This window comes from Ursus americanus, chromosome 11, assembly GCF_024610735.1.
Source record: "Ursus americanus isolate L20-20 chromosome 11, mUrsAme1.1.p, whole genome shotgun sequence".
NCBI lineage: Eukaryota > Metazoa > Chordata > Mammalia > Carnivora > Ursidae > Ursus > Ursus americanus.
Genome location: NC_142137.1, coordinates 36642022 through 36930379, shown reverse-complemented (window position 1 = coordinate 36930379; position 288358 = coordinate 36642022). Strand labels below are relative to the sequence as shown.

The window sequence follows — 288358 nt, the reverse complement described above, 5'->3', positions numbered from 1 at the left end:
AACCCTGAGATCACGATCTGAGCCGAAATCAAAAATCAAAAGTCAGACACTTAACCGACTGAGCCGCCCAGGTGCCAATGGTTTTGGAAGTCATTGCCCCACAATAACAATGTACCAAATATTTAGGCCAGACCACAAAATCTGATCTAAGGATGTCAGTCTCAGCTGAAATAAACCACATGAAAGAGATGCCAGATTTCAAGGACAACGACAGCCCAAGGAAGTATACTTCCCCACAAAGTTAGTTGCATAGAATGCATACTGTCAGTTCAGTGGTCCCAGCAGCTAGTGTAGATAGAGAATCCATAACCATGGGTGATTCCTGTCTTTTATTACTTTTTATCTTTGGGGTTGTCTGAAAGGCTACTATTTCAGTTCACTGCATGTCATCTGGTCCTAATGTCTACATCTGGTTTATCTTACTTGCTTCAATACAGTACATATCTTAATTTATTCTGTGGTTGACTTTTTGCTGCACTACTGAGCCTACCATTCAAGTTCTAGCTATGATTTACCATAATAAGCTGATACTCAGTATGTGCAGAGAAACTCTGGTAATCATGCAAAGTTAAATAACATATCAGAAACATACATTTTCTTGAGGGATGAAAGAAGTACATAAGTAATCACAAAAAATGTTACATGCAATGAAAATGATAAAAGTGAAAGGAGAAATTTTGGAAAAACTGGGTCATTTTTTTCTAATGATTGTTTTTAAATATTGGGAGGATTGCTGCATAGGATAAAGAATACATTAATTTTGTTATATTCAAATGGCAAAACTAAGACTAATGGGCAGAAATATTAAGAAAGGAAGATTTAAAAAGCCAGTGTAAGGAAGAACTTTAGAACAATTAAAGCTGTTCAAAAATAGAATAACCCACTTTTTTTAGATAATGAACATCCTCTTATTGATGGTGTCAGACAGAGGTAGTAGGAACGTATATCAGGGATACTTTCAGAAAAATTTCTGAACTGGTAGGGATTTGTGAAAAAGTGATTTCTAAGGTTTGTTTTTTTTTTCCCCCAAAAAGCCGTATTGAAGTAGGTCACCAAAAATATTTTTAGAAGGGAGAAAACACTACCTTGGAGACAGAAAACTTTAAATCTCTGTCAGACTAAGGAGGCACAAGGACTTTGTATCCAAACAAGCATTTTGAGAAATCTCAGCTTGTCAATGAAGTAAAATTTCCGTAGAACTCCATTTAATTAGAATATTAGGATCAGGCTATTTTGTTTCTCTGAGAATAATGGAGATGTACTCCCTCTTCTTGTCCTTTCGTAGTATTCGAGAATGTTTGTCCAAAGAATAGCTGTTTACAAAAATTAGCATATTGCTTTTTTGTCCCTTGTAAATTAGCATCCCTAAGTGGCTAAAAGATTTTTCCAGGCTTCCAGGGGCCTCTGTAGCATTCATCAGAGTAACTCAAGCTGAATACATTTTTTTTTGCTTACACAAATTTGTTGCTAAGCAGAAAATTTGGTACATCTAATTATGTAATGCCACTTATCCTTCTCCCTAGGAAACGCCCCAATTTTCACTACATTAGAGAGCCCCAAACTCAGCCAAAGCATGCTTTGTGCTTCTTCCTGGATACTGGGCAACAGGGTTGTCTATGGGATGGGAAAAAAAAAAAAAGGATTAATTACCTCTGTCATAAGAACACTGAACTTAAATAAAAGTCCTCTAAAAATAAGCAGTTTCTATCATGAAGTATTTAACGGTGCCAGTTTTAAATGTCTGTATTTTAAAGAACATGTAGTATATTTTCTGCTAATTTTAGGGTGCTGATAAAACTTACATTCAAAACTTCAGAATACTTAGAAATGGATCTCAAACAATATTCTTAAACTGCCACTATACCAACTTTGTTACAAATGTAGGTCCTTCATGTTCTGTGACAAGCTTAATAGAATATGTATTTATGATCTGCTTAGCCACCCTATTTGATCTTTGATCTAGAAGAGACAGCTCCAGGTGGAGGTACTTCACCCATGAGAAGCTACAGGTCATTACTTAGCTCACCCCTGCCTTCTTACAGCATAATAATGATAGCATTACATACATCCTTCATCTCTTTCTGTTGGTGCTCTCATCTTCTTACTCAGCAATCTGATTCTTAACCAGCCAATTGGATTAGAATGATCTTTTTGTCTTTGTTATTGATCATAAAAGCAGTTTCTCATTTCTAACATGATCTTATTGTAGAAGGATCTATGTAAGTTTCTTGAAGACACCTTGAACTCCCTGCTTTGTATTTCTTGAACCATGTGTTTAATATCTTCTTTTGTTAAAGATTATTTTAATATTGTCATTTTTTCTGTACTTTTCACAGCAGTACATGTGAAATGTACTTTTCACATTTTAAGAATGCTATTGAGATTAATATCAAATTAATTTGTATGTCCATGAACTCAAGTTTGTCAACAAGTTCTTATCTGTGGTTATTGCCTTCGTACATTCATAAATTTGAACAAAAACATTAAGCTGGTTAACTTAGTAAGTAATATGTATTTGTGTGTATTGGGGGTAGTAGGGGATTGGTATTTTATGCCTAATCATAGCAGTTATTACTTTGCCATCAACTCCAGTATCAGAGAACATTAAGTAAGTGTGACATCCAAGAGGAGCAAATCCTGGATATTTTCCGATTTGTAGTATACAAACCAGACAGGAATCTGTATGCTATAATAAAGAGACTGAAAGGAATCTATGACTAGTTTTATTTATTGCCATTAAGAAAAATCCTGTAGGTATTTCTGAATTCAGAGGATAAAGTTAGTACCACCAAAAAGTTGATGTCAGAGCTGTTTCTCCTCTCATTTGGCATGTCCAAAGACCTTTTCCATTGGTTCCAGGATGGATGGAGGTATACAAGACAATCCCTTCATGAAACCATTCAATTTATACTGGAATGAATGTTGGAAAAGACTAATTTGCATGCAAAATGTATAAGCTTTGTGGAGGTAAAGTTACTCTTCTTGTTGTTCCTGATGTCCTTTGGGTGCTGAACTTGAAACCTGACTGAGCTTGAACTTGGCAATCAAATGGTTGAACTTTGATTTGTCAAATTCTTCTCCACCAAAGTAGGTCTCTTCAGGTTTAGACTTCACTTTGAAGATTCCATCTGATATCACCTGGTGATATCAATAAAGTGTCTTTCAATGATGACATTATTATTTGATTCTTTACAGCAATATACTTGTCCAAGTAATAAGAAATGGCAGGAAGAATTGGCTCTTTCCTGATTCAAGGTCTTACTGAATGAAGGACACTTTCTTTTCTCTATAGAGAAAAAAGAACAATTATGGTATAAATCATAAATAACAAGAAGACATGATTCAATATTTAAAATAGAAGGAATGATATAAAATTTTAAATTGTGAAGAATCGGTTTATTCTTTTTTATGGTCTATTTTTAAGCCTCCCAGTGTTTAATTTCATACAGTTAGATAGTTTTTCAGGCTTTCTCTTCCTTATCCACATTTGGATTAACGAGGATAATCCAAATCAGTATTTACATTTGTATATTGATCTAGTTCTTTGTTTTTTAGTTCTGAATTTTCCTATATACAGATCCAATGTCTTAGTAATAAGAAATAAAATGTTTAGTGGAAACTCAATTGAAGGTCATTTTGTCTTGTTCCATTATAACAGAACCACAAAATAGCACACTTGGTGAGATTTGACTTTCCATATAATTTTCTACCCAATGATATAATTTCTTTATAATTTCCTTCTTTTCTGAGCCAGTTTCCTTATTAGCAAAATGTCTATTTGGCAGTAATATATTTGTCCTTTTAAAAATGTGGGGAAGAAACTCTACCTACATTTTAATTATCAGCAGATTTAGTACATAATGTATGGCAAATGGCTGATGAGTTTGCAGTTTTGGTTTTGTTTTATTCACCTACTATTTGTCCAACTAAGAGACCTTAGCAGGTGTGGGGAAATGTAGTAGGTGTTGAAGGACATGCAGATAGAGAAAGGAAAAAATATCAAAAGCAAGGACAATAGGTGATAATCACTTAAATTCTTCGTGGTGGTGATTTACCACATCCTGAAAGCTGGGCTCTTCAATTTTGTCCCTTTCTTTGTGGAAATTATGAGGAGAGAAATAATATAATATGCCAAAAATATGTCAAAAAATGAGATGAAAACAGAAAGTAATGAAACAAATTCATTTCATTTTCTATATGAAACGACAAAGGAAGAGGAGTCTTCCCATTTTGTCCAAATGTCATCTTCTGTTATTTCCTTTTAGGTGTTTTTTTCAAGGAAATCTAGATTTTTTTTGCTCTGGATTTCATTGTAGTTATGAGTATTACAGTTAAAATTTTTGTTACTTACCAGGAATTATCAATGGCAACAAGATTTGATATACCAGAAATTATAGGCAGTAAACAATGAACTGGTATGAGAAAATTATGAAAAATATATTTCACACAAATGTAAATTATTGCGTCTTCATCTATTATTAATAATAATGTTAAATACATTTTGTCATTTACTTGAATGGTATGCTTTTTTTTCATGTTAAAGCTTTTTAATTAAAGGAATTTCTAAGGTTCAGCTTTTCTTGCATTTTACTAAATATTAAAATTACACTTTTTTAGATGCAACTTTTTTTACTCCTTAGCTGATGCAATGCTTAAACCTGAGTTTTATTCACCAAGGCACAAGTGAGGAGAAAAGAATTTTTCCTCATGTTTAACTGGTTTTTGTACTGTCTTGAAATATGCAGGCTACATTTCTGGCATTTAGTAGCTTGATAACTACTTTTTTACAGAAATCTGACTTATTTCTTCTCAAGGAAGATTGTATTTTTTAAATATTATGAACATTTGAAACCTTGAGAAAAGATTACATGTGAATAGAAATAATAGTAAAATACAGAGAAACATGACACAGTAAAATAGAAAAAATTACATTAAAAAAAGAAAAAAGTTACATTTAGTTTTGGATTATGTTCTGTGCTGAGAGTTGAACAACATCATAATTGATATTCTATGAACTAAAGTAATCCAACAAAATAATGGGTGAGACAGAGAAGGTTTGTCTCAAGATGTATTAGAAAGCAGCTTAATTTTCAATTCAATATCTTATTATCTATAATTTTATGGAGAATGCTCAAATTGGTTGCCTTTGTCACCTTATTTAATATAAAACATTGGCTATTTGCTTTCTCATCTCATCTCATATCGTATTATGTTTCTCTGGGACTGGAAAAATAAATGAGTAAGTGAGACATTATAATTTTTAAAACATGTAGTTTAGCAACTGAACAGCTGGCTAAATGTAGACAAGTAAATACAGTTGAGGATAATGGTTCAGTGAGAACCATTACAAAGAAAAGAGGTGATCACCTAGCAGGAAAAACTTAGAATATATAGTGAAGAGACCTGGATTTACCCATAGATTTGCAACTAATATCTTTTTTCAATTAGCCTCTCTGAGTCTTAGTTTTCCTATCTACAAAATGTGGCTTAGAATTTCTATTACTTCAAGTGTTTTTAAAAAGAGGTGGTACATAAGCTACAGTGCAACAGCCATAATAACAAGATAACCTTTTCCATAGATGGCTTACTGGATTGTTGAATGAACACTAAACAAATACTATTTTTAACAACAAAAAAAGGTAACTGGGGAATGCTGAGAGAGCACACAGACTATAGGTTTGGATTGTAACCTCTGGTAAAGAGAATTCATGACTCTAAAGCTTGTTGAAGTACTATGAGGAGGGTATGGTGAGAGAATGAGGGACCTGTTCAAATAAGACAGGGTTGAGTATTATGCGATACCATTTTGTAGGGTTAGTCCTTGATATATACCAGCATAATAATATACCTTAAATACTGCAGATTGCTTGCATGAACATGATTTAATTTAATTTGCTCAGTTTTTGCAAGGTGGTTATGTTATAACCCAAATGACGGGTGAAGAAACTGAGAGACCCGGTGATTAAATGCCTTAGCCAAGGCTACAAAGCTAAGAAATGTCAGGGCTAGCATCAGATCCTTAGATTTTATCTTCTAAGGTAGTGTGGTTTTGCCACATTGTCAGTAATGGTTTGGATATTGGATGATAAAGTAATGAATATGGAAAAAACTTTAAAATGTCTGGACCAAATATCTCTTTTTTGAATATATCATTTTCTGCCAAGAGAGCACTGAAGCCAGGAAACTCCTCCCACAGTGGCAATTAGAGGAAGAAACCACTTGAATCACATCTCAAACATTCACCCCAATGAAAGCAACCTTCAAGAGCTGACAAGTAACCACAGTTTTGAGAATCCATGCAAGTAAGCCCATATTTTATGGTATTTATTAAATGTCCCATTAAAACGACATTGAGGTCTAGCCCTTTGCCTAAATGACTCCAAAGTTGCCAAATTTAAAGATGATAAAGAGGATAAATAGCAAAATACCCAGAACATCTAGGAAGAACAGGAAAAGGGGTGGACCATTCTTTCCATGAAAAAACTGTGCTGTATTTACATTGCTAAGTCCTATTAGGGAACTATTATGAAGAAAATCTTTAGATAATGACAGATTTCAAGTTTTCTATTTTAGGAAATATTTAATGCCATAGAATCATGGTTTAACAGAATAATTTGGATACCTTTGGAGAGTGTTGTATGTGCTTTGAACTGCATATTAAAATACTTGTATTCGAGGGGCACCTGAGTGGCTCAGTCAGTTAAGTGTCTGACTCTTGGTTTCGGCTCAGGTCATGATCTCAGGGTCATGAGATCGAGCCCTGAATCGGGCTTTGCACTGAATATGGAGTCTTCTTAAGATTCTCTCTCTCCCTTTCCCTCTGCCCCTTCCCTCTGCTCAAGCTCTCACTCTCTCAAAAATAAATAAAATAAAATAAAATAAAATAAAATAAAATAAAATAAAACACTTGTATTTGAAAGGTGTAGATTTATTTTATACTTTTTATCTTTTCCCTTTTCCATGTTTTTTTATCTGTAGATGTTCTTTGAATATTGATTTGCCATGTTTTAGTAACTATTAAGTACAATCAATTTGTCACATTGAAAATTTATATCTGATGTTTATATAAAATAATAAATCACTTATCTAGTGTAGAAGATAACTAATTTCAGTTAAATAAGTTTGTGAAATAAATGGTGGTGGCTAAAAGATGATCCATGTCTGTAAGCTCTGCTTCTTATGCTAGCTTTTGGCAGGCAGTATAATCTGAATAAATATTATTTGAATGATTAAAAAAATAGATGGGGATTATCTCTGAATCATAGCTTTCTCTTGTATAGAAGGAAGGTAAAAATACCTATGATAGTGTTTTTAATGAGAAAATTTATACATAATTCTTATAGTAGTGCCTGGAATACAACAGCTGCTTAAAAATGGTAGGGGTTATATGAGCATCAATTTCTTCTCACTCTTCCTGTTTTTTTTTTTTTCTTTTTGATTCATTTTAGATGGAAATCTTTCTAGAGTGCTATTCACACTTTTCTTAGATTGAAAGTATCCAAATAATTTTGATGTAGAAGACAAAAGCATATGGTAATAACATTTACTGAGTTTTACCATGTTATAAGACTCATAGTCATTATTATTCTATCCTTAAATGTGGGAAAACAAAAGCTCAAATAGGAAAAACAGCATCTGCAAAGCCATGTGGTCACTAAATGGAGGAGCTGGGGTTTGAACCTAAGCATTTGGACCCCCTAATTCCCATACTTAGTCCTAATGCCATAATGCCATAGTTATGTATTTCAAGTCTCATATTGCTTGCTTGTCCTACACTGAATATTCTAAATAGATGCATACTATTGTGCATTTACAAGTTCAGGCTATTGTTCTTGATAATTTTTTGGTCTTATGATTTTATTGATTGGCTCCTTAAGTCATTTTTCCCTTCATAGTCCAAGAGAGTGTTTTCATTTCACTGCACTTATATTCTGTAGGTTGAGAGATCATATAACCACATTTTTAATAATTTTGGTGAAACAAACATAAATATGCCTGAGGAATTCTTCTCTCACTAAAAGGTATAATATTTAGGTCCTGAGCTTCTGAGACAAACTTGTTAATCTAATAAATACTTACTAAGTGTTGGGCTTTTAAGTGGCATATAAAAATGGGAGACCTTACTTCATAGACCTTAAAATCAAGTCCTACAACATACAATATTATAAGCAGATAAAAAGCTACAAAATGGGTTGTGTGTTTAAATCAGGGAATACTCATTTTTCAGCGGAAGAGGAGATAATATAAAACTTATGAGCACATTTGGAACAGAGTCAATATCAGTAAATATTCTTTAAGTTGAATTGAATAGAGGAGCTAGCATTTTTTCCCAAGATCTTAAATGTCTTAATGAATATAAAGAGCAGATAATAAAGGGTAGTAAATGCATGTACAAAAATTAAACATTAGGAAAGCTAATGTTCTGAATAAGTCTTCTGAATAAATTTGTTTTAACTCGATTCTTGAGTTGGGAATATGGAGGTAAAATGAGTTGTTTCTGTCCATACCCCCCACTTTACCTGATACCTGCCTCATTTCATGCTTTGCTGAAATTGACTAGTAGCTATTTCTCTAGTATTTATTAATGTGGCAGATAGTATTTTCCAAAGATGGATGCAATAGTACTTCCCATCACATATGCTCTTTAGCAAAGCAAAAATGGAACATATTTCTGGGCAGCAGAAGGCAGATGGATGTGAAGGGATGACTAAACAGAACAAAAGAAGCTATGGACCAGAGCACTACATGTCAGGGCTGCAAGGCAGGAAGAAGCTAATCTTCTAGTGAAAAACTTGGGGGTGAGGAGTGGAGTTGAAATCAGAGCCATTGAGGGTATTTTCCTGGAACTGTTCTGGTTCTGCCCCTTCTACCTGCCATGCCTTTGTGCTAATGACAGTAAGCTGGGATTTATCCACATGCAAAAAATAACAGCAAGGGCTTTTTCTAGAGCAACTGAACAAATTTTCTGAGGAACCACTGAGGTTGCCTAAGGTAGATTTTGGTGTCTAGATTAAAACCCTGTTTATGTTGATATCTGGGGACCCAAACCTCCAGGCAGACGTCTCATCTGTATTATCCAATTTGAAATGTGCCCTTTGCAGGCTCTGTCTAGTGACTGAGAGCTCTTTCTTCCTTCCCTTTCAAAAATAGATGTATAAATTCAGCAGCAGAGGAAGCCATCCAGCTACTTTGAATCATCAGCCTATTCACTCATTATTAAAAATAAAGAGACATGTAGAGATCATTAGGAATGTGAGTAAAACTGGCAACATGTAAGAGAAAGATCATGATTAACAAAACAAGACCCAGAGCAAACAGAGATAATTTGGGGAACAGAAGAGAATATTAAAATTTGTAATTTTTACTTTTAGAGAAATTAAAAAGTTATATTTATATAACCAGGAGAAAAATTATAGAAAGAATGATTAGAGAAAACAGAGGGAGCTTGTGGAAATTTAAAAAACATAAAGATTGCCAAAATATGGTTTAATGAAGAGCTAGAAGACAAAATTGGTGAAGTCTTCCAATATATACATCGAAAACAAAGAGGAAATATGAAAAAAAAAAAAAAAGAGAAATAGAGGATTACTCCAAAAGGTGCAGTGTCTGAACATCTCACTAGATAGGAGTCCCAGAAGAGAACAAAAAATGTGAAAGGGAGCAAATGATCCAAAAATAATATAATGAAATTTCCCAGAGCCGAAGAAACAAAATGTCTTCTGACTGGAAATGCTAACCTAGCCTGACCAGGATACATGAAAACTACATCATCGTGAACTTTCCACACAAAAAGAATAAATACAAGATTCTGAAATTTACCAGATAGATGATGAGGAGAAAGAATAGAAGGAGAAAATAGAGGCCAAAAAAAGGAGAACGAGGAACTCTGCTTTGAGTCAGTGGGGGTGGTGGAGGGATGCTTCTGAAGTTCTGAGGGGAAAAGATTTTGAGTTTTTGATTCTATACTCAGCCAAAATTGTCAACTCAGTGTGAAAGCTAAATAGAAATGTTTTCAGATATATAAAGATTAAGAAGGCTTATTGTCTATGCACTTCCTCTTGAGAAATTGTTTAAGATGTTATTCTAGTAAGTTGTGGGAGAAAACTATGAGAGTGGAAAAAAACAAAAAACAAAAACCATGAAAGTGGAAGATCTAAGATCCAAGAGAATCGAACTCAGGAACCAGGGAAGGGGAAGTGTTTTCATGTAAGCTGGACAGCCAATCTAGAACATAACTAGTTCAGGTTGAAGAAGCAGACAGGGGGGCTTAGGGATGGTCTGTCTCCAGGAAAAAATAAAATAAAAAGGGTTTCCATGCAGTGTATTGCCAGAGTAAAATACTGGAAAATTCCAGAATATTGTGAAGACAGATTATTCTTTCACCAAGAGGGAAAAGAGCTGAAACTCTGGGAGAAAAAAAAAATATATATGCGTCTGTCATGGTTAAAATGCAAAGTAAACTAGACTGTGACAGAATATTAGAAAAGAAAGTACACTTGATTTTGATGCTAGCAGCATTCCTCTTTGAATGGCACAGGGGTTAGGGTACTGGACCTGTGAAGAAGTAGTTTAATTCTAGTATGCTATTTGGTTTTGAAATTTAAATGACTTTATAGACATAGCAAAAAAGCAACACATATAGTTGTTCAACAATTAGAACAAGCTAATAGACAAACATATGGACCATTTTTCACTCATCTTTATACCATCATGTATAAATGACACATGACATGTTACATGACAGAAGTCTGATATATATTTATCAAACTGACTCTGAGCAATGTCATTATTTCTAAAATACAAAAAAAACCCCAAATTTATAAAAAATTTTGTTTAAACAAGTTTTCATTCAGAGAAAATCTTAAAGTGATCTTAAAATGTAAATAAGGTAAAACCACTCCAAATATAAAACATTTCAATGATTTCTGGTTACACTTAGAATTAGTTCTAAAACTCTTACACAAGACTCTGTATGACTGACCTTTTTTTCAACTCTTAAGTATAGCGGTTCACACCCCATTCTCAGCATTTCTCCTACCTGAAGGAGATTCCTTACCATTATCATTCATCCCCACCACCCTTCAACACTATTCTCTATTTCAGCTCAATGTTTGTTAGGTCATTCATTCTACTCATTGCAGGTGCCACAATTTTGCCTTTTTAAGCTGGTGTTTGGTTTTCAATTACTGCTAGAATATAAGTTCAAGAGGCAAGAATGATCTCTGTCTTGTTCATTGCTGTGTTCTTGCTCTTTGTTTATTCTGGCTCTCGCATACTTGTTGATTCACTGAATAAATGAATCCCAGGTCCCTTGTGACTTGGGAAGTTAGGATGACATATTTGAATGAAAGAACTGAATGGAATTCTCTCAGTTATTGATCATTTAGTCTTTCTAGCAGGTTAGGAACCCAAGACAGATGATCACATTTGAGGCTGAAGGCTAAACATAGTACAAGTTTCAGTATATATGGAACTACATTCTCAGGGACATCTTGATGAATATTTTAACCATGTCTAAAATAACAACTTTGCTAAAGATCATAGAATTTGAAGGGATCTTGCTGTCTTTTGAAAAATTTTCCAAATTTGGGCTGTCTTGTATGCATAGGTGTAATACTTCAGCTCAGACAATCTTGGGCCCATGAAGAAGTGTCTTGGTTATGACAGAGCATTGAATAAGCGAAGTTTCTCATACTTAAAAAGCCAAAACAGTTTATTAAGAATGATTTATAAAATTATTAAGGAAAGGTGTGTGGGGTTCTTATAGTTGAATTATAGCTGGATTCATTTTAATGAATATGAAAATCATCATGATGCTACTCTGACAGTATATTTCTCCTTTTATTATACCCAAAATTACTGAGAAAAAGAGTTTTAAAGAGGATAACAACAATGATCTCATCAAGTATGATACCAAAATGAATAATAAAACAATAAAAACTGTCATTGTGTATGTAAGAGATGCCAGGAACTGTGCTGAGCCATCAACATACATGACTTCATTTAATTTTTCTAAAGAACCTTTGATCTCATCCCCATTGTATACATGATATCCACATTCAGGTACATTAAATAACTGAACCAAAGTTACCAATTTAGTAAGTGACAGAGCCAGGCTTCAAGATTGTGGTGTTATAAAGGTCAAAATCACAAGACACCGGAAAATCAAGGCAATTCAAATGAGGAAAGAGGTAATCTTTCCTAAAATATTTATTCTGTCTAGTCAAAATAATCTGAATTCACAAAGATTACAGTGTTTTTCATGGTTCCAAGAGTAAAATTGTATGCTAAAGGCATTAAAAAACGAAGTGACATGGAATTCAACAGATTTGATAATGAATTTTATGATGAGAAGATCTAAGAGTTTTAATAAATCCTTTTCCCTAATAGAACAAAGATTTTTAAAAATCAAACATGTAAAAAATGTCTTTGCTGAACAAGAGCGTGGTTATTAGACTAGGACTTCATGACATTAAATGCCTTGGTAAAACCTATAAAGAGGTAAAAAACAAACAAACATACCTATAAAGAGGTAACATTTGTATATGATGTACTGAAATTCAAAGACTAATTAAAGCAACCAAATTTTTAGTAATCAAATACTACTTTTAATGTTTACCTCATAGTAAAAGCAAAAGAGTGTTCTAAGTATCATTGTTATTTTTACAGTTCAGTATAGTTTGGATCATTCCGCAGTGAGTAAAGTCAGCTTCCCAAGACTCCAGTTATTTCTGGCTGTGTAGTATATACATGGAAATAACCTAAAATTTTTAACTGCCTTGTACCACGTTCCCCAATGATGCTTCTAGGTGTCTAAAGTGACGGTTTAGTATAAGGGATCTCTTAACAACTAGCTATTTCAATTTTTCAATAAATAAAACACTAACAAGTCTTTGGTGTTACAAAATCTAGCTTCATGATAATATGCTGCATATAAGAAAGATTTGAGGGGCACATAAGCATATTTTTACCAAAAATTTCCTATAAAAGATACACTTCCAGCCCACAAACACCCCTGTCTCAACCATCAATCACACAACCTGGAAATCAGACATTATGCTTCTTTACCACTCTCAAAGTCAAAACTTTCTCACGTAATATCAACTATGATTTGAAATAATGTCAGCCATGCCTGCATAGGGTTTTCCGAAATAAAATTATATTTCTTAAAAATATTTGGAGTGAAAAATGTAATGAATTATTACTCTTTACATTTCTGCAGTGAAATTAGTTTAGCAAATAACTTTCCTCTATGACTGCTAAGAGCTCAGCATTGATGGGGCCAACTTTTCCTTTCGTATTTAGTTAAGTGTCATATTCGAGATGGGAACTGGGTGGTTTTAGATGCATTGGGATGCTTAGTATATAGAGGCAAAGACTAAGAGGAGAAATGATAGTTAATTTCAAATAATATAAGTCTGAAGGAGGAAGAGCTGATTTGCTATATGCTGCTCAAGGCTACAGAATTAGTGCTATCAGGTTAATGTTAAAGAGAAAAGAAGGTTTGGGCTCAATATAAGAAGTGTGTTCTATTAATCAGAGTTGAACAGCAGTGGATTGTAATTCATTGACAGAATTTAAGTTTTATCATATGTGTTCAAGAAGAGGCTAGTTGGTGTGCCTGGGTGGCACAGTTGTTAAGCGTCTGCCTTTGGCTCAGGGCGTGATCCCTGTGTTCTGGGATTGAGCCCCGCATCAGGCTCCTCTGCTGGGAGCCTGCTTCTTCCTCTCCCACTCCCCCTGCTTGTGTTCCCTCTCTCACTGCTGGTCTCTCTCTCTGTCAAATAAATAAATAAAATCTTAAAAAAAAAAAGAGAGAGAAGAGGCTAGTTGGTAATTTCTCAAAAGTGTTCTGGGAGGAATTTCTTAACTGCAGAGATTTAGTTGGATCAAATGACTGTTAGTAATCCTACTGTTGTCCCAGAAAGGACCAGAACATGGTGCAAGGAAGATTTAAACAATTGTGGGCACACAATTGTCTCCCAGCCAAGGGGAGAGACCTCACTTATTTTCCAGGGGAATTGTTCCTGATGGAGAGCAATTTGATGATCAGATTTATATAGTTAGCAAGAAAAGTTAAAACCTCACTTTCAATGCATTCCATTTATTTATTCACTCATCCAACACTTCATCAGTATAGCAGTATTTTTGGAGTGCCCATTTTGTGAAAACACTGTGATGACAGCAAGCTTGGAAGGAGTCCAGATGTAGCTTGTGTACTCATACTATCTAGAAGGAGGCCACAGTGATAAGTCAATAGAAAGGAGAACAATAATGTGTTGGAAGTAGGTGGATGAGAAGTGTGGGTGATTTGGGAGGGATTTGATAAGAAAGAAATGTCACAGAAACATTAGCCAGTTTATTCTTTCCTCTCTCCTTTTCTCCCTATCTTTCTTTCTCTTTTTTTCCTTTTTCCTCTCCCCTCCTCTATTCTGACCTATGTTCATTTGGGACAATAGTACTTTTCATTATTCTTTTCTTATAAACCAGCTGTCATGAACTACCTATTTTCCATAAACCCCAACTGTGGGTAGCTTGGTTGTTCATTTATAATAGCACCTCTTTTTCATCTTATTAAAGACATTTATAGTAATATACCCTCAAGATAGGATTTGAGTAAAGTTCTTTGCTCTATTACTCAACAAACCCACCATACTAGTGCTTTACATAGAATAAATACTCAATATTTATTGAATATATTAATTAATGAATAAAAGATACCAGATATTTAGCATATTTGTTACTTAATATTTTGTGCTTTAATGTGTAGTGTCTCATCTAATGTCCTGAATAACCCTGTGAATTATTATTCTTTTTTTTTTTAAGATTTTATTTATTTAACAGAGAGAGATAGCCAGCCAGAGAGGGAACACAAGCAGGGGGAGTGGGAGAGGAAGAAGCAGGCTCCCAGTGGAAGAGCCTGATGTGGGGCTCGATCCCAGAACGCTAGGATCATGCCCTGAGCCAAAGGCAGACGCTTAATGACTGCGCCACCCAGGCACCCCCATGAATTATTATTCTTTATAGTTAAACTTCATATAATTTAATTTTACTATTTAAAATAGAATTTTGGGGGAGCTGGGTGGCTCAGTGGATTAAGTATCTGCCTTTGGCTCAGGTCATGATACTGAGAGTCCTGGGATCAAGCCCCATGTCAGGCTCCCTGCTCTGTGGGAAGTCTGCGTCTCTCTCTGCCCCTCACTCCACTCGAGCTCTCTCTCTCTTTGCTCTCTCTCTCTCAAATAAATAAATAACTAAATAAAATCTTAAAAAAAAAAAAAAAAGAAATGCAGAATCCGGGGCTCAGCCCAGACCCACCGAGTCAGAATCTTCATTAAAAAATAAAATAAAATAAAACAGAATTTGACCAAAATAAAGTAAATGTGTGCAGTCATAAATTGGGAATAATGCGATTTGAGGCTTAAACTGGTCTCAAAGGACTTTATAGCAGGTCAGGAAGTATTAAATATATTTTTTAATGTAGCAAAGTGGGGCTTAGGCAGAATTGTACCCCATAACAAACAGCCTTAACTGTTTGGAATCTAATTCTCTTAACCTAAAAATCACTTATTTTTCCATAATAAACTTTTTTTTTTAAGATTTTATATATCTATTTGTCAGAGAGAGAGGGAGCCAGCACAAGCAGAGGGAGTGGCAGGCAGAGGGAGAAGCAGACTCTCCGATAAGCAAGGAATCAGATGCAGGAGTTGATCCCAGGAACCGGGATCATGACCTGAGCTGAAGGCGGACACTTAAATGACTGAGCCACCCAGGCGTCCCCATAATAAACTGTCTTAATGCCTATCTTTTTGTTGAGAGCTTTGCTAACTGGGATATGTGAAAGACATAAAGGATAAGCATCTTCTCTCTTTTCCGAGGAATCACACAGAGATACCTCACTGGTTTCCAAGTATGAAAATTTTAGGCTGTCTTCAATTTTCAGTCAATCTTTGGCAGCTTAGACATTCTGTAATCTTGACAGAAACAAAATTTTAAAAAATTCTTAAAAGAAAATTGAAGGTTGTACTGAGTTTTAATAAAATGCTTTTTAAAAATACATATTGCTTAGTTTTTCTGGGCTTAGTTTCCTTACTTGTAAAGAGAAGACAATTGGATTATATGGTATCTAAGTTCCTGCCAAGAGCAAGATTATTTAACTATTATGAAGAAAGTTCTTATATTTTTCTCCCAGCTATTAGTAGCTTCTTTTCTTCTTTCTTTTCATCACTCTAATTGTAGACAATTTTCCAGCATGATACATTAATATGTGATGGCTGATAGAGATGGCTTCCAAAATACTTATAAGATTATACATCTTCCTATCTAATGACACTCATTTTGTTAACTGTTGTTAGAAATTTGGGGGGAGGGGTTTTTAAAACCAAGTGTCATTAGTTATTCTACAGTCCGCTTCATATTGATGTGTCATTTTTAGGTGTTTATACTTATCTCTTTCTGAAGTGGACAGAAATTATATTCTCTTATTTGTATCTCTGAAACATATCACCTCATGGTGAAAGACATGTTAGTGATATCTTGCTGACAAGAAGAACGGTCTGTGTCAGCAATAACAATCATGTTCCTCTTCCCTGACCCTACCATTTATCTTCTGGATGCCACCTCTCATACCCTCTTACCTTCTGTAGGCTCGCTGGGGAAATTTTAAAATGACCATTGTGTCAATTTTCTCATGTGGTGAGGCTATCCAGACTGCTACACTTGTCAAGTACAGAAAATGGCACTTGCAATAGCCCAGAAGTCACCTCTGTTCTGACTCAGTGGTGGCCAATGACACAGACTAAGACACGTGAGAACTGTTGCTTGTCCTGGGAAGATACACATTTTCTAAAGAAAGAAAACTATTTTGGAACTTCTGGATATGACAACCTTTCTTGTTCACACTCAGTAAACACATTAGCTGGATTCATCTGATTGTCAATTAGCAGTGCCTCTGCCAGGAATACTGGCATCAATGCTGTTTTTAGCGTTGGAAAATCCTGTGGGAGAAATGAGGAATTTAGCACGTTGTAGGTATTATGATTCCTGAGTGTCTGACAGTATTCTCAGAACCATTATAATTAACTTTTCAATCAGAAAAACTGACTTTTGATGTTGGATTTCAAGAGGAGGTTCTTTGAAAAAAAAAAACAGTCCAATAATAAAAGCTTGGATTGAATCTACTTTCTGAGGCAAATCACATCTCACATTACTGGGCACTTGGACTGAGGAGCTCATAGGGCAAATGAGGCCAAGGTCAGGAGGCTTCAGACATCATGGGCCAAGTGCCATCTTGTAAGAATTTATTCTCTCCCTCAGTTACAGTCCATGCCTCTGGCCCTGACTTGCTCTCTCACCAAGAAATAGTGTTTGTTCCCGACAGAAGGGAGGCCATAAAAGAGATTATGAATGACAGTGAAAATCATCATAATACTGAAATAAAATAGAGAGCTGGACTAAGTATAGACTTATAGCTTCCCCATTATATTACGTTGAGCCATACAACATTGCCATTTTGTTAGTCAAAAAGGTAAAATGACAGCTATTTCATATGGATTAAAATTACATTTTTTTTCTGACTATAATACAGGAAGGAGGATTTAGAGAATCCATTACTCAGCCAGTCGAATTATTTTTCATGCAAACATAACTTCCTCAAGCTAAATGATCAGACCTATAATATTGTAAATATAGGATAATCTAAAATAAAATTTTAGGACAAACAGGATGAAAAACCTATTAAAAAATCATCTCTCTTATTTAAACCGAGTTAATTATTGGGGCAATATCATGTGGTTATAACTAACATTTAGAGCCAGGATGGAAGGGTTCAAATTGCAGCTCTGATACACATTACCTTCACCTTGAACAGGTTACTTACTCCATCTGTGACTCAGTTGCCTTACCTTTAAAATGGGAATGATGATAGTACCCATCTCATAAAAATGCTGGGAGGATTAAATGAGTTAATCCACATAATGCATTTTGGATTAAACTCAACCAATGTTAGCTATTATAAATATAGTTACTTATAATTACCAATTCCAAATGACACTATGAAAGAAATGAGTTAAATATGCAGATCTGTATTTTTTTGAGGTAGATTTTCCATCTAGAGCAACAGAGCCTGGTACCATATTTTAGTACAGACCAGTAATGTTGAGTAAGCTCATGTGCTTGTTGGATGATAACATTGTCAAAGATACTGAAACATTTCACATGATGAACTTTAGAAGAGCCAAGAACTCCAGCGAGCTCTAAAGATAGGTCATCAGCCTGCACAGAATTGATCTCTTGCTGGCTTACAGATCAAAAGTGTAATGACCCTACAGTGAGCCTTTTAGAAGATAAGTAAGATTGCATGAGGACAATGTTATTGACTTTGTTGGTCATGATGTTCTAACTTCTATCAAATCTTTGGTGTCTGAAATTTTGTCACACTGATTCCTGTCACCAGAAAAAAGGGGCCTACCCTTTTATATAAGAACTGTGTGAGGCTCAAGAAATACATAACAACCAAGTTTTCATTTGGACAGGGTGAGAGAGAAGTTCTCAATATCCCACTAGGGGGGTGAGATGCCTGAATTAGCAGTATTCATGGTTGAATGACTGCTGAAAATACAGGGAGGCAGAAACCAAAAGCCAGGCAGTTGTAAAATGATATCTCATTGTGGCTTTAAATTGCATTTCCCTGATGATTATTGATGTTGAGCATGTTTTCATGTGTCTGTTTTTCATCTGTATGTTTACTTTGAAAAACGGCTATTCAGGCCCTCTGCTCATTTTTGAATGGATTATTTGTTTTACTGGTATTGAGTTGTATAAGTTCTTTATATATTTTGGATATTAACTCCTTATCAGATATATCACTTGCAAGTATCTTCTTTATTCAGTAGCATTTTGTTTTGTTGATGATTTCCTTCATTGTGCAAAAGCTTTTTATTTCGGTGTAGTCCCAGTAGTTTAATTTTGTTTAAATACAGAGAATGAACTGGTGGTTACCAAAGCAGAGGTAGGTAGGTGAATGGGTGAAATAGGTGAAGGGGATTAAGAGTATAGTTATCTTGATGACCACTGAGAAATGTATGGAATTGTTGAATATTGTATACCTGAAGCTAATATAAGACTGTTAATTATACTTGAATAAAAAAATAAATTAAAAAAACCCTGCCAGGTAGAATTATCAGGGCAGTGGGCCTCTACCATTTCCTTATTCCACTGAAAACCATGCAGGTTGTGGACAAATGGCCAGGACTGCTAGAAAAATGAGTCCCTTTTATACCATATTTAGCAGTAGATTTGAAGTGAAAAGTCCCTGGTAATTGTTTTTCTCTGATGTTAGGGAGAGAAGATGGCTGTACAAACGCTCATAACTTCCTTGCTCTCTCTCACTTTCTCAAATTTGTTTGTTCTGACACTTCCACAACCCTGATTAACTATCCAATTACTCCTAGGTATATCAAAGTAATTGAACATTACTGTTAAAGAAATACACAACTTAGGTAACTGGTTTCACTTTAAATTCACAATATCTTTCAAATGGGCCCTCAATACTGCCTTACAGTTCTATGAAATTTCCCTTTCTTTTAGGGTTTGTAGAATCTGTTGCAATGAATTCCTTTTATCCTTGATTTTGGTAATTTATGTTCTTTGCCTTTTTTGTTAATCAGTTGAGCTAGGGGCTTGTCAATTTTGTTGATGTTTACAAGGAACTATCTTTTGGCCTTATTAAATTTGCCTACTGTTTGTTTTTATTATCTATATTATCGCCTTATGTCAACCTCTTTGGGGTTTACCTTGTTCTTTTTTTTTTTTTCCTGACTTCTTAAGGAATCTCAGATAATTGATTTTTATAGGTTCTCAAACCTTTTGGTCTCAAGACTAATTTGCATTTTTTAAAAACTGTGGAAAACCCCAAAGAGCTTTCGTGAATTATATCTACAACTATTAATATTGTATATTACATAAAAATTAAAACAAATGTTATATGTTAAAATGGTAATAATAAACCTGTTACATGTTAACAAAGTAACATATATGAAAAATAACTATTTTCAGATCAAAATTATGCAGAAGTGGCATTGCTTTAAATTTCTTCAAAACTCATATATATTGTTTAGCTGGATTCTCATTCCTGTTTTTGTATTCAGACTATTAAAATATACTGTTTTGGTTGTAATTTATGAAGAAAATTCAGCCTCATACAAATATATAGTTGGAAAAGGGAGGATTTATTTTAAAGGCTTCTTCAGATAAATGTGGATATTCTCCTTTAATACTACCCCAAAACTCAACAAGTGGTAGTTTTTCAAAAGTTAGTTGTAGTATAGAATCCAAAACCATGTCTATGAACTTTTCATATTCTCTCATATTAAAATCTACTGACCTACCTTGAATTTGAATGGATCTTTAGATCTTTTATGTGTGTGTGTGTATATGTGTGTGTGTGTGTGTGTGTGTATACATATATGATATATATATATGTATATAGTAATAACATCATGCATTGGTAATCAGAAGACTCAATTCATGGAGTTATACAAATCTTCCAAAGATGAATGCATTTCATTATATAATGTAAAAAAACCATTTGTTAATATCACCACTGATTTCAGATAAGTCTTTCAACATCAGCTATTTGGAATTCATGAAATTCCCTGTGGCACATAACTGGTTTCCCAACATTCTAAATTTTGTATGAAAGCTCAAATTCTTACTGGTAACACGTCGTTTCACTTGTTTTCCTTAAAATGACAAGCTCACTTCATTTGTATTTGACAACATGCCTTCCAAACACCCAAGTCTGATTAACCATTCCTTGTCTATCAGTCATTATTTCAAATATGAACAATGCCATGAAAAATGTGGCTAGGTCATCTTACAACTCAAAGAAATGCACAGGTGCTGTTCCTCTAAGCTATCATTATACTTTGGTATGTAGCTGAACTGCCTTATCTGTCACACAGAACAGTGAAAAGCTGTGTATAGGGTTTAGATTTAATAAAATTAACATTTCTACTGCTCTATTAATGATATTCTTAAATGAAACTGGCATTTTTTCCCCTTACTGCTAGTGATGGTGCAGAATATAATGACCACTACTAGAGTTTGGTGCCATCGCCTTGATTTATGCTAAGACACCAGCAATTTTACCCACTATTGCTTTTGCACCATCGGTGCAAATGTCAACAAATTGAAAAAAGACAATAGCATAGCAGTATTATGAAAGTAGTTTTTTTAAAGTGTCTTGGATGATCCCAGGTTTCTATGGACCATACTTTGACAATCTCTGGCCTATAGCTATAAGAATAGGTACATATATACACATTCAATAATGCTTTTTCTACTAAAAATTTATTCTTTAATAAATAGCATATTTTATTTGTTGGTTATTTATTTGGGAGATATAATATGAGCAAACAACAAACATCTAGAGAGAATTTAAGAACCTTTTCTTATAAGCTAATGGCTTATAAGAAAATGGCTAATCTCTGTGTAAACTAACTTTTTGTCTATTGTTTACATATGTGCTTTTGGACAATAGATCCCCAAAGGTAAGCTTTTTATTAGCTATTTGCACTTATTATAATGACAGTCACTGCCCTACATTAAGCTGTTAATGTATGCCTGGCACTCTGCTAAGTACTTTGTATTCACTAATTCATTTGACCCTCACAATGTTGTGATGTGGGAATTATCTCTCTCAGATAGATGAATGCATGATAACTTCTCAGTGAAAATGTGCTTAGATGACGAGTTTATACTTGTCTAAGATTCCTCACCTCCCCTACCACTACTCAATAAATAGAACAAAGACTCAAACCTGGTTCTCTATGAAGCCTACTCTTGCTACTTATGGAATTCTCTTAGGAATCCTGATAAAACAAATATTCTATATTTATATCCTTAGCTAATTAGTTCTGGAATTTAATATTGTTTGTTTTTGTTGTTGTTTTTGTTTGTTTTTTTTGAGGTAGAGAAAGCTATCTGAGTAGTTGTCATCTGAAAAATATATTCCTCTGTAAGGGTCCCAAACCAGTGTAGGCCAACACAGTATCCATGACGTCATAACTCCAGATAGAAAGAAACTTCCTTTAGTAACTATATCAACTCACCTTCCAGCTTACTTCTCTAATCATTCCAACTGATTATGTGGCTTAGTAAATACATTTAATAAAAACGATTAAGGATTTTTAAAGTTGTGTTTTTGTAGCTAGACGTTCATTTCAATATTTTTTATTAATCTTTCCCTTCTTCTTCTTTTTTTCCCCCTTCTATTAGTTTATCCATACTTTGCAGTGGTTATTTTGAAATTTTCCCGGATTTGTGAACACGCCTGAAAAACATTTAGAATAGATTTAAAAAATGTTTTTGTCAGAGGCCTAAACATACTGACCAGTGTTGGGGGGAAATGCCATTAAAATTGTTTTGACTTTTGAAGTACTTAAGGGTTCATAGGGAGAATTACTTAAAACATGCAAATAAAAATAAGGTTTTATTCTAAAATACCTGAAAACCCTGTAGTAATATGTTTTTTTCTCTTCTCCTTTTCCATATGGGGGAAGAAAACCCACACACTGTAATAAATACTTTATCTTTTCTTCTTCTTTCTTCTGATCAAAGTCCAAGACTGTTACAAAGAAATAACCTTCCCCAAATAAAAGAACACAATTCTCAAGAAAGAGAACATAAAGCTTGAGATCCTTATATCTCTCAGTAGACTGAAATTTATTTGAAACATAATATGATAATGTGACTGAAAATTCAACCTACTAAGACTGGTATACTCCAACATTCTTGAATACCTAACTGGCATTTTGCTGGTGCCTAATTTCAATAAAAGAAAGAAAATACTCGTTCAATTTCCTTGATCGAGGTTTCACAAAGACTTAAGGTTTAAGTGTATTTCCTGCACATTTTTACTATGATATTTAACAAGCTAAAAATATAGTTCATTGTTGGGAAATAAACTAGGAAGAAGTCACATAAAAGTTGTTTGAAGTCTGAAAAATGTGGTACTTTTGAGCCCATCAGAGAAAAAGTGACATTTTTTACTGCCCCATGAAAACTTCTGGTAGCTTAAGTCTGTTTCTTGTATTTTGACCCCATTATTTTTTAAGGCATTTTCCTTTACTCTTCTTTCCCCTTCTGAAACAGATTACTACAGACATTACCTGTCTTTAAACAGTTTTGCAATTCTCATGCCATGGCAGTATTAAGGGCTGACAAGATTCTGGTTTATGGCATAGCTTATTCCAAATATTCTTCACCAAGAAGGCATTAAAATCATTAGCACTTTGAATATAAAGAATTGTGTTTCCTTCCTTGTGATTGATCACATTCCTATTTGCCATTGAAAAGGTATATTGTTTTCACTTGTCAGCCAAAAAAAAAATCCCTGATGTGTATGAGATTTATCTTACAGTTGTCATCCTGTTGGAAAATTTAAAGCCTATAAGTAAAATCAATGTGAACATAAATCAAACCCAAACATTTTAAACAGGTTTTCTTTTTCAGGAGTATTAGTTTTTTAAAGGACATTGGTTTAATGATGAATTAAAACAACTCTAATTTACAGATTTTCAATCTGTTTGTCAAAATCGCTCAGGCTGATCCTGTACTCCCTGCTGGTCACTATTTAATTTCTTCTAAGGTCATCAGTCGGCCTTTGTGGGAGAGGCTTTATTTTTATATTTTATATATTTATATTTTCTACACGGCCTGTTTTCTCAAAAGATTTGCATGTTTGACATATATACTTCCTTGAATTTGATAACTGTGTTGAGATTATTTTCCCCTGTATATTTCAATATATAACCTTCTATTAATTAGAAGGTTAAAATACCTGGCCAGAATTTAAAAGTTTATAACCATTTAACTGACCCTACCCTAGTCAACTTTTCTCTACTGTGTAAATAAAGTAAATACCTTTATTCTGCATTTCACTTTGATAATTAGGCATAAGGAGTCAATGATGGTTGGTGTAGTGTGAAAGCAAGTATGTTTAAAATAAATGAAAAAAAATGCTTAGTTAGCCTGGAGAATATTTGTTTATCAACATTCACCAAGACATGTGATACAACTAAACTTAAAATATAACCAAAGTTATTTTAGTAGCATCTTTTTGTCTGAAGTTAAACAACCATCGGGACCCATGTAGTCCTCTGATCTCTAGCTAGTGAATCAAAATCATTAAGATACAGAGCTTTCACTTGCCTCAGAAAATGCCTCAAAGATTTGTTTCATTGAACAGGAAGAACTCTGGGTTTTTACCAAAAATATAATATGTATTGCTATTCCAAACAAATTAAATTAATCCAAAATGGAAGAAACATTTTGATTTTATGTTTTGAAGTTACATGAGGAGTAAGGAAATAAATGAGAAAAGACAAAAGAGTTATTAGTTTATTCTTACTTCTGCACTTAACTTGCTATTGCCAGTAAAACTACTCAAAAAACAGGCTTAATGGGAATCTGGGATTATATAAATGAAATTCGTTTGTATTAGTTAGAGATCAGACTAATCTGATATAACAAATATGCCAATAATATAGTGGCTCAGACATAAGGGGACTTTATTTCATCCTCACATAACAGTTCAAAGGTAAATAGAAGAATCACAGTAGGTAGGTGGCTCTGCCCCAATGGATCATCCAGGCACCCAGGTTTCTTTTGTCTTGCTCTATCACTTTCTAAGATGTTGACCTTATCCATATGGTAGAAGCTAGCTCATGGCTAAGTACGTTCTATACAGAGTGTGTTGTCTAAGAGAACAGACACTTGAAGGTGAGAATGGCAATAAAGACTGGGCCAATATGATATAGGGGTATATGGATATAAAGGGATGTATGAATAGAAAGAGAAAGGGAAGTGAGAGATTATGAACCATTTTAGGAAAAAGTTTTAGAGCGGAACTCTAAAAATAGGGTGATCTCATTAAATAATGGGCAAAGAAGACACTTTGGCACTTATCTTGAAGATTGACTCAGGCTGTAATAGTGTGGAAGATGAGAGGTCTAGAGAGGAAGACAGTGACATTTTATGGTAGTTTTGTGCATCATAAATCAGTAATTCAATATTAATGATGTCCAGTGGCATAAGGATGAATAGCCACTTTCTGATTACCAGGGTGCCATGTAGAATCCCACTGAGAAGGGAAGAGCAGTGTGGACATGGATATACTTACATTTCTTATTGTTGAATTTCTGAGGGGTATGTTATTTTCCAGGTATCTAGAAGAAGAAAGAGCTGGGAAAGGAAGTACTCAGGCCCCCACAATTAATAAGACTTAGTGGATAATGATCCTATAAAGCAGATATTACCAAACTTTTTTCTGTGAAGGGCCAGATAGTGAATGTTTTAGGATTTGTGTGCCACACAGTTTCTGTCACAACCACTTGGTTCTGTCCGTGCAGAGCAAAAGTAGCCATAGGCAAAATAGAAAGAAATGAGCATAATTGTGTTCCAATAAAACTTTATTTACAAATAAAAAGTGGAGGGCTAGATTAGACCCCCAGGCAATACTTTCTTGGCCTCTGTTCTAAAGCAATAAAATGGGAGTAATTAAGTAAATTAGGCAATGTTCTTTTGAATTGTAAATTTGTAAAAGCTTATAAATAAGTTGTACTCTACTAGATATAAACTATTTTAGAGAGATGGAAAATAACATAGGAATGGAATAAACAGTAATATTTACTAAGCAATGAAGAAGATATTGATGCCCTTAGAAGGTGCAGATACTTTGGAAGAAAAGATAATAAATGTTATTTTCATTATATATAAATATTATTTCCTCTCTAAATATTTTGATTCTAAAACAGTACTGATAAGCCAGTGTAAGTTGTATGCAAAAAACTACAAAACATTAAAAGTATATTTAAAATAGTTTAAAAAATCATGAACAAATGAACAGTTATTGAATACTGTATTCGAAGAGTATTTCTTTCTTTCTTCTTCCTTCCTCCCTCCCTCTTCCTTCCTCCCTCCCTCTTCCTTCCTTCCTTCCTTCCTTCCTTCCTTCCTTCCTTCCTTCCTTCCTTCCTTCCTTCCTTCCCTCCTCTCCTCCCTCCCTCCCTCCCTCCTCCCTCCCTCCTTCCTTCCTCTTCTCTCCCTCACTCTCTTTTTCTTTCTTTCTTTCTTTCTTTCTTTCTTTCTTTCTTTCTTTCTTTCTTTCTTTCTCTCTCTTTCTTCTCTCTTCCTTCCTTCCTTCCTTCCTTCCTTCCTTCCTTCCTTCCTTCCCTTCCTTCTTTCTTTCTTTCTTTCTTTCTTTCTTTCTTTCTTTCTTTCTTTCTTTCTTTCTTTCTTTCTTTCTTTCTTTCTTTCTTTCTTTCTTCTTATAATTTAATCTGTCACTCCAAAAAAGAACTCATCTGTCATAGATAAACTGAATCTAAGTCTCATACCAGACTTTCAAAATACCTTCATAATATAAAAAGTTATATCAGGAAAAGGTATAGAATTTGAAATAGAGTAACAGCTGAAAATTATTCCCTTCAAAGGATTTTAAGCACTAAATATTTTCATTGTTTATACAACACTATAGAGCTTGTAAAGAGTATAAAATAAATGCTATTTTAAAATATTACATTAGAAAAATGTTTCTTATGTAACAATGCTTGAGGCCCAAACAATATTTTTTGTATAAGATGTAGCACCACCTCTTTTTCTCTCAGGTATTAAGGTCACCAGAAATAATGGCTTCACTACTTTGGAAATTGATGGTCAAGTTATCTCAATCAACACTTCACTCTAGGCTGAAAAGGGTAAAAAGTTCTCCATTTGTGAAAGAATATGATTGCTTGAAGGTCCTGCCTGGGTGTGTTAACCATTTGGATTCTTGAACCTCCTGGGCAGTAGAGCACTTGGGTCAAATTTGCTTCTTCTAACCAATGGCTTCATGGTAAGCCTCTCTGTGTGCTAGTGTTATTATTTCTTATCAGTTAAGAACCAGTTTGGAAATACTCAAATAGGTGAATGGTATTCTGTGATGATGCCCTACACTCGAGTCACCTTACTATTTATAAAATGTTTTAATTGAAATGATTGCTTTTCAGATTTCTGGCCACCCATTAAGGTAGACAAGGCAAAGATTATGGTTCTTACTTTTCTTTTCTTTTTTCTTTTCTTTTCTTTTCTTTTCTTTTCTTTTCTTTTCTTTTCTTTTCTTTTCTTTTTAAGATTTTATTTATTTATTTGACAGAGAGAGACAGTGGGAGAGGGAACATAAGCAAGGGGAGTGTGAAAGGGAGAAGCAGGCTTTGTGCCGAGCAGGGAGCCCAATGCAGGCTCGATCCCAGGACCCTGGAATCATGACCTGAACTAAAGGCAGATGCTTAACGGCTGAGCCACCCAGGAGCCCCTGGTTCTTACTTTCTAAAGGAGTAAATAAACTCTAAGAGGTGAAGCAAACTGCGGTCTACAACTATTAAGAAAGAGCTGAAGCAAAGACAAAATCTCAAGTTTTTTGAGACTGCCTATTTAGTTCACTTCTCTGTTTTAAGGCTGTCAACATTTGCACTCTAATATTTCCAAAGTCCATGCCCTCTTTTTACTTCCCACTGCGAACTTTGAGATGAACTTAATGTAGTTAGTGGGGAAAGACTATCACAACTCAACACATCAAAAAGCAAAACAGCAACTATACAAAGGCTACCATTACAAACACCTATTAGCTAAAACACTAGAGTTCTTGGCCCTCTAACTCTGCATATTAACTGTGTGTCCTTGGACAAATCAGACAATTTGCTCTCAGCTGCCTTATCAGGTGAAATTATTGTATAAGATCCCTCCTACAGATACAACTCTGAAATATTAGTAAAGGAATCCACATTCTTAAGAAAATCTTGTTATGCTGCTCTCTCTTAAAATTGCTGGAGTGAACTTCAGACTGCAATATTACAGCTGCCAATTTTTTTTTAGTTTGGACTGTGTAACACTAACTTAAATCCACCTGTGGGAATAGAGTTGGAGGCAATACACCATCTCAACTTGCTCTGTTTGCGTTTTCAAAACCACTAAGGGAAGTCAGGCTGAAACTGGTTTTGGAAAAATATAGAAACTCTATATCAAACTTGACAAGAAAGATAACTCTATGCCATATTAATGACTTTTGATCATATTAGTAATTTCCTATTGCATTGTTTTGGGATTAAGTTATGTTGGCACAAAATAAAAAACAATATGGTTACAATTTAATCTATTAAGAATCTCCAACATGGGACACAGGTGCATGCTATTTGAATGTATTTAACTAGTACATTTTAAAATTTACATAATTGACAAATTACAGGCTTGATTAGACTGACATCAATAGGAGTGTCTGGCTAATCTGCATTTTCTGAAGCTCTCCTGGGAACCATCTTGCCTCTCTTATCTTCGTTCATTACCAGGCCCTGATTTTAACTTGATGAATTTCCAAAGATAAAATGGTCATTCTCACAATCAGCAACATCAACTCCATGCCTCTTATTTCTCCTCTCCTCTTCTCCTATTTTCTAAACTTTAAAAAGATGATTATAAAGGACACATATTTCTCAAGAGTTCCAGCACTGCTGCCCACAAACATATCTTTGGATCCAGCAGACAGGCTTGTGGTCAGTCCCTTTTTTGCCTTCCCTTTATAAGGTAAGGTCATCCAGTTCAATTCAGAGGCTACATGCTGAACTGCTATTTCTCTAATTCCAGAAAGTAGCTTGCCATCCAAACACATAATTAAAGAGGGCAAAAGCATGTGTTCCAGAATGGTGATGCAATATTTTGGGGAAGAGTCTGTTGGTAAAATCAGTAGCACACCCACCTATCCACTACCATATTTGTCTAACAGAGGCTATTTTTCTTACTTTGTGAACATTTAAGGTCAAGTCTATTAATTGTTTCTATAAATATAGTTTGAGTCCAAGGTTTGTCCATATCAGAATTAATCATACATACTCTAATGAATACAAAACTGTGTAGAATGCCAGAAAACTCATGTGTCTGTTTCAATGGTGTAAAGAACTTGCCAACGACCTTTATAAAGTTATTAAATCTCTCTATGCTTTAGAATTCTGGACTGTAATCTGTAAAATAGAATGCATAACTCCTACTTTCTTTACAGGGAATCATAATTAAAATTTTTTAAATGAATCTTCAGCCCATCAGGAAAAAATTCTCTGTAAATGCATGGTATCTTCCCACTAATTCACCTATAACTTGTCAATTCTAGCAGTTAACTTTTTTCCTATGTTTAAAATAGATCTTTAGAAATGTAAGTTTCTAAAGTGCTTCATTTAAAAAAATGTCTTGACAATTTCCACTACCAATCACTTTTCTTCTTAAAGTATATCAGTTGAAATTATAAAAAAACAATAGAGATCATTAATCAGAAATAGGCAAGAAACTTTTGCCTTCTTTGTAGTTTAATAGGGGGTATATTTTAATCCCTCATCATAATTTTATTTATTGTGGAAACTAAAAGCAATTTTTTACCAAGGAACTTTTAAAACCAATTACTGATGCACACATGAAATACTGTCTATCTTCCCTCTGCCCCCACATACAAATACCGTGTCTCTTTCCTGGAAAGTAAAGCATAAAGAGGGAAAATAGAAATATAGAAAAAATGGAAATATTTCATGTGCTTCCTAATTGCAGGGTTACATTAGTTTTACTAAGAAACTTTATTTTCAACTATGACTGCAAAGGAAAGCAAACTCAAGAGCAGATGAATAGTAATTAAAGTCCGATTGGAAACTTTGTGTATGTTACTTTTTAAGAAATTTTGAAAGACATTTCTTTACTAATCTTTCTGGTAGAGGAGACCTGAGAGAAGACAGGAATGTGATGTGCTGATCTCTCACACCATCTGTAGCTATACACACCCCCGACCCTTTGAGAATATAACTGTGGGAAGAAGAGTTTGAATCATAACAACCTCCTTCCATGTCTGTAATGCTTCAAGAAATTAAAGTAGTTTTTAAACAAATCTTGGGAGAATTAAGACCATCTAAACTTATTTTTCTAGACTTTTCTATACATTGTACCAGGATGAACTCCCAGCAGACTAGTCTTTTCTGAAAAGAATAGAACTTGTCATCTGCTGACAGAAGCTGAAGGATAGGCTTTCACACCCTCTTTTAGAGAAATTGTAGTTGGGAATTAATAACATTCACATGATTCTGTTCAAGTTTCTTTGGAAACTGTAAAAATGGATATTGGGCATTTCTGCATGAAAATCACCTTTGACATATCACTGATATGAAAGCTATGGTTAGAAAGGTAAAAGGACTCTGGCGGGGAGTAAAGGGGGGAGGAAAGAATTGCATGGCTGATGTACCATTTTAGAGAAACCAGTTTCCCCAGAGAGTATCTTAACTTTCTACATTATTTTGCCCATGTACATATAGCCTCAGCAAACCTTTCTTCTTCTTCTTTCTCCTTTCTCCCCTCTGGAATGAAATTCTCATTTTTCCGTAGCTGCATTTCTGAATGTTGCAATTTGAAAATTTATATTCAGTTTACTCAACTTACTATATAGGTCTCATTTTTTAAAAGATTCTATGTATTTATTTGAGAGAGAGAGAGCTAGAGAGAGAGAGCATGAGCAGGGGGGAGGGATAGAGATAGAGGGAGAAGCAGACCACCGCTGAGCAGGGAGCCTGATACGGGACTCGGTCCCAGGACACTGGGATCATGACTGGAGCTGAAGACAGACCCTTAACTGACTGAGCCACTCAGGTGCCCTACGTAGGTCTTATTTGTCTGTATTTTTACTTTGGTTAAGTGTGAAGTAAACCGTATTAAGATTCAAGGACGGGTATAATGGAGGGGCAAAGTTATCAACATTTAACCATCTTCAAAAAAGAGAACTTCCTAAAAGCATTCTTTTCATGGCCCTCATCTGGCATGTTTCTTTTTAGGATCAAAGATTTGACAGAGATAAAAGACCCCCAACTTTACACAGAAATATATATCAACCAGGGAGAACTCCTTAAGTGGTAACAATCCTACAACATTTTCCTTTATTTCCATCTTTTTATCTAATAAATTTTCTCAGGCACCTTAAAAATGGAATGGAAGAAAGGAAATATTCTTTGTAGGCAATTTAGATTATGGCTGCATTCAGCAATCAGACTGAGAAAATATAGTCAACACAGCTACTTTTTAAAAAACCTGCAAGTTTATGTCATGTAGACCAAAGATTCAGATGACTAAGAAATACTCCATTGTTGTTAAGATATTTGGCACCGTATTGAAATAAAATTGGCATGTAACTTATTGTTACAGACTATTGGGTAGAAAGGTAAAATTGAAAGATGCTTTAGGTTTCTTTAACATACCCAGTGAACTTTTTATACACTGAGGACCAGCCATGTCCATATTTCCAACTCTGATCAAACAGAAAATACATCTTGTATTTCTTTCAGACATATGGGTGGTTCTGTGTCATATGAGTAAAACATGCATATTATTGGCATCTTACTTGCAGGGAACACTTACAAATTCATATTTGCTTTGTCTTATAATTATAAAATTTTATTTTTTATCATAAAAAACAGTACAAAAAGATACAGAAAAGAAGAAATTAAAAATCACTTATAAGTCCCTTTTCTCCACCACTCAGAGATAGTCATCTGCTGTTGCCCTGAAGTGGTGGGAGATTCCACTGATGTGGGGATTGTATTAAATGTCCATGGAGGATTGGTGATCAGGCCTTGAATCTTCCTAGGAGACAGAATATTTGGATAAAAATCTACTAAAGCATAGATTTTATTCCTCAAACTAAAAAAAATTCTGCACAGCAAAGGACAATGAACAAAATGAAAAGGCAAACCATAGAATGAGAGAAAATATTTGCAAATCACATATCCAATAAGGGATTAATATCCAAATATATAAGGGACTCATACAACTCAGTAGTAAAAAACCAAACAACCTCATTTAAAAGGGCAAAGGACTTGAATAGATATTTTTTCCAAAGAAGACACAGTGAAAAGGTGCTCATGAGGGAATCATGAGGGAAATACAAATCAAAGCCACAATGAAATATCACCTCAAGTGTTAAGTGGCTATTATCAAAAAGTCAAAAAACAGTTGGCAAAGATGTGAAGAAATGGGAATTTTTATGTACTGTTGGTGGGAAGGCAAATTAGTACAGACATTATGGAAAACAGCATGGAGCTTCTTCAAGAAAGTAAAACTACCATATGATCCAGTAAGCCCACTTCTGGGTATATAACCAAAGAAAATAAAATCACTGGCTCAGAATTCATCACAGCATTATTCATATTAGCCAAAATTCAGAAACAACTTAAGCGACGATGGATGAGTGGTTAAAGACAGTGGTGTGTGTGTGTATAATGTATATATTGTGTGTGTGTGTATATATATATATATATATATATATATATATATATATATATATATATATAATGAAATATCATTCAGCCTTTAAAAAGAAGACTATTCTGGGGTGCCTGGGTGGCACAGTGGTTAAGCGGCTGCCTTCGGCTCAGGGCGTGATCCCGGCATTATGGGATCGAGCCCCACGTCAGGCTCCTCCGCTATGAGCCTGCTTCTTCCTCTCCCACTCCCCCTGCTTGTGTTCCCTCTCTTGCTGGCTGTCTCTATTTCTGTCGAATAAATAAATAAAATCTTTAAGAAAAAAAAAAGACTTCTGCCATTTGCAAGAACATGGATGGACTTGGGAGGAAATACATCAAGTGAAATAAGCTAGACAAGAAAGACATAAACCATATGATCTTACATGTAGAATCTAAAAAAAACCAAAGTCATAGAACCAGAGTAGAATTCTGGTTACCATGGGCTGGGGGGTAGCGGAATTGGAGAGATGCTGGTCAAGGAGTATAAACTTTTAGTATAAGATGAGTAAGTTCTGGACAGCTACAATTAATAGTAACGTGTTGTATACTTGAAATTTGCTAAGAGAGTTCTCATCATGGGGGTGGGGTGGGGGAAGCATAACTACGTGAGGAGATGGGTATATGAATATGTTAATTACATTGATTGTGGTTATCATTTCACAATGTATATACATACCTTATGTTGTTCACCTTAAATATATACAATTTATGTCAATCATGTTTCAATAAAACTGGGGAGAAAACCCTAGTTTCTCCAAAGTTTTTATGTTAACAGATAAAATTTAAAAAAAAAATTTCATAGGAAACTTGTATGTTTCTGTCTGGGCTCAGGAGACTCCCCTGAGGAAAATTAAAATCCTGGGCTATTTTACCGTCGGAATTTGAGGTTTGAGATCCCCCAAAAGAGAAATCAACTAAAAAAAATAATAATATTTGTTTGGGCCATTTGGCAGAAGCAAATATCCTACCCACTTTGGAAGGACTCTCCCATTGTAGAGTTGTTATCAAGAACTTTTGATATTAGGTAAACGAGGTGCAAGATAATATAAAAATGTATGTTTAGAGTAACTAAATACCAGAGTAAAGAATCAAGACATAAAGAGAACAATAGCAAACTATGAAAAAGAATAGACTCATTTGACAATGAACAAAATAAAAATTCTAGAAATGTTTTCTTTGTTTCCCAGAGAGCTCTTAATATTAGAGACCCTCAAGGCTTAGCCCTCAGTCCTCTTCTCTATTCCCTCATGCTCTATTTTTTTTTAATGTATTACTGTAGTCGACATGCAATGTTATATTAGTTTCAGGTGTACAACATACTGATTCAACAATTCTATGCATTAAAAAGTACTTACCACAATAAGTGTCTGTCACCATACAATGTTATTAAAGTATTATTCACTGTATTCCCTATGCTATACTTTTTATCTCCATGACTTATTTATTTTATAACTGGAATTTTGTATCTCTTTATCCCCTTTACCAATTTTGCTCATCCTCCATCCCCCCTCCCTCTGGTAACCACCAGTTTGTTCTCTGTATTTATGAGTCTTTCTGGTTTTTTTGTTCGCTCATTTGATTTTTTTTTATTCTACATATGAGTGAAATCATATGGTAATTGTCTTTCTCTGACTTATTTCATTTAGTACATAACCCTCTAGGTACATCCATGTTGTCATAAATGACAAGACTTCATTCTTTTTTTATGGCCGAGTAATATCCTATTGTACATATATACCACATCTTTATTCATTCATATGTTGATGGACACTTGGCTTGCTTCTTTATCTTGACTACTGTAAATAAAGGAATAAACATAAGAATGCATATATCTTTTCAAATTAGTGTTTTCATTTTCTTTGGGTAAATACCCAGTAGTGGAATTACTGGATCATATGGTATTTCTATTTTTTATTTTTTGAGGACACTCCATACTGTTTTCCAGAGTGGCTGCGCCAGTTTACATTCTCATCAACAGTGCACAAGTGTTCCCTTTTCTCTGCATCCTCTCCAACATTTGTTATTTCTTGTCTTTTTGATACTAGCCATTCTGACAGGTGTGAGGTGATATCTTATTTGTAGTTTTGATTTGCATTTCCCTAATGATGAGTGATGTTGAATACCTTTCCATGTGTCTGTTTTTCATCTGTATGTCTTTGGAAAAATGTCTGTTCAGGTCCTCTGCCCATCTTTAATCAGATTATTTAGGTTTTTTTGGTGTTGAGGTGTGTAAGTTCTTTATATATTTTGGATATTGACTCCTTATATTTGTGTCTTGCAAATATCTTCTCCCATTCAGTAGGTTGACTTTTTGTTTTGTTGATGGCTTCCTTTGCTGTGAAAACCCTTTTTATTTAGGTGTATTTCCAATTTGTTTTTGTTTCTCTTGCCTGAGGAGACATATCTAGGAAAATGTTGTTAAGGTCGATGTCCAAGAGTTTACTGCCTGTGTTTTCTTTTAGGAGTTTTATGGTTTCAGATCTGACACCTCATGGTCTTAATGATCTCTCTAACCTAAACCTCAGATTCCTTCAGTGCCTGAATTTGAATATTTTAATAGAAATCTCAAATTAAAATGTCCACTACTGAACCAGATCTTATTCTCATCTGTTTCACCCACAAATATCCCCATGTGAGTTAATGATTCTACCCTTCCTCTTTTTGTCACGTCCATGTCATTTGTTATTGTTAAATCCGGTTGGCTCTACTCTCAGAATGGACCTAAAACTGCGCCACTTTTCACCATCTTTATTGCTCTCACTATATTCTGAGCCCTTATTATCATGCCTTTCCTAATTACTGGTCTCCTGGCTTCCATCCTTGAACCATGTAGACTGTATTCAACGTAGTAGTTAGAAGTAAACCAGATCTTGTCATTCTTTGCTCAGAATCTTCCAGTGCCTGCCCATCTCACTCAGAGTAAAATTCAAAATTCTTAAAATTTCCCACAGGGTTTGACTAGTTGCTCCCCCTCCCCAATACTCAGTAGCCCTTGTTCTTTATTTCTTTTTCTTCAGAAGTTAGTCCTTTGAATCTACTATAATTTACTGATGTGTTTCCTGTCTCAAACAGAATACAAGATCCATGTAGGTATGGCTTTTGTATGTTTTGTTCACTGCTAATGGCATTAAAAAAAAAATTGATGGACTTGTCCCTATTGGTCTTAATGACATAGTTCTCTAGGATTCTTGAGGAGAGAACACAGTATTTTAAACAGAGTTTCTAATGCAGAGTGGCACTGTGAAAAAATATTTTCAAAAAATACTGTTGGTTAGATAAAGGATGATGAAAAAAGGTTGAATATTTTTAAACTAGAGAACTGGAGCAGAGGGGTTTATTGATAAAGCTGGAAATACTGGCAATAGTTGTAACTTTGAGTTAGAAGATGACAAGTTCTTTATTTTGGAAAAATTGTCTTTTTGGGTATTTAAAACAAAATGTCTTGTAAGCAATTTGATTTTAGAGATGCAGTTTGGGGTTAGATTGAAAAACTTCTCTCTTTTGGTTATTCTCAGTTATAAAAAATTCTCAAGTTTAATGGTAACGTTTAAAGAATTTTAAATTTATGCATCTTATAAAAACATTTGGACACTAGTGACTTTAGGAAAAATGAGTCTGTCCCAATTCCTTCAAAACTAAGTTTTTAAACATTTTCAGTTTAGCTTTTCCGTTGTCTGTTCTGAAATATTTTCTATCACAGGACAAAGTGATAAAAATCTGATAGATTTTTAGTGGGAGTAATACTTATTCTTAATTGTAAAAAAGGAAAAGTTAGAGAAACAAAGAAATTTCTTTTGAGGGAGATTTTAAGTTGGGAATTTAAAATGTAAAGGCTTTATTGTTCTTCTGTTGATCTTTTTTATTTCAAAATATGGTCTTTGATTTTGTGCCAAAAATATTTCTATTTTGGCTTTACTAAGAAGCTGCCTGTTAGATGATGATATTGTCCATACTCTGGCTAGTGATCCTTCTCGACATTGTCCTGGTGAATTTTATACAAATTTAATTTTACAAAGGTTTATTTTGTTTCTTACCACCTCCCATGGGAGCTTGGGGTTGGCAGCCCTCTATTAGTGATTATAATATTTAGCTTGAGTTGAATCAGCACACAGGCTTGATGTATTCTATTTAAAAATCCATTTGTGAGGCATTAGGAGAAAGTTTATGAGAGTATCGTAATACTGTTTAATGGAAGGTAGGAGTTCCTTTAGCTGTGTGAATAAATAGAATTTGATTAGATTTCAAAAAGTGATTCAAGATACACCGTTTTCTTATGTATTTGAGAAGACAACCAATATTTTAGTATTAAAAAAACTCAGGTGTTTACTTTTAAAAACAAGTTAGAGATATATTCTTACGAGTTAAACCTACATAAGGCAGAAATTTATCCTGAAATGGGTCAAAGTTCTTCATACATTTTTTTTCTTGGCTTGCCTCCATGCTTTGTCTTCTAAGTATCAGTGGCTCAAGACTCAGTCCAGTGGTCCCTTCTCTTTCTCTCGCTTTTTTTTTAATAATAATATTTTTTATTATATTATGTTAGTCACCATACAGTACATCCCTGGTTTTTGATGTTAAGTTCCATGATTCATTAGTTGCGTACACCCAGTGCACCATGCAATACGTGCCCTCCTTACTACCCATCACCAGCCTATCCTATTCCCCCACCCCCCTCCCCTCTGAAGCCCTCAGTTTGTTTCTCAGAGTCCATAGTCTCTCATGCTTCATTCCCCCTTCTGATTACCCCCCTTTCTTTATCGCTTTCTTCTCCTATCAATCTTCCTAGTTCTTATGTTCCATAGATGAGCGAAACCATATGATAATTGTCTTTCTCTGCTTGACTTATTTCACTTAACATTATCTCCTCCAGTGCCGTTCATGTTGCAGCAAATGTTGAGAACTCGTTCTTGATAGTTGAGTAATATTCCATTGTATATATGGACCACATTTTCTTAATCCAGTCAACTGTTGAAGGCATCTCGGATCCTTCCAGGATTTAGCTATTGTGGACAATGCTGCTATGAACATTGGGGTGCATATGGCCCTTCTCTTCACTACATCTGTATCTTTGGAGTAAATACCCAGTAGTGCAATTGCTGGATCATAGGGTAGCTCAATTTTTAACTTTTTAAGGGACCGCCACACTGTTTTCCAGAATGGCTGTACCAACTTGCATTCCCACCAACAATGTAGGAGGGATCCCCTTTCTCCACATCCTCTCCAACCATTGTTGTTTCTTGCCTTGTCAATTTTTGCCATTCTAACTGGAGTAAGGTGGTATCTCGGTGTGGTTTTGATTTGAATTTCCCTGATGGCTAATGATTTTGAACATTTTCTCATGTGTCTGTTAGCCATTTGTATGTCTTCATTGGAAAAGTGTCTGTTCATATCTTCTGCCCATTTTATGACTTGTTTATTTGTTTCTTGCGTATTGAGTTTGAGAAGTTCTTTGTAGATCTTGGATACCAGTCTTTTATCTGTAGTGTCATTTGCAAATATCTTCTCCCATTCTGTGGGCTGCCTCTTAGTTTTTTTGACTGTTTCCTTGGCTGTGCAGAAGCTTTTTATCTTGATGCAGTCCCACAAGTTCATTTTTTCTTTTGTTTCTCCTGCCTTTGGAGATGTGTCATGAAAAAAGTTGCTGTGGCCGATGTCATAAAGATTGCTGCCTATGTTCTCCTCTAGGATTTTGATGGATTCCTGTCTCACATCGAGGTCTTTCATCCATTTGGAGTTTATCTTTGTGTATGGTGTGAGAGAGTGGTCAAGTTTCATTCATTTGCATGTAGCTGTCCAATTTTCCCAGCACCATTTATTGAAGAGACTGTCTTTTTTCCACTGGATGTTTTTTTCCTGCTTTATCAAAGATTAGTTGCCCAAAGAGCCGAGGGTCCATTTCTGGGCTCTCTATTCTGTTCCATTGGTCTATGTGTCTGTTTTTGTGCCAGTACCATGCTGTCTTTGTGATCACAGCTTTGTAGTACAGCTTGAAATACGGCTTGATGTTCCCAGCTTTGTTTTTCCTTTTCAACAATTCCTTGGCGATTCAGGACCTTTTCTGGTTCCACACAAATTTAAGGGCTGTTTGTTCCAGTTCTTTGAAAAATGTCATTGGTATTTTGATCGGGATAGCATTGAAAGTGTAGATTGCTCTGGGTAGCATGGACATTTTAACTATGTTAATTCTTCCGATCCATGAGCATGGAATATTTTTCCATCTTTTTGTGTCTTCTTCAATGTCTTTCAAGAGTGATTTATAGTTTTTAGAATATAGGATCTTTTACGTCTCTGGTTAGGTTAATTCCGAGATAACATATGATTTTTTGGTGCTATTGTAAATGGAATGGATTCCCTAATTTCTCTTTCTTCAGTCTCATTGTTCGTGTATAGAAATGCAATTGATTTCTGAGCATTGATTTTGTATCCCGCCACATTACTGAATTGCTCTATAACTTCTAGTAGTTTGGGAGTGGATTCTTTTGGGTTTTCCATATAGAGTATCATGTCATCTGTGAAGAGAGACAGTTTGACTTCTTCTTTGCCAATTTGGATACCTTTTATCCCTTTTTGTTGTCTGATTGCTGTTGCAAAACTTTTAGTACTATGTTGAATAATAGTGGCGAGAGTGGGCATCCTTGTCGTGTTCCTGATCTTAAGGGAAAGGCTTCCAGCTTTTCCCCATTGAGAATGATATTTGCTGTAGGCTTTTCATAGATGGTTTTTATAAGATTGAGGAATATACCCTCTATCCTTACACTCTGAAGTGTTTTAATCAGGAAAGGATGCTGTATTTTGTGAAATGCTTTTTCTGCATCTATTGAGAGGTTCATATGATTCTTGATTCTTTTCTTGTTGATATAATCTATCACGCTGATAGATTTGCAGATGTTGAACCACCCTTGCATCCCAGGGATGAATCCCACTTAGTCATGATGGATAATCCTTTTAATGTACTGTTGGATCTTATTAGCTAGGATCTTGTTGAGAATTTCGGCATCCATATTCATCAGGGATATCAGTCTGTAATTCTCTTTTTTGAGGGGGTCTTTGCCTGGTTTGGGGATCAAGGTAATATTGGCCTCATAGAATGAGTTTGGTGGTTTTCCTTCTGTTTCTATTTTTTGAAACAGCTTTAGGAGAATAGGTATTATTTCTTCTTTGAATGTTTGGTAGAATTCCCCAGGGAATCCATCAGGCCCTGGAGTTTTGTTTTTTGGAAGGTTTTTAATCACTGCTTCATTCTCTTCATAATTAATTGGTCTGTTTAAAAAATCAATTTCTTCCTGTTTCAGTCTTGGTAGTTTATAGGTTTCCAGGAAGGCCTCCATCTCTTCCAGGTTGCTTAATTTATTGGCATAAAGCTATTGATAAAAGTTTCTAATGATCCTTCCTATTTCATTGGTGCTGGTTGTGACTTCTCCATTTTCATTCATAATTTTATTAATTTGGGTCCTTTCTCTATTCTTTTGGATAAGTCTTGCCAGTGACTTCTCTATTTTATTTATTCTTTCCAAGAACAAGCTTCTAGTTCTGTTGATCTGCTCTACTGTGCTCCTTGTTTCTAATTCATTGATCTCTGCTCTAATCTTGATCAACTGCTTTCTTGAGCGTGGATTAGGCCTGTTCTTCTGTTGCTGTTCCAGCTTCTTGAGGTGAGAATATAAAAACGACATTTTAGATTTTTCTGTTCTTTTGAGTGAGTCTTGGATGGCTATGTATTTTCCCCTTAGGACTGCTTTTGCAGTGTCCCATAGGTTTTGGACCATTGTGTTTTCATTCTTGTTGGTCTCCATAAATTGTTTAAATTGATTTTTGTGTTCCTGGTTTATTGAATCATTCTTGAGCAGGATGGTTCTTAGTCTCCAAGTGTTTGAGTTTCTTCCAAATTTTTCCTTGTGATTAAGTTCCAATTTCAAAGCATTGTGGTCTGAGAATATGCAGGGAATAATTTCAGTCTTTTGGTATCAGTTGAGACCTGTTTTGTGACCCAGAACATGATCTATTCTGGAGAATGTTCCATGTGCATTCGAATAGAATGAGTATTATTTTGTTCTGGTGTGTAGTGTTCTATATATATCTATGAGGTCCATCTGGTCTAGTATGGCATTCAAAGCTCTTGTTTCTTTGTTGATTTTCTGCTTAGGTGATCTATCTATTGCTGATAGTGGAATGTTGAGGTCCCCTACTATTAACGTATTTTTATCTATATGTCTCTTTATTCTGGTTAAGAGTTGGCTTGGGTATCTTGATGCTCCCCTGTTGGGGGCATATATATTTATAATTGTCATATCCATTTGTTGGATACAACCTATAAGAATAATATAGTGTCCTTCTGTATCTCTAACTACAGTGTTTAGTTTAAAATCCAATCTGTCTGATATGAGAATTGCTACTCCAGCTTTCTTTTGAGGTCCATTGGCATGAAAGATGGTTTTCCATCCCTTCACTTTCTGTCTGGATGTATCTTTAGGTTCAGAATGAGTCTCTTGTAGACAGCAAATAGATGGGTCATGTCTTTTTATCCAATCTTCAACCCTGTGGGGTTTTATGGGAGCATTTAGGCCATTTACATTGAGAGTGATTATTGAGAGATATGATTTTAATGATGTCATGTTGCCTGTAAAGTCTTTGTTTGTATAGATTGTGACTTTCCGTTCTGTATCACTCTTGGGGCCTTTTTACTTTTATAGAACCCCCCTTAATCTCTCCTGTAGGGCTGGTTTCGTGGTTACGAAATTGGTCAATGACTGGCGATTCTGGAAGGTCTTTATTTCTCCATCCATTCTGAATGACAGCCTTGCTGAATAAAGGATCCTTGGCTGCATGTTTTTCTCTGAAAGAGCTTTAAAAATGCCCCCCCAACCGTTTCTCCCATTCCAGGTCTGTGTAGACAGGTCTGATGTAACCCTGATACTTTTGCCTTGGTACGTGAGAAATTTCTTTGCCCTGGCCGCTTTCAATACTGTATCCTTCGATCTAATATTTGCGAATTGCACTATGACGTAACGTGGCGTAGGTTTGTCGTGGTTGAGCTTGGGAGGGGTCCTCTCTGCCTCTTGGACATGAATGCTTGTTTCCTTTGCTAGATTAGGGAAGTTTTCAGCTACAATTTGCTCAAATATCTCTTCTAGACCTCTGTTTTTCTCCAATCCCTCGGGGATGCCGATGATTCTGACATTGGAACGTTTCATTGAGTCAGTAATCTCCCGTAACCTATATTCTTGAGATTAGATTTTTTTGAGCCAAGTTTCTGTTTTAGCTTTCTCTTCTACCATCCCATCCTCCAATTCACCGATTCGTTCTTCTGCCTCATTCACCCTGGCTGTCAGAGCATCTAGTTTTGACTGCATTTGATTCATAGCATTTTTAATTTCTGCCAGATTCGCTCTCATTTCTGCCCTTAGAGATTCTATATTCTCGTTAATATTTTCGATAATATTTTTTTCGAGTCTGCACATCATCTTGACCATTGTTACTCTGAACTCCATTTCTGATAATTTGGTTATATCCATATCCATCAGTTCTGTGGCAGAGGCCACAGACTCATTGTCTTTTCTTTGCTGGGGGGGATTTCTCCTTCTTGTCATTCTGATGAGGAGAGGTTGCGGGGTTCTCCAGAGCCCAAATTATTGACCAGGACCCCTGCAGTGTGCACTTAATTTATAGGGACCTTAGGGATGTGGGCTTCTTGATTTTTCAGCCTACCTTCTCGGGGAGCGGCCTGCCGTGATTATACTCAGGCAACCCTGTTTGGGTAGAGTCTCCCTCTTCCCTGCGAGGGGGGATGGGGATGGGCACATTGTGAGCCGGTATTTCCAGGCTTTTGTTCTCTGGCAGCTTTCCCTGGCGGTTTGCTGTGCCTGTTCTGAGAGTCAGAGCAGCAGAGGCCGAATCCTAGCCTCTGTCTCAGAACAGAGGGATCGCGGACCGTTTTCCACTGATGTTCTGGCCACTTTAACTCTGTTTCTATTGGTGCTGCTAAAGCCTGCAGCATCCCAGCATGTGCGCCCCACAGCCGGCATCCCAGTGCTCACTTCCAGGGCAGGCGCGTCTCTGTCCTTTGTGTTTCTAAAACCGCCAGCCGCCAGCCGCCCCCGAGCACTCTGCCACTCTGTTTCAGTGTGGTTCGTGCACTCGGGAGCCCCAGCCCTCAGACGAGTCGTGCCCGTTCCCAGGCTCACGGTCTCAGTCTTCTCTCTCGTGGTGCCCTGCGGGTCTGCGAGTTAGCCCGCTCCCCAGTGCAGGTGACTACTGCTTCCCGGCACCCGAACGTAGAGGCTCCATCCCCCTTCCATTTATCTTCCGATATCTGTGCACAGATTCACGGCTTCCTGCATTGTACCTCAATACTCAGTGCTGGAGATGTTCATTTGTATAGGTCCAGGTGTATCTTCCTATGTCTCAGGCTGATTCCGTGGTTGTTCAGGATGGTCTGGTACTTATCCAGCTCGACTCAGGGGACCAGCTGAAAAAGGAGACCCCTACTCCTCCACCATCTTAACTCCCATCTTAACTCTCTTCTCTTATCTAGTTACACATATTGCTTTCTTCTCTTATCCAGTCTCAAGACATTAAATAATATCAATGTACTGATGACACCAACATTTTTATCTCCCATCCAGAACTCTCTTCTGAACCCAGAAACATATGTCCAGTGACCTATATGCAATTGCTCCTTGAACTATCTCATGGGCCTATTAAACTTAATATATCCAGAACTTAGTTCCTAGTATTCAACACTTCTCACCCCCAGGTCAGCTCCTCCTATAGTCTTCTAACTCATTATATCCAGATACCCCAGTTTTCCCTTTCTCAGAATAATTATTCATAGCATCCTCCTTAAGTTTCAAAATACCCTCTTTAAGTTTCAGAAGTCATGATATATTACATGTTCACATTAGTTAATGATAATGGTTCCATTAAGCTCCCAAGGAATATCTATTCTGCCTTTCTTTCTCCTGTATTTCACCTGTAGTTTATCAGCAAATCCTGTGGGCCTCACTGTAAAAAATATACAGATTAAACCCACTCCTCACATACCCATTATTACCACACTGATTCAAGACAGTTATCTGGGTGATTGTTATAGGTTCCTAACTGGCCTTGCCAGCATCTGGAGTTCCCTATTAAAATGTGTGTCAGATGATGTTACTACTCTGCTCTAGAATCTCAGCTAAGTGACTAAGTTCTCATTACCATTTACCAGACTTCCTGGTGTCAACATTTTACATCCTGCTTGGACTTAGAAGATGTAATCCCCTGTCTCAATTAAATTCCATATTGCTATTACCTCTTTTCTGTTTAGAACAACCACAACCTCTATCTTGCCCTCTTGCCTAAACTAAAACCTATTTCTTGATTCTTGGTCACCAAGGCTATCAGATTGGACTTTGGTTTCTTACGTTGCATCTGTATCTATGTCTACCCTCTTCCTTTGCTCTTGTTTGCCCGGGCCATGTTAAGTAGGTCTTGAGCAGCCCTAATAGTTCCCAGTATGTTCCATCTTGCTTTAAGTAACTGGGCCAGATCCATTTGGTTGCTTAATTAATAACATCAACACATTCAAGTAAAGGAAAAAGCCAAGTTCATTGGAAGGGTGGACTAGTTTGATTACCAATAGTAGGAATGTTCATGATATTTTGCTCAAATGTATCTATTGCCAAATTACTTGTCCTTTGAAGAACATATTTAGACTTACATTTAGAATTCACACTATAATTTTATTATTTTCAAACACCAAGATTCCCTCTTAGGTAAATATTTCTTGAGATGGTTGAATTTCCACAAAGACTTGAAAGAAATTTAAGAAGTTCACTTGAGAAGAAATATACAAATATTTCATCAGAATAGTCCAAGAGAAATATAATCCTTTAAACATGATAATAGGTAGTTTATTAACACCTGAAATTTTCATTCAAGCCCCTTACCCAGTAAAACTTTTATGATGGCTTTTGCAAGAGTTGATGTCACATGCCTTTCTTCTTAGCCATGTCCGATTCATGTCTAATATTCGAAATGAAACAAGAAGTAGAAAAATTTTGATATGCCTTTGTTTCTAAACAATTACTAGAAAGCAAGTGCCTCCGTCACTGACATTTTTGTTTTGTATCTTGCTAAATATCTTCAGATTAATTGCACATTAAAACCTATCTTGATAGATTATTTTCACATAATGTTTCTAAATATGAATTAGTTAGGCCAGTGATGGGTATTAAGGAGGGCACATATTGCATGGTGCACTGGGTGTTATACGCAAATAATGAATCATGGAACACTGCATCAAACTTGGGGATGTACTGTATGGTGACTAATATAACAAAATAAAAATTATAAAAAAATAAGTAATATAAAAATAAAATGTCTTTGGAATTCAGAAAAATAAATAAATATGAATTAGTGGATAGGTCTGACTAAACTTAGATTTCATCAAAATCACAGTGCCAAAACTCTTTTTACTCTCCTTTGGGAAGTAGTGAAGTTCATATTTTGTGCTGTCCTATGAATTAACATGCACAGAAATACAAAATTACACTAACTGACTTCAAATTTAACGGAAATAATCACTCTCTTAACCCTTTGTTAAAGTGAGCAATTTGTAAAGGTTTAAAAGTATACCTAGAAAATCTTATAACACAGTGACAGGTCATAATCATCATTCCTGCATTAATTCATACTGAAATTTAAACTCCTTATGCTTCTGTTTAAGCATAGAATCTGCCCTTAGAAATGTATTGAGTCACTACTCAGGATCTTTTGTTTTCAACCCAAGTATTTTAGTGCAATTCAACCTTTCTTTTTTGCATTTATTTTTCAGTTTAACTTCTATTTTTGGTTTACCTTTGGGTCAGATATTTCCCACATCATTTGCTGTCACAAACATTTCTTTGTGGACCAGATTAAATATAATATAATAATATACATAATTATATTATAATTATAATATGTATATATTATATTTAATATAGTGAATATGTATGTCACCATTATATGATCCCTTTTAAACTATGAAATCAAGTCATTTGGGTTTTTGTTATTACCCTATTAGATTTTAGTTTTTATTTATTTGCATAAAAACCCCTAAAGTCTTTCCCACACAAGTTTTGTGGACCCTGAAGAGTCTACATATTGCTCCTAAAAATGTTATGTTTGTGCTTTAATGTTTGAATATTTTGAATTTTCATATATATATTAGGCACATTCTGGATCATAGGATCTTCTGGATCTGATTATAGCCAGGCATTGCCACAGATTTCAGCACTTATTTTATTGCTAAATGAGAACTAAAAGCATGAGAACCTAATCCATAGTTTCATGTTTGTATACAATAAAGTAATGTTATAGAGACATTTTCAGCCAATGTTTAAGGTCCATGAAAAATCACATAGTCACTGTAGTGCACAATTTTAAGTGTTTTGAGAAGGACAATGTCTTCAAAGTTCTTAGTCAATATTTGAAAATATTCAGTTGAATAAATAAATGAAGTATTGAATAAATACAGGAATGAATGACACTTTTTACAATATTTTATTTATTTATTTGACAGAGAGAGAGAGAGAGAGAGAGAGAGAGAGGGAGACCAGGAGAGGGAGAAGCAGGCAGGGAGCCTAATGGAGGGCTTGATTCCCGAACCCTTGGGATCATGACCTGAGCCGCAGGCAGATGCTTAACCGACTGAACCACCCAGGTGCCCTGAATGACACTTCTTTAAATGCTTTTAATAAATTAATGCAAAAAATAGTTTTAAATTGTTTCTGGTCCTATTGTTTATTGTTATTTTCAAGGATTAATTTATACTTTATCTTATTTGTTTCTCTCTGTGGTTTATTAATTTTACTTCAATCTCCAAATACTTTAAATTTAACTGTTTGTTTTGAGATAATTATATATTCATATGCAGTTGAAAGAAGTTGTACAAAGAGATCCCGTGGGGTGTGCCTGGGTGGCTCAGTCAATTAAGCTTCTCTCTCTCTTTTTTTTTTAAAGATTTTATTTATTTGACAGAGAGAGACACAGCAAGAGAGGGAACACAAGCAGGGGGAGTGGGAGAGGAAGAAGCAGGCTTCCCGCTGAGCAGGGAGCCCAATGCCGGTCTCCGTCCCAGTACCCTGGGATCATGACCTGAGCCGAAGGCAGATGCTTAACGACTGAGCCACCCAGCTGCCCCAAACTTCTGATTCTTGATTTTGGCTCAGGTCATAATCTCAGGGTCCCTACTCAGTGGAGAGTCTGCTTGTCTCCCTCTCCTTCTGCCCTTCCCCCTGCTCTCTCTTTCTCCCTCTCTTAAATAAATCAATAAATCTTTTAAAAAAGAGAGATCCCACATACTCTTTACTGAGTTTTCCAATGGTCACATACTACAAAACCATAGTACCGTATTGTAACTAAGATATTGACATTAATACAGTCAAGATAAAAAACATGGCACCAAAAGGATTCTTTATTTTGTCCTTTTATACCCACACTCACTTCTCTTTTTGTTCCTTAATCCCTGTACCTACTAATCCCTCTCCAAATCTACAATTTTGTCATCTCATCAATGTCACTTTTTTAGAATGGTTTTTCCCATTAAGTTCTCTGAATATTCATCCAGGTTCTTGTGTATATCAAAAGTTATTTTTTTGCAAATCAAAACTGCAATGAGATAAAAGTTGTTGAGTATGTGGAGAAAAAGGAACCCTCATGCACTGTTGGTAGGAATGCAAACTGGTGCAGCCACTGTGGAAAACAGTATGAAGGTTCCTCAAAGAATTAAAAATAAAACTACCATATGATCCAGTAATTCCACTACTAGGCATTTACCCAAAGACTATGAAAGCAATAATTCAAAAAATATATGCACCCCTATGGTTATTGCAGTGTTATTTACAATAGCTAAATTATGGATGCAGCCCAAGTGTCCATCAATAGATGAATGGATAAAGAAGATGTGGTATATGTGTACAATGGAATGTTACTCAGCCATAAAAAAAAGAATGAAATCTTGTCATTTGCAACAACATGGATGGATCTAGAGAGTATAATGCTACATGAAATAAATTAGACAGAAAAAGATAAATACCTATGATTTCACTCATATGTGGGATTTAAGAAACAAAACAAACACACACACACACACACACACACACAAAATAGGTAAAACAAAAAACAGACTCTTAACTGTAGAGAACAAACTGATTGTTACCAGAGCAGATGGGTGAAATAGATGAAGGGGATTAAAGAGTACACTTATCTTGATGAGCATTGAGTAATGTATGGAATTGTTGAGTCAGTATATTGTACACCTGAAAATAATATAACACCATATGTTAACTATTCTGGAATTTTTTAAAAAGTTCTTTTTATAGCTGAATAGTATTCCATGTTTCATGTACCATAGCTTCTTTAACCATTAATCTGGTGAAGGATATTTGAACAGTGTCTAGTTGTTGGTTATTACATATTAAGTTTCTAGGAGCATTCATGTGCAGGTTTTTGTGTGAATCTGTTTTCATTTTTCTAAGATCAATAACCAGGAGTACAATTGCTAGGTTGATTAGAAGTTGCATATTTAGTTCGTAAAAACTTTTTATTTGAGAGAGAGGGAACAAGCAAGCACTGAGCTGGGAGGAGAGGGAGAAGCAGGCTCCCCGCTGAGCGGGGAGCCCGATGCGGGACTTGATCCTAGGACCTCAGGATCATGATGGAAGGCAGACGCTTAACCGACTGAGCCACCCAGCAGCCCCTTAGTTCGTAAAAACTTTTTAAAAAACCTGTCAAACTACTTTACAGGGTAGTCATATTGTTTTACATTTCCAACATCAATGTACAGTAATTCAGTTTCTACCCATATTTGTCAGCATTTGGTGTTACCACTATTTTTTAAATTTTAGCTATTTTGCTAAGTGTATAGTGATATCTCTTTGTGGTTTTAATTTTCATTTCCCTAATGGGTAATGATACTGAACATCTTTTAATGTATTTATTCACTAAATATCTTTTTTGGTGATATGGCTGTTTAATTTTTTTGTCCAGTTTCTATTTGGATTGTTTATGTTTTATCTGCTGGATTTTGAAGGCTCTTTACATATTACAATACTAGTCCTGTTAGATATGTGGTTTGCAAATATTTTATCCCACTCTGTAGCTTAGCTTTTTAGAATCTTAATAGGGTATTTCACAGATCAAATGTCTTTGAATTTGATGAAGGCCAATTTATTAATTTTTGCTTTTTAGAATTGGTGTGACTCTTAGGTAAAGGTGTTTGATTTTGTTTCTGCTTGTCTGGCACCATTTATTGAACAAGTTATCCTTCCTTTATCGATGGGTGAAATGGATGAAGGTGATCAAAAGTTATAAACTTCTTTGATTTTATTTCATCATTTGTTTTAGTTTTAAGCATACACATCCTTTATTTTTGTAAGATTTACACTTAAGCATTTACATTTTTGAAAGATTATAAATGGTATTGCATTTAAAATTTTAGTGTCCGCATGTTTATTACTACTACATATATATAGTAGAAATATAATTGATTTTTGTGTGCTTATATCTCGAAATCTTGCTGAACTAATTTGTTAGTTCTAGAAGGTGTTTTGTGTGTTCTTGGAATTTTCTATGTAAATAATGATGTCATCAGCCTGTGCGGTCTCTTTTATTCCTTTCTTTCCAAGTTGTCTGATTTTTATTTCCTTTTCTTGGATTATTGAATGGCTAGAACTTCCAGCATGATGTAGAATAAAAGCCATGAGAGCAGACATCTTTTATTGAATTTAATTCTATTTCTCTTTTGAGTTTATTGAGTTCATTTCAAGCTTAAAATTGTTTTTAATCTATGAGTTCTGACCAGTGATCTTGATTACATTTGTGTGTTAACATGCATACAAGGCTGCCCACTTATAAAATGAACAACCATCACTTTGATTCCTATCTTTGAGTTCCTAAAGACAATGTTAAACATTATTAGAACAATATGACTTGAGAATCACCAATTGTAAATATCCTTGCTTTGGCATAGACAATGCTAAATCTTTTCTGTTGATACAGCTGTAATAAAATAGTCAAACAAGAAAATTCCAATGGAACTGCAAGCAATTGTTTGTACCTCAGCTACTTTACAAGGTGAGGCAGGAGAAGGGAATAGGAAGAGATGTGATAGTACAGAGCAGAGACTAACCACAGAGCAAATGTCTCACTAGTAATGACAGGCAACTTTTTTAGGCTCCATGGAGTCTAGAAACTGTAATGTAAAACAGACTTAGGCCCAGAGATTATTCACCTTTGGCTTTATCAGTAACTAGTGTATGACCTTGGCATATATCTTTGCCTCCTGAAGTCTTTCTTAATGTCTTTAATTTTAATTTAAGAATAAAAATATCTACCTTAAGCAGTTAAGAATTAGATCAGATAAAGTATAATATTTATATAGTATAACCATCTGGCACGTAGTAGGTATTCACTAATGGTTTTATTTTCCTTCTTCTCCATTTTTCTGCTTACCCAAAGTGTTCCACAAAACCTACTCTGCTACTAAGGAACAGAGAAGGTAGCAATTTATAGTAAGTACATAGAATCATGTGAAATGAAGACAGTAATACTGCATAATGCTTCTATAATTACAATCATTTGTTCAGTAGAAAGTACAAACACAAACAGCTATTGATGTGGGTATGTTTGTTTGAGACATTGTATTATATTTTAAAATATATATACTGAATGTCTGCAGAAGCTGGTGTTTCTTAACAGAGTGTGGAAACTATCTACATGGAGGGTGAGGAACCATGGAACAAGAGAAGGACCAACTGGTAACCAAATGAGCAAAAACAGGAGACAATTGGAACCACAGCAGGGCATATTTCCTAGTGACTTCTACCTAAGGTTTACTCTAATGAAGAAAAATTGGTAATTTTCTCCAGAACTGCATAAAATTATGCTTAATTAAATCTGTAGGTGACTATTCTTTGTGAAGATGTAGTCTTATTGTTCCTGGATCTTGATAAATGGCAGTTACTGATAAAGGAGAAATGTTTATTTTATTTTATTTTTATTTTGAAAGCTTTATTAGTTGCTCTGTCTCTGAAGAGGACCTGTACCTTGTTGGGTATGCCACTGATTATACAATTGTTTAAGAGTTGGGTTTATTAAAAACTATGCCATACAGGAAAAACTCAGAATTATTGCTAATGTCAAAAAAGATTATAGCTGAAGTTTACCCTTGAGTAGTATGAGTAGTAACAGTCTGTCATAAAAAAGTATTCATATTTGATGGCTGAAGTTACTGCTCCAAAAACAAGGCCGGAAGAGTACATTTTTCTGGGTGGTTTAATAACTGATTTTTGATGCTTACCTCTTTCAAATTTAATAAAATATCTTTGAACATTCCTGTTAAAGAACTACATGGCATATCAAGATGCTCCACCTGGCTGTTGCCCTTTTAGTTGGCAGGAGCTGATGAGCTGTGTAATTAGATAAGCATTCCCACCAATACCAGTGGTGCAGTGTTGTTTTTCATCTTTTCCATTATTGTACACTTACCTGTGAAGCATACACTCATTGGTATTCTAAGCACTTTTGATTGACTTACAGTGTCAGTAAAATTTGCAGATTATGCATTCCAAAAACTAAGAGGGAATTAATGTCTTAGGAAAAGTTTTTAGCATAGCTCCTCTTGCCAACATTTTTTTAAGTATTAGTATGTCTAAGTGTACAGAAGCAAGTAAACATGGGTAAATGTAGTCCAAATTAAATTGCTGAGAATATTATTTTCCATTTCATTTGCTCTGGGTTTTTGAGTAATAGTTCTTGATGTATACTTTGAAGTATGTCCTGATTTTTATTAGAGATGTCAAAATAATGTTCAAAATGCTGCATCACATGTTGTCATATATTCCTTTGGACATACTGTTTTCTTCCCCCCAGAAACATATGTACATTTAAACCAAATGTAAATCCATACAAACAATAAAAGAAGTATAAAATGAATGTTGAAGATGGAATATCAAAGCATTTCTTGGTATTTCCTAAATTTTACATTGTCTGCTAAGAAATAATCTTAAGATTTTTCACAATCTATTTTAGCTTTACTTACATAGTTTATGTACCTTATTATAAAGACTATTCAAACAACTGGGAAAGTATGTCTCCAAAATCTAGTTGACTGAGAGATTTGACAGCTATCTGAATTTCTTCCTACTGTGACTTAAATCACAATGTGGATATACCAATAGAGAAAATAAGTATTATTCAGAATGGTTATATATTATTGAAAGTAAAAAATCAATGTTTTAAAGTCCGGGTTTAAATAAGCTCCACAGCACTTTGTTTTACAAAATAATTACATTTAGGCTTCAGACCATTCTTTCATTTATGATTTATAAAAAGCAAATCTACTATTTTAGGGGTTAGGTGACTTTTTAATAAATATTTAGAATTTCCAAAAGGCATTTTAGCTGTTAGGAAAGGAATCAGATTTTAAACTAACAAAAGAATCTATTTATAATCAAGTCCTGAATAGTTTTTTGTTCAGGTCACATTCTGAGTAAATGCAGACAGAATTGCTTCATGGAAATTTAGTGTGAAGTATGGGTGTGTGTTGTCTTCAGAGACACATAACTTGACTTCTGAATAAAATGAATATCCACATGGGATTAGGACAAAGACATTCCTAGTGATGGAGTCAGTGAGCAGAGATTATTAGGGAACACGTGATTATGCCAAACCGTAATCAAAGGTGATTTTTCTCTTTGAGTATATAGCTGGATATTTACATGACTCCTAAGAAGTCTGGATGAGAAGAGAATTTTCTTGGTTTTATTATTTTGATTTTGATTCATTTGGATCATGTTGAGTGCATTTTTCATCAGATCTTGAGAAATCTTTTTGGGCTATCATATGGCTTTTGATTTTAGAATCTAAAGATTGAATTATTCATAATTTTCCTTTATAAAAGTCCAAAGAGAAGAGCCATTAATGCACTGATTAATTGAGAAGCCACAAAGTCTTCCACTTACAAAGAATTATTCAGGTTTATAATGAGACTAAGCTCATGTTTAAGTGTTCTGGTAATCCTCAGGGAATTTATAGAACTTCTCCAGTGATTCTTGTGGCGGAGGGGTATTTGGGTTAAAGAGGTGGAGACACAGTGGGCAGTCATGGTGTGGATCTTCTGCTTCAATCAGAACAATTCCCCCTTTATCTCTTACCTATTTATTTTTCATGTAGGCTTTCATTTAAGAAAAAGTTCAAATGAAATTTAAATACTACTAGCTGAACTCAAATTTGCATACTTTTTAAAGAGACATTATCTAGAATTTAGTTCAGTGCAGCTCATTAACATATCTATCAATTTAAGTGTCTTCTATGTGCCTAGTATTTTTCTGTGTATTTTATATTATTCAAAGAAATAGAACTATACAGTATCTTCTATGGTTTAATTTTTTTATTGAAATATAATTAACATATAACATGACATTAATTTCAGGTATACAACACAATTCAATATTTGTATATATTTTGAAATGCTTATCACAATAAGTCTAGTTGACATTTCTTACCATACTAGTTTTTTTTTTCTTGTGATGAGAACATTTAAGATCTCTCTTAGCAACTCTCAAATATATAATATAGTATTAGTAACTACGGTCACCATACTGTACATTTCATTCCCATGACATTTCTTTTATACCTGGAAGTTTGTACCTTTTGACTGCTTCATGCATCTGGCCCACCCCCTACCCTGTGCTTCTGACAACTACCAGTCTATTCTGTGTATCTATGAGTTTGGTAGTTTGTTTGTTTTCAGATTGTACATGCACTTTACATATAAGTGAAATCATACGGTATTTATCTTTCTTTGTCTGACTTATTTCACTTAGTATAACGCCTTCAAGGTCCATCCATGTTGTCGCAAATGGCAAGGTTTTCTTCTCTTTTATGGCTGAATAATATTCCATTGTATTTACATACCACATTTTCTTTATTCAGTCATGCATTGTTAGACACTTGCTTCTGTGTCTTAGCTATCTTTAAAAATGCTGTGTAGAAAATGAGAGTGGATATATCTTTTTGAGTTAGTGTTTTTGTCTTCCTTGGGGTAAATATCTAGAAGTGAAATTGCTGAATCATATGACAGTTCTATTTTAATTTTTTAAGGAATCTCCATAACTGTTTTCCATACTGGCTGCACCAGTTTTAGCCCTTACCTCTCATGGCAGGTGAGCACAACATTTTCCTTGTTTTGTTTATCCTTCCTTGGAACACTAGTTATTTCTTGTCTTCTTTTTCCCCTTGTCTTTTGATAATAGCCATTCTGACAGTGATATCTCATTGTGGTTTTGATTTGCATTCAGTGATGGTTAGTGATGCCAAGTACCTTTTCACGTACCTGCTTGCCATTTGTATATCTTCTTTGGAAAAATACCTATTCATATCCTCTGTCCATTTCTTAATGGAATTGTTTGCGTTTTTGTTTTTTAGTTTTTGATAAAACTAAAAACTCATACATTATGTGAGTTCTTTGAATATTTTGGGTATTAACCCCTTATTGTATATATGATTTGCAAATATTTTCTCCTATTCAGAATGTTGCCTTTTCATTTTGTTGATGTTTGCTGTGCAGAAGCCTTTTAGTTTGTTGTGGTCTCACTTGTTTATTTTTTGCTTTTGTTACCTTTGCCTTCAGAGTCAGATCCAAAAAAATCAGCATGAAGAATGATGTCAAGGAACTCACTGCCTGGTTTCTGTTAGGAGTTTTATGGTTTCAGGTCTTATGTTCAAGTCTTTAATCCATTTTGAGTTAGTTTTTGTGTATGGTGTAAGATCCACGTTCTTTCTTGTTTCATTCTTTTTTTTTTCATTTTTGTTTTGCATGTGGCTGTCCAGTTTTCCCAGCACCATTTATTGAAGAGACTGTCCTTACCCCCATCATATATTCTTGGCTGTTTTGTCATAAATTAATTGATAATATATGTATGGGTTTATTTCTGGGTTCTATTATGTTCCATTGATCTATATGTCTGTTTTTATGCCTATACTATAATGTTTTAATTACTATAGCTTTGTAATATAGTTTGAAATCAGGATGCGTGATGCCTCCAGCTTTGTTCTTTCTCAAGATTGCTTTGGCTATTTGAGGCCTTTTTAATTTTGCTTTTAAAGAAATGAAACAAGGAAAAAAGATAACCGTGGAGTTGTCCACTGAATTCTTCTCAAGTAGAGAAAAACCTTTGTTTAGAAATGAACTCAAATGGGCATCTATGTTAAATAATATAAAGCCCTTGTTGATTTGCTTGTCTTATTTGATGTGGGACAAATAAATAACTAAACTACCCTAAGAAATAAACAGGTATTTAGAGTTAGATGAGTAGTTAGATTGGAGGATAAAGGAAGTACTCAAGGGTATAATCCAGCAAAGGAAAATAATACAAATCTAAAAGAGAAAAAGATGAAAGAAATAAGAAACAGTGCTGAGCAAAGGGATTGGTAGAATGTGTCAAGTTAAAAGGAGTAATGGTGGTTTCTTCCTTTCTGCTGTAAGCTTGAGTGGCTGGTGTTGAGATGGGCAAGTTCATGAAACCCAGGAAGGCAGTGCTGGTCCTGGCCAGACACTACTCCAGATGCAAAGTGATCATTATGAAGAACATTGATGATGGCACTTCAAACCATCCCTACAGTCATGCTCTGGTGGCTGGAATTGACTGCTATCCCTGCAAAATGACAGCTGCCATGGACAAGAAGAAAATTGCCAAGAGGTCAAAGATCAAGTCTTTTGTGAAAATTTATAACTACAGTCACCTCATGCCCACAGGATACTCTATGGATATCCTTTTGGACAAAACTGTTGTCAACAAGGATGTCTTCAGAGACCCTGCTCTTAAACGCAAGGCCTAATGAGAGGCCACGGTGAAGTTCAAGGAGAGAGGTACAAGACCAGCCAGAACAGGTGGTTCTTCCAGAAGCTGCAGTTTTAGATCTGTTTGTTTCAGTCATCAAAAATACCAAAACAATAAAAGTAAAAAATAAAATAAATAAAATGAATATTGGTACCTAATAAAAAAGTTACTATATAAATTTAAAGAGAAAATTAATATATTTGAGTCACAGGGAGGGTGGTAGGGGACAAGTTTGGAGAAATAAGTTCTCTTTGTGGAAAAAACCAAAATCTTAGATTGGATTTAAAAATATTTAAAAAGGGGGTGCCTGGGTGGCTCAGTTGGTTAAGTGCCTGACTCTTAATTTCAGCTCAGGTCTTGATCTCATGGTTGTGAGTTCAAGCCCCATGTTGGGGGAACTTAAGAAAAGAAAAATATCCAATAAACTCACACTAAATAGACTAAATAATAAATAAAAAACAAAACTAAAGAGATATTGTATAGTACACTTAAGAAGCTTGATGTAATATACAGTATGTATATAAATATATACAATAAACAGTAAATACACTATTTTTTCAAAGACACATGGAGTAGTCTTTGAATGTGTTAGACTAAAAAGATAATTTAAGAAGTTCTAAGGAGAAAAAGAAAGATTTTGTACAGATCACATTCTCTGACAACAATGCAATAAAAAATGATAAATAAAAGTAGCAACATTTTTCTAGATATGGCCTCTAAGGTAAGGGAAATCCATTTGTCTGCTGATGGACACTTAGGAAACTGGACTACTTTCTAACACCATACACAGAAATAAACTCAAATAGAATTAAAGACCTAAACGTGAGACCTGAAACCATAAAAATCCTAGAAGACTGCACAGGCGTGATTTCTCTGACATCAGCTATAGCAACATTGTTGTAGATATGACTCCTAAGCCAAGGGAAATGAAAGCAAAAATAAACTATTGGGACTACCTCAAAATAAAAAGCTTTTGCACATAAAGGAAACCATCAACAAAACAAAAAGAAAACCTGCTAAATGGGAGAAGATATTTGCAAATGATACATCCAATAAAGGGTTAATACCAAAATATATAAAGAACTTATACAACACCAAAAAACCCAACAATCCAATTAAAGAATGGGTGGAGGACCTGAATAGACATTTTTCCAAAGACATCCAAATGGCTGACAGACAGATGAAAAGATGTTCAACATCACTCATCATTAGGGAAGTGCAAACCAAAACCGCAATGATAGATCATCTAGAATGATGGCTAAATTCAAAATTACAAGAAATAACAAGTGTTGACAAGGATGTGGAGAAAAGGGAGCCCTCATGCACTGTTGGTGGGAATGTAAATCGGTATAGACACTCTAGAAAACAGTATGGAGTTTCCTCAAAAAATTAAAAATAGAAATACTATGCTAATAATTCCACTACTGGGTATTTTCCCAAAGAAAATGAAAACACTAATTTGAAAAGATATATACACCTCTGTGTTTATTGTAGCATTATTTACAGTAGCCAAGATATAAAAGCAACCTAAATGTTCTCATGAATAAAGAAAATGTGATATGTATACATATACACATGATGGAATATTACGCAGCCATAAAAAGGATGAGATTATGCCATTTGAAAACAACGTAGAGAGTAGAGGGTATTATGCTGAGTGAAATAAGTGAGACTGAGAAAGACAAATACCATATGATTCCACCCATAAATGAAATCTAAATAAAAGGAATAAATAAAAAGCAGACTCAAACTGGTGGTTGCCAGGGAGGAGGGGTGTTGGTCTTGGGCAAAACAAGTAAAGGACAGAAGGAGATATAGGCCTTCAGTTATGGAATGAGTAAGTCATGGGAATAAAAGGCACAGCATAAGGAATACAATGAATGATATTTTAATAGTGATATAAGATGGCAGATGGTAGCTACACTTGGGGTGAAGATAGCATCATGTATAAACCTGTCAAATCACTAAGTTGGTCACTGAAACTAATGTAACATTGTATGTCAACTATACTCAAATAAAAAAAATAAAAAAATTAAAGTTCAAACCTGCCACTAGCAATTTAAAAATTAGAAACACTATTTACAAACTATTTTAAAGTAAATAATAATGAATGTGGCCAAAATGGTTCTCGATTGAAATTTTATAACTCTAAATGCTCAAAGGTAAAGACTTTTTAAAAAATATTTTATTTATTTATTTGACAGAGAGAGACAGCGAGAGAGAGAGAACACAAGCAAGGGGAGTGTGAGGCTCAGTGGGAAGCTTGATGGCGGGGCTCGATCCCAGGACCCTGGGATCATGACCTGAGCCGAAGGCAGATGCTTAACAGCTGACAGGAGCCCCTCAAAGGTAAATAATTTAATCCTCTAGAAAAATAACAATTAAATATATATAATAGTAAATTAAAAGTAGAAGTCATTAATAAATAAGTAAATATTCATTAATAAATTAGAAAATCAGAGAAATTAGGATTGCTCAATAACGAATGTATGCTTTCAAAAAGATCAGTGAAATAGAAAAAAAGAATCACTTTTGTAAGTCTATTTAATCAAAGAAAGGAGACTATGGAAATTAACATAAATAAGAATATCATAGTAATATGAGGAATATTAAAAGTATCACCTGACTCCTTGCTGCCCATAATAAAAAGCTAGATGGAGAGAAAATATAAGAAACAAATGATTTAATATAAAGGTGCCAAGTCTTGTAAATTAAAAAATAAATATATAAAACTGATTTCTTTTTCTCAGCATCTTCAAATAGTGAATGGTTCCAAAATTAAGAAATGGGCTTCTGTTCAAAGATCAAATTCAAAGCACCAAAGAGAAAACATGTCGTAAGACAAAGCTTTTGTGAAGACCCCAACAAGATTTGAGATACTATCTTACAGATCCTTTCAAATAGGTACAAGGTCCTGTAAGTGCCTTAAGGAAACACCCTGCACACCCTCTCTGGTAAAACATTAGGGCTTTTGAGTGTTAGAGATGTTGTTCTTCCTGCAGGCTCACAGAGATCCCTGAAAGAGATTATTTATTTCAAAGAGATTGTGAGTGGATTATACTGGAGTCCATTACAAACGTACACACAAAAACCTGTGAAGGTTTTTTTTAAAGAATTATGCCAGCTTAGACTGAAAGGAACAGGGAGAATACAAAGGGGGAAAACTTTGGGTTCCTTAACTTCCATGGGGAGGAAATCCACCTAAAACTTTATTCTACTGCATATATGGGCTAAATTTAATGGAAAAGAAAGGGTAAATACAAAAGCCTTGATGGCAAAGCCAAGAGCCACAGTAAGTAACTCCCAGACAGTAGGACTGAGCTCTAGTCAGGGAACTGACAATATGTGCAGGCTGAATTTCGGAATTGCTATGAATCATTGATTCCTGTGAGTCTCACACTTTTGTCCTTTTTGAGTGGAAGTGTCACTAATGATTATCTTATGCCTATCTTACAATTACATGTTGATATGAGGGTAGGGTAGACTATTTGTCTCTTTGTTTCAAAAATCCTTAATTGAGTGGAAGTGTACTTAAGGAGTTGTACCTGAGGAACTATATCTGAACATCATTCATTACTTCAGCTTGATTTACTTGACAAGACTCTGGATTGTGAGCTTGTTGTAATGAGATGATGTTTCTGGATCTTGGGAAAAGGGATGAGTTATTTTTTCTGTGTGGTAGGGATGTAAACTGTGGCTATAGAGTGTATGTGGCAAGTTGTATTTTCTCCAAATGGGCACATGTATTATGTATCATATATTATATCGTATTATATTATAATACACTACATTGTAAAGAGATGTGATATTACATTATATTCTGTTATACTGTGATGTGATGTTATATTATACCCTATCACACAAGACCTTCTGATGGAGTGATATTGATATTCTTCTCATCAAGACTGAGGAGGAGGGGTCTACATTATTACCCGTTGAATCTGGGTAGGTCTGTGACTATGGTTGAAGTGACACTATGTGACTTCCATGGTCATGTCATGAAGTATGACAAGGCTTCTTCATAGTTCCTGTTCGAATACTTACTTTTGTACTACCATGCTGTGGACAAGCCCAGGCCACAGGGTGAGAAAGGAGAAATAATACCCTACTGACCAAAATATGAGGAGAAGAATGAATTGTTTTTGTGAAGAACGTTTAGAAGGTAGACCAAACATAGAATATGTAGGGGACGATGTCATAAAGAAAGAATATATGGTAGGTGACATTTCTAAGCAGTTATAGGATTTCAATATCATGAATAGGAATAATTGGTTCAATAAATACATTTGAATTTATGGGGCGCCTGGATGGCTCAGTTGATTAAGTGACTGCCTTCGGCTCAGGTCATAATCCTGAAGTCCCAGGATCAGGATCGAGTCCTGCATCAGGCTCCCTGCTCAGTGGGTGTCTGCTTCTTTTCTGACCCTCCCCCCTTTCATGCTCTCTCTCTCTCTCAAATAAATAAATAAAATCTTTAATAAAAAAATAAATATACTTGAATTCAATTATTCAATGGTAATTCAAATTACACAGCCCAAGACCAGAGGCTTATAGTTGTTTTCTTACAGGGTAGGTAACAGAATCATTTTCCTCTCCCTCTAAATTGAGTCTCTATCTTGAGCCTCTTCAGAACGTTTTTTTTCCCAGCTTATACCATCTATTTTTTCCTTAGTGCTGACATGACCCCCCAATAAGCCCACAAGTTGATGAAAGGATGAATCAACCTCTCTAGAACATTGACAGGTGCTCTCCTAGGTGCTAGGATTACACACTTTCGCCAATGATTATTATCCACCCATGAGAAACCGCATTTCAGTAGACTGCATCGACATATCCTATTCTTTCAGTTGAATCTATTTTGGGTATTTTGTCTTTTTCTGGATTGATTTTTTATCTCTTTCAATTCTTTTCTTAACATTATTTCAGCAATTCATGACAACACGGTTTTCTTACCCAAAACCCCCCCAAAAATCTCTTAAGAGGGACAGGCAAAGATTTCTTCTAAATCAACTTTATAAACTTATGCAAAGATTTTTCACTTCCCTCCACACAAACGTACTTAGCTATTGCATGGTAAATACCTTATGTGTTTTATATTTTCATACAAATGAAATCCCTGTTTAAAAAATATCTATTTCAATAAATAAATCTTTAAAAAAAAGGGGGGGGCCTGGGAGGCTCAGTCGATTAAGTGACAGACAGGTGATTTTGGCTCACGTCATGATCTCATGGGTCATGGGATTGAGCCCGCCTCAGGCTTCATGCTCAGCAAGGAGTCTGCTTGGGATTCTCTCTCTCCCTCTCCCCGTCCCCCCACGTGAATGCACAGATTCTCTCTCTCTTTCTCTATCTAAAATAAGTAAATAAATATTTAAAAAATAAAATATCTATTTCATTATAGCTATAAATAAGTAAATTAATGATGTAATCCTTAAGGTTTATTAAAAATAATTCTTACTACATACCATAAGAAGTGAAAATGTCACTGCAAAAAAACTCAGATTATAAGATTTTAACCTTATGCTGATTAAACTCTGTATATTAGTGAAATACTTCTATTTTAACCCATTTCATATTAAAATGGTCAAGAAATAGAAAACCCAGATATAAGGGAAATGCTTTATTTTTATGGCTTTTAAAGCTTTCTTTGAAGCAATTCTAGAATATAATAATTTATTTTCATATGAAACATGATTTAGAAAGTTATGGAAGTGAAAAATCTTTCAAAATAACAAAATAAATAGACTCTATATAAATATGATATGGACATAATATCCTCAGAGTGGGTGGGCTTTAAGCATGTACTTTCCCCATGGAAAAATACCATGGCTTTGTTTGTTGCAGAAAACACAAAATAAAAAATGTTCAATAACTTGTTTTAACATGTATTTTCATGTTGTAGAATGACAAAACAGATTAATAATTTCACTAGAACAGAATAATAGCCTGTGTTATGAATTTAATCATAAACAGAGTCAGTATAGTCTGGTGGCTAAGGCCCAGGTGCTGGAGCCAGACTTCTTGGATTCTAGTTCTGGCTCTGCCAGGCACCAGCTGAGGATTTTGGGTAAAGTAATATGTAAATGGGATAGGCACATGACCTACACTAGAAGGTGGTCATGAAGATTAAATGAGTTAATATATGTAAAACCTTTAAAACAGTATGGAACACATTGGAAGTGCCATTAAGAATAGATTTTTTATTTTTGCTTATGCTTATTGTAATATATTGAAACAAAATATAAGTACCATTCATTTGGCACGTAGAACTCTCATTTATATACATCCTCCAGAAAGATGTTAAAAGTTTTGTACACAAGGGTTTTTCTTTTTAAATTTGTAATGCTTTTCCCCAGCTGTATCTACAACTATCCCTGTCTCTATCTCTCTGTCTCTATGTCTTTCTGTCTCTGTCTTTGTCTCTGTATTTCTTTCTCTCTGTCTCTCCTATCTCTCTCAACAGGGAGATGTGCTATAATATCCATTTTGTCTTTTAATTTATTATGGCCATGTATGCTCCATAGTCTTACATGTAAATATTTGTAGATGACTTTTAACTTGGTCTGCAATATTTGTTGGAAATGTTTTCTTAATTTTTTTTTTACTCCTTTATAATATTCTTGACATACTGATTTTTTGTAACTATGATTTTCCTTTCCCTACAGCCCCTAACAACCACCATCCTACTTTCTGTCTTCATAGTTTTGACAGTTTTAGGTAACTCAAATAAGTGGAATCATACAGTATTTGTCTTTTTGTAACTGGCTTATTTCAGTTTCCTTTCTTTCTAAGGCTGAAGAATATTCCATTGTGTGTATATATCACATTTTGATTATCTATTTTGTCAATGGACACTTGGCATTGCTTCTATGTTTTAGCTATTGTGAATAATGCTGCTATGAACACAGGTATACAAATACCTCTTCAAGACTCTGCTTGTAGTTCTTTTGGATATATACTCAGAAGTAGAATTGCTGGATCATATGGTAATTCTGCTTTTAATATTTTGAAGAACTACCATACTGTTTACCATAGTGGCTGTATCATTTTACATTCCCACAACAGTGCAGAGGATACTTGAAAATATACTGTTCAAAGGTCGTTTCTCATTGCTTCTTGAAACCTCTACTCCCACAAAACTGTTCTTTCTCCTATACCATCCTTGACACACAAACAAGAAATCTAAGAACCATATATATAACTTCTTGACTTTTCATCACATTTGCCAAGACTTCACCTCCATTTCCTCTTTTTCTGCCTTGGTTCAGGACCTCATTATTTCTCACCTGAATTTCTTCAGTGGACTCCTTATAGGTCTCCTACTTTAGTTTCTTCTTTATCTAATCCCTACATGGTAGAGTAAGCAGCAGGATATATCAATTTAGTGCCCTCTCTTTTCCACCCTCCAATATAACTTCCCAATTATAACATCTTTCTACCTTGTCTTTACGCAGAGCATTGAGAATGGAAGCCGCAACTCCTTGATGAAGTGATAGTCTCTATTACATGGCTCATGTTGTACAAAAATTCAGTACAAGATTGGGTCAATCATGAAATTGTAGACAAAAAGCATTCATATTTGTTATTTCAATCTTGAAGACAATTTATATGACTACACTTTTTAAGTGCAGAAGAATATGAAGGAAACAATATTTAAAAATTCTGTAAATATGATTGGAACACATTTCAGATAATTTGGGGGGTGGGGAGAGATATATTTGTAACCTGGAATGTTCACTATGATTCCTTTCCTCTCTATGTGCTGTGGGAAACCCTACTTGCTTTTAGAGTAGTCTTTCTAAAATGCAAATTTAATAGTGCTACTCTTTTGCTTTGAAATCTTTCAGTGGTTTCCCGTTGTCTCTAGGACAAGACCACAACTGCATATGACAACAAGGAAAGCACTTCAGGACCAGGCCCCCACTTCTCATTCCACTTTCATTTCTTTCATTTTACTGTGTTCAGTGAGCATTAACTCTTTTACACCTTTTTGCAAGTCTTTGAATGAGTCATATATATATATATATATATATATATATATATATATATATATATATATTTTTTTTTTTTTTTAACTCTGCTTTGCTCTGCCTTGTCACTGTTCTGGTTTTCCTTGTTTACTTGTTTTTTAATCTTACCCAGAGAGTCCTCTCTTCTACAAGTGTCTCCTGAGTCCCTGACAGGATGGAATTGGCGTAGCAGATGAGCGCAGTCAGTTTGGGGATTGAATACCATTTCTACTATTACTATGGAATGTTAGTTTTCTAATCTCTAAAATTTGCACGTAATTGTCCAATTCAGGTCACTGGAACCCTAGGCAAAGACCTGGTTTTGGCAAATTCTGGGTACTTTTGCAAAGAATGTGTGAATCAAGGGGTTCTGTGTAAAGTTGGAGATTTTTGAGTATTTTTTTAGCATTTAATTCATTCTCTCCCTCAAAGTATTGAAGTTTGTGAAAAAGCCTAAAGACTCCCAAGAAAGGTATTAACATCATACCCCAGGGAACAAATCCTCTTTGCTCATATGGAAACGATCTCCTACTGACCTCTTTATTTACTGAAACCTAATAAGGCTACATCAAATCTGAGGCTGCTCTTTGTAAACTGGCTGATTTTAATCCATTTGGCTACAGAGTACAACCTAAAGTGTTTTTATGGCTCACAGTGAGAATGTTTTTACTGAGTTCTTACACAACACAAGCCATGAACTATCAGTTCATCAAGTCGTTGCTGCTACATTCATGTTCTTGTTGTTATCATTATTATTGCTTTTTGGTGCACACCATGGATGAGTTCTATATATGAACTATAATTCTTTACTCCTGGACGTTTTAAAAAATAATGCTTAGAGTGATAGAGTTTGGACTCTGGTTGAGACTGAAGAGGGTCAAAATTCAGTTCTGCCACTTACTAGCTTTTGACTGTACACGAATCACTTTTATTTTCTAAGAATCCATTTCCCCATACATAAAATAGAGATCATAACAGGATGGTTGGGAGGATGAGATAATATAGTTTATATTAAATATTTAGTCCAGTGCAAATTACAGAGTAATCAGCAATTAATATCAAACTATTGTTTTATTGTTAAGTATAAAATCATTTTCCCCCACTTAACTTACCTTTACATACTTACTTCATGTACAACATCAAAAGTGAGAATGCAATGACAAGGTTATCTCCATTTTTCTTGAGATCCAGACATCACCATCTAAATAGAGGTTATTTTGGTTATTATTTTTATTTTTAAAAATATATTTTATTTATTTATTTGACACAGACAGAGAGAGAGCACGAGAGTGCACAAGCAGGGGGAGGGAGAGATGGAGAGGCAAGCTCCCCCCTGAACAGAGAACAGGATGCCAGTCAGAATCCCAGGACTCTGGGATCATGACGAGCCAAAGGTTAACCCACTGAACCACCCAGGTGCCCCAGTTTTGGTTATTATTGTTAAGTGGTATGTTGTTACTTGAAAACTATTCAACTTGACTTAGAAATAAATTTAATTCTCGTTTAACTTTCATTCCGGATTCAGGCATATATGTTTCATTTAAAATGAACAGCTAGACAAGGAGTACTTTTGGTAGATTTCTAAAAGAATTTCTCATAAAGAAAGAACAAAATAATGGCTGAACATCTGGTAAAATTCTAAGCCTACAAACACATAATTTAAACTTTTTTTTTTCCTACAGGGAACTATAAATTTGCCACACACCCTCAATCCTCCCATTTCTCATGCATAATGTATCAATAACTTTCTTAAAATCTATTGCATTAAGGACAGAGTAAGTGAATAATAAAGCACATAATAGAGTTAAAAAAAAAGAAAGAAAAAACCACTAGGCTTTTCTTTTTCATTAGAATTCCCACCCCTACCCCAAACAAGTCAACCCTTATATGCTTCTAGAAAATCATGAAGACATGGGTAAGATTTGGGGATCACATATCCTTAGCCCTGTTTGGATAAGAAAATATAATAAGGAATTGTGGGTGAGGAATATATAACCTATAAAGAAGTCCTTCTAGAGGCCAAGGGATCCCAAGAATTATAATCTGTAAAACCCTGGTTTGTGGATTGCATTCAGTAGGGAAGGTCTAAACAAAATCAAAATAAAAAATTCTTTGAGAATTTTATTATTTTGACTAATTTTTTGTTTTTATCATTTGTTTTTGTTAATCATTAAAATTTTACTTTCCAACTCAGCACTGTGGTCATGTTTCAGGTGCATCTGGCATAAGGACGGTAGAAGCAGGATGCTTCTTCATTGAAAGATGGGTATCAGCTGTGTGTTAGTATCAGGAATACAGTACCAGTAACCAAAATTTACTTTTCCCCTTTCTTCCACCTTGCCTCCTTCCTGTCTTCCAATTGCTTTAATGACCTTGTTTCTAACCACCTCTGGGACTCACACGTCATTCACCTTCACTTTTGCCTCTGCAGTATAGATGCTCTATCTCAGGCACAGTTCTTCTTGCTAGATCTGTAAATGTACTAACATCTCTCACGTTTCTTCAGTCTGTCTTCTGCTCAACCACCTTCATCATTCTCTTCCATTTTGATTTAAATACCTTGATAAAGTAGTGTGTAAACTCTGTTTCCACTTTTTTACTTCTCATTTATACCTCACACCATTAGAATTTAATATCTGTTTTCATCTTCTTATTGAAATTGTTCTCTCAGAGGTCAGTAGGATATCCTAAATATAATAATTAGTTAACTCATTGTGATACAGTTAGTAGGTACATTCATCTTCCTGGCCAAATTGTGAATTACTTGAGTCCAGCTGTGTCTTTTCTTAGTTTTGGAGCTCGGACACCTAGAACAGTATTTGGTAAGTGATAAACACAATAAATATTTATTGAATTAAATATTCAAACTCCTTGATAAAAAAAATTCTGACACTCTGGAAAGAAAAGAACAAAACTGAAATGATCTTTTAAAAAATCCTCAACAGATTCTATGGAGTAAGTACCATTATCTCCATTAGTTAGGGAGTGAAGAAACTTATTAAGAATAAATTAATATTTCTTGAACGCATTTTTGCAAGCATTACATTAGGGGATTAACATACACTGTCTCATTTATCCTCTCAACAATCCCAGGTATTCAGAATTATGATTTTCATTTTTACCATTAGAAACTTAAGACTCACAGTTTAATGTGCTTAAGATTGTACAAGTTGTGAGCAGACACAATAGGATTCAAGCCCACATCTGACTGATTCTAAAGTTGGTGTTCTTTCTACTCTTTTTTTTCAAACATGTTTAACATCATATGTCAGCAGCCTTCCAACTTGGGTGTGAGTACTCCCAGGGTCTTCAAAGACTTTCCCAAGGGATTCATTGGCATAGAGTTTTAGGTACTCAATTTCAAGTCAGGGTGTCATATGGGTTCTACTTTCCACCTTTCACATCTACCATTCTTCCACTTTAAAAAGAAAGATATCCTAGGGGCGCCTGGGTGGCACAGCGGTTAAGCGTCTGCCTTTGGCTCAGGGCGTGATCCCAGCATTATGGGATTGAGCCCCACATCAGGCTCCTCCGCTATGAGCCTGTTTCTTCCTCTCCCACTCCCCCTGCTTGTGTTCCCTCTCTCGCTGGCTGTCTCTATCTCTGTCGAATAAATAAATAAAATCTTAAAAAAAAAAAAAAAAAGAAAGATATCCTAATTCCTAATGTTGCCATGGAAGACTGTTCCAGAGGGTTAAAAAAAAAAAAAAAAAAAAAAAGCAACTTCATGGTGACCAAAAGACAGTTCAAAATATCAGTGTCAGGGTAGTGTTCTTTACCAGGGTACCATCTGTATCTCAGTGATATATTTTTCAGGGAAGAGGAGTTAAAAAGTTTCAAATTTAATTCTGATGAATCAGTGTTAAATCTATAAGTAAAAGAAAAATAAGTTAAATTAATAATTTATAAAATTAAAATTTGTAACATAAAATAATATTCTATATTTTCTTCAATATTTTTCCTACTTGTAGGCAAAACTGTTTCTTTACCATTTTTTCTTAACATGGGCAAAATTCTTCTGTCCACTGCCACTCCTCACTATTAATTTTGTTTATTCATATTACGTTTTGATTAATTTAATACAGTGTGTGCCATGTAAGACTTAGTAACAGTGACTAACACCTTTGGTAAGCCACACCCTGAAGTGGCTGAACACTTTCTCTTTTTGCTATTTTCACAAAGTTCTTACCCATTCTAGCACCAAGTAATAGCTATTCATGAGTGCATCAACCAGTTGGAAAAAAGCTTCATCCACGTTACTAAACAATGTATTCCTCAAATTATACTTTTATTGTAATAACTATTAACATTTGGATTATATTTATATTGTTTTGGTCAATTATATACAAATACTATTTGAAGAAACTTTTAATGCTTCGATCTTGAAGCGACAAAGTTAAATAAAAAGCATTCAAATATATTTATATATATTTGTTATAGCAAAGTACGTTAAGGTGATTTTAAGGATAACAATATATCAAAATAGGACATAATTATGTGGGGGAAACAGAATGGAAATATAAATTCAAAGAGAAAAGGGAAGAAGTCAAATAGTAACTCAAAACAATTTGCTCATATATTTTATTTATTTAGTTATTTATTTTAGAGAAAGAGAGAGAGAGTACCTGCACAAGCTGGGGGGAGGGGCAAAGGGAGATGGAGAGGCAGAGAATCTCAAGCTGACTCCACGCTGAGCAGAGCCTAACACAGGGCTCACTCTCATGACCCTGAGATTATGACTGGAGCCAAAACCAAGAGTCAGATGCTTAACCCACTGAGCCACCCAGACACCCCTGCTCATGTCTTTTAAAAATGAATAATGATTGGTATTAAAACACTATAATATACGTTACACTGGGTAAATTACAGTGATGAAGGAGTTTTATTTTTAAATGTCTAATTTAAACTGCATCAGAAATCACCACATTTATAACTACTTAAACTTTGGAAACTTTGTTCACTTGTAAGTGTTCCAGGGGTAGAAGTGTTTTCAGAATTCCTTTAGGAGACCTGTGAGCCAAAATTTTGAAGACAACTTTGTAAAAGTTATAGGATGTGGTAGGGAGTGCCCCACATATACACAGAAAACTCCAAAGTCCGTGGCCATTTCTGTCTTCCCAGAGGACTCACTAATCCTGTGAATTTGGGCAAGTTATTTAACTTTTCTGGGTCTCCCTTTCCTCACCTATAAAGTGGGTATAACCACGTCCACCCTACAGGTGGTTGGAAGAAGAAGGGAGTTTATTTAATGCAGTTAGCATAGTCTTGGCTCACAGAAACCTCTCAATCAAAAACCATAGTAGTATTTTTTATTGATATTATTGTTATTGTTACGTTTTAATGACTAGGCACTAATGGCCCTGATATCTATTTGCTGTGGATTTGCCAGCACTTAGGAAGGGTGGATCTGTGTCAGCTGTCATATCCAAATTTCCTTCACTTAGTGAGGGCACAAATGTTCCCATTTTGCTTCAGTGTGAATCTGTTTCTTGTTTAAAATTTTTCTGGCCTTTCCTGTAACTGCCTTTCCAGTGCTCTTCCTTCCCCTCCCCAAATATTGGCCCCAGGCCCACTCGAAGAGTTCTCTCTTCACTTTTGTCTAAAACTGCTAGTCTCAGCATGAATTCCTCTACCTTGTTGACTTCCTTCACCCCTCCCCACGCCCTGTCCTGCTGCCCACCAGCACAATTTAGCCTTCTTCCAATTCTCACCCCAGGAGACCAATAGAGCCCTCATTCCATCTTAAGCAAACTCCTAATTCTTCTGGAGAAACTCTATGAAAAATTATTTTGAGATTAGATATTATGCATCATATCATTTTAATTAGTTAACATGTTAAAATTGTCAAAAGGAAATGCTGATAGGCTGAGTTTAAGTGTTTCCCAACAAAAATGCATTATGTCAGTGAAACAGGAGGAAACCAAAAGAGGCTATTGTGCGCTGAATTCACTTTCTGCAACTTTAGTGAGCTACATATTACACTCAGTCGTGTGGTAAAACAATACTGTCCAGAAATATGCTAAGGAGTTGGTTAAGAAGGAATTTTGAATTTCTAAGATGAGGGAAATTATAGAAAATATAGCAATACCCTTCTTTTGCAGCTTTATTAATAACCTATTTGAAAATAAATTTGTGCTACTTTTTAAGTCCACAAGGACAGTTGCAAAATATTATCAGAGAAATAGAGGAGATAGCAATCTCAGAAACATGAGATAAGAATTCTTTCCATCAAACATAAATTTAAGCATCTTCCGTGTGGCAGTTTGACATGTCAATCCTTCCTCTCCAACCTTGACCACTATTATTAATATTTAATATATAGAAATTGGGGCTCTTGGATGGCTCAGTTGCTTAAGCGTCTGGCTCTTCATTTCGGCTCAGGTCATGATCCCAGGGTTGTGAGACTGAGCCCTGTATCAGGCTCTGTGCTCAGTGCAGAGTCTGTTTGAGATTCTCTCTCTCCCTCTCTCTCTTCCTCTGCCCTCCCCTAGACTCACACACGTGTGCTCTCTCTCTCTCAAATAAATACATAAATTAAAAAAATATTTAATATATACAAATAAATACACCTACCATATATGTAAGTTATAAAGCATAATAATAATGATAATGATAACAATACACTGAATCTACCACCTAACTTTAAATGATAGAGTATTACTAATTCTGCGTTAGGTCCCTGTGCTCCACACAAGCTTTCTTACATTTTCCAGCTTCTCTTTTGCCACTCTCCATTCACTTGAGGCACAAATGATTTGTGTAGACTCATCCAAATGCTTCTACTCATCCTATTTTTTTTAATCTCTTCTCTTTCTTGTTCTTTATCTGTTTAAATTGATCCCATTCATCAAATGTCACATCAAATCCTAGCACTTCCACTACAGTATCCCATCCCACGCTTGCTCAGAGCAGTAGTCCTTCCCTTTAGCAAATATAAAACTGATGTCTGTACCATTTGCTTGCTACTTTTCTTCTTAAAATAGTAGCTTGTCTTAGCTAATTGTTGGGTGCTTTCTGTTCATTTGTTCAATAATTTACGGAGAACCCACCAGGTCTGGCATTGCTCAGGCAGTGAGGCAAGAGCTGAGGTGCACTCCTTAACAGGCATCAACTCAAACACTCCTCCCAGTCATCTGCGTGCTAACATTGGTGTTATCCACAGCTTTCAAATGTGGACATTGTGGCTTGGAGAAACTAAGCAACTTGCTTAAGGTCACAGGGTAAGTAAATGGGTGGAGCCGCGGAGATTGGCTTCAAGCCCAAGCACTGCTAATCTGCTGTCCCACTGTCAGACTCTTCACTACCACGGGGATCCCACTGGCTGAATAGAGAGTCACATGCTTAGTACACATAGGTGTCCCTGGATCTGCAGATAATTCCTAAGCCTCCTAGGTATAATTTGTTCTTTGTCAGAGTTCTCTTGAATCTTTTTTTTTTCCTGACAAGCAGTACTTTTGTTCCCATTTTGCTAGTTCCAATCTTTTGTTGAATGACTGCTTTAAAACTCTCACATTTTCTTTGATCCCTGTGGTCTAAATGGCTGCATTTTATAGACTCAGAGGCATTTAATGTCTGTTAAGGAAAGTGGGAATAATCTCCAAGTCCCTATTGCCTTTCCCAAATTATTTACAGATTTCAGTTACTAACTGAACAGAAGGACTTCATTCAAATATGAATAAAGGGAGCAAATGGCATTTACTCAACATTTCATTTTTTCTTCTTGGTTCTTTCTACTTCCCAGCTGTTCACAATGCCCTTTCTCTACATCCAGACCATGCCAGCCTTACCAATCTTGGCAGAGAAGGGATGTCTGTCCCAAGAGGAACACGGAGCTCTCTCCCGTCATTTGTTTTAAATATACCTACCATAAGCTCTGTTCCCCAGGATATTGGCCTTTCCATACTGAAATGATGGTATTAGAGGGTTCAGGCATTTTCTTTTTGAGATACATCTGTAAGTTAAGCATGTTACGTTTATAACTTATTCTGATTATAAGAATAATACATGTTAACCAAAGAAGGTTTGGAAAATCGGAGAAGTATAATTTCCTTACATCTTATCTTTCTACTTATTTTTATAAAAATTAAGATCCCAATTATTTATATAGTGTTAAACTTAATATTTTCTACTAAATGTTTTTATTAAACATGTTATAAGAATATAAAAGGAAGAATCCTGTAGGAAAATATTAATAAGATTGGCCATGTAAATGAAAAATTCTTCAAATAGAAAAAATGTTATATAAAAATAAGTAGACATCGGAAAACATCTGAAATCTATGATAGGTAAAAGAACTGTAAACCAAGTAGATAAAGAGCTCCCACAAATAGAGATGAACGACCTAATTAAAAACTATCACAGAACATAAGCAATCAACTCATAATCGAACAACACTCTAACAACATTACATATTTTCAGTCTTTTAAATCACTGTGTATCAGTTAGGGTTAAAAAATGCATTATTATTTCATTTGTAATTCTCTAATAATTAGTATTAATCCACTTTTAATATACCCTTCACAAAAAGAATTGCAGTAATGATTGGAATTTCAGAGTAAATTCAGAGGAACTATGTTTTGATGATAATTTTCAATTATATCATGTGAGTAGCTTATGCTGCCTTTAGTCTGCGAGTTTCTTGATGTCGGGAACCGTTTCTTTTTGTCTTCAGCATCTGGTTCAGAGCATGGGGATAATATATGTCCAATGCATATTTTTGAAAGAAAGCCTAATGTCATCAAGACTTTTAGAATCTCTCTTTTTATTAGTATTATATCAATTAAAGTGTGCATTTTCTAAAATTATTATATAATGGTGTCACCATGGAAATAGTTGCTGTTTTATTCTTTGCTCAAGGGAACTTAATATCTCAGCTTCAGCTTATGAGGCATAGGGGTGTGATTAGCAATATTTGGGACTAAGGCACAGCCAACATGATGCTGCTTAAGTTCATGAGATTAAATTTTTTGCCGAGTCATTGTAAGTGACCTGTAAAAGGAGATTTGGCAAGAGACAATTATGAAATAAGGCAGAGTAAGAAAAGAATGGTGGAAAGAGGGAGAATGACCAGAAATTAATTTAAAAGTGGGGGGAAATTTAGCAAACTAAGCAAAAGGAAATAACTAAAGCTGAGAAAGTCTAACTAATGAGTTGTACGGTTTTGGCATCTATTCTGTTTTATGGACTCATTCAGCACATTCATGTCTCTTTGGGCCCAGATCCTGAGGTCACAGCTGTTCTTAGAAGCTGTGTGGGTGGGAGCTGGGAGAGTACCCAAATATGACAGCATTGGCTGACGTGTTGTTACCTCTGTGTCAAAGGTCATGGCTAGTGCTGAGGTGCTGCCATTGTTCTGCTGCAGCTTCCTAGGAAATTTGTGTTGAGATTTTTAAGATAATTTGGACAACAAAGCATAACTCCTCACTCTTTTAAGTGTGGGCTGCACATAGCGACTTCTTTTTAAAACAATAAAAAAGAGGGAAAAAAAGTAACTTCACAATGGAGAAACTCAACAAACTATCTCAGCTATATAATTAAGGTTAACATCAAAAGTGGTAAGTCATATCAAATACATACCCTTGATATGATATGGTAAAAATTGCACTTTACCTCTGTCTTCTTCCTCCTAATCTTGGTCTAACCATGAAAAAAAAAATCTCAATTGAAGGACTCTAAAAAATGACCAGTATCTCTTCAAAATGGTCAAGGTCATCAAAAACAAGGAGACAGGTAGTGGGATCTCCCACCGTTGGGGACTGGCAGTCTTATTACTGAAACAGAGGGCCTGTTAAAAATCAGATTTTGAAAAATAGGAAAAAAAATAAAATTTTAAAACAAAAAATCAAACTTGGAGTCACTCCTATAAATAGGTAATTGCTAGCAATTTCAGAGTTGTGTTTGCCTTTTTTTGATAACTAATATGAACTGATCTTAATTTTTATTTGTCCATAGGAGGTGTCTTTAAATATCACGAGTGTTGTCAGTAACGCTTTTTATTTTCTAGCAAAATTGTATTTTCTGGTACTATATGATTCTGGAAGACAATACAAATTTTACTTAAGCTGGCAATTTTTTTTTCTTTATAAATAAAGCACAAGTAGAAGCCTCATTTTCTTAGAGTATGTTTTCTGTTAATAAATATTAAATCCAGTGTAGTCAACAATATTTTAAAGAAAAAAAACTTCTCATACATGTTCTTCCTCTCACTGTGCTGCTGGGTGTACTAAAAGCACTCCCTAATGAAAACTTGCAAAGTTTTCTTTTTATTCTGCAATGTTGTATGAAGGAGCCATTAATCAGGCTATGTTGATTTAGTTACATGCACTGGCCACAGTGTAATTTATCACTATAAGTCTGTGCTGTGGTCCCCTTTCCTGTTGTTTCCTGGATGTTTCTTTGCCTGTGTCAGCATGGTGATTGATTTCTTTTACTTTCTCTAGTGTAAAACTAGTAGACACATGTTTTTGTTGCCTATGCTTTGGTATTTTATGGACCATATTGAAAATGAATGTAAAACTAACAAATGAAGAAAGAATTGTTTTGTTAAAAATGTTAAGAAATCAGAATAACAATTTGGGATATAAACTATTAATATATGTCATTATTATCCTTGAAATTGAAGTCATCAATTAGAAAGCCAAATCACCATTTCTATACTTCTACTGCTATGTGTATGTTTAACATAGAAGGAATATTAGGTACAGATTTATCCCATTAGTTGTATTAATTGACTCAGAGCACATATACTTGTAGTTAATAATTTTTATCTTCTGGGATTTATATTTAAAGATGAAGATTCTGGAGCTCATTTTAAATTTGGTAAGATATGCTGTTGCAACTAAAAATAAGTTCAATGCAATCTGATCAAAACATATAATGAATAATGTATTTAAATAAAATGTGACAAAAGCAGTTAGAAAAACTCCTCCATATTGTTACAGAAATATAATAAGGTTTAAAAGTACATAGTAGTATTTTTTGGACAATGAAAAGAACAGATATGAAGCTAACAAAATACAGAAACGATTTGCCCATCATCTTAAGTGAAAGCTTAGGGTTCCAAGATCTCTAGGACTGGAAAGAAATCCCCAAGGTCAATCACTGTGTCAGCTCATGCAGGGCTTTAAGACATGGTCATCCAGTTTTTGCTTGAACTCTTCCAGTGAAAAGGCTGGTTACTGGCTTAGAGCAGTTTTTTCATCTTGAACAACATGATGGATGGAAATTCATTATGTTAAATAAAAATCTGTCTTCTTGTAATTTCCATCAGTTTTTCCTCATTTTGCCTCAAATAACTAACTCTCACAGCCACAACGCAGTGAGGATCACATGGACTAATGCGCAAAATGCTGGGTGTTTCTCTTGTCTTTCTTTCTTGAAGCATAGCTTTGATTATGTCATCCCCCAGTACGAACATTTCCAATGACTGCCCCACTGCTAACAGAATGAAGTCCAGCTTCTTTAGTTTCTACAAGTGATAGTGACCAGTATTTATCCCAGACATCTGCATTATTTTTTATTGCTGTCTTCGCTGAGGCATTTATCTCTTTCTCCCTTGTATGTTAGTTATTTATGTATATGTCAGCTCCCTCCTACTCCACTGTGACACCCTTAAGAGTAGGATCTCTGTTTGATATAATTTTGTATTCCTACAATCTCAATCTTATATGACACATTATAGCTCTTCAGCAATAAAAGAATAAATCATGTCCTCAAAAAATGGACATGCTCTAGATGGTTTTGATAGAATAGAACACAATAGAACTATCCCTTCTCTTGTCCTTGATACTCAACTTCTATTAATGCAGCCTAAAGTTGCCTCTACTATTTTAACAGCTAAGTCATGCTGCAAGTTCATTCTGACCTTGCAGTCAACACCAGCTGCCAAATCCTTTCACATGAATTGCTGCTAATCCTGTAAGTATGAGGTTAATTTTTTCTCCCAGAAAGGTAGAACTTCATGTTTTTAGCTCTTAAATTTCTCCTTGTTTTTTCTGGCTGATGCTGTCAGCCTATTGAGAATATTTTGTGTCCTGATTCCAACATCTCTCCTATTAACTCTCTCGTCTAGTCTTATATCATCTAAAGCATTGGTAATCATGCTTTCTCTTTCTTCATCCAACTGTTAACCAAATGTTGAACACTTGCCTAGCCAAGGGTAGAAGCATGGGCATGCTAGCAGACAGAGATATCCTTCCAGATGGCAGCAGTCCAGTCATCAGTGCTTGCTGGGTACAGTCCGTACAGTACAGATGTAACCACATATAATTACTATCACCAGGTTTAGGAATTTTTCACTGTTTCACCAAATATCAGAAGAGATTTTATTAAATGTCTTACAGAAATCACAATGAACTCCATAATACATTGTAGTTTTTTGAATACCTATTTATTAAAGTCCTTGAAAGTAATATATTTATTTATTTTATTTTATTTTTTATAAGAATTTTTAGAAAGTAGTATATTTATTAAACACCTATGAAGTTTGAGGCTCTCTTCTAAACATGGAGCAAAACTTAACCTTTTTGAATACTATCAGTTCCAGACATTATTATCCTGATTTTAAAGATGAGAAACAAAGTCCCAGAATGATCGAATACTTACCAGAGACTTCACAGCTGGCAAGTGTCAGGACGAGGCTTCCAACATAGGACCCAGTTAATGCAATGCCAAGTCTATCCTTAATTCTTCTCTTTGCTCTAGTTCTTACCTCCAGTCCATCAGCAGCAAGTCCTGCCAGTCCCATATTTCCAAAATTCAATCTTTTCTTCTATCTCCACAATATTTTGGTCCAGGGGGACCATCATTTCTTCCCTGGATCCCATAGTAGTATCCCATCTGATCCCTCTATTTGCACTATAGCCCCTTATAGTCAATTCTTTACAGACCAACCAGAAAGATCTTTTAATCCTAAATCAGATTATGCCATTCCTCCCCTTAAATATCCTCCAATGGCCTCCCAATGCACTAGCAAAAATTTTAAATGCATGTTATGGACTATATGCCCTTAAAAAATTAGGCATTTGATTATCCCTACATTGCTTTCCATTTCTTATATTGTGGCATGTCACACTGGGTTTTCTTGACATCCCTTACATATCACCAAGCTTACTTCTTCTTAGAAAGTTCTTCTAGCATATCCTCGTACAGCTGGTTCTATCTTAGATCAAGGGCTCAGTTCAAATATTGTCTCTTCGGAGAAGAGTTCTTTTCCTCCCACCTAACTTATTTATCTCTTTCTAGTTCTTTGTTTTTTTGATGTGTTATTTTATTCACTTCTCATGTATTTAGTTAAAATTATTATAATTTATTGATATCTTTTTTATAAACACATTTTCCCCTCTTAAATAGAAGCTCCATGAAGGCAGAGACTTCTATTGTATTTTTCAGTACTATATCCCCCAAACCTAACTGATAGGAGACTTGGGAAATACTGGTTAAATCAATGAAATAATTCTCTGATTTCATAATAAACTGAAGTAAGAAGTCTTTCTTCTAAAAAAGCAAGCATTTTCCTAGCCATATATATAGCAACTTAGATTAGAAAGAAAGGGAAAAACTGAATAAGGTGGAATTAAAAAAAAAAAAAAAAAGAAAGAGCGCATTTCATACAAATAACTTGGGAATACGAATGAAAGTAAAATCACATTGAGAAGGAATGTACTTTCACACATCCTGACAGTATTTTTCAATTTAAGATATATCATTTCCTGCACATGAATTAGAGGAAATAAATGCAAGTGACAGTGATGGGTATGAGTAGAAATGTAAGCAAAGGTGTGGGGGGGATACTGCTTTATTTCTTAGAAGAGAACATTTAAAATCTTCCTTCAATATCTATGCAAATTTATCTATAAAGCTAAGGTTGTGTAACTTAACTGGCATTAATACCAGTGATAATATCTCTCAAGTGATTTTTTTATTTAAGCTAATTAAAAAAAAACCCTACATTTAACAAAATCATGTTCCATAATTCCAGGAATTAAGGGGTAAATTACTTTTATCATACATCAAAAAGACTTAAATATATGTAAATATGCATAAATCTTAAATATAATTTTATAGCGGATTATTAAGCTTCTACATATTACTCAGTATATTATTACATCTAAGAATTTATGTTGATAAAATAATTTTACTTTCATTGGAAGGATTTTAGAGGAAAATTTGAACTATTTTTCCCCAATAGGTATTTCATTATTCAAATCAAGCATTAATATGTTTGCCTCCCAACATTTGCTTGGGCTATTGTCTTTTTGAGGGGTAATGTCCTACCCCTTTTGGCAAAACTATATAAATACCCCAAGACCCAATTCAATTGTCACCTTTTCTATGAAGATTTTTCTGATCCTCCTGCTAACATATATATAATGTGATGATTAGTTGTTCCCTCTCTGATATCCCCAGAGTCCTTTCCTATATCTCTATTATACCACTTATACTTAATTTTCACTCTCAAAGGTTTTGTAATCTAATGTGAGATGACACATACACAGCTTGCATTACTCATGTACTCTTCAGGACGTTAGTCTCTGGAACAGTAGATTTTCCAGATTCCTTCCTTCCTCCTTCTTCCCATTCTTCCTTCCTTCTTTTCTTCGTATATTTTTCCAACAAATACTTATCAAGTGCCTACTATGTACTAGGTACTGTTTTTAGTGGTAAAAACATAGCTGTGATTAAAACAAACCCTCCTACATTCTAGTGAAGGAGAGAATAGAAATGTTAAAAAATAATGTCAGCTAGTGGTAAGTGTTGAGCATAGAAAATAAATAAATAAATAAAACGGGCTAAAGGAGGGGGGGAAATGACTGGGGCAGGGGTTCCCATTTTTAGGGTCAAGGAAACCTCTCGGGGAAGGTGCCCTTGGAGCTTAAATCTCAATGGCAAGAAGAAACTAATTATATCAACTTCCTGGAGAAGAGTCTTTCAGCCAGAGGACCAAGGAGTGAAAAATGCTAGTGGGAGAATAAATTTGATTTGTTGTAGGGATAAAAGGAAAACTGAAGGTGTTTGTTTTGTTTTTTGTTTAGTTTTGTTTTAAGTAGGCTCCACAGCCAATGTGGGGCTTGAACTCATAACTCTGAGATCACGAGTTGCATGCTCTACCAACTGAGCCAGCTAGGCACCCCTGAAGGGATTCTTCTGATATCAGTCAATACAGATTTCTGAGCAAAAAATATTTCTAAGATAAAATCGTTTTACAGTAACAAATCATTCATCAAGAGGAAATCAATAATCCTAAATGTATAGGCACCTAATAGAAAACGTTCAAAATAAATGAAGTAAAAAAATAAAAATAAAAAATAATGATACAGGGGCACCTGGGTGGCTCAGTTGTTAAGCGTCTGTCTTCGGCCCAGGGTGTGATCCCAGAGTCCTGGGATCGAGCCCCTCATCAGGCTCCCTGCTCAGCTGGGAGCCTGCTTCTTCCTCTCCCACTCCCCCTGCTTGTGTTCCCTCTCTCACTGGTTGTCTCTTTCTGTCAAATAAATAAATAAAATCTTTAAAAAATAATAATAATACAACTAAAAGGAGAAACAGATAAATCTACAATTGCACTGGGAAATTCCAATTCTTCTTTCTCAATAATAGATGAACACATAGAAAGAAAACCACCAAGTTTAGAGAAGACCTGAAAAACACTACTAATTTTATGTAATTGACATAATCCATCCAACAACAGCAGAATACACATTTTTTTTTTCCAAGTGCAAGTGGGACATTTACCAAGGTAAACCATATTCTGGGCCATAAAACAAGTCTAAAGGACTCTAAAGGATTCAAGTCACATAAACTATGTTCTCTGACCACCACTGAATTATATAAGAAATCAATAATGAATATATATGGTAAATCCCTAAATATTTGTAAATTAAACAACACATTTCTAAATAACCCATAAGTCAAGGAAGATATTACAAAGGAAATTAGAAAACATTCTGAATTAAATGAAAAATTTTAAAAATACTGTGAGATGTAGCTAAATAAGTGTTTGGGAAGGAACTTTATAGCTTTAAACTTTATATTAGAGATGAAGGATGATTAAAATCAATGACCTTAGCTTCTTCCTGAAGAAACTAGAAAAATGAGAAAATTAAAACCAAATTAAACAGAAAGGAGGAAATATAAAGATAATAGCAGAGGTCAATAAAATAAAATTTAAGGAAGAGTAAAACAATAAAAATTAATGAGACAAAATGTGATTCTTTGAAATGATCAATAAAACTGATACATCTCAGTCCAAACTAATCAGGAAAAGAGAGAGAAAGAGAGAAGATAACAAAGTACCAATATCAGGCATCAGAGAATGAACATCATTTCAGATCTTACAGACATTGAAAGGTTAGTAAAACAATATTATTGACAAGTTTATGACCATAGATTTGACAAATTAGATGAAATAGGAAATTTCCCTAAAAGATAAAGCTACCAAAGCTGACTCAGATGTGTTCTTTGGTTTTGGCTATATTTTCTCATATTGCAGAAGGGCGTCCATTACAGGATGCTGCTGCTGAATATTTGTGTTTCTCTTTTTCTCTCTCTCCTAAAGTGAAACATACCTTTTTTTGTATGTCCATACCAAAAGAAAAGAAAAGAAAAGAAAAGAAAAGAAAAGAAGGAAATCCTAAAAAAAAAATTCTGATTAACTTTTCTCAGGTCAGGTACCTAACCTTTGGCAAATACAGTGGCCATTCCTGGGCCACATATTCACTCTTTTGGCCAGCAGGCTAGATACAGTGATTGACAGACTCTCAGAGCCACAAGCAGTAGGGGAGGGCACCCCCCCCGCCACTCCTCCCTCTCCCCCCCCATCCCCCGCCCTACAAAGGGACTGGTGTTATCGAAGGAAAGGGGGAGACACGTTTGGTTGACAAAACCGACATATGTTCCAAGATCTATAATTAAGGACTTCTGTGGGAAAATGTAGAAGACTACAAAGATCAAGTTTGAGCAGTACCAGTTCGAAATTGAGTGGTTTGTTCAGGAGTCAGACAAAAAAGCATCTTGTTTCTCTAGTGAGTAGAACTGAAAAAGGAACCTTACTTCCCTTATCCATTACTGAGGTAGATGAGGGTGAACCATAATAAAATAAATCTCTGTTTTATTTATCATAGTAAATAAGCAAACAAGCAAACAAACTTATATGGCCCCCCAAATAGATAAATGGTTATAAACAACGATGATTTTACTGTATATAAGTAGAATAATGATTATAATACTACTGCCCCTTATCATTTCTGCCATCTACTAATGCCTGGATCATTGCCACTGGTTTTCAATCCCTGATTCATTGCTACTTTCCCTAAATACTATTACTATTTTAATTCTTGGTCATTTTAACAAATATGACAATAATCCTTTCAGTACTTCACCTCGTGGATCTGAGCCAGGATTTGATGGATGCCAACGGCAACATCCACTGAATGTGTTTCCTCAATGTCACTTTAAAAAACTTCCCTGCATCCTGATAAGGGATGAACTGTTCTGCTACAGCCCATTCTGAAAACAACATTGCAGTATCAGTGAGATGGCTCTCTGTGTTTCTGAGGTCTCAAAAGTTGTGCTTCTTTAAAGATGTTGAGGAGTTTCCAATGTAATCTATAGTCCATAACTCCTAATATAGGAAAAGAAATACACATACGTTTATGTAGCATGAATAGCTTACAAGAAATTTTCATAACAATTTCCCTTTCCCAAGTGATGACATGGAGGCAGGTGGCTTTGTCTGGAAGAGCTCTTTTCCGTCTCAGCACTATTGACATTTAGGGCCTGATGATTTTTTGTTTTAGGGAGCTTTCCAGTGCACTGCAGGCTGTTTAGCAGATTCCCTGGCCTATACCCACTAGTGGCACACTCTCTCCCATCTTTGACAAGCAAAAATGTGTTGGTCTTTGCCAAATATCCTCTGCGGGGCTAAATTGCCCCCAGTTGAGAACCACTGGTCTAGAAGCTGCTATAACAATAACTAAAATCATCTTTATCTGTTAGTAGGAACTGAAATGTGTCTTACAAAAATTATTTCCCGAACAGGAAAGAAATTTGATGTACTTAAACATTTGGATACAGGGAGTGGGTATTTCTTAGCAACATTCCAGTGATACAGGTCTCTGAAAATAATGGCATGGTTCTATAACCCAAAGGTCAATGCTCAGTAACTTTGCTGAAGTCCTGGATCCAAATATGTGTGTGTTGACTAAACAATAAAATGGCATCTTTAAACAAATTATTTATTTATTTATTTATTTATTTATTTATTTATTTATTTATTTATTTTTTAAAGATTTTATTTATTTATGTGACAGAGAGACAGCCAGCGAGAGAGGGAACACAGCAGGGGAGTGGGAGAGGAAGAAGCAGGCTCCCAGCCGAGGAGCCCGATGTGGGACTCGATCCCAGAACGCCAGGATCACGCCCTGGGCCGAAGGCAGACGCTTAACGACTGCGCTACCCAGGCGCCCCTAAACAAATTATTTAAAGCTTTATACACTCAGTCCAATGATAAGTTAGATTGTCCCCAAGAATTAAAAAATGTATTTCCTGTCTGCAGTGAAGTGCAAAGTGAAGAACCACCAGAGAAAATGCAATGACCAAACCATTCAGCCCAGCCCAAATAAACACTTTTATTTCCTCTCCTTTTCTAAAACAAACAGAACTCAACCAAAAGTTTATCTTTTCTTTATTTGGAATTCTGTTGTGCTGCTTACATCACACAGAAAAAGTGAAATGGTAGTGAACAAGCATGCCTCAGTAGATGAACATAAGGCATTTATTACAGATGAATTCCAAATATTTAGTGGAGGAGATCATGAAATGTTCAGAGGGAAAAAAAGGGGCTGAATTTCAAACAGGAGGGGGTCTCAGCTATTAATGGGTAATCTGCACGACTTTTGTTAATCCCCTGGGGCTCATGTTACAGGTGGTTCATATTTCTAAGCAGTGAAGTATGTGAGATGAATGGAAAATTTCTCCTTAACATTTTCCACTACCCAACCTTAGCATGAAAAGCCCTATACCAGATCAGGCAGCTGGCTTATTATAACTTCTAATTCAGAAACATATCACCATTCAGTATTCCCACCCTTTGCTACTCACCAGAGATTTTCCTTTCTATATTTTCCTGGTATAGAATTTCTTTTGGAGAAAGTTTGCAGTTAACTTTTAATATAGATGAGGAGTATTATTTAGTTTTGAAAAGACTGGAGCACTTGAGTCAATGTTCATATTTATTAGGTCTGAGAAGGGGAATTCATGTTTTAAAAAAAGTTTCGTATATTGTACATATGAAATGGCTCTAACCTCTACCAATAGTTGCAGGAGAGATGAATTAGAAAAATATGGATTACTTTTCTTATATATATCATCTGAGTTTAAAAAGTACTGAAAAGGCATGTAGTGAAATGAGTTTTTAATTTTATCCAAAAAAATGTAAAAAAAGTTATTTGGGTGAGGTAGATTGCCAAATATGCAAATACACAGAGAACCAAAAACTAAAAACAAACCCAACTACGTGGTGCTTTGCCTGCCCCTGAACTAAGGAAAGAAATGATTACACCGACACTTTTATTTTTCATATTTAAATTATTCTTATATTTATTCCTGTGAGTGTCTGCCATAGTCTCTGATTCTAGTGAAGCTGGTCTTACTTCACTAAAATGCCAGCTTTCTTTCTCTCCCCGTGCCTTCTGACTTTTCCTTTCCAGAGGCATTCCACTCACCCTTTGCAACTAGTCTTATACAACTCTCCTGATATTAATTAATCAAAAGCTATTTCTGCCAGTTTCTAAATATATTTAGAGCTACAGCTTTGCTCAGTTCTGTGGAGTTTTTAATGAGGTACATCCCTGGCCTTAGGTCTGAAGTCATCAGAGGAGACCTCAAGGAGGTGAGATGCAAATAGGACTCCAAAGATAGGTGGGATATTTCATAAGAAAGGAAGAATATAAAAGGCATTAATGTGTCTGTTTCTTATGTTGTTTTTCCTCTCCTCCCACTTCATATTGGTAACATCAATTTTGAACCATTTAAGCGTTTCATTAAAAACTTGGAAAATGCAGGGGCACCTAGGTGGCTCAGTTGGTTAAGCATTCAACTCCTGATTTGGGCTCAGATCATGATCTCAGCCCCACCTTGGGCTCCTGCTCAGGACAGAGTCTGTTTGTCCCTCTCCCTCTGCTCCTCCCTTGGCTCCCCCCTCAAATAAATAAATGAATAACATCATAAAAAACAACTTTGAAAATGCAGTCAGGGCTTTCTTAGTGCTGTTAATATATGATTGCTGTAGCAATTTGTTTGTGAACTATTATTCCCACCTCCAGTCTCTTTCCTTCTAATGATTCGTTCTCCATCGTTACTAAAATTTTTTTGCTGATATGCAGATTATATTACATCACTCCTTTACTTTAAAGATTTTATTGGCTCTTCTTTGCCTATAGCACAAAGTCCAGACTCCTTATCATGGCATGTAATTAAGCTTGTTCATGATTTGACCCCCACTCTCTCTACAGCCACATTTTCTGCATCTCCCCCACTCTTTCCCTGTACTGAAGGACCCAAATACTTGCAGGTCCTCAAATACATCCTGATACAGCATACCTCAGATATGTTGCAGGTTGGGTTCCAGACCACTGCAATAAAGTGAGTATCACAAGAAAGCTAGTCAAGTGAATTTTTTAGTTTCTCAGTGCACATAAAAGTTATGGTTATACTATATTGTAGTCTATTAAGTTTGCAATGGCATTATGTCTAAAAAATAATGTACATACCTTAATAAAAAATACTTTATTGCTAAAAGATTCTAACCATCATCTGAGCTTTCAGTGAGTTATAATCACTGATCACAGATCACTGTAACAAATCTAATAACAATGAGAAAATTTGAACTATTGCGAGAATTACCTAAATGCGACACAGAGACACGAAGTGAGTGATGGTATTGGAAAAATGGTGCCAGTGGGTTTGCTTGACACAGGGTTGCCACAAACCTTGAATTTATAAGAAACACAGTATCCGCAAAGTGCAGTAAAGTGAAGCACAACAAAATGAGGTGTGTCTGTATTTCCTATATCTTAATAATATATAGCTAATGCTGTTCTAAGTATTGCATGCAGATCAAGTCATTTAATCCCCAAGCAGCTCTTTGAAGTAAATACTATTATTTCCATTTTGTAGAAATGAGAGAAATGAGGCACAGAGTATTGAGTACCTAATAGATGGTCACTCAGTATGTGTCAAGCTAGAGGCAGGATTTGAACCCAGGCATTCTAGTCCCAGAGTTAGTGTTTTTCCTCTTCTTTCCACCGATGTTTGCCTGACACAGTTCAATTCATTCTTCAGGGCCTAGCTTTTAGTTTCATTTTCTTAAATTTTACTTTGATCTCGCTACCCCAGACTGAGTTCATTATTATCCTCTGGGCTACTACTGTTCTTTAAATATTCTTCAAAAATACAGTTATAAGATTATAATACATATATTGCAATTAATTACTTACATGAATCCTCTTAATTCAGATGGGGTTCCAAATCTTAATGATTTGCATTTTTTAACTCAGTGTCAAACATTGTGATTTACTTGTGAATAAATCAATGAATAACTAGTTAAATGAACACCTTTTTTAAAAAGTTTATTTACTTAAACAATCTCTACACCCAACATGGGGCTCGAACTCACAACCCCAAGATTAAAAGCTGCACGCTCTGCCAACTGAGACAGCCAGGCACCCTGAACAATGTTCAGTTTAGTCAATGGTAGGTACATACCCCTTGGCTGAATTCAATGTTGTTATAAACCTTCTAGGATAGTTAAATGGTGGAACGATGGGTGATTTAATTCTTTTTTTTTTTTTTGCTTATCTGCATGCAATCACACTTTTTCTGAATAAAAAGAAAGCACAGACTATTTAGATTACTTTTTAAAATTTGAAGCATCTAAGACAATAATGATAAAACCTAGTGCATATAAAAACAATATCCTGAATTAAGAAAGATGTTCTGTTTCCTCTTAAAAAAATGACATGCCATCATCAAGATACATAAGATATTAAAATGCACAGTAAAAATACCAAAGTATCTCACTTTATTTTAGAATACATGAAATTTTATGGAAGAGTTATGCCTTTATTTTCTACATTAGGCCACGTAGTCTAGAGTGGACTAAAGTTCAGCTGAATTTCTCAGGTAATGGTGGCCTGGTGGACTTGACCCGGAAAGGTGCTAGCTTTGAGCTATGATGCAGTTTCCACAGTGGTTCCCCATTTCATCTTGCCCACTACGGGTGATTTTAGGATAAATAGTTTCGGCTTAACATGTATACAGCTTCATAGATCAAAGGCAACGCCTTTGAACTGCATCCAGAAACACCCTGGTAGCCAGTGCGAGCCGTGGTGCATGGATGTTAATACAATCCATCTGGCTGAGACCCTTGAGCGAGCAAGCCGCTGCTGCATTTTAATTTATAGTAGCAGAAATGATCCAGGGGCTTTCACGATAGCCTCCGCTCTGTCACACTCTTGTAATAGGCTGGAAAACACAAAAATTATGGGTGAGACATTCTGCATAAAAAGGGAAGTTGTAAATCAGTGAAGAAAGAGATATTCTGAGTTTTTGTTATTGATTTGCAGATGTCACAGGCTTAATAGCACTGTGACGCATGCATGCTTGATATGTGTTAATGCACCAAAGAGTGGTTCACAGTCAAAGAAAGAAACTGCGTTTCCTTCTTGAGCTTCATTTTTGACATTTGGTGTATTAAAGGCAAACAGTATGTTCCAGAGGTAGTTGATAATCACCACAGAAACTTAGTCGCACAGTTTAAATATTATGGCATTTCTAAGCTAATACAAAATAAATTATTACTCTTTTAGTAGATACCACCAGCACACTGTGTGGGTGTTCAGAAATCAATTAAAAATAAAGAGCAACCTATTTTAGGATTCCAGTTCCTCACCGCATAATATATTGTTTTCATCAAAACAGAAGTGTCAAGTTTTTCTAAGTTAAAGCAGGATATTTTTAAATGGGAAAGGCAATATGTAAGTAAATACTTTCAAAATACATTCTTTATTTTTTGTAAAATTTCCTCAGGTAAAATCTTCCTGACTTCTTTCCCCTTCTCTTTATCATGCTGCTAGAGAATTAGTGAATCTGTCTGGTGGAGAAGAATTTTATACTATACTAAGAATTTTTAAGTAAGTGGATATATAAATCAATGTTCAAAAACAAAAGGAAGAAAAGCAAAAAAGCGACATATTTTTACTACTTTGCAAAAGGCAGAAAAGAAAATAATGTCTTCAAAAATGTTATATTTTTTTCTAAATTATCTTTTAAAATAACCATTAAGGAAGAATGAAGAACCTTAGCACAAGGGCGGTTCTCAGTTGAGGGAGTGGGTAGAACCCATCAAACTGTCCATCAGAATTTTCTCCAACTCTCCATGCCTTCACTTTGCTCACCACCCATCCCTTATCACCCAAAATGATGTGAACAACGGACATGTCCTGGGAAACTAGACAACGGGAAAGGGGCTTCGTTATCTAAGAGCAAGAAGAGGAGAGTCAGAGTTTCTCCCATTGGGTATGTCCTGGTAAAAACTCTGGCTTTCATTCCAATGCTTCTTTAGGTTGAATCTTTTTCTTTACCCCAACTCAAATTCAAATTCCAGGCTGAGGGTAGAATGAAAGAAACTCTAAGACTTTAACACTGTATGCAGATAAAGTTCCTAGAAATAAGTCAAGCAGAGAAAGACAATTATCATATGATTTCTCTCATCTATGGAACATAAGAACTAGGAAGATCGGTAGGGGAAGAAAGGGATAAAGAAAGGGGGGGTAATCAGAAGGGGGAATGAAGCATGAGAGACTATGGACTCTGAGAAACAAACTGAGGGCTTCAGAGGGGAGGGGGTGGGGGAATGAGATAGGCTGGTGATGAGTAGTAAGGAGGGCACGTATTGCATGGTGCATTGGGTGTTATACGCAACGAATGAATCATTGAACTTTACATCAAAAACCAGGGATGTACTGTAAGGTGACTAACATAATATAATAAAAAAATATTATAAAAAAAAAAGAGGGGTTTTTAATATGAGGTCCACAGACCACCAGTAGTGCCAAACTTGGATGAGAAAAATGACATCTCAATTTGCATTAAAATCTAAGTGAATTAAAAAAAAAAAAGATAAAGTTCCTAGAAGGGTATGTGTTTCTTGTTCAGGTGGGATCATGTTTACTTGGCAGGAGCTTTCTGTCTTTCTGTTGCTTCTGTCTAGGATGTTATTCCTTTTCTTTCTCCTGTTAAATTTCTATTTATTCTTTAAAGCCTCCCTCACCTAAATGTACCCTCTTTCTGCAACCTTCCCTTATTCTCCAAGGCCTAGTTAACCATTTCCTCCATTGAGTTTGTATTCACAGTGTGGAATCTCTAACATTCTGATGCAGTCGTATAGATGTATACCTGTTCTCCTTAAGTGTGAGCAACTTGAAAGCAGTACCTGTCTTCAGTACCTGTCTGGGTCAGAGTAGAAGCTCACTTGATAACTTGTTAGTTGTATTTACCTGTATGGAATAAATGTGCCGACCTGCCATGCTCATCTGTGTTTATATACAAATTCCCATGATTTTTCAGAGCTGAATAATCTGGAGGAAGAATGAGCATTTGTATCATTGGCAGTATGGTTCCACTGTCGTGTTCAGTTGATAAACTTGACAGTAGTGCTAGTTGTGCCATTTTTTTTAACCACATACATCTCATACATACAAATATGGTTCACATAGAGTATACATGGGAGCCCTACATTTTCATTTCTTTCCTGCCTCTCCTTAGAGCTGTGGATTGTAAGTCATCTACCTGAAGGTGGAAGGGCCTTTTTTCTTTTCCAAACAACAAACAAGGAAGTTTCCTCCAAGGAAGGAAGCTATATTGTCAGCTGGAGAAAAACAAAAAAGCCAGTAAAGTAACAAACACAAGTATTGCATATTCTTCCTAGATAAGGAGCTGTAGAAGCACAGGAGATGAAAAGAAGGTAAGACTTGGTCCTACCCTCAAATGGCTTTTAATATACTTGCCAGACACAGGCCAAGGGTCTTACATAGAAATTCATTCCTGTGGTGGTGGTGGTAGTGTTCTTTTGCTGCAGACTGCTTTCCTACAGTTGCCTAAGCTGTTCTTTTTGAGGAGTGTTTTAGGACATGCTCTGTCTTCCCTTTGTCATGCGAAAGGCACAGGGGTTTCTAGCTCAGAGTCATGCAGTGAAAATGCAGGCAGATTTTTCCCCCCAGAAAATCTCTGCATTAGGTTCATATCACCTTCTCCAAACAGTAAAATGATTTTAGGCTTAGAGATTGGGGAGGAGGTTGTGGGAGGGGGCTATACTATGATTTTATTCATCCTATCCTGGATTTCACATGAGTGAAACTTAAAGGGAACAATGAAATCAGAACGACTCTAAATCTAAGGCTTTTGTTTATCACATGTGAAAGAGAGAAAATGTTCTGTTTAAAGACAAGTGGCTCTGGCTGATAGGTAATCCAAATATCCAATCTAAAGTATGAAAAAAATCACCTTTGTGGTTCATGGCAGCTGTCTTTGTGGTTCATGGCAGTAGTAGCGTCTCGCCCCTCTGTTCCTGATGTTGCTGCCAATGCATTCCATTGACCGTGGCACCCCTAGGATCTGAGAGGCTCAAGGATGCAGGTGGAAGAGGGAACTCATCTTTCTGGGCCATCATATGGTTAATTATATGAAAAGTTGCTGTGACAGCCCATAACACATCTATTTTGGGGATTGGACTTGTTCTTATATATTTGAACATTTTTATTTAGAGCACAGAGTTTTATGAAGGGAAATGATTAACAACAACATCTAGGCCCCTGCATCTGTACCTAGAGGAACCAGAACCAGCTCTTTTGACTGTCACTGATAAAACACTCTTTGTGTCTCTTCGATGGGAACTTGCAAACACTCTGTTCCAGGTTGGACACATAGCTCAGAAAGAGTCCCCATTCCCGGTTTTACCTGAAAGAGGAATTGACCTGACAACTGGCGGGCTGAATGTGAGGATCCATCACTGAGTTATGTCCTATAGTACTGGGCCCTAAGGATTTTATTCTTAACTAGGAGCTAAGTTGTTCAATTTAGACTTGGTCTAGAAAAAGAGGGAGGAAGATGATGATAGTGAGGAGGAGGAGGAAGAAGAGGAAGGGGGGAAAGAGAGAGGAGAGGAAAAGGAGGATGATGCTAGAAATTGGTGCAATGCAACAAGGCCAAATTCAGTGCTTCTCAAGGTGACTTCTCCTCCTCTGTGTCCTGGTAACTGTCGACGTAAGCATCTTAGAGTTATGCTCTGTTAGAAGGCAAGCACAGGCCTTACCTTGGACTCTGGAGGGCCTCCAAAATCCTCTGACATTACCCCCTTATTAGCTGATTAAGGCAAGTCCATTCATCTTCCTGAACCTCAGTTTGTTTTTTTTTAACCCACAAAGTGGGATAACTACAGAGTTGTTGAGATGATCAAGTGCTATATTATTTATAACAAAGTTTCATAATCCAAAAAGCATTGACTACATGTAATTATAATAATAACAACATATTAGGAAGAATTCACATTGATGACTTTAATGCATTTGGTAAAAGTACTTTGAGGATATGTCTCAACTCTTCAGAAAAATGCAATGACATAACATTGCCTTTCTATGACGTGTGACCTAAAAGACTTGGAGGCATTGCTCAAAAGAAAGAATAATTTTTCTTTGCCATGAGATTGGGCCCCCAGGATAGAAATATAAAGGTACTTCCCCTAAATTGCAACTGATAGGTACTGGAAAGAGAAATTAATCCCATTTTAAATGTATGGCCCCATAATAACAATATTATGACTGAAGTACCAGAAGTTTTGAAGGTGAAATGTTTATGCTCTTGAAATGCTTAATGATCTTTCCTGCGTAAAATGGAAAGGATATCAGTTCAGAGAAAAATGACAAAATGTCCAAAAAGGAATATGTGAAATATTTCTTGCAGGTGCAATGTTCATGATGCTTCCTGTTATTCATTAAAATATTTCTTATGGAGAAATACTCAGAGAACAATAGATGACAGTGAAGAAAAATCAATGACAATGAGATTCCCAGTCACAGCTGCTTTGCTTTAGTCTGGATTGGGAGGAATTTGAGTCTTTATTATTTAAGGTTTACAGATTAAGAAAACAGTATAGGAAATTTCTAAAAGGTGAAACTCATGCTTCTTTCTTGCAGGACTTCTTGAACAAGCCCAAGACACAGAGATATTCATGCAGGCCCAAAGTGTTACATTTTTTTATGCAAATGATTTTAAAGTGTTATCAATACTCTCATTTCCTATTGATGATACTTTTCCAAAGATATCTTAAGAGCATCCGCTAAACTCTTTTCTTGAGAGTTTTCGTTTGCCCTGAAAAAAATTGGTCTGACCCGCTGAAAACCACAGCAGTCACCCGCTCTATGGTCAGGAGGTTAGGGGGCAGCAGGAGCATGGAAGCTCTCTTCTGTCAGTGTGGATGCAGAATGAGGCAAGCTAGTCACATCTGTCTTTGTGCCTTTCCTTGGTCTTTTCAGAAATGGCTTTGGCTGATAGTTAATCCAAATATCCAAACTAAAGTATGAAAAAAATCACCCATTTGGTTTATTGCAGCTGTTTTGCTGTAGTTAGCATCCCTGCCCCTCTGCTCCCTACCTTCCTGCCAACACACTTTATTGACTATTGCACTCTGGAATCTTAGTGGGTTAAGGATGCAGGTGGAAGAGAGAGCTCATCTTTCTGGGCCATCTTCTCCCATTCCTCCCAGAACTAATAGCCTCATTACTCTGGCTGTCCACTTCCTCCTGCTCCTCCTGTCTTTATCTACCCTGGGCTCTGGACTTGCCTCGTCCTCCCCGTCAAGTGTTACCCAGACCACCTTCCACCCCTGGGTGCTCCTCTGCTCAGTAAACAGAAAAGTCAACCATTGCTTTTCAGCAATTATTTAAAAAAAATATTGGATAATTTTTTACATTTGGACAAAGGAACTGTTAGGAAAGATCTCCTTAATGTGTAGGAATAAATCTTGCTCAGAAGAATTGCAGGCAGTTTGAGAGTTAAGAGAGATACTGAGTCCTTGAAATGACACTTTTGGGTGCTCATGAAGGCAGGAAGGGCTGCCAGAGCAGGGAATTGGAGATTGGCAGTGCATGTGGGCTGTTGGATTGTGCATGTTCAGGCTTGTGCCACTCCGGCCAATTTTAAAGGGCGCTCTCCCTAGTGTGGCAAAGACTAAAAATGAGGAAGGAAAAAAAATTAAATTTAACTTCCTAATTTGTAGTCCTAGCTCACATATGATGTGAGAAGTAGTGGCTGATACGAAGACCTCCCACACAGAGGTCTCATGCTAAAAAACCAGCCCTCCAGAGGATGAGTTATAATGGTCAAAGGTGGTCCCAGACCAGCGGGAGCAGCATCACTTGGGAAGGTGAGAAATGCAAATTCTTGGGCCTTGCCTCAGACCTTTTGTAGCGGAAACTCTGGGATGGGGCCCAGCAATCTGTGTTTTGATAAGACTTCCAGGTTAGTATGGTATAGGCTAAAGTTTGAGAACCAATGAAGGAGAGGTAAAGACCTGCACTTTGCATAGGAAGATATGACAAAACTCACAGCTGCACCACAATTTGTACCCCAAGTTGTTTTAGAAAGCTTATAAGGTGGCTATCCTCATTTTGAATTACTTTAGGTCACAATCTGAATCTCTTTATGTAGTTACACAGTAGACTCATGATATAGATGCAGGGTTGTGAAGAAATGTCAGGTAATATACATGAAAAGACTGTTTGACACTGAAAAGCAATATGAAAATGTCAGATAAATATTTCCTTCCTAGCTTCTCTCTTTTCGTCCTTCCTTTCCCCTCTTCTTTCTTCCACTTGTTTCTCTTCCTTCCTTTCTCCATTCTTTCATTCCGTATTCCCATTTTCCCTTTCTTCCTTCCTTCTGTGTTTTTGCTACACATGTATGTTACCTATAGTTCTTTGGTTTTAAATTAACCCTAAATGCTTCACGTATTGAATTAATTTATACTCTGTTAATTATTGTATTTATGAAAAAAATTTTAAAAATTATTCAGTCTTCCAAATATGTTTATTCACCATAACTCTTACCAAAGAATTTTTTTTTATGAGTCTGAGTGTAAGTGAGTCAGAAATATTTGGATTAAATTGTCCTATTATCTTTTAAACAAAACATGGTTTTTAAATTATGGGAAAAATTCCTTGGAAAAATAAATTTCAGATTTGGGAAAAAATGTTGGATGTTCCAATTCCAAACACCACAGAGTTTATATCATTGCTGATATGAAATAGTTGGTGCTTTATCAATTTCAGGATACAAATAATAATGAGGGAATATCCATGAACTGCTTTTTTTGATTTATGAAATAGGTAATGCCTGTTTGATACCTTAAAATCTAATGTTATTTCTGATCTAAGAGGAATAGACAGAACACCAATAATAAATGAATCCCAGAAATAACTTATATATATATATACACATATGTATGTATATATGTTGTATGCATGTATATGTGTGTGTATATATCTATCTTATATATACGTATAATATCATATATATATATGAAACAGTACAATTTGACAATTAGTGTCTCATTTCGTAAGTCTTTCTTTTCTTTTAGAAAGACACTGTAATTTAATGGAAAGAATATGTGGTTTGGAATTTAATAGGCGTGCATTTGAATAGCAGCCATGCTTGTGGGCAACTAGCTTGTGGGCAAATTATTTTACCTTAATGATCATCAGTTTTCTCATAAATAATAAGATTAATAATATGACCTTATAAAACTATAGTAAAAATAGAATTAAAAATCTGTGAACTATTGTGGCAGCCCCATATTAATTTACGGTTTCCTTTTATAGTGATGAAAGTTATTTGTCCTCCATGAGTAAATGGAATAGACATACGTTCAGATATAATCCCGATATTTTTAAGAGCAGGGGAGTCACACATATGAAATACTATATGAAATAATATGAAATATTAATAAATATTTACAGATTAGTTTTGATTCCTAGTTAATAATGAAAATGCTGATAGAAAAATGAAAATGCTGATTCGAAAATTGGGATTTTTGGTCCATAAAATGCCAAGAAATTTACGTCTTTGAATAAACAAATTGTTTAGTAGAGTATAGACATAGCTTATGTGCATTTCATGAATGAAGCAGTAATGACCCATTGGAATATTGCTTGCTCAGGTTACATTTTAAATTATTGCATATATAGAAAAGAAAGTATTCAGTGTCAAAAATATGTAAAGCCATAAAATCAGTTCTAAGTAAGGCCATTAAGTTATATTGATGTTGAATGCTTCATTGAACTGAGTTAAGGAGCTGTATCCAGTCATGTGAAAGAGATTTTCATTTTTAATTGTTAATGAGCAGTTCTAACCATGGCAAAGCAAGCTTGCTCCTCATTTAATTGACTCGTCATGCTTGAGAAATGAAAGTACAAGTCTCTAATCCTATTCTTTATCCCTGGCCTACCGTTAAATTCTCAGCCCTTACCTCTTCTTCCTGAGTTTCCCACCTCTCTACTTCTCCTATACTATCTCCACCACTTGAAATCCTCTATATTCCTGAGAGACTCTTCCAAGAAACCCTTTTCTATTATTGGCTCACCCCCTTAAGTTGGGCGGAATGTCTCTGATCTTTGAATCCCCATGGATTTCATGAATGATGCTTGACTCTATTTTGTTTGGTAACTGCTTATGCCTGCGGCCCTGTGAGCCCTCTGGAGAATCTTTCTTTGGCTTCATCACCAGCAATTTCTAGAACAGAGCCTAGCACAGTACCTGCCACATGTAAGTGTGCCGAGTTCAATTGTTCTAGCAAAATTGGGAGGTGGTATGGGCAATAGGACATGGCTTGGGATAGTTTCTAGAGCAAGAGCCAGATTCAGCTCACATGTTTGACTGAGTAAGCCATTTTGGCTATAAAGATAAAGCCACACATGCAAACAATTTGCTTCATCACAGAACTGTTTCATTTGTTCCATGTATATTTATGCAAAACCTATGCACTTCCTCCTGTATTTCATTTTTTTAAGTTAGGGCCAAATACACACTGGCCTGGGAAATATATCTCTCATGTGATTTTTTTTTTCTGGAATGGACACACTGACACTGATACTTTACAAAAAAGGCAATTGATAAGATGCAAACTATGAAACATTGCATTTTTAAAATCCTGGAATAGAATCATACCATTTTTAATGTGTACCCTAATCATTATTTTAGGTTTTTTATTTCTATTCTCATGATACAGGCCTATAATGAAATACTTACTATAATAATCTAATATTTTTCACAGTGTACACATAGATGTTACTTCATTACAACACATAGTTGAAAAAATCTGATGAATAATGGTCTTTTCACAGAACAAATGTTGATTTGAATTGATTCCAATTTATTATCTGAATAATTAATTTTTCATTGCTTTTAACCATGAAAGTCTAAATAAAATTCTTATCTAATGGCTATGAATTCTTCAAAAACATCATAAGAGAAATTCTCAAATTTGATGCAAGGATGTAGTTGAATAAGTGGTATTACTACTTATGAATGCAACCAAAGAGTAAAGAAAAAAATCTTTTGTGTTAGCGTTTTCATTTTCCCTGAATAAATACCCAGGAAGAGGATTGTTGGATCATATGGTATTTCTATTTTTAATTTTTTGAGGACCCTTCACACTGTTTTCCACAGTAGCTGTATCAATTTACATTCCCACCAATAGTCACAAGTGTTCCTTTCTCTCTACATTCTTGCCAACACTTGTTATTTCTTGTCTTTTTAATTTCAGCCATTCCGACAGGTATGAAGTCATATCTCATTGTGGTTTTGAATTGCATTTCCCTGATGTTGGGTGATGTTGAGCATCTTTTTGTGTGTCTGTTGGCCATCTGGATGTCTTCTTTGGAAGAATGTCTATTTAGGTCCTCCACCCATTTAAAAATTTTTTTGGTGTTTTTTTGTTTTTGTTTTGATGTTGAGTTGTATAAGTTATTTATATATGTTGGTACTAACCCCTTATCAGGTATATCATTTGCAAATATCTTCTCCCATTCTATAGGTTTTCTTTTTGTTTTGTTGATGGTTTCCTTTGATGTGCAAAAGCTTTTTATTTTGAGGCAGTCCCAATAGTTTATTTTTGCTTTCATTTTCCTTGGCTTAGGAGCCATATCTACAGCAATGTTGCTATAACTGATGTCAGAGAAATCACTGCCTATGTTGTCTTTTATGGTTTCAGGTCTCATGTTTAGGTCTTTAGTCCATTTTGAGTTTATTTCTGTGTATGGTGTTAGAAAGTAGTCCAGTTTCCTAAGTGTCCATCAGCAGACACACACACACACACACACACACACATACACACACACAAAATGGAATATTACACAGGCATAAAAAGGATGAGATCATGCCATTTGAGACAACATGGTTGGATTTAGAGGATATTATGCTTAGTGAAATAAATGAGACTGAAAAAGACAAATGCCATATGATTCCTTTCATAAATAAATAAACAAAAAGCAGAATTAGAATGATAAATACAGAAAACAAACTGATGGTTGTCAGGGAGGAGGGGTTGGGTAAAATGGGTGAAGGGGCGTGAAAAATACAGGCCTCCAGTTATGGAATGTGTAAGTCATGGGAATAAAAAGCAGAGCATAAGGAATACAGTCAATGATATTGTAATATCAGTGTGATGGGACAGATAATAGCTATACTTGTGGTGAACACAGCATAATGTATAAACTTGTCAAAAAATTTGATTTCCTGTATCTAGTTAACTCAAAAGTAATGAGACAAATTAAAGTAGACATGTATTAAACATGATTCTTGCACTGTGGTCCTCCCTCCCTCAATGTATTTCATTTGCTCTACTAACCCTGGACAGCCATGGTGCACCAGGGACTTCTGTCTTGAGTCTCTTGGTTTAGAGGAAAATAAATGGATAGAGTTGTCCAAAGGACAAAGGGGCAAAAGAAAGAAAGTGATACAAATCATGTTGTTTTTATACGTATAACAACTTACAGAATTTGTTTTGTTTTTGTTTTGCTTTTCTCCAAAATTATCAGGAAACATCGAGGTAGTCTTTAATTGTATTTTACCATTTCTGCAAAGGAAAACCTAGATTCCTGGCACAGAAAGATGTGATTAAAAATTAGCTGATCCTTTATACAATCTCAAAAAAAATTACAAAAAATGAATAAAAAATTATTTTTATGTATGAATTGAATTTAATAAATAAAATTACAAAAATAGTCTCTTAAATATCATTTTCCTTTTTTCTGTTTTTAATTTTCCATTCTTGTTTATCCTAAATACCAAAACATTATAATAATTAACTCCAGGAAGATATTGTGGGGTTTTAGATGAGATGCTCTTTTAAAAAGGTCTAACATGGAGAAAATTCTCTGAGCAGTAAAGGGGAGGGCTGTGACCTGATTTTTTATGTTACTAAAATATGGTTTGTTGCTGAGAGATTTATGAGAGCGAACAAGAGATCAAAGATTCCTTCTGAATGTTTGAGGTTCAGTAAACACCAAATTATTACTTTCCAAACAAATTTCTATTTTTAAAAAAAGCCCTTAAGATTAGAAAGTGAAATTTAATCTATGTTTGAATTATTGTCATTTATGTCAGCAAAACATTATTTTACAAAGCTAGTTCATGTTCTTGAAGCAATTTGGGTTACAGTATGGGGAAAGGAAAAAGGATGAAAGGAGAGACAAACATTGAAATTTTTAAAATAATGTTTAATCTCAGTTTAACAAATGAAAGCCAAAAGCAATTTGGTACTATTCTTAATGTAATTCCTTTTTTAAATAAATTCAAATATGTTAACTACATTTTATACTACCTTATTTCACAAAGTATACATTTATTAACTAGGTGAAAACTTCTAAAATGTTCTCCCTTTCTGTAAATTGATGATAAAATGCTAAATATTTAGAATAATAAAAAGGAATTAGTTTGTATGTGTTTCTTGATTACTTTGGAGTCAGTGATAAGGACATATTGACTTGGAATAGTAAACTTTAACTTTTGGTGTATTTGAGCTACATTGATGACTATTTTTTTCATTCCTCATTTTTATTTATCAGGTTAACAGCAATGTCTATGTATCTAACAACTGCAGAGATGTGATATTGGCATATCAACATATATAGTTCGGTTTTTATCCTGCCTGCAAAATCAAGAACATCATTTTCACCATCTAATTTTTTAAAAAAACCTTACTGAAACTAAATAGGACACTGCAATCAAAAACACTCAAACTACTCAATGAATCAATACTGCAGTTAAAGTAAGAGTATTGGATATCTTGATGTGTCATGCTGTTTTATAACTGTTCTCATATAATATCAGTCACATATATTCTACCTTTCTATTTTAATACACATCTGGAGTAGAATTTTTTCTTAATAAGCAAAGATTTCTTTTCTTTTCTTTTATTTATAGGAAGACTGGCTAGTCTCTTGAAATAGCTGTTCTTCCAGGTTGCCATTGCCATTTTGGATTTATGGTGCCCAAAGTAAACATATGTGTTTACTTCATATTTTTACATTTCATTTCTCAAAATGTTACTAGGACTGCTACCTAATTGGAGTCACTCTGTAAGTGTAAATCTTGGAATTATTAATTTTTAAGGACCACAGTGACAGTCAACTGTAGAGCTGGGATTGAACTACGGCATATCTTGGCTCCAGGTCTGGCCCTCAGACCACATTATCTTCCATGTAAATTAAGGAATACGAAAGAGTTTCATGAAGGGTCAGACTGAAACTAATAAAAGCAAGGAAATGCCAATTACATCAGTGGGTAATGTAGTACATGTGTCATATAACACATACTGTTTCCAGAAGACATTTTGCACATGATAGACTGCAGCTTTCATCTCAGCCTTTGTTTCAAACAATGTTCTCAATATAATGCTTTTGATTTAATACTTAAATATTTGGAATTTAAAGAGATATTTCAAGGTCCCAGGTTAGGATAAGTGGCATGTGAATTATAATAATATTATATTTTGCTAATGAAATATTTGTGTGCAGAATCAATGGGGAGCCTTTAAACAAGAGTGATACTTGGGGCCCATCCTTTTATTAATTGAATGAGAATCTCTTGTTAGAAAGATTCTAAGGTGATTCTGATATTTTGAAAGGATTGGGAACACCTGACATGCCTCACTAACTTGTTAAGACTATTGAGTAATATTTATTTTTTATATTCAGAGCACTTATTGTAGTGTCCAGCACATAGTAGTTGCTCAGTAAGAGTTCTGTATTGATTTTTATGGTATGTTTGTTGAGAATACCTGTATTATCTCGATGAAAACTACAGCCAGGTTTCTGGCATACAGGAAACAATTACTATACAAATAGGTAGAGCTCAAACGAGCATTGATTCTTAGAGCACTGACTGTGCCTCAGTCATGGCAGTATACTCAATGCTAGAGGGGCCAGACAGTTGGAATTATGGACTTGACCTTTGACTTTTAAAAACTTGTTATCGAGAAGACAGAACAGTGCATTTTGATTAGAGTGAGATTGAATTAACTGAGGATTCATAGTAATGAAGATAACGATTCATGTTGTTTTCACTAGGTTTTTTTTTAAGATTTATTTATTTGAGAGAGAGAGCAGGGGGAGGGGCAGAGGGAAAGAGAGAGAGAGAATTTCAAGCAGACACCCTGCTGAGCATGGAGCCCGATGTGGGGCTTGATCTCACGACCTTAAGTCATGACCTGAGCCAAAATCAAGAGCTCAAACTACTGAGCCATCCGAGGCCCCTGTTTTCACTAGTTTTTAAAAACCCTTTTGATAATGTTTCTTTTAAGATTTTTAAATTTATTTTTAATTGTGTTAGTAATATATTCTCATTACAAGTCAAATAATACCAAAAAGAATTGTATACTTTTCCCTATGTCCAATCTAGTTTCCTCCCCAAATGCATACCCTTCTAGTCTCTTCCAGACCCTCTTCAATGCATTTATATACATCTGTATGTAATTTTGCTTTTGTTTAATTTTTATACACGTTACAAAATATAGGTATGTTGTGTAACTTGCTTTTTTCACCATGCCATTGACAGTACAGGTGGAGCTACCCTTTTTTCATTTCCACATAGTATTCCATATATGCATAAGCTGTAGTTTACTTAATCAGTATCTTATTGATGAACATTTATGTTGTTACCATGGATTGTAATGCTTAGGAAAAGATAGCAATAAGGCTGGTCAGAGTGTTAACATATTTTGCATGTAAAAATAGGAATAATGGGGAGCACCTGGGTGGCTCAGTCGTTAAGCGTCTGCCTTCAGCTCAGGGCGTGATCCTGGCGTTCTGGGATCAAGCCCTGCATCAGGCTCCTATGCTGGGAGCCTGCTTCTTCCTCTCCCACTCTCCCTGCTTGTGTTCCCTTTCTCACTGGCTGTCTCTCTCTCTGTCAAATAAATAAATAAAATCTTAAAAAAAAATAGGAATAATGGAAAAAGTTAAATGAAAACATCATATTAGGTTTAACAATTTTTCTTAAAATAATATAAAGCAACTCTTCTAATAAAGTTGTATGAGTCCATTATTTTAACTGGCACAAAGCTAATAAAAACAGGACTTTTAAAAGTTCTGGGTCAGGGTGGAGGGACTGATGGCACTTGAGTTCACTAGTGGCTTTCAATGAGGAGCTTGCAAATGTATCCCATGTGTTATTTGACTTTGAGGAGAACTGAAGATGGGCCCTTTCAATTAACTCTGATGCGATGAAGAAAGATCTTTACTAAATGACCTCGTCTTTATTTTTGCCATTAACCCACTTTAAGTATTAAGTTTGGAATCAAAACATGTAAATGGAGAAAAATAGATACAGACTACATAATGAAAGAGAGTTACCAAAATAAGTTTCAAGAGAATTTTCCATGACAAAATCATATTCAATGTTTTCTTTCAAAGAACAATAGATATATTACTTGTTATTTTCTTTGTTTCAAATATTGTGTGCCAGGAATTTGCAGTAGTGCCTTAAGCTACAAACCAAGCATCTTTTGAAATTCCTGACATTTCAAATTATTCATTTTCTCTCTCTCCTCTTTCCTCCCCCTGCTTCACAACCTCCCCTATTCTGCTTCACTTCTTTTGTTATCATGATAGAAAACATGAACACTGTCAGCTCCCAAAATATAATCTGTTCATCTGGTTTTGATCTTCTTGGTATCCCTTCTTTGGGTGTATGTCTGACCCTCTCCCATTCCACAGGATTTTGCTGGGATGGCAATCATAGGACCCCCGCCCCCTCCCTTCCCATCTCTCAACCCACCCTACAGTGGTTGATGTGCTTTTCAGGCTAGGCCAATTACACTTTCAACATGGAAATTTGTGTCCTTAGAAGAGAAGAATGAAGAAGGAAACTATTGGATCAGTCTTCCCATCTCAGCACTCCAAAGAGATGGTCCTTGAGATATTGAAATTAGAGCCAAAGATTCAGGCTCCTAGGTTTCCCAAAGTTTGTTTGTCTGTCCCTATGCCTCTTTTATGTCCTCAGTATCTTTCTAATAAATCTTGATCTTTACTTAATAGAACCATTTCAGTTGTTTGCAAAGAATTCTTGATGAGGCATGAGTTTTACATTTTATAGACGAGGGACTGAAAGAAGATTCTCATTTATTTCTCCACTCCCATCCAAAACTTTTAGCTTAAGAACTCAGCTCATCTCAAAGCAGGAGATGGTGACTGGACTTATCAGCTGGGACTAAGGAGGAGAGTTACAGCGCAACCATGTTGAAAAGAGAAAAATATATGAAATAGTTTTCATCCACACCAAGGCTTCTTGCTTCTGCCCTAGACCACCTAAACCTCCTCCTCTTTCACCATATTCCCAACCCCCACCACACACACACTGTTTCCCAGCAAAGACTATTTAGTGTGTACTGCATGCTCTTGTTTTTTCTTCCAATTGGCATATCTACTCTCTTTCCATCTATCAAATTTACATCTTTGTGTCCGTCATTCCAATAAAGTTCTTCTTAACACAACAGGCCATATCATTGTCTCATTTATTTGCACTAACCCATTAGCATCTTGGCTAACATAGAAGACCAGAGGCAAGTAAAAATTTAGGAGTAAGGTGCAAATGCAAAATCAAATAAGAAAGGAACACATGGAAAGCTAGAGAAATAGAAATTTAGGATTTCTGAGACCCCATTATACTGCTGTCTTGGTTACATGCTCTGAACTTTTAATTCCATTTGAGTGCCTTGCAAAGCTCTTTTTGACCCCATTCATCTCTTGGCTGTGGATGGATGGAGTGTCATTCTAAGCCCTATATTCTTCTTCCTCAAAGGAGAACAAAAAAAAAATAAGATGTCAAATGTCAGCAGCTAGTAGAATACTCTCAGTGCAGCTGCTGAGGACTCTACTGCCTTTACATGAACCCTAGCTATCCTCCAGCTCGTATCAGGGCCCTAGAGAGTATACCAAAGGGTGCTTACTCTGCCCTCAAAGAAAGATAGGTTTCCTGTTCTTCCCTTAATGAAAGAGAGATGGGGAGAGAACAGTGTTCCAGTACACACTTTCCCAACTTTTAGGGAGAAGAATATATTGGTTGGTAAGAAATTATTTTCCAGTTTTTAATTTAGTTCAACCTCATGCAATATTTCCCCTCATTTTCTTTTGCTTTCCTTATCTCTGGTTAAATGAGAGTGATTCTAAGCTTCCATTGGCATTGTTGTAAATTCTGAAAGCAAAGCATGAGGAGTCACCATCCTTCTGGGAGCTCTCACGAGAATTAAATACTCAATTGTGAACTCAGATGCTGAAGAAGCTGTTCCAGCTGAGGTTGGCTCATGTTTGTTCTTATTGTGCTGCCATAGCTATTGGGGGCTAGGTGTTTGACTGCAATTATGTGGATTAGCTTTCTCTGGGCCCCGAGGCTTCCTGATCCCACATTGTCTTCTGTTCTGGCTTCTGACAAATTTGATCTTGTTTGCCTGTCTCTTTTGTGGTGGATGATAACTTACATATGTTAAAGTAGAATATTTATGAACATAAAGCCACCTGGTTTCTCTAAGAATACTGAGAGGAATGCCTCATTTTCCTCCCTGATGAAAATGCATAGCATAGCCTTTTTTTTATTATTATCATTATGATACGTTAGTCACCATACAGTACATCATTAGCTTTTGATGTAGTGTTCCATGATTCATTGTTTAGCCATAATTCTGCTATTGTGACAAAGCTTATGGGGTATTGTATACCAGGCTAGATAGTACACCTATCTCAAATAACCAATACTAACAATATAAAGAAAAGTAATTAAAAATTAAAAAAAAACTCTTAAAAGAACAGAAATCCTCCAAGGAAAGGAAAATAAGATGTAAAATATTAATTCAACAAGCAGATGCATCTAAAACCTCTCTCAGGAAAGTGGAAAACAACAAACATCTGGGAGACTTCAGCTGTTGAAGTAAAATTACAATCATTGGTTACAGAGACTTTTCTTGCCCTTTGCTTGTAAACAGCCAAATAAGTCCGTGGAACAACATATAAATAGGAGAATTTGTCAAATCCCAAACTAAATATCCCTTGTCAGGATAAAAGACTAACTTTTGGGCAGAGAGTCAGGAAAGTACTGAAAAACGCTAAGTTTCCAAAATTTGAACTTTAGAATACAACTCATAAATCAGCCCCCACCTACCTTACTGATCTCATACTCTACAACCCTCCCACGTGGGCCCCTCCTGCTGCTGCATGAATACACCAGCACTTCCCATTTGATGCTCTTTCTCCTGGTGTGCTCTTTGTCCAAATATAAATGTGACTTTCTCCCCACTTCCTTCAGATGTTAGCTAAAATATCATTTCCTCACCTTAACCTGAAGTATTTTTCTTTATAACACTTACGATTTCCTAAGTTATATGTGTTTATCTACCCTTCCTAGAATGTTGGCCCCTTGAGGTTAAGGGCTCTGGTTTGTTCATTACTAAATTCCCAGAACTTGAGACTGTGCCTGGCACATAGAAAACACACAGCAAAGTTTTTAAGTGATAGAGTGAAAAGTCTAAAGGAAAGAATGAGAAATACAGAATGAGTGGTGGAAGTAAAGATGCACCATCCAGATTTCCCTTTCAGCCTTGAGCCTATCCAGGATCCCCTCAGCTGCAGACAGCCCCCTTGCCAAGGTCACACCCTTTTGTGCATGATCCACAGACAACGGCTGATTGAGACGGATATATAGTCATGGCTGTTTGAATACAACACGGGAAAACTGATGAGATATTTCAGTTCCAAAGCTAACCTGAGGAATTGGCTGGGGCTGCTGGCCCACCTCACAGCTGCATTTCTCCCTTGGTCAATCCTGTGTCTCCCCTTCACCTTCATAGGTATTGATTCAGAAGACACTCCCTGAAATACATCCCAAACACAAAGTCTACCTCCTGGAAAACCCAAAGTGGAACAAGATGGAAAGATGGGAAATATCTCCTCTTTACTAGTTACTGCCTTATTTCACAAAATTTCATTTCTACCCAAAACTAAATTCCTTCATTTGGCAGGTATCTGTGGAGAAACTAGCATGTTTCTAGCACAGTTCCGTGATGATATTGCAAATAAAACATGTACGAGTTTCATGAGTTCCAGAAGCCTTGTATTCTAGTGGGAAGAATAAAAAATAGTAAATAAGTAAACAAAGGAAAAGATAATTTATATTGATAAGAGTATTGATAAGAGATGTGAGGAAAGTCAAGTAGATATTGAGCTGAGAATGATAAGTGAGGAGCTGCTTTTACCTTGGTGGTACCAGGTGGGGTCTCTGGGGCAAGGACGTGAAGCTGAGATTGGATGGTGAGAGGAATCAGGCATGCCTATGGCTTGGGGAAGGTCATTCCACACATGTTCATCACGCATGGACTACATGCCAGGCACTAGTATAGATAACAGGGTTACACAGACTAATGTGGTGCAGCCCCTGCCTCTGAGAAGGTCATTTTCTAATTCATAGTCATAAATAGTTGTAATGTTTTCAGGAAAGGGAATCTGTATATTTATTGCCCTCTTGATCTGACTAATTATTAAGTAATTATTAACTGATAACAGCTTTATTGAGCTCTGATACTCCAAGTCTTCTAAATAATTTTCACTTGCAGAAGTCCTAGTAGGCTGGTATACTGTTGCTATTATTATTATTATTATTATTATTATTATTATTATTATTATTCAGTTAAAACCAAGGCACAGAGTAAATAATTTCCCCAAATCACAATTAGCAGGCAGGAGAGGCAGAAATAAAACCCTAATAATCTGATGTCGGATCTAGCACTGTTGCTCTTTGATATTATATTGAAATTGTCCCATACTGTGTTAGTAGATATTACTTACATGGGATTCAAAACATGAGTATGTTAAAAAAAAAAAAAAGAAAAAGTGTGGATATTTTCATTTTGTAGCAACAAATATTTTTCTATGCCAGTATTCAGTTCAACTGTGCAAAATGGAAAGTAATAGAGTCATTATTAAAATAATTTATAACTCAATGACACCATGTGTTTTTTGCACATTGTTTCTATTAATAATCTCAGAACTTTGAAAGCCTCATAATCAGTTATTCCTGAGGAGACAATGGAGATTTTCCTGGATTTTCTTCCAACAGCAAAACTTAACCAGTATTTACCAAGATAAAACCAAATTACAAGAAAACACAAAATGAAACATTTTAAAATTTAAAGGTAGACTAGAGTACACAACAAATAGTGAAGTATATGTACAAATGTTCGCTTAATCCACAGAGAAGTGAAATGTTTTCATGGCCTTGGTTCATGGTTCTCCAGTGTTAGAGTGGTATAATTTTCCATTGGACGAGGTACTGTATCATTTGCAATTTAGAGTGTTTTTTAGATTTTTATCCTCATTTATCACCAATTGGACACTAAAGTTTCAGTCTCGTTAGCAGACATTTGCTTGCCTCCCTATGTCTGCCTGAAATCTATTGCCAGAGGGAAGATGCATCAAGCTATGACAGCCTGCATCCGATGTTTTTAGAAGTAGGGGTAATAAAAACAGCATATTTGGTGCTTATTACATGCCAAGAGCATTTCTGTTTATTTTACAACACCTTATAAAGTACATATTATTTTAGAGATGATGACACTGGAGCTTGGAGAGGTGAAGTACAATTGCCTTGGGTCACACAGCTATTAGATTACAGAGGATTCAAACCCAAGCTGCTTTAAATCCCATATCTTGCATTCATAAATACTAACTTAAATTGAGGAAAAATTATTAGTGCATGTGTGAATACACATTAGCAACAATTATTTCTACCTTTTGGCTTAATGGACAGATCTTCTGTCAAGAATAAATCTAGTAGGGTTTGCCCAGTTATAATAATCCACCAGAGTTGTGGCAATTTATCTTTATATCACTACTCGAGTGGGATTTTAAATTCTAGGAACTGGGCCATTCTTTCTATATGTGGGTTTTTTAGAAATCACCCCTTACTGAGTTGTATGTTTCATGATTTAATTAATAATTGGCTTAACTGTCTATGAACTTCTATTTTAATTTTATGTCATTTTTGGTACACATCTTTTAATTGTGAATGCATCCTTGACATATGATTCTGCAAGACAAAATATTTTAGCTACCTTATTTTAAAACAACTTCATTGAGATATAATTCACATATCATACAAACTACTGGCTTTTAGTATATAATTTGTTGGCTTTTAAAGTATACAATTCACTGGGTCTTAGTATATTCACAGAGTCATGCATCTATCACCACAATCAATTTTAGAACATTTTCTTTACCCCAAAAAGTAATCTGTACTCCTTAACAGTCAGTCCCTAACCTCCCCACAAGGCAACCATCAATCTACTTTCTGTTTGTATATATTTGCTTATTCTGGACATTTCACATAAATGGCATCGTACATTACGTATTTTTTGGTGACTGGCTTCTTTCACTTAGCCCAGTGCTTTCAAGGTTCATCAGTGTTGTAGCATATATCAATACTTTGTTTTCTTTTATTGCTCAGTAATATTCTACCACATTTTATTTATCCATTCATTAGGCAATGGACATTTGGGTTGTTTATACTTTTTGGCTCTTAGAAATAATGCTGCTGTGAACACTTGTGTGTAAGTTTCTGTGTGTCCATTTGGTTTCGTTTGTCTTAGTTATAAGCCTAGGGGCGGAATTGCTAGATCAAATAGTAACCTTACGTTTAACTTTTTGAGTAACTACCAGACTGTTTTCCAAAGTGGATGCAACATTTTACTTTCCCACCAGCAGTGTATGAAGTTTTTAATTTTTCCACATTCTTGTCAGTACTTGCTATTATCTGTCTTTTTGTTTATAGCCATCTTAATGGATGTGAAGTGGTATCTCATTGTGGTTTTGATTTTCTTTTTCTTAAACATAACCTCCTAAAATGGTAAGAGTACTTTTTAAAAGAAGTTCAAAATATCTCCAAAGGATATGTGGCAACTAAACACTGTAAACTATAGAAAAAATTGCACAGTGGAAAATGTAGCCATATTTTCAAAATTACCTTATAAAAATTAGAATGGAAAATATTAGAGTAGAAAATTTATATTTGAAATACCGTCTAGTCCAAAGAAACAAACCCCACATAGTAAACTGGGGTGATGATGATGATATTCTGAATGAACAATATGCTAAATCATTCATTAGTTTGTATTGAGACACTTGGCCAGAAAGATTACAAGGGACACTGTCAACTAAATTGTGGTAATAATTCCAGGCAAACTTTAGATAATCTATTTCTGAAGACCTTGGTCAATGTTTGAATATATATTACTCTGTCAAGTCAGTAATATCATTTCCTTATTCATTTATTCCTACTGTGTCTTCCTACTCTGTATAAGATAGTGTACGTGTGGTAAATGTAAGATCAATTGCAAAACTGAGAACTGGATAGAGCAGATGATCTCTTTGCCAGGGAGCATTTGAAGTGAAAGACAAGGAACAATCATAAAAGAATGAGCTCTGAGTAATGGTACGGTGTCTGCTAAGTAGCATGGAAGCCAACCATAGATTTTTTCATTTCTTTCCTAAAACCCCAGAAGCTTATAGTGGGATGCTGATATATCTTAATTTGCTCATGCAGTTCCTCTTTATGCCTATTATCCTGGTGTTATCATTAATATCTTTCCTTTTCATTCTCAAAAGTTTCAAAAGAAAGATACTAAATTATATTTTCACCCTACTTATAAAGGACCTCCTATTGTGATGGGAGATACATGAAGGAGACACAGCCCCTGGGCAGAGAAAATGTTAAGAATTAGGCAGGACTTCAAACAGGGCTCTATTTTAGATGGGAAAACTGAAGAACTAAGGAGAGAAAAACTTCAGCTAATGCCCTGTTCTGAGTGGTGTCAGATTCTCCCTTAACAGGCTTCCCTTGCATGTCTCTGACTCATTATTCCAGGTGTGCTTGGCAACACAGGTGTATCCACCAGAGGGGCAGCATGGAGGTGGTACATGGGAGCACAACCATCCTGACTGGTTCACGAATTCTGTATATTGAAACTTATTTCCAAGCTCTACTTGCCAGAATTGGAAGAGGTTGTTAATATCTACCTATCTTTATCAAGATCTGCTTAAAACTATGGCTGGACCTGGATATATAGGTGGTTCAGTGGACTGAGCTCTAAAGAACTAGAATGGCTAAAGTAGCAGCTGACCTTGTTCTTTCCTCCTAGGGACACTTTAGAAAAGTGCTTAATAAGAGGGGGTGTGGGTGGCAGCACATTGATTTTTCTTTTCCCAAATCAGTGGGGATTAGAACTAATGGATCCACAGCCCTGCTTTTTGATTATTGGCAAGTTCTTGGTTGTAATTTTTAATAATTTTCAATATTTTTTCTGAAAAGTGGTAGTTGAGGGACATGAATCAAGTGGCGAATTTACTCTTTAAAGCTTTGTTGTCTGCTCCTTAGATAATTGGCTAGATCTTATTATACGCCACGGATTTGGTCACCTGGTATACAAGCAGGAAATAATTGTACATATTTTAACTTCACTTTGAATTACCTTCATGAATTGCATTTGCTAATTTGAGGCATGACCTTAAATGATTACAGAGAATTTGTCTAGTAAAGAAGTTATTCCATAAGGAAAAACAAGCATATTAAGAATTCCATCTCTCTCAGAATTTTCACCTGTGTAAAGTTAAACAGAGTCCTCCATATATTTAACTTTGGATTTAGTAAAACCCACCTTTTAGGAGTAATATGAAATAGGCAAAAAATGACTTCTCTTAGTCAATGTGATTTTAAAACCATGAGCGATTATGACCTACGTGAAATGGCCAATTGGTATTACTACTCTCTCTGGAAAGACATAGGTACACTCTTTGATGAGATTTTTCACTAAAGGGGCAAGACTTTCCGAATATATACTAAGTTTTCACCTGTTATTTTTTTTTAAAAAGCCGGAGCATTGATGGTGGAAAAACTCTTCTATTTTTTAGGGAGCTGTTGTCTGAATGTGAACACGGACTTCTACCACCCTGGTGTCATGTTCTAGAAAATGGCAAATACTCCGCTTTTAGGGAAATTCACATATTGCATTCTAAATTTTAAAATTCCTTGACAACCCATTTGTGCTTAAAAATAAAACAACAAGCTAAGAGGTGGAAAGTCTTACCTTCTCAGAGTGAATATTCTGCACTAGTTGTTACTGTTCTCTAAAAATGTATGCATGATTCTCTCCCTCTTTCTCTTTCTTTTTCTCTCTTTTACTCTCCCTTTCTCTCTCTCTCTTTCCCTTAAATTTAGAACTGATCAAATCCAAAGTCAATTTGTTAACTACCAAACTAAAATGAAGCAGCTTAAAAGTAGCCCACAGATATTGGTTAATCACATAGTAAATGTCTTCTTTTGGAATGCCTGAGGATTCAAGAAGTTCACCATAATACAGAGAAAGCAGGAAGAAGCAGGAACATATTCATATACTGGATTATTCTGATTTCATCTGTCACCTGCAAATGAATATCATCTAAATGGGTCTAAAACTTCTGCCAGTATGTGGTTAAAAAAAAAAAAAAAGCCAGAGAACACAAATGCAACCACATAGATGGCAAATAGAGCATTAAATTTAATTCTGAGGTGAACAGAAAAATGAAGCAGAAAGAGTCATGCTTTCCAAGTGTTCTGATCAAATAATGGAAAGAGAAGAGGTCATCAAATAAGATCTTGGAAACAGAAGACGCTGAGTGTGAACTATTTTGAAATCCTATCCAAACCCCAATATACATGTACAGAGAACAAGTATCTGTGTGTTCTGTTGAATGGTCGTGTGGTTTCGGGATTTGCTCCAGTTGCTGTAGTCAGCATCTCTGGGATCTATCCTGACTCTGTGCCAAGAGGACATCTTTGTGAAGACTCGCAGGATGCCCTCAGCACGGATCTCTGTCGTTAGTCCCCAAATCACTTTCAGTGCCATGTATATCCGTCAGCGCAGCACAACACTTATGAAAGCACTTTCTCTGGTGTTTTTGTTATGTTATTACCATTGACATCTTAGTTCTGGTGGATTCTGGTTCCCTAGAAAACTCTAGTTTGACTCACGGAAAAGTGTTTGAGGTATGAATAGCAGAGAGAAACAGACATGTTCTGAAACCCTGTATGCTCGCCTGGTCTCAAAGTCAAAATTGGGTTTTCAGTGCTTTTAGTTTTTTCTAAGTTTAAAAGGTGGGAGACATCAGGACAAAATTTGAGTATGATGTTTGGAAATATTTTCTAAAATGATTATTTTTGCTCCTGCTTAACTCTAAGGTTCTTAATTTGGTGTATATTTTCTAATATTGTCATACATTTTGTATAAACTTTTATGAGCCTAAAAACAATAACAACAAAATACGTGGGTCTATTGTAATAATCAGAATAATCAGCCTGTCAACTTACTACCTTAAATAAGAAGGTAGAATGCTCTTCATCATATTCCATTCCATAAATAAATACCTTGCTTGAGTAAGACACACTGCACTAAAATTCCACAAAGAATACATACAATTCTGAGCCCATTTAAAAGTAATATTTAGATGTGATCGAATAGTTGTAGATATAACTCCTTTCTTGGGCACAAATACAAATCAAGCATGGCTTAATTCTTAATAATGAAAAAATGGGAGCAGGTCATTGAGTTGGCTCTATTTCATCCTGATTATTGTAAATCTAAAGATTACATATTTTGGCTATACTTATTTTAGTTCTTAGGTCAAACGTTGGTATTAATGGGAAACATCTTAAAGCAAATGGGTTGATTTTGTATATCATACATCTGTGAGGACAAATCAAGCTTCTGTAATAATCAACAAATAGTTTCAACCCTCTGTTATTAAAGAGAGAGGAACAAAATAACCATGACTTAGTATTTCCTCATTCATTTTTTAAAATTTAAACCTGCATGTGAGCATTTCCTTCTCCTAAAACTTTACATCAGCAGTTTCTCAACTTGCCTTGCTGTATGGATTTTATACTTTTGTCATTAATCATATTTGTCAGACTTTTTCCCAATGGATGGACAACTTTTCAGATTGATTTCCATCTTCAAAGTGTTAAATTTCCTTCTATTCCCAGGGTTCAGTTCACAGTGGTGCTCACTGAAAAATACGATGTCAAAATTTTGGGCAAATTGATTGGTCTTTTTGGATCTCAATCTTCTCATCTCTAAAACAAAAACAAAAAGAAAAATAAGATCAAAGTAGACAATATATACATACCTTGTAGCTTTAAATAAGTATAATATAATAATTGATTTGTGAATATATATAATAACAAACGTGAATATTTATACTATCAAGAGAGGTAGTCGGTTATAGAATTTAGTCAGTAGATGGCACTGTTTATTGTGGTATCAGCATTAAGAAAGCAATCACAGACCGCCAATTACCTCACCTGATCAGGATGGGGTAAGAGAGAAGGAGGCTCTGTTCTTACAGAAGAGAATACATAACCTTAGAGGTTAGAGTGACCTTGAGAAGGAATCCAGCCTATCTTCCTTGCTCATGAGACCTTTAAAAGGAAAATTCTTTCAGATATTTTTGAGTGGTGGATATTTTTAACACACTTCATCTATCCCTTTCAAATTTGAAACATTCAAGAAATCTTCTGTCCAAATAGCATCTTTCATGTTTCTGTATTCAGTCCTGAGTGGAATTAGAAACAGTTCTTCCCATTGTCTCTCTGTAAAATCCCTCCAGGTCTATAGAGAGTACTATGACTTTAGGCATGTACTTTTTTCTTTCTTGGGGTCTTCGATCTGAGAAACACATCCATCACATTTATGGGAAATGACTATTCATATTCTAATACAAGAATTCTAATATTAGAAAACTATTTCACATTCTAATATGTGACTGTTAGCTCACATGTATAACCTAGAATTTATACAGTATTTTGTTATTAAATAATTGAAATATGTAAATATTTAGAGTACACATATGTATACATAGCATTTCCGTTAGCCAGAACCAAATCAAATCTTTTGGAGAAATTAATAGAGCAAAAATAAATAGAATGTAATTTGTAACTATTAGCAATAGAATGTTGCTGTCAACTACCATCTCTTTTCATCTTTCTCTCATTTTGGTATGTATTTTCCATGAATTTAAAATTTCTAAATGAAAATAAATTAGAAATTAAAGTGCTATATAAGTAAAGTCTATCAAATAAATATTCAATATAGTTTTAAGTTCAGAGAGTTAACTATTTTGGACTATCTTGTGGTAGTCCAAGAGATCTTATGGACTCATAAGATCTCATCCCTTTTTTAAAAAATATTTCAAGGAAATGTTAGTGCTTAAGCTTTTTACAATTCTGTTTCTCGCTACTATATTTTAAGTTTCTTTAAATCAGGGAGTATTTTATTTGCCCATGAATTCCAAGAGCCTTACACAGTACTTGCTTAATAAAGATACACTGTAGGTGCTTAATGATGTTGGTTGAATGAATATTTTCACCCAAGTAAATTCAGTTATTCAGGAGAATTATCAACTGCATTCAAAATATAGCTTCAATAACTATCATGTCAACTATTGGTTCCCTGCCTACTTTTCATATTATCCCAAGCCTTTTCAGAAGCTTTCCTTGTGTTGTTAATAAAAAGTAAAAACAAGTATAAAGAAAGCTACTTGAAAAATAATCCTATTTAGAAATATAATTAGGTAAAATAATTATCTTTTCTCACCTCTGATTGTTATGAATATATTCATTATATCATATTATTCTGTACAAATGCTTTTTTTTCAGAGAAATCATTATAAGCCTTTCCTTTGTCCTCTTACAATTATAAGCTTATGTACTGTTTTTAAATTATTTGGAAAACAGTGAAAGTTCGATTTTTTTTCTTTGATTCATTTTGTTTGGGGATTTTATATTATTTGTGCTTTTTTTACTGTTTTGAAAGTATTTCTTAAACTTTAATAAATGGTTATTAATTATAGGATGACATATGCACTGTAATTTTATTCTATACAATCCCTGGGGTTATTTCACAAAGGAGCCTCAGTCAGAGAATTAACATATTTGATTAATAAATACACTTACTACTTGAAGAAATCACTTGGTATCCTGTGATATCATTTGGGATCCTATGAATATATTAAAATAAATAGACTTAGCCTTTTTGAGGAAATATACAGATGGCCATAAATACATGAAAAGATGTTAAAAACCATTAACATTAGGCAAATGTAATTTAAGATTTTGGTGAGATATAACCACACATCTATTAATACAGTTAAAGTAAAAAATAGTGACAATACCAAATGCAGGCTGGGATACAGAGAAACTGGTTGTGTCACACGTGACTGGTGAGAATATACAGCCAATCTGGAAAACAGCTTAAAAACTAAACCTACAGTTATCATACAACCCAGCACTGGCAGTCATGGACATTTATTCTAATAAAAAGGAATGAACTATTTGTAATGCAGTAATTTGGATGACTCTCAAGGGCATTATGCTGAGTGAAAAAAAAGGGGGGGGGAACAAACCCAATCTCTAAGCATCACATACTCTATGATTCCATTTATATAACATTCTTGAGATGACAAAATTATAGAGGTGGAATACAAATTAGTGGTTGTCAGAGATTATGGATGGTGGCAGGAGGGTGCTATAAAAGGGTAGCAAGAGGAAAGGGATCTTTGTGGTGATGGCTTAGTTCTGTAACTTGATTATGGTGGTCATTACACAAAACTACACATGTGATTAAATGTCATAGAACTACACACACATTGTACTCATGTCAGTTTTTCTGGTTTTCATATTATACTATGGTTATGTAAGTTATAACCATCAGGGAAACTGAGTGAAGAATACATGGTACTTCTCTGTACTATCTTTGCAATTTCCTATGACTTTATAATTTTTTAAGATAAAAAACTTTAAAAACTCATTTGCCATCTTGTCTTAAATTTCAAAACAAACAATATAATATTTTTCCTTTATTCAGTATAGTCTTTAATTATCTTATCCTTTATAGTTGTTCTTTTCTGGTGGATTTGTTTCAAACTTGCTAGATTAAGCTGTCTCCACAATCTCCTCTGCTATTTATTTACTTATTTATTTATTTTTAGATTTTATTTATTTACTTGAGAGAGAGAGCAAGTGAGAGATAGAATATGGGGGTGGGGGGGCAGAGGGAGAGGAAGAAACAGACATCCTGCTGAGCAGGGAGCCCAACATGGGGCTTGATCCCAGGATTCTGGGATCATGACCTGAGCCAAAGGCAGATGCTTAACCAGTTGAGCCACCCAGGTGACCCCTCTTTTGCTTTTTAAATAGTGGTAAAGATTAAGGGTATATAGCCAATGCCATTTTTCAAAGTGCTGGAAAAACAATCCTAAAATTCGTGGGAACCAGAAAAGACCCCGAATCACCAAGGAAATGTTGAAAAGGAAAACAAAGCTGCGGGCATCATGTTGCCTGATTTCAAGCTATATTACAAAGCTGTGATCACCAAGACAGCATGGTACTGGCACAAAAACAGACACATAGATCAATGGAACAGAATAGAAACTCCAGAAATGGATCCTCAACTCAATGGTCAGCTAATCTTCAACAAAGCAGGAAAAAACTTCCAATGGAAAAAAGACAGTCCCTTCAGTAAACGGTGCTGGGATAATTGGTCAGCTATATACAGAAGAATGAAACTCAACCATTCTCTCACACCATACACAAAGATAAACCCCAAATGGGTGAAAGACCTCAATGTGAGATAGGAATCCATCGAAATCATAGAGGAGAACATAGGCAGTAACCTCTTCGATATCGGCCACAGCAACTTCTTTCATGACACTTCTCCAAGGGCAAGGGAAACAAAAGCAAAAATGAACTTATGGGACTTCATCAAAATAAAAAGCTTCTGCATAGCAAAGGAAACAGTCAACAAAACAAAGAGAAAACCCACACAATGGGAGAAGGTATTTGCAAATGACACTTCAGATAAAGGGCTGGTATCCGAGATCTATAAAGAACTTCTCAAACTCAACACCCTAACAACAAATAATCAAGTCAAAAAATGGGCAGAAGATAATGAACAGACACTTTTCCAATGAAGACATATGAATGGCTAACAGACACATGATATAACGTTCAAAATCATTAGCCATCAGGGAAATTCAAATCAAAACCACATTGAGATACCACCTTACACCAGTTAGAATGGCAAAAATTGGCAAGGCAGGAAACAACAAATGTTAGAGAGGATGTGGAGAAAGGGGAACCCTCTTACACTGTTGGTGGGAATGCAAGTTGGTACAGCCACTTTGGAAAACAGTGCGGAGGTTCCTCAAAAAGTTAAAAATAGAGCTACCCTGTGACCCAGCAATTGCACTACTGAGTATTTACCCCAAAGATACTGTTGTAGTGAAAAGAAGTGCCATATGAACCCCAATGTTCATAGTAGCAATGTCCACAACAGCCAAACTGTGGAAAGAGCCGAGATGCCCTTCAACAGATGAATAAGGAAGATGTGGTCTATATGTGCAATGGAATATTACTCAGCCATCAGAAAGGATGATTACCCACCATTTGCATTAACATGGTTGGAACTGGAGGGTATTATGCTAAGTGAATTAAGTCAAGCAGAGAAAGACAATTATACGGTTTCACTTATTTGTGGAACATAAGGAATAGTAGGGAGGACATTAGAAGAAGGAAGGGAAAAATGAAGGGGGGAAAACAGTGGGGGAGATGAACCATGAGAGACTATGGACTCCTGGAAACAAACTGAGGGTTTTAGAGGGGAGGGAGTGGGGGGATGGTTAGCCCAGGGATGGGTATTAAGGAGGGCACATATTGCATGGAGCACTGGGTGTTATATGCAAACAATGAATCATGGAACACTGCATCAAAAGTAATGATGTACTGTATGGTGGCTAAGATAATATAATAATAATAAAAAAGAGATTAAGGGTATATAGGAGAAATTTTTCAATTTTTCTACTCAATAGCAAGGATGGTAAATATATAGAGTAAGCCAAAGTCAATTGGGAAAGAAACATAGTCATGTAGGAGTGTTTATTTTTAAGATAAAAATTTTAAATGTTTTAGCTACTATTAGCTGAAGGAGTGATGACTGTCCTTTTTTTTTTTTTAATATACATCATTGCCTTTGGCGATTATAATGAAGACACTACCAAACCAGAATTTCCTCTCCATTTTATCTTATATATTTAAATGCAAACAGTAAAAGAAACTATTAGGAATAAATCTTCCATTTATTCCCCAATCAAATGATGTACTATGCAATAAAATGCTTTGCATTTTCATTTGGTGCACAGATGTGTCTGGAAAGAACCTGACTTGAAATTCAGGATGTCTAGCCATAAATTATTTTCTGCCTTTTAGTGTGACACTGAGAGTATGAATTTTAACTACTGAGTCTACTGCTATAGGATCCTTGAAAGCACTTCTAGGAAGGACTTTTGAAATAAAAAAGTGAGATTTTTATCTATCACTCATAGATACATACCTTAGGCTGTCCGTTTGGAAAACACTACCAATTATATTTCATAAAATCTGTAATAATTTGTGATTATTCTTTACTTTCATCCCTTAGCTTTTCAAAGCGGTCATTGAAATCACTCACAAAAAACAAAAACTAAAATAACATTAATATCTTCAGCCCAAATTCTAATACCTGATTTATTAAACAATTATGTCCATGAGCATTTGGCCCAAGAGTATTTATATATTTCTGTAAACATGTATAAAATAACTTCATGAGCTAAGATGTATAAAACTATGTCTTACAAGGCTTTTGCAAAACCTGTTGATACCCTTTTCTGTACTTTGAAGTAACTCTGTGTATTTCCACTTTTATCTTCTAATTACCAATACATAATTCCAGAAGTATGACTATATTTCAACAAATATTTCTTCTTCCAGCTTCAGGTCTGTTATGTACTTTGCACGGGACCAAAGGTGTTGTATTACATTTGTACATGCCTAGACCTTAGTCTTTATTTCCATTATATTCTGTGTTTTTTAATAAGCTCCATGAGGACAAAGCTCAGGAGCACTGTCCATAGCCTTGAGTATGAAGTGGCCTGCACAGTGGGTACTCAGTATGAATATTATAGTTATAATTCTGCACTTAAGATTTGAATTTATTTCAATACTTGTAAATGGTTTGAATTTATTTTAATGAAATTCTTTTTGGGGTGCCTGCCTGGCTCAGTTGATAGAGCATGGGACTCTTGATCTCAGGGTTGTGAATTTGAGCCCCATGTTGGGGGTAGAGTTTACTTAAATTCTTTTAGAAGTGATAGTCCCATACATGAAAGGAGAAGCAGCGTGATAGTGTCCAACAGTACTCTACTGGTGACCAAGATGACCTAAGAAGTACAACCATGAGACTAGTGTGGCTCAACCTTCCTCACTGTAACTCCCAGCTACCAGCTCTGTACACTGCAACAATCTGTGCTCGACTTCACTCACCATTGTAGGCTAGGAAATAACTGTACTGGCACTATGGCTATATAAAATAGGAGATGTGTTCCTCAACTTTTCAGCTCATGTCCCCTTTCAATAGATATGAAAAATCTCATCCCCTTTTTTGAAATTAATTGAAATAGCTGAATAAATTAAGTGTAATCTCACACACACACACACACACACACACACACACACACTCTCTCTAAAGTCATTAAACTACTAAGTATGATGTTTCAGACTTGTCCTTCCCCACTACTCTTTGATTCTCATATACATACATTGGTATAAAGACTCTTAGCTCACATCTCCATAAAACCAACTGTCCCTGTCATCAGAGACTGGGAGTACATTTTGGGTTGCAGTGTTGGTTTTGAAGTCCAATTGCTTTGGTGTTTCCCAGAATTTCTTAAAATGTCGGTGGTAAATACACATTCAAATATTGTTAGATGGCAAATGCTCCAGGGCTCCAAAAAAGAGACAGAATGAGTCAAGAAACTTTGATTTGTAGATGTGAAACTGAAACCCGTTTGGTTCTTGAGTCCCATCAGTCAAAAAGAGATCCAACTAGTTTTGCAAGTAGTCAACTTTCTCATTGCCATATCCTAGGCTATATGCTAAAACCCACAGCATTTACCAACACCCATGGACCAAAGAATTTAATAAAATACTCCTTTATTAGCTTGTTGGGAGAAACTTCTCCAGGGTGCCCCTCTCTCCCTCCCACAGCCTACCTTCCTACCACTGGCACTCCTGGATTACTTTGATTTTTCTGACTTGTCTTACTCTCTCTGCAGCATAGAGCTTAGCTTTGGTCTGTTCACCTATGAATGATTTGGAAGTTCTAGTGAAGTAAGTCAGAAGCCGTCCCATTCCTAAATATTATCTAGGACCCTAGGATAGCGACCACTAAACCCCTTTCTTTTGCTCAACCAGGGAAAAGAAAACACAGTCATATCCAAACAGTTACTAAACTGAATTCTCTGCAGGGTTGCCCTAGTCCTTTTAGCTTATTATTATAATTTCTCAGTATCTAAAAGAAACCATACTATACTAGGCTGAAAATGAAGTTGGTCAGTGTGTCAAGAATTAACTAAAGTGTTATTTTTATTTTATTTTTATTTTATTTTTTTGATGTAAAGTTTGATGATTCATTAGTTGCGTATAACACCCAGTGCACCATGCAATACGTGCCCTCCTTACTACCCATCACCAGCCTATCCCATTCCCCCACCCGTCTCCCCTCTGAAGCCCTCAGTTTCTTTCTCAGAGTCCATAGTCTCTCATGCTTCATTCCCCCTTCTGATTACCCCCCCTTTCTTTATCCCTTTCTTCTCCTACCAATCTTCCTAGTTCTTATGTTCCATAGATGAGAGAAATCATATGATAATTGTCTTTTTCTGCTTGACTTATTTCACTTAGCATTATCTCCTCCAGGGCCGTCCATGTTGCAGCAAATGTTGAGAAATCGTTCTTTTTGATAGCTGAGTAATATTCCATTGTATATATGGACCACATCTTCTTAATCCAGTGTTATTTTTAGTGCTTACACTACAACAAAATATTAGCACATTTGAGATCGGATTGTAGTAAATCAACACAGGAGGTTATTGAAATTCTTTACAAATCTGAAGATACACACGCAGTCTTGTATACACACACAAACACATATACAAATATAAACATGCACACACCCTTCATATTGACAGTCATATCATGCATGATGCATTAGTTTGTGTTTAAAACTCTAGTTGAAACTCACTATTAAATTGAGTTACTGGGGTCTGAAGATAATGACTGCATGGTAAATTTCAATTACTTAGGTTAAAAAAAACCAGATGATTTACAAGATTTTTTAAAAGAAATACATAGATTCATAAAAATAAATCTTGAATAGAGAAAGGTAAATTACAGTAAGTAGGTATAAACTTATCTGAAGATTCAGTTACTTTGCAATTGTGAAAATCACTTATTTCAGGATGACCCCTGAAGTGGGAAGAAAGAAAGAAAATGTTGGGTGACATTCTTGAACTGCAGGGAACATCCATATAGCACCACTCCTGTCTTGTTCTTTTTGTGAGCTCTGGTTAACTGTTGATTTCTTTGGTCAGTTTGATGGATTTTGGTCTCAAAGTAGTCTGCCTGTCCTAAAAAAAAAAAGGTTTTCAAATAGAGAAACAAATAGCAAAGTTTCATTACTCTGCTTACTTTTGTTCAGTCTACTATTTTTTTTAAAGATTTTATTTATTTATTTGACAGAGAGAGAGAGAGATAGCCAGCAAGAGAGGGAACACAAGCAGGGGGAGTGGGAGAGAAAGAAGCAGGCTCCCAGTGGAGCAGGGAGCCCGACCCCAGGACTCTGGGATCACGCCCTTAACCACACAGGTGCCCCTCATATTTCTTACCCTAAGCATCTCATCCTCATTTTTCCCCCTCAAGCTCAAGGAATAAAGGTGTTGTTACAGACATGAATGAGAGCTCCACTTCTGCTATCATTTGATGGACTCTCCATTCCCATAAATTCATAAAGATTTGTGATAAGTTGTCTTGAATGATATTTCAATTATGTAGACTTCCAATATCAGATCAAATAAAACATGATAGACATTACCAGCATATATCAAATAAAGATTTAGTATAAAAAAGGCTAAAAAACTCAAGATCCATGAAACTTCAATGAAAGAAAATTTAAAAGTCAAGGAAACTGAAAGTAGAATACTTCTTTAGGAGCTGTTTTGTTTGCAATACACCATTTGTGTAAAAATACTGGGACTATGAAATCTTCTGTGACCATTTTGATCTTTTTTACATTGAAACTCTTGTCTTAATGTATATCGAGTCTATTAATATATGTAATTTTCTGAGCATTTGTATAACACACTTTTCTCAAGAATGCAATTATACATCCAACATATTCCAAGATAAGTCATATGTTAGGCCATAAAACAACTCTTAATAAATTTAAGAGGATTGAAATCATCTCAAGAATCTTTTCCAACCACAATGGTATGCAACTGGAAATTAATTACATGAAGAAAACTGGAAAATTCACAAATATATGGAGATTAAACAACATTCTACTGAATAATCAATGGGTCAAAGAAGAAATCAAAAGAAAAATAAAAAAAATACCTTGAGACAAATAAAAATGGAAATGTAACCTACCGAAATTTAGAGATACAGAGAAAGCAGTTATAAGAGGGAAGTTCGTAGTGATCCTACCTCAAAAAACAAGAAAAATCTTAAATAATCTAACTTTATATACCAGGAAACTAGAAGGAGAAGAACAAATGAAGCTTAAAGTTGGTAGAAGGAAGGAAATAGCAAAGACTAGAGCAGAAATAAATGAAATAGAGACTAAAAAGACAATACAAAAGATCAGTGAAACTTAGAGCTCATTCTTTGAAAAGATAAACAAAATTGATAAACTTTTAGCTAGATTCACCAAGAAAAAAAGATAGAGGATTTGCATAAATAAAATCAGAAATGAAAGAGATGTTATAAATGATACCACAGAAATACAAAGGATTATAAAAGACTACTATAAACAATTACATGCCAATAAATTGGACAACCTAGATGAAATGAATTCCTAGAAACATACACCTACCAAGTCTGAATCATGATTAAATTAAAAATCTGGACAAATTACTAGCAAGGAAATTGAATCAGTAATCCAACAAACAAAAGTCCGGGACCAGATAGCTTTACTAGTGAACTCTACCAAACATTCAAACAAAAATTAATACCAATCCTTCTCAAACTCTTCTGAGAATAGAAGAGAGGAGAACTCTTCAATACACATTTTATGGGGCCAGCATTACCCTGACACCAAAACCAGACAAGGATGCCACACAAAAAAAGAAAATTACACCAATACCCTGATAAACAATAGATGCAAAAATCCCCAACAAAATAGCAGAAAACCAAATTTAACATTACATTAAAAGGATCATACATCATGATCAAGTGGGGTTTATTTCAGGGATGCAAGAATGGTTCGATGTCCACAAATCAACCAATGTAATATATTACATTAACAAAATGAAGGATCAAAATCATGTGATCATCTCAATAGATGCAGAAAAACTATTTGGCAAGATTCAACATCCATTTATGTAACAACTCGCAATTAAATGGGTATGATGTACCTCAACATAATAAAGGCCATATACAAGAAGCCCAGAGCTAACATTATAGTTAATGATGGAAAGCTGAAAGCTTTTTCTTTAAGATAAGAAACAAGAAAATGATATCCACTTTTCCTACTTTTTTACAACATAGTATTGGAAATTCCAGCCGGAGCAGTTAGGCAAGAAAAAGAAATAAAAGGCATTCAGATTGCAAAGGAAGAAGTAATAGTATCACTATTTACAGATGACATGATATTATATATAAAAAACCCTATGAACTCCATCAAAAAGCTGTTAGAACTAATAAATTCAGTGAAGTTGCAGGATATAAAACCAATACACAAAACTCTAATGCATTTCTTTACACTAATAACAAATCACCAGAAAAAGAAATTAAGAAAATAATTTCATGTACAATTGCTTTAACAAGAATAAAATACCTGTAAATAAGGTTAACATAAAAATGAAAAACGTGTATATTGAAAATTACAAGACATTAATGAAAGACAATGAGGAATACACAAAGGGAAAGATATTCCATGGTCATGGATTAGAAGAATTAATATTATTTTTTTTAAAGATTTTATTTATTTATTTATTTGACAGAGATAGAGACAGGCAGCGAGAGAGGGAACACAAGCAGGGGGAGTGGGAGAGGAAGAAGAAGGCTCATAGCGGAGGAGCCTGATGTGGGGCTCGATCCCATAACACCGGGACCACGCCCTGAGCCGAAGGCAGACGCTTAACCGCTGTGCCACCCAGGCGCCCCAGAAGAATTAATATTATTAAAATGCCCATACCACCCCAAGCAATCTACAGATTTAATGCAATTCCAATGATAATTCTAATGGTTTTTTTCCACAGAACAAATAATCTTAAAATTTGTATGAAACCACAAAAGATTCTTAATAGTCAAAGCAATCTTAAAGAGAAAAGAACAAAGCAGGAGGCAACAAGCTTCCTGATTTCAAACTATATAACAACCCATAATAATAATAAAAAAGGCCAATATTGACATAAAAACAGGCACATAGATCAACGGGACAGAATGGAAAGCCCAGGAATAATTAATGTATATACGATCAATTAATTTATGACAACGGAGGTAAGAATACACAATGGTGAAAGGACAGTCTTCTCAATAAATGATGTTGGGGAAATTGGACAGCCACATGCAAAAGAATGAAATTGGACCATCATCCATTTCAAAAATTAGCTCAAAATGTATTAAAAATGTGAATATAAGACTTGTAACCGTTAAAGTCCTGGAAGAAAATATAGGTGGTAAGCTCCTTTGACATTGGTTTTGGCAATGATATTTTTGGATCTGATGCCAAAACCAAAAGCTAGTAAAAGTAAAAATAAGTGGGCCTACATCAAAATGAAAGACTTCTGAGCGACAAAGGGAACCATCAACAGAATAAAAAGACAACCTAAAGAATGAGAGAAAATAATTGCAAATCATATATCTGATAAGGGGTTAATATCCAAAATATGCAAAGAACTCATACAACTCAATAGCAAAAAAATTGAAACAAAAACAAAACAATAATCTGATTTAATAATGGTTAGAAAATCTAAATAGTTAGTGTTCCTAGGAAGACATACAGATAGCCAATGGTCACATGAAAAGATTCTCAACATTAGTAATCCTCAGGGTAGTGCAAATCAAAATCACAATGAAATATCACACCACACTTGTTACAATGACTAGTATTAAAGACAAGAAATGGCAAGTATTGGTAGAAATGTGGAGAAAAGGGAACCCTGTGCACTGTTGGTGGGAATGTAAATTGGTGCAACACTGTGGAAAAAAGTATGCAACTTTCTCAAGAAATGAAAAATAAGCCATATTATCCAGCAATCCACTTCTGGAAAATTATTCGAAGATAACAAAAACATTAATTTGAAAAGATAAATGCACCTGTGTTCAATGCAGCATTATTTGCAGTAGTGAAGATATAGAAACTATCTAAGCGCCCAACAGTGGATGAATGGATAAGGAAGATGCGGTGTATATTATACAATGGAATATTATTCAGCCATAAAAAAGAACGAAATCTTGCCACTTGGAACATGGATGGACCTTAGGGCATTATACTAAGTGAAGTAAGTCTGATAAAGAAAAATACTGTATGGTATCTCCTATATGTGGAATCTAAAAACAACAACAAAAAACAAAAGAAAGAAACTAACCCAACTTATAGATACAGAAAACAGATTGGTGGTTGCAAAGGTGGGGTGGGGGTGGCAGAAACGGATGAACCATTTTTTTTCTTTAGTTTACATAAATTGCATAAAAATTTAAAATAAATTTTAGAAAATCTATATAATTTTCTAAGCATATAAAATATTCTTTCAAGAATTCAATGAGGTTGCTTTTCAAAAAGCTCTTAAACTCTGAAATATAAGAGTACTTCTCAGCTTTGAAACCCAAAGGCCACCTAGATACAGTGTGATGAGTAGACATATGATAATCTCTTATGTCAAATCTGAAATATGCTTTTCCCGGCCATATTAAGTCTGTTGGAAAAAAAATTTCAAGTGATCTGGAAGCTTAAAGTGAAGCATATGCTTTGATATTATGCTATTTTTCTTAGGAGTAAGTCATACCATGTTGCAAGAAGGTAGGTTTTCATACTGCATTTCTAATTATACTTCTGAAAAAGTTATTCCATACGTATTATGCAAGAATCTAACCTCAAGAGAAAAAATTCCAATTTAAGAAAGCTGGATAACATTTACATGTTTATGCATTTCACCACATCCCATACCTTCTTATTTCCTCCTTCCTCTAATTTAGAGCATGTGCTTTCTTTATCCATTTTTGGCTTAAAATTTTATGACAATAATAATTTGATAAATTTACTTAGAAGAAGAAATTTATCTAATGACTCATGTCTAAGGGATTCTTACAAAATAAAAGTGTGCATTTTGTACCTTCTAAGTGTTTCCAGAGTTACTTAGTCTTGTCCCAACTGATGCTGTAAGCTCTGAAATAAAATAGAAGGCAGAAGTTCTGTGATTTGTGACCCTTTCCAAAATATTTATAGTCATTGCATGTGAATAACTAACTACATATTATTATAATTTTTTCTTGTAATAAAATTCGGAATGAGACCTAACACAAAATTGTGAGTCCATTTCTCTATAATACAAGAAAAATAAGAATTTTTAGAGAACTAAGTGTAAAAAATTTTTTCCTTCTTCCTTCTGTCCCTTTCCCTCCTTCCCCCTTCCTTCCCCTCTAGTCCTGTCCTCTCTCTCTTCCTCTCCCTCTCTCCTCTCTTTCTTTCTTTCCTGATTCAGCTGTGGCAGGACCAAGTCCTGGAGAGGCGGCTGGCCGTGTGTATAGTTTCTGACTGTGTATTTTAGTGTTTCAAAGATTCTGGCTTTTAAAAGTGGATTGGAAATGCCAATTCCTATTGTAGGAATTTGGGGTTTACAGCTTTGCTTTCAGAGCTCATCAATTCTAAGATACCTATATATTTTTAATACTAACAAATCTGAAATTAAGACATATCTTACAATGACGTTACTTAGCATTTTGTCATAGTTTAACTGGTAGTTTTTTTTTTTTTTCCCCATGCCTTACAATTGATGGCATCCTAATTTTGGTGAAATATTGTAATTAAGATGGGCAAGTTAATCTGACTCAATAATCCATTTACATTTATGTTTCTAGTAATCTTCTTTCATACTCTTCTCTGTATTTTTGCCTGGTCTCAGTCCATTATACCCCACCTCTGGACCACAGTTTTCCTGCCTATAAATTAAAGGACAAGCATCAAGTGGTTTTCAAGGCCCCTCCTATCTTGAATGTGTTCTGATTTACTTCTTATTGCTTAACTGGTATCTTTCCCTTTCCTAAAGAGAAAATCACTGAAGGGTACAGTGGATCCCTCCATTTCCTTAACTGAATAAAAACAAAGATTATGATACAAATTGTAATGGGGGTTAGTGGGAATAATTAAAGAGTAAGCTTTCACTTAAGTGAAAGAAAGTTTAGGTCAGGAGGCATAATATAATTGTCTAAAGTTAGGTCAGATAGTTTTACAGTCTTTACATGATCCAGAATTCTAGGAAGAGCTGTGGGACTTTATGAAGGAAGTGAAAGCTATTATATTCTTTTTTTTGATCAATAGACAAAATGTCAAAGAACTAATAGTCTTGGGGTACCTGGGTGGCTCAGTCGGTTAAGCATCTGCCTTTGGCCCAGGTCATGATCCTGGGGACCTGGGATCAAGCCCCGTGTTGGGTCCCCTACTTGGAGGGGAGTCTGCTTCTCCCTCTGTCCCTCTCCCCAGCTCGTGTTCTCTCTCTCTCTCTCTCTCTCTCTCTCTGTTAAATAAATAAATAAATAAATAAATAAATAAATAAATAAATAAGTAAAATCGAAAATAAAAAAAAGAACTGATAGTCTTTTTTTGTTCCTTAGACTCTTTGAGAGCAAGTCCTGAGGACCACCATCAGGCACTGAGGATGAAGAGGGCAAAGACTAGTGTGAATATAGTTCTACACCATATTCAGGTAAGAGTGCTCTTTATACGGACCATTGCCAATTTGTATTACTCAAGCCAGAAAACCTTAAACCCCCCTCTCCTTCTTCATGACTCCTCACATCAAATCAATTAAAAATTCTATTGATTCTAATTAATAAATATAAACCAAAGCTTCCTGTTTTTCTCTATCACCATGGTCACTATCTTTATTCAAACTACATCATCTCTCACCTGGATTATTGCAACAACCTTCCACAGAGCCTCCATCTATCTAGTCTTGCCTATTCTTGTCCATTGCAATGAGGCAATTATATCTAAAAGCTTTTGAAGTCTGAAGCATATCTAAAATACTTCCTGCTATGAAATACAAAGCCACCCAGGTACAATGTGGTGAGCAAAATTATATGCAAATCTCTAATGTCCTTTGGTTCTATAAAGTTTAATGAGTCTTTATTGCTATTAGAAAAGATGTTCAGTTTTTTTTTTCTTTTCAACAGCGCTTTCAACCTTTTTCATATTATGACACATCACAAATCATAATATTTATGTGGCTTACAGGGATAAATTGGGGTGGAAGGGTTTAGAGAGTCTACATTGATCCTGGTTTTTTAAAAAAATTACATTTTATTTAGGCCATATAATTACAATAAATGATAAAAAAATACAAAGTGTTAGGAAAGAAACTAAATACTTTGTATACAACTTTTGAGTAAAACATTTTCATATTTTTTCTACTACGAAAGTTGAATTTGTAAATGTAGCTGTAATTTTACTTTAGAATTTATGTTTGAAGTAGCTTCACCAAATTTCTAATCAAGATTTTTTTAATGATCACCTCTCCGAAATCTTGAAAGACATAAATGTATAAAAAACTTTGGTCTGACAAAAAGTGGCAAATGGCAGAAGTGTATTAATGACTCTTTTTATATTTTATGGAAACTCCTTTTTCACCCTTAACCAAAATGTGACTTACTTGAACTCCTTAAATTGTCCTTAAAAAATTCAATGTTTCTTAAATCTAACGGCTCTCTTTCTGTCTCTTTCTTTCTGTTCTTTCATTGATCAGTATCATCTCAACACTTTGTTGGTAATGCAAAGAGATTTCAAAATTTCAAAATAGTGATGAAACTTTCCCTCAAGTATAAATGATGTTACTTTAACAGAATGTACTAGTCAGTGCTCTTCAGAGAAACAGAACCAACAAGAGGGAGAGAGGGAGGAAGGAGAGGATGGAGAGAGAGAGAGAGAATTTTAAGGAACTGGCTCCTATGACTGGAGGTTTGGTGAGTCTAAAATTAATCCTAAAAAAATAAATTGTCAATCATGTCATAAAAGCTTCTTACCACCAAGATAAAAGAGGGTGGAGACATTTCCCTAGATTGCTATCAAAACAATAGTGACAACATTTGTATTCGGTGTGCCAGAAAAGGGAAATCTTTCCCCTTTCTACTTTCTTGTATTTATCTCTAAAACTGTATGTGTGTGGGAGGGAGATATTAGTGGATCCCTTCCTGAAAGGCTGACATTGAATATTGAAGCCCCTCTCAGCACCAACTGCAGTTGAGGCCCCCACCTTCCATCTGCTGCTGAAGTCATCAGCAGCACTAAGTGACTCTTTCTTTCTCTCTGACCATTTCTCTTATTGGCCTGTTTAGATTTTTTTTTTCTTTTAATCACAAGGGCTGAGTTTTTTTGAGTGTAAGACCTATCATATTTTGCTCAAATCTGGTTGTGGTCACTGTGGTTCTTACTCCTGTTGCTGAAATTGCATTTCTGATAACTCACATTAGGCCTCTGGAAATGGCTCATTCTGACCATGCTAGTTGTCTTTTCATAGTTTAATCTGTGAGATATAACTGTCTGGTCTCTTCAAAACCAATGATCAAAATAAAATTAAACTTGTTTCCCTTCTTTTAGGTGTTCTCGGAATATTCTGGGAACTGTTGAGAAATGAAACATGAAATATAGGACAAAGCCCCTTCTCTCAAAGGGCTTTATTCTAGAGCACATAGTGATAACACAAGTGTATGCTTAAAGACAGGTACTTCCTTACATTCGTTAAATATGTTTTACTTACCAGATGCAGGACCTTATGGTAGAGGCTGTGAACAACAAAAAGCTGTTATATATATTTCCTCCTGTCTAAGCCTGAGAACTAAATTCTCACTTAAGAAAATGGTACACACTCTGAGTCTTAAATTATAAATTCAGTGCCAATCAGCAATGACTATGGGGGAGAATCGCATATGGAGGGACACAGGGTAAGAAAGAACAAGGCAGAAGAAAGGAACTCTTAATCATATAGCTTTGTTATAATGCAGACTAAGAATTAAAATCATTAGAGATAAGTCTACAAACTTAAGTTGATAAATACTACAAAAAGTATTGAGTTTGTATTTGGAAGATTTTTAAAATGTTGTGTGGTTTTTTTCAAGATTTAATTAATTTATTTGTCAGAGACAGAGAGAGAGAGAGAGAGCACAAGCAGGGGGAGCAGCAGGCAGAGGGATAAGCAGGCTCCCCGCTGAGCAAGGAGCCAGATGCGGGACTCTATTCCAGGATGCTGGGATCATAACCTGAGCCGAAGGCAGATGCTTGACTGACTGAGCCACCCAGCTGTCCCTAAGATGTTTTTTTAAAAGAATTGGCATAATCAAAGAAATCCTCCGGGCACATTTATAGAAAGATTAATGTAACTCAGTGACAACAAAATATTGAAAGCATAGATTTGGAATTAGATGTCCTTCAGCCTATGTTAAATTGCCCAAGTTTGAATGCTTAGTCTTGAACTAGTAAGGTGATGTTGAGAATTTAAAGGAGGACACGAATGTGATAGATATTTTGAAGGTAGATCCTCTAAGACCTATTGACTTTTAAAAGTGAGGACAAAGCAAGTCATCTCTGATATTTTGAGAACGATCAAAATAAATTACCAGCACCATAAAAAGTTGAAAGACTTGCACAAAAGTTGGGGGTATGGTATGGGGACAAGAGGAGGGAAAGGAAGAATTGAGGTTAACAGCTGCTCATCTAGTAGGCAGGTAAAAGCAGAGGAGTGAATCTGAGGAGAGAAGTCAGTGAGAAACAGAAATTTAAGCCTCATCTCTGTGGAAGTGATTCCTGGAGTCACGAACACTGATGACATCATGGGGAAAAGAAGACTGTCAGAGAACAAAGGGAACTTAACACTTACTTATCACTTTTCATATATCAGACCCTGGGTTTGTGTTTCATAATATAGTTTCTCATTCATCTACTGTGAAAAGTCTTGGAAAATGTCCAAAAAGGGGTGTGGAAGAAAGAAAAAAGTAATGGAAGGAGAAAGAAGAGTGGGATAAGGAAAAAACTGGTACATTGCCATATTCTCTGAGCAGAAGGAATGGAAAGAGATGGAGGTTGAACTATTTTGTCAAATACTGAATGGGAGGTGAGGGGAGGGGAACACTGAAGATGAAACCAGAGAAAGGGTTGATTTATATTGACATTTGAGTTTCATGATATAAAGTGGGGGACAAAAATAAGATATCAAGACACGAAGAACAGGTTTGTAAAATGTTTAGGGTAGCACATGACAAAGACTAGTGTCTTTTCCTTTATAACCCCTAGCAATACAGAAAACAATACAGTTTTCCTGGTACTTTATTCCTTTCATCTTCCTCCTTGTGGTCTTTTGTCTAATTTTCTTCCATTCTTGTTTCTGTGAAAAAGATGGTTCTAGGTACACTGGATCTTTTATTAAATATTCATAGAACCCTATTTACAAAACTGATACTAGAAATACACCAGTAAATTGTTTTCCTTCCTAGTGGCTTTGAGCATTTTCTCAGTGTCAGGTACTATTGTTTTGTGCGTACTACCTAACGTAATTTCAAAATGACCTTATAGAATTATTGTTATATTGTTATTTTCATTTGTCAGTGAGGCACACAGAGGCCCAGGTAGATTAAGTAACTTTTCTGGTAGAAAGAAACTCTCTAAATAGAAATTAGAGGCAATCTTTTATACATGGATTATATGTCTTTTGTGTGTATGATTTAAGTGGGTTAGTAGTATAGCTGCAGACCCAGAATCTTAATGGCCATTTTATGCTTATTTCTATTTGTTTCCAGCAAACCCAATGAATACTTTTCATGTATGTCCCACAAAGGGAAGATATATGACCTTCTTTATACAGGGAATGAACATCTTCAAAAGTGAATAAAAATTTAAAAAGGTAAATGAAGTGAACTTACAAAAGCAGTATTTTGGGAAGACAAAATATAAATTATTTTAATCAGCATGAGGAAAATTAAGTTCAAAACAATTGCTAATTCTTATATTGTGAGATTTTTGGTGTTGTGTATTGGTGCAGTAATTGAGGTGTCGGGTTTTATGTGAGACACTCCTTCAAAGGTATTATACTCAGTTTCTCTTTTTATGTGTTTATTTCATGGGCTTTGTCATCTCACATTTTTTTTATGTGGGTAAATTTTATATTGATATTTTAAATATTACTGAGGTTTTTCTTTCTGAATTTTTATCATTTATTAGGTTCTAGATTTTTATATCTTTTCTTTATTGCTTCTATTGCAAAACTATTTAGAAAACTGGCTAAGTAAAAATAATGCTGTAATAAGGGTGGAGTGAATCTATTGTTTTTATAAAAATCTTTCCAAGTTGTTCTCTTCATTTTTGTTTTAATATTCAGTCACAGAAACTAAATAAACAAAACCCCTCTAGGGATGATAGGAATGTAAAACATGCTCACGCAAACACACACAAACACACACACACACACACACACACACACACACACACACACACACACAGTTCATCTCCTTATGAGACACATTTAGAATATTAGGCAGGTGAAGAAAGGTCTTAAAGACAACTATATATTTTCTTACTCCTGGCTTAGAGAGTCAGACCAAGATATCTTTTAGGTTGTTTTAGGATGCCCAAGTGTTCCATCAGGTTAGTCACAGATGTCATCAATCATCCAGATATTTGATCGATTGTCCAGATGTTTGTCAACTTTATATGACATAACTGAATGGCCCAAATTGACTTGAGTTGTTATTTTAATGCATGGCAGGGTTAGACTGAAGAAAGTATTCAATGGAGCCCATGTACATGGGCTTTCTCCTTAATGAAGAAATAAAAACTGGTACTTCTATGTTCCCATTAAATCCTGTGGTCATGCCTATTCACTTTGGTAAATTGAACTCAGTAAAATTTGTTAGAGACGTTCTGCCCCAAGAATCTAAAGACCTAGTCTGAATGGATATCTTTGAGTGTTTATTTAGCTGTTTAAAATTTGAAAAGAAAATCTAAATTGATAATTACATTTTATATTTGCCTTACTGCGGATCAAGTTCAAACCTGAAAATATCACTTGAGTTTCCTTAAAATAAATTGCTTGCAAAACAAAATTAATATTATTTCGTAGACTACCAAATGTAACCTAATGGTGCATAGAATTGTAGTGGAGAGAAAGGACAAGTTTTAGGAGCAAACACATCTGGTTTTGAATTCCAGCCCTGCTATTATAGATAACTTGATCTTGAGTAAGTTACTTAATTTCCTTAATCTTCAATTTACTCCTCTGTAAATGTCAGTGTTATTATAAAGATTAGCTATAATGAATATAAAATGCCTGGCACTATTACTTGTAGCTATTATGATTCTCTTAATTTTTCAGAATAGGTACATCTCTTTAAGATGGAATGTGTCATGTCTATGTGAAATTTTAACCTTGTACAGTGCTTGTGATCCTTTCTCAGCCTTAAATGTGCAACTATTTGAGGCTAATATGCACTCATTCATTCAACAAGTATTCTTCTGATACCTACCATGTTACTGGTCCTATCTTGGCATGGGAATATAGTGAGGAACAAATAGATACAGTCCCGGTACAATTAGCATTTGAAACTAATTGGGAAGAAGAAATAAACAAGTAAATGGTTAGATTTTTAAAAATATATGACTTTGAAGGGTGCTACCAAAAAAGTATAGGTACTGCAAGAAAGTAGAACTGATTTATATTAGATTATCCAACAAGTGTCTGAGTAAGTGCCATTTAACCTGATTCCTGAAGGATAAATATGATTAATAGGTAAATTATAGAGAAAATGGCAATTCCAGGCAGAAAACCCTGATATGTAAAAGTCACGTGTCAGGAAAGAACTTACTGCATTGAGAAACTGAAACAAGATTGGTGGGGTTGAGAAGTTGGGACAAGAGGTGGCAGGATCAGAGGGGAGACTGGGGTAATGGAAGAGAAAGGCCATCAAAGGTGTTTTAGAGTAACTCTAAAACTCAATCTTGAAGGGATTGAAATGAGCAAATGCTTTATTTAGCCTCTCCTCCCACCTCTTTCACTTTTACATGCTTAATGCTTAAAAGCAAGGAAGAACTTTCAGAGGACTGGAACATGTAAAGAAATCCTAAAAGCAGAAGAATGCAAAATGTGCAAGGGAAATTCTGTCACTGGATCTGAGACATAGCAATTCTGCTTCATCATCTCAGTTATAGACACTGGGGGCCACAGAGCGATAGGCAACCAACAAGTTGGTTAGCTGGAGAACCACAGAGAGGAATATGTAAAGCAAACACTATAGCCCTACAGAGTAAAATGGGTAAATTCATAATCACAGTGAGAGGCTGAACATCCCTCGCTCAGAAACCAACCAAGAAACCACCCACTAATAAGGAGGGGTATGGAGAGTTGTGTAATGCACTTAACCAGCCTGACTGAGTAGCTATACAAAGAAGCCTGTACCATGTGCATGAAACTGTGTATCATTTTCAAGCACACAGACTACAGCCACAAAAATTTATCATGCGCTAGACCACAATGAAAATGTCAGCAAATTCCATAAAGGTGATATTATACAGGCTACATTTACTTACTCATCAACAATTACAAGAAATTCCACTACTCAGAAAATCTCCATATATAAGGAAATTAAACACATACATGTGTGCAAACACACACACACACACACACACACAACCAAATAATTATTAGGTTAAAGTGAAAATCAATATGGAACTTGTAAACTATTCAGAGCTAAATAAACAAATGAAAAGTGTTATATAACAAAACTAGGGGAATATGAAGCAAAACTGAGAAGAAAGTGTATGAACTTAAGTGTATCTATTTAAAAAGAGAATTAAAGGGGTGCCTGGGTGGCTCAGTATGTTAAGTGTCTGCCTTCGGCTCAGGTCATGATTCCAGGGTCCCAGGGTAGACTCCCTGCTCAGCGGGGAGTCTGCTTCCCACTCTCCCTTTGCTTCTCTCCCTCTGCCCCCTCCCTCCCTCGTGTTTGCTCTCTCTCTCTCTCTCAAATAAATAAAATCTTTAAAAAAAAGAGAGAGAGAGAGGATTAAAAATAAATGATCTATGCTTTTAAGACAAGAATCTAGGGAAACTAAACAAAATGAACATAAAATAGAAAAAGGGGATTAGTGTAAATGAAAGCATAAACCAACTAACTAGAAAACAGAAAATGAAAAAGTGATGAATAAAAACAAAAAAAAAACAGTATTTTGAAAAGATTAATATGATACTTTAGTAAATATGACCAAGATAAAAAGGTACACAAATAATTGTCAGATATGAAAAGAGAAACAAGGACAATACAGAGGAAATTGAAAAATTATAAGAAAAAAAATTAAACCTCAGAGCAGTAAATTTGTAAATCTAGATTAAACAGATTATTAATTTTAAAAAATAAAATTTAAATGTATGTACTTTTGTGGTCTAATGTAGTTCAAAAAAGGGTTTAGTATTAATAATAATTAAAAATATATTCTCTGGAGAATAAAGAAAAAGGAGAAAAAAGGAGCTAAAATGTTTCAGGTGAGTAAAATCATCGGCATGCATACACATGCGTGAGTGTGCGTACACACACACGCAAAATATTTCCTTTAGGGCATGTTTAGGAACTGTAGTATTCTGTGTCATGCAAGTTTTCAGGGAGAGATGGTAGGAATTGGAACTCCTGCCAAGGAAGAGGGAAGAGAAGCAGTAGTTATTCATAGAAGGGGTACTTGAAAAAAAAAAAAGTAATTTAATTTTATTTATTAATAATATTCATCATTACTAAAACCTCTGAATGCTAAGCAGACATGTTTTGTATTTTCTGTTCAGTCCCAAGTCTCAGAATATAGGCTATTAGAATATTTAATTTGAAGAACTCTGAGAGTCCAAAGAAAACAAGAGTGATTTTAATTGCTCCTTCCTACCTCAGTAGGTCCTCCGAATTAAAAAAAAAAAAATTCTAATAATAATTTATACAATTTTTGATTCTATACACTCTTTCTTAAAATATTTATTTTCCTGGCTCAGGCCACTCTCACAACTAATATCAATGTCTTAGAAAAATGCATAGAGTCTCAAAAATCATATGAACTATCATTTAGAAGTAAGAGTTGGAAAAGGACAAGGGACCATCTAATTTCTTTTCCCAACTCTTAAATAAATGCTTTCTTATGATATGTGAACTTTATCTATTTGTTTTTTAAACTTTTTAAAGGACAAATAAGCTTTTGTTTCTACCATCAGGGCTGGGAATGTACAATGGCCCTTTCCATGTGAGTGGGTTATGGTCACTCAATGTGTTGGTGGCCTGGTAATGGCATTATGGGGTCTGCTTTTCTCCTTTAAATTTTTATTTTTAAATATGTGTCCTTTTTACAAAGGATTATTTTAAAAATACAAGATGTAAATAAAATAGAAGTAAACATGATGAAAAGTCTTATAGGAAACCTACAGTTTAGGGGGGATTACTCTGCTCAGGCTGCCATAATAAAGTACCATAGACTGGGTGGCTTCAACAATAGGAAGTTATTTTCTCACGGTTCTGGAGGCTACAGGCCTAGATCAAGGTGTCAGCAGGGCTGGTTTCATCTGAGATCTCTCTCCTTGGCTTGTTAGGTAGCAGTCTTCTCCTGTGTCTTCCATGGTCTTTCCTCTGTACCCATCTGTGTCTAAATATTCTCTTCCTACAAGGGCACCTGTCATGTTGGATTAGGGCCCACTTTAATGACCTCAGATTAAGTTAATTACTTCTTTAAAGACTCTATCTCTAAATAGAATTACATTACAGGCACTGGGGGTTAGGATTTCCATATGACTATTTGGTGGGTAGGGGGCACTATTCAGCCCATAGCAGGGGTTTTATGAACTACAAATTTAAAATGGGGGGGGGAGAAAAATATAGCATAAAATAGCTGATAAGACCTTTGTGTGAGGCAATGAAAGAAAAATTATTTGGGAAGCATTTGAAATGCTCACAAACTTGGCCAAATATTAGACAAGCAGTTGAAATTAATTTCTATCCCCCTGCCATAAATCTACAATACTTTGTTGTTTCCTGTAGTTTGTTGTATTAACTGAGTTAATTGTGTTGAAAAGCTTTTAGAAATTGCCTTGCACACAATAAGGACTTAGGAAGTATTAGTGTTCCATGCCCTCGTTGTTAGCTAGAGCTCACCTGTCTGCCTTTATTTAGTGAAATAAGGTACTCTGTACCTGTCTCTTCAACAGTCAAAGGTAGAGACTCTCTTCCTTTTCTTTGTTAAAATATACTGCAGCCACACAGTGCCTGACACATAGAATGTGGTACACCAATGTTAAACTTCACAGGAAAAATAAAAACAAGAATTCACCATTTCTTAATTTTTTTTCCTTAAAAGCCTGGACCGTATAAATGCTCTAATACATGCTGAATGACACACAAATAGTATTTACTTAAATATGGAAACAATTTTTTTTGAAACAACAGGAGAAAAGCCATTTACTGAGGCATGTTACAGGCTCATGAGAAAAATAAGAAGAAGCTAATTTTAAACCACTAAAGAATTCCAATTTGGTAGCGTTTGTAAAATGCTTTGAAGATGTAGAGTGGTGCATGTGCATTTTTTTTGAACTTGGCAAAAAGGAAAAGGACATTGAATGTATTAAACCAGATGAAGTGTGAAAAACATGAAGAAAAAAGTGAAAACTAAATCATTAAAAATACAGTTTTTTTGAGATAATTGATATTTTTGTTGTTATCTAGAATATCCAAAGCTTCAAGTTTAATAAGAAAAAAAATATAACTTTTAAAATGTATAATTTGTAAATGTATTTTTACCTTGAAGATGTTTAATTAGAAAGATATTAATAGTTTTATCATTATACTTTCTCCTAGAAAATAAAATTGAGGTGTCTGTAATCATGGGCTAAACAGAAAAACTCAACATGAACTCCATGCATCATACTTATGTGTGAGACTTGTATTTTGGTGTGGACTACAGGCAGTATAGGTGGCTTCTTCACCATATATTGTTTCTATTTGTCCTACTTCATAGAACTCTATTACAAAATATCTACCTTTATTGGTGTAATTCAGTAGTCATTTTTGTACTGCCATCCATCACTTTACATTCCTATTGCAGTTTTTTTTTGTTGTTGTTTGTTTTGTTTTTAAGTAATTCAAAGTGTGTATTTTGGAAGAATACTGGCATGGTTTGAAGAGCTCTGAATTAGAACATGGCTGGCATTAATGCTTTGCTCATCTGGGCATTAGATGGGGGACAATAGGTACCTCATTTAATTTCTCTAATCCTCTCTTTTCTTATTTGAAAGATGAAGGAAATATCTATTCTTGCTATCCAATGAGATTGTATTGAGGATTATTTGTGAAAATATATATAAAAATGCTTCTTAAATGAAATGTGACTTATTTCTATTTGTTTAACAGGACTCGTAATTGACTTTCCTCAGATCACCAGCTCCCACACTTTAGATCATATCAATGGCAAGAGATACCAATCCTCTACATATATTGCTCAGAGAAATTTTAGCAAGCATTTTTTATTCTTCATAAGTTTGGTTGCATGTTAGAAGGGTATATGATAAGATATAAGCAAAATTCAGAGTTGGAAAAGCACTAAAGAATATCTAATTAGGTTTTCATAAGAATTTGTCAGTAAGGGGACTGAAGCCCAGAGATGGTTAATAATTTCCTTAAGATCAGTGTGCTCTGATATTTAATTTAGTGCTTACTATGTCTCATGCATGATGCTATTGGAAAAAAATCACTGGGTTATGTTTCTCTGGAATACAGGGCCTTGTCTCAATCTTTTAAATCAGGGGTCAGCAAACTATAGCATGAGCCAAATCTGAGCTATCAACTGTTTTTGTAAATAAAGTTTTATTGGAACATAGTCACATCTATTTACTTAGGTATTGTCTATGGCTGCTGTGGGGGCAGAGTCGAGTAGCTCCATCAGAGACCATATGGCCCACAAAGCCTAAAATATTTACTATGTGGCCCTTTACAGAAAAAAAAATTGTCAAGTTGTGTTTTAGGGTAACATTATTACTTTTTATAAAAGTTCTTTTAGAATATCTTAGAGAAAGTGATACATACTTGTTGGGAGAAACTTCAAATATTTTAGGAGTGTATAAACTGAAATGTAAAAGAGAAGACTTTTCTTAAATTTTGGATTCTTTTTCTCTCACCTTTGGAGCCTAGCACAACTGTCTGGCACAGAGTAAGTGGTCATCCATAAATGTTTGTCAAGGGAAGGAAGGAAGGAGGAAGGGAGATTAGAAGGGAGAGGCAGGAACAGGAAGCCTAGGTGATAGGCAGAAGGTCAAATTGGTTGAATTCAAGGTCAATTCAGTCATGATGATGAGAGAAAAAAAACTGATTTTTTTTTCAGACATTCACCTTGTTCTAAAACTTGATAATCCATTTCTGCCATAGTGTGAGTATTCTGAACAAGAGATTTTATCTTCAAACACGACTTTTTCTTTCATTCTAATTATGGAGACATGCTACAGAAGAAGCGGATTTGGTGAGGTGGGTGGTTCTGGGCTACTACCTATACTTAAGAAAATAAATCTCATAAATTCTAATTTGCTTTGGCAAAAGGAAAAGATTTTATTTCCCTCTTTGTAGAGCAAGAAGATATGAACCTCATGATTTGCACGTACAGTGGGGCTTCCGAGACAAAGAACAAAAATTCACGTTAAGTAATAGATTTCCCCATAATAAACAAGAGAAAGCAATGGACACTTCTGGAATACTCTCCACCCTTATTTCCTAGAGGATTACAGACCAGGGGTTGCCTTGGCAGGCACTTAACCACACTGTTTTACTGAAAGATTGCTCTCGGGTCACTAAACACAAATTACACATGCTTCTGTCATGCTATTTTAAAAGCAGGTTATTATAAAACAGTGCTGACCTATGAATTCTCAAGTGAAATGTGTCATGAGAAAGTAACCCAAGGAAGTTTACCTATTTCCTTCTTATATTCCCATTTCTTCTCCTCGCTGTTGCCTGGTGAGGTAATATAATACAGAACTTTCAGCTTATTGTTTTAAGCAGAGTTCATCTAGTTCGCTTTGGGTTCCTGGGTGGTGAATTGCTCAAAGACCTCCCATGGGTAGCAAACCTTTGCATTGTAATCTCATTACACAACAGTGAAGGTCTGTGGAATGAGGTGTTTTTTTTTTTTTTTCTCACTGCAGTTTGTTTTTACCACATAACAATGTGATACAGAATGAAGCTGGTGCAAGTCTTTGTATGTGATATTAACTTGGAACTGCTTTTTGGCTGTCATCATTGACCATGTCACCACTTTGTCACCTGCCTCCTAGACTTTGTCAACTGTAGCTGGGTGTCTCAGATCACTTTCATCCCTGTGGAATGTGCCTGCAGTGTTGGCATGAGGGCCAGTTCACTCAGACCCCCACACAAGGCTATCACAGTTGATGGGGTTGTTTAACTTGCATTCTCTGGATTTGTGAGATTAATTAAAAAGTCCTCCACTGGGGTGGGGGGATGAGGAGGACTCAAAGAACATCAGAGGAGGCAGCACTCCCCCTAGCTATTTGATTGTCGGATTGATTTTATGAAATAAAATGTCTAGTGACCCCTTTACCCACAGCCTTTTCTCTCCCCAATATGGAGACTGAGCTTTCCTCATCCTGTTTTTTTTTTTCCTTTCATTCAAAAAAGAAAAGAAAAAAAATTTTATCAAACCCTAGAACTCCAGTTCCCAGCATCTGTTTACACTTCATAGAATGACTGAGTATGTGTGAAAAGAAAATGGCAGAAACCAGGAGGATAAGTAAGGAACGGCCCCATTCCTAAACTCTTTTGAGGATATTTGATTTCTTTTCTCCTTCATTCCCCTCTTCCCCAGTTTCCCCCAACAACTTTACTCTTTGTGCACAAAAGGTTGCCATTTGATGCTCAAGTATTAACTTTAATACTTCAATGTTTAAGCTGTTAGTTCTTCAACAGCCCGGCAGCCCGGTATTCTCTCTGCACATTTAATGTATAATAGGCACAGTGTTAACAATAAGATTTTTTTTCATCTACACTCATAATCACAGATTTTTGTATTTGCTTTAGAGTAATAGCACTCGAAAATGGAAACTTTTAAAATGTTTTATTCATTTAGTTAAAACCGTTGGGTCATATCACAAAATGTGGCTGAATAAAGAAATATGGAGAGGTGATAAGGGGAAGAAAGGACTGAGTTCTGATGGAGGACTGACAAAGAGAATAAAAATGATTGTTTTAATATCTTATACATTTCCCTTCACTATTTGAAAGAAAATCTCAATAAACAAGCCAGCCTGTAAGATCATTCCTGCAGGCTTCTTGCTTTGTTCCTGTTTAACTACATTAAACCTGTCTGTAAGACCCCCACTGGGAGAGGGAAAACATTCCCTTTGCTGGCAGGTGGTCTTCTTGCAAGCACTTTCCAATTGAAAACATATGTTCTTGGGTGTGAGGAGGCTTCTGGTAAGTAGGGGGGAACTCATGCCGGGGAATGATTGAATTATATAGGCAAATTCAAGATAAACATGCTTAGTCCTCCCTTCCTTCCAAAATAAAGGTGGAGGCTTTTGATATCATGTAGAAGCTCTCTGTTGTACTCACCTTCACCTCTGTGTTGAAAGTCTTTCTTAACTGTCCTACAACATAATTCAGCACTTAAAACCTCATTCCTTTTACTCTTAAAATAGACCCCCCCCCCTTACTTCTCCTCACTTTTCCAAGTCTTTGTCATCAAGACCAGTTAGGCTACCAGTAACATGGGATTGGTATTCTTTGGGATAAGAAACCTTCCTCAGACCTCAGATTTCTTCACAGTTCATTGAAGAGAGGAAAGTTGCCCACCCCCCCAAAAAAATCTTTTTGATGAAGAACCATTAGAAGATCCTTTTTCTATTTTCAAAGAGGAGGGAAAAGTCTTTTGGCAAAGATATTTTTAAGGTGATAAATTTGATTCAGGAAGAGCAATATGTAAATGACCATTTGATAAGGAATCAATGAGAAAAGTTCAAGAAAATAATCATAATGAAATATATCTTAATAAAACATATTTTACTAACTTCAGGCTTTTATTATATGCCTTTCCCTAGCTGGACATATTTTTTTGTTTGTTTATTTGGGTTTTTTTTTCAAGATTTTTATTTATTTATTTGAGAGAGAGAGAGCATGAGCAGGGGTGGAGGGAAGGAGTACAGGGGAGGGAGAGGACAAGCAGACTTACCCAGGGCCCAACAAGGGGCTTGATCCCAGGACCTTGATATCATGACCTGAGCCAAACCAAGAGTCTGAAGTTCAACTGACTGAGCTACCCAGGCACCCCTAGACACCTTTTGATAAGGGCTCAATATGACCGAAACCCTGACAACTGTCTGTTGTAATGCCTAGCATGAAGATAGAGTGAGTTTGCTTCATGATAATTAGAATTTAATTGAATTTTGTAGAGTACAAAACCCATAAAAACACTTTCTGCAATATCCTAAACTCTAAATATAATGAGGACTGAACAGAGGTAGTGAATAACTGCATAATGTGGAGAAATGTTCTTTACTGCATCTGAAAGCACTATTAATGGTACTGTATCTCACAGTGAAAAAAGGTCAAATTGGTGCTATTTTAAGCAATTGGTTATTTAGTTAAGATTTGCTGCATCAGTATACAAGTGCTTCCCCAATGCCAATGCTGTATATGAAATTTCTATTGCTTCAAAGTTCAGAGGTTTCTTTATCTCAGAGAAAGTAGTATCACACTTTTGTTCTTCCCCAATAAGTGATTTTTGAATATTTACTACAGAAAGTGAATCTAAACATGCTAAAGGGGCAAGTCACGTTGCTTAGCCTGGAAAATATTGAAGTTGAAGCTTATTCTTCTCATTTCCTTTTTAACAGAAATATCTTTTGTTGTACTTAAAAACTAATGGTTTATGCAAGAACTACTTTACAATATATGTAGTATTATGTGTGCGTATTAGCATTCCTAGGAGCTGCTTGAGTAACCCAGTAAAAGGGGTCAAGAAAATATTGGACTGTCCTTCAGTTATTACAGACTAGTTAGAAACTGGAAAACAAGCTAATTTTGATTTTAAAAAAACCAACATAATAATACTTTGTTTTTATATAGTGCTTTTCAGACATGACTTCATTATTTAACAGAACATTCTTCTGAGCGTAGGTAGCGAGAGCTCTCTGCAGTTTATAGAGGCATAAACTTGGGCATAAAAAGATTAATTGATTTCTGCTGGGCAGAGAAACATCTATGCAGAAGGGAAAGGGAGACCAAGTTTCTACAAAGGACTCCAGAGCCTGCTATTTCTCTAGTAAATAGAAATCACATCAACATTAACCTTTGTAACAAGTTCTTAAGAGTCTTTGCCACAACGCCAGTATTAACCACCTTCATGGCATTGATTAAAAAGGTTTCCAGATTTTGTTTTATGCTGACACGCTATACTCACATACCATATAGTCATGGGCTGAACAAGTTTCTTACATGGTAATAGAGAAAAGATGAAAATCAGTAATGACATTCAAATCCTAATTCAAGAGTGCACAAAGGGTACAGCTAAGAATTGTCATTCCTTACTCCCAGCAAGTACTACTTAAGGGCAGGAAAAATCACGTTAATTAGAGGAACTTTAGAAGCCCATGATTTCAAGAAAAATTCCAAACATAATTATAAAATACTCTTACTAAAGTCTCTTGGAAATTGTTTAACTTATATAGTTTTCCCAGTCTGAATGTAATTTCGCCATTGTCACCAGTCTCTATTCAGTTCATTCATTCATTCATTCATTCATTCATTCATTCGATGAATATTTATCCAGTGCCTGTATTTTGCCTGGAAACTTTGCTTGGTATTAGAAATCTGGAAGTAAATAATATAGGCATGATCCTTAGTCCCAAGGAACTTATAAACTTTAACCACAAACTTTAATTCTTACAGTGACCAAACAGATATCATAGTGAAGGAAACAATTTCTATCAGGGAGAAAAACAGAAAGTAGAGATCATAGAAAACATGGGCCCCAGGGCGCCTGGGGGGCTCAGTCGTTAAGCGTCTGCCTTTGGCTCAGGGCATGATCCTGGCGTTCTGGGATTGAGCCCCACATCAAGCTATCAAGCTCCTCCGCTGTGAGCCTGCTTCTTCCTCTCCCATTCCCCCTGCTTGTGTTCCCTCTCTCGCTGGCTGTCTCTCTCTGTCAAATAAATAAATAAAATCTTAAAAAAAAAAAGAAAGAAAACATGGGCCCCTGTGCAGAAGAAACTATGAATTTTTCAAGAGGAGCTCAAGTTTTGGGGTTTTATTGTTAGTTATTGTCATTGTTTTACTTTACTTGTGAAATTATTTACAATTAAAGCAAACATTTTTGTAAAATGTATGTCTACACTGCAGTGTTCTCTCACAGACATTGTAGGAGTTAAGAGCAGAGTTTCTGACCTCAAATACCTATTTTGCCCCTTCTGGGATTTGTAATCTTGTGTAAGTTATTTTACTTCTCTGTGCTTTATTTTTCTCAACTATAAACTAAGATGCAAGTAGTACCTACCTCATCTGGTTTTGTGAGCATTGAATGAATTAATTTGTGTATCAGGCTTATAGCAGAGCCTGGTCCATAGTAATCACTCAGTCAATGCTTACTATTATTATAGTTTGTGAGAAAGATGTGTTGAAACAACTACAGGAAAGTGTTATAAGTACTCGGATAGAGGAGTTACAGAAGGATGTGGAAATGCAAAGCAGGAGTATCTGACTTCACTCTGTAGAGTAGGGTGTGTGTTTGGTAGGTGGTTGTGAAATGGAAGTCGAGAGTTAACTTCCCTGAGAATATTATACTGGAAAAACAGTAGAATTCAGCCTGGCACATTGTAGATTCTAAAAGCAATTCAGTCTGGTACCCCAGCTTGCAAGGGAGAGAGTAGAGAGAGTTAAGACCGGAAGCATAAGAAGGTGCCAGGGTGCAGATGACCTTTTAAATGTAAAGAGGTTTGAATTTTATGTGGGGAATAATGAGAAATCATTGAAGTAGAAGAGCAACACAATCCATTCACTTTTGCTGAAACAGCGAGAACATGGAGTTTGATGAGAAGGATGTGGGTGATCAGTTAGGAGGTTTTGGTGAGAATCCAGGTAAAAAAGAACATCAGCATTAATTAGAACAGTGTTAGTGGTAATGGAAAGGAGTAGGTGGATATACACATATTTACTGGGTAAAATTGATGTTTGGTTGGTTTCTGGGGCTGACAGAAAGAAGAGTTAAAGATGTCTTGTAGGAGTTGGGGTTTTGTTTTGTTTCAGTTACGTGATGCTGGTGCCATTCATTGAGATTGGGATTAACACAGGGTCACAGATTTGGTCTGGGGGAGATGAGTGTCAGCTTTTGACATGATGAGTGTGAGGTGCGTGGGAGAGAGAAACATGGGCAGTTGGATGTGTGGCTGCAGAGTTCAGCCTCAGTGCATATCCTTTATGAAATCTTCTATTATCACTTCCCTGGGAAGCCATGTCTAGATTCTGGATGCCTTTTCATGTCTAGAAATTTGAGCAGTGATCTTGATTTATCCCATAGTGTCTTGATTTAAAGTTTAATAATAACAAAAAATTACCCAGTTTTTCAGTGGTTTATAGTTTAAGAGCTCAAATTTATAAATTTAAAAGCAATGATCTTTTCTGGATTTGTAAGATATTTTCCTTAATTCTGCTCCAGGCAGATATTACAGTCATTTACATATACCCAATACACTTCTTAAAATTCAGCATTTCCAGGGTGCCTGGGTAGCTCAATTGATTAAGGGATCAACTCTAGTTTTGTGCTCAAGTCATGATCTCAGGGTCATGAGATTGAGCCCCACATCAGCCTCCATTGCTCAGTGGGAAGTCTGCTTGAGATTCTCTTCTTCTCCCTCTTGCCCCTCCACCCACTTGCTCTCTCTCTGTCTCTTTCTCTCTCTCAAAAAAATAAATTAAAAAAAAAAGAATTGAGAATTCCCTTGGTATTATGAAATATGACTTCTGTTTTTATAAACAACAGGTGTTTGGGGAGATGATTCTTATGCTTTTAAGTCTAGAGTTCTCATGAGTGTTCTAGGTTTTCAGATATGAATTTATAAGCTGCCATTCATTCATTAAACAGGTATTTCTCTAGGTGCTGGAGCTTCAGCAGTGAACAAAACAAATAAACATCATTTTTTTTTTCCTGGCGAGATTATAATCAGTGGAGAAGACAGTAAAGAAAAGATAATAAAACACATTGGATGGTTATGTATGGTCTATTGGATGGTTATGAGTTATTTGGAGAAAAATTAAAGCTGAGAAAATGGAAAGGAAACAATTGAAAGGGGAGTTTTCAATTTTCAATGAGGTAGTCAGGGGAAATTTCACTAGGAAGGTGACATTTGAGAATGAAGGAGATGAGGGTGGAAACCAAGCCACTATCTGGGGGAAGAGTATGTCAGGGGAGGGTACAGATAGTACGAAAGTCCTGTGTAGTCATGGTTTCCACTGCAAGGAGGCTAAAGTGACTAGAGGAGAGTAAGCAAGAGAGAAAGCTGTAGTAAAGGAAGCTGGAAAGGGAAGGAGGTAGAGGTTCCAGATTGTTTGAGCCTTTTAGGTCACGATAGGAAGGAAGTCATGGAGGATTTTAGGCAGAGGAGTAAAATGTTCTGACTTGTATTTTAAAATGATCACTCTGGTTATGTTAAAAATAGGTGGTCAAGGATTGAAATGGAAGCAGGGAAAATTGGAATAATCCAGGATAAAATTAATGTGTGTGATGGTTAATCTAGCAGGCCTGGAATTGGCCTGAGCTGGATTGTTGAAGTAAGAGATGTATTTGGATATCACAAACCTCTAGTCAAGGCATGAAATACAGTTGACCCTTGAACAACGTAGGTTTAAACTATGTGAGTCCACTTACGCACTGGTCTACTTACAGGTGGATTTTTTTTTCAATAAATATACACACAGTACTGTAAAAATATTTTCTCTTCCTTACAATTTTCTTAATAACCTTTTTTTCCTCTACCTTACTTTATTGTAAGAATATAGTATAGAATTCATATAACATGCAAAATATATGTTAGTCAACTGTTTATGTTAATGGTAAGGCTTCTCATCAACAGTAGACTTTTTGTAGTTAGGTTTTGGAGAAGTCAAAAGTTATACATAAATTTTTGACGGCCCAGGGGGTCGGTATCCCTAACTCTCATGTTGTCCAAGAGTCAACTGTATACTGAATAATAGTGTTGTTTTGTAACCATGAGTGCAAGGCAAGTTTCAGGATGGTTTTTATCTGTTTGTTGGCATTATTTATTTTGGTTATTGACAACAATGAAATTGATGACTATATTTGGATATTGGTGAGACCCCCAGAGGACTCTGACACCTAGCAAAAAATATGCTTGCATGAGCGGCAAGATATAAAAGTACTAGTCAGAAATCCATTTTGGACTCTCTGGTTTCAATGTGCTCCACACAGTGCACACATCTGTGGCCCCTGATCTTTGAGAGAGAACAATGGAACCATGCAGAGGGAGAACAATTGGAGGCTGGGCTCAGCCTATCTAGACCCTTGCTATGAGACAGCCTTTGGCTAGAATGCATCCTTATGCTAATGCTGTTGCTTTATCATTCTTTTCCAACAATACATCTTACAAGTATTAGAATTCAGTTCTGAGAATCTTTTTTAACAGCTGAACCCTGTCTAACTCCCACCATTATAGTGCAGGGACTTAGGCAAAGGTGGTAGCAGTGGAAGTGGGGAGTCAGTCAGTTGGACCCTAAATAACATTTAAAGGAAGAATTGACATGATTTGTTGATGGTTTGTACGTGGCATGTGAGAAGTAGAGCAGACTCCAGGATTACTCCCAATATTTTCATTATAGGCAAATAGAAATGATGACTGAGGAGGAACCAAATTAGTGTTCATTTAATAGAAAAAGGAAGGAAACTAATTGAAGACATTGAACACAGACAACTCTTGCAGGAAAAGAGATATAAACAAAGCAGAAAAAAGAAGTCTTTGTTGAAAAAAGAACAAAATTACAAATATTTAAGAGAGCTAGGGATATAGGCATAAAAGGGAAATTATTTTGTTTTAAAATGTTTTGAAAGCTTCTTCAAAGAAATACTTTCCTTCCTCCACACTAGTGATTTAAATTTCATCTAACACAAGAATCATGGGAATAAACATCAATGTAGCATTTAATCTGTTATGGGACTTGTCTTATAAACCACACCATATTATATCTAAGATATTTTCATTCCACAATGATATTTCACTTAACTTTAACTTAACTAAAACAAAAGCATAATAAAATCAGAAGTTGAAATATAGAGAAAATGTAGAATATTGACTCAGTTTGCTATTTGGAATATTGTATTTAAGCAAAACATTATTTTCTGTGATTCTGGACCCAATATTAATCTTAGAAATATATGGATTTTATGTAAGTTGAAGAAAAAAATCATTATTTCTAAGCTAAAATTAATTAAACCTGCCATTAACATTGCTATTGGTCTTTAATATTTATTCTGCTTTGTATTTACATTTCATCTGGAAGTTTTTTGCAGAAAATCTGGAATGATTTTTACTTGGTCACAAAGTGAGAAACTTTGGAAACGCCCTTAACATCTATGTAGTAGGTGCTGAATAGATGTTTGTTAAGTGGATGAATACATACATGAATAAATACATACGTGAATGAAAAATCACATGAATGGTTTATGAATGAGTATATGAATTTATAGTGGCATGTATATGCAAAACGTGTTTTATGTCGAGTAAACAGAGAGGAAGTCATGAATCCTTTGTTATTCTCTTCATTTGTTGATAGTTATCACACTGAGGCCTACTTGCAGAGTAAAATCATTGTTGAGTAGTCAAGTGTAAATTAGAGTCTGGAATACGAAGGCAGACGGGGGTGGGGCAAGGCTCACAGGTGATTTCAGTAATCAATCACTGTGTTCAGGTGGTAACCTACGCCCTGAAAGGCAGATTGAAGTTAAGAGTTAGAGCAAAAAGAAGCTGCTCAAGAGAAAATGTATCATTCCTGGGGTAGAACTGCCTCATCAGAGAAAAGGGTGGAGGTTATTTCTTTCCTTTTCTGTGTCATGAACTCATGACCTCCCTCCCTTTCCTACGCGCGCGCGCGCGCACACACACACACACACACACTCACACTCACACACACATACACACACCTCCCAAGGCATCCGTGAATTGAAAGATTTATACGAGCTCCACAAAGGATATGACTGTTCTCATGGGTGTTTTCAGACAAGCAGTTTCTCCACCCACTCATCTCCCAAGGTTGTTCCTTAGCCAGGTAGTTAACTGAGGCGTGGGATTGAGACAAATACTATACAGTCATTTTGAAAGGTTAACCTCAGAATGACTTAGTAAAGAAAAAGCAAATAATTCCAAATTTCTATATCCTTCATGTATGCATAGAGATGATAGACAGACGATAGATGATAGCTAACTAGCTAGCTAGATGATAGATAGGACAAACTATTATAGTCAAGGCTTCCAACACTATTTCTTTTTTATTTTCAAGCCATTTTAAAAATGTCTACTTCCTCTTTTCCTAGCTTAGTAAATATGTGCCAATTCTCACATGATTTTGTTTTTTTTTTAAAAGATAAAGTGTGTATAGTAGTGCAGTTTGGTAGAAATTAATCAAAGTAACCAGCTCTTCTAAAGCCAAACTGCCATACTATCGAGCAACAGTCCAGTAAATGGGGATTTCCATTCAAATAGTTGCAAAATATTCTTTGATATTTCAGACTGTCTACTGATGATGGTAGGCTTGTCCCTTTTTTTTAATGAAAAGAAAATTAAATTTAAAAAGAAGACAGCATGTTGTTTGTCTTTAGACAATAGACACTAGACACCAGGAAAGTAATGAAATAAATGCGAAGAAGAAAGATGTGGGTCAAAATTTCCCAAGCTTTTCCCACAGATCTCTTAGTCCAACCAGATGCTCTGAGCAGTGCGCTCCATGGCAGAACACATTTCCAGAGTGCCCCATATGCTGTCCTCTCTAGGGAATGCACAATACATATTAAAATAGTAAAGGCACCCAAATCCTGAAGTAAAGAAATCTATTTAGCTTCCTTCAACCTGGCATTTCTAAAATTTATGAGTTCATGAAGGCTTCTTAAATATAACACACATCAAGATCCTGCAGAGCTAGTGATGTGGAATATGCTTGGTGCCTGCCTGTACAATGCAAACATACTCAAGTGTACAGAAAGCCAGACCCCTGGGAAATGGAATCACTTAGAGGTAATCAAAGCCTTTGTAGAAAAACATAACATTTTGATGCTCAGAGCATGGAAAAAAGAAATTATATAGGCTGGGAACCATGCATCACACCACTTAGGGATAGTGGGGATTAGAAAGAATTAAAAGAAGCCAAGAAACTGAGAACAAAAGCCTAATAATTAAATCCACTAGACTGTATTTTTAATTAATTCTTCTGCTGGTACTAGACAAAACTTTTCTAAGATGAAGAATATTAAGAGCACAGTATTTTTTACTAATCCAGTGCCTTCTAAACTCTGAGATCCATTTGCTTTTGGAAAAACCCCACTTCCCAGGGGTTCTGATGGGTTGTGGAGGTTTTCAAATGCTCATAAAAAGACTCCTAGGCTTCTTGGACATCAAATACTCTTACAAAACAGTAATTTGTCGAATTAAGTGCCAGTGAAACAGATGGATTACATTTTCCTCACAATGTGCGCAAATTAAGAAATTAAAAGGAAAAACTACTCGGTAAAACCAGCTTTGTATTTTTCTGGACCTAAAGCATTTAGAAAAATGGTTCGAGATATTTGGCTAAAGCCCAGTGCCACCAGGCCTGTCTGGCTCCAGACACCAGCCTCATTGACTGATATACTCTATTAAGCAAACAGATGGATGAGTGGTTTGTCACTGACTTTTCTGAAAAAGTGAAACATGAAATGAAATATTCCTGGAAGGATACAATACAGGTGCTTCATACTTTTACAGAGGTAGGCTGAGATCAATCTCTAGGAGAGTTCAGACATAATATAAGCTAAGGGAATTAAGTTTTTAAAAAGATTTGTTGTATTAGTATGAAATAACTGAGAAAGGAAGAGAGAAGTACCTAAAGACAGGGAAATAGAAAAATTGAGAGTGTAAGTTTTATGAATAGCTAGAATTTCTGCCACTATGAATATAGTTTTTGAGATGCTTTTCAGAATGACATGTAATTTTGTAAGACATATTTATGTGTATGCTTTTTAAAATTAATAAACTTTATTTTTTAAAGCAGTTTTAGGTTTATAGCAAAATTGAGTGGAAAATAGAAAGTTCTCATATACTCTCTGTCCCCACTACCCACATGCACACACACACACACACACACACACAGACACACACACACACAAACACTATCCCCCACTATCAACATCCCACACCAGAGTTACAATCAATGAACCTATGAAGACATATCATTATCTACCAAAGTCTATAGTTTACATTAGGGTTCTCTCGGTATGTATTTTTAGTAAGGAGAGATATTGCCATTCCAATAATGCTGTTTAAAATATATTTTTAGTGCATGCTTGAAGGTAAAGAGTCCTGGAACTAAGGTTTTTCTTGTTTTAAAAGAAATAATTTATAATCACACATCAGTTTATTTGGTTTCAAGAAGAAGTGATTGTAGGAAAATGTAAGTTTTATATACTTAATTCTTATGTTCATCACAAGAAACAGATAAGCCTCATTAATTAGCAAATGCTATTTCTAATTTGCAATGTAGAAATAATATTTTTTCCTTGGTGTGACCCATTCCTTGACACAACTATCTTCGGAAAGATATATAACAGAAAATCAGCTTTATGGCAATGCTTTGCATAGAAAATTATTATGATAGTAAAATCAAGCCCATATTCATTTCTCACAAACCTATTTTGTGTTTCCTTTTCAATATCGTGTTGAAACCTTGAATGCACCAACCGTGATTCTCCACTTTTACAGGGACGCTGAGATATACTTGTGGAATGAATTTTGATACTGAGGTTCTGACTCCAAAGGTTAAATTTGTTTCTTGAACTAGCAACACCTCTTGATCCATTCCATGGACAGATTAAAATCCCCAAGGGGGAAATTAGAAACCCCAAGATCAAATTTGATTCTGAGAGTGTTCTTGCTTGCCCAAGGCTTGATATACACATTTCTGACATTACCTCCCATCCAGATTTCTTTCTTTTTTTTGTTTTCAGATACATTTCTGGCAGATGACCAGTGTATGACCTTAGCTCCAAACCAAAGAAACACTATTTCATTCAACGACACCCAGAAACTCTGGATGTAATGACTTCTAAAGAGTTGATTGAACTAAGAATTCACTCACTTGGAGCATCTTGTTTGGACTCCATGTTTTCTGTACATGATAGCACTTTGGGCTTTATTCCTAATTGAATTCTCTATTTGAGCTTCACAGTAAGAATGACTGCAAATATTTTAGTTTATTTTTCGCATTGAAGAATATAGATTTAAAAAAAAGAACAAAATTAAATTGAACTGCAGTCCCCAGCTATTCAATGAAAACTGCCCTTTTCTTTTTTTTCTTTGTCATTTCTCTCTATTTTTGTTCATGTTTTCCCCAGTTCATTTACCCTTATCCCAAAACAAACTTCATTCTCCAACTTTGGCTCAGATATCCACATCCTTCTTCCTTTGGTCTGGGATTCCAGGGATAGAGCATTTGGTCCAGACTTGGCCTGTTAAGCACTTTAACATCTCTCTCTACCTGTTTATTCACCACATCCCACCCATACCCATCCATCGATAGAGATGAGTTGGGAATTAACCTGTGAACAAAACTCATTCAAACTAAGATTTTCAGTTGCATAAACCAATACATTCTTTTCTGCTTAAGTTTATTGATTCCTTCTTATTTGAAACAATAAGAAAAAATAGTCTTGCTACACCCTTTCAGACATTTTGTTGATGCTACTCATCTATACATTTTTTACTGAATGGAGTTATTTCCATGAATTAAAATTTCCAACAAATTAATGAGAAAACTTCTGTTTGGTGATTTTAATTCTGTAATAAAATTCAGAAATTCAGAAAGAATTTTAATTAGTTTTGCAAAGTCAGGAATAACTTTGTAGCTTTCTTAGATTAATTGATTTTTCTAGATTAGGTTTCCTAATTAGATCAATTGATTTACCTGCTATAAAATCTTGTACTTTCAATAGATTTTCTGTTTTGAAGTACAACATTGCAATACAGAGAAGATACTTCACTTTTTTATTTTTTAATCCTGTTCTTTCTGTGTCCTCTTAATTGTTTCTTATATTTAAGTGGCATTTATTTAGAATATAATTCACCAATCTTAGCCTCAATTTCTCATTAAAATGATCTTGGCTTAATTAGTAGGACAAATGCACATGGGTTGCAAAAAGCACATATCGTGTTTTGAAAGCTTTGGTCTATAAATTCATAATTTCTCCTTGATTTCATATGGGAAACATAGCTTCCTATTTTCTGCTTCAACTAGAGTGGTGAGCAATGATTTCTAAGCAAGTCATTGTAGGTGTGGAATATGATAATATTCAGAGAGTAGCTTTCTAGAGATTAAGTTTAAATAAACATGAACTTGAAGAATTTCCAAACTGGCTCCCTATTTCTCTCCTGTAACCCACCTCACCCATGCTGGAGTGAGGGTTAATGACAGAGCCTGGGAAAAAGTGAGATATCATTTTCTGGACTTTCTTTTATCTTCATGTTACTGTACTGAATATTTGACAACTTATAATCTTTAATGGGGAAAAAAAAGCAGTTCTTGTTCACTCAGGAAGTAGGAATGACTTAATCAGGAGAATCCACATGGATGTCATGAAAGGAAGTTTAGCAAAAACTAGAGCCTTCTATAATAAGAATTTTATCTTGACTGAAATGTTTTCAAAGGTCACCATTTTAAAATTTACTTTAATATAGAAACAAAATTGATTACAATGTGAGACCATATGTGTAAATGTTAATTGCATGTAAGTACGTAAAAAAAAAAAATCAGTAACAAATACTTTCTCAGTTTACGTTAGTTTTAAAATATTTTCTAGAGAGAAAAGCTACCTTCACCATTTAATATTCACAAATAGTGTTTATGATATAATACTTAAACTTGTTTTTGGCAGACTCTAGGGCTACATAGGAAGCTGGTGGGCTGGGACAAGCATTCTAGAAAACAGAATGAAATTTCCCAAAATCTCTTAGTGATTGGAAAACAAAGTTTTACTAATGGGAAGGGGCCTGCCTCAAATGCATAGTCAGTTTCTTCATAAGACTTTTCCCAGAATTTGAAACTTGCATGGAGTAGAAGTCTAAAGAGCTAAGCTCAAAACCTCTAATAAGGAGAATTCAATCTCCTGCAGTCTTAGAAGGCTGAACAAACAGGGACTACACAAAGGTCTCAATTAAAATCAGGGAAGGACCATTCCTAAAGAGCACTGACAAAGCCCAAAGTATATTGAGTCTTACTAAAAGTACAGCCTGACCCTTGAATTAATCACACTTTCACCTTATCTACCTAATAGAATAAACGAGGAGATGGAGTTGGTGGAAAATAGCATTTGGAACCAAAGTTCTTTTCCACACATACAACCACAGTTTCTATACATACAAAGAGACAGAAAATGTGGGTGATTTTAAAAAGAATAATAGAAAAAGTGAACTAACAGACAATCCAGACACTGTAGCAGACGAGGAGTTTATTTTTAAAGATTTATTTGTTAGCACCAAAAACCATACGTTACCTTGGAATTAACTTAACCAGAGATGTAAAGGATCTATATTCTAGAAACTATAAATCACTCTTGAAAGACATTGAGGAAGACACAAAAAGATGGAAAAATATTCCATGCTGATGGATCGGAAGAATCAACAGAGTTAAAATGTCCATGCTACCCAGAGCAATCTACACTTTCAGTGCTATCCTGATCAAAATACCAATGACATTTTTCAAGGAACTGTAACAAATAGTCCTTAAATTTGTGTGGAACCGGAAAAGGCCCCGAATTGCCAAGGAACTGTTGAAAAGGAAAAACAAAGCTGGGGGCATCACAATGCAAGATTTTGAGCTGTACTACAAAGCTGTGATCACAAAGACAGCATGGTACTGGCACAAAAACAGACACATAGACCAATGGAACAGAATAGAGAACCCAGAAATGGATGCTTGCCTCTTTGGGCAACTAATCTTTGATAAAGCAGGAAAAAACATCCGGTGGAAAAAAGACAGTCTCTTCAATAAATGGTGCTGGGAAAATTGGACAGCTACATGCAAAAGAATGAAACTTGACCACTCTCTCACACCATACACAAAAATAAACTCCAAATGGATGAAAGACCTTGATGTGAGACAGGAATCCATCAAAATCCTGGAGGACAACATAGGCAACAACCTCTACGACATCGGCCAAAGCAACCATTTTCATGGCACATCTCCAAAGGCAAGAGAAACAAAAGATAAAATGAACATGTGGGACTTCATCAAAATAAAAAGCTTCTGCACAGCCAAGAAAACAATCAAAAAAACTAAGAGGCAGCCCACAGAATGGGAGAATATATTTGCAAATGATGCTACAGATAAAAGACTGATATCCAAGATCTACAAAGAACTTCTCAAACTCAATACGTGAGAAACAAATAAATAAATCATAAAATGGGCAGAAGATATGAACAGACACCTTTCCAATAAGGACATACAAATGGCTAACAGACACATGAAAAAATGTTCAAAATCATTAGCCATCAGGGAAATTCAAATCAAAACCACACTAAGATACCACCTTACGCCAGTTAGAATGGCAAAAATTAACAAGGCAGGAAACAGCAATTGCTGGAGAGGATGTGGAGAAAGGGGATCCCTCCTACATTGTTGGTGGAAATGCAGTTTGGTGCAGCCACTCTGGAAAACAGTGTGGAGGTCCCTTAAAAAGTTAAAAATTGAGCTACCCTATGACCCAGCCATTGCAATACTGGGTATTTACAGTATACAGATACAGACGTAGTGAAGAGAAGGGCCATATGCACCCCAATGTTCATAGCAGCATTATCCACAATAGCTAAATCGTGGAAAGAACCGAGATGCCCATGAACAGTTGACTGGATTAAGAAGATGTGGTCCATATATACGATGGAATATTACTCAGCTATCAGAAAGAACGAGTTCTCAACATTTGCTGCAACATGGACGGCCCTGGAGGAGATAATGCTAAGTGAAATAAGTCAAGCAGAAAAAGACAATTATCATATGATTTCTCTCATCTATGGAACATAAGAACTAGGAAGATTGGTAGGGGAAGAAAGGGATAAAGAAAGGGGGGTAATCAGAAGGGGGAGTGAAGCATGGGAGACTGTGGACTCTGAGAAAGAAACTGAGGGCTTCAGAGGGGAGGGGGGTGGGGAAATGGGATAGGCTGGTGATGGGTAGTAAGGAGGGCACGTATTGCATGGTGCACTGGGTGTTATACGCAAGTAATGAATCATTGAACTTTACATCGGAAACCAGGGATGTACTGTATGGTGACTAACATAATGTAATAAAAAAAATTTAAAAAAAGATTTGTTTATTTATTTATTTAGTTATTTTTTGAGAAAGAGGTGGGGGGAGAGGAAGCAGAGGGAAAGGGAGAGTGAGAGTCCCAAGCAGACTCCCTGCTGTGCCTGACCTTGAAATTACCACCTGAGCCACCCAGGCACCCCAAGAAGTTTAAAAGAAGTATAATTAGTGTGCTCATATAGAGGAGAACAAATCCAAAAAGAATAAAGAGAGGGATAATTTCAACAGAGAAATGTGATCACTCTATGTAAAAACAGAGGATATCCTAGAACTGAAATTTTCAATATCAGACATTAATATTTCATTAGATGAGCTCAATGGAAGGTGGATCATAGCAGAAGATAGGGTTGGTAAACCTATGAGCGGTTAATAGAACGTAGTCAAATAGAAGCACAGAAAAAAAGAAAAAAATGGAAAAAGCAAGCAGAGTATAAGAGAAGTTGGGGGTACAGTTAAATGGTTTAATAAACATGTCATTTGTGTCTCAGAAGGAGAAGAAAATGGAACCAAAGCAATTTTGGGGGAAACGATGGCCAGTATTACCTAAAACTAATGAAAGAGATTAATCTCTGGGTTTATGAAGGTCAGCAAATCCCAAGAAGAATCCAAAGAAAACTACATTTAGATATTGACACCAGCAAGATGGTTTTAAGTAGTCTCTAGCACTTGCCCCCTTGTGTAAACATCAATTTGAACAACTATTCATGCATGAAAAAACCTTCATAAGAACTAAAGGTTCTAGGCGAGAAATTATAGCACCTGGGTGGAACACTGAGACAAGTGCATGGAGATGCACTGTAGAGAGTAGAAAGGACAGTTTCACACTATTACTATCACCAATCCTCTAAGCCCGGACAGACCAGCACAGAGGGAGATACCCTCTCCATGTGGAAGGAGAATTAAGTGAGCATATGACTTCACCACAGACTCTGGCTCCAGGCCCACCCCAGGGAACACTGGTGCTAGGCTGGCCACTTTAGCCCTGTGGATTCTGCCTCTAGGCCCACCCCAGCACTAAGTGACTCAGCCCTTGCAGACCCAGCTTCCAAGCCAGCTCCTGTGGACCCAGCCTCCCCACCCACCCTGGCTTTTTATATTGATTATATACAATAAGGAATGAACAAAAGCAAAGATGTATTTTTTAAATTTGATAGGTATTGTATGTAGCGTTGTTACTATTACTGAAGGATGGTTGACCAAAGGTGTGTTTTTAAAAGACTAATAAAATTGATAAACTCTTAATAAGAGTGATGCTGAAAAGCATTTGATAAAACAACACTCATGATATTGAATTTTAAATGAAGGCTAAGAAAAGTCACAAAATATTCCTGAAGTGCTTTACAAAATAAACTATTTAAATGGTTTTGAATAGCAGTATGCTTTGAACAATTTTGCTGAGTGAAAAATAATATTTATTGCTCTTTTCCAAGATTGTTCAATTACTTGTTTTGCATCTACATAAAAGCTGTGACAGTTGTTCAAATATGAGATACTAGAAAAGAGCACAGGCAGTAATTTCTGTGATATTGGCCCTAGCAACTTTTTTCTGGATAGGGACTACATAAAAATAAAAAAAAACTTCTGCCCAGGGAAGGAAACAATCAACAAAACTAAAAGGCAACCTACTGAGTGGGAGAAAATATTTGCAAATGACATATCAGATAAAGGGTTAGTATCCAAAATATATAAAGAACTTCCAAATTCAACACTCAAAAACAAATCATCCAACTAAAAAATGGGCAGATGACATGAACAGACATTTCTCTAAAGAAGACATACAGATGGCCAACAGACACATGAAAAGATGCTCATCATCACTTATAATCAGGGAAATGCAGTTCAAAACTACAATGGGATATCACCTTACATCTGTCAGAATGGTTAAAATCAACAACACAAGAAACAACAGGTGCTCAAGAGGATGTGGAGAAAAAAGAACCCTCATGTACTATTGGTGGGAATGCAAACTGGTGCAGCCACTGTGGAAAACAGTATGGAGGTTCCTCAAAAAGTTAAAAATAGAAATACCCTATGATCCAGCAATCACACTACAGGGTATTTACCCAAACTATAAAAACACTAATTCAAAGGGATACATGCACTCCTATGTTTATAGCAGCATTATTTACAATAGCCAAGACATGGAAGCAGACCAAGTGTCCATCTATTAATGAATGGATAAAGAAGACGTGCTATCTATATAAATGGAATATTATTTAGCCATTAAAAAAGAATGAAATCTTGCCATTTGCAATGACATGGATAGAGCTAGAGAGTATAATGTTAAGTGAAATCAGTCAAAGAAAGACAAATACCTGATTTCACTCATATGTGGAATTTAGGAAACAAAACAAAGAGCAAAGGGGGGAAAGAGAAAAAGAGACACAAACCAAGAAACAGACTCTTAACTATAGAGAACAAACTGATGGTTACCGGGTGGGTTGGGGGATGGGTGAAATAGGTGATGGGGATTAAGGAGTACACTTGTAATGAGCACCAGGTGATGAAAATAAAAACTTAAAAAACAAAAACAAAAGAAACCATGTATGAGATAAAAACAACAAAAGGGCAAATTTAAACACATAGTGAAAATACTAAAATGTATTCCTACTTATAGATGAAGGGTTACTCAATTTTTTTCCTTTCTTTGCCTCAGTACTGTTGATCAACATACAATGGATATGTATCATGAGTCAGATTCTTCTTTAATGTTATCAGTTGGATAAAGTGATAGGGTAAAATTTGAGAGAATATAAGATTATAATATCCTTACCATGTACTAGTCATCTGAGGGCAAGGTTTTAAATCCGTTAGTGAGGTAATAAATTTGTTAATTTTTAAAATCTATACATTTCCATATAATTCTATATGTTTGTCATATGTTAATTTCAAACTGCCTGACTCAAATAACATAGCCAGATATTATTAACCTCAACAATTGAGTCATTTTTTTCCTTTTAAGTGTGTTTTCTTTTCTTTTCTTTTAAGCATCTGACCCAAAATTTTGTTCTTTGCTACTTAATGTCAGATAGTTGGATGTGCATAAGTCTATTGGCTTTTTAAAGTAAATTACTATTATAATGAAATAATTGCTAGTAATAAGGAAAGCTCCTATTAAAAGCAACTTCTTTGTATAGAAAGGGAAGTGGAAATACAAGTAACAGCTTTTCCACTAGATGATGTAAATAAACATCAATAAACCAAAGAAAATCTCCTTGTGTCCTGAACATATTTCAAAGGTTAAAATGAATTAAATATAATTAAATGGTGGAAAATCTGAGAGACTTGTTTTCAGAAAAATCAAGGGTTTTTTTGCTTAAAAAGGTTTGAAGTACTCTGTACACATTGCCCGTAAGCTGTTTCACCATTTTATAGTACTATAAAAACATAAAGACACACACAGACAAATGCAACCAACATTATTTTTAATTGATACCAAGTGTCCTAGTATTGGTGGGGTATAATTAATTTGCCAATTGTGTATTTTAGGAAATGTATATTTTTCCAGTGTGTTATATTTTAATTTGTTAAATTATAAATCATACTGTAATTAATGCATTTAGAATGAAATATTTTCCTAGATCCATGATGGTTTTAGGGCAAATTACTTAGTTTTGGGTACATGCATTTTAATAAGTTCTTTTAAACATGCTTTGATTAAACAAGATTATTATACTACCTTATGCTATAACCAACAAAGAATATTAAGCTTCTTTCATATATATGTATAAATATTTTTCTTAGCTTATCATTTGATTTTTAATTTTTGATGTTAGTTTTTAATTTACAAAGATCTAGTTTTATTTAGGGAAGGTAGTGGTTGAGAATCTAATTTTTTCATCTTTCCTTGATGATTTCTGCTTTGGATATTATGCTTAGAAAGGTCTTTCTTATTGCAATATGTATATTCACCTAAATTTTATTTTGATGCTTATAGGGTATTATTTCTAACAAATGAATCATATTCAAGAGCATGGTATATATATACACACCCATGTATTAAATATTCTCTCTTGCCCTCTATAAGAATTTGCATTTAGGTCCTATATCTTTCTCAATAAGTCTATTATGTGATCAGTTATATTTTTATTGTTATAATAGTTTCTCAGTTGCTGCTCCTGGGATTCTCTTGGATTCACCCATTGAAAAATCATCATTTGCATTAGACACATAGATTTAACCAAATGTATAAAATGCCTGCTGGGTGTTGTACACCATCCTAAGTGCAACCAGAAAGTGACTAAAACATAGTAAATATGGCTATTGTCCATAGTTGAGGAATACTAAATATCATTCAGCAGGGAATAATCAAATGGCAGTTCCAAAGTAGTATATCAGTTAGGCACACTTCCACATAGTATGTGTAGCAATGGAGTCCCAAAGTACTGAAAGAGATGAAATAAACAATTCCTGGTAGGCATAACTCAGGTGAAATTAATTATAGAATATTTATAAAAGGAGATCATGTTTTGGGTAAGATTCATAGACTAATGAGAGACTAGTACAGCCAGAGGGATTCTGGGAAGATGGTAGTAGCATAGTTCTTTAAAAAAATCTCTCTGAATTTCCATATAAAAATAGAGAAACTGAATACAAAACTGAAAAGTTATAAACAGCATTAATGACAATTAGTTTATAATATATACCTATGAATAATAAAATATAAGCTTCAGGGGACAAATTTCCTAGCTAAAAGACGGTAGGGTCAGATTGTATCAGCATCTTTATGAAAAGAAGCAGAAGTAGGCAACAGAACATCCAGCAGATCTGAGTTCAGAAGAATCCCCAAATAACCAATAGTATTCATATTAAATGACAGTGGGCCAGTTTTGAGAATAGCAAATTAAAGTAGTAGTTGAGGGCCACCTAGGTGCCTCATTTGGTTAAGTGTCTGTCTTCAGCTCAGGTCATGATCTGGGGGTCCTGGGATCCAGCCCCATGGTGGGCTCTCTGCTCAGTGGGGAGTCTGCTTCTTCCCTCTCCTCTTTGTCACTCTCTCTTGCTCTCAAATAAATAAAACCTTTAAAAAAATAAAGTAATAGTGGAATACAAAGACTCTGTATAAGCTTTTTCTATTGCTGCTCTAGCAAATTATCACAAACTCAGTGACTTAAAATAGTAGAAATTTATTGTCACATTCATGTAGGTCAGAAGTCATATAGCCTCAGCTGATTTCTCTGATCCAGGTTCCACAAAGCTGAAGTCAAGGTCTTAGTAGACTTTTTTCTGGGGCATTAAGGGTGACTCTATTTCCAAGCTTATTCACTTTGTTGGCAAAATTTCATGTGGTTGTAGGACTGAAGTCACTCATTCCTTGCTGGCTACTGGCTAGTTATCATTTTCTCTTTTTAGGAGCTGCTCACGTACTTGGTTTGTGGCTCCCTCCTCCATCTTCAGAGATAGCAATGGCATGTCAAGTCCTTCCCATGCTTCAGATATCTCTGAAACAGGTAATTTCCTTCTGTTGCATCTCTTCTGACTCAGTTTGAGAAATTTCTCTGCTTTCAAGTGCTTATATATAATTAGATTTTGTTCTGCCTTGATAGTCCAAAATAATCTATTTTAAAGTCAGCTGATTAGTAATCTTCATTACAGCCACAAGATTCCTTCAGGGCAGTACTCAGATTAGAGTCTGATTGAATAATCAGGGGCAGAAATCTTATTGGTCTTTAGAATTCTGCCTATCATGGGATACTTGGTAATTTCAGAAAGCTTTAAAGCAGTCTGGGCCAAGTGAAGTCTTGAAACCAACTAGCTAAAGTTCTCTTCCAGAAAAGTCCCACAATGAAAAGTGCTGGGAGCAGAAACAAAATTGAATAAAATATATGCAAAGTAATGAATAAAGGAGAAAATTTAGATAAAAGTGGGGTAAGAGACCATAAATATGAGAAAGCAAGTCACCATATATTTGTACATTTCACAAAAGCAATAGAATAGGTTAAGTTAAACAGGCATCATCTAGAGAAACAATGAGCAAAAGAAAGGCATTGAGGTGGAAAACTGCACAGATTATTTAAAGAAAAAAGAAGATAAAGAATAAAAGTAATATCCTTACAAACAAAGAAATCATGGCAGAAAGACATGCTTACAAAATAACTTACATAAATTAGCTGTACAACATTAGGAAAGATTACAAGACAAAAAAACAAGAATAACAAATTAGAAAAACTCAGAAATGAGGTAATGATTTTCAGAAATGAATTAAAAATAAAAAAAATTTTCAGAAATTAAGAATAAACTGGAAGAAACACAAAAATAAATAAACTGATATTTTTAGAGAAATAGAAGGGTAAAGTAAGGACTTTTTTTAAAAAATTGAAAACAAGGAGATAAAAAGTATTTGAGACAGTGACAAATATTGAAGATAGACAAAAAAGATCCAAGATATGGATAAAAAAAAAAAAACCTTAAAAAGAGTAGGGTAAGGAAACAAGTGAACAGAATACATAAACACAAAAATGTAATTCCTGAAAAAAAATTGTAACTACAAATTGAAAGAGGACACTATGTATCTGAGAATAGTGACCAAAAGTAACAAATATCAACACACATTTTCTAGTAAAATACTGGACCTTATTTTTATTTTTTTAAATTTTTATTCAATTTACTTAAACTAAAAAAAAAAGAACAGTTCATTCATTTTCCTAACCCCCAATGCCTCTTGCAACCACTAATCTATTCTCTGTATCTGTAAGCTTGTTTTGTTTTGTTTTTAGAGTCCATATATAAGAAAGATCATACTGTATTTTTCTTTCTGTTTTGGACTTATTCCACTTAACATAATGCCATCAAGTTCCATCCATTTTATGCTTGAGTAATATTCTATTTCTTTATTCATTCATCCTTCAACGGACACTTAGGTTGCTTCCATATCGTGGCTATTGTAAATAATATTACAATGAACAGGGTGTTATGCATATCTTTTTGAATTGGGGTTTTTCTTTTCTCTTCGGGTAAATATCCTGGACTGAAGTTGCTGGATCATATGGTAGTTCTATTTTTTATTATTTGAGGAAGTGCCATATTGTTTTTGCATAGGGGTTGCACCAATTTACATTTCCACCAATAATAGTACACAAGGGTTCCCTTTTTTCTACTTCTTAGCCAACACACTTGTTATTTCTTTTCTTTTTGATTTTAGCCATTCTGACAGGTGTGAGGTGATATCTCATTGTTGTTTTTCTTTGCATTTCCCTTTGATGATTAATGATGTTGAGCATCTTTTCATGTGCCTGTTGGCCATCTGTATGTCTTCTTTGGAAAAAATGTCCATTTTTTTAATCAGACCATCTGTTTGTTTTGCTATTGATTTTTTTGGAGTTTTTCATATATTTTGGGTATTAATGCCTTATGAGTTATATGATTTGCAATTAATTTCTCCCATTCAGCAGGTTACTTCTTCATTTTGTTGATAGTTTTCTTTGCTGTGTAGACTTTAGTTTGATATAGTGCCACTTATTTTTGCTGTTTTTGCTTTTGGTGTCAGATTCAAAAAAATCATCACCAAGATCTACATCAAAGAACTTACTACCTATGTTTTCTTTTAAAAGTTTTATGGTTTTGGGTTTTATATTCAAGTCTTTAATCCATTTTGTGTTCATTTTTGTGTATGGTATAAAATGCTGATCCATTTTATTCTTTCACATGTGGCTGTTTAATTTTTCCAACATCATTTACTGAAGAAACTACTTTCCCCAGTGTATATTCTTGTCTTCTTCATGAATTAATTAATTAATTAATTAATTAATTATTCCTGGGCTCTGTATTCTGTTGTAAGTATCTGTTTTTATGTTGGTATGATACTGTTTTAATTACCATAGCTTTGCAATATACTTTGGAATCAGGGAGTATGATACTTCTTGTTTTGTTCTTTTTTCTCATGATTGCTTTGGTTGTTTGAGGTCTTTTGTGATTCCATACAAATTTTAGGGTTGTTTGTTCTGTTTCTATGAAAAGTACTATTGGAACTTTGATAAGGATTGCATTAAATCTGCAGATTAATTTGGGTAGTGTAGATATTTTAACAATATTAATTCTTCCAATACATAAGCATGAAATATATTCCTATTTATATATGCCTTCAATTTCTTTCATTACTGTCTTGTAATTTTCAATATATGGTATTTCTTCCTTATCTGCAAGGAATATATTCCAAGACTCCCAGTGGATGCTTGAAACCATGGGTAGTACCAAACCCTATATATATTTTACGTTTTTCCCTATACATACATATCTATGATAAAGTTTAATGTATAAGTTATACATAGTAAGAGATTAACAATAATAACTAATAATAAAAAAGAACAATTACGAAGTGTACTGGAATAAAAATTATGTGAGTGTGGTTCTCTCTCTCCCCCAAAATACCTTATTGTACCATAAACACCCTTCTTGTGATCTGAGACAATAAAATGCCTACGTGATGAGATGAGGTGAGGTCAATGATGTAAGCATTGTGAAGTAGTGTTAAGCTACTCTTGACCTGATGATGGTATACCAGAAGGGAGATCATCTACTTTCGACAGGAGTTGATTGTGAGTAACTGAAACTGTGAAAACAAAGCCACTGATAAGGGGGGACTACTGTCTTTCACATCCTTTGTTAAATTCATTCCTATGTATTTTCTTTCTGAGGCAATTATAAATGGGATTGTTTTCTTAATTTCTCTTTCTGATAGTTTGTTATTACTGTAAAGAAATGAAGCATATTTTTTTGGTATTGATTTTGAATCCTAACTTTACTAAATTTGTTAATTAGTTATAATAGTTTTGTTAATGGAGGCTTTAGCGTTTTCTGTTTATAATATCATGCCATTAACAAATCGTGACAATTTTACTTCTTCCCTTTGATTTGGATGCCTTTTAACTCTTTTTCTTGCCTAATTGCTCTGGGTAGGACTTCTAATACTAAATTGAATAAAAGTGGTAAGTGGACATCCTTTTCTTGCTCCTGATCTTAAAGGAAATCTCTCAGTTTTTCAACATTCAGTATGATGTTAGCTGCGGGCTTGTCATGTATGGCCTACATTATGTTGACTTATAATCCTTCTGTAGCTACTTTGTTGAGATTTTTTTTATTATAAATGGATGTTGAATTTCTGCATATTAAGATGATCATATGATTTTTATTCTTTGTGTTGTTAATGTGGCATATCCCATTGACTAATTTGTGGATGTTGAACCATCCTCACATTCCTGTAATAAATCCCACTCGAGTATGGTGTATTATCCTTTTAATGGATTGTTGAATTTGCTTTACTAATATTTTGTTGATGATTTTTACAACAATTTTTATTAGGAATATTGACTTCTGATTTTATTTTTTGTGACATTCTTGCCTAGTCTTGGTATCAGGGTACTGTTAACCTCATAAAATATGTTTTGAAGCGTTCCCCCCTTTTTTATTTTTTGAAGAGTTTGAGAAGAATTATATGAATTCTTCTTTGAAAGTGTGGTAGAATTCACCAGTAAAGCCATCTGGTTCTGGACTTTTTTGGGGGGAGAGTTTCAATTACTAATTCAATCTCCCTGCTAGTAATTTAAGATTTTCTATTTTGTCATAATTCCATCTTGGAAGGTCAGTTTAGTATGTACCATTTCCATTTTCATTTGTCTTAAGATTTTTTTTATTTATCTTCTGATTTCTTATTTGACCCATTGTATATTCAATAGCATGTTGTTTAATCTCCACATATTTGTGACTGTTCATTTTTTTCATGTAATTACTCTCTAGTTTCATAGCATTGTAGTCAGAAAAAACTGTTTAATGTGATTTCAGTCGTCTTAAATTTATTAAGACTTGTTTTGTGGCCTAAAAAAATCTATCTTGGAAAATGTTTCATGTGCACTTAAGAAGAATGTGTATTCTGTTACTTTTGTACGGAATAGTCTGTAAAAGTCCATCTGGTATAACATATTGTTTATTACTTTATTGATTTTCTGTCTGGATGACCTATCCATTAATGTAAGTAGAGTATTAAGACCTGCTACTATTATTCTGTTGCTGTCTGTTTCTCCCTTTAGGTATGCTAATATTTGCTTTATATATTTAGGTGCTCCTATGTTGGGTGCATAAATATTTACAAATATTATATCCTCTTGTTGGATTAACCCCTTTATGATTATGTAACACCTTTCTTTGTCTCTTTTATAGTCTCTGTTTTAAAGAACATTTTGTCTGCTATAATTATACATATGCCAGCTTTCTTTTGGTTTCCATTTCCATAGAATAACTTTTCCACTCCTTCACTTTCAGCCTGTGTGTGTCCTTATATCTAAAGTGAATCCTTTGTAGGCAGCATATAAATGGCTCTTGTTTTTTTTATCCCTTCAGTCACTGTATATCTTTTGACTAGAGAATTTAGTCCATTTACATTTAAAGTAATTATTGATAGGTGTGTACTTACTGCCATTTTGTTAATTGTTTTCTTGTGGTTTTTGTAGCTACTCTGTGTTCTTCTCTTCTCTTCCTCTCTTCCTATGTGGGTTGATGATTTTCTATAGTGATATGCTTATATTCTTTTATCTTTTGTGTATTTACTATAGGCTTTTGCTTTATGGTTTCTGTGAGGGTTACATATAACGACTTGTATCTATAATAGTCTATTTTAAGTGGATAATAACTTAAGATTGATCCCATTCTAAAACTCAGCATTTTTACTCTCCCTTCATGTTTTATGTTTCTAATGTCACATTTTAAATCTTTTTATCTTGTATATCCCTTATCTAACTATTATAAACATAGTTATTATTACTACTTTTGTCTTTTAACCTTTATACTAGCTTTATAGTAATTAATCCACTGTCTTTACTACATATTTGATTTTCCAATGAGATTTATTCTGGACTTTAAATGAAAGGAAAAAATGAAGGACATATAGGCAAAAATAACATCATCTATATGGAAAAAATAGATTTTCATCTGACTCTAACAGTTACGCTTTATGCCATAAAGGAATAGAACAACATATGTAAGGAAATGAAGGAATGAAAATATACCTTTAAATAAGTATTTAATTGGAGACCAAAATTAAATAAGAGTTAAAAGAGAAAGAATATTTGTAATAGCTAGATGTTCTGACAATGTAAATATACTACAACTATTTTTAAAAAGTGGTGATGACTAGGGAAAACATGTAGAAAATAATTAGGTATTCTCAGTAATCATATGGAGTATTATTCTGTGGATATCATGTGTGTAATGTGAAATAAAACAATTTAGTTATAATGGGATATCCTAATTCTATTATTCTCATGTCTTTGAAAACAAGTACCCTTAATGTGGAAGAACCTGAAATGGGTGTATGTCAATAGAAATTAAGTAAAAACTCAGTAGTACTAAATATGAATTGAAAGTATTGATATAAAGTTATGAGATATTTTATATACATACAATTAAATTTATGTGTTAACATGTAAAAAATACACTTGCCAGTCCTGTCCACTGAAAAAGCCTAGAAAAAAGTCACAAGCTCTTAGCACCCACATTGTGGTTTTGAAATATCATTTCCTCTGTAAAGAAACCAGGATTTCAAAGAGAAGTGGATAATTCCAGGCCCAAAGAAGGAAATGTAGAAGATGAATCTGAAACTATCAAAGAATACTAAGTTCATGTCAAAAGATTTAGGAACCAACTGGTCAAGTCTTCAAGGAACAATTTGTGCTTCAACAAGGATAGTACTTGCAGGCCATTTTCTTGAAAATTGGTACTAAAAAGGGAAACAATCAAGCCTTATTTGTATAAATGATACCACTGAATGAACAAAGATTTTATGAGGGAAGCAATAGCTTGATAAAAATACTTCAACTCGGGGCGCCTGGGTGGCACAGTGGTTAAGCATCTGCCTTCGGCTCAGGGCGTGATCCCGGTGTTATGGGATCGAGCCCCACGTCAGGCTCCTCCGCTATGAGCCTGCTTCTTCCTCTCCCACTCCCCCTGCTTGTGTTCCCTCTCTCGCTGGCTGTCTCTATCTCTGTCGAATAAATAAACATCTTAAAAAAAATACTTCAACTAATACATAAAAATAAAATTACAGAATTTGAATAAATGCCATTTTCCAATGTCTTGTGAATTAATGGATCTAGGCATTGAACATCGATGGCTAACATCCAGAAAGAGAAACAACCAGACACTGATGAGCAAACCCAGTACTGACCATAGTCTTACAAAAGGATAAACATTCTGATCAAGCATCTAGAACGAGCTGCCAATTTGCAGGAAACACAAAGGGAAGGGAAACTTCCTGATTACACCATGAGTGCACACATCAATGAAATTCAGACTGTGGGAAATGTCCAGTATGAATTACTTGCATTCTTCAACAGGGAGGAAGAGAAAGGAATACAGGGGGGAACTGTTAGATTTGTACAGGCTGAAAAGACACATTGCTTTTTTAAAAAAAATGGATACAATGCAAGCATAGAGCTTAATGATTGACACTTGTGGGTGATAAAACTATAAAGAAATCCAATCAAATGTCATTATAAAAATTAAAGTACTGGTTATTTTCAGGGGTGGGGCACAAAAGTTAGGTATATAGAGGAGCTTCTGAGGTATCTGGTAAAGTTCTATTTCTAGATATGTGTGGTATTCACAGAGGTGTTCCCTTCTTAATAACATATTAATTTATACACTTACTTTGTGAGGTTTTCTTTATTTATACTTTATTTTATAATAAAAATTATTAAGAGAGCATGGTGGAGCATGGAAGGGATTCAATTTCTATCTGAATAAGAGTACCTTGCTTTTTATGGTAGTTAATGGTTTATAAATCACTAGCATATACTTATCTCATGTGATATTTATAATTACCTGGTGATATTTAGAGAGAAATTGTTATTACCTGCTTTTAAATATAAGGAAACCACGATTAAGAGTCTAGATCACAGAACAAGTGAGTGTTGGGGTTGAGGCCTCCTGAGTCCTAGGAATTCACCTACAGATGTACATCTTCACCTACCCATGTTGTCACACACACACTCACCAATCAGTATATATAAGCAAATGGAGGATTCAGCAACCACACCCACCCCACCACTCAGCCCCAAGGTTGCATTGATAGTAAAGGAAATAACACCTGCTGTTTCCTACCTTACACACATTACAAGTTATCCTACATAAGTGAGAGAGTTACTGTTTCCAAAGGATGTTTTCATGGGATCTTTTATGACACGGGTTACATGCATTTTGATTGTTGCTCTAATTGCTTTTGCTCAGCTCTTTACAAGTCAGCCTCATTTAAATAGTCTGAGGTAAAGACATAAGATACCTATAATTTAGTTAGCCACTGCTCTTTGCCTGATTTTATACATGAGGAAACTGCGGCTAAGAAAGTTTAAGAAACTTGTCCTCTCAGCAAAAATATTTCAAAAATAGAGTTTTTCACCTGGGATTGCATAATGACAAATCTACTTGCACCTCACTGACTCCCCTGGGGCCTTTAGTGGTTGGTAAATAATGGAAAAGGTAGAGCTGTGAATTCTAACAATATAAGAATACCATTACCATCTTCTTATGACAGAAGATATCAACATTGCAGCAATGTTGCAGAAAGGTGGGTGGCCACCAAAAATGTAATTCTAAGAATAAAGAACCATTCAAAGAATTAATGTAAATTATTTTCCAGGAACTCCAAATGTGAGTCTTACATGAACTTTGAAAACAAAATTGTTTTGTAGTTACGAGTTATGAGAGCTATACAAAACTCTCAGGAGTCGTGCAATAGTTCTTGACTAGCCAGTTTCAACAAGCTCTCCAAATACAACATATCTGTAAGAGCATTGCTAAATCAAGCAATGAAGACAACCTTCACTTCAAAGCCTCCATTACAGCACAAAATATGAGGAGGAGCAGTCCCATTGCAACAGCTGTTTTATAATGCATCAGAAGTAAGCAAACAAAATGCAAGCAAAGGTTTGTAACAATATGTATAGTGTCATACCATTGGAAAATTTTTCTAGATAATAGTAAATGAATTACAACATAATGGACAAAAATGTTTTTAGGATGCCACTTTTATATTAAGACTTTTTTTTCCTAAACTATTTCCGCTGCAATCCTTTTGAAGAAAATGTTATCTTGAAACCAAACACTACTTTGCTGTTTTCCTATTTTACAAAGAATTCCAAATTAACAACTGAGGAAGATTCATCTTATGTTTAACAGTATTGATTAAACCTTTAAAATTACATGTATAAACAAACGAAGGCAACAATACCATAATTCTCTCAAAACCACATAGTATTATTGTTGGAAAGGCAAATCTTAGATATTCTCTCACCAAGACTGTATTTACATGAGGCAAGTGTTTTTCAACCACACTGTATTATTTGGCCCCAGATATCTTTTCTACACCTCATTGAGACTTATCTTGGCAAACAAGAAGGTAAAACAGGAGGCCAAATGATATAACAGGATACCCTCAAAAGCAAAAAATGCCAGGAATTAAAAAGGATAGTGCCCTTGAAATTTTGCGCTGCATTTTGACCCCAGTAAATTCGGAAGACAACTTTCATTTTTCATTATTGTCTGAGTTTTTAAACTCCAAATTAAATGCTCTTGGTTGAAAAAGCAATGATAATTTCATCTTTTAAAAAGTTAGATGACAGTATACAACTAGGGCTTCAAGATACATTTGATCAAACATAGAAACACAAGTAATTAGAAGAGAAAGTCAACCCATTTTTTCTAATGAAATAATTCCTGTCGTGCAAACTTTATTTAATTGTGCAAAATTATGTCAAGTAACATTGATTCATGACAGGTACACAAAATTTACAATAATATTAAAATTATTACAAGGCCACTAAGTCACTAAAGGGAAAACAAGGATGGTTATAAGTGGATTTAACAACACCGAATTTGTTTTGAAATAAATAAAGGCTACTGTATCACATAATCTCTTTTTTTCCCTTTGATTATTGGCTTGTAATTTTATCTAGGAATTTTGCTGAAAATTATAGAGAAACAAAAAATATATTTTGACATTCAAATTCAGATTTGGGCATACCAACAAAGAAATATGCTATTATTCAATATATTTTACAAACATTCCTTTTCAATAATGATTTTGAAAATTCTCATGATGAATCCAAAAAGGAAAATGTCCTTTTTTCTCTTTTCTGTTTTGACATCCTATTATAATGTGACTGCATATATGTTCAATGCATTATGTGTGATATTTAAAAAGGAAACAGGAAACCTAAAAGTGTTAAAGAAAGTAATAAAATCACATTAATATTATCTGCAACACTCTAAATGTTCTGAGGAAGTCAAGGTAATGACATTGGGGAATGTGAATGCTGCCTTTTTCATCAAAAATTAGAGAAAACAATGGGCTGGAAAGGCAGAGGAATAGTCATGTCATATAGACTTCTCAGGATGCCAGACAATACTAAAACAAGGCTCATGTCATCCAAGATACAAGGAAAAGAGTTCATGTAAGTTTGGCCACCCACACTGGATACAGCAACTGGTACTGGATTATCAGAAGTGATGTTCCTTGGGGTGCCTGGGTGGCTCAGTCGGTTAAACACCTGGCTCTTGATTTCAGCTCAGGTCATGATCTAAGGGTTGTGAGATCAAGGCCTGTGTTGGTTTCTGCACTGGGTGTGGAACCTGCTTAAGATTCTTTCCCTCTCCCTCTGCCCCTGTCCCTACCCCCCACCCCCACCAAAAGAAGTGATGTTTCTTAACCTGTTAACTAGAAAAATTATATTTTCCTGTATTGATAGCAGGAAATTTTATTTCTAGAACATGTGATAGCTTGAAGCATGAGTTTGTAAAATGAGTCCTTATTTCTATTTCTTGTTTTTATTAAAATCTAAGAATGTCATCATAGAAAACAAATTGAAAGGGTTATATTTATTAATAATGCAGCTCTTGCAAAGAGAAACTTCCTAGCTTTTATTAGAATGACTACATATTTTCATTCCATTTCAAACTATATACTTTAAATGTGACTTAGAAAAGATTGGAAAAACTGGGAATCTCATGATCTATAGCATAATCTTCAATCCTTTACTCAAAATAGATCATATGTGTGAAGAAACGCACCACTTAAAGCTACTATCTCCTTGCCAATCAAGAAAAGTCACTGATTTCATAAAGTAAAAGCTGAAGCTGTTTACTTAAACTAACACTTCACTGTAGCTAGAAATACTCTTTTGTGATTCCACTGTCATTATAAAATACTTTACAAAATATTGGAAAATAGTCAATAATGCAAAATTAGAATATAGTATGAGAAAGCTTAGTATCGCTTCTCTCCTTGTTTTCCTTTTAAAAAGCAAATAGACCCCCTGTCACAATGTAAGTAGAAATTAAAATATGATGCACAGAGTCCTTAAAGGGATTCTGGATTTACTTGGACATGAAGAGGGGTGGAAGGATTCTCACAATTCCTCCAATCACTCAAGCTCTCCCCTCTTAACTTTCTATTGTGTGCCCCTTTTCATTTAGTGGAAGATGATACTCTTCCTGTATTACTTGTCTAGGGTACTGAGTGACACATCAATTTATAAATATAAAGTATAATATTTTACAAAGTAAACAAAAACTTATTATAACTCATAATAAATGACAAACTGGGGGATCAATTCAAGCAGGATTATTTTAAAGATGGACCAGTTTAAAGATGTATTTATTTATTTGACAGAGAGATAGAGAGAGCAAAAGAGCACAAGTAGGGAAGGGGGCAGGAATGGCAGAGGGGAAGGCGAAGCAGCCTCCCCCCTGAGCAGGGAGCCCAATGCAGGGCCCGATCCCAGGACACTGGGATCATGACCTGAGCCAAAGGCAGACGCTTCTGCGGCTGAGCCACCCGGGTGCCCCAAAGATGGACCAGTTTAACCAGTAAATAAGAACAGTAGTAATAAAAATAGCTTTATTTTTGGAATATGCTGTCGATTTTACATAGTGTCTTGATGAACGAAGGACTCCCATCAGACACTATTTTAAATATTTTGAAATAACACATAAGAAAGTTTAATTCAATTAATATTTGTACCCTTTCATAAAAAGCAAAACAAAAAGCCAAAACCAAAACCTAAAAGCAGCAAGTTAGTGAACAATAGTACAAAAATAATCATAGAATATCCTTTGAAATCTATGAATTATTCTATAAATTTTTGTGAATAATTAATGTGCCATTAATATTATGGGGATTTAGTTTCTAAATTCCATAACCAATACATAAGTGTTGAAAATAGCCTCTAATTTTCTGTTCTTGTAATCTGTTTCATTAATGAAATTAAAAAAATAATAATCATTATGCATAATCACATAAAAATAAGGTAACAAATGGCAGGATTTCAATTTTCACAACTACATAGATAATAAAAGTTTGGATTAGAAAAAGCACAGAAAGATGAGTGAAGGATCAGTCAACACAGGGTGAAAAGTATCTGAATTTAATGTTATAGTGGCAATTACTATGATTTCTAAAAATAGACTGAAGTCACACCCAGAAACGGAATTGTCTGTAGAACACAAATTTAAGCTAATCTTAGTATGTAACTTTTGTGCTTTAGTCTTTATTGGCTTTTTTTTTAATTAAATGAAATTCAGAACATTTTTATTTCATGAACTAAACCTGGATTTATTAATTTTTTGAATTTCCAAATACAGAAATTGCTGCCTGAACAATAGGTAGTCTACTCAGACACGCTTTATCTAGTGGCAGATACATTAGCAAAACTAAAGTTCAGTAATTAGCCTTCATAGGAAAAATAATTTTCAGGATAGGTTATTACCCAGTGGCATGTGAAGTTTAACATATCCTAATCATTTTTAGAGGTGTACTTTTATAATTTATGCAAACGAAAGTCTGTAAACGAGCTACTTATTGTTTTCTTTAATTCTAATACGATGACTTCATGTGCCAAATAGATGAATTGAGATTTAGCCCTTACACAAAATTTGGTTATGTTAGAAGATATCCAGATATTCTTCTTCTATGTATTTACACAACTCAGCTCAAGTATAAACTGACAGTGAGAGGACTCTCCAAATCTTTTCCCCGTAAGTAGAGATTAGGGAAAACTACTAAACTAGCTAATATGAAAAGAAGGATATTATTTTAGGTTCACTGACATTTTCCTACATGATTTATTGCAATTATGGTAATTAGGCTAAATGTCAAGCATGCCATATTGACTCTTTTCAGAGTCCAAAGTAAATGGGAATATTCAGATCTTGACATTTTCACTCATATTTTTGAATTTTCTGACTAAATGAAAGAGAGATCTAGCATTGGAGAAAATTCACCTGTTCATACAGACTGTGCAAAAGGAATGTATTAGCTAATAATTAGATGTTTGTTTCACTTAAATTTTAAAAAGTTTCTTCTTAGACTAGCAATATTGATACAACAGCAAAATAAAAATTAAAAGTAGAAAATCTTTATTATGTGGTCCCATGGCAGGAAAGAGATAGTAGAAAATTAAAACGTCCAGCCTCTCTGGGTTCTACAGCACCAGCTTTTTAAGACTGTACATGGTGCTTAAGTTATATGCTACCAATAATAATTTCAAAAGATATCATTGATTATTTTTATGTTGGATATTGCTTTTGGTATTGTTCCTTTCTGGAGGCTCTAGAGGAGAATCAGTTTCTTTGATTTTTCCTTCTAGTGGCTCACTGTGTTCCCTGGCTCACGGCCCCCTTCCTCTTTCTTCAAAACCAACAATGGTGGATCAAGTCCCTCTCACATTGCATTTCCCTGACCCTTCTATTATTGTATCCCTTTGACCCAGCTGGGAAAAATTCTGTTTTTAAGGACTCATGTGATTAGAATGGGTTCATCTGAATAATTCAGAATAATCTTCCCATCCGAAGGTCTCACATCAGCAGAGTCCCTTTTGGTTTGTGAGGTAACGTATTCATAGATAACAGGGATTGGGGCATGAACATCTTTTATTCTTCCTACCACACTTTTTGTATACAATTTCTAGAAAAAACACAACTATAGAGAGAGAAACTATATCAGTGGTTGTGTGAACTGGAAGTGGGAGCAGGTTTTACTGAAAATAGACATGAGATTATTTTAGAATGAGAGAAATTATCTAAATAAAATTGGATTATGATGGGGGTGTCTGGCTGACTCAGTTGGAAGAGAATGTGACTCTTGATCTGGGGATTGTAGGTTTGAGCCCCATGTTGGGTGTAGAGATTACTAAAAAATAAAATCTTAAAAAAAACCAAACTGGATTATGATGATACTTGCACCATTCTAAATTTTACAAAAAATCATCAAGCTGCATGCTTCCAAAGGGTAGATTTTATGGTATGTGTATTGTAGTTCAATAATAATAATAATAATAATAATAAGGTGTTAACTATTTTAAAAATCAATAGAAAAAAAACAAAAAATAATTTATTGAAGTAGTTAATATTTTTAAAATAAGCACTGATTAATATAGAGGTCTTATTTGGGATTTTGAGTCCTAATAAAATTTCTGCGTTCTCCCTATCAGTTGAATGTGTATTTTGGCTTCTGTCAATAATACACTGTATTTACATATAATGTCTCATCTGGTGATCTTAAACATATTCTTATCATTACATCACCTGATGGGAGTGAAAAATACTGTGCACAGTGTCAGACTTCTGAATTCAAAGAAAGGGCAAAACAAAGGGCTTTCTTTGAATACCTCCATCAGATGAATTAAAAACATGTAGACAGAAATGCCAGGATTAGATCTCTGACTACTTCATCCCACCACACACATAAAAGTATGATTCATTGTTATTATCAAGAATCATAACAAAATCTGTGTGTCAGTTAATTTTTTCTTCATAAATATGTGGTAAATCACCTTTTTTTCCCAGTTTCCCTTGCCTGACAAATAGTAGCTCACAGCTCTAAAAGTTTTATGTCTTCCCTAAGTGTGTAAATTATTATAGATAGTAATTCAAAAGACTACATTGTTGAAACACATTTACTCCAAAAGTACTCAGGAGGGTTATTTTACTCCCGTGGTGAATAAAGGGACATACTTTGTCCATTTATTAATGATGACTCATTAATTTATTCTGATTAGCCTTAAGGTTTTGAATGAGTCAGCTGGCTGAATCGTGTGAAATGGTGGGCGGTATAGCAGGAAGTCTGTTGCTGACAAAATTAACTGTAAATGTTAACGCCTGGCTACGGATATTCCCATGATCACATCCATTCTGGTTTTCCTTTGTACCTCAAGCTATCCCAGAACTGGAGGTGTGATGTTTATATATTGCTTTGAAATGAAAAGTATATCCAGAGAGAAGGCTTTAGTCTATTACAAAAGTATTCACCTAAAGCTTGCCAAACAATGCGGATAGGAATGAGGGCCATAAATGGCCATGCCAGTATTATCTCACCTTGAAGTACAAGAATGTAAAAATCAAGACCTAATCTCCTAAATGCTTCCTTCCATAAATCAAGAAAGATTGACAGTTTAGCTGATTTATTTTCTTTTATTCTTTCTTTTTTTTTTTTTTTTTAAGATTTTTATTTATTTATTTGACAGAGAGAGAGAGCCCGCAAGAGAGAGAACACAGACAGGGGGAGTGGTTATCTATAACCATAAAACAGTAAAGATACATTCACTTTGGGTTTTTTTTTTTAAGATTTTATTTATTTATTAAAGAGAGAGAGAGAGAGAGAGAGCACTGAGCTGGGAAGAGAAAGAGAAGCAGGTTCCCCTTGAGCAAGGAGCCTGCCTAATGCAGGGCTCGATCCCAGGACCCTGGGAATATGACCTAAGCTGAAGGCAGACGCTTAACCGACTGAGCCACCCAGGCACTCCTAAGATATATTCACTTTGAATTAAGTTGGAATAATTCTTGAATCATGAATAAAGATACAGATTCTTCATTTTACTAGGCTTTGTTGGTCTGATTCATTATAGATTTTTTTTTTTAAAGTTCTTACCAAAGCAATTTTAAAAAATGCTGTAGAGCAACAGGTTAGATCGGTTTCTGTTACCAAAATGATTTTGGAGTTCCACATAATTAGAATTAGACAAAATGTATGATCTGTAACCAATTTTCAGGGGTGCTATTAAAATATACCATGACAACATCAGGATTTTATTTTCTACCTGTTTTTTAAGGAGTTTGTCTATCTACAAACCAGCATTTGAAACAGTTCATAAGGCAGCTCTGGTGTTCAGAAGAGATAAGCCTAGGTACAGGAGAATTTTTTCCTTGAGATATGACTAGGATCAGGGGAGACTGAGAGGACTCTTGCGTTCTTCTTCTCATAGTCTCAATTTGGTAGGGATTACAGCTCCTCACTAAAATTCACCATCTGTGTCCCACTGTTTCATTTTGCTGGTGATTAGCAGAATGTTTTCTTTCTTTTTTTTTTTTTAACTCAGGTATTATTTATAGGTAATATTGTATCTTAAAAGCCAGAATAAGAAGATGTAGCAGAAAGAACACTGATGGGAATCTGGAAACCTGGCTTCTTATTTGATTTCCACTGAAACAGACTGTGAGATTCAGAAAAAAAAATCCTCACATTCTTAGCATAAATTAATGGAATTGACTTCATGAACTTCAATAAAAGTAAGCCATAAAACCCTATATGGAAGTAATAGATTCATAATGAATCAATAAGTAAATGGGCAGAGACATTGTCTTTGAATTTTAGAAACCGGATTTCGAATTACAGGACTGTTCTTGAAATCACAGGTGTCCTGGAGGGGATAAAGTAAGAACGGAGCAAGGAGAACCACATGAAAATTTCTGAAGAGTAAAACCTATCAGAAATGTGCTTAATTCTTGCATTTTCCGCACATAATTTTTCGTCAATTAAAAAGACTATGGTCAGTAGTAATTCCACTACTGGGTATTTACCCAGAGAATACAAAACCACTAATTTGAAGGGATTTATGCACCCCTATGTTTATTGCAACATTAATTACAATAGCCAAACTATGGCAGTAGCCCAAGTGTCCATCCATAGGTAAATGGATAAAAACGAGGTGATATATATATATATATATATATTTCAATAATGGAGTATTACTCAGCCATACATAAGAATGAAATCTTGCCATTTGCAACAACATAGATGGAACTAGAATATGATGTTAAGTGAAATAATTCAGTCAGAGAAAGACAAATACCATATGACTTTACACATATGTGGAATTTTAGAAATAAATTAACGAAGAAAAAAACAAACAAGAAACAGACTCTTAACTATAGAGAACAAACAGATGGTTACCAGAAGGGTTGCAGGTGGGAGATGGGTGAAATAAGTGAAGGGGATTAAGAGTACACTTATCACAATGAGCACTTATGTATGCAACTGTTGAATCACTATATTGTACACCTGAAACTAATATAACACTATATGTTAACTCTACTGGAATTAAAAAAAAAAAGACTATGATCAGAAAGGGCATGTAGTTTAGATGTCAACACTCATTTAATGAAAAGAAGAAATGGGAAAAAATGAATTCTAAAAATGGGGCAAAAACTTGAACTATCTTCTGGCTTCCCAACGCCCAGTGAAGCCACAACAATTTTTTTTTCCAATTAGAAATAAATAGTTGTAGCTATTTAAGTTTAGATAGATGTCGCTGAGGAGGATTTCATGGGACTAATTCAGTAGACAAAATCCTAACGACTCTGCACTGTACTAGCATTATATCCTGGTGTATCTTTTTTTTTTTTTTAATTTTTATTATGTTATGTTAGTCACCATACAGTACATCATTAGTTTTTGATCTAGCGTTCCATGATTCATTGTTTGCATATAACGCCCAGTGCTCCATGCAATATGTGCCCTCTATCCTGGTCTATCTTAATATTCTCCTAACCTTGTTTCAGTCCCCTTAGTTCAAGTGGCAGAAACATAAGGAATTATGTGGAATGGTAACCGGATAAAAAGTAGAGGAGACATTTTATGTTGGTGGCTGTCTTGAGAGTCATTGCCGGATTCTGTGCCTGGCACACTGGTTTGTAATTGGAAGGGGCCTAATAGATGTTGAATTGATAAACAGACATACCTAAGCAGGCTTAATTTGGGTTAATTCTGTCCCTGCTCTCTGGGCAAGGGGTCATTCATATAAGTGACAAACATGGGTTATGGGAATTGTTTATTTAATGTCTTGCTGTATCTCTCTCTCCAACCTTTCAGCTAGCACTGATAAAAACATTGCTCTTCGCACCTTCTGTGACCATATTTTCCTGTAATCTCTATATCACCGATATTACTCAGGAGATAGAGCATCTCAAAATAATTAGTCCTCTGACCAGAATATCTCTCACTTGACCCACAACTTGAGTTAAATTATCAAACCTCAAAGCCCATGGAATTTTAAAATTGGGGATTGCTGGTGTTGAGTATTTCATGATTTTTTTTTCCTTTCTTGCACTTAAAAAAATACTCTGTGTATTGGTACAAGTAAATATTCCATAGACACTGATTAGATAAATGACTTTAATGGTACACTGTAGACTATTTGAGGAAAGATTTTATAGTGAAATTTGGTTGGTTTTCACAAAGCTTAAATGTTTAGTAGCTCATTCAAACTTATTTGTGTTCTCAGATGGACACTGTTTTACCTCAGGCTACATCAGATAAAGTTTCATGAGTTTATCTCTAAAAGGAAGAGCTTCTTGTCCAACACAAAAATAGGGAGCAGAAAGAGGTGGAGTTTCCTCATGAAATCAGCCACCAGCATGCTGTGTCTGTTATGAACCGTCATGTTCAACGAATTTGAGAATGCTAGGGTACTGTAGCAAACAATTTTATTAAAGATCAAAGCAAAACAAGCTGCTTTGACTTTATGGTCTGTCTTTTCATTTCCTGTAGGTGGTGAGCCCCTGAATTGTACTAATTACCAAAGTCTCTGATTAGAAGCAATTGGTTTCCTTCCTGCTACTGAAAATGTCAAAAAGCAAGTCTGCCTCTGGAGGGACCTCATTTGTGATGATTCCAGTTGGTTCTAAGGTGGTAAGAATTAGAATATATTTTGTTTTAGAGATTCTTTGGCATTCCTTGTTGGAGCTTATTTTTAAATATCCCCAGTAGTTTGTATCACAGTCATGAGCAAATTGATCATTCCGAATTCTAACTTACCAATTTTTAATTAGAGTTAACAGTTAACAAGAAAATTGTACCTGATCCAGTCATAATTTTTATGAAAACATTTATTTCATAATTCTGTGATCTCCTAATTAAATTGCAAAGCTTAAATTGGGCATTAAGTGTTTTTTATATTGAAGAATTTTAAAAAGTACGTATAAAGAAAATACTTACATTTTTTTCATTTTCAGAGTGATCATTTGTATATAATTTTTATTCATGCAATTCCAAAGATAAAACTCCTAGGATGGATAGGGAGTTAGGAAGAAATTTTTAACAGTACCTAAAACTTATGCTCACTTGAGATTTAACTAAATCACATGTTCAGCAAATGTTCTAAGTAAAATACAATAATAATAATTAGTATTATTAGCATGTGAGATAGTGCCAGAATTAAATAGGGTTTGAATAAAGAACTATAAGCTCAGCATCACAGAACTTCAGACCAGAAAGTTACCTAAAAAAACCTTCCAGTCCCAATTCCTGAGTTTTAGAGGTGAGAAGATTCAGTTTCAGAAGAATAAACAGTTAGTGGCTACACTGAGACAACAATCCATGTCTTCTACTTCAAATTCACTACTTTACTCTGTTTTTTTCCTAGATATACTCTTGTGACTATATGCATTGAACTACCCATATAATTATTAATTTAAATAGAACCAAGTCGAACCTCAGTATACAGAATTATACCTGAGCATATTTTGTAGAGTGCTGTACTCTTTGTAGATAAATGTTCAATTATGTATTGCTTATTCAGTACTTATTTCCATTGTACAAACAGAATTATGACAATACAGAAAATATAAAAAGAAAGGAAGGACATACACAATTTCCACCATCATAATACACAAATTTACAGTTTGTACCTCTAGGACTTATCCATGCTTACATATTTTCTGAAGTTGTAATGATGCGGTAATACGATCTTGTTCTGTTTTATTTAATTAACATATTACATCATGACATTTTCATGTTATTACATAAAGTTCAAAATTATTACTTTGACAACTACGCAATATTTCATTGACTTGCTTTGATTTTTATTCAGCCATTTCCCCCCTTTGAGTAATTAGATCATCTCTAATGTTACTATAAACAACACTGCAATGGATTTCTTCATGCACATTACTTTTGGTATATTGTTTTCTTTGAATTATTTTCTGTGAGTAAATTATAAGTTACTGAATTTTAACTGGATATGAATATTTAAATATTAACAGGGCTCATAGTTCATTTTGCTAAATTGTTTTCCAAAGAGGTTCATCCCATAACTAAAGAATAAAGTCATATAGGCTACGTTGGTTAAATTACACAGCTCTACCTTTACCTGAAGTGGACCATGAAAACAGAGAAGCCGCCGGTAGGACTGGCCTTGTCTGCCAAAGCACATCCAGAAGTCTGAAAAAATAACTTAAAAGACATTCCCTAAAGATGACCTCCTAGTAGTCTTTCCTGAAATTTCCAACAGCGCAATTGTGCAGTACTTAAGGAACTAGGTTTTTAATAAAATTAAAATATTTCTAGGCCCAAGAAGGGTAAACATTAGCCTACACATGTACAGAGTCTAGTTCATGATTAACTCCCATTACCAGTCACATATGCCTAGACAACATAGACTTATTAAGAAGAAAGAGGTTGAGGGGTGACTGGGTGGCTCAGTTGGTTAAGTGTCTGCCTTTGGCTCAGGTCATGATCCCAGGGTCCTGGGATCACCCTGCACTGGGCTCCCTGCTCATCGGGGAGCCTGCTTCTCTCTCTCCTCTCTGCTCATGCTCGCTCTTGCTATCTTTGTCTCTCTGTCTCAAATAAATAAATAAAATCTTTAAAGAAGAGAAGGAGGAGGAGGTGGAGGAGGAGAAGAAGGAGAAAAGAAGAGAAGAAGAAGAAGAAGAAGAAGAAGAAGAAGAAGAAGAAGAAGAAGAAGAAGAAGGAGAAGAAGAAGAAGAAGACAGAAAGGGGTTGAGCACGTGAAAATCTTGCCTGTTAAGTGAAAGAAAATGGAGAATCAGGCTTAAATTTCTCATACATCCAAAACATGTGTTCCGCCACACACACACACACAGGTCAATGAAAAAGCCTTGTTTTTTTTTGATTTCGCAAGTTCTTTAGGACTCAGTCAGGCCCTGTCAGATTCAGATACTTGTAGTGATTTATTTGTTTGCTATTGCTCAGCATTTCTTTTCCTGGCTATCACTATACAGCTATCTATTGAAAAGCTTCTACATCCTAGCTGCTTTCTTTCTCTTTTTTCTTGAAGATTTTTTTATTTATTTTAGAGAAAGAGAGCATGAGTGGGAGGGGCTGAGGGAGAGGGAGAGAGAATTTCAAGCAGACTCTGCACTGAGCATGGAGCCTGACATAGGGCTCCATCTCAGGACCCTAAGATCATGACCTGAGTGGAAATCAAGAGTTGGCTGCCCAACTGACTGGGCCACCCAGGCACCGCCCCCCCCCCCCCGCCACTTTCTTAGGTGCTTTTTGTTCAGGATATCATTTAATCCTTGCAACAGTTCTGTATAGTACTTTTTATTTTTCTCTTTTACTTTTATGGAACCAAAGTCCCGGAATGTTTACATTATTTGTATAAACTCACACGTTCTGAATTATGAGGTGCAGAGCCAAGATTCACCTGTCTCTGAGTGATGTTACTCTAGAAAGTACCTCCTGGTGTGGCATAGTTGGAGTGGGAGGGGCTTTCTACCTCAATATGTTAACAGTGTTTCTGGGATATCTTGGTCCTCTTGGGATTTTTCTATTCATAAAACTTGAAAAACCTTTCCATTCTTTTTCTCAAAATGTCAGTTATACTAGATGTTTATTCTGCTGTTAAATGCATATCCAGAAAAATACAAATGGAAACCACAACAGTGACCCAAAATGAGGTCTATAGTATTTTGTGAAATGTTATATAACATTTTGCACTCAATCTTCATGACTAAATACACCAAAGTCACAACAGATATTTCAAATCAGCAGTTTTGTTGCCAGTGAAATCTCAACAATATTAATTAAGATATTAATGACCACTCTGATTTATCTTTTTAGATTCAGGTCCCATAAAAACTAAGGGTGATGTTCATAACTGAAATGTCTCTAAATATAGTTCCTAAAAATAATTAAATCTTCTAAAGTGTTTTAGAAATTTTTGGAGGAAAAAAATGTAACAAGAATGTACCTGTGTCATAGCACAGCAACCTCAGATTTAGCAATACTTTTCCTCAATTAAGCTGATCTCTTAGCAATTTAAAATTACTCACAAGAATTTGAGTATGTACTATTAGTTGGAATGATCTTGTGCAAAGTTGAAAAAAACCATTCCTTTCACTGCTTTGAAAACTTTACCCAAGGAAGGATTAGATGAATTCTAAATTTTTAAGGTTTGAAAAAGAATTCTACCACAAATTTAAACTCAAGAGGAAAACACTTTAAATATATAATTAAAATGCTATTAGCAAATATTTAGGATAAAAATATCATACTTAGAAACTCCCCCCACCCCCAAAAAAACCTCATTTTTTGTCTATTATAGGTGGAAAGATACTGGGCATAAGCATATCTTGAAAATTTACTGTGAAGAAAGAAATTTTACTACATATTCAGCTTGCCTTTATATAGGTAGTTAAACTCTAAATAGTTATGTAGTTACGAATATAGTTATATGACATGTTAGGTCCTGTAAAGGGGAAAAAACATGATTCTGTTTAGGTACATATAGCCCCCAAATTTGCTTATAAATGGTTTGGCTCTTAAACATAATTTCTCACAGAAAAATATTTCAAATTATAGCCTCCTCCCACCTGAAACCCATTGAGTGTATAATTAAGTTGAATTGTGGTTATTATATTTGAGACAGAGCTCTGAGTTCAGGGAGCAAGGAGGCAAAGAACACACATTTGCTTCTTTCCTGTCTATAGGGCTGGCTGTAGATAAAATTTTGGCATAAGCAATATATGTTTGGAATCTTTGACTTTATATTTGTTCCTCTTCACCTGAATATTGCTTGATGCTTAGTTTTTTGGGTACTCTGTACTCATTTGCTTTTTAAACCTATGCTTGTTGGCACACTACCCAACACCAGCCTACCTCCCAAAGTACTCATCTCAAAATGTTCTCCCTCCCCTCTTGTCCTTACTGCAGTGTCTTGCACATAGAAGACACTCGATAATCATTCATTGAAAGAATAAATGAAATAAGAGATACAGAAAGTAAAAAAGAAAAGAGATGGCTTTAGCTCATCTTGTATCTTATAGCCTTCACTTTCCCTACATTTATGTTCTCACCTAGTTTCCAAGTTTAATATGGTTGTTGTTCTGTCGAATGGCTCCCTGGGATGCAGGGGCTTGAGTTTCAAGAAGTATGTGAAGGTAGGGTGGGAGGGCAGCAGTGTGGATATTTTATGCAGATTTTTAGATTCGGTGTCGATGAATTTTAAATAGTGAGGTTGTATGACTCAAAAGGCCATTATGAATCAGGATAAAACAAGGTAAACACACAGTTGTCATGTGGCACAGCAATTTAGGCTTGCTCCGTATATGTTCCTGTGACAGGATCTTAAAGCAGTCACAGCTCTGTCCTATCCAACATGGAGAGAGGCACAATCAAACTGTATCTACAGAGCTCCTGCTCTGCAGCTGCAGTTTACAGCCAGCAAAGCTCAATGCTGAGTGTGGCTGCTGTGGTAATTCATGGGTGAGGTGCCTCCTTAGGCCTTTCCTGTGCTGCATACCTATCTTATTGCTAAGCTGCTTCTGGTTAAAAATTCATGAACATGCTCTTGTATGGTCAAAAGGAGACTTCCTCTGAACAGAACTCATTCAAGGCCTGACATGGGCACATGGCAGGCTGCGGGCCAAAATGTGCCCACTAAGCCCCTAACAAATGAATCATGAATCTGGGTGACTGGAGAGACAAATGTTTACCATGGAACGATAACAAAAAAGTCTGGGCTTTTTGCCATTTAGGAGGAAAAAATCATATAAACTTTCTTATCCTTTCCTGGATAGAGCTCTACGAAGGTACAGTGCACTCAGTTCAGTCTTTGGATGAACATATTGACAAAAAATGAGACTTTTTATAGGTTCACAATGAAATTGTATACATATATATATGAAGAAGCGATTTTTCTCTCTTGTCGTGACTGATTTGCTTTACCATAAAACAGAGTAGGATGATGCTATTATAATTTCACTCTTTCCTATTATATCCCCTCATTGTCTAAGGCTATAGAGCAAACAGCCTGTGTTATTACTCATTGAACACCAAGAATGAAGGCAGAGTTAGATAATTTTTAGGAACATGGGCCTTTGTAGTCAGGCAGAGTGGTTTTCAGTTCAAGCTGTGCCACTCTCTGGTTGTGTGACTTTTAGCAGAGTTATTCAACATCTTTCTCTTTGTTATGGTCATTGCAGTTAAACATGTGTTAAGCACTTAGAACAGTGCCTGGAATGGATTAGGTGCTCAATAAATGTTATTTGATGATTATTTGTTTACTGATATTATTCCTAAAATTACTATTAGGACAAATTTCCACTACAAGCATTATAGCCAAAGAGCCAAAAATATATAGCAATAGCATTATGTCCTGCTAAACTTGATTTGTTTGTTCATCTAAGGGAAGCTATTCGAGAAGAAGTATTTTAAATAAACTATTTGTTTGTTATTCATGTTTTCTTGGCTTAAAATCTTATTCCACTCTGTACTTTTATCAACCCTTCTCACTATACCTGGTGAATAAAATATTACTTTAGAAAATGGAGGTAAGACAAATAAAAGCTCCAAGACAGTAGCATATCTAGTATGGTTATATACTCTATTCCAGAGGGAGAAGATTAAGAAAAAAAGCTTTTAGAATTTTATGAATAGTTTATTATTGATAATCTATGGTATGTTTGTACATACATAGCTGAGTCTTTTCTTCGGGACTGGAATGTGTGACTCAGATGTGCTCATCTTTCTTTCTGGCCAGCAGAATACTTTTCCTTCAACTGCAGTTTGCTTCTATTTGGCTCTCTGGCAAGCTGACAAGCTGTGTGATGATCCCATGTTCAGCATACAGAAACTTTGCAGGTTCTCTAATATCCTCATTCAAATATTCAGGGAGAATCTGAGAACATCAAACTATTTTCAGTTATGCTGGAAGTGTACCAGGAAGTTTCCCACTGTGTAGCAGAGTGGAAGTGATTTATTAAATGAGAAAATGAACCATTGGTCAATGGAAAGCTGACAGCTGATAAAAAATGTACAGTTGGAACTCATCTCTTCATGCAAAAAATATTTGAAAAAGGCCAGGAGAATTAAGGTGATGTGGACTACTTATGACACAAACTTCCGACGATCATTCTGTTAGACTATTAATATAAAATATGGTTTTCCAACTTCAAGGTTGAGTGATGAAGGAAAGAAAGACATGAAATTTTAGAAACTTACTTCACAGGAGATTTATTTCAGATCCTCTAAAAATATCAGTAGGACCTCATGTAAAATTTCCTTGTAAGGTCCCCTTCCTACGGAACTTCACTTTGCAATCCAAACCTCAAGTTCAATCAGAGTGTGAGCTCAAGAAGAAAAAGGTGGGACAGGAGAGATGGAAGTTGAAACTACCAAAAACACCCTTTAATTACATACCTGTATGCTCTAATAACTGCTTAACATTTTAGAGAACATTTTTTATCATTTATAAAATTAATCATGCTTTAAATGAGAACATCAGCAAGATGGCAGAATAGGAAGTCTTAAACCTCTTTCCCTCATGTAGATACCAATTCTACAACACACAGACCAATTCCTTTTAGGTAAAATCCAGACATGACTTAAGAACTTCCTTCATCCAAACAAGCATAAAACCAGCTGCATCAAAGCTGATAGAAAAATTTATGGCACTCACTAATCAGAGTGTTCCCTCCTGGTTCAGTGCAGCACAGTACAGCATGACTGGGAAAAAATCTCCAACTCCCAGCTTACCCTGGAAAGGGAAAGAGAAGACTGAAAGATACATATAACATTCAGAGTTTTCAAGGGGATGCTGCCAGAGGGATTGGTTTCTGTCTTGCTCTAATCTAAACACTGATGGAAAAGGATGCCAGGTTGAGGGCCACTAAGAACAAAGGTGAAAGTTTTGTTCACCTCACTCACTCATGATTGCCTGTCCCCCAGCTCAGCATGGAGCAAGTTTGAGAAAAGCTCTAACTTCCCACTTCACCCTGGAGAGAGAAGAGTTGGCTCATGTGTCCACAATGATCTGCTTTCTGTGGGGTAGAGGGCTTTCTCAAGGGATTGGTTTTTGTCTCATTTGAGTTGGAGTGTTTATAGAACCTGGGATATGCTAGAGGCCTGGGGAGCTTGAGAACAAAAAAAGAGCTGGACAGTTTATGGCTGTTCCATAGAACTTGCAGTACCACAGACAGGCACCAGAGGGAAAGGGAGATAATGAACTCCTGAAGAAAAAGCCTACAGAACTTCTGTAATTGGAAATTTACCACTATGAACTTCCCTCTTAATACTGCTTTTACTATATCTCATAAGTGAGGACAAATAAGTCCAAGGAAGATATATTCACAGAAAAGGTTGAGAGACCCCCAGAATCTTTAGCCAAAATAATTGGTGAAGGTATTTCCTGTACAAAGCCAATCCATAAAGACTGGAAGAGGTGGCTGTTGTTTTAAGTGTACAGAGCGCAACACAAAGTAACAAGTCACACAGAGGAACAGGGAAACATGGCCCAACCAAAGAAACAAAATAAATCTCCAGAAACTGACCAAAAGAAATAAAGGTATGTGAATTACTTGACAAAGAATTCAAAATAATCCTAATAAAAATGCTAAATTCAAGCTATGATGCATGCACACAATGGTAATAACTACAAAGAAATAGAAAAATAGACTTAAAGTAAAAAACTGTCACAAGAAATGAAGTAGGTCATTATATAATGATAAAAGAATCAATCTACCAGGAAGATATAGCATTATGATTATATATGTACCCAACATCAGAGCACCCAAATATAAGAAGCAAACAGTGAAAGGCTGAAGGGAGATATAAATAGAAACATAATAATAATAATAATAGGATATTTCAATACTCCACTTTCAATAAAGGATAAAACAATCAGACAGATCAATATGGAAACATAGGACTTGAAAAACAGTATAGACCAAGCAAACCTAACAGAAATATAGAAAACATTCCACCCAACAGAAGCAGAAAATTCATTCTTCCCCAAGAACATTATCCAGGATAGATCACATGTTACATCACAAAACAAGTTTTAACAAATTTAAGAAAATTGAAATCATACCAACTATTTTTTTTTCCAACTGCAGGTGAATAAAACTAGAAATTGATAGCAGAAGGGAAATTGAAAAATTAAACAACATGCTCCTGAAAACCAATGAGTTAGGAAAGAAATCAAAATGGAAATTAGAAAATGTCTGGAGACAAACCAGTCCAAAGAATAAAAAAAATAGGGACTCCTGGCTCACTCAGCTAAGTGTCTGGCGTTGGCTCAGGTCATGACCCCAGGGTCCTGGGATCAGGTCCCCAGTTGGGCTTCTTGCTCAGCTGGGAACCAGCTTCTCCCTCTGCCTGCCACTCCCCCTGCTTGTGCTCTCTTTCCTTCTCTGGCAAATAAAAAAATAAAATCTTTAAAAAAAAAAAAAGAATAAAAAATTTTTTAAAAAAGCATACCAGAACTTACAAGATGCAGCAAAAGCAGTACTAAGAGGGAAGATGATAGCAATAAACATCTGTATTAAAAAAGAGAAAAAACTCAAATAAACAACTTCACTTTACACCTCAAGAAACTAGAAAAAGGAGCGCAAAGAAAGCCCAAAGTTAGCAGAAGGAAGAAAATAAAAAAGATTGGAGAATAAGTAAATGAAATAGAAGTTAGAGAAAAATCAACCAAACCAAGAATTAGTTTTTCTAAAGATCAACAAAATTAACCCTTAGTTAGACTTAAAAAAAAAAAAAGACATGAATAAAATCAGAAATGAAGGAGGAGATACCATAATTGAGGCAACGGAAATAAAAAATACTATATAAAACTGTGAAGAGTTATACACCAACAAATTGGATAACGTAGAAGACATTTATAAATTCTTAGATGCATGTAAACTACCAAAACTGAATCATGAAAAAATAGAAAATCTAAACAGACCTGTAACTAGTAAAAAGATGGAAACGGTAAAGAAAGAAAAAATCTACCAGCAGAGAAAAGCCCAGGACCAGATGGCTTTACCAAAGAATCCTTCTCAAATAATTAGAGAAGAATTAATATCAATCTTCCTCAAACATTTTCAAATAACTCATTTTTTAAGGCCAGCATTATTCTGATAACAAAGCTCGAAAAAGATACTACAAGAAAAGGGAACTACAGACCAATATCCCTGGTGAATATAGATACAAAATCCTCAACAAAGGGGCACCTGCCTGACTCAGTTGGTTAAATGTCTGTCTCTTGGTCATGGTCTCATGGGTTAAGTCAGACTGAGCCCCAAGTCAAGCTCTGGTTTGAGCTGAGAGTCTGCTTAAAGATTCCCTCCCTTTGCCCTTCCCCCCAACTCATGCTTTCCCTCTCTTTCTCTCTCAGACAAATAAATAAATCTTAAAAAAAAATCCTCAACAAAACAACAGCAAATCAAATCCAACAGTATATTAAAAGGGTCATACATAAAAAATAAATGAATTAATAAAAATTAAAATAAATAATAAAAGGATCATACATCATGACCAAGTAAGGTTTTTCCCTGGGATGCTAGGATTGTTCAACATACAAAAGCCAATCAATGTGATGTGCCATATTAGCAGAATGAAGGATAAAAATCACATGATCTCAATAAATGCAGAAAGAGTGTTTGACAAAATTCAACATGCTTTCATGATAAAAAACATTCGATGAACTAGGAATAGAAGAAAATTATCTCAACATAATATAGATGGTATATGGAAACACCACAGCAAATATCATAGTCAACATGACAAATGGAGAGCTTTGCTGTTAAAATCAGGAGAAAGGCAACTGTAAAACTCCTACCATAATGTATGTTTCTACCTCAAAATTTTGGATCAAAATATATGTATATACAGTCAATATCCATTGGCTTTATTTTACTTTGATTAAAAGTCATAACTATAGTTAAGAATATAGTAAACAGAGATAACTAAATATTTTAGATATGTTTAAATTAAGCAATACTTCCGAGGAATAATTTTTGGAAAGTCATGAAGTAATAATAGTGACCACATTCCAGGCCCTTAACCTACAATACATCTATTTTTGCAACAGCCATATTAGGAAGTCATTTTGTTCCAACTTTAGAAATGTGATTGAAACTTAAAGAGGTGAGGTTATTTGTCCAAAACCAACTGTCTAGTAAATTGCAGGGCTGGAATCCAAAGCTACTCCTGACAATAGGAAGAGATTACCAGCTCAAAACTCTACAAAACTCAAGGAGATGATATAAATCTGTGAATACTGTAGTATTCAAACTCTGTGCTGATTCCAGGCTCAATCTCATGACCCAGAGATCACCATCTGAGCTAAAACTGAGTCGGACACTTAACCAACTGTAGATGTAATACAATAGGCATACAAGGGTCTGTGGATTGATGTCTCCTGCATGATTATTCCCATGTAATCTGCTCATTTGTATACCCGGTTTAGACTTTTTAAATGAATAAGGGAGAGAATGACTCGCTCTCTTTCAAATAAAAAAAAATAAAAATAAAAAAAGCAGGGGCACCTTGGTTGCTCAGTCAGTTGAGTGTCAGACTTGATTTCAGCTCAGGTCATGATCTCAGGATGGTGAGATCGAGTTCCCTGTTGGGCTCCAGGGCTCAGCAAGGAGTCTACTTCAGATCCTCTTCCCCTGCCCCTCCTCCTGCTTGCTCTTTCTCTCCCTCTCCTTCTCAAAAAAAAAAAAAAAAATTAAAAGAATTAATGGTAACCAAGGTGATTTCCAATTAAAGATGGCATAGTAAACATACATTTTCCTTCACTTATCTAAAAACTCACTAAAATAACAAAATAGAACTTACTAAATGAAATCGACAAGGTCAAAAAGAAATGAAAATGATATGTAAGTAAGAAAATGTGGAAAGCTCAAAAGCAAAATAAGTAGCAACTGACAATGTAAGACTGAGAAAACAGATTCTCAAGACCATAGTTGGGAAAACAAGAAGCAACCCAGTTTATACCATAATACCTCAAATGACTCAGTAAAGTAGTATTGGGTACCCGCTTTGAAGTTGGGCCTGAAAAGAGTATTGTTTGAAGGTTTAAGAAACTGCTAGGCCCCTTAGATCCTCTCTCTCTCTCGTCCCCTTCTCCCACCCAGCTGAATATAGGATTTTCTCCCTGGTGAAGACAAAGGAGTTACGCTTTGAGAGATACCAGCAAGAGCTCAGTCTAGGGATCATTACTGGGAACAAGAGAATTCAATGAAGGGTGTTGTTTTTAAAGATTTATTGTTTCAATTTTAGAGAGAGAAAGAGTGCAGAGGCGAGGGACAGAGGGAGAGGGAGGGAGAATCTTAAGCAGACTCTTGTGCTGAGTGCGGAGTCATGACCCAGAGATCACCATCTGAGCTGAAACCCAGTTGGACACTTTACCAACTACACCACCCAGGCACCCCCAATGAAGGTTTTTTATCGAATGTTGAGGCACTAGTTTCCTTCTGCTACATGGTTTCCAGAATATTAACAGGCAGCATATTACCTTCCAAGCAAAGACTGTATAATTATTCTCTGGGGAATTTGATCAGCTCAAAAGAAAAGCCCCAACAATGATATCCAGGCTTCCCCCAGTGAAATGGCCCAGTCAGATCACACAAAGAGTCAAGTATACAGGGAGAACTAAGTTTACAATGAGCTTATTTGTATAACAATCTTAACTACTTAAGAGCGGACATTCAATGATTGTCAACTTTTGAAGAGATCTGCTAGCATAAAAGGCATAAATATTCCAAAAGAAATAGAAAGCAACTTGGATATTTAGTCTATACAAGGATAAGAGAAGTTAAAAGAAAACACACACACACACACACACACACACACACACACACACACACACACACGAATCATTGCTGTAATCAAGGATATGAGAATATGCAGTATCTATGAAATAAGAATAGGGCACTGTCAAATAGAAAATGAATTAGTAGACATTTTATACCCTAAAATAATCCAGAAAATGGAAAAAAAACAAAATACAATTTCCTAAAACTAAAAGATATGATTGTAGAAATTTAAAATCAATAGAAGAAATAAGAATGAGAAGGAGGAAAAACAAGATATAGAAAGGTAAAAGAAATAGAATAAAAGAAAAAAAGATAATTAGAATATTGATCCAGAAGATTCAACATTTCACAAACAACATTTAAGGAAAAAAAAAAAAAAAAGAGCGCCTGGGTGGCTCAGTCTGTTAAACACATGCGCTTGGCTCAGGTTGTGATCCCAGAGTCCTGGGATCGAGTCCTGCATTGGGCTCCCTGCTTGGCAGGGGGCCTGCTTCTCCCTCTCCCACTCCCCCTGTCTGTGGTCTCTCTCTGTCAAATAAATAAAATCTTTTTTAAAAAAAAGGAAAAGAAAAAAGAACAGAGAATATTAAGTGGAAGAAGTTATAAAGTAAATAATTTAAGATCATTTTACAAAATTGAGAGGCACCAGTAAGTACTACCCAGTGCAGTGCTGATAATGGATTCCACCAAAGCACATTATTATCAAATTCAGAACAGTAAGGAAAAAAAGAAGATCCTGGAAGCAACCAGAAAAAAAAAAAAAAGCTTACATAGAAAGGATCTAGAATCAGAATGGCTTTAGATGTTGTTTTAAAGCCTTTATTTATTTGACAGAGAGAGAGAGAGAGAGAGCACAAGCAGGGGGAGTGGCAGGCAGAGGGAGAGGGAAAAGCAGACTCCCCACTGAGCAGGGAGCCCAATGCGGGGCTCAGTCCCAATACCCTGGGATCATGACCTGAGCCAAGGGTAGACGCCCAACCCACTGAGCCACCCAGGCACCCCAGCTTTAGACTTTTTAACTGCAACACTAGAAAGTAGATGTCAGTGGAGCAAAGCATTTGAAATTTGAGTGACAAATTCTATGTCCAAATGACTAATTTGTTAGATCTGAGAGTATGAAGATGTTTTCAAACTCATAATATCTCAAAAATGCTACTTATGTATACCTTCTCAGAAACTTACTGAGAAGATGTTTCCACCAAAATGAGGGAATAAAGCCATAAAGAGGAAGAGATGGAATCCAGAAAACAGCAGAACTCAAGATAAGAACAAATGGAATGCACAGGATATTGGTGAAAGGAGAAAACACAATCACAGCTGTGGACCAGGAAATCAATTCATACTATAGCAGTTCAAAAAGATATAGGAAAAACGATAACAACAACAACAACAAAACCCGAAAACCCCCAAATAAAAAATCAGAAAGCTATAGGAGAAATGTATCCACAAAAATAAATCAACAAAACACTTACATGCTATTCATAATAATGTGACTAGTTAGTATTTATTTAGCCATAATTATAATCTAACCGCATTGAGACTCTGGGGAACAAAGTGAATGAGGAAGTGTTGAGTGACACAAGCTAAACATTCATTTTCAAAAGTAGAAAGTCAATATAAAATGCCTAAAATTGAAAAACCAAAACTAACACTAAATATGTTATTTAGAAGAACAAAGGTAACTAACAAAGGAAATAGCCAAAAGACTACAAAGAAGTTGCTTCTGGGAAAGGAAAATGGCTTAGGGTGAGGTAGACAGTGTGCCGCCATTCAATAAAAAATAATATAGAACTGTTGAGCTATGTGCCTGTGTTATTTTAATTTAGAAAAAAAATTAAACTGTAATAAAAATAATTGGCATTATTAATATTGAAAGATAAATTGGATTAATAGATTTTTTTAAATTTTAAGATAATAAAACATTTATGTACAGCAGTGTCAAGCTTTGGCCCAGTTAAAAGGAAATAAATATAAACTTCCTGAAAAAGTAAATAAAGAGAAATGTTTCTTAATCGTCTACCAGACCAATGATGTTCATTTGTTTGCATTTTTTTAAAATAACAGCACAGCTATACTGGCCGAGTACTGCCTTTTCTGCGGAAGGAAAAGTTAGTCCAAACTGAGTGCTACAGTCAAAGAGCTGCAGACTCAGGCCTGCTGTTTTCAATTAGCATGCCAGTCCCAATGGCATGTCCGGCAGACGGTGTTTTATTAGGGGTTGGTCATCTCCTCCTCCGAGCCACGTGAACAGCCTGCGGTTCTACATGCTTCCCTTGACCTTCCGGTCCCTCTGGAGTAGTGTGACCGCTGGAAGCTGAAACCACAGCTGTCTGTCACTTGACTCCCAAAGCTCAATCTTCTCTGCTCTTTCCCCTGGGGACAGAGGAAAAGCAAGTTGATGGAAAGAAAGTCTCTTCCCTGAAATGAAATAATTTCTCTTCCTTGAGCTGTTTGAGAACTGGAATGAATGAGCAGTTGCCTGGCAGAGGTGTGAAAGGTGGTCCTGTGAATGTTCAGCAGAGGTCAAATGGGAAACCTTGCTTCTCTCAGCCAGGAATCCCGTTCCGGACTGAAAGAGACTCTTTATGAGTTCAGAGGAGGGCAAGGATATATAAAGCCTTGGCACGTAAAAGTCTGAAGAAGAGTGAGTGGACCTGGAATTTAGCCTAAAGAAGAGAGGGTTGAGGGTGATTTAAAATGGATCTCTGGAGCAGGAAATGTCATTATATTAGGAATGAGGACCAGATGTTCTCAATCTCATCAGAGCACAGAGCAGGGAGAAAGAATGACCTTATAGAATAAGGCAGAACTTCATGACAGTTGTTAAACACTGGACTGGAGTGTCCATGGAGTCTGTGGAATTCTCCATAAAAATAAGACCTTCGTCTAATATGAGCATTTGTGTGTAGCTTTGCCTGAAGCAGACGGTATTAAGGAAATGGGAATCTTAGGAGACTGTCCATGAGCATTCTTTGTATCAGAGCCTTTCAGATAAATAAGGTACCCCCATTGATAGCCACCCCTGGGCCCCATAGCTATAAAGACCTGATTGAACAATACAAAGTTAATTTCCTTCTTTTCTCCCCTCTATCCTCTTGGCATTTCTCCACATGTTCATTGATTACAGTGATAACAGAACATTCCTCAGTTATACCTTTCCACTAATTAATTTGTTCTATTTTGGTGTTAGAGACAGAAAACCTTATTAATTAAGATAAATGTATCTTCATGCCTAGTTCTTAAGATGGGCTGAAATTCTGTTTTGGCACTTAGAGGATATTCAACAAGTTGAGAGCAGATAGGGAGTATTTTATAAGCTTGAATGAAAATTTTTCTTTTATTTGTTTTTTCCAGCTTTATTGAGGTGTGATGGACAAACAAAATAGAAGATATATAATGTATAACATTGTGGTGATTAAGCAAGTATATGTTGATAATGGATTCCCATCATCTAGTTAATTAATACATCCATTACCTTACATTTTTACCCATCTATCTGTCTATCTCTCTCTCTAGTGTGTGAACATTTAAGCTCTACTCTCTTAGCAAATTTTAATTATATAATACAGTGTACCAACCATAGTCACCATGTTTTACGTTGGATTTCCAAACCTCGTTGATCTAATAACTGAACTTTTATCAACCTTTGTTATCTCTTGTATCTTTGATGAAAGTGTTCTAACAGGTAGGGGCTGATCTCTCATTGTAGTTTTGATTTGCATTTCCCTGATATTTAGTGATGTTGAGCACTTTTTTATGTACCTATTAGGCATCTGTATGTCTTCTTTGGAAAAATGTCTATATAATTCCTCTGCCTATTTTTTAATTAGATTTTTTTGTTCTTTTTGCTGTTCAGTTGTAGGAGTTCTTTATATATTTTGGGTATCAACCCCTTATCAGATATGTGATGTGCAAATATTTTCTCCCATTCCATAAGTTCCCTTTTCCTTTTGTTGATAGTTTCCTTTGTTATTCAGGAGCTTTTCCTTTTATTTTTTAAAATAAGATAACAGAAAGATCTAAATGTATTTTTAAAATTCTTCCATTTGCTCCAATACTTACCTGATTAGTAATTTTACATGCAGGTCCTATAAGATGGAAATACCTGCAGGACCTATATGTTATCTCATAGAAATTTTAACAAGCAAACCAATAATGGATTGGTCACTGTAATCTGTAGTTAGAATAAATAGTTTTCAACTTGTATTTCCTATGCTCCAAATTAAAGCTAACATTTTAATTAGTAAAATGACCACGAAGAGGAGGCTGATGGTTAATTACTACTGATTACGCCACCCTTAGCTGATTAATGAGTTCAGTTAGTAAGATAGCCCTGCATTTTGATCGGTTAAACTCATCCGTGTATCTCTTAATCAACTGAATTATACAGGTGTGCTTAGTAACCTGGCATAATTTTCATGAAGTTTTATATTATTTGATGAACAAACGTTATTCAAAGAAAAGCAGTCTACAAATGTATGAACTAAAATGGTATGTGTAAGTGGTATGTAGCTAGCTTCACCTCCTGACTAAAGCTTCTTATCAGCATGCTATTTTTCTTGGTACTCGTCTTTCACATGGTTGCACTAACATAGAAAAACTGCACTTTTACTTATCAAATAATTTTTAAAAATAAATAAATAGGTCAGCAACATTTCTATAAATGGAAGGGTTTTGAAATCTGTTTTATCTTTCCTTCTGCTTCTGACAGGATTGAATTTAAAGCTATCTCATAAAATGACAAGCTCTCTTGTTGGCTAGCAGGCAGTAAAAGGAATGAAGAGGTGGGGTTAGAGGAAAGAGTGTGAAAGGCTAATATCATATTATTTGTGTCGTAGGACCACCAACATTAAAGAATCAAGGATGCCGACTTGTTACTCACAGTATCAGAAACTGCTTCCCCCCAAATACATGATCAGTCTGAAAAACCAGGACAAAAGAAACGACACCTTGAGAATTCCTTTAAAGCATTACCAAAGTAGGTGCTATAAAATGGATTCAAATACTTTGTGTGCTTTAATTGATAATTTTATTCCCGTAAGTTTATATACATATATATATAATGATACATATATATATCATTCTCTTTTTATCAGGCAGCTGATAATCCAAAGCAAGAATGATTATTTTGGCACCAGTAGATATATTTACCTTTAAACTTTGTCCAGGTAAAGAGTAATGAGACCAAACTTGTAGTAACTATTTCTATTCAGAGTGATCTCTATACTGGTGGAATTAATATTTGTATTCAAAAGAACTGTCTTTTTGTGCGTCCTACTGTAGAAGATACAGTGGATCAGAGAACTATGTCAAAGGAAAAAAATTGGTTGATGACAGTGAGGATAGATGCAGTAGATCTAAGGGAGGACAGATAAAGGAAAGAAGATGACTGACTCCAACATTCCTGGCTTGAGAGACTGGGATATACACAGTGTCCCTGAATGCAGCCCAAATTTGGAGTGGAAAGTCAGTGTGAGGGGGAAGCAATGAGTTTTAACTATTAAGATGTAGGTGATGATATAGCTTCCCCCAAAAAATATTCCCTTAGGAATTACAAATTTAAGATTGACCATGGGTGAGAAGAGAACATTCAGGTTAGAAATTTAGAGATCACCAAAGAAATACAGTGTGTGAATGCATTAGATTGAGGGAGAAGCTTTCTGAGTTAACACATGCATTGGGAAGTTGGGAAAATATCCATAAGTAGATTGTTAGGAAAACAAGAGGCAGAGGTGAGAGAAATAGAAAAGGTAAGGAAGTGTAGGAATGTAGAAACTATATTTCTGCCATGTTTTATGTATTTTTATACCTATGTGACTCCCTACTAAAACTTTCCCTTTAAATTATCATGTAAAGAAGATTGGACAAAAATATATGCTATATAATAATACAAATTGATAAAGGCATATAAAATTTCACTGTAATTATTATATTCCTTCCATGAAAACATCATCGAAAAAAAAGCAAGGTTAAAGGTGTCTAAACTACTCTGAAATATCAGTGACTGGCCATATGAAATCAGAACTCATAGTAGTTGGGCTCTTAGTCATTGGACTCTGAAAGAGCCTAAATTATTTTTTTTTTCATGAGAAATATACCTAAAAATAGAAACAGAATTACTCATGAATTTTTATCAAATCTGTGATTTTTGTCAGAAGTTTCCACTGACTTAGCTTCAATTCAAGAAGAAAACGATTCTCTGACAAACTTAATTCTCTAAATATAATATTTTGGCTTAATTTTTTTTCTCTTTCTCTTTTAAGCCATTCCTGTTTACATTCTAAGTTTCCCAGGTAGATACACCTTTGTAACTTTTCATTTTCTTTACAGAACTGCGTTTGACAATGTTCAATCATTGGTCACTATTTGAAATAAGTTTTTGCTGTTTTTGGACAAATAGAACCAGGAAAAATTCCATTATAAGAAGTGGAAGAGGGTGAAACTTTTCCTTGAGTATAATTTAATAATTTATACTCAGTGGCTTTTAAACCATTTGACAATTCAGGGGTGAATTTTTGGCTGACTAGACTCAGTTATGTTCTGATGGGAACCATGTGCTTCTCAGTAGTTTCTAAGACTTTTGACCCTAAAATCGGTTAAGTTTTGATTTTTGTGAGGTTCTGTTTTTCTTGGATTTGAAATATGAATCCATATTTGCCTGTTTTGAAGATTTTTCTGGGTGTATTTTATGGTATTAAAAGACCATTATATATGGAATTAACCACAGACTTTTCTATAACCTAACATGTTTCACAAATCCCCACATAGCTTCAAAACATTTTAAGTTGGCATTTGAATTTTTCCCATGATTCATGCATAATTCTATCAATTGCCTCATTTACTGACACCTCCATTGAGGGACAATGATGTGCTCAGGATTTGTCTCTGAACTTAAAGGGCATTTTGGGAAATTAGAATCAACTTTTGATTATTTGGGGATTTATTAATGCTAACTTGTGGAGGCAAACATTGAGATGACTCATTTGTGAACTTCTATAATTTCTACAAAATTATCAAAAAGTTTACATTTTGGAGGGCATTTTCTTTCCATAATTAAAAGTAACCAATAGACAAAAGAGTGAATTTAATGGGTGAATCTAGAAGAAACTAAATGTGTATAAACTAGCCTCTTTTCTTTCCACTCTGTTTTCAGGAGGAGTCTGGTGGTCCAGGACTGCTTATGCCTGTGTGTATAAGCTTATCTAATTCTGAGGATCATTATTAGGAAGTCCACTTGCCCACACATTTAAGCCATATACTGCTTCATCAGCTTTATCATGGATTATTTTGTTCTCCATCTGTCTTACTCTTTTGTCCTACTTTTCAGTTGGTTTATGAACCAAGTAGAGTAAAGAGCTGTTCTTCATTGAGCCCCTCAAATCCTAGCACTCCACTCCTGGCTAATAGCCTATCATTTGTGCTTTTCATACAACAAATACTTATGCTGGGTACTGTGCTAGGTGCTGGTGATGGTGAAAGTGTAGGGTTGGTCCCTGTCTCATCGGCTTGCATCTAACTTCTGAGTGCATTACAAGGTCAGCACCAAACCCAGGCAAAGTCTATTATAGTGGCTGTAAAGCTGGAGAAATTAGGTAATAAAGCGAAGCAGATACTGCTAAATTCAACTCCTATTCCAATAATTGACAAAGGATAGATCTGTTAAAATGTGAACAGTTCAGTAAAACTTTTGGACGGTTTTTATGAAAGAATTTGAAATTTATAGTGTCTTTGAACTAAATCTGTATTATTTTTACACTTTTATTTATTTATTTGTTTATTTATTTATTTATTTATTTATTTATTTTTAAAGATTTTATTTATTTATTTGACAGAGAGAGAGACAGCCAGTGAGAGCGGGAACACAAGCAGGGGAGTGGAAGAGGAAGAAGCAGGCTCCCAGCAGAGGAGCCCGAAGCAGGGCTCGATCCCAGGACTCTGGGATCACTCCCCGAGCCGAAGGCAGACGCTTAACGACTGAGCCACCCAGGCACCCCTATTTTTACACTTTTAAATGATGTATGTAGAATAGAGTATTTGCCCCAAACTTTGGATATGCCCTAAATCATGTCTTAATTAAATCCATTTAGCTACTTTTGCTTTAATTGTAATTTGGCTTGTCCTTAAGCACATTCCTCTTCCCCCTTGTCTACATTATTCCAGGGATAGGGAGTTGACAGCTCTATGCTTGTTCCTTGGTCTATTCACTGTGTACTTAATAACTGACCACATTGTGAATCTATACCTCATTTACAAGTCCATCTCCAAAATGGTTTTCCTCTTTCTTGAACAGTCTTGAAAAATTCAGGGAAAAAAAAAAGTTAAAAGGAGAATGGCTGGATCCTGGAACTTTCCTTATAGTAGGCATAGAACTATACAAAAAGAATGTCTTTGGAGTACGTACTGTTAACTCAGCTTAGGAAAATGAGTGGAGACAATTCCAAAACCCAGCCAGTGTTTCTTCCACCTGAAACCCATATCATCATTTTGCCTGAAACCCAGCCTATTCCAAATTCCTCTTTCACTCTCAATCTACTCCCAGGCCAAGGTCTACCCAGGCTAAGTCTGTCACCCTTAACAAGCTGGATAACGTCAGTGTACTGGGAGGGATTTTTGGTTTCTCAAAAACACTCTGTTCCAAGAAATATAATGCCTTTTTATTAATTTTGAACAGTAAATGTATGTACTGTTCATAGAACATGCCAAAATAGTTTAAAAATGACACTATGGAAAATCATTAGCCAAGCCTTTTGCAACTTTTAAAGATAGAATTTAAATACAGTTTCAGTCACTCTCCTAAAAACAATCTTTATCTGTTTCTGACTGTGACTGATTTTGACTCTGCTAGGAAAATCTCAGGGTGGAAATTTCCTGAGCTGACAGCAGGTCATGCTAAATTGAGCCACCACTCCTGGGAGGTGGCAGAAGTTAAAGAATGTAACTGGATTTATTTCTCATTAGTTATATATCCATAAAAGTATTGAAGAGTAACTTTCTAAATTTCCCAGTTTTAGAAATAGTGGATCATTTTTTCCATTCAGCTTCTCATAGCAGGATGGGAGCAAAAGATACCTAAAACAAAGCTTCAACTTATTTGTAACACCTTTAAAAAAATTTTTCCCCAAGAGAAGAAAGTTGTCTATTTCTTTTAGTTTTTCCAATTATCTTTTCCATGGCACATGATTGGGGTATCAAAAGCAGATATGCTGTACTCCATAAATGGATCTCTAACATTTAAACCTAATTGAGATGCACACAGAATTTCACGGAAAGGGTGATTCATGTAGACTGAACCAGAGACCATCTGTGCCTACCCTCTATCCCCCAATTTATCCTTTCTTAAAAAATAAACTATTTCTTTGCTACTAGATATATTTTATTCACTACTCACATTAGGAGAGAACCTAAAAACTAGAACTTTGATATGCAAAATGACAAGTTAACCCAGTACTTGAGAGGAAGCCAGGAATTGAAGGCAAAGGGGACTTTTGTTCTTTTTAATGACTTCCATGCTTTTCTCAATTTTTAAAAAGGGAAGTTCTCTCTTATGCTCCTTGACTGGCATCACCTTCACTTCTTTAAATCTCATCTTTTGATATCAATTTCCCCCAAAATCCAATGTAACTTTATAAATCAGAGATAGCTACTATAATGCTCTGTAACAAACCACTCAAAGGTCTAGCACCGCACTTGATTATTTTCCCTTTCATTGGTCTGTGGTTTGTGTAGGGTGACTCTGCTATAGGGTTGGTCCCAGGCTTCAGACTGGCTGCAAATGGACTTTGTATGTCTCCATATATTACTAGGAGCAGGAGTTATCTGAGCCATGGTCTCCTCACAGTGGTTCACAGGAGGCCAAGTAAGCAAGCAGAAAATGTGAGGTTTATGAAAACTTTGGCTCAGAGTTCTATACCCACTGGCCAAAAACTTTACTTCAATGGAGTAGGAAAATATACTCCACCCGTTGACATGCACAGCCAGGCTCATGGCAGGTAGAGGAATTGAGAAAAATGATCAGCTCTATTGCAATGACCAATAGGAAGAAATACGGTTGGATAGAACGTCCCATTGTTTCTTGACTCCACCTCAGACTATACATTATTAACCTGATGTAACTTGCCATTGGTGTTATATAGCACAAGGGGTATCATTAAGAAAAAAGTTGTTTTATTTAATTTAAAAAAAATTGTTCATATACATTTTATCAACCTCTTGTAATAATACCAATCCTAGCTAAATACGGAAGATTTTACAGCCAGGTATGTGAACATTTACTCAGACATTTGTCATATTCCCATATTAATTCAAACATAATTATGCTTCTCAAATCCCAGTATATCTGTAGATTTTACAATGACTTTCCTTTAGTCCATTTACCTCACTATGTTTTAGGTAGAGCAAGGAACTAGACAAGTTGTGCAATGAAAAACAAAACAAAACAAAAACAAATAAACAAACAAACCCCCCCCCAACACACACAAACAGCTAAAAATTAGGAAAATGAGAAATTAGGAAATGAGAAAAAGAAAAATGTATACGAAAATGTGAATGCTAAGTGCATCAGGTGAATCAGCTCTGGTGATACCCACTGTGAGCCTGTGCGGACTGAATAGACTGGAATCTGAAGTCAGTATCCAGTAAGCCCTAATGAACATCACCGTGAAGTGGATTCCCATCTTCATCCTAAACATGTAATGTTAAATGTGTGGGCAAAGCTAGTAATAAAGTCCCACCAACTAATAAGGAGGCAATTCTAGTAAATTAAGCACTAATTTGACCCAATTCCTGCCTGGAATATAAGTAAGTGCTCATAAGTATTAACCATTACTGTGTTTGTTGTTGTTGTTGTTGTTCTTGTTGTTGTTGTATACCCGGTGCTGCGCCAGGTGCTGCAGATAGACAGTCAACAAGGGAATTTAAACAAGGGAATAGCTACCTATACAGTTTGAGATCTCTTTCCTGGAAATATTAAAGAAAGGTTGAATGGTATTCAGGGTTATTTGAAAATTTAATATTGCAGGATATAATTCTGTGCTCCCAATTTTCCAAAGAAATAAGCTTATATCCTGACCCACTTTTTCATTCAACAAATATTCTTTGAGATTCTACCAAATATTGTATACAGACCTTAGCACCAGGAATTGAGCAATAAACAAGACAAAAAACTTCTTGTCCTTATGACCCTTACATTTTAATAAGTGAAACAGTTGACAAACTTGTAAAGAAGTAATTTCAGATTGTGACAAGTTCTCTTAAGAAAGTAAATGTCTTTAAAATTACTTGTTTCAAGAATATAAAAAAATGCATGTTTTGTTTGTGCCCTTTCCCCCATTCCAACTCCATCACTGTCAGTCTCCTTTCATTTCCATGCTCATATCAAAATGTTTAACTCATATGGTATAGAAGAGGGAGGAATATAAATATGCACTGGCAGAACGCATTCATCCTCGGCTTGGGCATTTACTAGTTATGTGATCTTAAGTGATTTACTTGCCCACTTCAACCCTCACTTTCTTATTTATAAAATGTGGGAAAGCAAAAGATTTAGTGAAAGGATAAAATGAGATGCCGTGTGGGATAGTTATCTGTGCTGTTCTTCACTTGCATCTCCCATCCATGCCACCCCCATGTACCCTTTTCATAGTTCCGTTTCTCCCTTCCCCTGCCTACTCTGTAGCCAGGAGGCTGATCCCCAAGGACTGCATCCTGATTTCCCTTGTTGATTGGCTTACATTGAAGTTCAGCCAGTGGAAGTGCTGGTGGGAAGTTGTAAGGAGAGAGAAGTCAGAGTTATTTTTTCCCTGCTGCTTACATGCCTTGGCAGGTATATTCAGCACTACCTGCATCCCTCCAAGTCCAAAGCTTCCACCAAGTGGTCCTTTTTTTTTTTTTTTTTTAATAATTTTAGCACTCTCTGGGGTCAAGGAACTTTATTTCCTCCTTGAACTTTTGATCCTAGGAGTGTTTATTTTCCTGCCGATGTTAGTGTATGGACACCTCACTATCCTTTCACCCTACATATACACCTATAGGTGAATACACCCATTGTGGAAATCTTTTCATTTAACCATCTGGAGAGAATTTTGTTTTCTATAGGGATTCTGACTGAACAGTACTGGGCACCAGACATAGCCTCACAAGGTAGATCCTTAATATGATATTCTGAAAATGGTTTGTTAACATATTTTATGAACACATGGCCTTCCTGGAGGAAAATGGGAGACTGGTAATGGCATGTCATGGAATCATAATTACTCAGTGCTGATGTGGGATGAAGAGCCAGATATCAAATGGTTATTGCATTTGTTTTCTATGACAGTAATGATAATTACAAAGAATATGGGGTATACCAGCTGTTTCTGACCATCCTGGGAGCTTACAAAAACAAAAAGATAAGTACAGGACTTAAATTTCAAACCCAAAACACTAGTGGAGAGCTCAAAACTTCTGTGGTGACCTCAAAAAAAGTCTCTTCTCTTTAGTAAGTATAGTGCAGCCATGCCTGAGGATTGGGCCCAAAATATAATAGTCTACATTTTAGAATTGCCATATTATATAAATGCACAGCATCAGCACAGATCTTATGACAAGGTTAGAGCATTGCCTGAGAAGCTGGACTTGAGACTTGGGATGAGCATATTTGGATAGACTCATTTGAAAGTCTGAACTTTGATTCCCCAAATCATCTCAAAATTTTTTGTGTGAAAAAATAGCCTCTCTTCCCCTGTATGAGAAAATAATCTTTCTGTGCATAAAGACCTTTCAATGACCTCATCTGAGGTTCTCCTCACAAAGGGATGCCAGTCACTAATACCCACCCCTACCATCTCTCTTCACCTCTATATCCATAACTAAAGCTAGATCCCAGAATGGCTCAGGTGGAAAACTGATAAGCCTGCTTCCAGAAGAGATAGAGTATGCATTATTATAAGACCTAGAAGATCTTTTAAAACTGTATCAGTGGGAACCTGATGAACTGTGTGGGGATGGTTTCTATGAGTATTATGGTGAAGAAAACAAAATATAAGGTTGAATTGGCCCAACTTACCTATAAGGCTGTACTTGCCTAGCATTTTGAATTTAGTGTGCCAGCCAAAGCAGCTTTAAGTACATTTAGTAGTTTCCTTTGTTGACTACAGAAGCCTGGTTTAATGAAAATCAACATTTCATTATGTCAAAATGGCAGAACTTCCTTGCCCTAATGTGGAGAAAGGAAACCAAAGGTTTAGAGAATCGAGACTTTTGAGGTAGATTTATTGTATAAAATCAACATACCTTCGTTTTATGTCCATTAGGAGATTCCAGAGAACACTCTTTCCATTAAGGCAATAAAAAATTAAGAAAATTCACAAAGAAGAGAGTGGCATCCTTGAGAAGTTCCAAGGTGGCTGTGTTTGGAACACTGAAAATAAAGGTGAAGGATCCTGCCATCATATAGGATCTCTCATTTCTTGGGATCTCTCATTTCAGTGGGAATAACACAATCCTGGAATGGGAAAGACCATGTGGTAGTGCTTAACCCTTAGAGAAAGGTGGTTGCAATTACCATAATCAGCCACAGAGACTGAGTGGCAACCAGTGTTTTGACCTCCAGAAATCTGTGGCTGTGGCTAATTGATGACAATGTCCCCTGGTATAAAGTGGATGGGCAGCCAACAAGGTATTACTTGATCTATATAATTGGAAAAAGTGTATGTCTGGTAAACAAAAGTCTAACTTGAGTTGCCAAAGGGGAAATTCGTTACTTCTTACGGTGCCACTCAAGTTCCAGACCTAGGACTTTCTTAAAGAAAAACCCAGGAAATCCACCCCTTGGAGAATGGCTGGATTCTCAAAAACTTAATCTGATTGTAGCTGTTATTCCAGAAGTCATATTTTTACTGTAGAAAATTAACACAGTCCCAGATTCCTAGTATGGTAACTACTCACTTGGCAAACATTTTTTTTTTTTCCAGTCCCTAAGGACACTATATGAAGCTCTGACATAGGGCAGACACACAGAATTTGGGGGCAAACCAACTGTTCATTTGAGAAGCAGCTCTTAGGAAAATAGTGAAAATCTATTATTTTCATTTTGAACACATAGATGTCTAGCTGGAGACCATATATCTTAGCTTCTCCTGTGCTACATACAGCTAGTTGACTACATTCTAGACATTGGAATGTAAGAATACGTGGTGTAGGCAATGTCCATTATATTTATATAAAAGAAGTTGCTTGCCCTGGCATTTCTCTGTATCCCTTTTCCCACAAGCTGAAATACAGATATTCATGACCCAGCTTTCACCATGCAAGTGAAGATAATTTACTAGGCATAATGGCATACTAAATGCTATGAACCTGAGTCCCTGCATGACCACATGGAGCAGGGCTGGGCCACCAGCCCAGACTAGCAGGTTTTATGAGCAAGAAAGAGAACAAAACAAAACAAATGTACATAGTATTTTGTACTGTTCTTTGGAGTCTCATCAGCTTTGGAGTATCATCAGCTAAGACTTAGCTTTAATACATTTTGAAAACTGAATGTTGTGTTATCCCCATTTCCCACTTTCCCCCCACTGTTACTAGGATGAATTCTTCACTATCCTCTCAACTTAACTAATAATTAAATAATTACAACCTTAAAGAACATGAGATGCCATTTTTTTTTACCTATTTGTTTGGAAAAGAATAGATATTGTAATAATATTCACTATGAGAAAAGATGTGGAAAACAACTTTCACAAATTTTGGTGGAAGGATAAATTGTTAACAAGCTCTTGGAGGACAGGTTGGCATAATCCATCACAGTTTTAAAAGCAAATAATCTGATCAAGCAATGCTGCTTCTAGGAAGCCATCCTATATGTTCACAAAGTTGTGTTTGTAAGAGTATTCATTGCAAACATTGTAGTCGCAAAAATCTGGTAAAAAGCTATCAATGGGAAAGTCTTAAATTAGGGTATGTCTATATTTTGAAATTTGATACCACTATTAAAATGAATGAGGTAGGTGTATATATCATGATGTAGAATAAATAAAGAAAAATCTCCACAATATTACATGAAAAATGTAAGATATAAATTAATATATGTAGTTTATGTTCCAACTTTTATAAAGAAAAGCATCTGTATATTTATACAAATAGATATGTAGACAGTACACACAATGCAACACACACTCAAAAATATAAATAAATTGATAGATAACATACAAATTTTATAAGAGAAAACATCAACCCTCTTAATTTTTAACTATATGTTAGAATTTCTTAAATTGTATATAGTTTAATATAGTAGCTCTATAGTTAAAAATAATAAAAACAAACTATCAAACTGAAAAAAAAAACTTTAAAGGGCTTTTTGAGGTCCTAGGGTCTGCTTTGGGAAAAGTTACTCTAAATCCAGTAACACAGTTTCCTTTTTAGAGAGCAAATTTATAATATATGCCCTCAAATCTGTCACACTTTTGTCCAGAAGCTTATTGATGTTCACATTCAGTATTTTAAAAATCACATTAGCAACAGTGGCAACTTATATTCACTGACACCCCAAATCCCCTTCTGGATAGATCTCGCCAGGAAAATTTAACTTTATTCCTAAAGGCATTGTTTCAGTCTAAAGAATCACAAGCACAGACTCCAAACAAAGGAATCATTACTACTCACAAAATTTCTATGTTTGCTTCTTTTTGGTTATCTCTGTAGCGCTTTAGTACTCTTGATGCTTGAAGAAGATAAACAGTTATAGAATTTACTTTCTCTTCTTGTATTACATAAAGCGTTATGCTTAAACCTGGATTCCTTAACCTCAACAGTCTTATCAAGTTATGACATATCAAGTTATGACATATTTTAATATGGGTGCAATACATACCCGATATTTTCCCTCCTTTTATAATTCACAAGATTTGTCCTTATCAAGTGTTACTGTTAATAGCAATGCTTACCCATCTTAGGAATCAATGTTACTTTCTCTCTCTCTTTTAATTTGAGTATAGCTGGCACACAATGTTACATTAGTTTCAGGTGTTCAGCACAGTGATTCAACTTCTCTATACCTTATCCTATGGTTACCATAAGGGTAGCTACCATCTGTCACCATACAACACTATTACAATATCATTGACTATATTCCCTCTGCTGTGCCTTTTATTCCCATTCATTCATTCCATAAGCGAAAGCCTGTATCTCCCACTCTCCTTCACTCATTTTGCCAATCCCCTCACCCTCTTCCCTTCTAGCAATCATCAGTTTGTTCTCTCTATTTATAGGTCTCATTCTTCTTTTTGTTTATTCATTTGTTTTTTGGTGTGTGTGTTTTAAGATTCCACATATGAGTAAAGTCATATGGTATTTGTCTTTCTCAATCAAACTTATTTTACTTAGCATAATACCCTCCAGGTCCATCCATGTTGTCACAAATGACATGATCTCATTTTTTATGGTTGAGTAATATTCTACACCACTCCCCCCCCCACACACACACACATACACGGAGCACATATTTCTTATCCATTCTTCTATCATGGGCATTTATATTGCTTCCACATCTTGGCTATTGAAGACAATGCTGCAATAAACATTAGGGTGTATACATCTTTTTGAATTAATGTTTTTATTTTCTTTGGGTAAATGTCCAGTAGTGGAATTACTGGATCTTATGGTATTTCTATTTTTAATTTTTTAAGGAACCTTCATACTGCTTTCCACAGTGGTTGTGCCAATTTACATTCCTACCAACAGTGCACAAAAGAAAATGTTTTTCTCCACATCCTCGTCAGCACCTGTTGTTTTTGTGATGTTGATTTTAGCCATTCTGACAGGTGTGCGGTGATATCTCATCGTGGTTTTGATCTGCAATGCCCTGATGATTAGTGATGTTGAACATCTTTTCATGTGTCTATTGGCCATCTGTTTGTCTTCTTTGGAAAATATCCATTCAAGTCCTCTGCACATTTTTTTAAATTAAATTGTTTGTTTTCTTGGGGTCGAGTTGCATAAATTCTTTATGTATTTTGGATATTAACCCTTTATCAGATGTATCATTAGTAATGTTCTCCCATTCAGTAGGTTGCCTTTTTGTTTAGTTGATGGTTTCTTTCACTGTGCAAAAGCTTTTTATTTTGATGTAGTCCCAATAGTGTCCCTTTGCTTTTGTTTCCCTTGCCTTAGGAGATATATCTTTAAAAATGTTGCTATGGTTAATGTCAGAGAAATTACTACTTGTATTGTCTTCTAGAATTTTTATGGCTTCAGGTCTTACATTCAGGTCTTTAATCCATTTTGAGTTTATTTTTGTGTATGGTGTTAGGAAGTAGCCTAGTTTCATTCTTTTGCATGTAGCTGTCCAGTTTTCCCAACACCATTTATTGAAGAAACTGTGTTTTCCCCATTGTATATTTTTTCCCACTTTGTCGTAGATTAACTGGCCATATAAACATGGGTTTATTTCTGGTCTCTCTGTTTGGTTCTGTTGATCTATCTGTCTATTTTTGTGCCAGTAGCGTACTGTTTTGATTACTATAGCTTTGTAGTATACCCGGAAATCTGGAATTGTAATTCCTCCAGCCTTGTTCTTCTTTCTCAAGTTTGCTTTAGCTATTTGGTGTCTTTTGTGGTTCCAGATAAATTTTAGTATTATTTGGTCTAATTCTGTGAGAAATGCTGTTGATATTTTGATAGGGTTTGAATTGAAACTATAGATTGCTTTGGATAATAGTTCTTCCAATACCTGAGCATGGAATATCTTTCCATGTGTTTGTGTTGGCTTCAATTTATTTCATCAATGTTTTACAGTTTTTGGAGTACAGGTCTTTTACCATTTTGGTTAAGTTTATTCCTAGGTATTTTATTCTTTTTGATACAATTGTAAATGAAGTTGTTTTCTTAATTTCTCTTTCTACTACCTCATTGTTAGTGTATAGAAAAGCTACCGATTTCTAAATATTTCTCCTGCTTCAGAGGATGATTAAGATTTTTTTTTTTTGCACTTCTATAATTCTCAACTTGGATATGGGCATTTTTCAGGAAGTGCCCTTAGCTTTGAAGTTGCTTTTCCAATCTTATTTCCTTTGTCTTCTGGGAGGATTGAAAGGACCTGTTTTTCCAGTTTGAATTATTCAAATAAGAAAAATATTTCCTTTGCATTTATTTGAACTTTTTGGGTTTTTTGAAAATCACTTGGTATTGGCATGAATTTGTTTGTTTGATTTGGTTTGGTTTGGTTTTCTTGCAAAACGGTGGTTTTGAAGCGTGGTCCCTGACCAGCCACATCTGTATCACTTGGGAACTTGTTAAAAGTGCAAATTCTCATCCTCATCTCAGATTTACTGAATCAGAAAGTCTGAATATTGGTGCTAGCAATCTGTTTTTGACAAGTTCTCTGTGTAATTCTGATGCACACCTAAGTTTGAGGACACCTGGCATAAGATAATGTGAAAAGTGGTTTAGCATTTCCATATAATGCAAATAGAACTAAGTAATTTGTACCTGAAAGATGGGACATTTTGTTGAGGTGGATTCTGAAGCAGATGATGGGATCATCAGAAAATGTGCTTTGAGTTTGAACGCTGTTGCCTTTGGTGGGGAGGGGTGTGAATAGGGGCAGAAGTGGTTAGTTCCTTACTCTCTTGTTTCAAGTACTGCTTTAGCAGAAAGTACTTGAGTCTTGGTATTTCAAGTGTGACTTGAGAACCAGTATCTTCAGAATTACATGGGAGCTTACCAGAAATTCATCAAAGAATCTGCACTGTAAGTAGACCACCTGGTGATCATAATCACATTAAAATGAGAGGAGCCATTGACTTAGTGAGTACCTGGTAGCCTTTAGTTCAGTGTCAAGAGGCTTCTTCCTGCACATTGGTTATGATCCATACTTTTCTGATGACTAAGCTTTGCTGAATTCCCAGCCTGTTGCATTTATTGACTTTTGTTAACTGAGATTCATAAATATGAAATTGTTGGGTCAAAGTCTGTCTTTTTTTAAATAATTTTTAAAAAGATTTTATTTATTTATTTGAGAGACAGAGCAAGACAGAGATAGCAAAAGAGAGTATGAGCAGGGAGGAGAGGGAGAAACAGGCTCCCCGCTGAGCAGTGAGCCCGACATGGGGCTCAATCCCAGGACCCTGGCATCATGACCTAAACTGAAGGCAGATGCTTAACCAACTGAGCCACCCAGGTGCCCCTCAAAGTCTGTCTTTTAAACTTTGATAGATAACTGCAGAATTGTCCTATCACCAACAGTTTGTGAGGCTTCCTTTTTTTCCCCCAATACTTTGCCATACTGGATATTTTTAAAATTTTATTTATTTATGTATTTATTTGCCAAAACTAAAGGTGAGAAATGACATCCCATTTTCATTCTGTTTTTGGTTATTTGAGTCTTATATGTTGGAATATTGCTCCCTTCCTGCTGTTTGTGTTTAACTTTATGCGATTGTTGGTTATCTATTATGTGCCATTGCATTGCTAATAATAGTTAATGCTTACATAATCCTACAAGGTAGGTTTTATAGTTTACAATTTAGAACTGAAGATATTCAGGCTCAGAGCAATGAAATCATTTGTCCTCCAGGTCACACACACACATAGGAAATGAATGACATATATGTCATATACACAAATTAAAATTCAAGTTCAACTCGAATATCCATGTATTTTCTAACTTGCTATCTCTGTTCAAACAATAAGAACGAGAAAAGTAAGAAATTAAAAAAAAATGGATTCAAGAGGTTTGAGAAAGAGTAAAGAGCTGAAACTAACTATCATGGGTAAAAATTGTCTAGAAAATATTGTGAGTTAAAGCACTAGTGATTTCATGTGAGAAATACAAAAAGGGGACTTATTTAGGTTATGTTTTAATATTATCATAACTGGTTGAATGTGAAATAAATCAAAAAAATTAATGAGTTCATAGTTTCACTTGGACAATATCAAAATATTTTTATATAACTAACTTTAAAACATGTTTCATTCAATAAAGTAATGTTTGCTGTTTTGATGCAATAATAGTATTAACAATAATGATATTTATCAAGTTTCTACTATGTGCCAGATACAAATGAAGATTCTTTAGATATATTAACTAATTTAATCCTCATTTCATTCCTATGAAGCTGGTACTAATATAGCCGTATTTTATAGATGAGAAAACTGAGTCTCAGAGAGGCTAATTAATGTGCACAAGGTCGCACAACAGTCAGCTAGGATTCATCTTAAGGTAGTATGGCTCTGGGCCCAGCCCTCTTAAATACTACACCACAATGCCACCTCTGTAAAGAAAATTTTATTTTATTTTTTAAAATTTTATTTATTTATTTTTGAGAAAGAGAAAGAAAGAGAGAGTGGGGGAGGGGAAAAGGGAGAGGAAGGGAGACAATCTTAAGCAGGAGCTCGATCTCATAACTCTGAGATCATGACCTGAGCCAAAATCAAGAGTCAGATGCTTAACTGACTGAGCCACACAAGTGCCCCTGTAAAGATAATTTTAAATAAGTTTCTTATGTGGTCCTTGTTTGGAACAACAACAAAAACATCAAAATAATCAAAAATGGTTATTTGGAAAATGAGGGCACTTAATATTCAAGATCTGAAAATTTATTTTTCCTTATTTGTTCACTCTATGGTAGAATTTAAGAAGAAAGAAAATTGTTTCCTTTGTCACCCTGTTTTTACTGTTATTTCCAGGCAATTATTCTTGCATAAAACACGTATTTGCAATTCATGTCACTCTTTACTCTTACTTGTTGCTTTTATCTACTAGGCTTCTGATAGATGAGATAGATAAAAATTTGGACTATCCACAGGGTAAATGGAAAAGAGTGCCAACACAGTATTGTCTAGCAGTGCCATGGGTGCAGCTGAGGTTATAGTCAATGAAATTGTAAAAGTAACTAGACCAATTTGAATTTCAATAATTAAAACATGGTCTAGTTGTCACTGGAGTAGCTAATCAGGTTAATAAAGTAAATAAGTACATTCAAAAAATTCTGAAGAATATTTCTAAGAGTTAACTTAATAAATAATAAAAATAAAAATTTCCAAGAATAAGATAATGTTGATTTCATTGTTTTAAGTGGAGGCATTACTATCTGGTGCTTGTTGAACTGCTACACATTTAAAAATTCTCTCTCATATTATTTCTAGAAAGTTTAATTATATAAGTAAAAATAAAATTATAACATAGAGTTATTTTCAAATTTTAGAATAGGAAAAAATTGTTTTAGCTAACTTCAAAGGCTGAAATAATTTTTTTAAAAAGCCTACATATACATTTAAAAATGTAGAAAAAACTGCCATATATCATTTTTTCATATATTTATAAAAAGGTGAATATTTTTAACAGAATTAACTAACAAAGTTTCTTAATATGTAAATATGTCTTATTTGTCTTTCTTTCTAAATTATTAATTGCTTGGGAGTAGGGACTTAATGCTAATTGACATTGGATAAAACTGCCAAAACTTCTTGCATTCATAAATGAATGAATAAATGTCAGAAAATCAATGTAAAACCAATACAGACAATACTGAAACATTTTGAGATGTTTGGTTAAAGAGTTTTATTTTTACTTCATACTGCAAACCATTGGAAAATGAGATTATTTTTATATGAGATTGGGTGTATGATTATTCGCTGACAGACATGTGAAATATTTTTTTAAGTGATACAAACAATCTTCAACAGTATCTAAAGAATGATTATGAGCTTAGGACTTGGTGGCTCCTTTTTTTTTTTTTTTTTAGAATTTTCTAAGCTAGATTTACAGTTAAGTAGCAGTATTGAACCCTGTGTGATGAATGGGCATGTCATCTTCGGAAAGCAAGCACTTTTCTGAATTTTCTAAATGTTTTGTTACATTTCATTATGTTGAGCTGTGGGATCAAGTACAAGTAGCAAGTAATAAGAAGAGCACCATTCATGCTACTTTGGTGGTGAGCCATCTTCTCATCTGTGTCATCAGTTGTCCTCTTTTATTGGATTTGAAGCTTGGTCTCTCACAAATGCGCACCCACCCATTGACCTGATCATAAATTGTATATATGATAGCACCACACCAATTTGCCGTATACTTGAGCAAGAGACTTAATCTCTTGCCATGTTTTACCATCCATAAAAATGCATGTTTAGTATATTTATTCCATGCCACATGGGAAGTATTGATCTAGTCACAAGGTCTTAGAGTCAATACAACCACATACAGAGAAGCCAACAGAGAATTCTTTAAATTATAGCCTTCTCCAGAAAATTTATTTCTACTCACTAAAAGAAAATATTTACAATTACCTCAACTATTATTAACCCAAAGGTATAAAAACTGGTTACCCATAGGGCATTTAAGGTGCTAGGATTTTGCCCTCAAGTAATTGGGGAAGTACCATATACGGTCTAACTTGTTACAATCCGACCAATCCCTTTTTCCCACGAACTTTGTTAAAGGTCCTTTGTAAAATAGGTTCCCTTCTCCAGTCTGCCGTTGCCTCGGGGTGTTCCAGCGTCTACTCCATTTGGCAGAAGGTTAATTAGCCCTTTTATTTTAGATCCAGTACCTACTCTCCACCTATTTCCACAGACTTAAAGTTTGAGTTCTTGCGTCCTGAGACTGCCGACTCTAAGACACGAATTCTGATTCCCTTTATCCCATACCCGCTTTCATGGGCCAACCTCATACTTTCCTATACCTAGCTTTAACACAGAGCCACACACAAAAGAATTTAAACAACAATCACAATGGCAAATTTTATATTTTTCTTAATTACCTCTTCATTTCTCTACTAGGGAAGCCGTGTAGTGAGTGGGCCCAATGTATTGATTCTACTGAAGGAAAGGACATTTCTTAGCTGTGGTCACAAAATGAGGGACCAGAAAGTGAATATCAAAAAGATGCTTAAAAGAAGATAAGAAGTCAGGCTGAAAGGGATTGTCATCGTCTAAAATGGATTATCTCTCAAACAAAAAGGGCCGAGGGCAAATACAAACAGCTGTAAGAAGCAGACTAGTTTCTTTTCTCTTTGTTTCTCTTCTTACCCGTTCCAATCCAGTCTCTGTGCTATAACCTGAATTAGCTATTTAAAGTACAAATCTCAATTACTAGTCCTCTAATTTAAAACCTTTTAAAAATGCTTTCTTCTTAATTAAGAAAGGAATAAATTAGGAATGGAATAAAGTCCTTTTATATCCTCTGCTTTGGTGACCCACATTCCCCTTGCCTACTCGTTCTTTTTTTTTTTTTTCCATGTTTTCCCACTTCCCAACCTCTAAACATCTAAATCTTTCTAGTAGACCTTAAATCTCACTTCACATATGTCTTCTCTTTAATATCTCCTGTCAAAAAATAATCTCCTCACTGTCTATGTAGTAACGTTTTACTCCGACACTTTACCCCTTGCTCTTTGGGTTGTAGCTGGCTATATCCCTGTCTCTTCTCCCCTTCTTGCCTGAATACTCCTTCACATGTAAACAAGGAGCTACATCTGATTTGTCAGTTCTTTCAAAGCATCTAGCAGAGTATCAGGAACCTCCGTTGGCATTCACTCAATAAATATTTGCGCAATGCATGACTGTCTTCAGCCATCAGAATCAATCTCTTCAAAAATCTACAAAACCAAATGACTACTGACTTCTTTTGTCTACTACTGCCTAAGTGGAGAGTGCCAAATAGTCCTAGAATAAACGAATTAAGTTCCAAAAGATGAAAAAGCACAAAGCAAAGAGAATAAGAGGGAGATGATCACACCATGTGCTGATTGTTTTGCCCAGAAGCCTTCAAGGCCTTTAATTAAACAGTTTAACCATGGGAGGCAAAAGATGGAATGTGTTCCAAATTAATGCTTTAAACTCATTATGCTTCCAGGCCAGGAAACATAATAAGTGCATAAGAATTTGGAAATTATTTCCACAGAGATCATGACCGGTTTTTTTGATAAATCTCAGTCACAGTGCTTCAAAGAAGTCCATGCTATTAGCCGGGCTGATATCATGAATCAAAATGGGGCAGGTCTTGAAGTTGGCAGTTTGATTTGGATATATTTAGATGAAAAACGTCACCATACGCAAACCTCTATTCCCCCCGTCTTCAGATTTCACAAAAGTAGTGGATAGTGTGGTTGAGATATATTGAGTAATTGGATTCTAAAGACATTCATGGGGAAAGGACTGATTTTTTAAAAAATTGATTTAAAAGAAAATATTTAACTTTACTTACTCTTCTCAAATTAAGTTATGTGAATGAATTGGACTATTTTTATCCTTTTTTGTGTCCTTTCTCCTTCCTCTATCTTTAAAAATTTATATGGGGGGAGGAGTGCTTGAAATTTGGCCACAATTCCGCAAACCTTATTCTCTTTATTCTGTTATATAATGTTTATATGATAAAGCAGGAAGTACTAGGTAATCAAAGTTAGCCAGTCGCATCTCTTACAGTGGGTCTTTACAAGGCTAGTATACCACTTCTAATTCAATGCTGAGTTTTTTTTTTTTTTTTTTGCTTATTAGATGATAAAGGGTACACCAAGAAATAGTTTCTGTTTTTATACACCTACTCATTACGTTTTATATGGAAATCTTGTTCCCTATACCACATGTAATATTTTTAGAGCAATGCAATTCAACAATAATATTACTAATGTAATATGAAATGTACTAGTTTGATTTCTGCAGGTAGCACAAAAATAATCAATATATTATTTCTGAGCTCAAGTTTTTATAATATTTACAAATTTTAGGAGACTTGTGATAACCAGGTATCACAATAGCTCTTAATGAGCCTCACCTTCTGGTATTCCTACCTTTGTATCATCCCTTCCCACATTGAATCAGGGCTGGCTTATGATGGAAATGTGGAAATGATGGTGTGTGGTTTTCTCTGCTGGGTCAAAAAAATCATCTAAGTTTTGTCTTGGCCTGTTGGATCATTCACTCTGGTGGAAGCCATTTGCCTTCAAAGAACTCTGAGTGATTTGAGATTGTATCCTACTTGCGGACTAACTTGCCACACGTTCTTGGATGGTAATAGAAGACATGAGACTCCAGGATCACATTCAAAGGACAGCTTATGACTCAAAACAGTGCAAGTAACCAGAGTACCAGCGTTGTGCCAGTTACTTGAGCCCTAGTTCCCAAAGGCTAATGTAAAGTGGGCCATAGACAACATCCATGCAGTGGGTTGCCTTGAAGGAGATGAACCTCAAGTTTAGGGAACTCAAGTTTTTAAATCTGACTGATCTTTGTCTTAGGAGACATTACCGTTATGATATAGGAAAAGAAAAATAAACTGTCTTTTGCTCTGGAGGGAGACTATCTCTATCCAGCAAGGCTTTTGCTATGCAAACATCCTTGAAAAGATAATTCAGAACAAGGGAAGTTTTCAGTTCCTCTGCTCACAAGCTATGAGAGACCCATGAAGAATTGTCTTCCAATATGGCAAAGCCACAAGACACTCAACAGCCCTCTTGAGAGAAACATGCAGTGATGAACTGAGGCCTCTTCTGGCAACCAGCACCACACCACCAGCACTTGACTCAGCTTGAAAGAGGATCCTCCAGCCCCAGTGAAATCTTCACGTGACTTCTTTTCTAGCTGAAATCTAGCTACACTTTTATGAAGGGCCTGAAGCCAGGGCCATCCAGAAAGTTACTCCCAAATTCCCAATCCTCAGAAGTTATGAAGAATAAAAATACTGTTGCTTTAATAAAAAGCCACTAAGTTTTGAGGTGATCTGTTACAAAGTCGGACATAACCAATACAGACTTCTGTGCTTGAAAGTCGTGTGTTATCCTAACAAAAGTCTTAAAATGTATCAGTGGCTTTGGGATGAGGTAGTAGGAAGAATCTGGAGGCACCTAAGGAGAGTTTTAGGGAAAATGTAAGAGGTCTTGATGAGATTTTGAGTGACCACTTTGAGGCTATCGGGAGGGTTTACTGGAAAGTGAGAGAATGCTGCTGGATACAGGAGGAAAGGGATCCTTATGATGCAGTGGCAGAAATTAGCGACACTGTTGCATTGTGGCATGGAAAGTGGAAAATATACCTGAGGATCTGGGGTATCTAGCTAAGGAGATTTTCAGGCACTGTGGAAGGTGCCATCTAGCTGCTTCTCACTTCTAGGGGAAAGTGAAACAGATAACCTTTTTGGTGATCCTTGAAGAATATATACAGTGTTGTATTATAGATAACATAAATTTTATAAATAATTTACCATTTGTGCATATTGCAGTTTCAGAAGGTAAGTCATTGTTTTCTACATACAGCATTTTTCCCTATTTTAACATGAACAAACACCATTTTTTTCTGAGAAAAGTTAAACTTGTTGGAGAGAACAGAGAAGTAAAAACTTTTGTTTTAGTTGACTTTTATTAAGTGGTTTTAAAGGTGAACTTAAAATAAAAATGTTAGAAATAATACTTTCAGTGTTAGTTTCATGAAGGATTAAATTGTCCTATCCTATAGTGCTGGAAGTCAACTATTACAAGCCAAAGTAAGATGGGGAAGTTTTTAGGAATATGGGTGTTGAGACATAACTCTATATTCACCAGGATACAAAAAAAATGAGGAATCAAAATAGAGCATTACCCTTAGGGGAATAGTGTTAAAACTTATTTTCACAGGCAAGTGCTGTTCTATTTCCAATAATGATTCTGTCTTACTTTGAAAAATTCTAAACAATAACAAAACAGTCAGAAAGATTCAATAAGCTCTCAAGATGCCACTTTAATTTGGCAGTGATACTAAGCTGGTCTGTGAAAGCTGAACCCATTGGGCTGATTTAATGATGAATAATTTGGAGGCTTATGTAAAATAGTTTTTGAACCCTCAGTCACCTGCTGTTACAGTCAGCAATTACATACCTTTCAAAGTCTGTTAGACATGCTCTTCTTTTAATTTTGGATTTTATTTTTAACAAATAAAATCAAACAAAACAAACAAAAAATGAATCCTGTTTAGAACATAAATATAATATTTGGAATATTTGCTTTAATATATATTTCTAAAATGTACCTTGAAAAATACCTTAACATAGTTTTTCTGTGCACACACACATGCACACATACACACACACAGAGAAAAATAATTGAAAAAAGAGATCACTGAAATAACTATAATATCTTTCTCTTACTATGGTTCTGTAGGAATATTAGTCTTCTAAAAGATAATTGTCAACTTCTAACAAAAACTCATCAAAATGATGAAATTACGGAGAAAAAGAATTTCATTTCTTTCTTAGGAATTGAGTTTCTGGCTCTGTTCAAAAGAGAATAGAATATTCCTTTCGCTCTACACATTTATTTATTTGTATTTATTTATTTATTTATTTATTTATTTATTTATTTATTTACTGGGGTGGGGGCAGAGGGAGAGTGAAAGAGAGAGAGAGAATCTTAAGCAGGCTCCATGCTCAGTGTGGAGCCAGATGCGGGGCTCAGTCTCACAACACTGACATCATGACCTGAGCTGAAATCAAGTCAGTTCTTAACCAGCTGAGCCACTCAGGTGCCCCTCACTCTACACGTATTTAAAGTTAGCAGTCACAGGTTTCTGGGCTCAGGAGAGACACCACCACTATTTCCTAAGGAAACTTGGTTTGACATCCACTCTAGTCTCTTCAACTCAAATCTAGGTGCCTCTCCCTTTTGAACTCTAGATGCCAGGGACACTCATAAAAAATGGGGACAAATATATCACCCCAGAAGCTACGTGAGATGTGCTACAGTATAATGTGCATGGGGCTGGGGGCAGGAAAACTGAGTCTCTACTGAGCTTTGCTCATAACTTGCTGTGTAGTCACTTGATATCATTGAATTTCCTCATCTATAAAGTAATATAGTTATATTGAGGGATCTAAGTTTCCTTCAACTCAACGAGTCTATAATTCTGAAAGTTTCTACCTTTAAGATGACTATAACTCATATCATATAATGAAGTCTGGCTTTACTGAGCAGTATCATTGTAGGTAATTTTTTTTTCCTCATGATGTATTTTCCCATGAAGTTAATGTCCAATTACTTTGAAAGTTAAACACTGTTTGAAATGCATCACCAGTCATTATGATTTAATGACATTTTCTGAGAGTAGTGAAAACACCATGACCTTGATGTTATTGGAAAGGTCTTTGTTGTGAGTTGTTTAACATATGTGGAGTTGTTTGACATCCTTGTCACTACAATATAAACTTGTACAACTTTTCATGAAGGTATTCTTCATGAAAGTTGATCTCTGTCTCTGAGCATATGTTCTTTCACCAGATACCTGCCCCTGAGTAATTATTTCAATCACAAGTCATGATAGAGTTGGCATGACAGAGGGTATCTGTTCTGTATTCAGAGGAGCATTTCTTTGAATGAAAATATAAATTGTATTCTGTGTCAGATGGTTATCTGCTCCAAAGGAAAATAGCAAGAGACAAGACAGCTTTGAAGCGGGCTTCTGGCTTTTTACTAAGACCAAACACATTCAATCAGTGGATAACTTCACAGCACAGCAAAGCAGATGGACAATTCTAAAACCCCTAGAATGAAGTGAGGTTTTAGAGTCAAATATTTTAAGTGCATGCAGCATATTATAGAGGGGCAAAACTGTTGTGCCTGAAAAAAAGTGTTTTGATACCGAAAAAGGTTTTGTGTGTGTTTTTCTTAAAAAGACATACTTTCTTCTGAAAATATCAGATTAGCAATGTTTTCCAAAGGCCAGAACTCTACAGATACTTGTGTTGGTTTACTGGCTTTTTTACAAACTTAAAAAAAAAAATGCTTCCCCAAAAGAAAACAAAAGCACGTTTTTTAAAGTGGAACATTTGAATAGTTGTTCACCCATACTACTTTTATAGTCTTCTCCTTTTTTATTCTTAACATATAGAAGAATCATACTTTAAAAAATCCTTACCAAGCAAATAAAGTTGACTAAGAAACATAAAACATCTGAACAGGAGCCAGACATGTAGGTAAAATTCATCTTAAACCATTTGATTCACACGTGTTCTTTCTCTGACAAGACAAGACAAGCAAACAGCGTCCAACAGCATTCCTCCGTTTTTCCTTTTGTTGTTTGCCAGTTAATTTTTATTCACTGGAAATGCCAATTTTCCACATGCTATTCAATGTGGTGTGCTTGTTTGAAAAGAAGCAAAGAAAAAGAACTTAAGATGCTGAGAACTTAACTCATTCCTTCCTTCTTTTCTCTCCTCCTTGCCGACAAGTCCCTTTCTTCTAGGCTTAGTGAGAAACAAAAGCAGACTCATTCAACTTCAAAACTTGAACCCATGCCAGGTGAAATATTTTAGTGAGGCTTATCCTCCACTCGGTCACACTGTATAGGTGGGCCTAGTTAAGTGGTTTTTGTTGGCTACACGGTTTATTATGACTTTACAGTCACACCCTCCATGCCAAAGTGCAGCTCAGCAAAGTGCGCGGGTGGGTGGGGGTATGTGTGTGCTTTGTTTCAGAATGTAGAGCTAAAGAAAATATGAAGTTGTAGACATTGAGGAAACTCATCATTTCAGAATACCTTTAATCTACAGAGAACCCTTAACTAACATTTGATCTTTACCATATACCTGAGAGCCAACAGCTTTTACACTCTCTTATTACTTTTTCCTAATTAGGTAAACTGGAAAAAAAAAAGTGCTCAATCACTTGCTTTAGTACAGGTTAGAAAGTTAGGACAAAAATTTCCAACTTGAAATCTTTTGCCTGAACCACCAGGCAAGTCTCTGCCTGAGGGAACATGACAAAGTAATGCAAGGGCTGCAATTAACCCAGAAATTCCTACAGGAGGTTCAATGTCTCTCTAGAGTGACTTATTGTGCAGGGAAGGACCCCTTTTCTGAGACTTGGCATGGAGTAGAAGCAGTTATTAGTATGCATTAAACAACTGCAGTTCAGCACAGTTGCTTATGAGAAAAGCCTAAAAAAAAAAACTATGGAATTCAAACCTTCTTGTAGGTTGTAGATGATTTGTAGCAGATGAAATCCAAAATACTGGGCTCTACACATGTTGCAAAGATTTCTAGTGGTGTTATGTTAATAGGGATGGCTGATGTTTGATTATCACTATTACACGCTCTGCAGCATTTTAGAGCCGGAATAGGTCTTCAAGATTAGCTGGTTCAACTCCCCCATTTTACAGATGAAGAAACTGAGGCCCAAGAGGATTAAATGATTCATCAAATATTACATGTCTAATTAACAGGAGGGGTTATAATGTGTTTCTCCTGACAGTCAATTCAACTCACCAAATTTTTGGGTGTAACTTTCATATGAAAAGAACTTTTCTTACTGATGCAAGAGATGAGAAGATACATAACCCACAAACCCTACCTTTAAGGACAGAACAATGAAGGAGTAAGACAAGTATAAAGCTCACTATAATGCAAAGAAAATGAAGATGTTAACTTCTGTGGGTTCAAAGGATAGAGAAGAGAAATTTTCTACAATTTCTTGCTACTCTACACAGTAATGATTCCTTTTTCACAACTATAATAGAAAAGCAATTTGAAAAGGACCACAGAAAACCCACTGAGTTCGTCAGGTGACTATCTATATTAAGGGTGACTCACTTACGCTTTAGGATATACAACTATTCAGAGTGTGGGGTATACTCCTTAAAGCGAAAGGAGTAAAATTGATATTACAATGAAATAGTACTCCCTTCTAAAGTAATAGGTATTTTGTTAAAAATCTCAGGTGAGAACAATGTAAAGAAATATCACTACTTTCAAAACTACCAATAATGTATTTTTCCCTCATAACAGTAAAAAATCCTATATGATACAATTCTTTGTTGAGTCTGCAGTCTGTTGTTTACTGTATTGGTCACTTTGGGACCAAATCTTGTATCTTATGACCTTAACAAATCTCTGATGTACTTGAGCACATTAAACTCCTTTAGATTTTTATAAGGTCATTTTTGCAAAGTATTAAGGCCAGTTTATATCTACTGTTTTTTTGTTAATCCTGTGAATTTAGAATTTTCTACAGATTTTGTAAGCAACTTCCAAACTCTAATTGAAATCATCAGCAGAGATGGTAATGCAAATCATCTTCATAGGAGAGTATCCTTGCCTATGAAGATATTATTAGTGGATTCCACCTAATTTAATACTGGGTAGTTCATCTTTAGATAAGACAGTTGGTTTAAGCATTTATACAACTAAAAGGACTATGGCTAAGAGCTCTTTTCCTAACTTGGTTTTAAAAGCATTTCTAATTTATCAATTATATATTGCATACTCACTGAAGATCTATGTATAATCCATTGAAGATTAATGTATAATCAGTGAGTCACTTGCAAGAGTTGATCTAAATGCCATTAGAAATTAGACAATATCTGAGAAGAGGTTAATCAATCTTGTCCAGATACAGATCAACATAAAGGACCAATGAAAGCCAAAATAAACAAGTTTGAAAGAGAAAGAAAAATCTACTCTTAATTGATTCAAATGTGAAGTGAACTTTAATAAGCATAATACAAATGTTCACAAAACTAATTAGTTGAAAGAGGCATATTCTATACAATATTGTAGATTAAGTAATTTTCAACAATGGCTTCATGTTTTTATGTTAAATATTCTTTTTCTTGAAGTGTCAAAGCACTGTGAACAAACTCCTAACAAAAAAGCGACTTCTCACAAAAAAGGGCTTAAAATATATCTGCCACCACTGAGGTGAGAACAAGCAGATCACCACAGAGAGGATGCAGCTACCCAAGGGGACGTGTGGAATGGGGACAAGCAACATTGTGCAAAGCACATTGAAGAAATGTGCTTTGATTTTTTTTCAAGAAATCGAGTGACAAAGATGCCATCCACAAAGACTATATGTTGAAGAAATACCTAGGACAGTAATAAGAATTCAGTAATAAATGCTAGAAGAAAAACTTGGACACATCAGTATGGACTGACTAATATAGAACAGTGTATAACATTGATAGGATTCATACGGACGGTGACATACTAGTCTCTGTTCTTAGCCATACTGATACTGGTTAAAAGTTCTCCTCAACTCCTTTGAAAAATGGAACAGGCACTGAAATTATAGTACGCATCGTATGTAATTAACCTAGCTAACAGAATGAAATTCCAACTGGTTTATAATATGTCACCCTTTTTCCCAAGAGTTAGTATTATTTGAACATGATGACTTACTCCAATGGAAAGAAACAAAGATAGCATTAATTGAGCTTTTTAGAAAATGTGGTGTTAAAAAAAAAGGTAATTCCATTACTTGTGAAATGATTAAGTTTTGTGAATATAACATATGTGCCTCATGGAAAATATTTCCCCTCCCCGGGATGCGCCCTGGTTGGTTTAAGGCTGGGCACGTGACCTAAAAAGTTTCAATCTCAGTGAATCTCAGAACTCTTATTCAAATGCTGGGATAAAAGCCTCTTTTCTCTCTCTAAACCTTGAAGTATGTAAAGAGAGTCTAAAGACAATGATGTTTTTGCCTCATGGGACATTTCCATAGCTTGAGTTTGGATCCAACACACAGAGGAAAGCAAACATCAGGAAGTGACAGGAAGCTCCTAGATTTAGCTAACCCTGAAGCCAACTCCTCATGGATTTACAGCTACACAAGCCAGTACATTTTTAAAAAATTTTTAAGCCATGTACCATAAGGTGCTCTGATTCTTGCAACCAATGGCATTCTGAATGATACAGTCTTTTAACTCTCTATATAAAGTAAATCTTTGTAGCCTTTCTCCAGGCTTCCTATGCTGGTTACTAGTCACCTTCTCATCTTCACCCTTTTCTTCAGCTATAAAATACCACTGGAAGGTTCCTTGAACACATCATGCTATTTTGGATCTCTACATCTTTGTATGTGTTTGTCGCTCTCCTAGGAATGTCCTTGTCCCCTTTCTTGACCTATCTAGTTCTATTTATTCTCCAAAATTTTTCTTCTGAATGATGTCCCTAGGATTTTCTGGACCATCTTCCACTTGACTTAGATGCCCTTTCTATGTGTGTCCATGGCTTACCTTTACCATGGTATGTATGTTATAATTTATTCTTCCCAACTGGACTAAAAACTCCCCACAAGGAAGACTGATGTGTTATTTAGTTCTTTTCTTTTTCTTTTTTGTTGTTTTTATCACTAGTACTTAAACTAACACTTGTTGATGTTTAAATGTTGGCTGAATTAACGAATGTGTCATATTAAAGGAAAAACAACAAACCCAATTCCAGCTTAGGGCAAATGTTTTCCTTTAATTTGGTTTAGTTTGGTTTGATTTGGTTTAGGTTTTTAGGTAAGAGAACAAACCTAATGGATTTTAATGACTTGGAATGTGTTTTTATATTTTGATACAGTTTATTAACCCTTAGTAGATAGGTAACCAGATAGAAAACCTAATTGCAGATGAGTTACCTTCTCTGATTACTCACTATTAGTTACTAGAGAGAAATAAGCAAGAGAGATTGAATGAATCAGTAAAAATCTACATTGTTACTTGAAGACTCTGAAAGCACATGGTTTACATGATGATGTCATGCTTATTTAGACTGAGTATACAGATGTAAAACTAAAAAGCGGGAATGTGAATGTTAATTATGGTAAATAGTTTTGTATTAGTTGGTACGGTAAATGGTTTTATATTAGTAGACATTTTTAAGGTTGCTAGAAGAGATTACCTTCACTAAGTGGTTCCAGAGCGTTACTACTCTAGACCCCAGTCATTCCATGACCTGGACATTCAGTGGCCCTCATGGAGAATGTCAGTATCATTTTAGAAATGACTTGAGCTCAAACCTATGTTCTCTTAGATGATGACTCAGCGATGTCTTTTTCAGATAATATACACAATAGGGGAAAACTCTTAGTGACAATTTTTGGTTTTTTTTTTTTTTTTTTTTTTTTTTTTTACAGTGAAGCTTGCCAAATTTGCCTCTGCATATTCTAAGGTTGGTTTTGGCATGTTTGTTATCTTTCATCTAAGTGTCAGTCATGGTCCTTCCTCACAGGAAACAGATGGCTTACTCGCATCAAAGTAACTAATGTGAGGTTTATTTACAAAGGAACTAATGCCCAAGGTGTGAATGGAGTTTGGGAAACAACTAGATCATGCAGGGATGTGGGACCGACTGCAATAGAGCTCCTATTCCTCTCCCATCCCATGTCCAGAGACGTGAGAGGAGGACTAACCAGGAAAAGAGTGAGAAGGGAAGTCCACCTGGGGAAGAACAGGGTTTCCCACTATGTAATCTCATCAGAATGGAGTCAACGGAACAAGTTTTCTGACATCATTCTCTTCACTACTTCCTAACTTCTGCTAAGCTCCCCCTTGTTGGGAAGACAGAATGTGGGAGGCTTTTTGTTGTAGTACAAGATGAGTTAACTTTTTTTTCCCCTCAGCACCCAATATTGCCTTTGGCTGGAAAGCCTGTGACTGCAACCAGTGAGCAGTCTCATCAGCTAATATATATCATCACGGGGTAATATCAATTCAGTCATATCCCTTCCCAAAGTCTAAAATATTAGCTACTACTGCTATTCTTCATATAAGAAATTCTTGGGAAAAAGAGAAGAAAAAATAATGGATTACCATAAAATGCAGCTTCTAAATTCTCTTTCTGTAGTCAGCTACCAGCATAAATTGATCATCATAACTGCCTACTTCCACCATCCATTTCCAGGTCCCTTTATCCTCTGCAAGTACTTCTGCTAGATGAGGGTTTTTAAACTGGTGACATGACTTGAAACTTCATTCCTCATTCTGTGAATCGGCCTTGTACTCTCAGACCTAGCTATGCTGGGTTCTAACTCTCTCGATGAGCTCACTGATGGGAGAGAGTCTAAAGAGAGTCAATATTTGCTTTAGAGGTGAGGGAGGTTCAAGAGAATTTGGAAATTCATAGTTCTTAACTTCATCTGTGTCTACTAGTAGGTCCCATCCAATGAGATGGGGCTCCACTGTTTACTGATAATGGCCTTTCCCTTAGCATATTACGGGATCAGGCAGATCTGGTTTATAATTAGTGCTATGACTCTGCGACCTTCACAATCATACCCTGAGCTTGGTTGTCAGCTGTGTCTTTCATAGTTACTCAGGGAAACTTGTGACTCAGCACATGCATAATTACATGTTCACAGTCTTAATTCTCTCTTTTTTTTTCTATTTACATTCTGTAGGACTATAAGAAGAAGCAAGGTGACTCTGAAATCTTAACTATCAGAGCAGCTAAGTGCCACAGCCACTTGATCTCTACCAGCTTATCATCCCACTGAACCATAGTGATAACCTGAATATTTATAATGTTACAAGATTCTAAGAATTACCCCTATCTGATTCTGTACACCCCCAGCAAAGAGGATGTCCCTGTACTCTCCACATATATGGCATACCAATCCTAGAATCTCATTTCAAGGCATCTGTTTCCTGGGGCCACCTTTAGTACCAACTAATGTATCAGCCAAGGTTCCTTCAGAAAAAAGATCATTAGATAAGTATTTATTGACAAAGTGACATATTATAAAATCTTGATTTTTAATTACCACAGATAGGGCAGGAGTGTGGGCTGGCAGCAGTGAGGTTTTACCACTCTTAAACCCAAAGGGCTGAGGAAAGGGAGAGATTAGCAGAATCTGTAAGAAATAAAAGTCCCAAACTCATCCAAAGACAGAGTATACTAGGGCCTTATTAATGTAGTTGATGCAGGCCCACTTTTGAAGCAGAGGGCAGATGAAAAAGAAGGGGAATGACTCTGGATGGTTACACATAAATATGTGACACATGGTATTTCTTTGCTTTCTGTAAGATCACTTTTCTGTCCATTAAACTATGTAATCTCACGTTTTCCTTGAACTATATGGTTTAATTAATCAATCATCTCCAGTTTCCTATTTCCATGCATATTTCTGTGACAGTATATTAAAACCCACCCTAATTTTTGTGTTTCTTAAATGTGCTCTGATAGTTACATATCCTTTCTCATACTCTTACATACGTATCTGTAAATACATACATTTACCTATTTCTCCCATTTGCATATAACCAGTGATCATGTCTTATATGTTATTTGGATCATGCCATAGACATGTGCACAATTGATATTATACATCTATTAATGACTTCTTGAGTTTAAAAAGTGAGAATTAATGACTGAACTTGGAATTATGTATAGTTCTAAAGATTATATCTTTTCCTTCCCTCTCCACACCTTCTGTCCCTCTCCTCATCAAGCATTCTTTCTTTGATTTAAAACATTCAATTTTCAACTTATTTCATCATCTGGAAGAAATGCTGGCTTTGAAAATGTAATTTGTGAAAACATAGCTTTCAAAAAGTGGCAAGAGATATTTTTAATCCTAAGGAGTTCACGGTGTTTTCTTTTTTCCATCTTGTTTCAGTAATGAATTCTGATTTTCTTGGTAGAAAATGGGATTTTTAATAAAAATCCTTTTTAATTACTTCAAATTTTTATTTGAAAAAGAGTAGTCTTTTTTTTTAAAGATTTTTATTTATTTATTTGACAGAGATAGAGACAGCCTGCGAGAGAGGGAACACAAGCAGGGGCAGTGGGAGAGGAAGAAGCAGGCCTCCAACAGAGGAGCCTGATGTGGGGCTTGATCCCAGAACACCGGGATCACACCCTGAGCCAAAGGCAGATGCTTAACGACTGAGCCACCCAGGTGCCCCTGAAAAAGAGTCGTCTTATCTAAATAATTCCCCAAAGAAAAATCATAACAGACCACAACCAAGTTAGTTAAAAACCAGGGATATATATTGGCCATCTTGATGTCTAGTTCCAGATAATTTTACCTCTGAACATTCTAAGTGTAGCAATAATAAAATAGAAGGTAAATACCCTAATATACCATTTTGAAAAGATTATTTTATATCTGTAAAATGTTACTGATATACCAGCATTGGGAATAAATTCATAGTAATGGTGTTCTAAGTCCATTTTCATTTATAACAACTTAAAACTCAGATGGCAATGATATTATCATTGTTTCCAGACTTATAAATCACCATCAGTCATTTCCATAATTGTTTAATGTCTGTTTTCCATGGACCTCAAATTAATCCATAGATAAACCTTTAATATTTTGGACATAGAGTATCTATATAACTTTACAATGTGAAAAGTAAAATAAGAACACATTCTTGAAATTGAGATAATTTACGTCATCATATCCCATGTCTCTGAGAAAGAAATAAATAGAAACTTAGAAATAGTGGTTCTGGATTCTCTACTGTGGCCATTTAGCCTCCCATATTTCTATTTTATACTTTAGTCAGATAGCTTTATGATTCTAATCAGTCCTCTTTATCGGCTTAGAAGTTATAGCAGACATACCCTTTGTGTGCTACTTAGGTTTTGTGGAGCATGGTTTAAATAATGATGGTATCAAATCTACATATATATGTAGAATAATGGGTTTCTGCCATTCTATGCAAGCCGAGATAAATATCAAGAAATATAAGTAAACTTAAGTTATCTCCTCTTTCTAGTTTAGGGAGACTGAGGGCAGTTGGGTAGGTTGATTTTATTTTCCCTAATAAAAAAAGGAAAGAAAAATCTTACTTTTAGCATGTCAGTATCTAAATAATCAATATGGGACTCAAAAAATAACTTTAGAATCAAATATTTTTCTTTCTGGCCAAAAATGAGGTTGACATAAGCCTCTATAGATATAAAGATGACTTTCAAACTCTCTATATAAAGCTTGGCTTATGATAATTTTAAATAATAAGAACATATCTGATGTTAAAATAACATTAAATGTGAGTTGGAATTTGTTAGTGACAAAGCATTAATGATGGATCTAGACAGGAAATGGTCATTGAAAATGTAATCATATGCTTCTAATTGTGATGTAGTAACATACTGTATGCTGAAGGGCAATGTGATCAACTAAAGGGGATTGAGCAATAAAGAAATGGAAAAAGAATTAATGGCAGACAGGACAGTTTGGAACCTTTTTGAGAAAACATCTTTTAACCTGTTTTTGTATTCTTAACCCGGAGGAACACTGATAGGAATCCAATGAAATAAAAATGTGGCAGAAATGGTTCCAGAAGGGATGGGAAAGAGCCAGGATGTAAGACAATGGCTTTGCCTGCCACGCTGGCCCAAAGGTAGGTCCAGAAAAGAGGCCTCGCATTCCAGAGGTCCTCCCTTGACTCCCAGACTCACACTTTTTCCACTGCACCATGCACGTCCAGTAAGCATTGCCTAAGAAAACATTGGCAAAAAAGCTAATTTGGATTAGAAACTGGTTTGTCTGAAGCTAGAGTTCACAGTTTTTACCACATTATTCTCCTGCTCAAAAATCCTTCAGTGGCCTTCCTTTTAAATATGCTGTGTTAACAAAGTACATCATTCTCTTGGCATTCCACTTAGACTTGATCAGCCTTGCCGGTTGCATCTCCCACTACTTCCCTACAGGAAAGCTCTGCCTCATCCAGATCATTCCATCGCTTAGCATTTGTGCTCTACTACCTCTCTCCATGTTCTCTGAGGCTGTTCCTCCATCTGGAACCCCCACTTCTGTCCTCTCTTTATTTCAATCCTACCCCACATGCCATGCTGGGGTCAAAAACCCATCTCTCTGTACATGTTCCCCGAAGAGACCAGCCAGTCCTAGTTCTCATTTCCATTGCTGGGCACTGTACAGTACACGTTCTCAAGACCACTTATTTGGCCCTTACCAGGTTCTACTTAGTGTTGTGTGCTGTCTTTCCGGGAAAGCCTCCACTGTGTTGCGAAACACCACATCATACCGCAGTGCTGCCATCATAAGGGATTAAATAAATAATTCTCATAAAGCGTCATGTGTACACAGGCACTTTGTATACAGCTTACAGGGGCTTTTACTTATTTTATCTTATCTCTCACCATGAAGTTTTAAATAAACAAGTTCTCATATTCTCAGCTATAAAGTTGACAGACGGTCTATGCATAATATCTTATTTCACAATATCCTTGGAGGAAGGCCTGGCAGATATTATGATCTTTATTTTACAGATGAAAAAGCTGAACCAGGGAATCATGAGTGATCTGCCCACGGTCACACTGACTGAAGGACAACACAAGGATTTAGAGTCATTTTTTTTTCTCATTTGCTAATGCACATTTTGCTTAATAGCTTTTTTTCCCTCTACCTGATAATTTTAATTTTGTGGTTTTAAACATTGCGATTTGGAATTTGGATAAATCATTAAAATGATAGGAAAAAATACTAAGAGATCACAGAGATGCAAACCTAGTACACATAATAAAAGTATATGATTAGTACTTTAAGTGACTTGGCAATTGATGTAAAACAGGAAAGAGAATGAGAGACCGCTTAATGTTGAACTAAATCATGAAGACTAAGCAAGTATGGTGTAAAGAACGATGAGATGACAGTCAAGAAACAATGGTTTTGAGTTAAGTACGTTTGGAGGTTTTTTCCTGAATTTTAAATCATGTACTGCAAGATGAAAAGAAATATATAAAACCCATTAAAAATTAGAAGAGTATATATTCACAAGTTATGAATTCCATTGACTAACCCATTCGAGGGTTGAATTGCTAGCATTTCTTAAATGCAAACCATGAGCCAGCCTTTGTCCTGAGTACTTTTCATGGATTATCCACGCTTTCTCACAATAGCACTCAGAGGTATTATTATGACAACTTTTCAGGGAAACTGAGGTGAAGTGCAGGTGTTGATACAGATGAATTTTTCAGCATACGCTGCCTAACCCCTAAGCCCAAGCTAAACTTTGTATAATCACTCTTATAATCAGGAAAATCTGAACCCAATGATTCTAATCCATTTTAAGTTAAAGTAAATATATTTGAGCTGCATCATGTTTCTTAATTGCTCATTTGTTTAAAAAAATATTAAAACCTCTTGTGTTTTTGCTAGAACTGCATATAATTTCAATGATGTAACATTTCCCTAGAGAACTTAAATGTCAAATGTGGGACAAAATAGTCTGTAGCACAAGCTTCTCTGTGCTTTGCAGCGTCTGCACATCTGTTTGCCGCCACATGTGTAAGAAATGAACACATGTGGCTCAGCTAGGATTGCCAAATGTCTCTGATTGTGAAAGGCGACATTTACTTTAGAAGGACCTCTAGGTCTCAGTGGTCTCCTCAGTGGTTGAACGTAACCATAAATGCATTAACAATTTTCAGGAAATGTAACCCAGTTTTTCCCCCTTAAAAAAGCAGATTATTCATCTTCATGCATGTTTATGTTTGTGACCTCCCCTGCAGGGTTGGCGATAAACAGTAAGAACTAACGAATGGTCATTGTCACACCGACCTAGGTGTGATCTCAACTCTTCCTTTACTGTGTGGCGTAGGTTTTGACTGAACTTCTCTAAACTTCAGTTTCCTCATCTGTAAAATATAGCACCTAATTTATAGGATTTGGGTGAGGATAATAAAGGAATAGGTAGAAAATCCAGGGATCATGGTTAACACATGCCCCATAAATATTCACTTAACAAATAATTGCCAAGAAAATACAGGGTATATTTATAGAAAATGGATTTTTTTAGACAGACAAATACAAATATATCAATGTGGTTGTTGGAAATTATAAAAGCATAGATGCTTTCTTTTTACTTTTTCATTCTAATTTTCTGTATCTTCCAGAAATTTCATTTAAAAATAAAATAGGATTTTGCCACGATCAGAGGCTAAGGAAAGATACCATGTTACTGGCAGTAACAAGAAATCTTAGCACACAGAGGTGGACATCAATATTCATCTCCGTATACTCAGAAGAAATCAGACATAGTCTCTTGCACTTTTATATTGAATGCAATTTAGCAACCAATTTTATTTTCTACAATTAATTGTGTGAACATATTTCCACTGGCCCAACCCCTCATAGTCTCCAAGACTAATTTTTTTAAGTATAAATGATGTTGAGTATGTCAGTGAAAAAAAGTAGCTAAGTTTAAGGACAAAAGAGGTTAAGTTGGTGTGCTGAAAACACTGAACTTGGAAAGATGCTTCTAGCACAGTCCTAGGAAACTCTGAGGCTGTAATTTTAAACAGGTAGGCCAAACCTTTTGGTGAGCAGTGGTCTGGGGTGAAGAAGACTATTTTACCTGGCAACACCCCTGTGCAGGGATTGTCAGTCTAGCTGGCAACACGTGCTTTTCTTGTAACTGGTAAACTTCTTTGAGAGGCATCTGGCTCTTCAGCAAGAAATCCCTTCATAGCACCTGCTGTAGCACTCTGTGAATACCAGCTATTCTTGGCATGAATTTTACTATGATATGATTAAAGCAACCCTTACCTAGATGGGTCCTTTCTAAGTAGATGTACCTAGCATAAGGTAATGAGCTGGAAAATATGAACCCAAGTACAGTTCTCAGCCAGGTGAGCCCCTTAGGAAAAAAAAAATATGAAATGGGACACTCTGAACCATATTTAGGCATCCTCTTTTGTAATTAGTCCAGTGCAATTTATTGAACATTAGTAAGTGCTTAAAAATTTTTCATTAGTGCAATCACTGATTCTATAGGTCAAGCCTATGTGAGTCAGTTCTTCCCACAAAAACCCTAAAAATGTGACAATTGTAGTTATAAATGTTTAAAACTAAGGGTCAGGGCGCCTGGGTGGCTCAATTGGTTAAGCGTCTGCCTTCGGCTCAGGTCATGATCTCGGGGTCCTGGGATCGAGCCCTGCGGTGGGCTACCTGCTCAGGGGGGAGTCTGCTTTTCCCCTCTCCTTGCCCCCCTGCTCCTGCTCTCTCTCTCTCAAATAAATAAAATAAAAAAATAAAATAAAAAACAACTAAGGTTCAAAGACAAGAGCTTTAGCTAATGCGGTAAGCTAGCAGTGAATATGCAAAAAAAGCACATGTTAAATTGCACTAAATTGAATGATAAACCACAAGTCACCTACTTTTTTATCCTTTTCCCCTTGTCACTTCCATTCTAAATCTGTCATTTGTAAACTTTGTAACCCAGAAGAGAGCTGGGAGCTGAACTTTTTGGATCAATGCTGTCAGTGACAATTCCAGTTAGCAAAAGATGCAAGTCAAGGCAGCTCTCCTTCCACTGCTTCTCATACTTGCCTCTGCTCTCGGTGATTGTTATGGTTACAGTGCTCTCTCTCCAGGCAGTAGCAACTGTGATAGTCATTTCCCAGTAGAACTCTCTATATATCTGATGCCCTTTAAAATCCTCAGTTTTCGGGGTGTCTGGGTGACTGTTAGTTAAGCCTCCAACTCTTGGTTTTGGCTCAGGTCATGGTCTCCCGGTTATGGAATTGGATCCAGCCCGAGTCGGATCCAGCCCAAGCAGAGTCTGCTTGAGATTCTCTTCCCTTTCCTCTCCCTCCACCTATGCCCCACCCTCTCTACTCTTTCCCCTCTGCCCTCCTCCCTCTGCCCCTCTGCCCCTCTGCCCCTCTCCCCACTTGTGGGCTCTCACTCTCAACTAAATAAATAAAATCTTTAAAAAAATAAATAATAAAATAAAATAAAATAAAATCCTCACTTTAGCCCTCGGTCCTTTTGAAGCTGGAATGCTCAGTGTGACCATCCCTATAGGGCAGTTCATAACATTTATTATACTCTTTAATCATTCCCTAAAAATCTATAATGTTGTAAGTACTTCAGATACAGTAGTGAATACGCTGGATGGGATCTCTGTGACAGGAAGCATACAGTGGGGTAAGGAGAGGCACTTGCCCTGTGAAGTTCTTTAAATAACCATGTTGACTATTCTCCCTAGTAGCATCTGGAAGTTGACCTGTACATCATCTTCTCTTTGGAGCCTTTCACAACCTGGAAACTGATTCCACTGCCCTGGACTCCATGTTCCCTTAGAGGGGTTGCCATGACTGCTACTGCTGCCAGGATGCTCCAACCTCAGAGTGTTCCCACAGGAAGTCATTCACTCTCTCCCAGGCAGGTCCAGACTCAGGTCACCAGAGGAGGTGGTGATTCTTATTCATGTACCTCAGGATACACGGCACATATAGAAAAAAAAATGCTGATGTATCTTTGGTTTTCTTTTAGTTCTCCAAGATGAACTAATGAACAAAAGGAACTAATGACTTTCCAAAACTGATGAGCACTTAACTTATGTTTCAGTCTTCTCCATGAGTCCTACCCAACGCAACCAAAAATAAAGAATTGTGAGAGGTGATTCACTAAGTTTTCTCTCTGTTGCTTGGCAACTTACATTTTTGAACACAGAGATGAAAATAAAGTGGAGAGGGAATGTTATCCAACTCCCTGTGTTTAATTCTATTTCAATGGGTTTACTACAGATTCTATAACTTAAATGTGGATTAGCTGGGTCAAAGTAGTGCTATTATCAATTGTTTCCATAAGAACAAAACTAATACATTATTATACTAACTAATATATTATTATACTAACACATATGACAATTGTGTTGTCATATTCCTTGTCTTCTTCTAAACCTTTTATAATTTATAAAATTAGTTTGCATATTCAGAAATAAACACATAAATCTAAGTGTATTATATTTTAAAACAATTCTTCTTGGAGTATCAAAATAATTTCCTTCATATTATGTTGTATATCACTAATTATCATTCCAGTTTTGTTTGTTTGCAATATATAGTTCTATTGTTTAACATACATTGTTTATTTTACAGAAAGTGAGGATAGATGATAGATAGATAGATAGATAGATAGATAGATAGATAGATAGATAGATAGAGAATAGATAGCTGATAACTATTGGCACACACATAAGGCTGAATTCTGGAGAGCATATTTTTGTATATTATTTTCTAAAGTAGTAATTCCAAGAAAGACATCCTAAGTCTGAGAGCCTACACTATGCTAACATCAAAAAGCAATAAAATAAAACTTTCCAAAGCTTTTAGCTTTGGAACTCTGAATTTGGTCAACTAAAAATGATTTCCTGTTTCCAGAAAGTTTTTTTTTTTTTCAACAGAAAATCCTCTCTCTGGAAGTATCAGATGTCCTCATAGTTATTTGATATTACTGCCCAGAAGAATCTGGGAGAAAAAGAAAAGAAAGAAATTGGGAAAAACCAGCAGAGCACAGGAAACCCCTCTTGGAATTTCAAAGGCAATGAAATGTGGAATAAGTTAGCTATGCCAAGACATTTTATATAGAAAGCCTGAAGAACTGTGTAAAGAAAAGGAACATTCATATGAAGAACCGTATAGCCATTATGCATTTAGCTTCATATTATGTAAATTAAACTAAAAAAAAGAGAAGAGAAAACAATTAAAACCACTTATAAGAGACATTTAGGAAATAGTACATATAAATGGATGAATAATTTAGAATGAACAGGAAGCTATGGAGTAGCCACTCAGATATGTTCCTAAAATGCTACAGCTGTTACTGTTGCAGCTTTTCCTAATTTTTTTTTATACCAAAGGTAGTTGTATTTGGGTTCTCTAGAGAAACAGAACCAATAGGATGCACACACACACACACACACACACACACACACACACACACAACAGGAGATTTATTATGAGGAATTAGCTCACATGATTATGAAGCCTGAGAAGTCCCATGATATGCCCTTGGAGAGCTGGAGACCCAAGAAAGCCAGGGAGGTAATTTAGTCTGAGTCTAAAGGCCTGAGACTCAGAGGAGCCAGGGATGTAAATCCCTCTCAGAAGGTAGAAGATATGAGCTATCCCAGATCAATAGTGAAGCAGGAAAAACGAGAGAGAGAATTTTTCCTTTCTTCACCTTTTGTTCTATTCAGGCTCTCAGTAGATTGGATGATGCCCACCGACACTGGGGAGGGCAATCTATTTTACTGAGTCCATTGATTCAAATACAAATCTCATCCAGAAACACCCTCCCAAATACACCCAGAAATCATGTTTAATCTGGATACCTCATGGCCAGTCAAGCTGATATATAAAATTAACCATCACAGTAGATAATTGTTATTTGTTAATATTTGCCAAAGGAAAAGATAGTAAACAAACAATTTTAGAGAAAACATTTTTTATGGCATTGCCAATTTGCCTTGTTTCTTGACATGCCATTTTTTTTTTTTACTGCTATTACAAAGAAGTAGAAGAGGAAACTTCCAAGGCAAGTGTCTATAGAATCATGACAATCTCATAAAATGAAGCAGAGGAAATTATGCCACCTTGTTTTTGGCCAACAATGGATGTTTTAGTGCACTTAGTAGCAATCTTGCTGAAAATTAAAATATATTAGAATTCTTGTCCTTTTCAAACTAGTAATTATTAGAAAGAGTGGCTAGTGATTTGGAAAGAAAAAATAGTAAATATAGGTAAATTTTGAGTGGATACGTTAATACATTTTGTATATCTTGTATTCCATCTAAGATTAAAAAATAAATTGAGACATTGCTTAAGAAGAGTCAATCAAAACTAACATATATGTCAATGTAAAACACTTTATAGAGTATGTGACACATAGTTGTTCAATAGGGTTTGGGATTTTATAGACAGAGTTTGAACTCTATCTAAAGACTCTTCAATACTGTATCATATATTTGGAAGTTGCTAAGAGAGTGGATCTTAAAAGTTCTCATCACAATAAAAAAAAACTATAACTGTGTGAGATGATACATATTAATTTATGTGGTAATCGTTTCACAATGCATACATATATTTTTTCCTTTGAAATGAAAAGTTTTAATGAATTATGAGCCATTAGCCATTACAGACATTAAGCCTTAATCTTTCTTTCCTATGTAGAACCAGATAATCAAAACAGCCTATCTCAAGTATGACAGAAGACCATAGTGAGAATAAGAGTAATAATAATATTTATCTACACATCTGCATGCTTCCCTAAAGGTAAGAACCAAAAAGAATACTCGTTTCCCACTCAATATAGTAAATTCAATTACACAGTTTTCTTTCCTGATCATAGTTTCAGTTGCAATACAACAAATACTACTTTGCCTGTATTATGATATTGTATACCTATGACTTATACCATGTTATATGTCAATGATATCTTAATAAAACTGGAAAAAAGAAAATCCTTGTGAAATGGCGGAAAAAAAGAATATTCAATGCTTTGCTAACAGTTTACACATAATTCACATATTTATTTGTTATTTTTGAACATATTTACTTCTTTAAGAAGAATTTTACTTTGGAAAAGAAATGTGAAAAAGAACAGTGAGAGTGCCTTTGCTGTACTCTACTTTAAAATATATAATTTTAAAAATTTAAAAATTCCATAACTGGCCTTACAATAGAAGAAAATTAGTGTAATATACAAGAAGACCCACAAGTAACCAAGTATATATGAGAATCTCATCTATGGTAGAGGTCCATTTCAAATCATCAAGAAAGGAAAGTCTGTTTGGTAAGGGAGCTAGTCAACCACTTGAGAAAAGATCCTTACCTCATGCCATGGAGCAAAATAAATTACAAATGCACCAAAATTTAAATACAAAAAATTGAAATCCTAAAATACTTCAAGAAATATAATGGCTATGTGATTTTTAGGTGAGAAGTAGTACTTTAAATCATAAGTAATATATTTGTGAAAATCAGCCATCCTTCCAAAACAAACACAAATTTAGTGAGAAGAGTAGCATTGTTTTACATTCTTGCAAATCTCTTTAATGTCTGGCTTAATAGAAAACATCTGGATTCTCATATCTGCCTCTGCATTCATCTGTGGTGATATCATATGTCATGCAGCTTCTGGAAAACTCCACTGTAAACTTGTGAAAGAATAAAAGTGAAAAGACAGATATATCTTAGTATTATTATGAAAATAGTTTTGACCTTTTAGTCCTCTGGAAGGGGTCTCTGGGACACTGTAGGGACTCTGAATCATACTTCAAGAACAACTGTTATAGGGTAATGTTAATTTTTAAATTGATTGCATTTCTAAGGGACAATTTCATTTGCATTGCTATGGAAAAGGTTCATCTGCATTAGCTGTAGTCTCCTGTAAGTTATCAGTTTCCTACCCCTATGGAGGCACAAAAAAGCCTAGGCAATCGAAGATACACACTCTTATAAAGAACTGGATAATCCCCTAAAAGGTCTAAAAAGAAACCTATAATCTTATATTTCTTCTGCCCATTTCTCAATCTATCCTCCCCCTGAACACCTTGCATCACTAGCCTCTGCTACATTAAACACGCTTATATGCAAAATTCATGAGTGAGGGAAACTTCCGGATGGTAATAGAATGAGAAGGAAAGGAGATCAAACTGCTTCCAATGCAGTTAATGCGGTTACTCCTTTATACTCCCGCACTTAGATGCTCACAAAATTCCTTCCTTCCCAATCCTCTTTTTATTTTTTAGAGAAAATTCTTCATCTTCCTATTTCAGTCCTTTACCTCTTGTGTAGGAAATCTTACCACTTTCCTCAGCAGACAGAAATTTCTCTTTTTGGTCTCTTTTATGTCCAGCAACTTAAATGGCATCTCTTGACTTTGGTCACATATTTATGAGAATCCCTTTTGTTCAGGAAGTTGCGATGTATTCTCATCTCATGATTAAAAGTAAATATGATTATTCCAATTCAGTTTCAGTACATACTCCTGCAGAAAACACGGCTTCTTTTCACGCTTGACCATTTAGTAGGTAATCCTCACCAAGACGAGCACTAAGATTGTAAAACCAACTCTGAAACCCAAGATACATGCATGCAAACATAGTGCGTGTGTGAAAAATGAAAGGCTGTTTTGAATCTTTTATCTTTACTTTGGCTTGTTCTTTTTAGAACATTAGGCTCACCATAAAGATTTTAAGAGGCATTTGACCCTTTCATGCCCCAGCTGAATGTTATATCATCCCAAAGACATCATTCTAAATACAAGTGGCTTACCCTTGGTTTCCCCTCCTAAGTACTAGCAGCTCTAATTAAATTCTTTACGATTTCCCCTTCTAAAAAGATGTGCTTGAAAAGGGACAAAACATATTGGGGAAAGCTCCAGTTTGTATATAATACATGCACAAAACTTACACCAAAAATGTGGACATGTGTAAGATTGAGCAGTCCAGACATTTGAAAATTTACCAACATTGCACGACCTTATTTTGTGGTTTTTATTATGGTAGGGAGGACAAGTCAGGGCCTATTCTCACCACCAATAATCCTAGGAAACTATTAATCCTAAATCTGACTTTAAGATTATAGGAACTCATTCCTCCATCGTATTCTCAGTATAAAACTAGAGACATGAGGATATTCAAGTGTGAATCTAGGGATAAGAAATGAGCCAACTTTGACCACAAGAAGCAGACTTTAGTGAGTTATACCATAAAATCCCTCTTCCTCCTCCTCCTCCTTCTCCTCTTCCTTCTTCTTTTCTTTGGCTAATAGAGGCAGAAATGGCAGTGATATGAAGCTTTTAGTTTAATAAGAATTGGCTAGTTCTGACCCATGGATCAAATCTGACCCCCTGCCTGTTTTTGTACAGCTCGTGAGCTGAGAATATTTTTAATGTTTTTAAATAGTTGAGATCAGAATAGTATTTCATGACACATGAAATTCAAATGTCAGTATTCATAAATAAAGTAATATTGGAACACAGCCACATTCATTTGTTTATGTATCTTCTATTGTTGCTTTCATGCTATATTGGCAAAGTTAAATAGTTACACCAGAAACCTTATGTGACATTCTCATCACTTCACATTCCTGCTTGGTGCGCTGCAAACCACAGTGATGTAATTATAACTCAATAGCATTTCGAATGTCATACATACGGCTGTACCGCAAGATGATTTTTATGAATTAACAGTGTGTACCTATCATGTCAACATGAGAGAAAAAGAGAACATTGGACTTTGAAAGTTATGCTTTTAAAATATAGTGAAGTAAGGGCTATTTATTATTGCATTAGATCGTGAGTGGTGGGGTTTATTATGTAGTGACACTACAGGTATGCTAAATGCATATACATCAACATTACCAGACCAAGTGTTCTAGACAATATTTCCAACTCGAAGAAAAACAATGATCATAAAAATTAAAAAATTTAATGTGGAATATTTTATCAGAGCAGAATTTTTTTTCACAAAAATAAGAAATGAAAATAAGACTACAACCAAAGTAAGTGTTCAAATTGCTCACTTGTTAGCCAAGTAAGGAAGGCATTTACAAATGATGAATTAATTAGATTATATTTGATTGTGGCAATTAAGGAAATGTAGCTAGAGAAAATAAATCTCTTTAAGCCTTTTGGTGAGAATATTCCTTCAAAGAGTTGAAGATATAGGAAGTAACTTCAATGGTCAGTTAAAAAAATAAAAGAAATGATTTTTAGTGGTTTTCCTTGGTTCCTGGTGAATTAACAGATATCACCAATACTCATATGTTATTCATTTGAGGAATCAATGCTGAGTCTGACATGACTGAAGAATTAGGTCTGTAAACAGCCTGTGTGGGATACTATAGGAGAGGATATTTTCTCTCCAAATTGAGAAGTCACTCATTCAGTACAATCTGCAGTGGAGTCTGCTACGATATGTTCCACTTAATGGTGGAAATAAATATGTGTGGAGCAGGAAATGGCTTCGGAGGACAAATTCATTAAGCTTGTGAAATTTCTCAAACGAGAACTGCCCTGGATCAGTATTTTTAATATTGAATATCTTTGGAAGTTAGCTTTTGCTGTGGCCTTGATAATGTCTCCTAATCAATTAAATCTAAAATTTCAAGGCAATACGGAGTTTATATGTGAAACATACTGCGATGAAGTCATTTTGACAACTAATGTTTTCTTGAATCACAAATAATTTTAAGCTGCTTATACACATCATGTGCTGGCAAAAGTTAAACAAGAATTAAGATTTCTCTCTCCATACAAATTTGCAGCACGTGTATTTTCTGAGCTCAAACTACAGCTCCAGCAGCATTTTTCAGACCTCGATGCAAGTGGAAAGGAAACTTTATTATTTCAAAATACATTTAACTGTGCAATTGAAAAGCTTTCACCTATCCTTCAGTTGGAAGTGATTAATCTGCAATGTAATGACATGCTAAAAGGCAAACATCAAAAGAAGAATCTAATAGAATTTTGTTAATGCACTTCAAGCTTTAAATATGATTAAAATCATATGCTGGTGGATTGGTAGCAGTATTTGGCAGTCCTATCTCTGTGAAAAGACCTTCTGAAAGATGAAATACATAACCTCTCATTACAGATACCATTAACAGATGAATATTCCCCGTTGATTTTGGTGATAGGGAACACTAACTTTGAACTCCATTTAACCAAAATGTCACACCCTTCCCCCAAAAAACAAAATTTGCAGTCCTGTATTACAAAATATTATTTTGTTGTTCTCAAAATAATTTGTCTACTGCAGTATGCTATTATTATTATTATATTTGCATGTCATCAATATAGAAGTATAGACATTTTTTATCTTATTATGTAAGTACCTACATAATATCCCTAATAATTTCTCTTGGCCCACAAATTCTTAAACATTTACTATCTGGAGCCTTACAGAAAACATTTGCTGACCTCTGATCTAAATGAAGTAAATTTAAATTCTGTTTCCTCTAGCAGAATGCAGGGGGACCTGATGAGGAAGAAGGTGCTGGAAAACACAGACCACTAAATTTAGGATGGTCACTCTCTTGAGGACTATAAGGAGAGAAATTGCTTCAAGGGTCATAGCTGAGATTTTCGTCTCCCAAAAGAGATCAGAGACTAGCATAAGGTTGGATTCTCCTAGAGTCAGGATTAGCCAGGGATTTTTGAGAATCTTTGGCCACAAGACCCTTAGGAAAGATTCGACCAAAGTCAAAATTTTTAGACTTGCACAAATAAAGAAATGTAACATTATTTTACTTCCCCAAACTGTTAACACCAGATGCTGATTATACATACATAGAAAAAATTCTGAAGGGTGCCCATCAACATGTTAATATAGGTTCTGTCTGGGTCATGGGGTTATAGGTTATCTCACTTTTTTTTTCTCTTATCTAATCTTTTCTCCTCTTATTTTTCAACAGTAGATATATTGGTATTTTACTTTTTTACTTGTCTCTTATCTTTTTTCCCGGATATTTCAACAGTAACTATATTTTATTTATTTAAAAATTCATACTTTTAAACATTACTTCATTTTAAAGGTATTTTTTTATTTATTAATGTTCCAAAGTCATCCTGGGAGATGACAAATATTTACTATTTATTTTCAGATTACTTATATGAAAAAAAATATTATAGTTGAAAGAAAGGAGGATTACTAGGCTAGCTGTCCTGTTTTCTCTGCAAACATATTCTTTCATTTTATTTCTTCAAGAAAAAAAGATTTTAAAATATTAAAGTATTGCCCACTTAAAAAGTAGGAAATAATGTTCTTATGTAACTAAATACATCCATATCATCAGCAAAAACAGAAGGCACTATTGTTGCTAAAAGAAATGAGATTGTTTTATCCAGAAAAAAAAAGTATATATAAGACAGTCTAAAAAAAAAAAAAAGGAATTAACAGGCTTCTTGTGACATGAAAAAAAGAAAATTTTTTTTATCGAGTGCAAATTTACTTTTGTATACCTTGGTAAAAATTGTCTTGTATTTTAAAAATCTAATCCATTTACATTATCTCAGCTTGTTCACATCCCTGAAAGTTATGAATTCCTCTGAGATTATGATTTCATGACGTGCCAATGTCTCACATGCTAACACAGTCATATATATGTAACAATGAGCCTGAGAAAGCATCAGGTTCTGAAAGAAATCAGAGGTCCTAGAGCCAAGGAAATCATACTGTCATGCTCCAGGATATTGAGACACTATTATTTTTCCTTCCAATGACTTTCTGTTTGTTTCCATAGAGTTATATATTTATAGGGAAACTGTATGTTTGCTCTAAACAGATGTTTGTGCTTGTTTACTCTGTTGACATAGAGAACATTTGGAAATTTTGGATAATGCCAATGTTAAGAGATGACATTGACCAATGTGAGTATCATTAAAGCATACGGTAGGTGCCTAATCAACAGCATGTATAAAATCACAAATTTACTGTTCTCTGAAAGTAAAATCCATTCTTCCAGTTTTCTTATTGGCTTCCAGTATTTTCAGAAAAACAAAAAAGATCTAGAGAAAATCAGAACAGAGACTATTAAAATAGTTTTTCACTTCATTTCCCCACATCTTAGAAAAGACTTAAGACTTTATCAGACCAGTGTGAAAAGATTATGTCCTGTCTGAACATAACCAGGCCAGGAAAATAACCACTTTCTGCTTAGCACTTGCTTGCAACTTCATAATCAAAAAGATGATATTTACCATCCCTAGGTTCTTCAAAGATACGGAGGATAAAGGAAAACTTTTATAATAATCTCTTTAGAATAGATTTTCATGTGAAGGAAGGAGAGAATCACCACTGTTTTCTCTTTGTCAGCATACCTCTGGGAGGTACGTTAGGATTAAGTCTGCTCTAATCACCAGTTGTTAGCCCACAAAGGTGGGCTTTGAACTAATGAGTTCAAACATGGAGTTTGCTCATGTATGAAAAAAGAAAAAACAAGATCAAGTCAAAGCTAGTCTTTATCACTTGTCTGGCATTCAATCGTGGGCCTTCCTTGGAAGGCTGTTTGTTTTACATACAAAATATCTGCCTTGATATATTTTATAGAAATGTAAGATGTGCATTGAAAACAGCCTGTCTTCCTTTATTTGCTTGGTTTCATAACTTTTAAAAAGTAGATCACTTTTTAAAAAGTACATTTTTTTAAATCACATCTTATGTCATTATCCTACAACTAAGTCTTCCCTTTCTGTTAGAAGGTGCAATAAAAAAAATCACATAGTTGTCACAGAAAGAAGGCTTTCTGAGGATGAGAAAAACATGCCAAATGCCATTTGCTTATTAAATTGCTGTACTTCATAAATACCTTCAGATATTTAGCTTATCCAATTATTTCTTGTAAGGGTAGCTTTTAGAATGTGGAGTTTAAATAGTCATTAAATAGTAAAGAGAAGGTTATCAACCTTAAGTAGGTTTCGCTTCCAATTGAACTTCAAGGTCAAATTTGCCATAGTGGGAGCAGCCTTCCCCAGGCAGCATGAGAGACAAGGCTGTGAGTGGAGAGGATAAATATAGGAGGCCCAGGACAGAGGAATCCCTTTTCTAAGGTACATTTTGTTCAGTGGAGTCAAGGGGAGGAGGGGTACAAAGCTGGTAGTTTGGATTCCTGGTAGTAGAAATTTGCTTGGCAAAGTTTTTATCAAAACCAAATTGGTAAAGGCTTCTCTTTTATCTCTCCCTATATCTAATCAGTTACTAACTTCTGGTGTTTCTACCTTAAAAATTACTCTAGGACACACCGAATAAATATATAACTGTATTAATACATGGATGAATGAATGAACAAATGAAGGAATGAAGGAATGAGGCGCAGCTAGTGAAAGGTTTTGACTTCTTATCTCTTGGGTGAGATGCTGCATACTAATTTCTGGGAAATGTGTCCAAACACAACAATGTACCAGTTGGTGGGTAGGCCCAGCAATCAGTGTGCAATTCTGGAAAAGGGGAATGGTTTGAATCAGGCTCAGTATTGAGGCCTTCGTTTGAAGAACAGAAAGATATTTAGGAAAATTAGGACAGAAAAGAATGTTGAAACTCACAAACTAGTTAATAAACACAATTTATCTCTGGCACACAAAGTATCCTGTCTTGCTGGTGACATGACTTCATTTTAAGTACCACCCCCTGGTGGGCTGAGCTTCCTAAAATACTTGTTGAGCTACCATGATGATCTCTGTTGGTCTGTGTGTGGCCTCTAGAGCATAGAGTGGAAGGAGGTTTGCCAAAGGGAGAGGCAGGAAACATAAGGCAGAAACCAACCAAATCAATCCAACTTCAACCACTCTTCTTGTTTTTACAGTATCTTAGACTATATTTCTTAATTATTATGCCTTTATTAGTATATTTTATAATTTGCTAAGCTTCTATGAAATTTATGTTGGCATTATAAAAGCCTCTTTCTTTCTTTCTTTCTTTCTTTCTTTCTTTCTTTCTTTCTTTCTTTCTTTCTTTTTCTTTCTTTCTTGACACACAGCTAATTTGTTGACCATTTGACCACACAAAGCTGCTAAGTGGCTGTCCTTTTTAAAGTTCTTGAATTATCTTCCACTCAGTTGAAAGCAAGAAGAAATTATGGGAAGTGAAAACTTAAGAGGTTTGGGTAACTCAGATATGCACCCAAACATGTGGGGTGCTTGTCAAATTCAAGCCCTATTTCAGTTTTTATAACATTAGTTATAGAAAAATGTTCAACCGCCAGGCAAAGTCTGCATATCTTTCATATATCTATCAGCTGGAAATTGGAAAATGAAATGCATTCCACATGAAACACATTGTTCAAAGACAAATTATACAGAAATAGTTTCTCAAATAGTATCTCCTTTATGAAGAAAATATCCCTAAGAAAGGTAAAGCAAGTTTTGTTGGAAGGGGAGGGAATATGGGACACCTAATCTGACATGCATGATAATGTTCATTCTGGTTTATTTCACAATGCTGTGCTTTGCTAAAACACTGCTTACCTTGATTTGGGGTTTCTCATCTTTTCCTTTTCCTGGCTGGGCTTTAGCTTTTAAACTAAAAATAAAAATAAATGAAAGCAGAGAACAATTTTTACAAGCAAGTGTCTTACAAGAAATAACTGTAGTCTCATAAAGTTTTATCTTTTTTGATTTGTTACAATTTGAGATGTAATAAAAACGTAAGGCAAGGTTTAACATCATGTCCCTTAGTCTAAATATAGTACTTTCCTAACTACCTTCATCAATGGAACTTACAAACTTTTAAATTTTAGTTTGTTAAGATTTTTAGTGCCGCCAGCGTCTGCTAGGATTCTCCTTAACAAGCTTTTCAGAGGGACAGAGACTGCACGTAGGAAACTTGGCATCACTTCTAATGTTACCAAATTAGATAATGTGTGACAGAATGTCTAATTTTTCAACAAATACCATTTCAACAGATACCAGATTTGAAGATAATCCACTGAAATCTGAAGTACAATATTCTGTATCGGATAGAAGATTATACATAAAATTTTGATTTAAAAAATATGTAACATTTCAGCTTCAAATACATTTTATAGACAAGATTAACTATACTTGGGTACTTAATATCAGATAATAGAAAACAGTATGGCGAGTTTTAATTTTTCCAAGCAAATGGGTACTCTGCAAACACTGAACTAACAGGAACATGTCCTGCTTCCTTCCAATGTATTATGCTTTTAAATCAAAGACTTATTAAAAAAAATAATACTCTGTTCCTCACAGTGGGGGGGAAATTTGTAGTCACTCTTATGTGGACGATATTAAGACCATAACATTAGAAATCGCAACAGCTCGACCTAATGTTTCGTAATTTTGTGAAAGATCTACACAGCATCTACTTCACAAACAGTTCTGTAAACAAGTTTTAAATTGAAAAAATCTTGCTTGTATTTTAGGGAGAAGTGGAATGGTCTATGAAACTTGTTAGGTCTTACGAAACTAGCAGTTTCTTGGCTAAAAAACAGTATGCCACTCAAGGCCATTCCTTCCCACTGAGTCACTAACTCAGAGGCAAAGCATGGCGTCTAAAGGCCAATGAAGCCATAGCCCTTATTTTCATGATACTGTCTCATGTGTTAGATATTCTCATTCTGATGAAATTCAACTCATGTTTACTTATCACAGTCTGGGAGCTCCTTGTGTGTAAATACTGCATCTATTTCCCTTTGTATGTCCCCAGCATCTCTACAGCAGCAAGGGCTACTCCAGTATTTACTGAGTTGAATTGATCTAAGGTGAGCGTTTTTCCTCTCCTAATAAGTTCATACTGTGACTTCTACACTGTTTTCTTTGTGGTTTGTCTCTGGATTAGACCACCACTTACTGATTTTTGCCCTACTTAACAGACAGGCTAGTAATACAATATTGCCTCTTCGATTTTCAGCCTGAAGTAAATAAACAGCAACATTTTGGAAAATACTAAGAAAGGGTAGGAGGCAGAAGGAATGTGCTGTCAGGGATGTTTCTGTCCACTGGCGGATTTGGTGCAATGGAAGAAAACACAAAAACAAAAGCAAAATGAGTTCATTTTCGAGCTCCTGCCATTTCTTAGGAGAAGTGACAACTTTTCACTGAGCTTTGGTTTATCATCTGTGAAATGGGAAGAACAAGATTTAGCCTTTGGAATGTCAAGAAGATAAAATAAGATGTTACATGTAAAGCATTCAGGATAACACCAAGCACACAAATGGTCACTATTAAAATTTGAACCAGAAAGATTATGGTGTGACAAAATAAGAGATTTCTTTTTAGGTCACATTCCTAGCTAGAAATGACTCAAACTGTCAAAAGATTTTAAAGTGTTCCCTCTTAATTCAACGATATGTGAAGAAGGCTGACCCCATCCAGAGAATTCGCCTGCCAGTGAGAAGACAGCCAAGTGCTCTAGCATTACATAGGGCAGTACCCTGCCACTGCCAGGGTTGGCGGTCTATGTCAGAGGCTGCATTTCTCACAAACATGGTAGAAGCAAGCAGCATCCTTTAAAATCAGTCAATAAAGATAAAAACCCTTAGAAATCTCTCTGATAAGACAAAGAGTCACACATTGGCTTGTAAAACAAAATCCAACCATAAAAGAAGCATCCTAAATATTAAGTGATACAGGATCAACAAAAATGAAAACAGAGATGGAATACTACACTAAAGGAAATCTCAAAAGTATAATTAAATGGTAAAGGCATCCCCCTTCTAGGAAATGGAACTTAATCTCTTCCTCTACCCCACGGTAAGTGTGGACTGCTCTTAATGATTTACTTCCAAATAGCAGAATGTGGAAAGGTGGGAGAGTAATTTTACAGTGGAAGAAGCTGGCAAAAACCACTTCGGCCAGGTAATAAAGGTTAACATCACTAACAGTAACTCATGTCAATAGCACAAAGCACTGATGCACTGTAATAAAAATGGTACTAAACTTCTGTATACTCTTCCCTAAAACTCGTAAGTCCAGTCTAACCATGAGAAAAATATCAAACATACTTAACTTGAAGGAAAGTCTACAAAATACTCTATTAGTGTTTCTTAGAACTACCAAGATCATGAAAAACAAGAAAAGAATGAGAAACTGTCACAGACTGGGGAACACAACAACTAAGCATCACGTCTTATGTTGGATGAGATCCTGGAAGAGAAGAAGGACCTTAGTGAAAAAAAAGAACTTGTGAAATCTGAATAAAGCCTGAGGTTTACTTAGTAAAAATGTGCCACTGTTAGTTTCTTAGTGTGACCAACAACATACCCTGGTAACATAAGATGTTAAAAATATGAAAAACTGTGGGAGGGATATTATGTTTAAAACTTTTTTATAAATCTCAAACTATTCTAAATTTTTTTAAAAGATTATTTTAAAAGAGGAAAAGTATCAATCAAAAGATTTTTTCATATGTTGAAAAATTTGCAATCCACGATAATTTATAACAGGCATGGTGAACATGAACATATAGTAGTATCAAGTTATAAGAAGCCAAGGGGCGCCTGGGTGGCACAGCGGTTAAGCGTCTGCCTTCGGCTCAGGGCGTGATCTCGGCGTTATGGGATCGAGCCCCGCATCAGGCTCCTCCGCTAGGAGCCTGCTTCTTCCTCTTCCACTCCCCCTGCTTGTGTTCCCTCTCTCGCTAGCTGTCTCTATCTCTATCAAATAAATAAATAAAATCTTTAAAAAAAAGTTATAAGAAGCCAAAACTTAGAAATATAGATAGCAGAGGACTTTAACACTCTTTTCACAGGTTTGATCTCAAATAGGCAAAGTTAAAGATGAAAATAATTGTAAAAAAATACTTAATGCAGTTGAATTAGGGTACCATATTCATATTAAAGTTAATAGTTAATAGCAGAATAGTTAATCATGTATAAGGACATAAAGAAACCTATATATTCCCAAACCTTGAGAGTGAACAGACCAAAGTAGCTGGCTATAATAAATTTATGCCACATACACATAAAATGAATGACAAACTACCAAAAGCACAAAAATACATTTTTCAATATTTATTTATTTACATTTTGGGGCGGGGGGGACAGAGAGAGAAGAAAAGAGAGAATATTAACCAGGTTCCACATCTGACATGGGGTCAATCTCACAGCCCTGAAATCATGACCTGAGCGGGAGTCAAAAGTTGGATGCTGGGGTGCCTGAGTGGCTCAGTCGTTAAGCGTCTGCCTTCGGCTCAGGGTGTGATCCCAGCGTTCTGGGGTCGAGTCCCACATCGGGCTCCTCTGCTGGGAGCCTGCTTCTTCCTCTCCCACTCCCCCTGCTTGTGTTCCCTCTCTCGCTGGCTGTCTCTCTCTGTCAAATAAATAAATAAAATCTTACAAAAAAAAAAAAAGTTGGATGCTTAACCAACTAAGCTATTCCGACGCCCCATTTTCCACATTTTAAAATATTCTCTGACCAAAAAAGAAAGGATAAAATTATCAAGATAGTAACACAGGTTATTTTGAAAATAAAAACAACAGAAGCTTTTTTTTTTTTAAGATTTTATTTATTTATGTGACAGAGAGACAGCCAGCGAGAGAGGGAACACAGCAGAGGAGTGGGAGAGGAAGAAGCAGGCTCCCAGCAGAGGAGCCCGATGTGGGACTCGATCCCAGAACGGGGACCACGCCCTGAGCCGAAGGCAGACGCTTAACGACTGTGCTACCCAGGCGCCCCAACAGAAGCTTTTTATATCAAAACTTAGGGGATATGGCTAGAGTAGCACTTAAATAAAAATTCTATTTTAATTATACAGTGTTTTTAATATTGAAAAGAGACTGAAAGAATGCAAATGCATTCAACTCAAAGTCAGGGGAAAAATACAAAATAAATCCTAGGGAAGAAAGCTATATATATTAAAGCAGAAATCCATCATTTGAACATCAGAAGATAGTAGAATTAATAAAGAAACTCAGGATGTGACTCTTTAAGGAAAAAATGTAAACATTGTAAAGATAATTTTATTTAGAAAGTAGGGTGAAAACACAAAATTAGAAATGGGGAGAGGGACAAACAATAAAATATGATCAATTACTATGAAGATCTTTATGGATGTAAACAGCTCAATAACATGAAAGATTTTCTACACAACGTAAGTTATTTAAATTCACTTAAATAGCCATGCTATAATGTGAGAAATCTATAAATTTGCTGCACAGAATATCAGTAGGTTTCCTATATGTGATTGCACCTTTCCTTTTGTGCTGTAACTAAGTCTGAGGTTCTAGGACCAAGTGTCGGACATGAAGGGGAGTGGAGCTAGTCTTTGCCTATGGTCATGGACCAAAGAGGAACTAGACCCTAAACAGCTGCTGGCACAGGCGGGCTCTGAAGTACCGAGCCCATGAGAATAAAAACTGGGTACAAATAGAAGGGTATATAATACATAAAAGGCGAAATGGAGCTGAGGTTTTGCTTGGCAAAACCTAGAAAGATGGTCAAGGAGAGCCAGCCATGGGTAAAGCTATTAATAGCTCAAGCCAATTTGCAACTGGAGGTCATTATCAGTTACAAGGGAATTATCATATATTATTTTAATTCAAGGAAGAATCTCAAGGGCAAGAAATAGATTTTTTCCACAAATGATGTTTCAAGGAATAACAGAGAAAATAAACAGAGTTACGTCTTAAGCTTACAAACACCGCCATACATCTAAATGGGTTAAATGTGTGTATGTATAAATGAGTACATGTGTATGCATATACAACAATAGAAGAGCATTTAAGTGAATATCTAACTGACATGACTCTCTAAGCATTAAAGTGATCAAATAAATTAACAGAAGATTTATATGCTTATTATATACATTTTTATGTCTGCGTTCATATATTCAATCAGTATTTGAGTCCTTACTGATTGCCGGGCACTAGAAATAAAAAGATAAGCAAAAGCAGATAAAGCCCTGCCTTCCTAGAGTTTATAATCTAGCGTGTGTAGGAAAGTCAGGGGAAGAAGTATCAAATGTGAATTAAAGAACTATAGAAGAAACGTAAAATTAAAATTATGATAGGAGAGTACAAGGAGGTGCATGGTGCTATGATAGCATAAAATGTGGAGATTTGGTCTAAATTGTGGGCTCAGGAAAGGCCTTCCTGGAGAAGCAATGATTGAGCTCATATCTGAAAAGTGAGGAGGAGGTATGATGGTGAACTGGGAGTAGTTCACGAGCGTATCGTCAGCCCTTCCTTTGCTCTTACTATGGCCCACTGTGTTTTGTTTATTTGTTTGTTTTGGCTCCTTCAAAGGATTTATTGATCATACTTACATACTATTGTGTTAGTGAGGAGGCAGCAGGGGCTGAGTCTCAGACCTCATTTCTGCTCTCAAGTTTGAGGATCAGGGGATGTCTGGGTCTTACTGTCGCCTGGGAGAGACCTGAGCTGCAGCGATTATTTTCCTCACTTCTTTTATGATCTTGAACCACCTTCACACCAGAGATTCTGGGCTCAAGGGTTGTCTCCTCAGCTCATGACATACAAACACTGTGATTGGGTGGACAGGCAAGGCAGGGGTCACTCCTGGTAAGTACAAGCTAACCCAATCCATCTTCCCTCCCCTGGTCCTTCTCTCTTTTTCCACTTGTCCCACACTGGGAAGATCCTGACTTGGTGGACATTTATCCCTAGACCAAGGCCCTCAACTGCTGAACCATAGCCAGATTCCCTTAGAGGCTGGAGTCTAAGCATCATCATGCCCTATACTGGGGCAACTTCCCTGTGCTGGCCTTCTATGAAAAATAAACAACATTTTTGGTGAAGGAAAGGAAGGAGCAGGTGGACACGATACATTTGAGCATTAAGAATATTGAAGCAGCAATCTAATTGAAAAACAGAAAAAAATTAATCGATTAATTAAAGTTTTTTTTTATAAATCTAATCATGGGAGTTAGGAAAGATGAGGCTATCTGGAATGTAGAGATCAAGCAGCAGAGTATGCAAGTAGATGAGGCTGGAGAAATAGGTGGTAGCCATGCAAGGCATTATAAGACAAGTTAAAAATATTTGTTTTACCTTATAAATAATAGGAAAGGAGAGTTGTATGGGAGGTGGGATGAAGAATGTGAGGTGGGAAATATATCCTGAAAAGAATGATCTGGTTTCAGCGGGAAAAATGGAAGATTAGTTAAGATGACACTAATAATGTAGGTAAGAAAGTATCATAGTATGAATGTAGGTTGTTGCAGTGAAGTTGGAAAAAAATTGAAGGAAGAAATGTAGATAGTGAAATTGACAAGGCCTTTTGATAGTTGAGAAACTGAGATCATGTTGTTTGGTTTTAGGCATGTTGAGTGTGAAGGGTCCATTTAATATTGCTGTCAAACAAATAACCCTAAAATTTAAAGGACATGAAAAATACTTTCTTTTGTGCATAGATTTTGTGGGTCAGTAATTCACATGAGGCACAACAAGGATGGCTTGTCATTGCTCTACAACATCTGGGGCCTCCAGTGGAAAGACTTTGAAGCTGGAATTGACTCTTTAGTTGAAGCCTGCAATCTTCTAGAGATCTCTGCATTCAGTATGTCTGATGTTATGTGGTCAGCTGGGGCTCATCAGGAGCCATTGGCCAGAGTGTTTGTGTATTGGTCTTACCAATTGGCTAAGCTTCCTCAGAGCATACTAGCTTCATTGCAGTCAACTCCTTAAAAGATGACACGAGCTCCAAGGAGAACCTTCCAGTAAACAAGGTGGAAGCTTCATCACCTTTCTGCCACCTTCCATTGGTTATAAGCAAATCACAAGTCCATCCAAATTCAAGGGGAAGAAACATAGATCTACCTCATCCTGGAAAGAGTGCCAAATAATATATGGCCCCATATTATTTATATTCTTTCCACATGCAAAATACATTCACCACCTTCCAAGACTCTTGACAAGTCTTTTTGCATGATGGCATCAGGTTTGGTCTCGAAACCTAAATCCTCTAAATTAGACCCAGATGTAAAGGAGTCTCCTCAAGTACACGTCCCTGGGTACAACTTCAAGAACATACTTCCTCTTAATTAAAGTTCTATGAAGCAGAAACACAAGCTATATACCCCTATATTAGTAAGGGTTCTCCAGAGAAACAGAACAATAGGATGCATGTATGTATATATATGTGTATGTTCAGAAGTTCCAAAGCTCTCTCTTAATTTTATTTAGTTTTTCTCTCTTTTAGTTCAAGCTGACACAGTGTCTTTTAAAACTATGGGCCTCCTTCTCATCAATTCACTCTTCACTCTGTTAGACAAAAAAACATACCAACATATATTTTCAAGATAGTCCCTCTCTTTCTCAGGTTCCCTGGGCTGGAAATGTAAGTCTGTGAGTCATTGGTATAATAGGTAGTAATTGCAGCCACATGTGTGGGTGAACCTGCTTAGAGTGACAGAGGAAACAGAGCTCAAAGAGTGCTTAGGACAAAACCTAGGCTATCAATAAATAAATAAATAAATAAATAAATAAATAAATAAATAAATAAACAAACAAACAAAATTAAAAGGTAAAGACAAAATGGGCATTTGTATTTACAATGAATATAATGGGCTAAGATTTGATAGCCTTAATATATAAAATGCTCTTTTTAAAATTATTAATTATTAAAATTACTAATATCTAAGAAGAAAATGGTCAAAGGAATATATCTATCTCTCCATACAATGTAATACAAATATCCTGATCAAGCTATTAATTAAAATAAGATAAAAACAAATAAAAACAAAATTATATTTAAAAAAAATCAAATTGAAAGACTCTTGAAACACTGAGCTCAAAATGAGGAAGGGTGAGGTTAGGTCATCATTCACATACACTGGGGGTGTATTTTGATACTAGAGGGCAGCGTTTGGGCCATATATAGGATAGGCATTAGAAAGTTTATTTACTTAGCAATTCCATTCCTAGAAAATAAGTTTAGAGAAGTGGTTAAATATTATGTGTGCAACGTTCACTGAAGCACCATTTTTTTTTTTAAAGATTTTATTTATTTATTTGACAGAGAGAGAGACAGCCAGAGAGAGAGGGAGCACAAGCAGGGGGAGTAGGAGAGGAAGAAGCAGGCTACCAGCGGAGGAGCCTGATGTGGGGCTCGATCCCAGAACGCCGGGATCACGCCCTGAGCCGAAGGCAGACGCTTAATGACTGAGCCACCCAGGTGCCCCTGAAGCACGATTTTTGTGCAAAAATGATAGTTGAAGCATCATTTTTAATAAAGGAAAATCAGGAATGGTCAACATTTCCAACAATAGAGGGATGGCTAAGTAAATGATGAGACATACACAGGATTAAGAACTAAAAAGCTAAGAATAATTATGCTTTAATAAAACAGAAACATGATTACAATATGATGGTAATTGAGAAAAGCAATAAAACAGTACAAAATATGATTCCAATTTAATTAAAAAATATACACATTGGAATTCAGAAGGAAATATATCAAAATGTTAGCACTATTTATCTCTGTGTGATGCAATTATGGATTTTTATTTTCTCCTTTATTCTATCTAGTTTTCTTTGTCATTTTCCCACAATAAGCATGAATTACTTTAAGAAACAGAAAACAATAAAAATGAGCTTAAAAGATGTCGTACTTAAAGGCTTTTCTTTGAGCAATTGCACAAGAAAAGACCAAGTGCTTAGTAATAAAGGCCCGAAGGAAAAAGTGGACATCCCAGCACAGATGGCAGGATAAAAATCCAATATGGGGAGCACAGAGAAAGATTCAGACTGAATCAAAACAGAGACAATTCCCTTAGGTGGGTGGTTTTCTAAAAATTTGGCACAGAAACCACTTATCCATACTCGATCTTGCCCAGAAGCATTAAAAGAAAAACAAACAGAGCTGCTGTGGCTGCAGACAGAGACAGAGCCCGGAGCTCTGCTGCCTGCCACCCTCCATCCACGCTCGCTGCTTGCCTTACCCCCCGCAGCAGGCTCTGCAGAAGAATAAGGTGGAAGAAACACAGTTTAAAAATCAAGCAAATCATCTTGTGTTAAGGTTTATCATCAGCCTCTCCTGATAAAGATGAGCTGGAAATGATCAGAATCATCATGTAATCTTTATGGTTCATGATACTACAATGTAAGAAAACATGCAATTCACATGACCTTGTAGGCTGGTTCCCTAATTCTCCACAAATTCGTTAGTTTCTGTATTAAAACCTTCATTAAAAATATGATTCTAGGTATTAGTGTCTATAGGTACTTGGCCTGGAAATATTCTACTGATCTTCAGAGTTATCCAGAGTAAGAAAAACAGAAACAACAACAACAACAACAACAACAACAAATACGAGTGCATCTAAAATGGGCCGCAGCACTGAGATGCTGGGTCAGCTCTGGCTTGATCACCCTCAGCCATGCTTAACGCCAAGAGGAAAAGAGTCCTTCCATGAGCCACCTTGCAGCCTGGATAGGGACATATAATGACAGCTTTAACAAGAACAGCATCAGCCCAGCTGAGCTTAAGCAAGCAACTGCTGCCTTGGTAAACAGGGCCTGGAGACAACGGAAACATTTGGACAGATCTTCCTTACTGAATCTACTTAGAACTTCTCAGAAGTTGCAACAGGTTGTCTTGTCTCACCAGAGTGCCAGTGGCTGTAGTGAAGATGAATGGGGACATTATTTTCTCACTGTATGAGAAATGATGGCACAAAAGCACATTCTAGAACAATGATGCCCAATGTGTAACCATCAGCCACATGAGACTTTAAGCTTTTAAATGGTGCCTGGTCTGAGCTGAGACATATAATAAGCGTAAAGTACACATCAGATCGCAAAGACAGTACAGAAAAAGAACGTAAAATACCTCATTAATAATTTTCACATTAAGTATATATTGAAATGATTTGCTTTTGGTATTTTAAGTTAAATAAAATATGTAACAAATTATTTTCATGCATTACTCTCACCTGTTTTTAATGTGACTACTACAAAATTTAAAATTAAATTTATGGCTGGCATTAAATTTCCGCTGGACAGTACTGTTATAGAACAAACAGAATTGGGGCTGAAGTTGTTAGTCCCACAGGTCTGTCTTGGGATTTTTTGGTGGGAAGAGGAGAGGATTCCTTGTTTTATCGATGAAGGGAGAGAAACAACCCTGTCCTTCTGAGTCCTTGATATATCAATTGGGGTTTCAGTTTCTTTGTGGAAGCAGGAAATACCAGTTGCATTCCACAGTAAATGAGGGAGATGTGGACTAACCCAAAAATGCACCCAGAATGAGCTTTCTGTTGGTCTGTGCAATGGTTAGAAACTGTGTTAAGTCCTTTGGTCAATCTGATTCTGTTTTCTGCCAACATTAAAAGGAGGAAGCTATCAAACAGTTTCTTTATAAAAAATGGGTATTGACTATAAAAATGACCTTGGGAATGCTCTATATAAAGAGGGCTGATCTTAACTTTTATTTAGGGGTATGTCCTCTAATATGTAGGTCTAAACCTTTATGCAGAATGCTTTTCTCTGAAATTAAACATAAATCTTCTGAAACCCATAGATTCTAACCTAACATTAAGCTATATATTTCTCCAAGAACATCTTCATTTATCATTTAAATATATTGCACAGTCTGAGTAACATAATAGTAGATTCTAAGATGCAGTTTACATTACATAGTCCCATACTTTCAAGGGTCTTAGCATTTTTATTCATTTATTCAACAGATATTTATTGAGCACTTACTAAGTACCAGGCACTCTGCCAGGTGTTAGGGATGCAATGGGAATAATAAATAGAATAAGATCACTGACCTCTAGAAATTACAGTTGAGTGTGGGTGGTAGACATTTATCAAATAATCACATGTGGGAGTTCTGAGAAGCAAGAAGCAGGGAGAATTCAAAGCTTGAGGGAAAATGAGTTGTAGATAGAAGGAGGTATGATTCTTCCAAATATGACAGGGAGAGTAATGCCCTCAATCTAAATAGCTACAAAATGAGCCAATGTGTTTAACATGTAGGTGTGAGAGGAGAGCAAATGTAGATGCAAAGCCTAATATATTCCAACTACATGATCTAGACATAATAATCATTCATTATTTAGACATGGCCAACTACTCAAAACAAGATTTAATTTCACAGAAAGGCCAAGAATTAAGAGTGAACCCATCCATTAGTGCTGAATTGCGGGTTGGTGGGGGGCATACTCAGCCAGTAACAGCAGAAGGAAACACTTGGCAGTATAGACAGTCTTGTCATTACCATCTAGGAAATCCTTTATGTACCAAGGCTGGACTTCCATACTTCCTGAAACCCTTCAGCAGGTCTAAATAACAAGGCAGGGTACCATCACAAAAACTTTAAAACATAGGTCAAGACAGATGTCCAGTGACTGGGCATGCAGAATGTGGGTAAGTGGGGCATAGAAAGACAGAAGGCGGATGAGCCTTAAGATAAAAACCCAGCCATGGGACCTTTATCATCAGGAATATTCAGGAACATTTTTGACCTGGAGAACATTGTGGAAGCCCAGTAGCTAGTACTAGCCATGATCCGGCTTATATTAGTAAGTGTGATCAATGCTAGAGCCCTATGACCACGGTCAGTCTGTAAGGGATATTGCTTAATACCAAGTTTCCCAGTTGGGAAGAGGACGTAGTTTTTTCTGCTTTAAGTCAATATTGCCCCCCAAGTGATCTTGATAAACTTTAAAAAACACTACTTTATGTTCAAATATCTCCTAGATAGATATATTTTTGTGTGTACAGTTGGGTGAGGGACTGGGCTAGGAATATATACTTCAGAGGAGCATAAAAATAATAAAATAATAATAAAATAAATAAAATAATGAAAAATAAAATTATTGATGTAATCTTTGATTGATAGAGCTAGTTAAATGATGCTCCTTTCTTAAATGATGCTGAGATTTTACATATATAATTCTTCCAAAGACTTCTTCATTAAAGTGAAGGTCATTAGGTGACAGGGGATGCTATGAGGCACCAGAGAATGGAGATTCTTCCTGCTTCCCCATTCAATTTCAACTCTACCTATCTCTCTCCAACCACCATCTAATAGCAGAAGGCACTGGCCCTGTCATAACCCTCTTGACATGAGTTTGCAAGCCAAAGTGAAAGGGAAAGAGGATGAGAAGGGAAGGGTATATTAATCACGTTTCTAGCGTCTGTAAATTTGATGGTTTAACAACTACCCTATGTGCATATGCCAGACACACCTTGTCCCAGACAATGTGATAATGTGGCTGAGTCCCTTTGTCTTGGCTTTCTGTGCTCCCCTACCCCTCCAGAGGAGTCCTTCCAGAGGCATGCTTTTCAAATACAAACCAACCATTTCAGAGTCTACACCTGCTATCACCTCCCTTCTCAGGCTCTCATTCTGGGCAACTATACACCAGCCCTACTCCCTGCAGGGCCGGATGTGAGACAGCTAAGAACAGCCCCTACGATCCAAAGTCCACTGAAATTATTCAAAGTAGCCAATCCCCAGCCTGCTTTCCCTGCTTTTCCTGTTCCTTCCTGTGGAAATCATGATAAAGCCTTTTGCCCACAGTTATTCTCTTTCCCTCTGCTGCCTGACCCTGGTGCTTCCCTTTGTGGCCCCCAGTGCCATGACATGTATTCCCTCTCTTGGGATCTGTGTGTGTAATGGACTGTCTTTTGAATGGCAATGTATCCTAATCTGTTAGCCTTACCGTATCTAAATAATAATAAATCCTGTTAAAACAAAGGAGGCAGGAAGAAGGGACAAGGTGAGTAGTTATTGGTTAATTCTAGTTACCTGAGTTAAGAATCTGCATATGTTGTCTGTTTTGTTCCACCCAAGAAGGGCAAGATGGTTTCCTCCTTTCAAAGTCCAGTCAGGAAACAACCGGTGATGTTGTGGAGACAACTGGTTGAAGCACAGTTAACAAACCGCACAAATGCAGGAGGGGAAAGGAGAGGAAAATAGAGGGGGATGGGATAGGCCGGTGATGGGTAGTAAGGACGGCACATATTGCATGGTGTACTGGGTGTTATACGCGAATAATGAATCATGGAACATTGCATCAAAACTGGGATGTACTGTGGTGACTAATATAACAAAGTAAAAATTATATTTAAAAAAAAAAGGAAAATAGAAATAAATGGCAATTGCTGCCAGGCTCAGTGAGTACCAGTGCTTGGAAGAGCTGCAGGAGCAGTCTGGGATGGAGGTGGGGAGGGGCGTGATAACATGAGGTTTCTTCATTGGGAGAACTGGCCACAGACAATGGAGAGGAGGCCCTCACGGCCACGTCCTGCTTACACATTCTTTGGATCTTTAAAAAGGGATCCCAGGAAGATCCCCTCCTCATAAACTTTCTCACATTGTTCAGGGATGGGTAATACTTCTCAGGGGAAAGTTTTCCACTAACGCAAAGTTTCCCAATCGTATCTGAATGATCATTTATCTGGTTTCTCCTCAATGTGTCTGTGTGAATCTCCTTCCAGTCAAGGATGTTTGAACCCAAAAGAAATTCCTCAACACCTGAAACAAATAACAGAATCTCTTCAGCAGGTCTACCCATTCTGTGATCCAGTGCCCGTGCAAACACACAAACAACAAACAAACAAAATATATAGGAATCATAGTGGTGTACGGTTTCTGAGAAAAACCACACATGCTGGAATTCATTAATTGATTTTAGTGCTTATCATGTTTACTATTATTCTACTTCCCAACTGGTAGAAAAAGTTTTCAATATTTAATAAATAGTATGGCTGCTTGATGTGTGCCCCCTAAGTATAAGCCCTGGTTTATTATATTTCAGACAAACAGATTCAACACTCCAAAGAAGAGCAAACTTTCATAAACCCAGCCAAAGAGATTTTAAATAAGAGATTCATACATACATATATATATACGTATATATATACATACATAATTGTGTGTCTACACACATACACACACACACACACTGAAGTGACACTATTTTAAATATATCCAGTATTTCTGAACATGGAAATCTTTCTTTTCACAGATTTGCAGTTTAACAGTCCCCGTGGTGAAGGTTCTCTGTGCCAACAGGAATATTCTCTCTTGCAGCATGAAAGGCTCTTTGTTACCATGTTCTTATGCTACTTTCCCATTCAGTATGTTGCAGAATACCACAGTTATTCTCCCCTCTGTTACAAATAAAAGAAAATGGTGCTTCAGAAAATTAGTAGAATTGCTAGAAAAGGAGAGGAGGATTTTAAATAATCTGTGCACTATAATGTTATGGATTCTCTTCTTTATAGCGAAGTCAAGGTCATGTCTTTAAAATAATGGTGATGTACTGCTTGGGTCTTTCTTTAAGGAAGGACTGATTGCCCAGCTGCAAGGAGTGTGCTCGGCAGATGGCCTCCAGCTGTCAGCTTCTTCAGAGTCTACCTCTGCCACAGAAAGATGCCCTTCCTGGGTAAGCCCACATTAGTGATGCTTGCAGGGCCTGCATCACAGTTTCCCTTCTCCCCCTGTCTTTCCCTTCACAAGTGTTGAGCCCTAATAAACAGCTCACACTCTGAGCTGCATCTCAGCATCTGCTTCTGGAGAACTCTGCCTGTGATAGGTAGAAGAAAACAGATGACTGATACATTATTTGAGATACAAGCTATGGCTGAAATAAGTTCTCCTTCAGACTTCCAATATATTGAGTCAATATAGTCTCTAGCAACTGAGAGATTTTTGACAAAAACAGGCTCTATAAACCAGCCCAAGATTTCATGGGAATTTCTGAATATATCTTTTTGTACTTGAATATCTCCTGTTTTTGCATTTCTAACCACCAACTCTCTCATTCTCTTGAAACTAATCTGGTAATCCACCTTAATCTTCTCAGGTTTATGGGAAATGAGATCTTGCCACCCAAATTGCTGGAGACTACATAAATCATTAATGAAGGAGAAGGACTTGAGTCTAGAAATTTCTTAGTCCAAAGCCTACTGTGGGAAACAAGGAAAAGACCTATTTAAGAAAGGAGAGTAGGTTTGTTCCTAAGGTAAGAAAGCCAATATGCCCAGTTATGGGGAGCCAGGAGAGGCAGAGATGGAGGAAATGAGATTATGAGCTAAGAGTCTTCCCTAATTTATATTTGCTTCCATGCATAGCTTTTGTCTATGTCTTTCCATTCTTTCCTATGGGACACCATTCTATTAAGTACAGACTTTATACTTCCCCAAAGCATTTTCTCAGCTCTTCTTTTATTAAAAATCTGTTTATAGGGATACCTGGGTGGCACAGTCAGTAAAGTGTCCAACTCTTGGTTTCAGCTCAGGTCATGACCTCAGGGTCAAAGCTAGAGCCCCACATTAGGATCTACATTCAGTGCAGTCTACTTAAGACTCTCTCTCCCTCTGCCCCTTCTCCCATGCTCACACTCTCTACCTCTCTCTCTCAAATAAATAATCTTTAAAAATAACTGCTTATCTAATGATAAAACAATGCTATCCCCTACCATTTTCTATGTAATGTTCACTTCACTACCACACTTAGACATCAGCAAAGGAGCCCCTACTCTGAGCACTAAACATTAGAGAACCCCACTGGACTTTCTTTCAGCTGTCTTTTCAGTGGGGTGAGGTATCTATAGGGCCAAGTGAAATGCTTGTGCTTTCCCTCCCAGAGCACACTCCAGGTTCCAGGGACAATAGAACATCATGTTCCCTGCATAGGCCACTTCCTCTGGCCATAGTCCAAAAGTGCTCACCATACTGCTAGCATGTACAACTCTAGGTCCAAAAGGATGGCCAGGAAGTGGTTGTTTGTGAAGAGTGAGGGCAGAAATTACAAAAATGGGCTAACATTAGGAAGAGAAAAAGGGATGTGCACCAGAAGCCAACATGGAACTCCAAGGAATTCCAGAGTTCTAAATTGGAACTGGGCCAAAAGGTAAAGGATAATTTTTATTACTATTATTCCCATTTATCTCTGTTGCTTCTTCTAAGTCATTGAATTGCCCTATTCTTTCCATCTCTAATTATTTGACTTATAGAAAGTCAGCATTATAACTTCTCTTGAGAGAAATCATAGGTCTAAGAGACCCTTACTCTTCATAAATTCATGAAATTAACTTGATTGTACCCTTGTTACTAACTAGAATTCTTATTGTTCTCCTGTATCTTAAGCCAACTCAACTAACTGTTGAGTACCACCTACATTACTGAGTACCTATTACGTTAGACACTGAGAATTCAAATGATTTGGACCTATTTTCTGCTCTTGAAGGGTTCATAATCTAGTGTTTGTAATAGTATTTGTAGTGTAGTGTTTGTATATGTGTGACAAATCCTGCAACATAGTGGTTAAAATAATACGCAACTTTGAATAATTGATAATTAACAATGATTTATAATAACTAAATTTGAAGGAAGTAGGTGAGAGGGCTGGCAAGGGGAGGAATGGGTCTTAGATGGTTTCATAGCAAGGGTAATAATGTTTAAAATAACATGCCATGTTCAAGAAATACCAAGCCGCTCTATATTGCTAGATCTTCAAACTTAAGGGGTTGAGAAAGACATGATTAAAAACTAGTCCAAAATGGCAGCAGTCAAGTCATGGAGGACCTTGGATGCCCTTGTATAATAAGGCATTGAGATTTTACCCTATAGATTGCAGGAGGGGGGAACTTAAAGAGTTTTATACAGGAGAGGGACATGATCATATTTAAATCTTAAAAAGATCCTTTGAGGACAGAGGTGGACCCAAGACAAGATTGATTCAAGGTAGGGTGACTGCATAATTGTTGTCCAGCTGGGATACTGAAAAAGGAGCGCTGTGATCATCCCGTTCAGAAAACAGGCATAGATTGGAACTATCCCTGGAAAACTAGGATGTATGTTCACCATACTTTGAGGGGATTTAAGGACACATGGACCATTTACAAAGTTTCTGAAATAATATAATTTGGAGACAAAGAAGCCTGAAGAAGAGCAGCAGCATTGGGGATGAAAAGGAAGGACAAATCTAAGAGACAGTTAAAAGAGAAAACCAGGAATCTTTTATTTATTGGTTGTAAAGGATAAAGAAAAGGAGAGGACTTCCGCTTTCAGCTCCAATGTGTTTAAAATTTGGAAGATGTTCCATCTGACCTTACAACAAGAAAAAACTGAACAAACTAAAAATCAATGAATTTCCTCAGACCCATCACAGAACTGAAGTTGAAAGGCAAACTTCCACTTCCAAATCTGGCAAGACAGAAAAATCCAGAAAATCCTAGCTAAGATATATTTACCTGGGGTGGAAGTCTCTGGAACCATAAACTGCTAGGAGCACTTAAATGGCAATTTTAATGAATTGCTGGAAACTGGGTGTGGGTAGCATGAAAGAGAGACACTCCTTAGAGGCACAGTCTTAGGGGGACCACCCATATTTTCATGGTTTCTACTTCCAGAAATCCCACCAGTTTCTTTTGTGAAAAGCTAATAAAATCCCGCTGTGGCTCCGGGAGGAGCCATTTGAAACAGGTGCAGAGCTGTTCTCTATAACAGTGTTCTCTATAACAGTGTTCTCTATAACAAAGTCCTACTTCCAGAGGAAAAGACTACCAGTACATTATCCAACCTGTGGAAAGGACATTTCCTCCGAATCCTGCATTCTCTAGTCTTCCTGTATAACATAAGGAGAGGAAGAAGGTGAAAAAACATTTCTCAAAGTCATAGCCCAGAAACTCATGCCTACTCAAAGACTGAGATTTATTCATAAGATTGAAGAATTCTTTCCCTCTTTGCATCTTACCATCACACTGACAAGGCTCCAGTATGATAGCAGGGGATTATGCGTTAAAGAACTGCAGGATGCGGATTCTGTCTGTGGAGGAGTTCTTAGGAAAGCCGAAAGTCAACAGGAGAGACAAAAATCACGGACACTAGAGGAATTTAAAGCCTCTGGCTTCTACAGCTACCACAAATATTAAACACAGCCCAACCCAACTTCTAGCAGATAAAAACCTCAAACTAAGAGACTATTTACTTCAACTCTTATTATCCAATACACTATAGATTTTTTAAAAAATTATTAGGCATGCTAAAAGGCAAGAAAAAATTGTTTGAAGAAACAAAGCAAGCATCAGCACCAGACCCAGGTATGAGATAAGCTTTGGAATTATCGGACAGGGAATTTAAAATGACTGTAGTTATTATGTGAAAAAGCTCTTCAATAGAAAAAGTAAAGAGCACAAGAACAGCTTCATAACATAAGCAGAGAGATGGAAACTCTGAGAAAGAAATCAAAAGGAAGTTATAAAAATCAAAAACTTTGTAACAGAAATGAAGAGCGCCTTTTATGGACCCATTGATATACCTGGATATGGTTGAGGAAAGAGTCAGTGAGCTTAAAGATAAGTCAATAGAAACTTCCCAAACTGAATTCAAGAGAAAAGGAGTGAAAAAAACACAAGAGAACATCAAATAACAGTGTGACAATTTCAGATGATATGACATATATGTAACTAGAATACAATAGAAGGAAGAGAATAGAAATAATAAGAATGAAAATAATAATAATGAGAATTTTCCAAAATTAATGACAGACACCAAATCATAAATCCAAGAAGTTCAGAGAACACCAAGTAGATGAATACCAAAAAAAGAAAAAATTATACTTGGACATACCATGTTCAAACTGTGGCAAACCAAAGACAAAAATTTTGGAAGAGAAAGGAAAGTGAAAGATTAAGAATAATTCTCAGGTATCTGGTATGGATAGTCCCTATGCAATAGGAAAAACAGATTGGAAAACTTCCCATCTTGAATTCGGCCCTAAATTATTTCTTATATCTGCATAACCTTCTCCACGGCATCTGCCAACACTCAGACCAAGCCTGAGACCAGGATTTCTAGACTCCTGTTTTAGGTACCAGCCCCCGTGCCCCGCCCCACCGCCGGAATTGATTTTCTCCCTTCTGTTCTATTTTTCTGCTTGAGTACTGTCCCACATAATTTTTAAAAATAATATTATTCCACGGTACAACTTTTTCCAAATGTCACTGTTTTTGTATTCTCATGAGTACCTAAATGTTTTTAAATAGTAAGGTAATGTGGTTTCATTGCAGAGAACTATGAAAGTTAAAAACGGTATTAGGGAAACAAAATCACCCATAATCTTGTAGCCCAGAGTTATCTGCTATTAAAAAAACTTATGTAGTTTTACAGTATTTTTCTCTATTTGAACAGCCATACCTCTCCTATTTTTAGGTCTTTACACACATGGTTCTGTATGCCTGGAACACTCTTTCCCTCATTTACATGCTTTCAAAAACATGGTGATATGAACCAAAATGAACTATAGCCTTGGCACATAATACAGGGCATCTCTACGACCTGATATGTATATATATCAGCAAGAACACCCAGCGAGAGTTCACAAGCACTGTCTATCAGGCTGTGCACGCTGAGTCCTTAACATCAGTATTATGTATGGGAGGGTGGGGGGAAGCAATAGCAGAAGGAATAATCAGTCACAGTCCTTCCTCTGCTTGGTATTGAAATCAGGACAAACCCTCACCCCCACTTCCTTTGGACTGAGCTCCTAGAGTTCTTGGATAATTTTATTTTGGGGATAGAGGGCTTAAAGAGAGATATTGCTGTTACTGTTTCTAAAAAGAAGCATAGAGGAGTAAGTGATTGCCTGGGGGTGGGGTGGAGATGACCATATTATTACCATATCTGTATCCTGAACTTTGAAACAGGTCATGCTAAGTCTCCGGTCGGTGCGTGCTCCTCATTCTATTGAGTTCCAGTGGAGCAGGAAGTGTATGCATCTCTGTAGGATACATTCCTAAAAGCCAAACGATTACTCTACCAAAGCTTAAGCCAAGTGTATTAAAGTGAGTTATTGTCTTGTTCTGTCTTTAAAAACAAAATTTTTTCACTACTTCCCTATATAAGTACTAGCTTATAAACTAGTGAAAATTGGGAAACTTCCTTTTTTTCTTCAAATGCTTATTTATTCATTCATCTGAGCTGAATTTTTTGTGACTTCTGGAATTAATAACAACAACAACAAAAATACATAGCCTTTCATTAAAGAGACTCACCAAATAGCACTTCAATTAAGAACAAAGCCAGTATTATGGCAAACAAGTCATGATACACAATACTGTCCAAGTAATTTCAATAGGTGTAATTATAAAAGATCTCTTTCATGACAGTGGTTGACAAATCATTAAAGGAATGTACCTGCCTTGCAAATGGACACTTTCCTATTCAAAGGCTGCAAAGAAATAAATAAAACTTACAAAAATCTTGTAACTATCGATGTGGGAGAAAAAAACCACAGGACAGTGGAACTCTTCAATGGAGCCTATTGTTTTCGATTGAATTTTCTCAACTGCATTGCTTTTTCTTTTTATAAGCTGTCACAGTATAACTTCTTTCACCCCTGAGGCTATCACAGTAAGAAGGATATTTCTTTCTCATGACAAAGTTCCACACAGCTAAGACTTTTATGGTGTATCTAGTTGTATATATAAAAAAATCATGTTCTTAATTATCTACAAGACTGTATAAGAAAAGTGACTACTATGATTACTCAGGGAACAGAAAAGCCTCTCTGCGTTCTTTCCTAACACCAACGTTGCATAAGATAAAAAGAAGAAAAACGTCTTTTTATTTTGAAGTAAGCATCAAAAGAGCTTGCCTGATGGGATTGTACAAAGTCCAGTCTGTGCTAAGAGTTACTGAAGCTGGAAATGCCACTGCAAGGGAGGGAACGGAAAGAAGGCAGTCCTTTTACACAATTGCAGAGCAGCGCTGGAAGACTCAGAGCCCGCATTCAGCTCCTTGGCTGAGGCAAAGGCAGGGACAGATCCACACACTCAAGTGGATGCAGAAGGAATGAAGAAAATGCCTGGTAGTCAAGAGCCAACTCTCACTGGGCCTTCAGGATTGCCCTTTTCGGTTTTCAAGGGTGGAGAAATCCACAGATGTTTGAGAAAATGTGTATATTTCTATTGTGAGTGGAATGTGGCTGGGTCCTTCACTGCGTATCTGGTCTTTAATCTCCAAATTCTCCAAGTGGAAGGAGAAGAAGGCAGATACAGAGAAATAGATCATCATGAGGCAAATTTTCTTTCTTTCTCTTTTTTATTCTGATTATGATGGAAGTCAAAACTGAGCTTGGACCTTATAAGTATGGTGACAGCAGAAAAACTCTCCATTGGAAGACATGGTGATAGATGTACTGTTATTCGTTCTTCTGGTCCAATCACCACCTAGTCTCCTGATATTGTTCACACTGTTGCCCATGAACAACCTTTTGTTCAAAGTCTTGTCCAGGCCCATCTCTACCATGAGACTTTCCCAGACAACAGCAGCCCAGAGTGACCTTCTAGATTCATAGCATTTACCACTGATAATGCTCATTTGGCACTAAATACTATGGCCGTGAATTATCCCTTGGGTATGTTGTATTTGAAGGGACTTTGAAATATTTTAGTGAAGAATTCCAGTAAGAAAGTGAAAGTGTGAATCTGTCACTTAAGAAAAGTCCAGTCTAGACATATGAAGACGGACATCTTTAGGAAATAGGTCGTGATTGAAACCAGAAGAATGGATAGGAGTACATAAATAAAGGAACGGAGAAAAGAAGAGGGTTTGAGGAGAATTCTGAAGAACACCATTCTTAAGAAGTGTATAGTAGGAAAATGAGTTAAAGGGAATTTTAAGGTGTCAGAAAAGCAGAAAGAACATTGCTTTTTGTGTGCTTTTAGTTTTTCTGAAGGGAGAAGGAGAAATTATTGGTTACTTCAGTATTTTTCAGAACACCTGTTACAATTCTTTGCATATAGTACGCCCAAAATGTTTATTTAGTGTACGACACATGAGGAATAAATTCACGTAAATATTGCTCTGGTTCTCTTTTGGGTTATTACTTTCTTAGCAATAACCCCAGTGCCACTCCCCATCCAGCGGATTTATCCCATCCTCTCCGAGAGGACAGTGGGTGACAGCAGCGGGCCTGTTAGTGGAGGCCCTTTGCCTCTAGGGGGAGCTCAAGGAAAGAGTACTGGACAAGGTCAAGCCCGAGGCCTTGTTGGGTCCTGGCAGTAGTGAATTGAGCTTTTGGTAGATTGGGAAAGGGTTAGAAGGAATTAGCCGCCACAGCGCTGAATCCTTCATTGTTTTGAAATTGCACCTTTTAAAAAATTTCACATGACAAGAAGCAGATCCAGGCTTGGCTCTCAAGCCTGTGCGTGTATTTGTGTGTTTTCCAGAATTTGAACAACTTTGAAATAAGCGCAAGCTTACCACTCCCCCAAGACTTTTCCATTCCATTCTAACACTTAACCCACTTTTCAGGGTTTTGTTACCTTTTTCGTCATTACAGGCATTTGAGTTTGCAAATATTATTTAAGCTTGTAAAAGTACATTTTTACAGTTTATCCTCTCAAAGCCTTCATGATTAAGATTTAAGTGTTCAATATCTCACAAATTCCTGCATTTCTGGGGACACCTGGACCACTCAGTCGGTTAAATGTCTGCCTTCAGCTCAGGTCAGGACCCTGGGGTCCTGAGATAGAGCCCAGCAGCAGCGTAGGACTCCCTGTTCACTGCGGGGTCTGCTTTTCCCTCTCCCTCTGCCCCTCCCCCTCAGATAAAAAAATAAATAATCTTTAAACAAGAATTCCTGCATTTCTTATCAGGGTAAAAATGATTTCAGCGCCTCTGTCTGAAGATGTGTTATGCTCCATGTAGGGGAGCTTAGCATAATGGGCCGATGATCCTGGGCACAGGCCACAGGCCACAGAATTTGCCACAGACTGTCTTAAATCTCTTGCTTTTGGGTTCAGTGTCTCCATTTGTTCCGTCCACCTTGGTGGAGTTGAAATCATGAAAGCATCTCTCTTCAAGGGAACAGGTATGAATGCTTCTTATGGATTGTGAATTGTTTTATTACTGTCATCAAAAAAGTCCATAGAAAAGACAAATAAGATCTGAAAACAAAAGATCCAATACTATCTGTCAGTCAACCTTGTTTTTCCTACACTTGAAAAAAAAAACCCAAAAAACAAACAACAACAACAAAAAAAAACAAAGAGTGCTGAAATAAAAGTCCTTTTCTACAGTTCTACAGTCACGGCCAAGACGGGACACTTCACATCCCAACAGAAATGAGCTTTCTAAAGCAGGCGGGATGAGATAGCCTCCAAAAAACAGGCTTACAGCCATTGGACTGGATTTCCATGCAAAAAGCTCTTCTGTCCGAAAAGGACAAACATTTCAGGTCTCACCATGGGTGACTGAAAAATAGGGTATAAAAAAGTCCTCCAAACAGTGAACCACCTATTTGTTTGAAGCATGTTTTGTGAGTTCAGTAAACCAATCTGCTGTTTGATTCATTCATCTAATCAAAAATATACTCAGAGTGTCTGCTATGTGTGGGGCTCTGCACCTGCAAGAGGTATAAGACAAGTTCCCTGCCCTAAAAAGCTGATAGTCTAACACTGTTGGCAAATGTAAATGGATTTGCTGTTTTCACCATAGTCCACATCAATATTTTGCTTTGAATCCATTTATTAGAGAGTATTGTGAATTATTGGTCATAATCGCTCCAGTAAGAACAGGTACCTAATATCAGTTCCCAGGTATGAGGAATTCCAGACATATTTCTAAACGGCAATTTTCAGGATCCCAAGGCAAAGATTTTAAATGGATTTGATCAAAAGTCAAAAGGAGCCCTTTCACATGCTCTTGCTGAGAAACTTGGCATTGGGACTGTACCTAATTGAGAGACTGTTGGCTGAAGTGTATTGGCTTCGAGCCCAATCACAGGACCCGTTGGAACAAAAAGTAAGGCCATTAGTTTGCATGCCTAATCCCAAGTGATCTTGTATGAGTCTCCCTCGTTCTTGGGATTTGCAGGTCCCATGGTTTGGTAGCATGGGAGCGTGACACATTAATCCTCTTTTTTTTTCTCTCTCATCCTTACAGATTGCTACAGGCCACTGACTGTCCTGTAAATGGAAATTGAGTTGTGGTTTTGTGGTTTTTTTTTTTTTTCTTTTCAACAACCTGATAGTGAAGCTTACATCAGAGTGTGTTAAAATTATAGGTATTATTAACTTTGAACATCAATCTCACTGTAATTTTTTTCTGTGGACTTTGGTAATAACTCCCCTTCTTTTTTTAAGACAGCTTTATGAAAATACACCTTAACTATAGCTGGTTTAAATTCTATCATTTAATTTAAAGTTTTTCCCATAAGTAGTATTCCTGCTTCTTAGAGTCTTATTACATATTAGATTTGTTCTTTTTTTTTTGTATCTGCAGAGTGACTAACCAAATGCAGAAACTAGCTGTCTTAAATATACCTAGTGTATTGCTTAATCCCTCAGAGATTTCCTCTATATATTTGTCTTTAAAAAGGAAAAAGAAAACAAAACAAAGTAACAAACAAATAGACCCAACACACCAAAGCCCTTAAAAACAATATATATATACATATACACACATATATATGTATGTATGTATTTTCTTTAGGTAAAAATAAAACCTGCACAAATGTAAATTATATGAACTCTGTTCTTCCATTATCATTGGACTGTCTTTGACAATTTCCTCTTGCCAAATTGTTTGTTCCTGGTTGTATGGAAGATAGTTCTAAAAAATAACTTGAAAGAAGCAGGGGAAATAGTTCTCTAAATACAATAAATGTACAGTTTTATAAGATCATTAGCAAATGGGTTAGAGTAAATTTGTAGGTTCAAAGAGATGGAAGCAGACTAAAAGGGGGGTTTCCAAAGTTTCTTTGTGATGAGAAAGTTCTCTCTCTCCCTGAAGCCTGGCTGGAATTGGAGATGTCAGACAAACTGTGGGGATCTCTTCCTTCTGAGAACAGATTCCCAGTGAGCTGGATGAGGCCATTCAAGAGTGACAACTGGCACAGAGATCCACCACCAAACACTTTAACGTCTTGCTGTGAGCTGTCATGAAGAGACCCGTTTAAAACTTGTGAGGAAGAGGCCTCAGTTTCAGATTGAGTGGGAGGCATGAATTTGTCCAAGGAGAAAACAAAGTCAAAATTGTCTTGAGATTTTTCAGGTAGAATTAACACTACTAGCTTTAACAAACAATTACATATGCCTTTCTTAAAATTTATTTTAAAAATAATTTAATCTGAAACAAATGGAGAAATGGCACGTAATTTCTTGTCCTGCAAAAATAACCATGGTTTTGTCTGTGACATTCAAAACCCATTATTCGTGCAAGAGCTATAGACTTCCTTCACCCACACACCAACCACCCCTTTCTCCCATTTGTGGGAGAGCCCAACTTGTTCCCCGACTCCCTACCCCAATTTCCTTCACTGGCAGGGGGTTAAACGTAGACCAAATATATGTCATGGTGACAGGTACATCACTGGAGAGACTTTGTATAACTAGTTTCAAGAGCCTAGCTCTGCAGCCACATCTCTATGGCCTATATGAATCAGTATTCTGCTGTTTGTGATAAAGATGAAGTTTTGTTCTTTTTTTTTTTTAGTGCTAAATTTTAAGATGTGCAAGTTTGGTAGAAAAAATTGAATCAAAATCGATAAAGAAAATTTAGCTTCTTTATTGAAAGGTAAATCAAAGAAACTCATTAAACACATATTGCATGTCAAAACCAAAAAAGCCAAAAAAAGCCCCCCCCCAAAAGCCAAATAATAGTATAAAAGTTGTATCTTTGTGGGTAAGTATGTTACGTAATCAAGAGGTAATGAGTAAGAAATGACTACAGAAAAGGAACTTTTGCTGATGGCTGTTGCATATTAAATCATCAGATGCTTGCAGGTATGATGAAAATTAGGATATTGTTCAAAAAGCCAAATCATTTAACATGCAAAAAGATTTGCTGCTTTCAGTGTAATCTTTTGCATTTCTTTTTTTTCTTTTTTATTTATAAGAATTTATAAACTACCCTTCCAAGAGTTAGAACATTCCATCAGAGAAAAAATAATAAGACTCCAGTGTCTTACTTATATACAAATAGAGAATCTAATTGTAAGAAATTCCTTTATAAAGATTGTGTCTTGAGTTTTTTCCCAGAAAGTCTAATATGTCCTTGGTCACAGATGTGTACTCCCTACGGACAGAAACCAGGCAGCCTGTTTCTGAGTGCCTTTTATCGGTTCTGACACATCATTGCTCCCGTTTCTTCAGAAGTACCAGAGGATGTAAATGAATAGTGTCCCACCTCACTATAATTAGTGGCCTTATCTAATAAAGGTGCCAAGGTTCCGCTCTGTGCTCTATCTGAGCCCACAGCCTATTTTTTGGAGGGGAGGGACAAGTACTGTCATCAAGTTCTGCTTAATGATCACTGCCACCCTGTACTATTTCAGAGATTTTTGACTCACTCATAATTCAAGGTGACAAAAATGGAAACCACTACTTTGGATTTTGAGTTATGACAAATGAAAATGCCATTAAACATATAATTATAAGAAACTCTGAAATGATAAATTTTTTTCCAGAGGTCATGAACAGTAAACCAGGAAAAAACTGAAACTATACTCAGCCTTTGGCAAAATCTAAACTCATAATCGTTTTGATAACTTCATGTATTTTGTTTTCTTGCACCATAGTAACACCACTTTCTGGTTGGGACTTCCCATTTCTGCATCGTGTTTACTACCGTTAGCATTCTCACCATAAAATTTCTTCTTAACTTTTACTCTCACCAATGTTTTCAACTTCTTAATTCATCCGAAGTCCCATCCACGGTAGTGAAATATAGTATTCCTAAATCCTTCAGGCTTCGATGTCTGGATGCATGCTGCCTTACCCCGATGATAGCAACACAGTGCTGTACTGGATCTCCCCCTCCTTCCTGTCAGAGATGGTAGGCCTGTGCTGTCTACTACCGTAGCCAATAGTAGTTGATGGTAGAAACTGAAGAATTTCAAGTCTGATCCACTGAAGCCGAGCCTCCTAAAAGAGTGAAGTTATGTGCTTGCAAAGAGCAGAGATGTATGGTTCACAGGATTAAAATTATACATGGTATCAAAACATAGAGGTTGAAAAGAATCACTGGAGGATAGAATGGAAATTAATAACACAAGTAAAACAATTTTTGTGAAATAATAAAAATAAAAAAATTTAAATGTCCACAACTAAATATAAAAATAAAATATTTAAGGTTCTACATGTAAATACATTTACACAAAGAAAAGTCCATATGTTGAAATATTAAGTGACTGCTTTTGAGACATGAGGTCAGGTCTATATTGAACATGTATTACTTATGAATGTCCTATAGGTGTTTTGTTTTCATGACAAAAGAAACGAGATTAGTATAGTTAAGTCACGCATCTTCAAACAATACAAAATGCACAAAGTAAAAAAAGAATATTTTCCTTCAACTATCTCCAATACCACACACATCACAGAATCAATGCTACAACTTTAGCTTGTAATCTTCATGCATGTTTCCAGTGCATTTACAAATACATGAGAAAAAGATGGATAAGAGAATTGTTGTTTGTTTTTCTTGAGCTCTGGTTTTGCTTCATCATTATCAGATCTTGAGCCTTTTTCTCTCCTTTACCTATATTCTCTACTTAGATGATTGCTCCTTGTCCATTGGTTTTAAATGCCTCTATAGGACTGGTGACACCTAATTTTATATGCCCAAGCCATGACATCTACCCAGATCTCCAGACTCACTCACACTACTTGACCATTCGATACTGACACTTGGCTGTGTACTAAGCACCCGGAACGAAGTAAGTCTAAAACAGAATCCTTGTTGCCTCTTCTTTCCTCTGGCCTCAACCCCAAGTCATTCTTCCTGACCTCAGTGTAGGGTATTTACTTTTGTTCATCTAGGCTAGGGCCCAAAATGAAGAAATTGTCCTCAATTTCTCAACTTCATATCTAATGCATCAGCAAAAACTGTTGGCTCTTCTTCTAAAATATATTCTGTATCCATCCACTTATTCCACCTCCATTACTGTTACCCTCGTCCAAACTATCATGTTCACTCGTCTGGATTACCTCATAGTCTACTTCTCTTCCACTGATGTCTCTTTAGAACCTATTTTCCATGCAGAGAAGTGATTTGTAAAAATGTATGTCAGATCACCTTACTCCTTGATTAAAAACATCCAGTGATTTCTCGTTTCTTTTAGAATAAAATCTAGACTCTGTACCATTACCTGTAAATCTCTCCATGACAGGTGCATTGATCTCCATCATTCTGGCCACATTGGTTTTTCTCTTCATTCCTAAAACAATAGCAATTCATTCTGACCACAGAACCTTGTATTGCTGTTCCATTTATCTGAAAAGCTCTTTCTCCAAATATAAGTAAACCTAACTCCTTCTCAGCTTCCAGGTCTAAACCCCAGTGGCACCTTCTCAAGGAGTTTCTTCTCTGGCTCTGTTTCTCCCTTATTATACATGTCTTTACAGGTATAAGGTATAAATACTTAAATTAAGCAATGCATGTAATCAACTTAGAAAAATGCTGGTATTTTTATTATCCAGTCATTATACAAGACTCTACCCACTTGGGGCTTTTCGACAAATCATTACTGTCAAAAAAATGTCTATTTATTAACTTGGGGCCCAGGACCAGATATTTACCCACACTACTAACTTACAAAGGCAAATAAAACAAAACCAAAAAACAGTCTCTTTTCGCAGTCTATTAATTAGTCTAGTCTTATTCATGAATGTGAATAGCAACTCCACCAGCTAGTAGCAAGGAAAAATGAAAAAGAAAATATTTGGATTATATTCCACTTTAAAATTTAACTCAATCCAACTGTGGTTTGGTATAATTTCATCTTTTACATATATCTCCTCAGTATATATACAAATAGAGAAGTTTCCTTGAGAAAGTTTCCTTGAGAAAGATAAGGAAAAGGAATTTATATTACCTCAAAACAGTATGAAAAGGGGAATCTCTGGCCTCATGCTGGTTCTTGGGTAACTCAACCATAGTTAATGAATGACTACATAATCCCAACATCACTTTAACTGACTTACACGCATTGCTTAATTTATTCTTTGCAACAATACTATAAAGTGAATACTTTTATTTTCTGTTTTTAAGTTGGAGAAACTGAGGCAAAGAGAGGTGGTGATTTTTGTGCACAAATTTACTACCTTGTAAATGACAGAGACAGAAATTGTACCCCGGCAGTCTGCTCCATACCTGATGGCTCTAGCCATCTTCCTATGCTGCTTTCTTAGTGTGCTGGCTGGATCCAGTGAGCTCTGATTGGCTCAGTCCCATCCTTGTGCTTTCTGCTATAGTCTGCTGCTGACATCTCTACCTAATGAACTTGTGGTGAAGTCTTCTTGGCTTGGCCAGAGACCGGGCTGTCAACTCAGCCTTCACATTACACAGGACCTGGGGGAGGTTCAAGGAGAAAAACAAAACCCTGTCTAGGCTTGTCTATACCATTCCACCCACTTACCCAGTGTGGGCCATTCCACATTTTTGTGTGAACAGTCTCTTCAGTGGGCTCCTCCTACAGAGACCTAATGGGAAGTGGGGCCAGAGCCCTTATGCTCTCCTCTGTTAAAAGTCCACGTCGGAATGTCTCATTTTCCTATGTCTGTCTTATCTTCTCTTTTTTCTGCGCATAAGCTGCTGGCCCAAGGGGGTGGGCTGGCTGCTGACTTTGTAACACAAACTTTCACTGTGACATGCCTTCCTTCTCCCAGAGGTAGCATTTGTCTCTTCCCCTTTTCCAATTGGCTACGCCAACAGAATCGCTGTGATGCAACATGGTGGAAGAAGCAGAAAATACATTGGTTTAATATTTGTCAAATATTGTCCGTACCCCTCTTGTATGTCTTCCCTGGTAGAACACAGGCTAATGACAATGGAGGCTTTGGCTGCCCTTTGAAGACTAACCAGCTTGCTGACTCTTAAATCTCAGCTGTTTACTTCCTTAAAACATATGGCCTATTTGTCATGGATATGACCTTAATAAAGGTCTGTGCAATGCTTAGAAGAATAAAATACATTGTAAAACCTTTCATCCATCAAATGTCTGTCATACTGCCAGGCCAGGTGGAGTAATAATTGTGCTTACATGTATCAGCAAAGAACAGTGTAATAGATGAAACTACTTCAGGTAATTAACTTACTCATGGCTGGTGTGGTTTTGTTTTGTTTTGTTTTTTTTTTTTTTTTTTTTTTTTTTTACAGAGAGAGACTTGAAACCCTAAAGTTACCAAGAGCAGAGAAGAATAAGGCATGTAGAAAAGGTCACCATAGCATCACACGGTCTGTTTAAATACTGAAAGACAGCATGATTAAACACACACGTACACGACACACACACCTGGAGCAAATCACCAGAAAAGAAGTGTAGGTGAATAAAGGTGAATAAAGGAATGAATAAATGAGTAAAGTTGGGATATATACTTATGTAGAAGAGGACAATTTAATGCATATTGTACAGTTATGACTTGCACACTGTGTTAATTTCTTGTGGATGCTGCAAAAAATTACCACAAACTTGGTAACTTAAAACAACAGAAATTTATTCTCTCACAGTTCCAGAGGCCAAAAGTTCAAAATCACGATGTGGGCAGGTTCTGTGGAGGTTCTCCCAGAAGATGCAGGGAGAATTCATTCCTTCGGTCTTTGAGCTTCTGGTGGCTACCAACATTCCTTGGAATTCGTTGGCTTATGGTTACATTTCTTCAATTGCTGCTTCAGTTTTCACATCATCTTCTCTGTGTGTCAAATCTTCCCATTCCTCTCTTTTATAAGGATACATGTGATGGCATTTAGAGCCCATCCATATAATCTAAAATAATCTCCTACACTAGGGAAGGAGAGGACACAGGTAGGGGAAGAGAAAGATCTGATTTTTCGAGCAGGCTCAAATGGAATGGCTTTTCGAGCTTTCTAGATTTCCATGTCCAAGGAAATCTTAGCCTTCAGTGTTCCAGCTCTCTCATAAACATGCTTACTACAATCCTTTCCCTAGATTACTCAAATTCACTTTTCATCATTTTATGCTTACTTGAAATTAATTGCTTGGTGATTTTGACCATTATGAATTAGTATTTGCCAAAATATGCGATGGTATAAATCCGTACTCACTCAACGCAAATGAGGCATAATAAATACATGTCCGTAGAAAGGAGAGTGAAAACGGATAATTCATTTTCATCTGTCCTCCAGTTTTGCTTCACTTTTGTTCCACATCCCACCTCCCCAAGTAAAATAAAGACAGGCAAAAGGAAAAATACTTACGTATGTATGGCTTCGGTGTTACACATTCAAAGGAAAGTTTGGAACTACTTTTGAAAAACTAAAAAACACAAGAGCTTCCCAAATGAACATACAGTTTAATAAAGTTGAATTAATCATGTTGGATTATCTGGATACTTTTTGTAAAATTTTTCTTCATTTAATTTATATTGGTTATGATATCGGTTTGGTGCTGGAATGAAATGAGACCCCAAGTGAGCCACTTGGCTTGCATGGTAGTTCCACAAGCACCAAAAACAAAGTCTCCTTCTATTTCATTGCTCCAACCTTCATGACATGTGGCTTCCATCTTGTCTTCAATCGATGGCCCATCCACCTCCTTCCCATAACTGGAAAAGGCAAAGGGAGTAAGGGAAGAACATCCCTTTAAGGGAAAATCCTGGAAGCACACTGTATTTCTGTTCTAAAAGCCAAAACCAAATCACAAAACCACAGCCAGCTGCAAAGGAAACTAGAAAATGTACTCTTCAATTTGGATGGCCTTGTAAGAGTTAAAATTCCAATACTATGAGAAAACGTATTGGGGATCAATTAACCATCTCTTCCAACAATACATCCATTTGCCCAGCCAAATATCTGTGGTATTTCTTCTCATATAAAGAGCATACACAGGCCTTCTGCAAGTCTCGTTCAGCGTCTGACAACCTAGAAAGTAAAAGACAAGTTATGTGACTGCTCCCCCACACACATGCCAAATCTACAAGGGTGGAATATGACTAGGATAGCTGTCATAAAGTCTCTAATTTTAAACAGGGAAAGATGGAGACACTGAAGAGTCATCTGTCTATAAAGATTATAAAGAGCTGTTGGGTAAGAACCGCAAAGATTCTCTGCCTAGGAATGAGTTCTTATATAGCCACTCTGACTGCCCTTGATTCTTCACTCCGAGAGGAGCCCGTGGCTTTGCCTTTTGGGAAGTTACTTTCTAGTTTATTGTCCTCTGTGGCCACCTCTGAAGAATGTTTGAGGACTACCCAGCTTTTGCATTCTGATTTTGTCTGGTACAGAATGATCTAATTTAGAGCTTGAACAATCATACATCTTTGTAAGTTTAGCTTGTACATTCTTTGACAATACAATGTCCTCAAAAACTTAGTAGGTTTTTGTTCCTGCTCAATTCCATTTTGGAGTAACCAGAGCCCCTGTTTTGGATATAACTCAAAATGTGAAACCACTGTTTTTTTTTTTTTTTGTTCACTGGTTTCTGAGTTCTATTTCCCACCCCACCTTCTCAACATAATGGATACTATCTAGAGGCTGTTTGACACATTTGCCTTGGATGAGATAACAACGCCCTTGGTCTGACCTTTACCACCTCGCTGGCTTCTCTATCTAGCAGATACTATAAGGCCCCAAATCCCCAGTATAAACATAACTTACCCAGGAGGTGATCTTGAGGGGTAGTCTGGAAGGGAAGCAGAAGTTAGATGAAAGTGTGAGGGAAAGGTTATGAAATTAGAGGAAACAGCAGCAATAAGGGCATGGAGCTAAGAGAAATGTGGTATATGAAAAGAAACATTGACAAACAGATGAGAGATAGGACTGAAAATGCAGCCGAGTTCAGATGATGATGAAAAGTTTATATACTAAGCTAAAGAGGGCCATTTTATGGTTTGAATAGGGTGGTAGTGAAACAGATTTTTGATACTCAATTCTGATAACAGTGTGAAGAAGGATGGATTTAAGGAACAAAAATTTTGAGACAGAGAGACCAGCTAGAAGGTTATTATAGTAAACCAGGCAAGAGATAATGACAGAATGGTAATAGGGTCAATAAATATTTAATGAATATAATTGGTAGAACTTGGTGGTCATTCAGTTGTAAGAGTGTGAGTGAGAGAAAGGAAAAAGGCAAAGTCAAGGGCTCCCATAAAAGACAGGGAAAGAGACTGATTCTATCTCAGAGGTATTGAGATTTAAAAAAAAAAAAAAAAAAAAAAAGCCCACATGAATTCCAGGTGTAAATGTCCAGAGGAGGTAAATATAAGAAACTTTTTTTTTCAGGAGAAGACTATCCTGGAAACATCCATTGGGGGAGTTGTTTGTGAACAGGCAATAGTTAAAACCTTGAAACAAAATGATAGCTCTCAGACAAAGTATATACTGTAAGAAGAAAATTTGAGAATCATCAAAATTTTAGATGAAGGCAGGAAAAAAGAGGCCCCTTAAGAAACCAAGAAGAGTCGGAGGAACAAGACGAGAAACATGGGAGTGGTGTAAGAGAATTGCTCTGAGGGGTGGGGTAAGAGGCCAGATGACAGTAGGATCAAGAGTGAATGTGGGAAATAGGAGCCATAAGCCAACAAGGCTATGACACTTGCAGGGGAGGATAGAAGGAAGGCAGTGTAATAACGAGAGGAAGAGACAGGGTCAAAACGGGACTTACTTTTAAGGGTAGGTGATTTGTCTGCAATACAGGCCAATGGCAAGTTGAAGAGAAGGGGATTGAAGGGTGTTAGAGAGGCAGGGATAACTGATGGAATAGGATCCTATTCCAATAACAGAGGAAATCATGAGCATGGTGGGGAGATTGGCCTTGATAATGAGGGAGGTCTTAATCCCTTAGACTGGAAGGTGTGATGCAAATCAATATATCAGAATTGGGAAAAAGGAGAAGTGAAGTTTTCCTTATGGACTTTACACTTATGGACTCAGTCTTGCCGCTGGGTATAAGGAGTTGTGAAAAAACATGGCTTGGGGTTTACTGCCCTCTTCACCGTCTCTGCACTTACACACCATTTAGATCAAGATGAAGAAATGGGGTTTAAACATCATGGGAGAACAAAGGAATACAAGAGAGTGAGAAAGACAAAAACTTGGAAGTTGATCCCAGCAGGCCCTGCTATGAAGGTCAGGGTGCTGTCATTTATATCCCTAGGAGGTGCTACATGGAGAAAGCAGTCTGCTTTCCCTCCCTTGACAGCTGCCATTACCTTATGCTCCTGCAGAGTGGAGGTCCCTGAGTTTTCATTTAATCTATAATCAGTCCAGAATACTCAGTAGGGGAAACCTGGACATAGTTATTTTTGAAAACTAGGCTTTAAAAATCAAATTTGTAACCAAATTTGTGCTGATTTTTAAATAACACTTCTTTGATAATTGATCAAGCATCCAGCACATCTGAACCGGCATTCCTTATAACAATTCAGTGATTGTAATGCTTAAACCATTTTCTCCTATGAAGTTTATTTGAGTTTGGTCAAATATAAGCCAATAGTAATACCGTTTGAAAGCCAGAAATCAAAGGGAAAAGAGAGAGAACAGAACCCTGGGGTGTGTGTGTGGTGGGGGGGAGATGGGGGGAGACAAGAAAAAGAGAGAAAGAGACAGAATGTTATGAGAATAAAAATTAACATAAGAGCTGAACTTGCAGAATCAAAAATATTTCACCTGGGAAAGAAAGACTCTCTGAGTAACTCTCCACAATTGCTTGTGTGGGCAGGAGTTTACACCAAGGCTTTTTGGAATCCCACCTACATTTTCTCTTTTTCTCCATTCTTTTTTTTAAAAGTATTGCATAATTTGAGTCTTTTGAGATCTATAATGAGATAGGGAACAAATCAAAAAGTTGTAGGGGATTTGGCACACAGGCAGCGTGTGAACATGCATGCTAAGACACTACAGAGTTTCATCTCCTTTTAGAAACACCCGCACCTACTTCTATAACTTTCATACAGTTACCTAAATAACATTTTGTTTTATTTAATTGTTTATTTATTTATTTATTTGTTTAATTTAGAGAGTGGGGAGGGGCAGAGGGAGAGGGAGAGAGAAAATCTTAATCAAGCTCCATGAGCAGTGTGGAGCCGGATGCAGGCTCAATCTCAGGACCCTGAGATCATGACTTGAGCCAAAATCAAGAGTCCAACACTCAACCGACTGAGCCAGCCAGGTGCCCCATGACCTCTTTATTTTAAAGCACAAGCTGTACTTTCTGGAATTTAGTGATTTGTCTCATAATCTATGCCCCTTAAAGTCATGTTCATTCTTGATCTGATTCCTCTCCTCAAGAAAATTTCTCAAGATACTATCAGTGAATGCAGTGCTTAGAAAATTGGTATGGAGTTAAATGTGTCACTCTTGTCTTTTATCAATGTCTTCTCTTTAATCTTTTCTTCTCATGGTCACGAGTATAGTATCAGTTCAAACTTCAGATCAACGCAAAGAAATCCAATTTTATCATTCTTACATTTTATCTCTTTCTCTTTGCCAAGTGATAACTTCTGCTCTCTATAAAAGCAAGATGAGTACATAACCACATAAGTAAGTCCCCCCACACACTCACACACACACACACACACACACACACACACACAAACGCAAACACAAACACCAGACTCCTACAGGAGGAAGAGAAAGTTTGAGACAAACGAACTTCTGTAACAAACTTTCTAAACTGGACCAAAAATAGCCCTTCTGCACTAAACCACCAATTTGGTGAAAAAAAACTACCATCTGGTTACTGTCAGGTCTGCTAGTGCATAAAATAAGACTCTGTTTTTATACTTTATTTTTCTTTCCCCAAACATGCTGGGTTTCTTTCCCACTGTGTGTGTTGTGTCTAGAAAAGTCTATACTGAAGCACTGTCATTGGTTTGTACTTGCCACCCCCAAATGCAATGAGCTATCTTCTCTATTTTAAATGATAGATTCTCAAATGCTGATGAAGTCCAGTTCTGAAATAACCTTTCTTACTGTTTTTATGCAAATTAAGACCATAATAACTTTACCTCATTTTATCATGTGTTCTCACAGAACCCCAATATCAGAAAAACAGAACTAACATGTCCAGAAAGGTGTGAAGCCTTGAACAATGCCCAGGAATTGTCTCCAGTGGCCCTGTTTGAAGATGGTCATGGTGTAGATCCTGGTCTACACTGCCAGATTTTCCAACCCCCAGAGTGGGAAGGCCTCACTGAGTGCTTCCCTTGCACACAAGTCCAGCACAGCTGCTTTTATTTCCCTAATAATGAAAATAGCAGGAACACATCTGTTTTCATGCTTTGCTGTTGACAGTTCACCAAAAAATGTGCAACCAATAGCTTTTATCCAAATAGACAGAGACATGTTGGGTCCAAAACACAGAGAGGTTATACGATGTTTTGGTTTTAAGTTTGTGCAAGAAATTCAATTTTTGCATTTCATGTCACGCCTAGAACAAATCCCTCTCACATTCCGACAATATTCTGAGTGAGGTTCCAGACTATTTCCTAGAGTGTCTGCAGTGCGTTAAAACTCATTTCCACATTTTATAAAGTGTATTTTGAGATCGTTATTTGAAAAAAATGAATTATGTGAAGTATTTCAGTTCAAAGCAAGGAATGGTAAAGAAGTACAAATGCCTGTATAATGCCTGTAGATGCAACAGAAAGATGTGAGCAGAAAGACAACTGCGTCTTTATTGTTACTCAACATATCTGTATTTGATCTTACTTTAGATTCTCCTCCCCCCTCCAAAAAAAAACAACCCTGCTTGACGATAAAAGGTCATTTCTCTTTGATAAAAAGCTGCATCGGAAAAATGTTCAGTTCAACAGACAAATATTTTTCACAGCCTTGGGATAATATTACGTGCAGTGTAATTTTACCACTCATAAAGTAGAACGAGGGAGAGTGGCATAAAATATAGAGCCTGTGAAATTTTATATCAACCCCCCACCAAAAAAAGACATTTTCAAACATGTCTTTTCAGGACACCCAGTGTAGATGAGCATCAGATGAGTAACTGTGATCAATGAAGAAGGTTTTGGGAGGAGAACAAAGAAATGGAAGGTTGTTGGCTTTCATCTTAGAGTTTGCTTCAACCACATCAAATAGACATTTGAAATATATGATCATATACTACTTAATAATAATAATTATGTGATTATTATTAATATTTCAGATTATTAGAATAAAAAGATTTTAAACACACCTAGCTTTTCTACCTGCTATTAAAATTCAGTTTCAGAACTAAGTCTTCTGATTAATCTCTTTTTTGTTATTATTAATCTGAGATTCTTCCATCTAATAGTGAACAGTTAATTGACTGAAAATATGAGGAAGGAATATAGTCTTGTGTTTCAGATGGAAACATTAAAGAACTTAAAGGGAAATTTAAAGGGAACTTAAAGGGAACTTAAAGGGAAACACAATAATCTACTCATATTTCCAAAGTTTAAACTGCAGAAAAACCTACATATACCTAAATAGACTACTGAGAATAGTCTAGCTGCTTTTCTAATAGAGGAACAAATAACGCTTCCTCAAGGCATAGGATTACTTAGAACTAAGGTCTCAACACCTTTATTACCAGAAGGACCAATTAATACACAAAGATTTAATGCCCTTATAGCAGAAGTATGCAGAACTATTCAATCGAATTTCAGGTTCGTATTTTTCAAAGATTTATTTCAAGAGAAGTAGAAGTTTCATTGTTGGCACATCCTTTGATCTACCTCTACACGCCTTTTTATCAAGTCAGCCACAATCTTTGATCAATGCGAGTTTCCAAACCCACATGCACCTGCTTGAACATGCTGAAACTCAACTTCAGATGGGATGCCTATACTCTTTGGACAGGCATTTATTAGCTAATAAACCAACAATAAGTAGCCACTGTCCTTTTATAATTGTTTGCATTAAAAAAAAAAACAACAACTAAATCACCTTGTGAAAACATTTGCCACGTATTCACACACTGTTCTGTACCCTGTGCAGAATGCATGGGTGATGCTGTGCCTGTTCTCCAGATGATTAAGATCTAAACATTTTTTTAACAAATCCAAAATTAATCTATATGGTTAAAATGGAAAAAAGTATAAAAAGAAAAAAAGTAATATAAGGACCATCCTCCCCAGTTATAAAGTAGGTGTAAGAGACCAGCCTTTTAATTTTTTTCTTGATCTTAGCAAAATTGGAGTGTTCTAGGAAAATGGAGAGACTAGAAATGGGAGAATAAAGGCTTATCTTCAGGCATTTCTTACTGCAAAGGAGGCTGTTCTCTGCAGCTTCCCTCTCTGGTCTTATTCATTGTAAGTCCAAAATTTTATTCTGCTTAACATTATTCTCTGTGATGATTCATCATTTACCAAAAATAAAAGGTATACTAGAAAAAATTCTTTACTAACTAAAGAAGGACCTGAATTTTAATCCTAATTCCTCCATTAATTGGGAATTCACTTTGGCCAAGTCCATTAAACTGCTCCATGACTCATTTTAACTCATTGATAAAATAAGTGTAATAATGTCTATGTTGTTTTACAAAAATGTTGAAAATAGAGAGCATTTTGAACATTACATGTGTTCTATATTATTATTGTTAGTAAACCTGCCAAAAATTATTTCTAAATTTAAAACCAAAAGTCACAAATGAATTTTTCATTTACTCAGGCATATGGAATCTTGAAGCACAATTAAAGATCTCTAAGTAAGTGGTAAAACAATCCAGCTTTGCCAGACACTGGGAGTTATAAAAACTTTACTCTGCCCCAGCCACACTGGTCTTCTTCCAGTTTCCACTCACAACTTTTTAATCTAATCAATGAACTTGGAGATTTAAATATGGGATTAGGACAACGTAGTCAGTAGCTATTTTATGGTTCTGTCCAACTGTATCTCTCAGCATTTCCCCTCTCTCTCTCTGCTCCAGCCATAATGGGCTCCTGTTTATACCAAGCCATTGTCATGGTGTCAGGACTTTTCCCTTTGGACTATTCACCATTGCCCCATATCTTCACCTGGCCTACTCATTCTCATGCCTCAGGTCTCTTCTTGAACATTACCTTTGAAAAGAGCCTTCCATGACCATGCTATCTCCACAGAAAGAGGACTCTCCCATTACTCCCTACCACATCATCTCATAGCACTTACCACTTTTATTTATCTCATTCGTTTGTCCAGTATTTGATCAAATGAAAATGGAATCATCCTTTATTCCTCTCCTTTCCTCACTCTGACACCCAATCTATCAGCCAGTCACCTCTGTCTCCAAAATGTATTCAGGAAATGAACATTGACGTTCATTTCTACTGTTATTACACCATCTAGTTACCAACATCACTACTTTAGACCACTGCAATATATCTCTAATTGGAGGACCTACTTCTACATCCATCCCACATACTCAATTTTTTTCATGACAGTCATAACGATCTTTTTAAAAAACTTAAGTCATATTCATCATGTACCTACTTAAAATTCTCCAGTGGTTTCCCAAACTCAGAAGGAGATTCAAACTCTTTACCATGACCTGTAAGGCCAACCACTTCTCTAATCTCACCATCTACCTTCCCTCCTCCCTCTGACCAGCCATTCTTCTGTTGGCCTTCTTCTTGTTCCCCCAGGGCATTTACTTATTTTCTATGTTTGAACACATGTCCTCCTGGCCTTCACATGATGGTTTGCTCTCATCATTCAAATCTTATCTCAAATGCCACCTGCTTAGACAGGAGCCCTTCTTGACCTCTCTCCATGATTTGTCACTTTCCATCATTTTACTATTTTTTATTTTCTCCACAGCACTGATCACTATCTGAAATAATCCTATTCTTTTATTTTCTCACTTGCAAGTTTTCCATCTCTCCTACTAATGTGTTAGATCTCTGACAGCAGAGACTTTTTTTTGTCTTATTCGTTGAGGTTTCCTCAGTACTTAGGGTAGAGTCTATCAAAATAGTAGATTCTTAATTCAACATTAATTAAATGAATTAATAAGTGGTTCATTGCCTGTCTTCTTCACAAAAATGTAACTGCCATGAGGTCAGGAACTTGCCTGTCACATACACGGCTGTATTCCCAACACCCAGCCCAGTGTTTGGTGAGTAATCATTAATTATTTTTTAGATATTTTTTGAATGCAAGATAAATGAATGACTGAGTCTGAAGAAGGTAATAGATGTAAGCATTTCTAGGCTACAAATCAAAATATATTTGTAATGGATATTGTGGTAACAGAAGTTAGAAACTCTAATATCTTTTGGCAGCCTATACAAAGGGAAGGTAGCCAAAATTTTCCTTTGAAAGATGTGATTGAGTCGGTGAGTATATATTCTTATTCCAGACCAAAGTACTCAACCCCTTAGCTGCCAGGATCATTGCTTACTGAAGGCTCTCAGCTGCGTCCTCTCAGGGATTGCTCTCTGCTGAATAGAACTACTTCTTCAAGGTTATGCCTCTTCCAAGGAGAGCCTGCATCCAATGACAGTTGATGAAGGGGTACAACAAAGGCGTGGCCCTCTATCTCAATTTGGAACATCTCCAAAGTGCAATCCCACACTCAGAGCTCTCTGTGGGGTTGGCTGAGGCGTCTGTTGCAATTGTACTGCAGGTCTTCAGCTTCTCTCTGAACCCACTCCAACTTCCCTTACTCTCAAAGTGCTGCTACAATGAGGACTCACCAAAAGACCGCCTGCCGGCCAATTTCCATCCAAGAATCTATTTCCAAGAGAACGTGGCCTGTGCAATTATGAAAGTAATGTTATTTTTTTAGATTATTTTTTAATGGCTTTATTGAAATATAACTTACATATCAAAAAAAATTACCTACTTTAAGTATATAGTTCCATGAGTTTTTTTAAATTTAAATTCAACTAATTGGCATATAATACATTATATGTACTTTCAGAGGTAGAGGTCAGTGTTTCATCAGTCTTATATAATACCCAGTGCTCTTTACATCACATACCCTCCTTAATGTCCATCGCCCAATACCCCATCCCCCATCCCTCCAGCAGCCCTCAGTTTGTTTCCCATGATTAAAGTCTCTTATGGTTTGTCTCCCTCTCTGATTTCAAGTAACGTTAATTTATGCCATATAGTTTAACTTTGAGTTGCTAATGATTTTGACTCCAGTTCTAAAGTGTGGTTTTGTCTCCATGCCACCAAGCAGTTCTCTGACACCAGCTGGGTGTCCTATAAGTTCAACTCAATTCTGACACCATCTACCTGGGAGACAGTATGATTTTCTACAGGTTAAGGACTCAGTCCCACAAGACTGCCCACTCCATTACCTGTGCTTCTAACCAGCCAGCTGTAGATTAGAGGTTCCAACAACTGCCCCCTTGGGTTCAATTAATTAGCTGCAGTGGTTCATAGAACTTAGAGAAATGAGTACTCATTTTACGTACTAGATCACCAGTTTATTATAAAAGGATATAACTCAGTAACAGTCAGATGGAAGAGATGCATAGGGCAATGTATCGGGAAAGGGCATGTTCTTTCTGAGTGCCCAGCTTTTCTTGTATCTACATATGTTCAGCAACTGAAAGCTCTCTGAACCCGGTGCTTTTTATGGTTTTTATGGAGGCTTCATTATATACACATGATTGATAAAATCCTTAGCCGTCAGAAACCAATTCAACCTCCAGCCCCTTTCTCTACCCCAGATGTCGTGGAGGTGGAACTGAAAGTTTCAACTGTCCAATCACAAGGTTGGTTCTGCTGGCAACCAACCCCCATCCTTAGGTGGGGTCCAAAAGGCATCTCATCAATATAACAAAAGACACCTTCATTGCTCTCATCACTTAGGAAATGCCAAGGGTTTTAGGAGCTCTGCCAGAAACAGGGATAACCAAATATATATTTTTTATTATAAATTACATCATGGTTCTTGTGATTGTCATTACTTTTTGTATGAGAATACCATAAGTTAAGTATTGATATCATACCGAAATAAGCAAAACATAGAGGGACCATTTTGAGGAGCTCACCCTTTTTCACTTTAGGGAAGAAATAATATGGTGCAATATAGTTATAGAATATTGCTAGATAAGTAGAAGGTACATAAATCAATAGACCATCAAATAAAAAGCATAGGCACTAAATTGATATCATGTGCAGTACCACATCATTTGTTTTTTCACAGAAAAGGTGTTCTCGCGTGGACAAAAATCTGAATATAAGCAGGATGTCTCTAAGAAGATGCACAAAATGTCATAAAATCCAGGCGTTTAAATCATAAACTATATGTGCAAAAAAAACCTCTCAGAACTCACCCAAAGCTTTTTGCTTCTTTGAACCCTAATTCTAAAAGCCTCGATTTTCTGGTTTGGATCCGGTAATGCATTACAAGTTCTAAGTAAAGTGTGTGTGTGGGGGGGGGGCATGATGTTGTTAGAATAAAGGGAGATACATGAGATACGAATGTTTCAAGAGGACACAGAGCCATAGACGTTGTGGGCAGATCAATAGTCAGTACGATGGGCTCTGAATAAGAAAATCTGCGTTCAAATCTGGCTTTTTTACCTCCTTGTTTGTGTTAATTATTTCTCTTCTTGAACTCCTTGTTTTTAAAAATCTCAGTAACTGTGGTTGGCAAAAAGTAAATCCCAAAATGTCCACATCCTAATATGGTTATTATAAAGATCACATCAAATAATGCTT

At 35.7% G+C, this 288358-nt stretch overlaps 1 long non-coding RNA gene and 1 pseudogene across 2 annotated transcripts; both read left to right on the top strand.

The window, feature by feature from the left end:
- The first annotated feature begins 54880 nt into the window (after positions 1-54880).
- On the top strand, positions 54881-55220 carry LOC123792928 (large ribosomal subunit protein eL27 pseudogene; annotated as a pseudogene).
- Positions 55221-91480: 36260 nt separating this feature from the next.
- Positions 91481-199145, top strand: LOC148109266 (uncharacterized). 2 transcript variants are annotated; one of them, XR_015726097.1, is made up of 6 exons: positions 91481-91705; positions 125830-125921; positions 160171-160268; positions 178625-178762; positions 195750-195889; positions 198744-199145. It is a non-coding gene; the product is annotated as an uncharacterized LOC148109266 (long non-coding RNA). The 2 variants fall into 2 exon arrangements; XR_015726098.1 differs by lacking the exon at positions 160171-160268 and having other exon boundaries at positions 198744-199144.
- Positions 199146-288358: the final 89213 nt, after the last annotated feature.